The 288358-nt window shown below is 43.6% G+C and overlaps 13 protein-coding genes and 1 long non-coding RNA gene across 18 annotated transcripts; 7 read left to right on the top strand and 7 right to left on the bottom strand.

Annotated features, from left to right (window-relative positions):
• Window positions 1–2455: 2455 nt before the first annotated feature.
• LOC128754557 (uncharacterized) lies at window positions 2456–7211 on the bottom strand. Of its 2 annotated transcripts, none has more exons than XR_008413934.1 (3): window positions 7119–7211; window positions 4980–5328; window positions 2456–4592 (listed from the first exon to the last, which is right to left on the bottom strand). It is a non-coding gene; the product is annotated as an uncharacterized LOC128754557 (long non-coding RNA). The 2 variants fall into 2 exon arrangements; XR_008413935.1 differs by having other exon boundaries at window positions 4980–5208; window positions 7119–7209.
• A 130108-nt stretch (window positions 7212–137319) lies between these two features.
• Window positions 137320–171334, bottom strand: LOC128754550 (B-cell lymphoma/leukemia 11A-like). The gene is made up of 4 exons (XM_053857255.1): window positions 171322–171334; window positions 170959–171260; window positions 168583–168975; window positions 137320–142507 (listed from the first exon to the last, which is right to left on the bottom strand). Exons 2-4 carry the CDS (start codon window positions 171011–171013, stop codon window positions 140535–140537), a joined length of 2421 nt encoding a protein of 806 aa, XP_053713230.1. The 5' UTR covers window positions 171014–171260; window positions 171322–171334; the 3' UTR covers window positions 137320–140534.
• A 2151-nt stretch (window positions 171335–173485) lies between these two features.
• LOC128753448 (centrosomal protein of 170 kDa-like) lies at window positions 173486–186391 on the top strand. 2 transcript variants are annotated; one of them, XM_053855162.1, is made up of 20 exons: window positions 173486–173589; window positions 175279–175424; window positions 175528–175617; window positions 175706–175787; window positions 175932–175987; window positions 176077–176239; window positions 176346–176480; window positions 177717–178163; window positions 178262–178611; window positions 178721–178825; window positions 179275–179407; window positions 179499–180911; window positions 180982–181225; window positions 181292–181400; window positions 181475–181624; window positions 182055–182143; window positions 182414–182507; window positions 183612–183663; window positions 183992–185321; window positions 185627–186391. In XM_053855162.1, exons 2-19 carry the CDS (start codon window positions 175320–175322, stop codon window positions 184186–184188), a joined length of 4014 nt encoding a protein of 1337 aa, XP_053711137.1. In that variant the 5' UTR covers window positions 173486–173589; window positions 175279–175319; the 3' UTR covers window positions 184189–185321; window positions 185627–186391. The 2 variants fall into 2 exon arrangements, with proteins under 2 accessions (XP_053711137.1, XP_053711136.1); XM_053855161.1 differs by having other exon boundaries at window positions 178262–178629.
• Window positions 186392–186403: 12 nt separating this feature from the next.
• Window positions 186404–203128, top strand: LOC128753450 (inactive phospholipase D5-like). The gene is made up of 10 exons (XM_053855165.1): window positions 186404–187305; window positions 195254–195390; window positions 197141–197315; window positions 197454–197562; window positions 197893–198020; window positions 199987–200184; window positions 201525–201676; window positions 201738–201903; window positions 201972–202062; window positions 202634–203128. Exons 1-10 carry the CDS (start codon window positions 187147–187149, stop codon window positions 202864–202866), a joined length of 1548 nt encoding a protein of 515 aa, XP_053711140.1. The 5' UTR covers window positions 186404–187146; the 3' UTR covers window positions 202867–203128.
• A 648-nt stretch (window positions 203129–203776) lies between these two features.
• On the top strand, window positions 203777–222302 carry LOC128753447 (girdin-like). The gene is made up of 29 exons (XM_053855160.1): window positions 203777–204071; window positions 204575–204666; window positions 205922–206024; window positions 206701–206770; window positions 207717–207775; window positions 207844–207927; window positions 208501–208641; window positions 209092–209270; window positions 211192–211273; window positions 212676–212834; window positions 212904–213050; window positions 213126–213270; window positions 213401–213961; window positions 214041–214246; window positions 214313–214507; window positions 214908–215032; window positions 215102–215240; window positions 215303–215479; window positions 215563–215724; window positions 215979–216256; window positions 216325–216468; window positions 216534–216720; window positions 216781–216926; window positions 217013–217105; window positions 217535–217716; window positions 218746–218826; window positions 219882–220112; window positions 220225–220290; window positions 220817–222302. The coding sequence occupies exons 1-29, from the start codon at window positions 204009–204011 to the stop codon at window positions 221710–221712; spliced, it is 5193 nt and encodes a 1730-aa protein (XP_053711135.1). The 5' UTR covers window positions 203777–204008; the 3' UTR covers window positions 221713–222302.
• A 157-nt stretch (window positions 222303–222459) lies between these two features.
• Window positions 222460–224132, top strand: LOC128753449 (methyltransferase-like 26). Its single transcript, XM_053855164.1, has 6 exons — window positions 222460–222786; window positions 223188–223350; window positions 223438–223497; window positions 223571–223638; window positions 223720–223798; window positions 223868–224132. The coding sequence occupies exons 1-6, from the start codon at window positions 222593–222595 to the stop codon at window positions 223922–223924; spliced, it is 621 nt and encodes a 206-aa protein (XP_053711139.1). The 5' UTR covers window positions 222460–222592; the 3' UTR covers window positions 223925–224132.
• A 202-nt stretch (window positions 224133–224334) lies between these two features.
• Window positions 224335–226365, bottom strand: LOC128753538 (WAP, Kazal, immunoglobulin, Kunitz and NTR domain-containing protein-like). The gene is made up of 2 exons (XM_053855322.1): window positions 226201–226365; window positions 224335–225849 (listed from the first exon to the last, which is right to left on the bottom strand). Exons 1-2 carry the CDS (start codon window positions 226363–226365, stop codon window positions 224335–224337), a joined length of 1680 nt encoding a protein of 559 aa, XP_053711297.1.
• Window positions 226366–229321: 2956 nt separating this feature from the next.
• LOC128753911 (ras-related protein Rab-40C-like) lies at window positions 229322–233943 on the bottom strand. The gene is made up of 6 exons (XM_053856102.1): window positions 233306–233943; window positions 233186–233246; window positions 232807–232867; window positions 232652–232729; window positions 230853–231075; window positions 229322–230778 (listed from the first exon to the last, which is right to left on the bottom strand). Exons 1-6 carry the CDS (start codon window positions 233457–233459, stop codon window positions 230474–230476), a joined length of 882 nt encoding a protein of 293 aa, XP_053712077.1. The 5' UTR covers window positions 233460–233943; the 3' UTR covers window positions 229322–230473.
• A 4086-nt stretch (window positions 233944–238029) lies between these two features.
• LOC128754632 (inositol 1,4,5-trisphosphate receptor-interacting protein-like) lies at window positions 238030–240763 on the bottom strand. The gene is made up of 2 exons (XM_053857376.1): window positions 240711–240763; window positions 238030–239735 (listed from the first exon to the last, which is right to left on the bottom strand). Exon 2 carries the CDS (start codon window positions 239730–239732, stop codon window positions 238110–238112), a length of 1623 nt encoding a protein of 540 aa, XP_053713351.1. The 5' UTR covers window positions 239733–239735; window positions 240711–240763; the 3' UTR covers window positions 238030–238109.
• A 1151-nt stretch (window positions 240764–241914) lies between these two features.
• LOC128754653 (calcium homeostasis modulator protein 1-like) lies at window positions 241915–244030 on the top strand. The gene is made up of 3 exons (XM_053857421.1): window positions 241915–241951; window positions 242120–242700; window positions 243347–244030. The coding sequence occupies exons 2-3, from the start codon at window positions 242155–242157 to the stop codon at window positions 243845–243847; spliced, it is 1047 nt and encodes a 348-aa protein (XP_053713396.1). The 5' UTR covers window positions 241915–241951; window positions 242120–242154; the 3' UTR covers window positions 243848–244030.
• A 2626-nt stretch (window positions 244031–246656) lies between these two features.
• Window positions 246657–258543, top strand: LOC128754988 (RING finger protein 122-like). The gene is made up of 7 exons (XM_053858049.1): window positions 246657–247301; window positions 247454–247772; window positions 250689–250842; window positions 254239–254281; window positions 254684–254725; window positions 257099–257181; window positions 257806–258543. Exons 2-7 carry the CDS (start codon window positions 247748–247750, stop codon window positions 257924–257926), a joined length of 468 nt encoding a protein of 155 aa, XP_053714024.1. The 5' UTR covers window positions 246657–247301; window positions 247454–247747; the 3' UTR covers window positions 257927–258543.
• A 50-nt stretch (window positions 258544–258593) lies between these two features.
• Window positions 258594–270434, bottom strand: LOC128753747 (protein RRP5 homolog). Of its 3 annotated transcripts, none has more exons than XM_053855795.1 (36): window positions 270333–270434; window positions 269954–270064; window positions 269581–269724; window positions 269344–269508; window positions 269123–269284; window positions 268940–269048; window positions 268687–268862; window positions 268507–268614; window positions 268202–268414; window positions 268011–268135; window positions 267883–267943; window positions 267091–267237; window positions 266767–267018; window positions 266570–266695; window positions 266298–266492; window positions 266041–266211; window positions 265749–265962; window positions 264812–264961; window positions 264584–264696; window positions 263977–264464; window positions 263831–263893; window positions 263649–263745; window positions 263481–263570; window positions 263214–263307; window positions 262967–263144; window positions 262766–262822; window positions 262567–262689; window positions 262210–262332; window positions 261889–262057; window positions 261697–261816; window positions 261481–261624; window positions 260452–260702; window positions 260207–260375; window positions 259739–259892; window positions 258960–259125; window positions 258594–258897 (listed from the first exon to the last, which is right to left on the bottom strand). In XM_053855795.1, exons 2-36 carry the CDS (start codon window positions 270053–270055, stop codon window positions 258726–258728), a joined length of 5391 nt encoding a protein of 1796 aa, XP_053711770.1. In that variant the 5' UTR covers window positions 270056–270064; window positions 270333–270434; the 3' UTR covers window positions 258594–258725. The 3 variants fall into 3 exon arrangements, with proteins under 3 accessions (XP_053711770.1, XP_053711771.1, XP_053711772.1); XM_053855796.1 differs by having other exon boundaries at window positions 261481–261621; XM_053855797.1 differs by having other exon boundaries at window positions 261697–261813.
• Window positions 270435–270586: 152 nt separating this feature from the next.
• Window positions 270587–271838, top strand: LOC128754089 (ATP synthase membrane subunit K, mitochondrial-like). The gene is made up of 4 exons (XM_053856423.1): window positions 270587–270669; window positions 271369–271469; window positions 271576–271666; window positions 271742–271838. Exons 2-3 carry the CDS (start codon window positions 271383–271385, stop codon window positions 271663–271665), a joined length of 177 nt encoding a protein of 58 aa, XP_053712398.1. The 5' UTR covers window positions 270587–270669; window positions 271369–271382; the 3' UTR covers window position 271666; window positions 271742–271838.
• A 1-nt stretch (window position 271839) lies between these two features.
• LOC128754088 (transcription initiation factor TFIID subunit 5-like) lies at window positions 271840–276491 on the bottom strand. The gene is made up of 11 exons (XM_053856422.1): window positions 276080–276491; window positions 275490–275721; window positions 275094–275409; window positions 274053–274216; window positions 273836–273971; window positions 273581–273701; window positions 273284–273413; window positions 273020–273184; window positions 272694–272871; window positions 272369–272546; window positions 271840–272311 (listed from the first exon to the last, which is right to left on the bottom strand). Exons 1-11 carry the CDS (start codon window positions 276489–276491, stop codon window positions 272097–272099), a joined length of 2247 nt encoding a protein of 748 aa, XP_053712397.1. The 3' UTR covers window positions 271840–272096.
• Window positions 276492–288358: the final 11867 nt, after the last annotated feature.

Raw genomic sequence — 288358 nt, 5'->3', positions numbered from 1 at the left:
CTGGCCTCCCGTGGCCTGGAGTAGCTGTGGTTCTCCTGTAAGTCTCTCCCGGATGTCAAGGGAAAGTCCAGGTACCCAGTGGCGTAAATGCATTTTGAGAGCTTGTGTCCGCAATCTTGTTCTTTCGGTCACTACCAGAGGCTCGTGGCTACAGCTGAGAGTAAGATCAAGTGTCTACTCGTGGGCTTTGACGTTTGCCACCATGAAGATACCTCAGCTCCCATTAACCTTTGAAAACCTGGGGAACAGCTGGTCTGCCATTCTATGAGCAGGAAATCTACTCGGCTTTTCCTGAATCCGACGTCTTCTCTGGATCTGAATAGAGCTGAAGAAGGTGACTCTTCTGTAGTTGGAATAGACTCTCTTGCAGTCCAAAGGTGCATTATTCCAGATGGATATCAACACCACTAGGGGCATGATATGATTGAGGTGGTCCTCGTCTCATTGTTTGGTGAGGTGGTATTGTGGTTTGAGTCCAAGTCCGACCTCCTTTTCTCAGACTCTTCCCTGTAGTCGCGCCTCCAGTGCTGAGTACCGAACTCCATGTACCTAACTGACTTACAGTAGATGTAGCAGCACGATAATGTGCGACAAACCTCGTCAGAATGCGACACATTTGGAGCAACATGGTCGTAACTTCCCCTAGTTTCATGCGGCAACTGACAAGAGTCTCACGGAACAGATGGTCTCTGAAGGATCTGATGGACACAGATTCAGCATCACCAATATATATATACTTTGCTTTTAATATACCGCCACTGTAGGGAAAGGCCTACGATTCTCCCTCTCCAATCCGCCATGGTGATTTTCACTTGACACCCGGTCCCCCTTTACCTGCAATTTAAGTGTGAGGTTAGTCACTTTGGGTTCACAACCCCCACAAGTGTTTAAAAAAAATTTTCTTGGATAGATTTAATGATAAAAATGCAAAGCCAGAACTTATTTAACATGTTCATTTATATGCTGGACTTAATCTGACATCATGAACAGCTCTGTTCACGATGTTTTGTTTCATAGGATAATAACTTTTTCTGAAGATAACACATCTATTTTCCACGAAACAAGGACTTACAACTGTGTATGACTCTGCACTTTCCGGCTTGTTAGCAGAGGCAGATCGGCTGGTGCCAGTGTCGGTGTGTTTGCAGCGGTAGCTGCCCCAAAACTGTGGCCTGAATCTCTAATGAGAGGTCTCCTGAGATAGTGGACTGTAAATTAAAATTTGTGAGCCGACTACAAACACTTTCGTTTAATGAGAATTAAAGATTCAAAAGCAAAGCATTTTATATTAATCAGGCAAACAACCCAGGGGAGAGACGATGGCAGGGGGGACAGGAACACACACAGATGGAGGGCGAAAGAGACTGATGGGATGATGATGCAAAACCAGCTGACGGGATAGAAAACATTATCGTATCAAAGTGGAATATTGTGGGAGTTTTAAAACTGAAATGTGTATCACAGATCTGTCTAACTCCAAGGAAGCACCTGCTCACTTCTGCTTCAGGAAAATATGGCCACAGTTGTGAAACACGCCAACGCTGCAAACGTATGAGAGCAAAAAAAATCTGCACTCTCCTATAGCTCCCTTTAGTTTTCTGTGGTCAAGTGTTATATTTGCGCTTTGTTATGAACCAACTAAATGTCCATATAAGCAATGCATTGTGCATTGATTCCTTAACCACTATTTCAAAAACATACTTGCTAAATAGTACACAGTGTTCAGTGACAGTTGACTCCTCTCTGTCTATGTGACTGCCATCATGTGTGAAAACCGTAGCTCTGGGGAAACAGGGAGCGTGTCAGGAAGTCGCAACAGGGAGTCAAGTACAGAGCTTCAGATGAAGCACTGAGAGAGGAAGAGGATGGTGGGATTAAAAAGGTGAGACATCATCGAGCATCCCGCAGACAAGGTGTGTGAGATTCTTGGGGGTGTTTTTGTGTTTTGACATCAGAGATCCAGCAGGAAACCCTCCTTGTAACGCTTGTGTTTCGTCTTTGAGTCCTCAGAAATTCAAACCCTTTTCCTTCAGCCTTTGTCCCTCTGTGTTTTTAGCCAGCACACAGTCAGGGGATGACAAACGACATCTGCTGTTGTTGTTTTTAACACCATGCATCCACTTCTTTCAGGTACAGTTTTCCTCTCTTGAAGGAGAAACTCCGTCCTGACCCTATCTGTCGACCTGTCCAGCAGGTTTGGTCAGAGGGGCCGACCCTAGGTTCAGTCCAACTGTCATCACGGACCACTCACTGAATATATATATATATATATATATATATATATATATATATATATATATATATATATATATATATATATATATATACAATCTTGAAACATTGAATACTTATTCAGACTTGGAGTGGCGTTAAAAAAAGAGTTTGAGATGGCTAACATTGCCATGAAGCAGTGTGCAGTTTTATTACAGTTTAACAGTCACCAAAGCTTCACATGAAAAAGAGGCTGCCATTGAGGTGCAGGTAGGACGTCCTCTGACTGAAACACAGCCAATGAGCACCATTAAAAAGCATTCATATCTGGTCCTTCTGAGTACCTTTGGCAGGAACAAGCCACTCAAACGTGTCTAAGTGTAGTGTCCTTGGAGGTTAATGCAAACAACCTGACTATTTTTACATTATCTCAAAGGTTGCCAGTCGAAACATAATGGACATCAGTCCACTCCTAATGGTTATTTTTTTGGTTTACAAGTAACTACATTGTATTTTAGTTTGTGTTGACTGTTTTTTTTTTAGTTTCTGTGATTGGAATTTTGTGTATCAGCTTCTGCATTCGGCTTTATGTTTTTACATTCGGAGAGGAGGGGTGTGTGGAATTTGATAGAATGCCGCTGATGGCGTATGTTCCAAAGTGTGTCTCCTTGTACAATGTACCAGCCGATGACGTCCTGTCTGGACATAGTGATCAGACTTTTTGAAACTTTTTAATGTGTTAGTGGAACTTCAAAATTCAAGGCACACTTTTACCACCTGTAGCAATTATATTTTATGTTTAGCAAGCCCATGTCTTACGCCAGTGAACACATCTTGACTGGCTAACATTTACCGCGCCATCTTCAGGACAGGAAGTCGCCTGGACTGATTCCGTAACGGTGAAAATCTCATCAATTGATGCACATTTTTCACTATAAACGAATAAATGTAGCTTCAGTAAAGCCAAGTGTACACAACCTGTACGCGTCAGCCAATCACGAGGCATTCGTTGTCAGACCAGGAAGTAAAACATAAGCTTCGCAATAAACCTGCTTGACATATATTATAGTTCTCATACAAAAGTGAGTGATAGCCATCAAATCCTTCATTTGAAGTACTATTTTACTCTTTACAAAGTTGAGAAAAATCCGATCATGACTGCCATTTTGTACCTTCTCTGTCTTGACCACTCTCTTCTGGATTGCGTGTGAAGAGTTCCGGGAACACTACTGCCACCTGCTGAGCTCATTTGAATTTGACTAAGACTGGTTTCAGCTGAGAAAGGCATAGAATTGAACTGAATTTAATAGATGCTGATAACATTGGGAGTGAAAATCACTGTATTTGAATTGTTCTGATTCTTGCCAGTGCTGCTAACGCACCATAGACCATATTAAAGGGGATGAAAAATTGTGATTCTTCTGGGTTTTCAGCTGTTTTCTTCTTAGATGGTTGAACATTTTGTCATCAGAAGCCTGGAATAAGCATCTGACGGTGACATGTTTTCTATGGATCGTTTCTTATGAGGATCAGCGAAACTCATGGCTATTATCTTCTGGCCCATCAGGGACCGATGACGCATCGCCTGTCTCACAGGGAGGAGAAAATTAAGTCTATAAACTGTAACAAATTTCCCAGTGAGCTCATGAAATGGCCACTGAGAGTTATGGTTCCCTAGGGAAAGTTGTTTCACGTATAAGGGCATTCGATATTCATGAAACACATTAGGTGGCTGCTTGAACTGTATCGCACTTAAAGTCACAGAGCCTGGTTGTATTTGGGTGTTGAACATCTGGATAGTCAGGTAACACGCGGCGAGCGAAGGTTATTTGTGAACATTTAGCAGAGTATTCATCAAAAGCAAAGGTACTGCTCTTTACACAACAGGGAGGGAGGAAGAGAGAGTGAGTGAGAGAGAGAGAGAGGGGTTGCACACACTGCAGAGGCCATTTGACACCGTCTCTATTGAGACGCAGTACTTTTGCCGCACACTGGCTTGAGAGCGCCTGGATCTTTGTCATGCTACATAAATCTCCACTGCTCTGTCGGGATATTTAAAACTGGAAAATCTGTTGCTGCTTTCACTCCGCGTAGTGTTGCCCAGTTGTACTGTGAGTTTTGTCATTATATAAATAAAGATTGAACAATCCATCTTGTCATTGGGGTGACCTTCACCTCAAGAATTCTAAAGCCACCGGCTTTCAACAACCCTGACAGTTCTGGTCGTCTCCATCACTCTTTCTCCATCCACTTCTCCCTTCATTTCCGTCATCACCTTGCCAGCGTGTCCGTCAAAACGTCAAGCTGGGGTCGGCAGGAGATCCCACCTCTGCCTGCTCTGGATACTTCCTCCAAAGCTGCCCAGCACACTCCCTCGTAGCCTGGAAAAACAACCGGACACACGCTGACACATTAGTTTCCGGCGCTTGATGAGTGTCACCACTTTATTCCCCTAAATAAAATCAGTTAGTGCTGCTCTCCACTTGTACATCATGACCTCCCGTGAAGTGAAGGTTGATGCGGGGGCAGGCATGGATTTAATAGGATCGTGGCGAGCAGGGATTAAGCTGCTAAGCCTGTTATCTGCCACGATGTACACGCACCTACAAGCGTGCCGCTACATTAAGCTTGTGAGGTGGAAGGGCTCTGTTATTTACAAACAAGAATGAGTTAATGGTTTATCTGCTGATCTGTAGGCTTGTCATGATCACATCTAGCTGGATGGTGGTGAGATTGAGATGATATTCTATCAGTCAGAGTTGGCTCACACGGATGGACACATGGCTTGAAGTGCAGAGGTCCTACTGCTCCATCCTCAACTCTTGAGCTGACTTCCCTTCGACCTCAGGAGGAGAAGCTTTGAAGGGACTTTTTAAAGACTCAGACGCCTGTGTGGAGAAGAATCTTCTTAATAGCAATCCCCTCTGGAAGTTTCAGGCTCGGGTGAGCAGCAAGAGAAGGTTTGGAGTCAAGACCGAGGAAGTCCTCCCTCTTTGTCTGCAGCAAACCAAAGAAGAGATATCAGACCTTCTGCCTGGAAGTTGGACAAACAGAGGAGCTGGGTTGAATCGGTGTGGGACCAAACCAGAGTTCCCAGCAGGGCTTCTGATCAAAGATCTACAAAACAAACAAAAAAAATGTGGAATTCACTTTCACAGATGCTGAAACTTCACTGAAGAACAAGTCATATCTTCTTGTCACCGCTAAAAGACAGCTTCGTTTCTTGACGTATTTATTTCTTGTGAGGAACCCAACCTTCTTAGACAAGTGTATTTGGTATGGAGAGAGTCTGGAGCTGAACTGTTCAATAGAAATGAACCACACGTGTGGAAGATGCCGACTTCAGTGGTGGATGACGGAGTGAGTTACAGCTACACACTGATGTTTCCATCTCAAATGTTGACCACAGTAAAGTGGCTCCTAAGGTATACATCCGGTTTGTGTGTCCCGAGTCTGACCCGCCTGCATTGGCCTTCTTCACTGTGGCTGACGTGGTGACTGGAAACAGGCTGGCTGACGAAGACAAAGAGAAATGGCGGAGGAGTCTCACTTCTAAGCCCTTGTTCTTTGGGGGTTTCTTAAGTATGTGTCTTCTGTGTTTTGCAGTTTTAAGAAGAAAGACTGAATCTTTCATTTGGCAGGATTCCTCTTCCTTATCTTCCTCTTCTTCCTCTGCACACGCACAAACACAAACACAGAGCAAAACTCCACAACAGAGAGACACAGGACGGCTAATCCTCCAGGTCATCGCTGGGGTCAGGGCTGACACACATCCCTGGCCTTCTGACAGTGATTTCCCTCGTGTGCTGTTATGCTGCTGCCACTCTATCGCAGCGCATTCACATACAGACAACACTTCTTCCACACTGATCTGTCTTTGGTCTCTACCAAGGGTCTGGACGCTTGCTTCCTCTTAAATGTCAGACTGTAGGGATGCCTCACCTTCGGGAGGTCAATACTGTGGAATCCTGAACAGCTGGGTGTCAAAGCAGAGACCAGATGCCGAGCATCACAATGATCCTTTCGACAAGAAGAACCGTTCCAGACCGATCATCTTGTAGCAGCAGGCCTACACTCATGTGTTCTCTATTGGGAGGGAGGGGTGGACTTCCTCTTGCCAGGTGGATGAGGCGTTCACAGGCAGCCCTCTAATAGTCTGACAGACTGTTTGACTGTGAAACTATGTTCTCCTCAGCATCATCATCAGTTACATGGAGTATAAGGCATTACTCTGGTGCTTCCAGAGGAGCATGGCAAGTTCTGATCTCTACTGCGCAGCACATTTTTACATGCAATTGTCGTGTCTCTCTTGCACCAAATCCCAGGTCTCAGAAGCTTTTCCAGGCCTCTACCAGGCTGTCAGCTGCTGCGCAGAGTGATGCCACTCGGCCCATGGATTGGTCACGCTCACAGTTAGTTTGACTGGCATCAGTTGCTATTTAATTTTTGAAATTGCTTCAGCTGGACCAGAAGTGCAGTTAGGGGATTTAGCCTTCAAGAAATTGGGCATATGAGAGTTGTTTGTGGCTGTAGATCTGCATGAGAAGCAGGCGCCTCCCTCCCACACCCACATCAGCCAGGTTGTATATTGTCTGGCATTATTTGGTTTGAGTTTCAGTACTGCAGTTTTACAGCTGTACAGCTGTGTATCTCTGACTAGACTCACTGTCAACATTCGCTATGGTCACTTTTTCTGTTATTATTTATTTTTCTCATGGTTAGTTTAGCATTTAGGATTATTTGAAGCTACATGTCCCCTGTGTTTTTGGAGGACCCACTTCATCAAGGATTTTTTTACACACAGTCTCTTGCTAATATTATGACCTCTAGCCAGTTGAAGTGAGCACACACAGGAACGTGACAACCACCTGCTAAACCCAGCGCTGGGAGCAGCCCAACACCCTCACCTTCTTAATGAGAGCCGTCAGACCGATATCTGCTGGGAGCACTGGTGAGAATGAGAACCGGGACTCAGGGGATGGTTGCTGGGAACTCTAAAGTCACATTGGAATTCAGTGTGTTTCACATGATCCCTTAGAACTTATTCAATTATAACACAAAGTCATTAAATGGTTGTGGCTTTGATAAGCAAACAGTAAAGTAAAGTAAACAGTATACAAACCTTTAAGATGTGTATGTGTCATGTGTGCAATTAAAGGTAAAGGTAGATTTTATTGTCAATTCTGCCATACGCATGGCATATAGAGGGTTGAAATGTCACTCCTAACACTAAGAATATAATAAATCGCAGAACAATAACAGCCAACCAGAAATACAAGCCACATGAATGACAGGTTGTTTCTTTTGTTTACTTGGTCTTTACCTTTGTGCTGCTTTGTTCTAACAGTTTTCAGATGCTCCTGACCCGGACAGAAAAAGCAGGAAGCATGAACATCATTGTGGACGTGGGGGGGTGTATATGAGAGGCAGGAGGGCACATCTTCTGATTCCACCGGATGGCGATCGCCTGAAGATCAATTCAAGGCGCCAGCAGATGCGTAGGGCTTTATATAGGGCAATACCCCTTCCCTCGGTTGTGCGGAGAGTATATTAAAAATCTGTCTTGGCAAAGGCAATGCCTTATAAGGGAATAAACCAATACCAAAGTCTGTTCAAGGGCTGCACATGTACTCATAGAACTGGAGTGACATCCAGGTAACTATTTCCATAGCCTCAATTTAACAATGAACCTGATCTGATACACACTGGACTCCAATGGATTCCTGCTTAGATGCAAGCAAGTGGCTCCGCAGCCATCTCATGCGAGAATGTGACAATTACTTCTTGAAACAGGCTCAACAGACAGCACCTGCCAAGCATCGTAACTCACAAGCCGCTGACTTTAATTTGGCCTGTTACACTGTAGTGAAAACTTGCTCAGCAATAACATTAGACTGCAGCTTGTTCCGGATGAGAAATCAATAGCGGGGCGTAAGTCTGGCCTGGCTTCACCCAGTGGACGGATCCTAGCCGGGGTCAACGGCCCGCAGCCTCCATTTGTGTCTGTGATTAGACAGCAGAAGAGTTTCAAGTGATATATTTGAGTATTTCACTGGAGAAGCGGGAGTTAAATAAACAGGACCTTGTTTTGGTGTGTATCAAGCGCGCCTGACGTTTGCTCTTCTCCTTCCACACACCCACAGACATTATGGCTCACAGGCAAACACACAAACTTCCAGACTTACAAAAGGTGAACAAATATTTTTTCCTGCGCCACAGGAAATTCTGTTTGTCTTTATGAAGGTGAGATGGAGCTGCGCACACACTGGCACGGTGGTGATGAGCCAATATCGTCTTGACTGGGGGGAGTTGTTTTTTAATAACTTGCAGAGTGTTCCCATCGTGGGCAGAGATCTGTGTCCTGATATTTCCTCACGGGCGAGCGGAGCGAATCAGCATCGGTTTGTATGAGATACATTGATATCATTTTAGCATTCTAACAATGACTGGAGTAAAGACAGTTCCAATTATGCATTTTTAAACAAGTTCAACGTCTAAGTGCTTTCTGGGTATCGTGAAGATGGTTACATAACAGCCTTCCAGTCTTCCATTTCCATCTGCCAGCTATACTAAGCTATCCTTAGATGTTTCGAAGGAGGATTTTTCCCGCCCCATTTGATTCCAAATTTAGGTTAATGCCATGCTGGATGTGACATTCTCCACGTCACAATTTCTTCTCACTGAAAAAAAAAAAATTCCATGGTTCATAATAATAATAATAATAATGATAATAATAATAATACACTACTTTCAAGTGCCATTTTGTGTCCACAAGTGAAATGCTACTTTCACTCTGTCAATGTCACCTCATGTCACTTGGTATATATAGCACATCAAGTGTTGCACTTCACTCACAGTGCATGAGGCATGAAGAATGTGGCCATATAAGGTACTATATAAACCACGTATATGATGTCGCAACCCAAACCCCAACTCTTCTGAACATCACCTATGAGGACACACCTCTGACCCCATTGAAAGCCCTGTGTGTCAGCATGCAACACGTCATCATTGGACACAATAGTCCACTCCAACCCATCTGGACATACATAAAGACCTGTAGACAAGTTAGTCAACAAGTAACGTCTGTATATTTTTAAAATGGGAGGAAACTGGAGTGTGTGGAGGAATCCAACTTTTCGGGGTGGGAAACCGATGCAAGCAAAAAAAAAAGGAAAAAAAAACCTTGAGTTAGAGCAAGCTTGAGTTGATGTATATCTCCTCCATGTGGTCATCCTGTGGATGCAATCTGAAGAGACCCATGAATGAAAGGATGCAAACCGATGCTTAAGTTCTTCCTCTTGGTTTTGGTCTCAGCAAGGCTGGGCACATTTGGCTGTGCTTCACCTCAATGTGCTTTATTTGAGGAATATTGCTTGCAGCTTGTTAGAGAGTTCATCTTGCAAAAGAGGCAACAAATACCAGATTTCAGGAGTGGTGGTCGGCTCTCATTACGACAGGCGAGAACGACACTCTGAGCTGTGAGATCAAGCTTTCCTTTTCCTTCCTGGGAGCATCACCAAAGAACAGCAAACTGGCTTCACAGGATACGGTTGGCTTGCTCCTCCTCTGGGAGATAGAATGACAAGTTAAGTCACCCCCCCATGAGACTTCCAGGAGGCCACGTCTCCCTGTGAAAAGGAGTCAGTGGAGGTGATCCCTATGACTCATAATAATGTGACCAGGGAAGACCAGGAGGAGAAGCAGATAAACAAACCAATGCTTGACTCTCACCGTAGGAAAATGCATCGGCAGCACAGCGCTAGAACATGTGTATGTGCATCTTCAAAGCACCCGACTGAACAGAACTCGTGACCTTTGGTGTCCCACCAGATCATAACAAGACGACTTGATATGACAAGCGACAAGTCGGCTGCCTCAATTGGCCCACTTACCATGACTCATCTCTTGACGGGCCCCGAGGTCAGGCAGACTATCACTCAAACTGTTTTCCAATCAATGCAACTTCAGCCGACGTACTTGACTATTGCTGTAATGAGAGGGCCGGATTGATCTCCATGAGTTTATTGCAGACCCAGGTGCCTTCGGAGACCCGCTTCAATTTTCCCCGTTTCAATTAAGCTCCGAAGCCGAACCTTAACACGCCACTTATTGGTGAATCATTGTTTGAGTCAATGAATTGGACTGACATGACTAGACATGACTCCGGTTGTGTGTTGCTAAGCAATAGGGGATAAAATATCATCTCATTACCATCAAACAAAAAACTCCGGTGAGGTCATTCATTCCTGTTTTATTCATTTCACAATGCAGCTATCCAACTGAGGAACTCTAATACTGAAGATGATTTCAATTCCACATCTCGGGGATTTCACTTACGGAGTTTTCATCCACCAAATCTTATTCAAATAGTGAAAATAAACATTGATGGAAACACTTGAAATTTTTAAAAAAGGCTGAAAAAAAAAACGTTTTCACACTTGGAAGAGGTGGTTTTCTGTGTGTCGATAAAAATAAGAGTCGCCACTTCACAACAATACTGGTGCACTACAAATCTGTGTACATCATGCAACAACTGTTCAGATAACTCAACTCAACTCAAAATGTGCTGCATCTCATTATGAGGAGTGAAGAATTGTGGACATGTGAGCAGCGAACACTCTTCTGAGAAGCCAGTCACAAACACAAGTTTAATATTTCGTTTATTTTGGGGGAAAATGGGAAATGATCGGATGGAAAAATGTGCGGCTCTGTCTCAGTGTGGGCTAATGCTATTCTGGAAGGGAAACAGCAAAGAAACATCGGCCGTGTATGATGTTTTATGGCAGGGAGACGGTCTCTGATGACTGGCAAAATAATAGCAAACGGAAACTGGCTTAAAGTCGCATTTTGCTTTTGCATGTTTTCACTGAATTCAAAATGTCAAGTTGTTCATGACACATCCAAATGTTTCACGAACAACTGTTTATTATTTTGATATCAGTGGCAAGATAAGTTAACTTCAGTTGTAGACACAGACCTTTCAAGACCAGAGCCGTCAAATAACATGGAACTGTGGAGCAAGTCTCAGTGTGTTCTGGTTGTGTTCAGTGAAGTTATTCCCACTAGGAACATCTCTCGATGTCAGAGAAGATTGACCAGCCCTGAGATGTAAAATCCAAAATGGCTGCTCAGTGTCAACACTGAGTAGAGCTCCTGTAATGTTATATATATTCAACTTCTACTTTTTTTCCCATTAAATCGTTCTAATGATAGTATCATTATTTATGAGTATTATTATTTATATATGCTGTAAATGCGAAAAGTAGCTATTATTAGCCTGTTTGATGCCTGCAATAGCATATCAAATATATATTGAAGTATATCTGTGGCATCGGATTTTGAATGTGAATATTAAATACCATCAAATTTCTAGCACTGATGTTCCTTTGCCTACCATTGTCAATATGTCATTCGACATAGAAGAAAATTCAATAGGAAACTACAACTTTTGACAAAAAAATGTCAGTAGCAACAACAATTCCAATACTCTATATATAATTTAGTATCCAAAAAGTTTAACACAGGAACACAGAAACACACCCAAACTAGCACTAGACACTGCGAAAATTGGACCACACCTGAGATATTACTCCTCCATTACTTGCCCTTCAGCAGTTCTTTTCAATGGCGGCCTATATACAAAGAAACACAAAGTAATTGGATCAATAAAATGTTTTGAGCATCCCCCATATTTAAATTCGCAAACCTAGAGATGTGTATTTTGCAACGTTTTGACACTCACACGAGAAAACCTCTGCCTCGCCATCTTTCTTCTGGGTTTTCCGTGAAACCGTCTATTTATCTGGTATTTCAGTCGAATATATAGACGCACTGTCTGCATAAATATGCACCTCAGTGTTGCACATGTGTGTTTTATGGGACTCGGTGCTGACGCATCAGGACGCCTGCGGCGCAGATAGCGAGTCAGTTAAAACGCCTGCAGATAGATCTCTGAGCTCTGCCTCCTCCTCAGAATTCATCACAGTCAATGATAGTGGGCTGTGAATTTGTCTCCTTCACTCAGATTTATTGAAATGATAAACACTCGCTGTCATCTCTTTTGCCTGGCACTATTTCTTTCTGCCTTTTGGAGCGACGCGCTCGCCGCAGCCTCCCTGAGAGAGGAGCCCGGACCCTAATGGAAATGACAATAGGCTGTTTATGCACAACCTTTATCAACGTCATTAAAATGTTTCAGGAATGCTTTCACGGCTCTTTAAAATTCAATGTGAAGGTCGGACGAGGAGCTCCTTCCTTGTGAGTGACAGCTGACTTTAAAGCACCACCACAGATGTATTATATTTACTGTTCCGTCTGTATTTAACTATTCTACGGCTTCATTTACAGTAAAGCAGAATCATGTTGTTTAGACACAATTATTTAGTGAATGATGGTTTTGAAAGAGTTTACTGAGAATGTTAACACTACATGAAACTAGCTACAATTGTTGTACTGGGACATGCTATATACTAATCATTAATAAACAAGATACTTGCTTTATTACTGTTTATAGTCAGTAGTTATACTGTCATTTACACTTGGTGCCCATTCCTGAGTAATATACAGTCAAGATGGTGATCAGTACTTTACAAGGATGCAGTAGAATCAGAATCAGAATCAGAATCAGAATCAGAATCAGAATCAGAATCAGAATCTCAATCCAATTTATTGCCATGGTCAGTGGGGAGCCCACCAACTAGGAAAGTGTTTTGGAATAAAGTGCTGACAAATAAATAAATAAATAAAATAAAATAAACATAAAAAAATGATAAACAACTAGGCTGTTCATGAATTCAAGACGTTGTTCCTGTGACGGGAGGTTCTGGTCTGGATGGACCGTAGCCTCCTGCCAGAGGGAAGAGGAACAAACAGTCTATGTCCAGGGTGAGAAGGGTCGGCTCTGATCCGACCTGCATGTCTCTGGGTCCTAGAGGCATACAGGTCATGAAGAGGTGGCAGGCTGCAACCGATCACCTCCTCAGCAGAACGTACGATGCGCTGCAGTCTGCTCTTGTCCCTGGAGGAGGCGCTGTTGTACCAGACGGTGATAGAGGAGGTGAGGATGGACTGGATGATGGCCGTGTAGAACTCCACCAGCAACTTCGTCGGCAGTCGGAGTTTTCGTAGCTGCCTCAGGAAGAACATTCTCTGCTGGACCTTCCTGATGAGGGACCTGATGGTCGGCTCCCATTTGAGGTCCTCAGTGATGGTGGTTCCTAGGAAGCAGAAGGAGTCCACAATAGGAATGGGTGAACCAGCCAACACGAGAGGGGACAGAGAAACTGTTACTCTCCTGAAGTCTATGACCATCTCCACTGTCTTCTGGGCGTTGAGCTCCAGGTTAGTGGCTAATATGACGCTAGTACATATGGGAGTTAGTAGTTTTATATGCTAATAACGTATGGTCCCCAATCTGAGGTGAAACTGTCTGCAGTTTTTCATTTGGGTTATTTAAAAATGTAGCGTCTGTCAGACAAGTTCATCCACATTCCAGCTCCACAGTCTTTTCAGGTCAGGATGATGATGGTAGCTATCTTTAGATGATTGACACCTGAAATCTCATTCACTTACTGGAATTAAATGGGGGATTTTGTGAGTCTCATGACCCTAAAATGGTTGTCTCTTGATGAGACGGGGGGGGAAAGAAAGAAAAGAAACCTCCAGAACTCCAGTACGTGAGCTGCTTACCTTGGACCCTCTGCTTCCTCCTGAGATGCTTGCAGGTAGTTGACACCCAGAGACGGATGACCCATTTGCGACGACCATCCAGCAGGTCTGAACCAATCACAGATCACTTTGGGTTGAGAGGCACATCCAGGTAGCCTTTAGCTGCAATCAGGGTCCTGACACATGCACTCAAGCAACCTTGACTCCCCTCTTTACTCCCCCCTCTTGGATCTAATCTGATCACCTCCTTCCACCGTGGTGTCGAGCACTGGACGTTTAGCTCAACAGTTTAACCCCCGCAGCAGATGCTGGGGGATAAATATCATAGAAACTATCTATCTATCTATCTATCTATCTATCTATCTATCTGTCTGTCTGTCTGTCTATCTATCTATCTATCTATCTATCGGTCCATCTGTCTGTCTGTCTGTCTGTCTGTCTGTCTCTCTATCTATCTATCTATCTATCTATCTATCTATCTATCTTAGGGGTGGGATTCAATTAAAAAATTAATCGAATAATCGTATAAGAATATTTGCCACAAGAAGTCACATTTTTTAATTTGAATGAATTTGGAATTTATAATCCAATGATGGACCCATACGTACATTTAAACAATCCGTTTGACCGTAGCACAATAAATCATGATGGTACATAGATTCAAGTTTTTATATCACCATATTTAAACTCAAGCTCTTTTAATGCCTTGAAAATATTGAAAATATAAGAATTTCATCACGTCGGGCAAGAGCTAAAGATTTACACTTAAAAATAGGTCAGAAATGCAGATAGGACCCTTTGAAGCAATGTCCAGTCAATAGGTCCCAAATAAATAAGGTGCTTTTAACAGCTTTTTTTGCATTGATGTATGTGACCATAAGGACATTTGCTTGAAGGAAGTGTTTGCACCAGCGGACCAGTCTCACTGTTTTTACAGCACATACTTGATGTGGCCATTTGCGTGTGGTGGATCTAGATCGGAGTCAACAGCACAAGCTGAAGCAGTTCAACTGCTGTTCTGCTCCTCTGGACACCAGTGAGGTTTGGGTCTGTTGGGCAGGTTTCAGGAGCCATTGCAATGAATTCTAGAATTCACCGTATAGGACTAGAGCTATTGGTGGGAGAGGCACATCCATCTGTTGTTCTGATGTTTGAAAAACTAAATCTGCGATGAAAAAAATAATGCTTTACAGGTCAAGGATGATGAAGGACAGAGGTTATTGGCCAGGACACTGGAGAACACTGGAGAACCGGCTCAATCAATGGACACTCCTGTTCTATTAAGAAGAAATCAACCACACCAGAGAAGGACCAGCAATGATTGCAAGATATCAAGAAATGGAAGGAAGTGGCGCCTGGAAGCACACGGAGAAAAGCCTGACCAACTGTAATATGCTCTATTCGCAAGGCACTGTTTAGGGCCTGGTAAATCTGAAACATTTTTGTCGCAAATGTATTTATTTTTTTTAAAAATAGCACGCTTCAAAGCTTTATTTCATCTCTCTCTCAAAGCAGCTCTTGATCAACGAGCTTGTGGATCTTTGCATATATGGAATTTATCTACTTGTTTCTGGGATTGTCACCACATATATTCCAAAAATGGCGACTTGAAATGACAAGTACTTTGATATAGATCTCATGTGGATCCACTTATTGTGACGTAATTCCTGTTTTTAGGAATGTTTGAACCTGTCTGTCCTGTGAAGAAGTGTTTGCCGACATGTGTTGGCCATTGCTTGTTGAGCATAAATAACACATCGTGTTTTGAACTTGTGAATCAGATAAATCAAAACAATGTCAGCCCACGCATTTGTGTCTCGTCCAATCCGTCGAAGAAGTCTGTGCTCCCCTGTCGCACACGTTCAAATTCATCTAGAGTGAGGAGTGAGATTTAGGAAGCCAGATATTTACATTTGGGTTGACAAACAAAGACACAATATTCCAACGCAGACGGGAATTAGAATGTCATGTTTGAATCGTTCGTCTCACTTTGCTCTGCTGTCACAGCTGCAGCTTGCTGACTGAGCGCTATCACGTCGGAGCGTTGTCGCTTCATCGTGTCAAGTACGCTCCCCACTCATTGTTTTAACATCAGCAAAATTCCTCTGATATAAAGTTCACACCACTGGACTATAAATCTCAGCCCACACTCGCCCTGAACCTTTTCTCCTCTTCCTCCTCTGTCAGTTCAACACAACACTTAACTGGAGGAAACACTGCTCGCTCTTCAAGGCTGGCTCCAGTAGATAACTTCCGACAAACACACACAAACCCACATCTATTAACTTGACAGCGGCGAGGAGTTGCTGTACCCTTTGCTTTAGCTGGTAAGCTTGTTCTGATGCAAATTCTAGTGTCAGCTTGTTTTTGCCTCAAAGGCAGTGTCGCCTTGGCAAACGGGTGGGATCCTAGAGCTAGGTAATTGATTTGGCACGCAGTATTTACTTACAGTACTGGACACACCGGGGGAAGCGCTGACTGCCGAGCGCAACGCAAAATAGAAAAATGCACACTTAGACACAGTTTACCTCTCACGGGGCCTTTTTTTCTGAAGCGAGTGAGCTAGAAATAATCTGAATATATACATATCTGAACATCCTTTTCATTCAAAAGTGAGTCTCAATTGCCTCTGTAATACATTGGGGTTGATTTTAATGAACACACTGTTCACATATCGGATGAAATCAAACATTACATTCATATATATTCACCGGCTCAGAAGCTCCTGACTGAGGCGAGCAAGGAGAACGGTCCATGTTGGGAGGGTGTGAACTATCGCTGGCTCTGAGACTTCATGGGAGGAAGCCACAGTATTGAAGGGTTGATGAGGTTTCATGAAACCGTGTCATGATTTTCAGAGGCCACTAGTGGCACTGTCTGTTGAAAAATGTTTGGACTTCACTAAGTCAATGAAGCTTCACACCATTAGAACACTGTTTCATAAACCTGGCAATAATGTTTCACGATGCCTCATCGACACATCACTAAGCTACAGCGAAGGTGATCATGATGCTCTGTATGGTGGGGAGGCCGATCTCGGGAAGGTGGTTTCTTCTCATTCCACTCAGGAAGTTCAGGTACCGTCATGATTTTTTTCACCTTTGGAGACCTGGACGAATCTGGTGTTGATCTTCACCTGCTCCCTGGTGCAGTCCACCATCTCTACTGGTGCGTTTAGTAGAGTCGGCGATTACCTTGGTTTTGTTGATGTTTAGCATGAAGATATTTGCGTTGGTATTGGTATTCACCAATTTATGCACCAGGGGTTTCAGCCTGGAGTCAATAATCTATGACAAACTCCAAAACCAACATGGCGACTATGGAAGACGTATTGATAATGTACCTCTTGCACAAAAGAAGCAGTGCTGCAGGAGGCGGTGGCGAGTGAGGCTGTTGTACATATATTGCAACTGGAGGACGGAGAAATTCCGCCATTGTTATGTCTTCTTTGTGTCTCATTAGAGCAACACATCGGGTAGTAACTGCAACACTGCCCCCACATTTTCCAGTAGTACTGTTCCGTGTTGACCATATCTGATAGTTTAGCGCCGAAATATGGATGAAATGAACGGTACCATCGGTACCCTGAACGTTGAGTATAAATGGGCCTTAAGTCTGACACGGTACTTGGTCTTTCAGAGAGTATTGTACGATGTAGTTGAGTTAAAGACTGCAGCTCCAGTGTGGATGTATCCTGGGTCTCTACCCACGTCCCACTACCCTTGGTTGCTCATTTCATTTCCATATATTTTATCAAAACCCAAACCCCCGATTTAAATGACAACAGCAGTTTGGAAACCAATAACAGGGCGACCAGAGGGCTCTGAGCCCAAATTGGTCCAAGCCGACTGACTTAAACTACATTAGTTTTTAGTTTTTACGAGTTTGTTTTTAGTTTTTACCCATGGTGAAAGTAAATCCCGCCGTTTGTGTTGTCGCTGCCTGGTGCTGGTGGCCTTGTGTAACAAACTTAATTTGGTGATTCATTTTCCTTGCACAATCCAAAACACCATTTCCTCCAGTGGCCCTGCTAAACTAGATTATGATCATCTGCTTGGACACAGAAGGCACCACGTGTCCAACCTAACCATATATCACCTCATCAACCCGTCTCTCTTGGCAGCACACTGCAGTGCTGAAGTTTGGGATCACTCATAATGTTGTTATCGCTGCGCTCCCCTGCTCTGGATCAAGGCCAAAACACATATTGCACTATAAAACCAGACGGAGCAGGGAGAACACACACACACGCTTACACACACACACACACACCTCTGGCTCTCTCTGCTCACCAAGCCGAGCCGCTGAATGCCACTGACCAGGATCAAACAGGTCCTTGACATTTACGTTCTAATGCAGCATGAGTCAATAAGGCCATGATGGACTTCCAGATGAGGGCGATTCTTTGGTCTAGTTTTTCTGACAAAGAAATGTGCTAATGGGGGATGAGCATGTTTCATTCAAAGACAGACAGACGGACGGACGGACAGACGGACAGACAGACAGACAGACAGACAGACAGATAGACAGACAGACCGACAATGGTTTGTCTTCAGATGACCTTGAATGACCACCTTACCTCTGACACCATTTGTCACAGAGCTGTGTGAAGGACAGACATGGTTAGAGAAGAGATGTTGCATATCTGTTGTGTGTCTTGGTCTACATTCCAATCAATCCGCTTCTGAGGAAAGTGACCAGGTGCACCATGTGCGATCTCCTCTTCCTGTGGATAAACAAACAAACATGTCAATCCCCTGAAGTTTGAAGACGACAAAGCTGGAAACAGGTTGGTGAACAAGAAAGAGGTCGACATGTCTGCTTTCTCCAGGCCTTCTAACTTCAAATGAAAATGTGTGGACTTCCCTGTTCGAATTGTTGAGCCCTGAAACCACCACTTGCACGTTTCAAATAAGGTGCCACTTTCAAATTCTCACCTTGAACTAAATGCTTCTCTTTGGCAGAGAAACAATGAAGAGGGAAATGGTCGACCTGAGTTCATAAGAAATGACGGGACGTTTGTAAGAATGAGGAACGATAATAGAACACAGAGGTGTGACGGAGACTAAATGGGATGAACAGAACAGAGGACGAGTGCAACAGAGATGAGAGGGGAAGTAATTTATGGCTGGCATGTGTCTTGGGAGTGCCATAACAAACGGTCGGCCTCTGGAAGTGACTTGGCAGGAGCGGAAGCTGAGTGAGCCGTGATCCGCAACACTCACCCCGGCATATAACATCCAAGCGCTGCCGTAAATCCAAGAAGAGCCTCGCTGCTCCAAGCCTCTCCCCCTCTGCCCACTTTACTGGGTGTTTATGGCTTTTTCTGTCCATCCGTCTACGTCCACCTAAATGTTGCACTGTCATGCGCGTCCCATAAAGTGGCTATTTACACAGCGTTTTTCTCAGTCGTCTTGCTCCTCTCTGTCTTGACACAATATGATACTCCAGGTTGAGTTCTTGTTTCGCATGTCTCCGGGTGTCGATTATCCGAGACGGTACTTAGCAGAAGGTGTCTTCCATTTAATGTTGTTCACTTTCATTTCAATGGGTTTGCTGTGGGGCAACTCTTAATAGCAAGAATCATAGTAGGAATCTAAAAGATGAGCTAAGAGGGCAGCAGAGGAAGTGACCAGGTTGGTGTGCAGTTCAGCCAGGTGTATTGGCTTCAGTTTGGTGATTTAAAGGGCTTTAAACATGAGAATCTAGGTTCAAAAATTGACACAAGGCCTTGAGCAAGTTAAGGATGAAAGTAGATCTGGTAGCGACTCTGGCAGCTGAAGTTTGCTTCTCAATTATTTTCTGTTTCTGCCCCCACAAGGAAGAAGCAAACGTTTCACGGACCCCCGTAACCTATGCCGCCTCTGTAAATAGTATCATTTGTCCATAATATTATGATCAGTGCACCTCTGCATGACATTGTATCCTTGTTAACATTAAAGAAACGAAAAAATATATATATATATTTCAATTTACAATTAAGAATAACTTGTTTTTGTCAGTAACAGAAAAGACTGAAAGTGCATCAATTTGTCTGAGATAAAAAATAAAAAAAAATCACGAGTGTATGTGCAACTACACTATATTCTAGTTCTGCACAAAAGGTCATATGTGCCCCCCTCACTACTATGAGAGCATTGTGGCAGCCTAAGGCCAGATGTAAAAAGTTGATGATGGAAGGTAGCAGACTGGGCTAAATTCACATTTGTGAGGATTTGGGGCCTGCTGGTAAGAATGTTTGCTTGGATTAAGGAAGTGACGTCAACCATATTAAAATCTTCAAGACAAATAAGCAGGGAGTCTGGTGTTGGGCATCATCTGTGTAGCACTGCAGCCCGTTTCCAGGTTTCCTAATGCCAAAAGGCTGGAAGTAAATCACATAAAAGACTAGGATGGAAACCTGTGGCACACCACTGTGATGTGAAGGAAAAAACAAGTATGAAGCTGATCCATACATTTGTTATCTGACACTGAGACAGCACCTGAGCCGAACCCTCCTGCTTTACTACTGCTGAGTGGCTGCCTTTAGGTTCATAACCACCATATCTTTTTTAATGTCGTGTTCCCAAGTTTAGTTTTTAGAATTGCAGGATTTAAGACAGAACAAATGTGTACCCAAAGATCATTTGTTACATCTAATATATATAAATAAATAGATAAACACACACACACACACACGTCTATCTATTTATTTTGTTTTTCATCAAAATAATTACACACACACACACACACATATATAGATAAACGCACACACACACACACATATATATAAATAGATAAACGCACACACACACACACACACATATATCACACACACACACATATATAAATAGATAAACACACATACACACACACACACACACACACACACACACACACATATATATATATATATATATAAATATATATATATATATATATAAATAGATAAACACACACACACATATATATGTGTGTGTGTGTTTATCTATATATTTTGGTGAAAAACAGGCCCAATACAACTCTAATACAAACACAAAAACACATTTCACAATTTATATAGGGGATGACCGCACACTCATCTGAAACAAGGGAGCCTGATTTCAAAATAAAACAGGAAACAATGTACAAGTGACAGAGACATATGTCATATTTTTCATTGGATTGGAGCCTATTAATGCTCAAAACAAGCTTCAATATAGTATAAACGTGTAACCTTTCATTGGACTGCTACAGGGAGAAACTGCAGGATGCTCTCGTGTCATGTATAACTACAGACAAGATTATTAGGATTTCAATTTACGTCATTTTGTTCATTTCCCATTTGCAGATCAACGCTTATAATATTTGAGGAATAAATACCACTTCTAAACGTTGCAAAGGATATGTGAAATGCAGTTGAAAAAATGTTTGGAGAAAATAAAGCTAGATTAAAAAGTGAAAACATTAAAGCGGTATAAGACCCACATGTATTTCTCAGACTACATCCATGTATATGTTCATGACACTATAGAATCAAGAGATGTAAACGTCTTATGACACATTTAGTGTCTCATCAACATGCAGTAAAACAAAACAGCGATGACACATGCAAATGAGGAAAGAAACCCCCACACACGCACGCACGCACACAAACTAACACACAGAACTTGGCATCGCAGTGGTCTGTTGCCTGCAAGTCAGTTCTGCTCAGTTGCATGTGGGTTCTCTACCCAGCAGAGTGTGAATCATAGGCCAACAGTCAGGTCAGTTAACCCTCCTGTGAGCTCTACGGCACATCTTTGCCGTCACTGAGACAGACGTGCACTTTAGCTTCACTCTATATTTAGCTCACTCCTGTCCAGAGGCAATCGAAGACAGACCGGCTTAGCTTAAATTATGTACATTAATGTGCATTTGCCTGCTTTAGCCTCAGCGCTGATGCTTTTCTTCTGAATTTCAGGCTCAAAACAAGAAGACAGGTTTGTCCACATTGTTATGTTATGAAAATGACTTTAATATATATATATATATATATATATATATATATATATATATATATATATATATATATATATATATATATCTTTGCTGTGTTACACGTGCATGTACCCTTCATTTATTCACTCTTGGGCCGGGGGTCATGTGTTGCTGAAACCCATCCAAGTTTTATCAAGAGAGCAGTCAACTACACTCGTCAGGCAAAGAATGGAAAATAAATAAGTAAATTTTTTTTTTCTTCTGCACCTTTTGTCAGTGGCAATAGCCTTTAACTACCAGAGACAAACCCACCCAGACCACTTCGTCCGGAGTCATCATCAACCTCTGAAAGGGTATGTAGAGTGGGAGGAAACAGGAGTGCCATTTATAGCCATATAACGTTTGGTCACCAAATGCAAATCAAAGCCCCTGAAGGACACTTTTAAAGTTGGGAGATTAGCAAAGTTGACACAACACACACACAAACCATATCTAATTTTCACCACAGCAAAGTTGTGAGTCCCTCAGTGGCGATGGCGGTGTCCCTGGAGGTTTGGATTACCAGTCAGTCTTCAGCATACAGCGCCGCGCCGCCTCTAAATCTTCCAATCAGAACTTTTTGTTGAACTGTGGCTTCGCCTGCATCACCCTGCTCACTGCAGAGCTCCTGATGACTTTGAATGTCAGCGGAGGTGCCGTCCGCATTTAAATGAAGCTGACTTCCAGAGACAGTGCTGAGTCACTAACCCAGAACCCCCAAGAAGTATTGTTCATTTCATCCACGCGGAGATGTTTCCCCGGGATGTAACCTGACCAAGACGCTGACCTTTGCGCTACATTGCCGACACACCACGTACTGCAGCAGCAATGACTGCGGCTTCATTTTCTCACCTGCAGATGAGAAGCATCACCTCAGTCAGGACAGCAGCGCAGAGGAAGTCGCTGAACGTAAGGCTACAACAGTGTAATGACACTGCAGTTTTCCCTGCTTCTCAGTTCAGACACGTTCTAGTTGAGATGTAACCGATTTCAAAGTGGCGACGGGGAAGGCAGGTAGCAGGTTGACAGTCCCATGTGCCCAGTGATTGATTGTCAGCTCAGAGTGCTCTCCACCGTCGCCTCCGAGGATCTGGGCAGATAAGCATATTCCGGGACTGACTGTCTTGACCTTTGCACGATAATTAAGGGGCAGAGCAGGAGGAGAAGAGCTGAGTGCTCAAGTGCTGCGGGATTCTCCCCTCATCCTTTATGACTTGATTTTACACTTGGCAGAAAACAGCGTTTGGGATTCTTTGTTGCAAACTCATAGGAACCAAAACTGCTCATTTAGAGTTATTCAATCCCAGCACTGTTAGGATGATTCAACAAATTTAAAAAGCATGATTATATATGTGTATGTACGTTCATATGCGCTTTTACTCACTGTACTTTGATGGTGCTGGTGAACAATTCGTCAAGGAACCGAGTCAACTTGTAATATCTTGATTATTGTGATGAATAAAGAAGAAAATATTGCAAAATATATTTTAAAATGAATGAATATTTTAATTTCACTCAGGTCAATATTGGAGGAAAACTACAAACAAATGCTTTATTATTTACCGCCCGTGAAAATAAGGTCTTACATTTCACCTCAGAATGGAATCAACCTGCCAAGCCGGAAAATACTCCACGCTAACAAAAACGAAATTAATTTTAATAGTTCCCAAAGACACTTTAAAGAAAAGCGCCTTTGAAATATCCAGGACACGTATTTGTGTCAAGGGCATGATTGAAGTGAGAGTTATGAATCAATATATTAGTGTGGGTCTCTGCAGCTATGGTGAAACTGTTCCTAGTGAAAAAGGAAATGACTGAAAAGAGTCGGATTTATTGTTGTCTTCCAGGTTCAACAGCGGGGTTTCCGCTATGTATAAATAAGACACGGCTTAAATGAGAGCTGCCTTGCTTTCAGAAAAAAAAAATCTCTTTTTAAAGAGAAATCTCATGTGATCAAACATTTTGAAAGGAAAGAAGTGTCGACACATCATGGAGGTGGGCATGAACATGATAGTTCTCTGCATGTTTTTCACAGAAAAATCCCAAAAGAAAGCCCATAATAACTGAAGTCTGTTGCTAGCTTAACTCAAGTCGCGCATTCCAGTCGGACATGAAGAGACGAACCGCTGCAGATTGGAGAGAGATTAACTTCTCACGATTAAAAACTAGTGTTTTTATTGTCACCAATTCAGTGAATGTCAAAACATTCACCTCTGCTTCCTTGTTTCTCTGTCGCTTCTTGATCTTCACTGGCTGCATTCTGTTACCTTTTTGGTTCTTCTTTTGCGGCACTTTCAAAAAATCCTTCCAGAGACCCTGAATACTTTGTTTCAAGGCTTCACACATCAACGGTTCATCAGTGTCTATCTGCATCATCATCTGTGGTAGCTTCACATCTGACAACACTGATAAATGTAAAGTTTATGAGAAGAACTTTTGGACTAGTAATAACCTAATGAAGCATTGACCGTTTCAGGTTGACAATGGAGTTTGACACTGACATTTCTGACATTTCCTATGCAGCAACCCCTTCCATGCACCCGGAGCTTCAAAGGGCATTTATTTGTACTTTAAGGTTAGTCTGACTTGGAATCGCACCAGTCTGAAGACCTTTCAAAGTATGTGGAGGGGAGCTGCGCTTCCATTAGTAGCATTAAGACAAAAAAGCTCTTGAGCTCTGACAGCTGTGACCCGTCCAGTGCTGCGAGAGCTTAATCACTGTTTCACACTCTCACTCCGACCCCAAGTGAGGACACAAACCAGCCAACTAAGTTGGGACTGACTCCAAAAAAGCAACTTTTTTTAGCCACAGCGTGAATGGGATTACTTCAACAAATGGCCTCCGAAACCACTCCAAAGAGATTTTGAAGTAAGTGGTTGTTTCCGCGTCTCTTTGGCGGCTATAACGCTCAGCCTCTTTGTCGCCCGCAGGCGATTTGGCCCAAGCTGTTGCAGCATGATAAGCTGAATAATAGGTGGATCACGTGGTAGCGAGGGATTCCTTGGTTACTTTTGGATCTCATTGTCATTGATGGCTGTTTTTGCCCAATTATCTCCACCCTGCCCCCGCAACACGTCTGAGCAGACCTTAATAATCGAGAAATCTGTGATGGATGGGTTCACTCATTACGTTTTAAGGCTCTTCGACGTGCGTCCTATGAGACACCCCGGGCTACAGTAGCGGGACCTTATGTTCAACTGCTGCACAACGTCCCTGCATGTACCTACATATAGTGAGGATCCCTGAAGGTGGCGTGAAACAAAAACAATCTCATAGTAAACACAGCGATATCTCAGAAAGAAGATGGTCCTCTGCCCTTAAGTTCAGGTTGGTGACACAATGGTCACCACAATGTTCAGGGATTTACCTTTGAGTGACAGCAAGAGTGAATTGTTTCGGTAGAGCGAAATACCACAAAAGAAAGTCAGTGGTTCTGTTTATTCTATTTGCACCCAACTTGATGGCATGAGACAGGAGGCTGTTCACTCACAGACTCCTCATAGGGTGGATAGACCCCATAAGTCGATCTGGCCTGTGCTTAAAATAGTGTCTATACCTCAGGATAGGTACACTTTCAAGTAACGTTCGCATTCTGCAAGTGATTGTTTGCCTAGTGCCAAGTGGCCGTCTACCTACTGAGTCTACAGTGAATAACTTGCCAGAACGACGTCTATTGTTCTAACAATCTGTCAGGGGGCTCAGAAAAGACAGGAGACTCAAGCACAGGAAGTAAGAGAGGCGAGGCGGATGAATACATCCGGATGAATACACTGAATACAGTGTTTAACAAACAAAAACGGCAGAGCCAACACAAACGGGACGAAGCCTAAAGTCAAAGACGAGAACAGAAGGAGTCTCCAACGGAGAATAAATGACGATCGAGTGGGGAACTGTCCAAAGTCCAAATACAAGAGTTCACAAGGTAGATCAGGAAGGAGGAGGAACAGGAAGTAGAAATCAAAGTTAGGATAAAACTGACAAAAATACGCAAACCAGGAGGAGAAACAGGAAAAACACTTGCACTGCACTGTCATCCAGCTACCCCTTAAGAAGCTGAGGGTGATCAGGGGAAACAGGGTGCAGCTGCCACTCGCACCAGATCTGTCAAGGCACAAAAACACACACAGGAATACAACCGTGGCATAGCCTGACACCATGGGCTGCACAACATGCAAATAAAAAGATGGAGGTTGGGATGGCGCTCCTTTCTTTGTACATGTCACGTGTCACTTGCTGGTTAAAGAACAGCACAGCACACTGACTCGCTTGCACGACGGCCGTCACTAAGGAGCAGAGTGTAACGTAAGGGCTCATAAACAGCAACTGACATCCGACGTAAGTCAGTGAAGAGCGTTTCTGATTGTGTCCCTGCACTGGGTGTTTGACATGCAACGGGGAAGGCTGCCTTTTTCGTCAGTATAGGACGCAAATGTCACTTTTCCAACATCTATATATTACATATCTATATATAACTAGCTTTAAACAGGCCCATAGCCAGGGGGCGTTCAGGGGATTGAAGATACGTCGGACTAAAGGGCTGACGGTTGTGATGTGCTCGCCAGGAACATTCTGTCCTGTCTTGTTTGTGTACTGTACTTCCTCATTCTTCAGTTGATTTCAATGCTTTTTCATGTTTCACTGACTTCACATTGATTCTTACAAAAGTAGTTATTTTGGTCAAAAACTAAAATAGATGCATTTCCTTTATCAGTGAGCAGTGGGTGTTCAAAAAGAAGTCTGTTGTTGAACCAGCGCGAGGGAGAGATTCATCATCCTGTGGGTGTGTGGCATGGCCTCCAGACAGAGCCAAAGTCATTCATACCTCAGTGACCATGAGATTTAAGTCGGATTCAAAAGGCAGATTATTAAAAGAAGGACGTGCTGTTAGAAGCCACTCAGTTATTTGTGTCACGCGGACTCACCGCAAGTTGTCTCAGTGGTTAACAGAACTTCCTGCGCACGCAGGTCCGGTGTGATTGGACAACACTGCGAAAACAAGACCAATTGTTTCGGTACACTCGTCTCAAAACAACGTGCCACTAAATGATTTTTTTTTTCTCACAAACTCGGACGTGTTTCCAAGAGAGTGCTTGTGTTCAGGAAGTCCTCATCAGTTTAAACACAGCTGTGAAATAGACGCTGTGATCTGACTGTGTCCAGGTTTTCTGGTTTTCTCCTTGTCTGTGGAGGGAGAAGCTGAACGTGATATCCAGTCAGCCGGGGATGTTGACCTTGAAGAAAGTCCTCCTGCCAATAGATCCGCTTGCTTCCTGCATTGATTTTCATTCTCGTGGGTCTGTTATTTGGGTGTGTGTCCTCCAGTTGTATCTTGGTCATTACCAAGGTTATCTTAGCGGAGGTTTTAGTATGATGCCGCAGACCTTTCCTTCTCTGTGTTATAAGCTAGAGCAGACACGTCTCCTACATATGAGATGCAGCACCTGAAATGTCAGGATGTGACAAAGTATGAAGGATGAATATTCCTAATCCAGACCTGGAAAGGTTACAAAATTCCTTTATCAAAGTCGCTGGTATTTGAAGCAACATACAGTACATACAGCACATGTGCTGTCGGACAAGAATCCGCTGGGAATGAGCTTCTTAATGTCACACTGATAAATGCTGGAGTGAGGTTTTTACATGAAAGGACAGAAGGTTGTTTCTCTCCCTGCTCAACACCAATGTGAATAAACATCACATGGAGCCAGAAATGTACGACGGAATCTGAAGCTATTTATATGTGGCTAATGAGAAGAAGACTGCACGAAACACCTAAATAACTAGACACGCGAGAGAGCGCATACCTCCAACAAACCGCTCATTTGCTGCTGCGTTGTTATTCATATTTATTTATACACGTATTTCATACATTCTGATCAATATTGTACGCAACACAACCAATATTAAATCACTTGTCAGGACATTTCCATTCAACACTCTAAGTTGCTTTGAAAAACGTTTGTTTTGACATTATTTCCTGGAGAAATAACCACATTTTTAGCAGATCAGTGAGTCAATCACTCAACTTCATGCCAAGTAAAAATGGATCATTCTACTGCCAAATATTAAAGTGCGATTAATCATGATAATTCATGAAAATTAACACTTAAAAATACTTAAATTCACTCAAAATAATGAAATTAAAGTTGATAATTGACCATTACTACAAATAAAATAATAATTATAATCAGAAAAACTTTATTAATCCCAAGGAAAATGATTTAATATACTACTACTACTACTAATAATAATAATAAGAAGAAGAAGAACAACAACAACAACAACAATATTAATAATATATTTATTTATTGATAGACTATTTAAAAACTATACAGGCGAGAGCTAAACAAAACACACTGGGAATTTGCGTCCAATTTAACCCACAAAACTCCTGCACTGCGTTTCAATGAATGATATGGTTTCTAATTGAACCTCATGTATCTTATCTTGAGGAATCAAACATTGTGGTTTTCTGGGTCATTGATCATCTCAGGAAGAATCAATGGAAATTAACATTTGGTTAGTGTCGCCTTCTGTGCACTGTGAATTGAAACATATTGGGGGATTGAAAGCGAAGCCAGAGTTTGGGTGGTCAGGGAATCTCGCAGAAACACATGGTCACAGTACAGTACATGTGTATATCGACAAAAGTGGGAAAGAGTAAAAGCAGATTAGACATCGGTCCAACAAACATCGAGATTGAAATTTCATTTTGAGGCTGCCCTCAGTGAATGTTCCAGCTGATCAATAAGATTGATTCATAGTTCCAGTGTGATGCATCTGTGCCGTTGGTCTAAAGGCATCCGAGAGACAGAAAGATGAAAGGAGCGCGAGCATCTGTCCTCACTCTCGGTCCTGCACAGACACGTGTTGTCCAACTGTTTCTGCATGAGAACAGGAGGAGTTTCTGTGGCTGGTGAAATAAAGGGAGTGGAAAGACGGGCTGCGCCTGCGGCCAGATGAATGTTGGGGGGAACTAATCACATCCCAAGAATGATGATGCGACCTTCTGTCGACTGTATCCTGCTGAGTGGATTGACTCTCGGTGACCTACCTCTGACCTGAGAGAGCCAACATGGCTGTCCTCCCTCCCCCCGCCTCAGCGCCCCCCCCACTTCTGATTCGTTTTGGCCTAGAGTCCAATTTGCGGCCGGACAGTCGCAGCCTCAGGCCTGGAGGAACAAGCTAAGATCAACCAGCACAACGGCAGCAGCACACACACGCCAAGTGCCTGAAGATTATATTTGTCCCTGTCAGGAAGGTTTTGGCTCAGTTTACCTCTACAACCACATGGTTTATCTATTCACTATGAGCACTGAAACGCAGTATTTTATCTGTGTGCTGGATATATATATATATATCAAATTCAAGTATTGATGTAGTGAAGTATTGATCATTGATATTTTTAACCATTTATTTTGGCTTTTAACTCCCATTTACTGCGGCAGGTCGATCAACCCGCTCCATAGCTGAAGAAATGGACTTGACTTATATCACTATTGACACATTCAATCCTTCTATTGATATCACCTTTTCATACCTGCACCTTTCAAATCCATCTCTAACTCATCCGTTTCTTACGACTTACCAGCAGCCTGTGTTGGATGTGGATATCGACAACGTTTTTGGAAGCCATTTGCTGTGAGGCTACGTGAGTTAATGATCTCTTCAGCGAGCGAAGCGGTCAAAACACTGTGGCCAAAGGATAGAATCAATAGTTTCTACACTATCTCTGTGGTAGCCAGAAGCCTCTCATTGACTTACATTTAACCCCTTTAAATAATGGCTCGCCGTTCATCAAGTGCTAATTGTCAAACCAGCTGAGGGTGAGAAACTGGGCCTCAATGTGGGACAGTGTGTTATTGATGGCCAGGATTGTTTGTGCCGGTCAGGGTTGTTTATGGTTGGGCAGGGTGACTTGCTTGAGCTTGATACAAATACTGTTTAAACCAATGGCTCCTTACTGCTCCTTCAAGAGAGCTTCAACTGTTGCAGTGCATTTCGGGTGGAGGCGCAGTAACTGACAGCATGAAACTGTGGTTATTTATATGGAAACATATGGTTTATCTGTCCCGACTTTACTGCAAACAACTAGGCAAACGATCGTGAGCTCATGAGAGACGCGTTTTAAGGAAGACTGTCGCGCGTCAGTACTTCTGAGCGGAGGAACATCATTGGATGTGCTGACATCTAGTGGAGTGGGGGTGGTAGCGCAGCTCTGGACTCTAAACGAACCACCAAAACTTCAGCTACTCGCCATATTTGTACATGATGTGTTATTATATTGCCATTTTAATAATAGCCATCGGTGTACTAACCATTGAGCTCTTGCATCGAAAACCTGGATTGGGTAAAGACATAAACCAGCGTAAAAATGTTACTTATGTAAGGAGTTATATTTGTTGTTTGTCTCTGTCGCTACGCGCGGGTCCGTTTTATTTTGGAGGGGTAACGGAAATGTGGAACGGTTGATTGGTGTTGACAATAAAGGAGCGGCAACGTTCGGGGCCGCTGTTCAATGAAACAATCTAGTTCTTGAGTCCTCAATTCCTCTTCTGCAGAACAGCTCGGCTACACTTATTTTATGTATTTTAATTTTACATTTTTAAAATAAAATAAATAAATAAAAGGTTTGGCGATTATTCTGTGTGCCTATCATCCTGCGTGCTTGGCAATGATGAGATTTCGGCATGTCAAAACGGGTCCCGGAAATTCATTTTATTCAGGCATCGCTCGTCCACAACATCACATGACGTCACTTTAATGCCTCAGAAATAACACCTAAGCACTTACACATAACCGCAGTGACGCTCACTCTGCACTGTGAGGTCAATCCGCTTTGAGAATATTGTTTTGTTAATGTTTATATTTATCCCGATGAACTGTCGGAGTATAATACATTTTGTACCAACATGCAACGCCGACTGCCAGATGGCAGCGTCCAGCGCTTTACAGCTAGTCACCAGCAGATGGCAGCATCGTCACATTGTTTTCCATAGTTTGAACCCACCATTTCCCACCTTCGTTCGTGAGTTCAATAGCGTCTTCATCGGAGCTTCTTTGGTTTCTCTCATTACAAAAATGAATTGGCATTTTCAAAGAAATAAAAAATCTCAAAGCTCAAAAAATATTTAATGGATTGATTGTTTAAGTAAGACACGGCTTCTATTTATCTAGTGAAAAAATGTTTATTTACGTAAATATGCAAAAAGAAAAAAAATGCACATTTCACTGCAGATTGAAAACTCACCGAAAGAGGGGGACAGTGTTCTATTTAGACGTTCACTTCCTATAAACTATGAATGGGAATATCTGCGAAAAACAAACCAAAAAAAAAAAAAAAAAAAAAAAGCTCATGCAGATGTATTTTTCAAGACAATTTTTATGTTTATGATTTTTCCTGTCCATCAAACTCTTTTTGTTTTTCCAGTAAGTTTGTGTCCAAGTTCAGGATGGTGGTGGTTTGCGCCTCTTCTCTGACGTCAAAACTCTGAACTCTAACATTAGATGAACGCATGCACAGCCAGAAAGTGAAATCCTGGGAGTGATGACATAAGGATGAAGGACAGTATGTTTGAAGACCCAGTTGACTCAGAAGCTGAATGTGAATTCTTACACATGAGAATCTGGGCTCAGTGTGGAGCCCCAGCCTTGGTGACTGTGGGGTGTGTGTTAAGGCAGGTTGAACTTCCAGGGTTCTGAGCCTCAGCCCTCCGTCGACTGCGCCAACAATGGACATGTCAGTGTCGGAACTGTGCATGACCATTGTTGGAGCTTCCATGAGTGGACAGCGGTCCGTTTGTTCGCCCCATAAACAACAGATGCCCTCAGTGATCTGACACCAAAACTAACTGAATCTACTCCAGCGACTGCATCATTCATATGATCAGACTCTAGTTTTAGTCATTAATAAATACATTTAAGGCTGGATTTATGTCATCCATCAAAACAAAATGCACTTTCATGACTGTTGGTGATGAGTAGGCATTACTTTTTATTCCTTTAAGTAATAATAATAACACAAAAGGTAATGCAAGGATGAAGTCTGTGCCCGTGGACCAGTGCGGCCGATGGTGCTGAAGTGAGAGTGGACTGCAGAGAAGTGCTGTGTGTGTGTGTGTGTGTTGTTGGGGCAGCAGGGTCACAGGTGACTGTCATGTTTAATAAAGATTATCACCACGCACCTGCGCCCCCTACTAATTAACACAACGCATATGCAAATGAGGTGGGGGGTGGAAGGGAAAAAAACAGCCAGTGGAGTGGCAGCGAGCGGTTGTTCAGCTGCTGGATTCGATTAGGCTAATGAACGGTCAGCGATGGAGGATCCAGAGCTGCTGAGAGGAAGAGAGATAAATAGATGGGAGGATATTAGGGTGACAGGCGAGAAGGGAAGGAATATTGGAAGGGGAGAGGAAGAGAGGAGTCACCGGGGAAACATGAAATGGAAACAGGTGGATGTGTGGCCTGTGGACGGAGAGGAAGACAAGGAGGGGGCGACTTCTGCATAAATAACACACAGCTACCATGCGCCGCTAATAAGGACAATATTCGCCGCTTATCTGTAGACTGACTTAACAGGAGCGTCTCTGTAAACATATCTGCCATGACAACCAGACAGATGCTGGAGTAAGTGCTGAAGAAATGACTGACGAAGGTGGACACTGGAGGTGGAGAGCAACGGACACGTAAAAGACAAAAGTAAGATTTGCCAAACAAGCAATTATAATGTAAAGTTTCCAAACTTAACATTATAATAACACTTGCATTTAACTCGCTGTGTTTAATGCAAGTGTTTACAAAAATTTGCCAGAGTATTTTTTTTTTCAAAAAGTAATACAGTGGAACCTCGGTTATCGAACGTCTCAGACTTCGAACAAATCGGAGTTCCAACAAAAATTTCGAATTTTTTTTTGCTTTGGATTTTGAACGAAAATCCAGAACTCCAAAGCCCCCGAAAAAAGCTGGAAAAAACATAACGTGCGCGGACTGATCAGCTGACCCACAACGCACTTTGTTATTGTGTATAGCAGCCTCTGTATGCAGACGTGTCCCGTTAGCTACATTTACTGACGTTTTTTTCTCCATATTGAGGTGTAAAACCTTTCCTGTCTCCGCACTGGACCGTGGTAGAGTGTCACAGGGGAGGTGCTGGCTCTCCACACCACTCCAGGGTTTGATGTCCTGTTGTGGGCTGGAGCTGGGACAGGGATGAGGCGAGTCTGGGACAGAGCGTGACTTGGTTTATGACTTTGTCACAGCCAAACTGCACAGAAGCGCACATTCAGAGCTGGACACGCACCGGGCACCTCTTCACTTCTGGAGAGACGTCACTCACTCGGCAACCCCTCCCACATGCAGCGGCCACACACATAGAGGAACAGCGCACCTGCAGCAGACACTCTACATTCACTCCTACAAAAGCCTATTTTAAGGCTTGGAACGCATTCTTTCTTTTTCCATTCATTGTAATGGGAAAAATCGATTCAGATTTCCAACAAATCGCTTCTCAAACGGCCGTCTGGAACGGATTGTGGTTGAGAACTGAGGTACCACTGTATTATTATTTTGCCCTTCAGTCAGAGGTGTTGGTGTCTACGTCAACCTGTACACGTCCGAGTAATTGCTAAGATTGTCAGGGACTTGTTGACTTGTACTCCTTGCTCTCCTTGTGCTTGCCTCAGTTTCCTCTTTTCCCACAGTCCACGAACAATCTTACGAATGATCTGAGAGTCACTGATGACCGGTGACCTGTCCAAGGTGTCAAATCCCACTCTGAAAATGGCTGAAAAAAACGGACTGACTGCTCTGAAGATTGAAGAGAAACATTTTAGACCCTCAAATTACCGCAATACATGATGCAGCCTACTGTATACCATCAGAAATGTGCACAAAACGTCACATAGAACGAATGTTAATTTAAAAACTAAACCCATTTATCATGAGGATGACTTGATACCACTTTTTCATGACTGATACTGATGAGAATCAGCCGATACCAAGCCGATATTCGTGTTTTCCAGTGCCCTCTTTGTCCCTCTCTTCGTTTAAAATTGAGGCAGTTTCTACTTTTATGGTTGTAGAGGAAGAACAAATGAAATGGCGGCCAGTTAACTAAGGATACGCAGTATTGCTCTGGCTTTACGACAACAGCTTCCTGAGCATGTCCCAATGGCCAGTGTCCACCGAGAGAAGTGACGCTTGAAGCTTTCACATGGCAGCGCTTTAAAGGAAGAATAGCTGCTTCTCATGAAACTGCGTTTACGTGGTAATAGCGCTGATCAACTTTGTAGCAGGTGATGTCGCTGAGCTCAGTGAAGAGCAGAAATCACTCCTTTCATTGTATCCAAAGATTCAGAGTTGTGCAGTAGTCAAGACCAGCTGTTATACCAAGAGCATGACCACACTACATACAGAACATATTTTGGTCGCTTATCCATTTTCCATCCAAAGGAACCTACATAATGCCACCAAAATTGAACCCCCCCTCAGTTACCTCACTTCCATCCCACCCAAGTTTTTTTCATTTTAAATAGCTGCATTATTTTTTTAAACTGAATCTGTTTACAAGTTAGATATTAAAAACAAAACTGTCAGCGTGTGAATGAAGACAACACACCAGAGCTTCAGTGGTCAGCTGGAAACATAACAGAGGCTTCATTTTTCTCCAAGGCTCACAGATGAAGTTCCTCACCCGAGCTCGCCCAGACACTGTAGCGTAACTGTGCATTTTCTCATTAACCCTTATTGACCAATTTCAAAAGAACCCTTCGACTTTTTCGCTGTAGCAGGATGGTCACCTTTGCCCTGGTCCATTAGTTTCTCTCCATTCCAGTCACGTATTTGATATCTCCATAGTGAGATCTGGACCACGTGTGCATACACACCTTCCTTTAACAAAGCAAATTGTGGTTCATCCGACTCGATGGCCCCAATCTCAGCCAGGGGAGGCAAGCTCGTCACTCACACAGATAAGGGTGAATTAGGGTCTCGCTCGGGGTTTTACATTTCAATTTAGCCTCCGGCTTCAGAGCCATTAGGGCCCTAATCTAAAGCTCGGTCCACAGAGTTCTCCTGCGCTACCAATTGCAATATTGTTTTATTAACTTCCCAGTAAGCTGGAATGAAACTCCAACAGATTCATTACTGCACATCAAATTCATATCAGGGTTATTTGTGATGGGAAGACCTCTTATTTAAAGGAATGGAAATAGTGAGTTTGTGTATAATTCAGTGGCACCGACTCGCCATCTGCTTCATTTGGGGCCGAGGAGGACGTCGTGCGATTGTAATTGCACGTTGATAATGAGTCTCGGCATGCAGAGTGACCACTTAGAGGAGGAGGGAACACTGCACAGGTGCAAAGTCGAGAGGTTACCAAAGCACTGCGGAATAAACCAGGAAGAGTGAGAGAACAGAAAAAAAAAAGAGTGGCGTGGAGTTAGACTGAAACTCGCATCAACTGAAAGAAACATTGACTGGTGTGTGTCTCACTTTGGACAAGAACGCTACAGAGCCACTCAAACTTAAGGCGTGTGAATCACATATACAACAGGTATGTCAAACACAAGGCCAGTGGGCTACAGCGGACCCTCAGAACCATTTTATATGGCCTGTCACGTGTAGTTATTATAGCTAGGATTTACCTCTGAATATCTGCAGACCATTCTTTGTGCACTTCATCATCATCATCATGGGATTCAGTGGTCTAAATATTTCATTTGTAGGTCAAGATTGAGGCCCACATTCGGCTAGTGGATGAGATACCTCTGAAGTCAGTGAATGTGTTAAAGGACTTTTTTTTTTTTAAACTTCAACCATGTAAAAATTTGGGGTGAGATTCGATTAAAAAAACAATCTAGTTAATTCGACAATTTGTGATGAATTAATCTCAATTAATCGCCGTTTAATGGTATAAGAATATTGGCCCCAAGAAGCCACATTTTTCAATTTGAATGAATTTGGTATATTACTGAATCAAATGATGGACCCACACATACATTTAAACAACAAAATATTGTTTGACAATGGTACAATAAATCACGATGGTGGCTATATTCAAGTTTTTATATCACCTTATTTCAACTAAAGCTATTTTAATGTCTTGAAAACATTTGTATAAGAATTTCTGTTATAAGAAGTCCATTCAGAGTAGTGGAAACCCTGGTCATTGTGTAGCGAAAAACATCCCTGAACAAAAGCAAACAGATGCTTTTGTTTGCTTTTGTTCAGGGCTTCCTCCATGTTTGTTGCTGTTGTTATCATCCTAGCTGCCACGTGTCTTGTGCATCAGTGTGATCAGTGGAGCAGGAACTCCTGCACTGACAAAGGTTCCCTGTTTTCTGGAGAGCAAACTGTTCAATTAAATTAAATTATTTTTGTTGTTGGAATTAATTAATTGTAATAATGTTGTAATTAATGAATTGTTAAAGACCACAAATAAAAATAAAAAGCCTTGTTTCTACATCATACATTTTCCTGTGTTGCCGGGTGTTCTACAGTATAACTACTGCAACCATTGAGGGGTCACTGCAAGACCTTGATGCACTGCATGTGTCAATATGCAGTCGAAAAATAGGCGACTTGGTCAGAGGCGATGTTAAGACTTTCAGCTGTATGTCAATAGTGAGTTGAGGTCTCCCAGTGAGAGGTCAAAGAAGGGAGCAGGAGGGCATCAGTTGATGACTGTGACTGTGGATGAGATGCACCGCCTGGATGGGAGGAGAGTCTGGTCACAGTTCTGTAGAACCATTGTTGATGTTTTGCAGTCTGCATATAATGAAGAGCAAATCTAATGATCTACACCGTTTGATGTATGGGTGACTTGATTCTCACCTGGTTTGTCGTGACCCAAAAGGGGGTCACCAAGTCGACTTCTCAGCAAAAATATCAGCCTTTTTTTAGTATGAAACTATTGTAATATTGTGTTCTATTTGAGGGTCTTAGACCATTTGTGTTGCACCCAGCTTTTCTAATCCGTTTATCTGATGGGTCCTGTCTGCTCAGAATGATGAAGTGTGTTTCATCATCGATATCTAAATGATGTTGGAGCGTCTTGAGCTGTGTGAACAGATTGTCATCAGGTTGAATTGACTGCCAGTGAGCTCTGTTTTACATCCCAATTGGCACATTACACTTCATCAATCTCGGAGTGATAGTTTGCTCCTTCTTTCCCCTCTTTGGTTCTGCTCTTCTCTTAATGTCTGCTCTCCACCAGACAGGTCGAAGCTCGAAGTGACCTCTTTCTTGCGATCCTGGTGATCTTGAGGCCGGCACACTGTGATGATGGGGGCAGTTGCTTGCCAACAACAAAAAAATTGTGTTTGAAAGAGAAACAGAGAGGAACATGTGGAAGTAATCTGGTTGTTTTACTGTCTGGCTCTGGTGGTGAAAGTGTTGGGCCCGGGCTCGGAGCGGTCTGGATCGTGTCAGAAGCCGCCAGAGTCAGGTTACTCTCACAGACCTGACAGAAGGAGAGAAAGGTTTTGCCTTCGAGAGGAAGACATGAGCGGTAAACAAGCCAGTGAGGGATGAGGCTGGAGAGACGGTCCAACTGGAGCCAAACTGACTTTTATTCTGTCCTCATCGGGACATTTCTGTCGACGTATGTGTGCGGACCACTGGAACCAGACCCAGCTGAGAAAACAAATGGCCTTGACTCTGCTCTCCCTTCTCCTCTGCTCTTCCAATTTTCATCTTTTTTTTTCCTAGACGATGGGCATTTCATCAAGTAGGGGAGCTAATCAAAGCCAGAGGACGGCTCCTGAACCCACAACTATCTCCTCCCTAATCCTCAAGCTCTGCTTCTCATTTACTGCTGACCCGGTGGACCAGACTTGTCCAGCGGACCTCGCCACGGGGACACAGGGGGGGGAGTCAGCAGGCTCCATAGCTGTTACTGAAAGGTTAGAGAGTGTGTTTCCATACATGTCTGCGTGAGTCCGTGAGTGTGTGTTCATCCATATTCTAAGGCACAGGAAAATGAAATGTCAACAAACCTCTTCAACTTGCAGTGTATAAAACACGGCGACGCTGAGATGAATAGGCTCCTGGAATGAGGGAGTGAAGGAGAGACGTGAAGAGGGGAGAGACGGAGAGGATGTTGTAGGCGAGCAGGGTCACGGGGTTGAGGTGATAAGTCGCCTGCTGGGGAATTAATAGGGAGCAGATGGCGCTACCTATGCTTAATGTAGAGGAGTGGATGCAAGAGAAAGGATTCATCAGTCTGTGAGAGGATGAAGTCTGGAGATGGTCGGTGGGTCGGCCCTCCCACCTGAAGAGGATTTAGTACATTCCTGTCTCACGGTGAACTGGGAAGTGTCTGAGGACCCGAACAAGTTTTGCCGTCAGAGGTGGTGATTTGTTATTCTCTTCTTTAAGGCTGTGACAGATTGTGATGTCATCCATCATCTGTTTCATGACGGAGGAAGATTGGCTCCGACATGCGAGATGCCTGATACCTGGAAAAAAAAAAACAAACAGTTAGTTCAATATTATTTTTAAGTGACCAAAAATGTAAATATCATAACAACTCTTCACCATGACAACAAAAGCCACTGGCCAAAGAAACACATCTGCAACTTCTCAAGACAACCGAACTCAGATTCAGATTTGTAGAATAGAACATTTCCTTTGTCTTCCAGTTCCCATTCCACTTGTTGGGATGTTTAGTTATAGATCAAACTTTTCTCCCATTTCTTGTGCCACTACACACCTCCTCCTTTGCAGCATTACTTTCTATACTCACTCTCCCCAAATGGGGGCAGTATGCACCGAACTGCTGTTTGAGAGCGACTAACTCTGCAACAAATTACAGTCTCAACAGTCACAAGTGACAATTGCGTCTGTATTGAAAGCTTCAAGTGACCACTGTCAAGTTGTTTTCTTCCCAAATGGCAAGTGGACAACTTAAAGAAAAAAAAGTCCGACATCCCACTGGTAGTCCAGGACACACCCCATCTCTCCTAGCGGACTTGAGTCCAGGCTTTAAGTCTGTTGTTTTGTTCACCTCAGCAGGGAACAATACCAAACTCAGTCCTTCAGTCCGAATTCCGTCGGCGCACCAATTCACATAAAACTTGTGTTGGTCCTTAAATGTATCCTTGTGACTGTGAGGTGGTGTGAGACTTGACGATTTCCGACGCCGGACCTGGAGACCACGTGGCACGCATTGCAGCGTAATGGCATCTGTATCCAGGGCTTGTCCAGTCCACAGTTTGCAGCTGTTCAGCGCGTTAGCACTCAGCCGTACCAATGGTGAAACTTGTATAAGAAACATGTCCGCTGTCCCAATTCCCAGGCACTGAATCAATTCAAATGTGAAAGCCACCCCTCCCTAGTCTGAAGCCAGAGTCAGCAGCATGGAAGCCCCATAGATGTCAAGCACAAGAGACGAACTCCAAGGCAGATGCACCATACCACGGATAAAGCCGCCAAAACAATCCCGACAATGAAAGCACAGTGCGACACTTCAAGTTTCTAATGTTATAAACATCTGCTGTTTGCATTGTTAAATGATCAATAGATTACTGTAAAAAAATAAAAAAAAAATGACAATACTCAAGTAAGTCAACATTTCATTGGGCATTAGACAACAAACGACAAACTAGTTTTCACATGCCTCTTTGCTATTTCTATATATGGTAACCTCCGGTGCTCACTGGAACAGTAGCCACACCCACTAAGTTGGTTCATGTCAGTAGCATGAAAGCCCCACAGGTGCCAAGCACAGGAGTTGAACTCCAAGGCATATGCACCATACCACGGATAAAGCCGCCAAAACAATCCTGACAATGAAAGCGCAGTGCGACATTTCAAGTTCCTAATGTTATAGGATCAAGTACCTTGATATAATGATCTTTTATTCCTTTACATCCCTGGCTCACCCTGTCAAGCTCCTTTTTTTTCAGCGTCAGAATGTAGCCCCTGGATCAGCGTTGGCCTTGCACTGGCGGCGACAATGGTCATCTCATGAAAGAAGAACCGGCTGATCTCTGCAAATGCCAAAGTCGCCCAATTAGCCACTACGCATTTCAGAAAATTTACAAAGGTCAATTATTTCCCGGCTGGAAGTGTGACCTCACGCGGTGCACTTAAGGTGACCTCCCAACCAGTTCTGATGTCCATTTGAAGCAGAGGTCACCTTGACAGCGCTTGTTAATACCAAGAGAGGAATTATCGCGGGCTCCGATCATCGCGCCACTAATTGGCCACGCTGTTACTGCGTGAATACACAATATTCACATCCTACAAGGTACGATCGGAACCTTTCGTGGATGCTGGGATTAATTAATGGCCGCATTTTTAATGTTTCAGGGACAACAAACAAGTTTATTGTCCTCCCCCTTCACTGCATTAACATTAACACTGACAACAGGGAGCTGTTAATGTCACATGCTGCCTTCATTTTTATGCTTCTTGCAAGATAATGACCAAAATGTCATCTTCAACGACGTCCTCTTTTCTCCCAAACATCTTCTTCACGCACGTTTTAACTGTCACCTTTGGGACTTGAGCAGATTTAATATTAAATATTCAACAAAACTTTTCCTGTTGTGTTGCAGGCGTGAATGCGGAGACCGTCCGGGTGTGTGGATGAAAACGTAAACAGACATAAACACTTTGGCTTAAACTATAAACTTTTTGAGGTTGCTCTTTTCTACATTTGCATCAGTGTAATGTTTCCAGGATATGACAAAACTCAACGGCCAGGAACCAAATCCTGAGTTTTATGTGGCCAAATATTAGTTGGTTCAACATCACATTTCAACAACTATAGACATAAATACATATAAAAAACATTTACAGTCCACGTCATGATGAAATAAAGGCATCTTAGTGGATGTACTGTATCTATTTGAATAACAAGTTTTCAGAGCTGCAGTAAATATGTATTCTTTTTGTGTGATCAGTTGTCAGAACTTGAGGTGGGGTGCGAGACCCCGATGAAAATCAAACTGGATACATTAGTTTTTTACCACTGGTTTTTACCAATGAAGGAATTTCAGTTCATTTATTTTGGAAAAAATAAAAAATGACTGCAGTTTCTTTTGCAGTAAGAAATTCATGTGTGTCTATATGTTCTCTGTAGTGAACTCGGTCTTTCTCTTGGGCTTGTTCTTGCCTCCCCACATTGGTTTTGGTCTGACAGTCTCAGTCTTGTCGCTCTGCTCCAGTCTCCACTCGGTCTCAGTTAGGTGGTCTGGACCACAACACTACGAGCTTGACAAACAACAGTACTCCTGTAAACTCCCGTAAGCAAAATGGGCATGCGCCCATTCATATGTCATCACAGTTTACTAACTCTACTGGGGCCCTTCAGAACCGATGAAAGAACTCTTAGTAGATCTGGAGCCAGCTGATTTCTCCTCTGGCTGCAAACATCTGCTGCTTACATTGTTTTACTGGCCGAGGTAACTTTCTCTTAGATTCTCCGCTGTTGCATTTCTGTCATGTCGCGAGTTTCATTGGGTCCATGTATCAAAATCCTGAATTCCACTGGGATGATCTCCAAACATCATCCCTCCTGCAAAACCCTGAAACAAACAAAAATGTTTCCACCTGCTTTTTGCTCATGCTGTTTCAGTAAGTCACCTGTAAACTGAAAGGTTATAGATTGTACATACTGTGTGCTTTAACTGAACTGAATAACTAACTGGTCATTGATATATATATAATACTCAAGTAAGTCAAAGTTTAATTGTTTTTTCTTCTTCTTTGAATTACACTGCAAAATACAAACTAGTTTCTATATATCGTAAATTCCGGAGTTCACTGGAATATTAGCCACACGCACTAACTTGACAACTGAAAATAGATTTTGTTACGTACATAAGGCACACCAGTTTATACTATACGCGATGGGTGCAGTGGTGCTTAAAAATGGATGAGGATCACTTCTAAACTAGTTTTGAAAACAGCATGGAGAGAGACTCATGAAAGTAATGTTCCAATTGTTCACATCTTTTATTCACATTAAAGCTCTCAAAATGCTCCGTTTTCGCTCCTGTGTCTGAAGTTCTGACACCACAGCTGGTCTCAGCTGCTGCTTCTTGTCTTCGGTCCTCCAGGAGATCGACTCTGTTGGCGGAGCTGCAGACATGTGGGTGAAAACAGCACATTTTGATCCCTATAAGATAAATAATACGCCTGTGATTTCATCGGTTTGATGTGACAAGGCTCAATATTTTGGCTGCATGATGCCTGTAAAAATCCATATATTAGTTGTGTTGGTGTATGAGCTGAGAGAAATATATAGTCCAGAAATTATGGGATTTAATTTGAGTTTTCTTAATAAAACTGGAGGCTGTGGAACAAAAGAAGTATTTAACTTTTCTTTTGCCAGGAAATAAATCAGCAAAGTCTGGAGAGTAATGAAGATTTACTTGAAGTGAAGTGATTTCCTTAAAAATCCTTCAAGTCAGATAAAGGAAGAGCGCGTCATGAAATGTAAATCTCGCAGCTGTGAGGGAAAAAAAAGCGCCCAGTTTAGGTATGTTTTAAAATTTGAATGTACATTGTGATGAAGAGGAACATTTTACGTCAAAAAACCACCTGACTCATTGCAGCTTCTCTGAGTTATGATGCAGCTTCAAAGGTTGCGTAAAAATAAGTCATGGGTTATCTTATTATTTTACCCTCATCCATTTGGCAGAAGCCTCCTACTGCGTAGTCTCGGGTGCTTGAGGTCGGTGGTCTTGGGGAGATGCTGCTGTGGAGCAGACCTGCCTTAATGTCTCTATTGCCTGCACCTGACCCCGCTATCCTGTCGTGGCCAAATTTAGTTTGGATACATGCCACTACGGGAGAGTCGACAGACCCATTAATCTGCAGGAGTCTCCCCCCTACTCATCCTGCAGGTCAGTCAGGGAGCAGCACACACACAAAAGAGCGACACATCGCAGTGTTATCGGATGAATTACAATGAAAAAAAAGTTGCATCCATCAGAATATTTGGGATTTTCTAAGGAGAAAATGGTCACACTTGCATGGCTTCGTACTGTTTTGTAGCGGTTCGTGAGTATGTGTTTAAGTACGTCTTGGTGTGCGTGGAGGTTCATTGCTCTGGAGGGGCATCACAGATGTCTCTCGGGCAACTGGCTGGATGAAAATGAGCACCAAAGCCTTGGCACCGGCAGCATGTTTCCACTGGGCACCATCCTCCGAGTCGGGAACGATGCCAGAGAGAGAACCTGGACGTATCCGATCAACAGTAAACATTTATATGCAGTGTCACCGCTGTTCTCACCGTGGAACGTGAGGCTCTGCAGGGAGATGAATGGTTGGCTTGGGAGAGATTAATGAGGGTTACAAAAGTCCCCAGATGTTTCTGCGGTAATTACAGGCGTTTGTTTATCAGGAAAACAAGTCACATCAAGAGCAAAGCATTCATTATAATTTTTCATAATCTTAATAATTCAAGTATAGCTGCTTCATTTTGTTTCCAATTTATCATGCTAATGTAGTGAATAAATCTGCATGTTGTTAACACTGTCTGCTGGTTCTACCTTCAATGAAGCAAGAGGGTTGCAGTCATGAATGCTGAGGCGGGTCATGGATGACAGGCTGGTTCACACACTCGCACAGCCAGGTACTTTGTTTTCATCGGGCTGCAGATGTGCAGATATTAATAATTACCCCGCCGACCTCTCTGTTTCCCATGGAATCATTTTTATTGGGGTTAGGTGGCTTCAGTAGCACGGAAGTCTTTGCTCGCTCTGCTTCATCTCAGGCGCGTAGTTCCACATTAAAAGGGTTGGAGCTTCTGACATACGTTACTACTTCTTCATTGCAAGCTGCTGTCGCTTCCCTAAAGTTGTCAGCAGCAGTTTAAATAGGTTGCTTTCTCACCATTGTCAAACACGACGCTCTTCTGGTGGAGATCACATCTTCTGATTTACGCTCATGTTTGGGCATTTTTTGGTGGCATTTATCAGTCTGTTAGCAAAAATACCTCCAAATGTTTTGAATCAATTGCAATAAAATCATCTGACTCAATAATGTAATTATACTGACAGATTAAAAAAGGCAGAGATATTGAGTGGAATACAGTTATGACTTAATATTATCAGTGAAATGAACTTGAAATTCTAGATTTATCTGGAATATGAATTTAATTTCAAAATTTATGTGCAATCAAAAATGTTTACTTCTTCTCTTGTCAGTGACCATGCAATGCACTATATTTTATTTGTTTATTTGCCTGAGGTAGGGTCCATAACAATGCTGCCCCTAAAGATGACCCCCACTGAGTCATTCTATAGTGAGAGAAACATGGAATAAAGAAGATATTCTGCTTAACAGCAATTTAGTTGTGTGGTATTTGAGACGTAACACATGAAAAGTACTTATATTATAATAATAATAATAATAATAATAATAATAATAATAATACAACTTTTTCTCAACACAAACACGTACAAAAATCACACTGCAAAACTCTAAATAACATGTGAGCAACAAGTTAATCTAAAACCACAACGCTATAAATGTTAATCAAAATCTTCCACTGACAAAAATCTACATCTCAAGTCAACTGAAACACATTCAAATATACGTTTCAAGCAAGAAATGTTCCAGCAATTCTTGTGTAAAGAAAAAAAACTCACCTTATTTCAGGAGAAACTGTCGAAACGCAGCAGGCCACGTGACCTCAGGCTAAACTTGATCATTCAAGTGTGTTAAACTTACAAAAATTTGCACATTCTCACACACACAAAAAATAAGGTTTCGGCTTTGTATTCACTTACTCTGTTTGCAGAGAATGAAATTTTGGGTTAACAGTGTGGCAAACTAGAATGAAACCTGAGAAACCGAACAAACTCGGACATCAAGGATCTATGTTAGCCACCAATCTGGTGTTAGTTCAAGCTGGATTTCAACTGTGGCACAGCCGCTGCTCCACTGCATAAAGGGAAAAAAGGTCAGGAGGACCTTTGTCATTATTTATGATGGCCATCATGATGATGACTACACTTGATGACTCAGCTGAGACCAGCAGATGTGGATAAAAGAGGAAACCAAGTCAGAGAGGCTCTAATACGCGTCTATCGAGTGACTTCCGAATGAGGAATTTTAGAGGAATTGAGGGACTGTAGGTGTCGCCAGCCATTGCGGATGTCGAGTCGACCATGTCTGAGCGCAGGTCATGGTCGACGCCTCCGTCTCATGGGTTCGTTCTGGTGAGGATTCCAATGTTGGACTGGACATTGTCGCTTCCATTTTGTCCTGCCCCACTTCCCTTGTCTGAAATCAATAGGAAATCAAAATCCGGGTTTGCAGTTGGAGGTCAGTCCACGCTACGGTGTAAATATTTCATCCGGGACTCACGTCAGAGGCTTTTAAAGATGTGTGCTGGACCATGCTTCCCTTGCTCTGCCCTCTGAAAGTGACAGGGCTGGTGTTTTAGTCCACTTCAGGACCAGGTTAAATCAATTAAAATCTATTATTCATATAGCAGCACAGTGACCTCACTGAAAGCGCCATAATTTCAGAATAAAGAAGAGAACAGGAGCTGGCAGCGAACTTTGGCCCTTCAAGTCACCAGGAGACTTCACCTGAAAGAAGGCGACCTTGTTTTAAAAATAGATCCAGACTCTGGACATAGCAGTGTTGTTATTTTTCCAGTGTTAAGAAAGCCTTTTATGCCATGCAGCGTGAGGACAATTGTCAGCACATTTGGAATTACAGATAAACACTCGCCTGAACAAGATGAGGCCTTTACCACAAAGATCCAAAATCACCTTCAGAAGATCAGGCAAGCGTTTCAAACCTTCAAAACGCAACTTGTTTTCCTTTGTCAGGAAAATATTCCGAGGTGTTTTTTTTTTTTTTCCACAGATGGCGGCACAGTTTTAGGTCATAATAAGCAGAGAGGAGTTGGATGGTGAGAAAGTTGTTAAGACCAGCTCATATATAATCATCCCAGTACCATCACCATCTCTCTATCTGCTTTCTCTTTCCCTTCCAATCTCTCCGTCTCACACCGCTTCTCACTTGCAGATGAAAGGAACTTCCCTGGCAGCGTGGAGAATGAAAATAATAGAGGAGCTGATAAAAAAAAAAAAAAAAACGGAACTAAGGAGAAAACGAAAATTGGTTCCAGAGTGATTCTTCACATTATCTGGCTTCCTTTTACTGACCCACCAATTTCAACAAACAATATTTTCAGGGAGGAATGGCCAGACGTTCTCTTTCTTAACAGTAAACAGTCACCGTTGCTTCCTCACAGACGTATCTGTCTTCATTTTTGGCGCGTTTGGTTCAAGAAACTACTTTGTTTTGTGGGAGACACTGTTGGATTGTGCCTTAATTCCCAGAGAGGAATCTGAGGAGGTGCTCAAACATCAGGCAACCATGTGACCTCGGGCTGCTTTATAGCTGAAATACATGGGCGGAAGAGATCGTGAGGAGAGGTATGTTTAAGAATTTGGTATCCATCCACCAGAGTAACAGTTATCAGGGCAGGTGTTGGAGATACTGAGGTTGTCATTGGGAGTGATCAGAAAACAAGAACTTTGGATATCAGAGTTTAGAGACTCACTGAGCCAGATGGTTTAGAGAGACAGGGTACATGTTAGAGTGAGGACCAAGACTTTGGGACAAGAGGAAAAAGTCCAAGAGGAAGACAACCAATGTGAATGCTTTAAATGAGGATATGAAAAGGAAAGGATGGTCAAGATAGCTCAAGGTGGAGGAGGCTCTGATGGTAAATGCATTTTGGCAGTTGAAGTATGGTGAAGCACAATTGTTTGTCATGTTATGTGAGAGGGCTAGCGATAAAAGATGGCAAATTTTATTTGCAAAAAGTCACAGCAACCGATCGAAAAAGAACCCCAGACCTGTACAAGATGGGTTGCAACCAATCCTCGTTCCCTTGATGTAATATACTGACGTTGGGAAAGTGGAGTTTTGCATTTGTTGACTCTGAAGACAGCCTTGTACGTCGCATGTCGCGTTATGTTTTCACATGTTCCGCACTCCACAGCATATCCTGATGAAAAAAGATAGAGGTTGGGATTAGGTAAACCATGGGATGGTGCTTCTTTCATTGTACACATTCAAACAAACTTGACTTGGCACCATCGATAAGGGGGTTTTGAACGTCTCCTTGCATGTGACACATGAGCAGCTTTGCCGTCAGTATAGGACGCCAAAGTCTTTCCCAACATCAACATATTACGCCATGAAAGTGAGGATGTGTTGCAACATCAGTGAGTGTTGTGCTTAATCCCACAGTAGAACTGTAGTCCATGGTTAGAATATAGCTCTGACAAATGATCACCATTCACTTAGTTGGACTGTAGATGCCGCCAAGAGACGCTTCTGGAGACGAAATGAATACATACCATTTTTGATGACATCGACAGAAAAAAGTCGATAAGTTAATAGTGATGGCAAAATATCAGACAGTCATGTCGGATTCACATGCAACGCAGCGTTCGATCGAGTCAATCGAAAAGCCTGAGAGTAGCTGCGATGTTGGTAGCATCACACTGCATCGGGAAATTTCAAAATATTGTAACTGAAGAGATGACGGTAACCTACTTATCAGCATTGAAAACAAAAGAACAAAGAGTTGAAGGAAGGAGTCAAGTCGTACCGTACCTTCTATGATGCAACCATGATAGCTTCTCTGGAACATCTGAGCTTCATGAGCCCATGATGGCGGTGAGAGCCCTTTTTGTGGGTCGGTGGTTACAATGGGCCGAGCTTTAGAGGGACCCAGTCCTGCTCAGTAGGTTAGTAATACATGAACAGATGAGGCTGTAGTGATAAAAGAAGAATGTTTGTTTGCTTGAGTCCAAACTGTGGGATGATCTTGTTTGACTTTGCATGTGACCATCACACACACCACCTGGCAGCACCGCTGTAAGTGGCCATCATCGCCGATCACACGTTCCCCTCCCGCCATACCCGCCGGTCTCAGTTGGCAGGATTTGCATCATCAAAACGCACAGATGCAAATACAGTCTAAAATGGCGTCTGAGGAATGTCAAAGACGATTTCACCCTTTGTGTGGTGGCTCTTTCATCGAGGCTGAATGATGGTGGCCGGTGCGGCCTTAGAATGTCATGGTCAAAAAATAAAAAAATACAAGAAGGCATCAACGCGTCACAGTTTGATCGACCCAGAAAATGGTCATGCTGATGTTTGCCACTATGATTCCACATTAAATTAGAGCAAACAGGCTTATAGGTATGATGTCGGATTAGCGAGTACGCGGCTACCGCTGCGTACTTTGTGCGAGTTAAAAGCTCCTCTCACTTACTCCAGTAGAGTAAGCATATTGTTTCTATCTAATTGACACTAAGCTCACGGCTATTACCGTGTCAACACTGGATTACTGCAGCCTTTGAGCCAGTGGAGTGGTTGACTTGGCCCACATTCAGCCCTTGTTTTCCTTTCCACTCTGTCGTCTGCTGCTGCTGCACACACGTACAGTCCCACCACCATCTGCGCTCAAATAGAGACACACAAAAACACGTGGAAACACTCTCTCGGTCTTTCTAGACATGTCTTTCTCTCCCATCTCCTCACACTTACTTCAGTCCAGCATGAGTCCAATGTTCCAAAGCCACTGGAACCGCCAGATCCAGGGGTAAGCGATTGGTCGACACAAGGCAAGGGGCGTTTACGATCGGCCGGAGTAATTAGCACACGCCAACCATTAACAAACACGGATTAAACATGAACCCGCATGGCAGGCTGCCATCAGCGTGGTGAGCGGATGCATGTGTGGAGAGTCCAATTCCCCAAACCATTTTTTTTTCACCTCAGTATTGTTATCCTATAATTGCCGGTCCACTGGAGCAAACTCCTCCGCCGCTAAATAAAATGCATGTAACAAATATGCTGCGGAAAAAAGCGAGATAATACTCCAGGAAATACTGTAGTATAAGAAGTCTTTATCTAATCTTCTCTTACAGTTCTGTGTGTACAAGTGTGCCCATGGGTCCGTGTGAGTATTTATAAGCCTCATCTCCTCCGCGCCTGCTGGTCAATTTTGGCATTTGAAGAGAAAGACTGTACATTCCCCATGGTTCTTTTCGCTTCCAGCTCTGAATTAGAGATGAAGCTCGATACGTGGAAATGAGTTTAAACAGCTCCCGTATCTGTGTTTCCCTCCCTCCTGCTTCCTCTTTCTCTGCCGTTTCTCCCATCAGAGCGGGTGAATCCGCCCTGCTGTGTTCGCTTAATGAAAGATAAGAAGGGTCCTCCACTACTGACACTGAGCCACGGACCCTCAGAGGACCAGGCTAATCTGCTTGGCTCCTAATAGGGGCCACTTTGTGTCTGCCGAGGATCATTTCATATCAAACAAATTGTGTCCTCTGAAACCCATTACATTTTGGGCCCTTTGGTGATGCTTCGCCCTTTGCTGAAACATGGAGGACGGCTTGGGCTGCCTTTTAGACTCACTATTTATCGCTCACTATTATTTGTCAATACTCCAGCTGGGAGTTCTACTAATAACCTTCTCCTGCTATCCCACCACCAACGGAAAACAGTGGACCAAATGGGTGTGATGGGACCTCACAGACAAACACTGTAGACAGGAGTTGTAGATTATTGTTACATTCAAATGCTGGTAAAACAGAAAGGCAGTTATTAAAAAAACCTTGTTTTGTTACATTGGCTGAATACTCCTTTAATGCCATTAATTGAAGCTGTTTTGGATTGTTGTCCAACGGCTCTCGTCCATCTGAATAGGGGGCAGAGCCTAACCATTTCTTACCTTCCCTCCAGACTTCCCAATGACGCCAATACTCCATTCAAGAAGCTATAATAGGAAAGCCTAGTGCCTTAACATGCAACACTCTGGGACGCAAAAGTCCACGTAAAAACAGTGGCTATTGGGTGCCTCAGACATGAGGACATGTCAAATGGTTTGCTCTCACTTTGATGCCGTAGTACAGGGGTGTCCAAACTTTTTGCAAAGGGGGCCAGATTTGGTGCGGTAAAAATGTGGGGGGCCGACCTTGGCTAACGTCCTTTACGTACAACAACAATATATTCAAACAAATTTTAGCAGGCCATTACGTGTTTCACATTTGCCGTTTTATTATCAATTCAACAATCTTAAGCATGTGTTTTGGTTCATTTGAAACATGCATATCACATGCAGCTGAATATTCACTTAACTTAAGAAGTAATTGTACTCTTGAGTGCAAATTCCATGAAACATGAAATATATCACCACGGCAGTTCAATGTTCAGTGAAAGGTGCTCAGTGAAAGGTTTGCAATGCTCTGCGATCAGTGCTGCTACCTCGTAACTAGCCTTTGTAGCATTCTCATTTGACTCTCGGGCTCTTGCGAAATAATGCTGCTGTGAGATTAAACTAGCTTCAAGTTCCTTCAATTTCTCGCTGCGTTCCTTCCCTGTGATCTTGTCGTACGTGTCAGCGTGTCTCATTTGGTAATGTCGCTTGACATTGAACTCTTTAAAAACAGCCACTGTCTCTTGCCAAATGAGGCAGACACAGTATTGCGTATTTCAGTGAAGAAATAGTCCAATTTCCACCTATCATTGAAGCGTCGGCCCTCGCTGTCAACTTTCCTTTTTTGTTCATTGTCGCCATTTTAGAAAATTGGGGGTAAAGCGTCACACGCGGTGATGCCGCTCAGAGTGCTGCTGCCCTCTAGTGGGTAAATGAGTAACAGCATTTAGTGTGTAAGCTACTTCATATGCTGGTAGCAGTACTGCTGCTGAATTTAATAAGTCTATGTGCAGGCCAGACGTTATTGATTTTATGACAGAGGCTGTGGGCCGGATGATATTTGACCACCGGCCGCATTTGGCCCCCGGGCCGGACTTTGGACATGTCTGGCGTAGTATGTTGACATTGGGAAAGTGGACTTTTGCGTCACTGTAGTGACGTCAAGAGCAACTTGCAGCTTTGCATGTTGATGCGTAGGAGTTTTAATGGTGTAAAAGAATAGTGCAGCCTTCCAGCCAGGGGATGACACATCAGAGCGCAGGGTGCAGGGAGACGTTCAGAAACTCTCTTCACTGAATTACATTGGATGTCAGTTGCTATTTATCACCACCTTAATGGCAGTTACACAGTCAGAGTGACTGAAACACATGGCTGTTTGAGGGACTTGAAATAGCAATTGACATATTTTTAAGTTTAGAACAAAAGGAATGCCACGTCATGCTGTACCTAACAGCGACCTCTGGTTTTCTTTTACGTGCCACGGTGCCCTTGGTGTCAGGATATGCTGCCCCTTGGCATCAGGATATGCTGCGGGACATTACTTCAATTGAAAATCTGTTGTGTCAACATGCAACGCTAAAGGCTGCCTTCGGTGTCAGTATAGGATGCAAAAGTCCACTTTCCCAACGTCAATATACTGTGTCATGCTATGCAAGTGAGGATGTGAAAAAAGGATCTCAAAAATGGGGCTTGGCTACTGAATTCAATTCACCAAATGTTGATCAAGATCACCTACCCTACCTTTAAGGACTGTGCATGAAAGGAAGGAAAGTTGCCACATATGAGACAACCCGTGAGTTACGTACTGTAGTTGTGGTGCAGTAAATGGGAGCTTGAACATTAAAAGTGTGCCGAGGGAGGACTATCAAGATAGGTTGAGGTGGAGGAGGCCTGACTTCTCAAAATTCTACCACTTGTGTTCAGTTATTTTTACTTCTCTTCACCATGCTCCTCAATGACGGGAAGGTCTCATGAAGTCGTGGCACGGATTCCTCGACGTCGGTGATGGTTTGTATGTCGATCACTTCAAAGAAAAGTTGCTGTGTGGTGAAATGAGGGGGATATTAGAATATGGCAACCTTAATGGTACCTGGTCTGTTTGCCATATTCAAACCTTCTATTGCGTGATGACCCGGATAGCTGAGCTTGAGAGGGAGATGATTTTTGGGTCAGTCGTTTCCCCAGTCAGTTCAAATAGTGCCTGTCTAAATGCTTATAAATCTGTGAATGGTGAATAGTGATTCGCAAAGCAGGAGGACATCACAAACAACCTGCTCCTAATATGTCTTCACTCAGTGCAGTGGTAAGCAGCAGCCGCTGAAAACGTGTAACGTAAATTTCTATTTGTGTTGACAATAGTCTAATCTGCCAGGACACCGTCACCTCTTGTGCAGGTCATCACTCTTAATGTTTACGTTATGTGTCTGTCTGTGTGCGTCGCAGTGTGTCCCTCGGTTTGTGCGCGCGTGTTGCCATGTGTGCAAGCGTGTTGATGTGTACGTGTATACCATCAGTTCTGCGAGGGGGAAACAAGGGGGGTGGGGGGAGAAAATGATCCGATGCTGATACATATGAAACAGGAGGGCTCATACATAAACATAGCGCCGAGGCCCCGGGGCCAGGCAATCTATGAGGCAAATTGCTCACCAGTCAGCCATGGAGGCCGCTCTGTTTACTATGCATGAGGTCTTGTGACATGCTTTAGAGCCGGCCCTAAAACAGGATGACCGCGCTGACGGCACAGTGGGGTTGACGTTTTTCCATTGCTGTGCTATTTTTTCCGATGAAAAACATGTAGCGGCTGGAGAAGAGATCATCATTTTTACTCTGTGAGCTGCAGTGTGGTTTACAGTAGATGCATTCATGCCGTGGCGTTGTGACAAATCTGTCAGCGCAAGTTTGGATGTTACATCACCAACACGTAATTTCAACTTTCCCTGCTATATCATGATGTCTCTCTGAAAATGTTCCTTGTTCAGCTATATATCCACCGAATGTTCTTTATAGTAATATGGAAGTAATTAATATATTATTTGTTTCCATTCAACAATAAAAATAACTTGTAAAAACAACAAGTAAATGTAATATTTTAATGTTATGCAGCATGTTGGTTCAGTGGTGAGTGCTGCAGCCACATAGCAAGTACGTAGTAGGTTCAACTCAAATTTGAGGAATTGAATCTTCATCCTTTCTTTATGTTTCACTCAATTCATTCATTCACGTGTTGTGTTCCTCCATTAAGTTGGTTGTTTAGACATAGGGACTAAACAACCAACTTCTACTGCAGCTGAAATAACGTCTAGTTTTTCACAAAATAATGATCAAATAAGTTGGAAATTCTGCCTTCACATCCTGTGTTTATATATTTCAATGAACAGGAAAGTATAGAATGTTATGATTATATCAGAGGATGCACTTTGACAAAAAAAAGTCAGTACTAGAAGTAGTTTTTTTCTTTCATTTCTCACAATACATTTTAATTAATCTTCTGTTTTAAAGTGTTTTATATATGCCATAATTATAACTGGATATTATGGCTTTTGAAATTGTATTAATATTTTTATGTGTTTATTTAGTGAATTACATGATGTTTATTAAAAATAAATATAGTTTTCAAACAAAACAACAACAACAACAATAATAATAATACATTTTAAAAATAATGTATTTGTATTGTTTTAATATTTTTTATTTATTTTTTGTTTATAAATATTTTTTACAATCTTGCAGGAGCAGTTGGTACTGAATGCAATGCAAATATAAACAGAATTGATAAAGAAAATAATTTGGGGGTTAAATAGTCCTCTGAAAAACTAAAATAAAGAAAAAAGAAAACATCAATTCAAGCAAGCTAGCGAGACCAAATCCACGGAGAGGTGTTAACATATAAACATGACGCCCAGAACGCAGCTGCTCCATCCTGCATGTACCAGTCCAGAATCCCAGGGGGAGCCCTCCTCAATTAAATTCCACTCTGCTCAACCCCTGGGGTCCAAGTTCAAGTTCAAAGTCAGGCAACCGTGGGGTCCACTGGAGAGCTGCCCACCCACGAGCCGAGGCCCAGAGTGAGACCGGGGCTGCTATTGATGAGGTCGGGCCAAATCGAACACGGGATCCTTTCAAACGTCCTTTACGAGACCATCTTTCCCCGACATCTAAAGGGGGTGACAGCAGCGAGGGGAGTTTGGGGGCTGGCTACTTTCACATTACAAACACCTTTGCAGGCTCTTGGTCTCATTTTTCTGTCTTTACCCCCTCACTCTCTCAGGCTATAATTATGCTAATAGTATGTATATAGCTGTGGCCCCGCGGGCTCTGGGCGTATTGAAGGCTCCCAGGTCTTTCTATCCTGTAACAGTATTAGGGTGCGATTGAAAAGCGGACGGCGGGTGAGGAGGGGGGCAGGATAGAGAGATAGCACAGGGTGGCAAATGGGACATGACCACCGTGCTCTCTGTCACGACGCCGCCCATTGTCTGGCCACAGAAAAGGGCCTCCGCCGCCAGCAGGACAATAATAAAGGGGTAAGAATGGGCTGTGCATATTAAACGACACAGCAGACACAGCAACCTGCAATGGTGCGAAGAAGAGGACCAGTCGAGAAGAGGGCGCGGCGGAGAGGAGGGAGGTGAAAACCCAATATTGCCTGTCCAGCCTCGATGTCCAGTACTAACACTCTGTAGGCCGCGACTTTGAAATAAATCCTGACGCCCTCTTGGAAAACAATGAGAAACCTGGACATCATTCGAGCGTGTTTCCGCAAAGCTGATGTGATTTGCTTCTACATTCAAGAGCAGGAGAAGCCATGGCCACTGATGGTGAAGAGCACCAACGTTTCTGATGGGAAGAGAACTGGAGGTGAGAAAGAGGTGGAGCAAACTTTGACTGCCAGGATGGCTAAAATAGAGGCCTCGCGGGGATCAAATGAGAGGTGAAGAGGGGACAGTGGTTCATAGTTGTGTGCCTCAGCAGTGTGGAATTATCAATGCGATCTGTCTCATATTCTTTCTAGGTTAGTACATTGAGTTGTTAAACATAATTCGGTTGAGAAAATCGTTTTGGGAAGCTGGACTCTTCCTTGAGGAGAGTACCTCAGCCATTCGGGCGAGGTGGCACATGATACTCGGGGAGAGCAAGGACACAAACATCCTGGGCAAAGTCTTGCTGTGAATACAAAACTATTAAGGCTTAAAATGTCGCAAGCGTTATTCGGCCTCCTGACTCATCCATGGCCAACAATGGCACGTCTGTTTCTTTAAGGAATGGTATATCTCTGCACTACCTGCATACATCTCCTTCTCCCAGATGCCCCCATCCTTGCCGCCCCTTGCCCTCTTCTTTCTGCCTCTCTGAGTATGTAGAGAGGTGTCAGCGGCAGAGGCGTGGGTGTGGGAGCCCCTATCATGGTTCACGGCTATCGCATGTGCTGCGTCCGCTCCGCAGCATGGCTACCATCTGTCCACATGCCAGACAGTGACTGCTCTCTCCGAGTCTTCTCTCCCCCTCTCCCTCTAAGAGCATCTTTTATCTCATCCCTCTTCACCTAAATCGACATTTTGTCCTTGTTTTCTTCTTCCTCATCCCGCATGGAGATGGTGACAGTGGCAGCACGGGGTTTTCAGAGCGAGGCAGGGTAAAAGAAGAATGACGGATGGCTGTTTTCACCTTCTCTGTCGACACTGGATCACTGTTATCTGTGTATATTTCGGATTCTATTTCCAGAGTAATGGACATTATAAGAAGGAATAAAACACAATAGAAATCAACACCTTTTCACCGGCAATGAGGGAAAACACACACATTATCATCCCTTATAAAATAGGAAAAAATAGGGGACAGGCTATTGGTCAATGTCAATGAAGATTGTCAACATTGATGAATCCAATGTTACCATATACAACTTTACAATTGTGATCCAAGTCTGTCCTTAAATTGAAGACTTTTAGCAGATCAGAAAAGTAAGGATTAGTTTTCAGCAGTGACAAGGTTTGGGCAAGAATGGGTTTCTTTCACAGGTCACAGATGACTTCAAGCTCCACGACTACTGTGGGCTCTGGGTTCATTGTCAACTGAAATAAGAAAAGAAAACTCAATCTGAATATTTTGGAACTTGAACATATTCTTACAAGCTCTCAAAACTTATACCAATATGTACTCCTGTGAAATGAATGTCATGCGGCCCTGGCATCAACATCTCACGCTCCAACTTGCTGGTGGTATGAGTGAGTTTGAATCTCAGTCAAAAGACTTAGATAGTGCTCGCTAAAAACTTGCATTGCATTGCATTGACCTTTGTTTCATTATAACAGAGTTATATGTTCATTCATCAGGATCAAATTGTAGCAGGATATATTTCAGACACATCCCAACTCCGCCTGGACCTTGACATGTGACTCAAAGTGTTTGTATCTCACGGAGAAGTGATGCCCAATTCTGATCACCTTAGTTCTACCTTGGGCAGTGGGTAAAGTCCAAATGGTTTCCGTCCTGTCTGTGTATAATATTTCCCCCACAACCTGGAATTAAACTGTCACTAAAAGGGTCTGAGAACGCGAATCCAGTGCGACTAGATGAACAGTAAACAGACAAGCTGTCCACCTGACCCGATTTTAGCCTGTTTTCAGGGCAACTTTGAATTGCTTTTTATTCAAAGTAATATAATGAAGGTAAGTAGCATGCAAATGAAGCAACTTTTTACATGTGCGCCTGGATTAACTCCTCCCACTTGGTGGTAGTTTCACTGACACTTCTTATCTTGTGTGCATTGGTCATTAATATTACTGTCTGGCAATGTCACGTCACTCTACATTCTTTCGAAATCTGAAAAGTCATAAAATGTTTCATATTCTGTCTGTTCGGATTGGATCAGTTGAATATCTGATTTGAATATTGTTGTTGTTCCAACCCTAAAAATTACCAGTGTGTTTATGACATTTTAAAATAATATTTATCTCATGAACTGATGAACAATAACTGTGCAGAATGAGGCCTGCCATATAAAATAATATCATATAATATAAAAACACAGTCTCCAATTTCGAAACTATAAACCATAAAAAGACTGAAAGGAAAATGAGTTGGATTAAATATGATAATGTTCACTGCAACATTTGGGGAAGTGATGACTGAAAAGACGGCGTCAAAACAAGACCTCCACAAACGGCACAGAAAGAGCAGCGATGCTCACAGACCAGTGTGTGGCAGTGTGCCACAGTTATACGCAGGCACAATGGAGTCCCACACGTACAGTGTGTACATGCGAAGTGCTGAGAGGACAGAAAGGCACTGATGTGTTGTTTTATGGTGTGTTTTGTTTTGGAGATTATGATAACATTATAATGACGTAACACACACTGTTTTTAATTTCTATTTAGGGAAATAAAACTGGAACATTTTTGTATGTTAAAGCTCAATAATATAGTCATCATAAAGCGATATTATTACTGGTTATAGTTTAGGATGGATGGATGTATTGGAGGACTGATGGAGTCAGGTTACTGTAAATGAGGGTGAATATTTCAGGCGTTTATCTGTGGGTCTTAACCGATTTAACTCATTTAAAACTGTGTGTAGTCTTCTTTCCTTTCAATGGTTCAATTCTCAGTAGCACTCCTGTTTATCCTGCGGTCGCCCAGGAAGTCAAGTGAGCGATCTAAAGTATTATTAAGAGGCCGAAATAAAAAATGATATTCATTCATTTCAGACTCTTTATTTGGGGCCAATAATTCAACACTTGTTGAATATGAAGTGGCACAGTGGTCAGTGCAGATTTGTCTGACAGCAATATAACATGTATGATGTTGAGTAAGCCAGTGGTTCCCACCTCCACTGAACAGTGCGTCTTTATCCGTATGCACCTCAGCGTTGAAGCCCACAGGCAGCATGAAAGCAGTAGCCAACGAACCGTAATATTGTCATTAAGGAATTCGGCAGATTAATAGCCTTAAATGCCTGGAAATGTCTGAAGATCTAGAGGCTTTGGATGGTAATTTCCTCTGCGGGTCTTGAGCATTAAACCTGCTGTGTTGTTCTTGGCCTTCCTGGTCCGGGCCTAGAGAACATCACACGGACACTGATACCTTCCTCTGGGATCCATTCACCTCTCAGTTTGATGGAAACCAAAAAAGGGCCCTTGGCCAGACAGGTCTCGTTTTGCCTCACTGACAGAGCCACGGGGCCAACGCTCACCTTTATGTCGGAACACTGTGACACAAGCAGAAAGGAATGTGGAACGGCGATCTAGGTCTTCATGCAAGATCACAACATCTTTTATGAAAATTTCACAGTTTGCTCTTTTTAGGGAAACGTCACAACAAGCGCAAGTTGAAATAATGCCAGACTCCAGAGCTGCGTTTGCTGGCTGTCACATTCCCACCTCATGACCTCATGGCTGGATGTATGCATTAAACAGATGTGGCCAGCTATGAGGGGCCTGAAACAGGAGAGGACAGCCTATAGCCTTTAGACTGCTCTTCTCTGGCCTTGAAGCCGGGGCCTCCGGGTTCACAGGACAGGATAAACAGGATAGATCTGTGTGTGTGTGTGTGTGTATGTGTGGAGGGAGAGAGAGAAACCTTTATCATATGGAAGCCTTAAACGTTGAGACAGGTTCCATGTCAGAAATGTGAGAACAGTGACTTTTTAGTACAGAATTTTATATATATATATATATATATATATATACATATATATACATATATATATATATATATATATATATATATATATATATATATATATACACACACACACACAGATGACTTCAAGTATTTGGGATCACACAATGTAAGGGTGAGACAGTAAAAGAGGCGAAGAGGAGAGTGCGGGCAAGGTGGAACAGGTGGAGATGGTTGAGCTAAAGGAAAGCTACATAGGACAATGGATGTGAGGATATATAACAGGACGTCATGTATGTTTTAGAGACAGTAGCTCGGACACAAAGACAAAATGCAGAAAAAGAAGTGGACGAGTTGAAGATTTTTCTCGTGGTCTGAACCCTGTCGCTTATACATCTAATACAGAGCGTCATGGTGCCAAAATATTGAGCCTCGACACATCAAACCGATGAAATCAAAGGTGTTTTATTTGCCTCAAAGCGCTCAAAATGCGCTGTTATCGCCCGTCTGTCTGCAGCTCTGTCAACAGAGCCGATCTGAAGGACTGGAGACAAGAAGCGAGATCGACTATGGTGTCAGAACTTGGGACATTCTGAGTGCTTTAATGTCAATAAAAGATGCGATGACGTCATGATTCAAGTTCAGGACACTGCCCTGTTTCTTTCATGAGTCAGTCTCGATGCTTGGACGTGTTTTCGTTTAGAAGTGATCCTCATGCATTTTTAGGCCTGTTGCACTACTGACCTATCTTCGGTGCAGACAGCACCACTGCACCTGCGGCTTATAGACGCATGCGGCTTATGTATGAACAAGATCTATAATATCCTTCTAAAACTTAGTGGGTGCGGCCAGTATTCTGATGTGCTCAATAGAATTTACACTAGATTAGAACCACATATATCAGAGGGACAGCTCATGTGAAACGGTTTGGGGAGAAAGTTAGGCAGGCTGGACTCAGGTGGTTGAGACGAGAGACAGGAAGTGACATCAGACAAAGTTTACCCGAAATCTCCAAAACAAGATTTCCCCAATGGCCCTAAAGAGAGTCCAAAATGAGGAAATACAGTAAAGAGAGTCGTGTGAATGAATGTTCAGGAGCTCACCAGCCAACTGAGCAGGATTACACATTAAAAAAAATAAAATAAAGTAAAGAAAAAAAAAAGGGATAATCCAAAACCAGGTTATTCCGACTGACAGGTATCCGAGTCTCAGTCCATGCATACACTATTGCTCGTTTACTCACAATGACATTCATAAATTTACATGAAAAAAAGGAGGTCAGTGAAAATAATCGGACTGCAGCCAGACGTCAGGCGTCGTGTAAGCAAACAGTGTGAATGGAGTCAGGAAAGCACCTCTGTACATTGGCAGAAGAAGGCTAAAAAGAACCCTGCTTTGCATGTACACTGAGAAACCCACACCGATCCAAAGTGCGGCACGGAGAACTGCCATTAGTGAGGCCATCAGCAACCCCAGCGATACACCCTAACTACCCCGCTGGCTGGAACTCATCTATTCTCAATACGCCACTCTTTCAGTCATTATTCCCCCGAAACCTGACATTGCAATCTGATGATGAACCAGCGCCATTATTTTTGTGCGGCAACTGGACGAGATAGATCCTCAAATGTGGTGCCTTGACAAAAGCAACATTATCCCTCTATGTCAGAGGTGTGTAATATCCCAGCAGTCTGGAGTCCAGAGGTGCATACTGAATGATGTCATTAATCCTCCGGGGCAATCTCTCTCTTTCTGCCTCTCTTCCTTGCTTTTCACAACGCTGCAAACACAGGCACATTTGCATGCTGCATATGTTGCCAGGTGGCTCTCTGGGCTGCAGCTACAAATTAAATTTCCTGACAACAAGGTGTTACACGGAGAGGGATAGCTGCTGCTTTATTTCCTGTTTGCTTTTATTCTATCCAATTTGCTCCGAGGTGCCTATATAGGCTACATGCTTCCCACTGGGAAATAATCCTTATTTATTGTTTAGAAAAAAAAAAAGTCTAAAAATCTATTGCTCAACTGAAACCAAGGTGGAACTTGAATATATTGTGATGAAGGTTTTTGTGCCTTAGTTCACAATCAAAGTGGAATTCAGCGGAAAGAGCGAAATCCAACACCAATATTCGTATACAACTAGCACTAGAACTGCTACTACGATATTAAGGCTACGTTTACACTGCATCACAGATATAACACAGATGTGTTCAGCTCTGTTTAAGGTCATAACAGCAGCCATGGAAAAAGGCTTGAGGAAACTGGTTCGTCCTGGCAAAGTAGTGGCTCTTTTGCGGAGAGTACTATTGAGATATTAATGAGTCGTGTGTTGCGATTAAAGGTGTTTTGGGAAACATACGGCCAAAGGATGATCGAAAGGCCAACTTACACAATCACGTGGCACAAAGTAAAGGCTGTCTATCCGGTCAAAACACTGTAAAGGCTCTTCTGCTACACAAACAATAGACGGGAGCCTCCTGACCCCTGACCTTGTAGTGTTAGAGTCCACTATTTATAGGAATGGTTCTACTTCTGCAGGTATGTAACAGCTACTATAGTAATACATTGATTATCATGGGCATTATGTTCCAAAAAAAGAAGAAATCCAACCATCTTTAGTTCATGAATTTACTCTGTCATCATTTCTGTGTTGTTCAGGCCAATTTTAACATGTTGCTATTATAGTGAGTGTAGTGTGACCATGGTGGGGAGCGACTTGGTCCTGCCAGTTGCAGATGCTTGTCACAAGGAGGAAGCCATGCCAGACCCTTAAGATTATGAATGGCTCTTTTTCTCTTCCTCCTCTGTGACTTCCTCATCTACATTTTAGTTTAATATGTTATGTATTTCAGACAATGACTGATGTTGGAGTCCAGTTAGAGGATGGCCGTTTCAGCATCTCGGCCCTACACAGACGCTGGTTCTTGCTAAGGTGTGGCAGCCTGGGTTCACTCTTCTGGCAATCTTCAGTATGAACGTTTACTTCAGCGTTGATGAAAATGAATCAGCTTCTTAGCATCTCCTTGTGATGCGTCTCCACTGGGGGTCAGAGGACTGGGAAGGTCGCCAGGAGAAGGATATGTTGTCTAGAAGTTCATGATAAGAACCGTACTCAAGGATTTGTGTTCATTTTGAAACCAATCATCACAGAAAACATGAAGGAAACAAAAACTAGAAAAGCACTCAGACAGTGCAAACCTCTGCCAAGCAGCTTCAGTCCACCCCAACACAATATCCCAATCACAAAGTAAGTAAGTGCCACTGTGACACTAATTCCAAAAATGATCCTTTGCCCCCCCCCAATGTAGAAGAATCCTTTAAAAAATTCCTGGATGTAGACAGGGATCCGAGTCACTCCCAAAACGGAATCATTGGTTCCTTATCTCATGTCACATATTTTCCGAAATTTTCATCCAATTTCATCCAAAAGCTTTTCAACTTTTCAATAGACGCCTTTGAAAACAACCTTGGTGGAGGTAAGAGTGATGCCAAAATCTTACTTTGTGCTGCTTTCATGAATAGAACCACAAAAAAACATATCACGTCATGTTTTTACTTTTTCAATTTTTAATTTTTGTTCATTTATTTTTACTTTTAAATCCAAGCCACTATTGATAATGCCTTCATTGCGATCACTACTTGTCGTATCGTGTCTCACCGTATTGGAACTACCAAGACTTTCGCAGTTCGCCGTGACTGTTGGATTTGAAAACATTGAAGACACGCAGGTGCAATAAGTGGTGGTGTCCTCATTAGAAAATGTTTGCTTTGTATAATTCCTATTCTGCTTGAAATATGAAGCCTCGTCCGTCCGGTTAGAAAATTGTTCCTTCCTGCACGAGGATAATTAGAATTGAGCTTGGGTAATTCTTCAAAATAACTTAATTTAGCAATCAGTGAGAACCCTGAAAATCACTCCGAAGAGGTTGCAATTCCACTAAATCATGAGCTATTGATCAGGGGCTTGAAAATGAGGGCCCCCGTGCACCAAGGCAATCCGAACCTGTACCGCCGAAACAAAGATGGGGATGGAGAGAGGTGAAAAACACCACTTAAGGATTTAACTTTTCAGGACGGATTGAAAAGCCGGGTCTGTCTGGCCCGGTCTGGACCTCCTCTGAGCCCTGAGGGGTAATGACATTGTGTGTGTCAGTCACCCTGGAACAAGCCTTGCTGGGCCAAAATGGCTTTGCCCACATTGTTTACCTCTTAAAAAGCGAGCAGGAAGGAGTGTCTCGCTGAGGGATAAAATTAGCATTCCTTATATTCTCCATACTGCCATGCTCGAGGCCTTGATCTCCTGGAAGACAATGAGACGGGGCATCAAAGCGCAGGCTGTGTTCATTTGAGTGCATCAGCGCACTCATGCAAGTGTGCCCGGGTGTATGTTGTGCACTGGTGACAAGAAACGCCGTCTGAATATTGTGACATTTCTCCTGTAATTCACCAAATTTGACATTCCACCATCTTTTATCCTTCACTTCAGTTCGCTGCCAGCTTCCCCTCCGATCGATGAGTCCCTTCTATTCATTCACCTCTCCTCTGTCTCACTTTCTTCGGACATCCCCCACCACCGACACCTCCCACCTCTTCGTGCTCTTGCCTCACACCCAAAGGTCTCGGGGGTCACTCTCTCCAAGGTGATTCGTAAACAGCGGCTCGCGGAAAAATCAATACTTTATCAACAAGCCATGAGAGGCTTTTGCACTTATCCTATATGATCTTTGTGGTAAAGGCCTCCGAGCATCCATCTCCTCCTCTGGTCCACTCCCTAAGCTCTCCTGCTAAGACAGAAGAAAAGCGAGCTGGGTGAAGAGAGGAGGGGTCCGAGGAGGGATGGAGAGAGGCAAAGAAGAGGGGATTGTGAGGGGTCTAGAGGCTGGCTCTCCGAGAAGGGATTTGCTGCTCCGTTGCTTTTAGCTTGATCTGCATCTGATTAAGGATAGAGGGCAGAACGTTGTCCTTCACCCCAGTGCTCCCCTGTCCCACCATTATGTACCCTGGCACTGAGATCCATCATCCGCCGACCACAGGCCTGCCGTCCGTTGCTCGGGGACTTATTAGACCAGCGCAGCTCTGCTCCACACAGACCCACTCTGCATACCGCCACTCTTTGATGTAAGACGTATGTGTTTATTCGAATTTCCCATGACTTGGATCATGTGCTCATACTAGTGCAAGTTGAGGTGAATAAAACCATTCACCAGCGAAACAACCCGGACACTAAATATACTTGACATTAGTTTGCTCCGGCGTCTTTAGTGGCCCTCTTGGTTCTTTGAGAGAGCTTTATTTCAATTCCTTGAAAAAGTCGTATGACTCAGATCCCTCTGCGTGCGACTCAGCGCCTCACCCAAATTAAGTAAGTGGGGGAAAGTTGTGGTGATGATAACATGGCCATAGCATGTAGCCCAAAGCTTGTCACGTTCCGTGACTGAGGCGATAAGCGATAAAGCCGCTGAGTCCGATCACGTCAGGCGCTCCCAGTTGCAGTGGACAGAAGTCTTCATATAGTAATGTCAGCTGCAAGATGAGAGGTGGCGCTGTGAGCTCTTCAGTCCTTCCGGTTCCACTGTCGCACTTGGAGATAACAGGTAGCACTCTGTGCACGAGGTCCAGTTTCCAACTGTTTCATTGTTCAATGTGCACAGCGACCATGCTGACAGATCAGCTAGCTTAGCTTAAGAGCCAGAAACAATGCTTCAGCACGATGGTTTAACACCGACACACCGATGGATCACAAGCTTCCTTCGGCAGGTTTCTGGATTGGAACTTGCTGCTTGTTTTTGAATAAAATTGAATGCTCAGGAGCCTCTGTTTTCTTTGTATTGAAGGAATGATTGATGTCGAGTAACTAAAGCATTTCATTACTGCCATGAGCCTCGACTAGCATAGCAACCATGCTAACAGTTGCTAGCGCAGTGTTTTTTTCCTATCCTGAAACGAACAAATCACGTACTCTGATCTTCTTGGGAGAACTTACAATGAAGGAAGTTGATGAAAAATCTAAACACCTAGTGCTCAGCATCGTTGCGACAAAGTTCCAACAAAGATTAGAAGAATACACACACACACAGTTACAGTTTTCATTCATATATAATGCTGTTAGTCTGTCTTCATGTTTGTTTACTTGCTTTGTGTAGCTGAAGCTCACGCAGCAGAACATCACCCAGTCCAGTCCTAGTCAAGCTAAACAACTAAATACTCGCCATAAACTGCATTATCCAGGTTGTGTTTCATATAATTCCCCTTAGCACATAAAGTACTAAATGAATTGTATCAATGACAACTCATGAGTGCCGCCGTGCACTTCCTCATCATAACCGCAACCGTTCTTTTTGACCGTCACCAACTGCAACAAGAGACACGCAAGACATTAGCTTCGATTGAAACGCCTACTCTAATGTGTCAACATGCAACTCAGATGGCAGACTTGTGTGTCCCTCAAGTCCTCTTGACAACAGTCAATGTGAGACGCCTGGAGTGAGAATGTGTGGTCGAAGGATAAACGCATGGAACACACCTCAGTCTCACATAAATGTATTTTAATTTTATTTTATCTGTGGTGGGGACTGTGTTTTAGAAGGCCTGAGCAGAGCTAGGTTCCATTAAATTCTTCCAATGTTTGAACCATCAAAACCTCATCATCTGTTCGTTGAAGGAGGTTATCGACATTGCTAGCATGAAAATGTAAATTTGTCCACCTTTGTTCGTGATTTTTGAAAACCCACAGACAGATAAACACAATGATCAGAGGAACTCCTGTGGCTGGATGAAAAAATATAAAAAAAAAAAAAAAAAACAGGAAATAAAAATGTAAAAAGAGGAAAAATTTAGATATATTTGTTTTGATTGAAAGAAACATAAACAGCAGAAAACAAACATAAAGTAAATTAATATATAAACACAGAAAAGACCAGAGAAAAAAAGGGAAACGCATCCGCTCCGTTTGTATCCGCTTGTGCTCTGGGAGGTCTGATTAAGAACAATTGTAACAATTACAGTAGTAAAACAATATTTATCATCATATTACGCGTCAGACAAGTGAATTTGAAATGAAGATAACGTTTGAAAATTGAGACTGAATTTGTTCATTTTTACTTCCAACTAATGTTGACATGTTGATTTAAAAAGCAATGCAGACCCCAAGTACAGAAATATTATTCGATTAATACGCTGTATTTTTTTTTTTTTTTTTTACTATTAAGGCCCTAGACATGGCTAAAATTAAAAATAAGCAAAGTCATATCCTGTGCAGGATTCGACTTCCAAACATTTCAAAAGTGAAATGCTAAGGTTAAGGAAGGTGTAGCTTTGAGACAGAGTATTTTCTTTTTACCATTATTGAAATGACAGCGTGCCGGGGTTTAATGCAACTCTAAATCATCCTGTGCTGAAGGATAGTCTCAGTTGTCTGAGCATGGCGCGTCGCTTCTGGCTAGTCTCGTCCAATAAGCCTGCATCAAACGTCAAACTGCGAGTGAAAAGTGGAGGCGGCCTCCACGTGCAAACATCAATCCTAAATTTCCAGCCTGAATACCAAGCTGACCTTGGTTTGGAATGACATCTATTTGCTGGCTGGCTGCACACATCTCTTTGCAAATTGTATGGGCCAGGCTAATTTGTTTTTATGCACGTTTAGTCAAGAATGTGATGCCGCGTTGGCTTTTGGGAGCAACACCGCCGTGCTTGGAGGTCCAGAGTGACAGACAGAAAAAAGGGTGATTGAGGATGATTGTTCTGCCGCTTGAGCTGATGTGTGGAAGGTTGGATCCATCCTGGAATGGCTCCCTCTGTGGCCATCTGAAGATGAATATTATCATCTGTTTCCTGACATTAACAACGCCCTCCAACATTTAAATCCTGTCACTGACAACACTGAGCCTTTGGCTTGCCGTGCTCAAAACTACATGGGCTTGTGTAGAAAACACTCTCAATGCAGAGGGGAGCCACAGCGTTGCCCTCGTCCCACTGTAATGTAAACAGTTCACGCGGGAAAATATTTACCTTCTTCATCGCTAAAATGACCTCGTGCTTCAGTCAACCTCAAGCTGCTGTTTCATTATCTCTTCAGCCCGGAGCATGAAATGGACTCAGGTTCAGCTTCACACACGTGGCCCCATTAGCATCATCATTTCTACAAAGCCACGCATAAACACTAGTTGAACAAAGGCAGATCACAGCCGAGCATAATTGAGCCCCTATAGATGACCTGACATGACAGTGAAGTGCGCGTGTGTGTTGGCTTTCCTCGTTGTCTCACATGTCCGAGCTTCCCATTCCACATGTCCTCTGACCAGTTCACACGTTTGTCAGGCCCTCTTCATATTACGCGACGTAAATAGTCACAGGCGACTGCGACACGCTTGCTGTATGCTGGTACTTCTTTCCTTCTCATGCGCTTGATCTGTATGTAAAAGGTGTCAGTTATACCACCATCTGTGCAGGTGAGGTTCGAGCACCGCACACACAAACAGCGCACTCTCCCTGTACGCAGAGGATGCAGGAAGGTAACGTAGTTCACATATGTCTTCATGATTTATATGACGCTGAAGCTACACATGAGAGCAGAGGTCAACCAGTTTATGTACCACCCACTACTCGGATTTTATATTTAGATTTAAAGTGGATAGATTGTCCTCTCCTTGCAGTCTGAAATCACCTTCTGCTTTGCTGCAGCCTGTAAAAACCACTAGCCGTATCCACGTAGATGTGGTGGCGTCGACTTGCTGAACTTCTAACTAAGGAGTCTCCCATCTTTAACCCGGACTTCAGTTTCAATCCACACATTACAAACATCAATGTCTTTTACTGTGAAAGCCCAGCTTCCTGTTCTGCTTGGTTCTTTTTTTCCTTTCCTTTTGTGGATTTCTTTTTCTCATGATGTACTTATATTTGTTATTAATTTTTTGAGAGTACAGAGAATCGAAAATGATTTATTGCCATTAACAGGGGAGGGTTCCTCATACTAGGATTTTTTTTGGTCCAAGCATGAGCTAACATCAACAACATCAAGATTGAAAAAAAAACAAAAAAACAAAAACGAGTGTAATTTTTGATATTTACATATAGCAGCATTGTGCGATGACTTCAATAAAGACAACAAAAAATACCTTTTTTTAGGCTCACATTTGGACAACATGACGAGTGTGTGTGTGCCTGCCTGACCCACACTTGTGGTGACCAATTCTTGACAAAACACTATCCATTAGGCTGAAGCCCCCAAATACAAGCCTCAATTGGAGGATGAAGATGTCAAACTATCTTGGTCATTACAGGTTTGGTTGGCTAATGTTAGCTGTGCCATGGACTGGCCAATTGTCAAGCGGGTTTCCTGGTTCTTGCCCAATGTAGCTGGGACAGGCCCCAGCTAAGTGTCATGGTGGGACCCTCCAGTGTGAGCACCTTAGTCTTTTGTCAGTGAATTCTGAAAGTTGACTTACAAGTTCTGCCTCCCACATACATTTCCTTTCTCTATATATCTATAAAAACGAACAATATTTTGTTTTTATGTAATTATATGTAAAAACAAAACTTAAGTTCCAAAGTTGAGCTTTTTGTTACGACAAAAAAAAACATGTAGAAACAGAAATGCACACAACCATAGATGCCCCTTATGAGACAGACAGGCTACAGTAAAACGGCTGGACCTTAGTGGACTGCTCTCTGATTTCCTGAAGGATTTTCACGCCGTCACCTCCTGGAGTTAATCTTCATATTTTCCTTATGTTTTCCTTGTCCAGGGTCATCTCTGACACTTGTCACTTTGGTCAAGTTCAAGCATGTAATTGGAAATACCAGAGCTAACCCACACGCCACAAGGTTTTGTGTTCACCATTGCGTTCTTCCTTCTACTCCTGCTCTTGACTAGTACTCTGAAGGATAAAAGAAAACCTGTCATTCCTACACCACAGTCACTTCCGGATTAGTGTTGGTCGAGCATGAAGAGTCCACTTAAATCGAACTTGTCTCCTTTTGTCCTTGTAAATGAGAATCCAACCCGCTCTCCGATTCACAGATAATAGATGTCCTTTCATGCTCGGCGGGCCAGATAGCCAAACGCTGACCCTGCGGCCGCCCCAGGCCACTCTTCGTCCGCACCGAGCCCAACATTCGACCAGCGTCTGATTGAAACAGGAATGGAGAGATACAAGATTGTGTGATATGGCTTCAGGTGGAGAGTACAGGTTGGACACAATCTCCGAGGCGGAGTCATATCTGAAAAATATCAGGGCCGCTTGTTTAGCCACCAGCTATTCCATGGGATTAAAATGCTCCATTATCTGTCCTGGGAGGGAAAACAGACCGCACAGGGTTAAGTCTCTTCGCCCCCCCTACAGAGGAGTCCGGTGCGAGCGGACGTATATGACTGGAGAGATGAACGCGGAAAAGCTGGAGCTGTTGGTGCTTTTTATTATTAGCATCGTAATTATTGTATTTATTTATTTATTATTTGTTATTTGGAGTAGGGTGGGTCATTTTTGTTCAATAGGCACTTCGACAACCAACAAACGTTCAAAACTCTGATGTGAAGATGGTTTGAGGACAGTGATGAACTGTCCACTGAACTGAGTCCAATGATTGAAGGAACGTGGTAGTCGGGTTTACAGTACACAGAAGTTCCAGAAACTTCAAACCTGATAAACCATCAATGGTACAGATTTACTAAGGTCCAGGCACTCTCACAGAGGCTGAGGCTTCTGCTCAAGCCAGAAAACAGGGCATCCGTGGAAAAAAAAAAAAAAATAAAAATAATAATAATAAATATATATATATATATATATATATATATATATTTGTTTGTTTGTGAGTTTTTTTTCTTTTTCCACGAAAAAAATAAAAATAAAAATAAAAAATTATATATATATGTATACATATATATAGTTTTATTGTGGTTAGATTGGTAGATTTTGATTCACAAATATTATAAAATGTGACATTATAAAGCACAAAATGTGTATTGTTGATGTTGTGTCAGCTACTCAATAACACTCGCCTAAAAGTCTATATATATTGTATCAAAATGGATTAGTGGTCATAGTACATCCCTGAGTAACCTTATGTTGCAGGTTTGAGTCTTTAAAATTTGAAGCATTTCTGCTGAATCAAAAGATCAAACTAAATAACAAGGCTTCTCTGTCAATGACCATATGTACCAATGACATAACAAAAAAGATACTAACAATAACAATTATGAAAAGGAAGAAAAAAAGACAGCCAGAAAGGGCCACTTTTCTCATGCAGGAAAGAAGGGCTGGTTCTCAAGCACCACTAGGGGTCTGTGTGAGCACGCCACTGCTGAGTTTTTTTTTTTTTTTTTTTTTTGTCACAGGCTTCCGGAGTCTCCATGAGATTTTCATGTGACTCTCCAGGTGAAGCTTGAGGAGATACGGTGGGTACAAAACAGGAAGTGGCAAAATAAACCAAGACCAAGATCATATGCATTGAAAAAGCAACAGTTTTGTGCTGAATTAAATAAGTTAAATAATGAAAGGTTCAAGTTTTACATGAGCAATGGCTACATAAAGTATAAGATGCTGTGGATTCAGATTTTTAAATTCTGCAATCTGGTTTTGAACAATTTTAATATTGAAAAAATAATAAAAAACAATCACACAAAAGCTTTTTTCTCTGTGGCGCATTCTCCTTCTCTCCAGATCTTTCCAGCTTTCCATCTCCGAGCTATTGAAATCCAGTGATCTGGTGTCTAACCGCAACATTATTAAGTCCTGCTCACGTTGTTGACTCGTTCTTTCAGTAATAATCTTTCTACTTGTCTACTATTTCTCAACGATAGCTGCTCATGTTACTGCTCCACAGCAAACAGATGTTAGCTAGCATCACGTAGCCTTTGCAGCTTGACTGACATTTCTCAGCATGTGCGCGAGAGAAGAGGGAATTTAAGAATGAAAGAAGCAGTTGCTTCTAACTGGCATACTTTATTAATTAGATACTGTGTTGCAGATGTGACTTGTTTTGTTGCAGCTGTTATGTAATACACGCCGGGTCAAAAACGATTCTGGTGAGTATTAAAAAACAAAAGGACTGCCAAAAGATTTTTAGGTTTTCACATCATAAACAACATTTCTTCTGGGGATATAGTAAGAAAAGCAGTGCCATAATATGGAAATAAATGTGGTGATAACTGAGGGAAAATGAACTGAAGTGGAAACTTCTGTACTTTCTGTGCTGTTCACTTTTCCATTTGTATTTCCACTCTTATTTCTTGCTGATATATAAGATATATAAATGGCTTGTTAGTGATCAAAATAAGCCTGAATGATGTAACAAGATGAAATAAAATCATCCATCAATTGGAAGTAGTTAACAGATAAGATCATAATGCTCAGGCGGCCCAGATGCACTCCTCGCTCAGGTCTAAACTCAAGGAACCAAGATGGGTGGCCATCATTTTGTTTTGCCATGATAAGTGTAAAGATGTGAGCAAAAATACCACCCATGTTTGTGACATCAATGTGCAGCTCTGGTGGACCTGAGTTTAAGACATGATGCTCCCATCCGTGTGTGTACACAGGCAGAGTTCACTGCTGGCTTCAGCATCAACATCTGAACTGCCTCTCCACCCTTCCCTCATCTACTCATTTTCCTCCGCTAATTTCAACCTTCAATCTTTCAGCCGGACATCGACGGATGTGCTCGTCCTCGGATCTCCTCAAGCAGTTCCTCTACTCACAGCCCTTCAGCACTTCCATCCTCAGACATGTAGAGAGTCCTGATGTCGCGTTTGTTAGTTGTGAATATCGGGTAAACAAAGGTCATTTTGCATTATTATTATTATATTACTATTACTATTATTATTATTATTATTATTATTATTATTATTATTAATAATAATAATAATAATAATAATAATAATAATAATAATAATAATAATAATGGATACAGAAAATCCCTCCAAAATAGAATAGTAATGTTCAGAAATGGCCAACAATGACAGTGAGGCAGAAAAGCCCGTCCTCGAAGGTGCTGCCTCGCACCATCCCAGCGAGAGTCTAGCCTTGAAGCGCTAGTTGAAACCCGTCCAATGCGCCAGCTGCATCTGGAGCCTGCGCCGCTGGCCATAGAGTCCAGAGCATTGAGTGACACATAATAAGGTGCCACATCTGCCTCATTCAACTGCGGGATCCTTCCAACGCTGGACTAGAGCTCTTGACTCCTTGTACTTTTACCCCACTGGAACACTGTTTACCATCATCCAGACCTATGAGCTCACAGGGAGGTGGACCTCCGTCACTGGTAATGTAACAAAAGTTAAAAGAACAGCAACAATAGAGGCCCAGAAATGTGGTCACCTCTTTGCTCAACAGCAATATACCAGACTCAAGATGGTCTGTCACACACATCTCATCACCTGAGGCAGCTTTCACCTTGAGTTTTCTAGGAACACACCCAAACATCCAACCATCAGAAGTCAATAAATACTCCTGGGTAGAGGGGTTGCAGAAACAGATTCTTTGTCACCCAGAGTCTCTTAAAATCACTGTCTTTTGTTCATTTGTCTTCCAGCAAGAGTGTTGTGGGAATCTGCTTTAACTTGTGGTAGTTGTCTCGTGGAAAAGTAGGGACAAGGGCCGCTGACTTTGAAACGTCTGTTCAAGACATATTTCCTCATGAACCGATCCATCACCATGTTTTCTTAAGCAGCTACCATCACAAACATGCGCATACACGCACACACTCACACACACACACAAATCTAGGTCAAGGCAGAAAGGGGTAATGGGAAAAGCCTGAGGCGTATCTGCCAGGCAAATGATCTTACGAAATGATTAAAGAGTTGTTTCTCTCACTGAAGGCGCTGATAACCGTCGGTGCATATGCAGGTTCATGTGTGCGCATGTGTGTGTGTGAGAGAGTGAAGGCACGTCTAATCCGGGCTCAGCAGAATCCACCCTTGGGTTTCCTGGGAAGGTGCAGCTCCATGGGAAGAGGACGTGTTGAACTGGCGTAGTGCGTCTGAAGTGGAGGTGGAGATATGGTGTCGGGAAAAGACTGGACTGAAATCATTTATTTTACCTTCTCATGGTTATCTGTTCACTTTTTTTATTGTGTGCATGATCAGGGACTCATAGCTGTCGAAGGCCTGTGCCTGACTGAAGATGCCGTTTTGCCAAACACTACTTCCTCACTATCCACATATGACTTGCACTTTTAAATGTGCTCCATTAAAGGTAAAATCTGATGGTGTGTTCCGGTTCTGCCAGTTGGAACTGGCTAATGCTAGTCCATTTGTGTCTCTCATTTGCTCTCTGTACATATGATATAATATCTAGCGTTCGAACAGTCGACTTGTGATTATTTTTATTGCTATCAGTCAATACTACTGATATAACTGTGACAAATATATACCATAACAAGCTTGAGTTACAATATAATGGTAAGCACTTGAGTCGTCCTGAGATTTGTATTTTTATTTTCTGTCTTGCGCTGACTGTATGATGAAGTTTTTCAAATATGTTTGGCGATTGAGTTCTTGCCAAAAATGAGAATTGTGGGTCATGATGCTTTCACTGTATGACTAGTATATCGCTACAACATGTAGGCTATGTTGGTGATCTATGGATTAACTATTGTGATGGCCACAGTTTTTAAATTATTTTTGGCGATTGAGTTCTTGCCAAAAATGCGGGACATGACACTAAAACGTGCCTGTTGATGGCAGTCATATGGGGTCATTGCAGTCTTGCTTGTGATGTGGAAGCTTTTTTGCAGACACAGGAAGAATATGAGTTTTTCAAAGTAAAAATTGTGGAATAATAGAAACACCGTAAAGCTAAAACAGCTTTAAGGTGTTTCCATTATTTTGTCCAACCCCTGTATAGTGTTGCCAACCTGCTGACCGGGTCACTACATCTGGCACTGCGATCATTCCCTCATTTTCAGCTGTGTTGTAAGCAATACAAGGTTTGCTTTAAAGAGTAAAGAAAGTGCTTGGAACCCTGTACATTTTGAATATGTTTGAACGACATGGAAATAATGGGTGAAATTCATACACTACTGACGTTATCCCACACCTCAGCTTTACACAAGGTGAAGGGGGATCTGGAACATCACGTCCACGATAATCTGGTGTTGACACTTTTGCTGATGAAATACTCATTTTGCATTATGCCATGTTAAACAGCAGTTAAGGAACAACGTTGGTCAAACTCTCAACACGCACAGGAAGACAACAACTCCATTGCAAAGTGCCGACAGACTTGCAAACAAGCAGAATACGTGTTAATGACTTAGCTATCTGTGTGAAGAGAAAGGTGTTGATTGAATCACTGCTGATGCCACGACAAGTTCACACGCCGCGCGCGGTAAGTTACTGCACGCAGTCTGCCAGCAATAACTAACTTCAGCTTTCGCTTCTGCAGCTGTCCTGACGGAGGCGAGTGGCTGCTCGCTCCACTTTGCCCCCGGGTCATGGCAGGAAGACGGAGGGGGAAGGGTGAGCAGGAACCTTTGGACACTGGCGAAGTGACCCACATGTTTCTGGTCATCTCTCCCGATAGTGTCTTCTTCCTCTTTGTTGTCTGCCCCACCGGCCATCTTTCTTTCTCCGTCACTGCACTATTAATGTTGCTGCGGTGGACAGATGTTTGCCGCAACTTGTGAAAAACAAAACAAAAAAAAAAAAAATACGGAGGCGACAGCTGCGTCATACTTTGTGGATTCCCTCTTGTACAGAATAAACTCTTCCCAAAACATACACTGAGATTTGCAGACACCTCATCACAACCACCAGGTGTCAACGCAACGTTGGCAACGCCGATGACAAACAGATGTAATCAGCTCTCCAGAGACGCACCCCGCTGCTTCCTCACTCTCTCCAGCTGGAACAATATCTACATCAAACAATGGACGACCACTGGTCACTAGCACTCGCGCGGCGCTTCCCATGTGTAATTGCACACACTGTCAGCACTCATTGCCATCACATCAACACTTCTCATATCAAAGGACTCATCCCTGTGACCCTCCGTGGCACACAGACCATAATAATCGCATAATCTCCTAACTAAGGGCTGATATACATGTCTGAATGAGTGGCTGGCAGAGCTGTCATTCCATCAGTGGGGATTTGCATGGGTGCGATGTGTTCAACACTTTCACATGCTGCAGCATATGAATTCCATTTGTCTCGGCGAGCTGCTCTTTTTGAAGCGTGTCTGCCAGTGAATGTTACGAGTCGTGATACTGGTGAAGGTGGGAATGCATGGGCCGGTGTGGGTGGGTGGGTGGGAATGTGCAGACGCACATTTACACGTGTCTGTTAAGAGTTGCAGGGAGGGAGGGGGGAGGTGGGGGCGCTCCCGTCTGATGCATGTCGTCTAGACAACATTTGTGCCCTGCGTCCGAAAGGGTTGATTGTCTTATGCAAATGAGGCAACGCTAGCCGTGACCTACCGTCCGGCATGTGGGGCGAGACGGAGGAACGACGCGTCACAAGCGCCCTCATCTCAGCACTGGTCACCATCGTCTCCAAAGGTCCAGGGTGTTGGCCACGAACCGGGAATTAGCAAGACGTAAAGACAGTGATTGTGAAATCTTGTGTGTCATTTTTAAGGTTGTGTGCGACTCTCCTCAGTGTGGGAGCCATTTCTGTGCCCTCAGCCAAACGCCCCCTTTCATTAGGGAACTTCAGGAGGCTTTGCGGTTGAGAAGGGAAACGCTGTGAGGGGTTGAGCTACGAGGGAGCATGTGTGCGTGGACTGATGTGGACAACCCAGGGCTGCGAAACAGGTGACCTGCTGCTGATCTCATGATTTGTGCCTTCCAGACGTTCCTAAATGCAACCTTTATTCTGTATTCCGCTCTCATCACGCCCGTATTCCCTTTGCCTCTCTTGTGTAACTCACATGAGATAGCAGGGGTATTATCTTAGGATATGTCCAGAGGTCGAAACTGGCCTTTAACCCTGAGCTCCGGGATAGAAGGGGGCCCATTCTCTACCCGAGCATAAAGAGTGGCAGGGCCGGCAGTGGTATTGTTGACATGGGGTGCTGACTGACAGCTCATTTTTCACCCGTTGTTTTGTTGTTTTTTTTTATTCGAAAGAGCAATGTTATCTCTCCAACGAACACTGTGGCAACCAGGAAATGTGTCCTTCTGTCTGTCTGAATTTTGCAGTTATGACGCAATGTCTCTGGTTACGAAGGTATTCACCTACATTTCTTTAAATATTCTGAACCAGTTTCACATGTATTGTCTTCCTTAGAGCTTCACCATACGACTCAAAAGCAAATCCAAATATTTTGATGTTTCCATCTGTGTGTAGCGGGTTTTGATTTATTTTTTTTTCTTCATTTTCAAGGGTACTTTATCAGATCACTGCATTCATTTTATTTATTTATTTTTTTGGCCCAGAAGGCCGTAGTAGAGCTGATAAATAGAACTAGAAATAGAGCAGTAGAAAATGGCGAGGAGGGAGAAGATGCTTTCACTGCATACTACAAGCATGCTATTGGTGAGATCAACCAGGTGGCCAAGCTTTTTTCTCTCCTGTGCCATGCAGCCATGGAGTAGTACCCCAGTCTGTGTTTTAGATTTATTCTAATAGTTTGTAGACAGAAAAGCACCCAAAGAGTGCATACCTCCAGCAAGCAAATAATGCAGAAAAAAGTAGTCCATTTTACACATTTGAAATATCATTGATATTTTTAATAATATTGGTTCAAATGAGTTCAGTCAAGAGGTGGCAGTAGACGAAAGCGATTCGCGTTCGCCTCCCTACAGTTTTTTCCCCCTCTTTTCCTATTCTGGTGTCGCTCTCTCGCTGGATCGGCAGTCACCAGTAAAACCTGTTTATTCCTGGGGTTTCCCTTTTCAATGGCGGACCTGGTCTTGGGTTTTCTCCTGAGCTTAACAGGAAGGCGAGGGCCGGGTGTTTTCTGAATGATCCGGCAGCTTCCTTTGTGTGAATGACAGAAGTTTATCCACCATCCAGGAAGATGTGTTTTTCTATGTTTTTTCTGTATCACACACACACACACACACACACTCAAAAAAAAGTCGGATTCAGCGTTTTTATTTTTCAGCCGTTTTCACCTCTTCACAATTTTCCTGAAAGTATTTTCAGCAGCGTTCTCTCAGCCTGGTGTGTGTTTGTAGTTGCGACGGAATCACTGGGTGACTGCAGCTGTAGCTTCTGTTGGTATCTGGCGCCGTATCAAAGACAGGGAGAGAGACGAGCTCCAAGTTTTAAATTGAATTTCATGCTGGATTAGCAGCAGTCCGCTAAAATGCATGTTAGCCGCCCTCGTCTCTTCACTCCAGAGACGGTGTGTGTTTGTGTGTTTTCCCATCAATTAGTGCTCGACAAGTGGCTCATAACAAATATGTTTGCCTCCAACTGGATACAATTACTCGGTGTCGGTGCGGCAGGGGAGTGGGATCACTGAGAAGTGTTTATTTTGGATTTAAAAAAAAAAAAGTGTGACCAGACGACTGACCCGTCCTTGATGTCCTTGACCTCTCCCCCATGAACCCTCGGCATAAGCAGGAGAAAATCAATGGATGAATGAATTAATAGAACATAAATAATTCATAAAGCATTTTAGGACACAATGAAAATGTCTCCTGTCACATTAGCGCGGCTCTTTGAGGCCGGATATAAAAATGAAAATATCTAGTGTATATTGTCCCATGAAATTCACGTTAAATAACAACTGGTTTCAGAATTCAACTTTGGATATAAAATGAACTCATTCACAGATGTGCCCTTCACGCACGTGTCCATGGATGGGACTGACGGAGACCAGCAGCCTTGGGTGCTCTGTCCTTATGTGTCCTCTTCAGCACTGACCCATGCTGGAGGAGTAGGGTCTTAGGCCCGGGGCTCTGAGGTAAGAGAGGGGAAGTTATTGGGTGTGTGTGTGTGGTGGAGAGGGGGTGATCTTTGCTAGGGGCGATGGGTGAGCGGAGGGCACGAGGGTGGGGGTTGGATCCGACCAATGCAAGCCTTTATATCCACCACTCCTCCAACGCCCGCCCCCTTCCTGATCCCGGCCTGCATGAGTAACGTAGATGTGCAGTGGTGCAGGCTGCCCCGCTGCTGACCCTGACAGCAATGACCAGGTCAGGGAGGTGCGGTGTATGAGAATGTGTGTGTCCTATATAGTTCATCGTGCGCTGCCAGTTGGTGCATATGTGCAAGCACAATAATAAGTACTTCAGCATGTGCCTGCGTGAAGGAAGGGCCGATCTAAAACCTGCGGCACCTACTGATATCCACAGGTAAATAAGGAAGCTGCTCTCATGAGAAGCTGGCTGGACCCTGCTGAAAACTCCGACTGTGTGGTCTTGTGATTAATGGCCCATTACGGCCTGACATTTCCGACAGTCGCGGTGACGTGCTGTCGCGATGCTGTGTAAATGCACAGCCATCAGTCTTGGCACAGAAGCGGTTAAGTTTCAGAGGGAGGCGGAACAAAAAGCCGGCCATATTGGCAGCGCGGCATGCCAAGCGGTAGTCATGGCCCCGGCCCAGCCCTCCGATTACAAGGCTGGCAATACGTTGGCCTGCCCGCTGGGGAAAACAGGGAGGCCACACCAGGAACATATGCAGCAACACCTGACTGTTGAGCCAAGACAAACACACACACAAGCTACTACAGGTTGCATTTCCCTCACCCTGTTGAACAGCTATTCAGCATCAGCATCTACGGCGTGTTTCACTTCCCGTTAAATTCTTCATTGACGATTTTTGAAATCACGCACGCACACTTGACTTCATCGAGCCCGCTGGGGATTAAAGTCTTTATTCAATGTGAGTATATGGCAGACTTGGCTGGTGTGCCAGTCGCCTGCGGTGCACCACACGCTGCCATGCTGTGCCAGCAGGCCACACTGATGCCCTCCATTTGCAGTGTCACATATATCAGACGCATGCTGCTATCACTCCGACGCAGCTCGTCTCAATCTGCCACCTCGCCAAACTGCATGTTTGGCACGCGGCTCCGTCTGCTGCTCACTGTCGAACCAGTTGTTCATCTTAATTAATGAGATCAAAATATTCCCCAAAATGTAAGTAATTGTGTTGTTAAATAGACTCCGATGTGAGGTACTTTTCTTGAAACATTCCTCCATTGGTTCTTCATGGATAGATTTGCTGCTTGAAGTCCATTGTGTTTTGTGCTTCTATCTTTAAGGTTTTTCTCTATCTGATTTAGCGTCCTTCATCATGGACGTTTTGGTCACACTGTGTCTGAAAAATGCTCCCTGCCAAAGAAAGTTTAGAGTTTTGACAATACACCGTCAGACCGCTCCCAGTCGGATAATGAAACGCTTCCTTTTTAGAAGTCAACCCCAACCAATACTCATCCATTTATTCCGGCCTTTGCAAATTCTTCCATTGTATCAACTGTTTTATACATTTTATTCCACTTCAGTTTTATTGTGTCGTGGTTTGACATTTTGATTTTACACCTCCAATGCTACTGAAATGTTCCTAGCCTGAATTTCCACCAGGTACGGAGGGGAGGGAACGTGGAGCTGATGCGCAACCGCAGCAGAGTTTTCAATTTCCACGAGAACAGGGGCGATGTCTTTACAGACAACCTTTCTTTATGTCGAGTATCATGAAGAACGGACCCTCGATCTCCAAAATTGGCTCCCCATCTTCTCATTTCCGGTTATGATGTAATGTTTACACGGCTCTTCCACAGTGAAATGCGAATGATGTCATCTACTCATTTGCCAAACATGATGAAAATTTTGTCTTGATGCCTGATATCGAGCCTGAACAAGATTCTCAGCTGCGGCACTGTGTGGAGCTCCGCAAAAATGAACACAATTCTTTTCGATAAACCTCCACACAGCTCCGCCTCCGCACCTCTTTTGGACTCGGTGGAAATTTGAGGTTATTTCTCTGGTGTTTCCTCACTTGGAAAAATGAAATATGAGGCCAAAATGGTGTTCTAGATTGACCAGGTGGTGCAGTCAGGACTGCAGACCGTTAGTCTTGACAGACAAATGCCCAAGATGGGGTACCTTCTGCCCCTCACACGCCTCCTGGTGTTGATGTGGTCATGTCTATTTCCTAGCAACGGACTGCACTGCAAGTGTTTGTTTTTTTCCCCTCATACACACACACTCTAATTTAGCTCTTCTTTGAACGCACAAACATGAACGTTTATTGTAAAGTTTCAGGGTTTTCTGAAGCACTTGACCATGTGCCTTCACCACAGAACACGCTCTGGCTGCTCACTATTGTATAGACAGGGGGTGGATTTGAGAGGAACTGAACACTGAATGACATCAGTCTTCACATCCAACCATTTTTGGTGTTGCGGCTGTTGCATCTATACTGGTTCAACTTAGCTGCCAAACAGTCATCATGCAAAAGGAAACCTAGTTGTATAACTATATGTATGCAGCACATTCATATCATGAGTTTAAAGAAATAAGACGAACAGCAGCAGAGTTCGAAGAAGAGCTACTGCTTTTCGTACATCAGTGCTGTCCTCATTCGGATATGTTTTTCTTGTATAAGGACTTGTTTGATTTGACTGCATGTTTTGCTTTGTGAGCGCGGCGAATGAAGAGACCTTGAATGTCACCTCAAGTGTTTAACGTGCAACTTATTCTGAGTTTGTGCTGCTGTTTCTTGGCAACAAATCTGATTTTCCTCGTGTCGTCTATTATGTTTCCCAGTGCAAGTTGGAAATTTGAAGTCGAACAATGTCTGTCGATGGAAAGGTTCGTTTTGAAAAGTGTTGAATCGTTGAATGTTTGGAGATGTTATTAAAGCTCTTAGGGATTTGATAGAAACATGTAAAGATTCAGGGCCTTGACTGAAGTGTGCTGCACACAGCCGTAACCCTGCCCCTGAACCGTGGCGGCCAAGAGTGAATCCTTGCACCGGATCATTCCCATTCACAGTACATCTTTGAAATGGAAGTTAAAAATACATCGGCCTACATGTGAAAGTGTCTTGGAGATTTATTTTCTGACCAGACTTTTACCCCGCCACTAAGAACTGGAATTATATTTAAGCCCAGGCAGCATGATAGAATGTTTATTGCAATGTGATCGCCCGTGACTCTGAAATTTCTTACATATGCACGGCGACGTTTTTTTTTTCTTTTTCAGAAGGCCCCTATTTTTGCTTTGTGTGTCACCAGTGGAAAAGGGTCAGATCACCATCATGCAGCAGAGAGTCATAGAAAGCAGAGCCCTGAAGTGGAGCAGGAAGATGGGGGCGATACTCAAAATGCATTGTCCATCCTCTCACGAAAAAAAAAAAACCTTACAGGTGTCTCTGCTCTCTCAATTTGCTCTGTCAATGTGACCCTTGTCTCCCGAAGACCCCCGATATATGAGTAATGGTAGACTTGTCAATAAAGTCCAGGGTCACTAATAGAGTAGATATGTTCGGCGCTGGCACCATCCTGAAAGTATTGAGAGAGAAAATCTCCTGACCCACCATCTTTACTTGGAGACTATTCAAATTGATAAGAGCTCTGAATGCGAACTTGTCGTCTTTCTCCATCAGCGCTTCCATCTTTTAACGCCGCTCTTGTCCTCTTTAACTCCAGAGAGGTGCTTGTGCACCGGGCTAAAAGGTCTTAATGTGTCTACATTCATGGGACCGGCGCATAGAAGCTGTTTTTAACCCTGTTTATGGCCTTGCATCCATTTGGACAGGAGTCCTTCACTCCACGTCCCTCCCCCTTTGCCGCTATTTTTCTGCCTCTTTCACTCGTTCTCACTCTCTTTCTCTCTTCCACCCACATCTCGATCCCTTTGTGATGGGATATGAATGCACTTTGCTAGTTGATAATTACACTCTCCTTCTCTGTCCTCCTCTCGGGTTCTGACAGTGGGATCCACAGGCAGTCCTTATTCAGCCGGTAATTTGCCTGTCTTCCTCATTCATTGAGAAGGGACAAATTATACCTCACACAAGCACGGCCCATTCTGCCTCTTAACCAGTGCAATGAGCACGACACTCAAGAGAAAATCGCCCAGAATATGCACTTTGTTGCCGCTCTCTGTGTAATCTCAAGAAGAAATTTACACTTACAGTAAATTTGTCGAGCTAATGGAAGGACGGACGGACGTCTTAATAAACTGTTAATTGTGCACACATTCCTGAGATGCTAGTTTCAGCCGAAGATTCGGAAAGGATTCATCTTTGTGACTGTGCGACGGTCACTTTTGGCTGTGTTTACTAGACTTGTCGTGAAGGCCACCTCAACCGAGACAACCAAGACTTGGACAAAAAAAAGATATATGTACATTGTATCTTGGTGTATTTCTCTCTGCAAATGTTTTTGCTGAGTTAGTAAGAGTGGAGCAATTCAAGTGTTGGCTTAGACTTTCTCTCCTTTCCTTGCTGCTTTCTCTGTCAAGCACACTCGCTTTCTCTTCTTTCTCTTAACAAACACGCTCTTCGTGGTCTGTAAAACCAAACCCGATGACCGCTGACCTCGCCAACACATTGTGTTAAAGCAATAATGCTCAATGATGCTTCGAGACCATTGTGACGCCCGAGACGGCACCATGACACATGACACCATGAGCAAGTGGTCTTGAGAACTACAGATCTATTATGCAGCATTCAAAAATGACTTTCTATTCCAGTCATTACTGACGCATCCTTCGTTCTTTATTTTTACTTCTACCGAAGAGGGTATGTGATCCGCGCGTCTGTCCAGGAAATAACCCCAAAACAGTATTTCAAATACATTTTCAGTCAAGAAAGATGATTAATTGTTGGTGGTCCCAGTTCCAGGTCAGAGACCTTATGCACACCGCTCTTGAATAATGGAAGTTGTTCTATTGATTTGATGGGATGCTCTGTTTTCTAACGTCATGTGATATTCTTAGTTTCACATGTTACTTCATAGGTATTCATTAGAATTGATCCGATTTAAGGTGTGCAGTGCATTTCATCGTGATCTTGACCTAGAAAGTAGTAATGTTGTAAGTACTGTGGGAGGATATCATATGTCTTTTCCCTTTTGTTGTTGTCAAAAAAAATCTCTTAAAATGTAAAAAAAAAGATATTAACTGGCAGAGATGAGTGAATTTAAACATCACCCCAAATGGTAAACAAATGTCGTTCAGCCACAGGGTGACATCATGCGGGAACTTTTCTGGGCTAAAAAAGGTTTGCAACCACTAGCAAAGATTACAGGACAAGGATGACCAACGTACTGACCTGATGGATGCGAGTGCTCATCTTAAAGACCGTAATTGGGTTCTATTACGTCATCGCTAAGCACAAAAGAAGCGCAGAAAACATGGCAACAATGTGAGCTTGCTGAATATAAGTCCGTACTGCAGTGGTCAGGGACGCTGGTGGTACAGAGGCATCCATTGTTTGCCGACTTAAAGAACTATGTAGCTCATTAGGTGAAGCTTCTCAAGATTAAAGAGATGGATATGAGCCGAGGAGTCAAGGCCTGAGGTCAGTACTGGGGGCTAAAATCGACACGCTGCCACGGCAGAGATGATCCATCTACCGAGTCCCTGACCCCTCGGTTGGCTGCAGCCTTTGATTCCCCTCTTCCTTTTTCATCCCCACATCAAGAACACATATCTTGTCATCTCCGTGCATATTACCAGTCTCCGCCCCGTCCTCCTTATCTCTAATAAGGAGTATCCTCCTTTTTGTTCCCTGCTCTTCTCCAGCTGTTTCATCTGGTCTCAGTGAGGGGTCTGTAATTGATGGACTTCAGTGAAGGGTGTAGGTGTATGTATGTATATCTGCCAAAAGCACTACAGCATTGATATTCTCCCCCAGGCGATGGGAGAGAGACGGCGAGGGAGTGAGAGGTGACCCTGCTGGCTGAGTGGCAGTGGCCATCATGCATAGCATCTCTAAAATGGAGGGTGGTGGGGGGTGTGGAGGGAGGGTGAATGTCACTTTCAAGTGTCTCCTCGGCACTCTCCCTTAATGAGAGATGGGTTCTGCTCCACAGACAGCCAAGGAGACCCAAGAAGGAGCCCTCCCCACCTTCAACTCGTTCCTCCCCTCCACCCCTCAGATCTCCAATCCTCCAAGGAGCTGACAGCTCCAAGATCCGCCAGCCTTCGTCTCCTCCACCTGCACAACCTAATTTCGACATCATAATAACAAGCACAACAAAGGCAGGAGGCTTCCCTGTTTACTGTCCCGGGCTGGCCTCCCCTCGCAGCCGCCGTCCATCAGCCCCGTCAACATTTATGTTTGTCTGTTTCAGTTTTCATCTGCCGGCACCTAAAGTGAGGGACTCGTGCCATTGCGATTTAGCTGGTCTGGCTAGTGATTCATCCATTCCAGCTGAAGGCAGAGGTGAGAGGAGAGATCTCCCAGGACTCCTCGCAGCCCCCATCTGTCAGACGCACCCGGCCCACTGATTTACATTTACCGCAAGGATTTATGGGATGCCCTCCGCAAATCGAGTCGAAGCAGCAAGAATCAAGCGGCGGGAAAGAGAGCGAGGAAATTATTCAAAGCAGTGATTATTTTGGGACGGCCATTACGCAGGCACACCTGATCGGGGGTGTCACCCGTGACTCCCCCATCCAGCATGATGGAGAGGGCCTCGTCCGTGTCGCGCTTTTATTTTACCTGGCTTGCATAAAGTGGAATTCTCACCGGCACGAGGAGAGCCTGCTAAGGCTAAATTAGGCCCCCGGACGGACAGAGGTGCAGGGAGAGAGGAGCGGATGAGGCAGTTATGTATGCACATGGGAGCGACCAGAGGGAGACTGGTCAAATCCGTGATCCATCTTGCAGCCAACATTTCCTGGCTGCATATTCACAAATGAATCTGCTCTTCTTTCTGTGTCCCTTCATACATACACTGCCCTTTATTTTCTGGAATGAGAAGTGTGATGTTCTGCAGGGTCCGGCTACCATTTTTAGACTTGTTTGACTGCCTTACAGAGGGCGCCACTTTTGCTGAAATGTCAGCAACAGCAGTTCAAATTTAAAGGATCAATAATAATATGGACGGAATTTGATGAAATTTTCCGGATATGTCGGAGAGGGGATGAGGATCAGGTGCAACTACATTTTGGGGTTGATTCTCATCACCGTCTGAATCCAGGGTATTTTTTAAGGACCATTTTCAGATTGTATTTTTGTGATTTCTGAAGGTAAGTTGCTAAGCTAACGTGTGGGCGGCGCCTGCCATCATTGAAGAAAGCAGGACCATTGCTGGGTCTGTGTCAGTTTTAAAGTGTTTTGACGGTTGAGTCCAGGTTTCCAAATACTTTTAGAATCGAAAAATATCTCTTGGATCAAGAGCTGTTCAAATCTGTTAAGCAGAAATAAAAAACAGATGCTGGTCAGCAAAGTTAATAACTTGTTATTGCAATGTTCAAAAGTCAATTCACAGAATCAGCTGTGTGCTTCATAACATAAAGGCAATTGCTCCCTTGTGAAGTACACAAGAGAAAGTAAAAGCATGAATTGAAAAGTACATTATTTAAAAGTAATTGGAGTCATGTCATCAAGAATTATACATGCTGATAAGAATTATTTTGATTGTCACATATTTGGTGTCACTTTTATTTATTAATGAACTTGTATGTTTCTAGAGTGTGGGAGGAAATCAGAGCGCCTGTTGGAAATCAAAGTTCCTGAAGAAGGTCCCCACAGGCAGTGGGTGCACTCAAAGACGTATCCAGGTTCAGAGATGACTCAGAGTCGACACTATGTGAATTGACATTGTTCTTGCCATGAGGCTGTAATCTGAACCACCATTTCATCTTCCTGGCTGAGGTGATCCGATTTAGAGTCGGACTGACATGGGGTTGGTTTTACCGCCTTTAATGGACCGACTGGAACCGAGCAACATGAATTCACAACAGTTTTCAAGTATTCTGTCATTTATCACTGAACTTGTGCCAAAAACCTCCTCTGTGGTTCAACTTCGACTGTCAACCCTCACATTGTTCATATTCCGCTCATATATTTGAGAAATATTTCTCTGATAAAATACCATTTTTAGTGTTTGAATTATGAAATGAAGCCACAGATGTTGGCAGTTGCTACTTATGTTGGGTGTTGCATATGACTGACATCATCACAGGCAAAAATCAAACAAAACTGAATAAGTTAAAATAATAGCGATGCTCTGACTCCGTGTCCCATCTTGCCACTGAATTTGCGGTTAAGTTGTACCACCAGTATTTTTAGATCTAATCCGAGGAACCCTCCATTGATCATACATCCATGCTTTCCAGATGACATTTGCTAATCCACCTGCTCTCCCTGTAATTCAGGCTCAATGAAAATGTCAGCACGACAACCCACTTTTCATCTCGGCTCTTAAAGGTGTGTTTTCTTGCCACTTTGAGTGGGAATCTGCACTTGTGGCCGAGACTGGCTGCATCATCTGCAAAAGGTCCGTGCAGTCAACTTACAGCGTCGTGACTTCTCCCATCTCCACGGAGGCTTCCACCCCTCCGACAGTCTCCTCCTCTCTCCCCTTCCCTCTGCTCTTTCCCTCCCCGCGCCAAGTTCATTACCAGTGGCCCCCAGGAACGACCTGATTCCGATTCTGACACACAACGTTCAATTGCCCTACATTGAAGAATGAGGCTGGTTGATGTCTCCTCCGCTCATATCGCTTTGTTTATCGTCGCGGACCTCCACTTCATATCCTCGCTCTTATACATGAAATATCCATTTCATTCAAAGACTATTTTCCTGACACTCGGAGGCTGCGGGCTGAGATTTTTTTTTTCTTATGTGGAACACTTAACAAGCCTCTGAGTGGAGTCAAAGAGCAGTTGAAAATTGGTGATTAGCCGTTAGCAATTAGCTGACCTAAAGATGAAAGGATCAAGGATAAGATGGTAGTTGTAGGAGCAGGGTCAGCACAAGTGACCTCCGGCGATCCCTTGACCCAAGTATGACGGAGGGATGAATTAAAATCTTCGCTGAATGATAAGCAGCACAGCAGAACTCAAGGTGTCAAGTTAGTCGACATCCATAACCACAAAAGATGTCGGTCTAAATGGAAGCAAAATCTTTTTTTTTTTTTTTTAATTAAAATCGGTCGTCTTTAGACTTTGGTCTTTGCCAGGAGGTGCACTTTCAGGGCCTGAAGAAGGATGTGAGGAACACAGGTGTCAAAGGGACAGAAGGGCTTGTGTGCCGCAGTAAGCACTTTCACTGCTGTGTATATCTGATATGCAGCGTTCACATGCAATTTAGCCTACAAAAAGAAGAAGGACAGGAAGCTGGCGACGGCTTCAGATTACGCCGCAGTAGGCGGAACATGTGTGTCAACTGAACTGACTTCTGCTTCAGTATAGGACGCAAAAGTCACTTGACAAGAGCGGAGGCCTTGCGAGGGAGAATGTGAGAAATGACTAAGCTTTACCACGGCCATTGACAAGGCGTCCTTTTTTTGGGGATTATTTGTCTTATGTAAAAGCACAACAAACTCACCATCCTCCATCAGGTGGTGGGAAGTTAGTATTGCACCAGAGGGGGAGATACAGCAGCTGCTCACGGATGGCAAAACAGCTTGATCACCAATTGAATAGTATTTTCTAGGTATCTCCCACTACCGATACCAGCTTCAATTTCAAAATTTGGGGGGTGAGGCCAGGCGCCCTGCGGAGTAAACTCATTTGGGCACTTTCATCTTTCCATTGCTACAGGAATCTCACTGCTGAAGGTTATCAGATAAACCAAAGTGGGAACTTTTTCTTTATCAGGACAAACTAACACAGTGTTTTTATTGAATGAATCTGTCTCCTGATCGGAAAAGACTTGTCTGTAAATCCTGTCCATAAAGTTTATGATCAGAACCCAGGACAAAAGGCAGCCCTTGGAGAGTCCTGCCTGCACAAGAAACATGTCTACTATATTCCTTCCATAAAAAAGCTACAAAACCAGACAACGGGCTCGTGTTACTTCAGCTGAAAGCCCCCAGAAGTGTTTTATCAGCTAGCTTAAATTGATATACTGTATAGAAAGATGAATGTTTCAGCTAAACTAAATATCCACAATGTGCAGTGTGCGTACAGATTATAAAACAGAACATGCATGTGACATATTTCATTCAGCCTCTCCGGCCACGGCTCTCATCCTCTTTGCTTTTGAGACACATTGCTAACATTACAGGGTTGGACGAACCTCAACAGAGAACAGTGTCGTATTTTTCATTTTACTACACGCTCTGTTCCCTGTTCATCCACTGCCTGACTGCTACACAACAGAGTTTATGGAGATTAAAACCAGGTTGAGGGTCTCAGGTTGAATCCAATTCAAAGATGTTTTCACTGTGATATTTTTTTCCTGGCACTACATGATTCACTGGCTTAAAATGTGCTGCACTTTGCCAACTGATGGTCGGATAAAAAAGCTGCCCAAAGGAACTGAAAACGGTGAACTTGTTTGTTTGAAAATTGATCTAAGAAGTTGTATTTTCCGGAGGTTGCGCTCTGCAAGATAATGCGCGAGGGAGCGCTTGAAATGCAAAGATAGGAAAAAGCCGCTTGGACAAGACGTGCAGCGGACAAGGTGGGGAGATTGAGATTTCTTAAGGGCTCTTTTTCTCACACCAGCGGTCCGGATGTAGCACTCAGTCATTTTTTTTCTGCCATTGTACTGCATGTTGCTATTTATCAACAGAAAAATAACAACAATCAAAATACCATTTCGGGAGCGAAAGTTCAAACCAGGAGAAAAGATTTTGTGAGTGTATATTAATGTGTGAAGTGTAAACATAGTCAATTCAATCGTGTCAAAATAACGTTTGAAGAGGTGTAAACAGGACTTTTTCCACAGTTGTTCTTGTTATTCTTATTCTTTTTAGGAGACTTGTTCACACCATTTCACATACAGACTGCATAGATCCAGACGTGTGTTATCGACACTATAAAATTTACTGTCACACTTTATATTAGGGAACATTTATTACCCTTAATATACTACTTATTCATATGTGTACTTGCAGTTTATTAGCCAGTAATTAATCCTTATAAAGTATTGAAGTATTAAAGACTGACTAGATTTAGTCACAGAAAGTTGACAGTAAATAAACATCATTTCGTCATTTGTTTATTATTAGTTATTGTGTACCAATACTCCGTAAGACTGACCACCCAGTAATAGCTGTGCAGCACTCCACCTGATGCTAAAACGCAAACACGTATTAAAACTGTACTGGAGTCCTGAAACAGGGTGTTGATGCACCTCGGCTTATGTTCATTTTGTCTAGGTTTTGATGAAACATTTATATTTAATACTGTGACTTTTTTCTGTCAACACATGTATAAACCACCACAGCAAGTTAAAACAAGCCCATATGAAAACTCAGGTTGCAGGTGTCGCACTGTACTGTACAGAGGCTTTTCATTCTCGTGTCCTTGTCAGTCCAAAACATGACAGTGTGTCTCGTCTTGTCCACCCTACATCATTATTCAGTATAATATGGACATACATGGAGCACCACTTTGGTAGTGCATGCGCAGTGGGCTGTTCTTTAGTGACGCCCCGTAAAAATACACTACCCCGCAAAAACCACTACTACAATTATTATACTGCAATGGCAGCACACAATTCTGCCAGTGGCAATTATCAGCCCCAGCTGTGTGTAAATGAGGTTTCACTATGTGTTTCCCACGCTACTGCGTGTTGAGCGGAAGGAGCGCCACCTTTCTAACCTCGGCCGCCATCTTTCTTTTTGCATCAAGCTCTACCCTTGGCATCAGGATTATGCCGCAGAAGGCTGAACGTGCCAGAATTGAAAGTCAGACGTGTCAACATGCAATGACAAGGGCAGACTTCTGCATCAACATAAGATGCAAACTATACAAGTAACATCCGACTTACGACCTGTTGACTTACATCCACCCATACTTACGACCACAGCCACCAAATGCTTTTTTTTTTTGTTTTAATTCAATGTCTGGCACCGCCGCCCGTAGCAGCCAGGCAGCACGTACAACAGTTACGGCAGCGCAGTATCCCAGCATCTCACTCTCACACAGTAATCTACCACTACAGTAGTATCTATAACCCTTGCATCGGCTATTTTGAATGGCATTCGACTTACGTCCAATCTGACTTAAGACAGGTTGGTCAGAACTGGTTCCAATGTTACTTGTACTTGTAAACATCAATATACTGTATATTGGCAAGGGAGTAAAATGCGTTCGAAATGACTTGTGTTTGTGACTGGCTTCTCTGTAGCATGTCAGCGTCGACAGCGATCGTTCGCTGCTCATTACAGTGTAGCGAGTATCAGAAGCTTTGTGTCAATGTTATCAATGAGCTGAACAGTTGTTGCCTAATGTACAGTGAGAATATCGGACGGACACTTCATGTAGTGGGTTGTGGACAAAGTTAGGGAGGCCAGACTAGATGGTTTGGATAGGTGAAGCGGAGACACTGGGAACCTTGTGGATGTGATAAAGGAGGTCACTAAGATGGTAGGTCTGACTAGTGGGAATGATCAAGGCAGGTTAAAGTGGAGGAGGCTGACTCGCTGTGTAAGAAACTACTGCAGAATTCCACCGGAATTGTTAGCATTTGGTAGGTCGGAATGAGTGAGTAATAGCAATGTAGTCTTTGGAAAATATTTCCTGACCTGCCGCTTGTGTAGGGTTTGAGAAAAGAGGAGAATAAGCACATGAAATCCCCGGAGATCATACATTAAAATTGTAATGCCGACCCAGTTTGCGGAAACTACAAAAGCTGAAGACGACAGCGTTTAATTAGCCTTAGCCTTCTCCCCAACACCCTCGTACCATTTTCTTTTGAATCATTCATAAAAAGCGGATAGACACGGTTATGGTGGATATGCCGCGTACCATATGTGGGAAATATCCCAAGCCTTTTGTGGCCTGACGGTGGAACCACCTAATCTGTGGGAGAGCTTTGCCTCAGATGGAGGCTTTGAAAGGCTGTTAAGCAAAACTGGGACAAAGGGACTCTTAATTTCCAATACAGATTCATCGGTTGTCAAACCAATTAACACATCAGGAGGGATCAGGCCGTGACAACTGTCAGAGCGCCACCTCCAGACAAAATCGCCATTGTCCTCAAAGGAAACCGACATGATCTTGTCATATAGGCGGCTGGGGAAAAGGTAAGGCACAGACATGGGGTGAATGGTAAAGTGCAGTGTTTTGGCGTTGGTCTTTGGATGCACATTTTCATGTTTGATGACATGCTACGTCGAATATTAGCTCCGGTTTTCTCACTCTCTTAATTCCTCCCTGCAGCAACATAAGGAGGCCAGTTTGCCGGCCTTTAATAGAATTCACTGAGGGTTTGCAGCCATGTTGAGGCTAAACACTGGTGACAAAGAGGGATGCCTGCAGGACTCTTCAAATGTCCATCCTCATGCGGTATGATGCAGACAAGAGCTGCTGCGGCTCGGCCGAAAAGATGCCAGGCTAAACATATGTTAGGGCGCTAGATAAGGGAGGAACACCAGGATGATTACAAGGAGGACAGACAGAGGTGTGGAAGAATTGGTGAGAAAAATACAGAGAGTGAGGGGTGGATATTGAATGGGACAGAGAGGCTACGGATAAAGGGAAGCGGGTGAAGAAAAGGGTACGGGAGGGTCGCTTGGTGAGTGGGGGTGAAGGGAGAAGTTTGAAGTAAAATTGTTGGGACATGTGTGACATTAGGACATTGGGGCAAATGGCGGGAGTTGTGTCATTGGGCCACATGACTTGTGTGGAGCCTGGGTGAAGTAACGCGTTGTAACATCAGAGCAATGACCACTGTATGTCACTGCCCTTTCCATCAGATGCCCGGTAATGACATGTCAAAATATTTAAAGGGGAGGCTTGCTGAAATGTTGCAGATGACTAAATGTCCTTTGGCTGACATAAGAGGCTGTTTTGGTCAAAGATTTATTCGGTGATTTGAATAATTTATTTAGCAGAAATTTACAAAAAAAAAAATGTCACGTTCGACGGGCGAAACACGAGAGCTTGTCTCTGCAGGATTTTGGTGGAGGCCAAGTGTTTCAGCGCTACGGGCTGATGAGACTGAGCAGAGTCCTACAGCCATGTAAACAAAGACCCTCTGAGGAGAAAATGCCAGGGTACCGCAGGCCCCCCCACCAAGAAATCGGACTTGACAAGAAACAGACATAGGTTCAATCCTTGGCCTTCGGGCTCTTGTGCATTCTTCAACGTCGTACAAGGAAATAAAGTGGCATACAAATCTAAGCAATTTTCCTGTACAGTTTTACTCACTATTAAAGACAATCTGATCATTTGAACTATTATCATAACAACGGAAATAGCAATGCTAGAAATAGCAACATTATTGTGAAAAAAAAAACAACAGAAAACAAGTTGGGCTCTGTTTCCATCAAGTTCTGGAGACCTTCAACAGTCAGCAACATGATGTGGCCACAGGAAAGAAGAGCCAGGCCTGAGGACAATGTTCGATACCAGAGGTTGTCATGAGATTTCACCGTGGGTTGGCTGGACTATACCTTTGACATGAGGGAGGAACTCAGACTTCTAGCATGAAGGAAGTTGAAGAAGCTCAGGCATCCTGACAGGGCATGTCCAACATAGAGAAGGCTCCAGGTCAACCCTAGGACACAGAGGGTTTGGGTTAGGTTCAGGTTTGCAGAGGAGAGTCTGGGTGGCTTTGCTTCGGTTGCTGCCTGTGATGTGGAGCCATGGAAGTTTTGAGGAACCAGAAGTCTTAATAATAATAACTCAGCAGTGGATGCTGAACAGGAAGATGACAAACACTGCGACTGGGTGGTGGTGATACTTTGTTCACACTGTAGCCATTAGCACTCTGCTGAGCAACCCCTTTTTTTTTTCTTTCAACCCTGCTGCTTCTTCATGAACAGTTAAATGATATCAGATGATTGCAACATTATACTAAACATTTATAAACATGAGTGTAGAACAGAAAATTGACTGTTACACAAAAACATTTCAGGTCGACCACCAGCATCAGCTTTGAGTCACTCACAACATCACTATCAACACGTCAGATCACGGCCACTTGTGCATAAGAGAGATGAATTTTTTAGGTTGGGCCACTAAGAATTGCTGTGAGAATAATATTGTCAATGCCATGATCATTTTATTTTATTTTTTCACACTTATACATTCAAAATCAGGAGACCAAATGTGTCTTATTAAACGTAACATGGTGCAGTCGGTCTCTGGGAAATAGGAGTGCCATAGAAAATTGATTTTAATGTACCAGAGACATGTGATGGTGAAAGTTGGGGGAAAAGCAAGAAAAAAACATACCTTTAATTTCCCTTGAACATTGTCATTCCTTTGTCGCCGAACTGCTGACAAATCGAAGCAACACAGCAGCTCAACAGTTGCCACATACAGTCCACTGCTATGAATCATGAGTCGTCCTTGAGTTGCACAATGGACTTTGTTCTACTTAAATAACAGCACCTGAGGAGAGTACCGCAAATTCAGATGAAGGAGAGCCAGTTAGACTTTAATAATGGAAGTCAGTGTTCTCTCCGTCGGCATTCATGTCGGCGAGCGCTTTGTTCTCCTAAATTCCGATCAATAATGAAGACGTCTTTCTCCTACTGTATTCTTTAAACAAAAGCAGGAACCGATCCGGAACATCCGTGCTTTTATTGTGTGTCAAAACAATTATGATTCCAGCCACAATTTTTTTTTTAAATGTCATACATGACAGAGGAAGTTTAAATGCTTGTAAATATTTTTGGTGCACGCATCTGAAGAGTGTTTGCCCATGTTGCTAAATGGAAGGCGCTGTCCACCGGTGTTCTTTCTTCCTGGATAAGTATGTGTATCTTCGAGAAATCCCTTACAAATCAATGGCAATGACCCTCTCAACCCTACCCACCCCCATCCACAGCCCTCCCTATTGTAAGTATGAAAGCTTTTTCACCACACATTGACAACACGGTGGAGTAGTAGTTCATTCGGCCGCCTCACAGAGACAATGTTTGTCCGCCCTATGCTTCACTCGATTCTCCTCCCCATGCATGCATATTTTTCCAACAGACAAGACCCATCTGATGAGGCATTTGAAAGTAAAATATTTCCGATATGTTTCAGCGCTTTAAAATAAGGGCATGGAGATGTTCGGTGCCTGTTGTGTGCAGCAGTAGTGAGTGAGGGTTGGAGATGTTGGTCAAAGACCAAGGTGGAGATGGAGACGCTTGCGCTGGAAGAGGTTGTCTGCATTGTGCACCGGGCCAAGTGGGAGCGGCTCCTTGTCAGGTGACAGCACATTCTTCCAGCTCGTAGACTTCCACATCCATTTATGATTTTAAGCCAAACAATTATGACCTCAACCAGTTCCAGAGGTGGGGGTAAATGGAGCTCATATTTCAGGTTTCTGTCGTCAGCTGTCTGCCCGTCAACATGTTAGCTAGATTGATGGAAGAATAACTCTTAAAACAGACAAATGTATTTTACTAAAATATTCTAGGTTGGTTAGAAACCAGTTAACTTTGAGCAGATTCGATTTTGTTTGGGTTGGATTCCTACCACTTCCAGAGCCAGTCACATGACAACCGCAAGAAACAATCAAATCGCTGAAATAAATGATCCTATTTGTGAATACAGTGTATGTTGTCAACGTTTCGACATTGCTGTCTGACTGCATTTGGTACAAAAACTTGCTCTGTTTGGCTGAAAGTTTTCAGTGCTTCTTTGCGAAACCAAGACATAAGGATGCTGTAATACAGCAGATCAAATGGCCACTGGTCATTCGCGGTTAGTACGGCACTTTTGACACATTTTACTCATGAGGCATCAAATATTGACTATTTCGAGTGGACATTTACATTCCAGAGTGACACAAAACTCTGTGTTGCCGACTGAATCGTATGTTTTTTTAGCCGTATGACATACTATATATTCACTTTGTATAAAACCTGATGCGTTGCCGCTTTGGAGCAAATGGCCAAGGTTTCGCGTTCGCTACATTGTATTTATCTTTGCTAAAAGTTCATCATTGTTTTTCTTATTCTGTGCCTTTCTAGTGAAATATAATCCTGCAATTTTGACAAATTATCCACCATTTTTCAAAGGAGGACAAGGTGAACCGCTGTCTGGTATGGGATTACCATTAACCATATTTACATTGATATTCCATTATTTTGAAATATGAAAAGTTTCCCATTAGATGTGCAGTTATTATGCACTTTACTGTTTTAAATAGAGGAGAGGGACTATGTATATCCATTCAAATCAGGCGCTAACTATTTTATAGTTTAAAAAAAAATGTTTGACTTTCAGAAATGTTGACATTCATAACATATTTATTTTTATTTACCAGAAGCCATAATAACACAGTCCCATACAGATTTCCATACGCACTAATCGCTCGTCGTACTTCCTGTTTATTGGTAACAATCTATCATCTTGCACGGAGCACAACGTTCACCTGACCATCAAAAAATGTGTCCTCATTCCTCGTGTCTTAATGGTGGAGTCCCACAGTCCCGCTGCCTTTGTGTCTGTCTTCCCTTCATGAATAGCGGCTTAACTATGGCCTCCGGCAATGTGTCTTCTGCTCCCTGGTTGATAGCCAATGCATTATTCATTCATCTTTATCATATCTTCACATGTGCACGAGATGCACCAATATCACTTTTTCATGTTTCGCCCCCATTAGTACAGGCCTGTTTGGTCATCCACGACCCCTCAACTTTAGCAAGGCCTTCCCTGAGATGAAAGCAGGCGTGAGTCACTGATCATGAGACAGATTAGCACCCTGAAAGTTTAGTCTGGCCCTTAATGCCACTTGTCAATGGGAGAGAGCTCATTCTTCCTTCGTTCATGTTTTACTCCCTGTGCAAAGCGCGAGTTCAAATCCTACTTCCATTCTTCATCAAGCCATTTTGTCGTTCAGATTTAATCCGCCGCAGCCTGGAGCGCCAGCGTTTGCTCGGAATTTTGCAGACACAACACAACAAGTGGAATAGATGAGGAACAAAGAGCCTGAAACTCTATATCGTGTGTCCGCAGCCGTGTGTGTAAGTCAGTGCCCCAGACCAATTATCCGCAGTTCTTTCCCCTACCTTTCTTTACATAAAGCGAAAGACAAACAAAACCCCAAAGCAGCTGGTTTGCTTGCTGCTTCTTTTTAAAAGCTGTGGCGCTCTCTCGACCCGCTCTTCATCCGGTGCCCACAAGTCTCTAGCTTGACCATACATTATCTTCAGGTTCAATGCTCTTCTTCCCACTTCCCTTTTCATTCCTCTTCCCTGCCTCTCCCAGAATAAAGCACTCCTAATGACTGTGGGCTCTCAAGGGCCTGCTGGTGCCCGGGTACTCAAAAGTGCGGTGCGCTGCAAAGGGGGCACCTCCTCCTTCCTGTCCTCCTCTTTTATCACAGGTGAGAATAGAGGGTCAAGAGGGGTTAATGTGCTGCTGTTGCAAAGAGATTTGGGCTATCACCATGGCAGCCAACATGTCGAATACCAAGGTGTATTTCTGTTCCTCCCCAGAAAGCTTTATGTTCCCTGGCCTTTGGAGTCAACAGAATTTTCAGATGGAAGCTTGAAAGGCTTATTTTGACACTGGCGATCATGTTTGTGATCTTCATGTTTTAACTGTATTTGAGGCGCTGCTGATTAGACTTGACACAAGAACATTGAGGCCAGGAGCCTTTGGACTGGAGGGTGCAGATGATGGCTTGGGTCATTGGACTCAATAAATCTCCCAGTTAGAGCTGCAGTCCTGTAGATAATGGTCACAAGCTGGGAAATATTCTACTTTTTTTTATATCAATCACAATGGAATTGAAAATTCCTTCTCTTTCTTTTTCTTTCTGTCTGTGTATATGTTGTATTTTCGGAGACACTGGCATTAAGTAGTGTACGTTTTAAACCTAGAATGAATGTTATGTTTCAATTGACAAATGATCTGCCGCATTATGCTTTTAAATGTTTTCTATTTCCTGCAAGAACAGCATGAGAAAAAAGATGGCTGCACTGTTGAATATCTGCAGTGCCACCAGCCAGCCATAAGGAGCAAAGGCCATGGGTTCAAGACCAACAGTATTGGAATGACAAGTGTTTCCATCGGGACTCTGCTCTCTCCAGCTGATCCCTTTCACACCTTCCGTCAAGGCAGGAACGCCAACACCTTCACAGGAATACAGCCAAATACCATCCTCCTCATAGCGCCTCATAAGCATCGTGGTGTAGAAAGGGTCTTGGTCATTTTAGAGAATTTCTACATAGAATGCTTCCTCACTCAAAATACAAAACAGTAAAGCAATTGATCTAAGAATAAAAGTACAAAAGTGACTTTTTAGTTGTCTATTCTCTGTTTACTTATTCTGCTTGATATCGCACTATAGTTTTTGAGTCCATGTAGGATTTAGGATTGAATTGAAGAATAAGAATAAGAATAAGAATAAGAATAAGAATAAGAATAAGAATAAGAATAAGAATAAGAGTAAGAGTAAGAGTAAGAATAGTAATAAAAGAGGGAGTCTGCTTAATATAGTTTGTTTGGTCTGACAAGTTTATGTTTGGTTATGTGAAGGTTTCTGCCTGGAGACAGGCACTGGAATGTTGCTTGTACAATAGGACCCCAGACTCACATGCTTTTGCCATGGAAAAATAAGGGTGAATCCAAATATATTGACTCACATCAGATAAGGGACGCCTCCACACCACACCAAACTTGAAATAGATGGCAGATTCCAAAGTACTTTATATAAGACTTTGAATCACGTTCGACTTTGACAAATAATGGTCACGTCTCCAACCTCTCCCCACCTCCAAGACAGTGTCGCTTAGATTGTTTTGGCAACAGACAAAACAGACGGATGTTTTTGGTAATGTTGATGTTTCGCGTTCGTGCCACCCAATCCTTTGGTTCTCATGAATGAATTTTTAAAAATACAAAAATTATATAACTAAATGAATAAAAACATCACAACTGCTGGGCGAGACATCATAGGCCAGACAATGGTTCCTACACCGCTGGACATTGGTGTCTTTAAATGCCGTCTCACTGAGGCAAGACTTTGAGTAACTGAGTGACCTGTAGATGCGTCGACACGTAAAAACGCTTCCCGCAGGAGTGAGAAGCGTGGAGCTGCCACAGACCCAGGTTCACTGAATACTGCAGGAGGAGCCATTGATGTTATGTATTGCTGTTAAATATGTAAGTATCTTCAGCTTCAGGACTATTGTCATTATGGCTCAAGTACATTTCAGGCAAAATCTAAATAGGAATTTGTGTGAGTTCATCTCATCTACATCCCTCATATGAGCTCCTCGCTTTGACTCTCCTTTCAATCAACGCGTATCAAAGGAGTTTCATTAGGAACTTTTGCTTCCAGCATTGTTTCGCTCCTCAGAAAACAACAAAGTGTTTCTCCTCTACTCCAGGGCCAGGTTAGCACCGGAGAAAGGAACGGTTATTTCCGAGCTAAGTTCACATCAAACACAAGGGGCTCAGAATGAGAAGAGATGAAAGCAGCGAGCCTGACCCGGAAGATTAGACCAGCACTGCTGCCAGCCGCACAGCACCCAGAGGGCCTTGCTAGCCCGGGACTTCACCCCTCCTCTCTCTGAACAATGGACTTCAGCACAGAATACCAGGGCAAAACAGGAGGAGGCGAAGGAGCTGACTGAGGGAGCGAGGAGAGCGCAGAGCAAGGTGGACAAAGATGTTAAAAGGATGAGCTGGAAAAGAAGAAGAAGGCAGGAATCATTTCTGAGACTCTCCCAACCTACTTTCCTCGCCTCCTGTGACAGAGTGAGGCGACGCTGAATATGAGGCTGATTAACATAATTGCTTCAAGTGCGTGTGAATATTCATGAATTTTTTTTTCTTCTCGTTTTATTATAGCAACAAATCCACATGACAATGAATGTAAATGTATTGTGATGCTACTTTACATAACGCCATGCCCTCAATCAATGCGTGTGTGAGGATGACTGGGTTGGATGTCATCTGCTGTTGGAGGGAGAAGATCGCTGGAAAGACGCACGCTGAATATCTGGTGCCACTTGTGTTGGCTGATGCCAGGTCTGCACCGTAGTACAACATGATTCTGGAAGCTCCGCAATTTGCTTCCTCTAAAACAAGTCTCCACCTGAGATGACACTCTTCCATGTGAGGAGTTTTTTTATTTTATATTCTTTTTTAAGCCATGTAAGCAGAGGCAATAAGCGTGTGTTACATAGTCATTACATTATCATGCATGCGTTTGTACCATTCATCATCTTGTTTTAGATCCAAAGTCGTACAACAGCAAACTTTAAAATAGATATTGGTCAGTGCTGCAGCCTCTCAGCATGAAGGTCACAGGTTTGAATCCAGTTGGATGCAACTCTGAGCACACTGATTTCCTCCCACAAACCCAATTGAAGAATTTTCCCTAGGTGTGTCTGTGTGTGTTTAAAATACACATAATGCACACAGAAGTGGCAGATTTAAATCCCCCCACCCTCACAGAGCATGCACTTAGAGGCGCCTTCCTTGCCCATATTTCTGCAGTGCCAGATGGCACAAGATGAACCCTCCTGAGGCGAGACAACGCTGTCACACCCCCTCGGAAGCCTCCCTCCATGCCCTGCTCCTCTTACACATACTTTCTCACACATTGTCGTACAGGAAGGCGGGTGCCGGGGTTATCGGCGCTGCCCATCAAAGCTTACACGCGTATAAAGCTATGCAGAGATGCTGGGATATCAAGACAGGCCTTGACATATTCTGCCGCTTGCGAGGAATTCAAATAGCCCATCAAAAGCTTGACTAGCCTGTAGGCCGATGCTCTGCCTCGCGGACATTGGCCCAACATCAAACACTGTCTGCCATGCGTGTCCTACTGCCTGGTGATACCATCTCACATCCACCTGCCTTGTACCGGAGACAGCAGCATTCAATGATCCTGTTCTGAACTTAAGAACTGGGCGACCCACCGTCACGGAGAACAGGTTTTAGAAGTGAAATATCAGAGGGAAGGGAATTCTTTAACTGAGTCTCCCGCTCGCATAAATGATTTGTGACGACACAAAAAAGGGCTTCTTCAGTCATTCTGCTGATCAGGTTCGAAGGCCGCTCCCTGTGACACGATGAACGTTGCTTCATTTATGTTGTTCAGCTCTTATCTGCTCTCAACAAGTGAAGGGTTGCAGTTTTATGAAGGTTCTTTAACCGAGCGACTTGACCTGTGACTCACAAAATGAATTTCTTCCACAATCTCTCCATCTGCTCTTGGGTCCGACCTGTGGTTTCCTCCTCAGTAGAGGGGACAGGAACCAGTGCACACCATTTCCAGATGTCCACAACATGTGATGGGAGACCACACAAGTTAATGAGATGGTCCTCTCAGTGAAGGTATTAAAAATAGCTGGCTGTACATTGTAATTCAAAATGATGAATTTGTCAAGACCCCGTGTTGTTTATTTTATTTTATTTTATTTTATTTTATTTTATTTTATTTTATTGTGGATTCCTCACTGACACTGACAATAAATTCTGATTCTGATGAGCTGCCAGTTATTTTAAAGAGGGGGTGAAATGAAGGCATGTGAGTGTAGGGGGGATGAGGTGCGTCTCAAACCGAAGACAAATGACATGGGTGCAACATGTGTTTATGTTGTTTATCTTGTCAACTGCCATGGAAACACAGTCAGCAACTTGAGCTGCTACATGAAAAGGAATGTTTCAAGACCTCAAGTAAAAACCAACAAAAATAAAGGTCATACAGATGTTTAATGTAATTACAGTGTAATGAAATAAAAATCAATCCATTCATATTCACACCATTTCTGCAGTATGCTGGGTGAACACCACATTGTGTTGGGGGTCCTTTCTTGACGTTTATATACCCTCAGGGTCAAATAAAGAATAGCAGTTTGTTACTATGTGGGTTGTCCTTAAGTGCTCTATCCATAAAGATGGCATGGCACCAGTTCGGACAGTCTCCACCAGCAAATGACCAGGGCATCTCCCGACTGTACCTACTCTATATGACCTTTCCCCCAAAGAATTGATATACAAACTACAATATTATTATACAAAACTGCAATATTATTACACCAAACTGCAATATTATTATACAAACTGCAATATTATGATGCAAAACTGGAATATTGTTATACAAACTGCAATATTATTATACAAAACTGCAATATTATTACACCAAACTGGAATATTATTATACAAAACTGCAATATTATTACACCAAACTGCAATATTATTATACAAAACTGCCATATTATTATACAAAACTGCCATATAATTACACCAAACCGCAATATTATTATACAAAACTGCAATATTATTACACCAAACCCCAATATTATTATACAAACTGCAATATTATGATGCAAAACTGCAATATTATTATACAAAACTTCCATATTATTACACCAAACCGCAATATTATCATACAAACTGCAATATTATGATGCAAAACTGCAATATTATTATACAAACTGCAATATTATGATGCAAAACTGCAATATTATTATACAAACCACAATATTATTATACAAAACTGCAATATTATTATACAAACGGCAATATTATTATACAAAACTGCACTCTTATTACACAAAACTTCAGTCTTATAATACTTAATACTACGGGGGAAATGAAGCAAGATAATAATCCAGATAATTTCCATCATAGTTCGGTACGCACCCAAATAATGGAATACAGTAACTGTGGGTGGGACTTCATCTTCAAAAAAAGAAATAAATAAATAGAGGTTTTATAATCTATTAATCATGATTCACCTCATTTTAAACAGACAATGTTGAGTATGGAATTTAGTTGCAAGCTGTAAAACATAAACACAAATATGCATGTATGCGTCTGTGCATGAATCAGCCACACCTTATGCAGGATTGCATTTATTTTCAAGGGAAAAACTCTTTTCCACCCTTGTATACACTGGTTCAGGCACTATTTATGTAAATAGATGGCTGGATTGACCTTGAAATATTGAAGGTTGCCATCCATTTCTCCATCCATCTTCTATTAAGGGCAGGTAGTGGGGGCAGCCGCCAGAGCAAAGAGGCCCAGGGCGCTGCTCTGTGGGAATGCTGAGATGGTCTTTCACCTTTGCAGGAGACACCAAGAGCTGTTGCAAATGCAGCATGCAGGGACTCATGTTTCAGGCAGGCAAGCTGGATTCTCACCAGACTGGACCTGATCGGACCTGCACAGGTTGTGTGTTGGTAGGTTATTTTTTTGGCAGACTCTGGAATATAGTGACCTCTAGTGGGGCTGGTGGTGCAAGCAGACTAAGTTGTCTAAATTTGCTGAAACCAGGCTTCAATGTCAAACATGGATTTGTCAGCTCCCTTGAAGAAACAAGTCGTCCATTGTCTTCACCCTCAGCTATTCACAATAAACTCACTTGTGGTTGATTTCAATATGCTTTTATTCCAACACAATAAAACCCCAGGTACCTATATATTTTAGGCTAAGTTCCGGGTAACAATCTCCAAGACAAGATCACTCGTCCCGGCGGGCTCAATCATTGTCGTGATATTTCAGCAAGATTCACCCCTTAATAAATGATCTCACCCTCTGGCACCACAAAGCATTGGGAGGGGGCGAGTGCAAGATTATTCAGAGAGACGTGTGGAGGGTGGGGAATAGTTTAAGGGGGAAATAAAGAGAGAGAAGGGGGCTAGAGGGAGGAAGGGAGGGATGGAAGGTTGCAGGGGAGCAGCATGAGACCCAGTCCTTTGATGTGCGGGGCTTTCTAGAGCTGGAATCAAGTCGGATGTTGAATCTGAATCGGACTCTCTCGCTGGCAGCAACTGACTAGTTTATTAAATGCTCCCACAACCTCAGTGCCTCCGAGCGTGATGGGATTAATGCTGGCATAACCCTTTACTTAATTCATTACAGAAGGACGCCGGCTAATTTGATTTGATATTATTTTAATAAAGTTCTGTGATGATTTGCAAGATTGTTTCAGGCTATCAGAAATAATTTTCCAGTTATTACTGCCACTCGGGCAAGTCCTTTGATTGTGGAAGTCGGTCTGTCTCGCGCTGGAATACATTATGGCCGTAAGTGCTGCTAAGCAGCAGAGGAAATAATATTAATAACCCCTGAATCGCTGAGTGTGTGAAACGCTGGGAGTAGATGCCATGTGAGACAAACACGACATAAATGAAAGAAGAGTCACGGAGCGTGGATGGGAGGGATATTTGTGTGCATCGAGCTTGCACATGTCGCCCATGTAAATTCTCGCAGGGATACACGCCTGCGCCTTTCAGAGGGCCAGCGACGCTCCGCTGGTCATGTGGTTCTTTCATTTGTGGGCTTGAAAAACAGATTATTTAAACATTCCATGAGGCTTTTTTTTTCTTTTTCTGAATGAATAAATAACAGTGTTTCTTAAACTGAGTGTGATGTTGTGATGCGCTATACATTTTCAATTGTTACCACACAATACAATGTGTTCATGACTGGCACGGCAGAGCAGCAAAAATGAAACCTCTCACATGGAGTCTTTCCCTTCCATGCATCTGAAACCAACAAAACTAGTTTATGCGATTTTAGAGCATCTTCCTTACAATGAAATTAAAGAATCTTGTACTACTATTACAAGTAATAATAATAATAATAATAATAACAGTGTCACTATTACAGCTATTGCTGCGACAAGCACTACGCACACAAATTGTACCATCACTACTACTACTTACTGCGAGGACAGTGGCAGGTATTGTTGCAGGTGATATTATTACTTCTTTGACAACTAAAAGAGCTGCTATCGCTGCAATAATAAGTGTTATCATTATTATTAGAAGGACCTGCAAAGCTGCTGCAACCACTACAACAACCATTGCAACACTACTTGTACCGATACCGATACTATAACAAGTACAACTGCTACTGGTACTGTAATTCTACTACCATAATACCCCCGCTACTTCTGCGGCTAACACTACTAGAACTTACTACCATGGCGTCAGTTGCTGGTACTACTACTATCACTACTAATGGTAAATATAATCCTGCTGCAACGACAACTGCAACAACTACTGCTGGTATTGCTTTCACTACTTCAACTTTAACTACCTTTGCTTGTAGTTCTACTCCTACAACTACTTCAATTAACGTAGAGTTCCTCCGTCTATCGCAGGGCACACAAAACACAAGCAAAAGCCAAATATACTGAGTCACCAATGGACCCCTGTGAGATTTTGGAGAATAGGAGGAAATCTGAGTGCCAGCACTGGAATAACATCTGAACTCTATCCGCAGCCTTCTGTACCACTTGGCTGTCACCACCATTAAAAATAACAATGATCATAACTTAATTCTACTTGTACGTCTCATAATCCCCTTTATAAACCACAGAATATATATATATATATATATATATATATATATATATATATATATATATATATATATATATATATATATATATATATATATATTTTTTTTTTTTTAACCATGCTCATTCATGAAATGTGAGATACATGCATGCATGTCATGAATTGATGCCTCAAGTTTTTTTCTCGGTTCCTTCTTCTTTTCCTGGCTCAAGACCCAAATATGTGTCTCGCTCCCATATTTGGTGTTTCATGCTTCAGTCTGAATCTGCCCGAGTGAAATATTGGCCCCACTGTTTTGGAGTAATCCTGTTTTCCACTCGGGCTTTTGTCCATTTCTCGTCATGAGCGTTGCCAGTTGCAAATAATCCCACCAGTGTCTCTTCACCCATTTACATATTCCTCAAGATAATTAGAGACAGAGTAGATGTCACACTATTTCCTTGAGCTCAAACGCAGGGCCTGCAAGTTTTGGAGGAGAAGCGAAAGTTGAGGGGTCTGGGGAGGGGGCCTGAACTGTATGGTAGTGACACTGTTTTTGTTTTGCTTTCCCTTAAACCCCAAATGACACACATTTCCCTCTGAAAAGATAAGCCCTCAGTCAAAGGCCGCAGGAGATGTCTGGGACCCTGTGAAAGAAGTGGGGGAATTACCTAGCAGAGGTCTTGCATGAAGAAGGGGGTGAGGATGGAGAAAGAGGTTGAGCGGGGGGCGGGGTTACCCTTATTCATTAGTCCGTCTGGGGTCCAAGGCGGGGTCACACAATGTGACGGTTGTTCTCCAGACCCCCAGACCCCAGCAGACACATTTAATGGCCACCGTTTCCTCTCCAGACAGAGAGAAACAGAGGGAGGGGGTTGGAGGTGAAGGTAGGAAGGGAGGGGGGAGGGAGGGAGCTGGACTTTTGGAGATGGAAGATGAGAGGTATGAAAAAAAGGTAAAGACATAAAGAGAACACATTTTGAAGGTCTTGGCAAAAGGGAAAGGGGAGATATTGCAGGTGCTACTTTCCGAGAGACGCTTTGAGGGTCACTTGGGTTTCACCGGGAACAGGCTCGTACCTGCCCTCCAAAAACACTGCGCCACATTCCGCCTCTGGCTCTGGTTCTCACAAGACCAAAGGGGTCAAAGGTTGCAGCTTGCTAAATTAAAAGAGAGAGAGGTTCATGGTGATGTTCAGCAAGTGCAACCACATAATGCACATGCTCACAGAAACTTTGTGAAGTGGAGTGTTTCCCATAAGCTTCACCCTGCAGTTATCACTGGACGACAAAAAACTACACCAAGTATGTTTCTTTCTCAAGTGCACATGAAAACACAGAAGGCAGAAGTATCAGGTGCTAGACGATTGAGAAGGTCTAGTCAGTTCACCTGTTTGAGTGGAACTTTTCTCATTCAAACAACACCATTCAGTTTGTCTACCTCGTGTAAACAGCTGTTACTGGGGTGGTCCTCCAGGTTTTCCTTCATCTTTGTCTTCTTTCTGTGAAGATGTTTTGCCTTATTTTTGTTTGGTTTTGGACCTAGTTTATGACATCTTGTATGACGGATGTGGTATATGTGCGCAGCTGAAGGCAATCGTTCTTTATCAAGCGTCTCAACGGATAATCCGGTCTCTGGATGAGGTACCGGGCGCTCCCTTGTTCCTATGTTCCTCTTGCCAGTGAGAGTTGGTCTTCATTGGTGCCCCACATCCTGTTCTGTGTTCAGATATTGCGTCCTGGGTCCTGTGCTGAAATGCTCTCATGAGGGTTTGCAACGGCAATTCAGCCTCCTCCACTGGAAACTGGACTAGTCATCCACCCCAGTCACACCTACATCTCCAGGTCCGCCTTTATCACCTCCAGGAACCACATGATTCTCATTTCCGGGTGTCTCCATCATGCCCCCCAAGACTGGATCCGACTACAAGTCATCACATCCACATATTAATCGGATGCGCTAAAGGCCTTAGCACCAAATCTGGGGTGGATCTACTAGACAGATATGTGTCATGTTTTGGATGCCGGATGTGACGCAGATCTGCCCCTTATCCGTTCTGGATCGCGTACCGGATGTGGCCCATCATGTGCCCGTATGTATCCAGCCCACATCCAGGCCAGACACATTTCGCCATCAGGGTTGTCTCTCCTTTCCTCCAAAACGCTGTCTCCCAACTTCTCACAGGTTGTTGACACTTTCCTTGGGTCAATGATCACCCTTGTCAGTTGTCTCCACCTGTTCCACCTGTGTTAAATACAGAGGTACCTCGGTTCGAGAAGCGATTTGTTCGAAATCTGAATCGATTTTTCCCATTACAATGAATGGAAAAAGAAATCATGCGTTCTTAAAAGAGGCTTTTGTAGGAGTGAATGTAGAGTGTCTGCTGCAGGTGCGCTGTTCCTCTATGTGTGTGGCCGCTGCATGTGGGAGGGGTTGCCGAGTGAGTGACGTCTCTCCAGAAGTGAAGAGGTGCCCGGTGCGTGTCCAGCTCTGAATGTGCGCTTCTGTGCAGTTTGGCTGTGACAAAGTCATAAACCAAGTCACGCTCTGTCCCAGACTCGCCTCATCCCTGTCCCAGCTCCAGCCCACAACAGGACATCAAACCCTGGAGTGCGCACTCCAGCCTCGGAGGTGTGGAGAGCAACCGAGTCATCAGCAAAGATCATCCATGAAATCACCTTGTGAACCAAACCAAAACAAGAGGCTCAAAACAGAAGGTGACAAGTCCAAGTCACTTACGTGTATCTTGAGATCGGTGGAAAAATCATCTTGAAACGTATTTGAACACTTGAATATTTATTTCAATAATTCATAATTCGTTTCTGCTGGTTGCTGAAGATCAAGTTCGATATTGGAGTGAGGGAGCGAAGTGTCCTCGGCAAGTTCTGGGATTCAAAAACACCAACATTATAACTCTCGCTGAAGCCAAATTTGCATCTATATTCCTGCAGTAGCTCATCTGGAAATGTCCAGATTATGTTAAGTTTGCTGTGATGACGGCCATTTATCACCAATAATTGACTTTGCCATCTGGACAACTGCTATATTTCAAGGAATGGAAAATGTGTAGAGCGATCTATCAAGAGTGTTCTTATCCATCTGCTGGCTCCCTCATGTGATGTTGTTGACCAAACAGTGACCACGATCCCCTTCATCACATATGAAAATGGCATGCAAATATCATGCGCAGGGCCTGGTGTTTTTGCTCCACATGTACATTCGGAACAAGGCGTGTGATAATGTGAAAATGTCAGAGGTTTCAGTAATAGCTAGCATTTTTGAGTTCATTATAACAACTGAGATATGCTGCTCCAGGTTCAGTAGAATGGCCCCGGGCAGAAATCAATGTCCACAAAAAGGTTTTTTCACACCACACCAAGTAATCAAGGTTAGAGAAAAGGGCACGCATTAACACAATCCCACTGAAATATGCAGAGTTCATGTGCATATGATCTAGAATTACATCAAAAACTCAAATGTCAAGTGCAAATGCATGCAGATCTGAGCAACTCGGGCAAGAAAGGCCGATATTGATACCGGGAGCGGATGCCGCGCTTCTGTTAATGATCACTCCATTTACACAAATGACTAAAACACAATCTTGGGAAAGTTGCATGACATTATGATTAAATGTCACGTTTGAAAAAATCGCCTCACTCAACAGTCAGAGAAACATCGTGGGGTCAAGTCATGAGAACGACGCGTCGACTAGATCTGTCTCACTTGCCGACACCAATTGGGTGAGTTATTTTGTTTGGCATGAGCATCGAAGAGGCTTTTCTTTCATGGTACCACACCCTTGGGTTTGACTCGTGGTCTTGAAAGATTGTGATCCTCAAAGATGTGACAATATGGGGAGTACAAATTATATAAAGATAAACTGTATCGATCAATGGTTTATGCTAAATACACTGTGGGGGACAAGTGAAAAAGCCAGCATTATAAAGACGAGGCCCAAATATTCAGGGTGACCCCCCAAAAATTGACGTACATTTTAAAGGCAAATTTCTTGAAAACTACAGATCAATGAGATCTTAGGTGAGGAACATCAAAAGCATATAATGGGGTCGATTTCATTGGTGAAGTATGAATAAACTTTGCATTGGCAGTACATTACACAGTCCTGGGCAACTGTGTGCGACATATTCCAAGACGGAAAATGACTTTTGTTTGGGAGTGAACGGCTAAGCTCCACCTGAAAACCAACCACCCAAAAGTAAGACATGAAATATAAAATGTTGATCTGTTTCTACATATTCTGTGACATTGTGAGGTAATTTCAACGAGAAACAATGTAAACTGTTTGGGGGGGGGGGGCACCCTGTATATAATGTGTTTGTAAACACAGAATGTGCTTGACATTGCAGAATTCCGCTGCCTACGGTGGCCTTAAAGGCCAAATAGCAACCACAAAAACACACAAAAGAAAACTGAATTCGAACTCACTATTACACCTAACCTCATTATTGTTTAGCACTTTCATTTTTGTGTTTCCGATTTTGTAAACGTGATTCCATTTTGCCCTTCAAGGCCATTATATGTTCTGCTGAATTATTATTATTATCCTTCTCTTTTTTCAAACCTTGGGACTGTGCCTCCTTCTCGAGGAGAAACACTGATGTTTATGTCATTTAAACAACATCTTAACTCACAAACTAGTATTGATAATGAGTGAATGCGATCTCTCAGCTCACCGTAACACAGTGAAGTACTTATTTCCACTCCTCACATACTCTCCTTAGACAAGCTCTAGAACCTGCTCCCTCATAAAACCTTTCATATCTGCACCTTCCTCTGGAAGGTCTGGCTGCCAAACACATGTTGGCGTTGCCAAATCTGAAGTTGCGCACTGTCTGTCCTCCGGACATGAGTGAGAAGATTAGGGGTCATGTCAGCTCCAGATTATTGGAGGATTTTACATTTATAAACCTGTGCTGGCTCTAATTTAACTGCACCTTCTGGGACCTTAAAGCGCGGCTGGAATGACAGAAACAGATGTTGAGTCTCTGTTAATGGGGGAATAGAAGTGCGGGTGAGGATATAGCCAGACGTAGGAGGCTCTTGAACAGAACCGGAGAGAGCAAAAATAGGCAGCGGACTCAAAGACAGGACCAGACAGGCGAATGAACAAGACCCTCTTCTCAATTTCACTCAGTTTTTTTTTTCATCTCTGCTTCTCAGGTGGAGCTCTGCAAAAGCAGCATGGGTTTTCTTCTCTGTTTTGTTGAGTTGGCTTTTCTGCCAAGCATCCAGTCATCCTCACCTGGCAACAGCTCACCGTCCAGGCTCTGGTCAGTTGGCACAGTCGTTGGAAGTTAAACACCTTGGACAGTCAAATCAAAGCCATTGCAGTGATTGTCCTTGTGGCATTGGCTGAGCAACAGAATCACTTCGAAACCAGACCAGTTTAAATGAGCCATAAGACTCATGATTCTTCAAATGTAGCACCTCATTTCTTCTTTTTTCCTCCACGTTTCGGTTCAAAAGATTTTCAGTCAAGATTTATACACTGAGCAGTTCCTCCGTGAGATATTGTCTAGTGGTCATTCTTACGATTCAATCTATTTCTGTGGGTCAATGGCAGGCAAAAGCCAAGCAAATGGGAGGGCATCACCACATAGAGCACAGGACTGAGAGGTGGAACATTGCATCAGAAGCTAGGAATTGAAAATAGTACATTTAAAGGAGCACCTACTTAAACATAGAACTATGTCTCTGGGTCAGTGATGCCGTTATACAGAAGGCACATTTTGTGAATGGTGCTACTGCTTGAGCCCTCAAAAGGTGCTGCGGCCTGTTGAAACCATCGCATCTTGTCCTTTAGCTATAGTAATACCGGCTGACATTTACAGCATTACATGGCTTCTCAGATACCCAGCGCGCTTTACAGGAACCACACTGGTGGCGGTAAATTCACTGTTGCGACTGACTGAGGCTGCTACAGTGTGTGTCAATGGCTCCTCTGACCAATCACATGTGGCTTGGGATTCTTGGATGGCCAGCTCTACCACCTACCTCAATGTTTGGTTGGTGAATATGTCTTTGAACGTCTGTCCGTCACTTGGAATTGGGGCCTAAACTCCGCACACTGTTTCACTGAGGCTTGACTGTGAGGTCATATTTTGAAGTACATGCAGAGACCCCGCCCTTCTGACCTGCAAACGCTTTATCGATAAGGACACTGGTTCGTGCTTGTACTCTCACACAGGAAGTAGGCCTTGAATCAGGAATGCTCTGCCTTATCTTCATCAAAATAACCACGGTTCTTGGAAATGACACGACAAACCAGGGCACGTATCAAACACATTCTCTTTCCTAAGACCTCGAGTGTCACCAGTGGGTCAGCCTGACCCAGGTCTTTCAACTGAGTAACAAATGTCCCTTGCTCTGCGACATTCCAAAAGGCAGGGTTGGGGTTAAGACACACACAAATATTTATGGAGATATGATCAGTACTTCAATGTAGTTCAATGTAACACTAAAAATGTGGCTTCAACTGACATGAGTATTAAATCCAGAGCGAAAGGAGCACCACCCCATGGCTTAATTCAAACTGTTTTTCGATATTTTCTCCTTTAGTTACACTACATTATTAGACATATTTAGATCAGTTTTCGTTTAAATAAAAATGTCCTCCTTTGGACAGCAGGTGGCAGTAGCTTGAGCGACACACTACATCTATTGCTGAACAGAGTGTGGCGAATTGCTCAAAAGATTCATGGATCCGGACCTGGAGTATCACGTAAAATGTCACTGAAACCCATTTGCCCATTTTTGAGGTTAACAGACAGATGACACAGACGATCACATGACCTCCCTTGAGCTTGTTTCTCTTCAGTCCCATGGAAATCTGACTTAGATTTGGTCTTTTTTGGCAGTTAGCGGTTGCACAGCGCTGTGGTTTGGGAGGCTGGTAACAGAGGCAAAGACGACGCTTCGACGCTGCAACTTTTAGAGATTGATAAAGTCAGCGCAGACCATAAACGTGAACTCATGAATAAATCATTCGGATCAACGTGCTGCCGTCGTGAGCACAGTGATTTCTCAAGACTTGGTCCTGTCGTGCGCCTGCATTGGCTCGGATGCGAGCGGGGCATTGTAATGGCTTTTCAGCAGCCAATAAGTGATGCCCTTCCATATGGCACAGACTGGAGGCGTCACATGCTTTTCGGCTTCCCTGCCAGACAGGCCTGTTAATTGGGCGACAAGATCAGAGGCGATATTACAAGCCAATTAAAGCTATTGGGACAGATTGCCAAGCGATGAGCTGCACTGCATAATTGAGAGTGTGAAGAGCCTGTCACCGCTCTGCGTCGGACTCCTTCGCCATCTCTCTCCTTCTCGCTTAATGCGACTGGAAGCAGTTAGACACAAAGTCTTCTTCATTAGGCTGGTGGTGCGACTACACTCGTGATGTTGAACTTCCGAGGATGAAGGTTGAAGCTTCCTTGTGGTCCGCCTTTAGGAAACAGACATTGAAGCCTCCCAACACAAAGAACAGCAGGTGGCACCTGACAGGCCCAGGATTGTCTCTGTGTGGAGGTTGCATGTAAACCATCTACCTGCCTGGTTTCACGCTGAAATCTCACCGCTCATTCATTGCTTTATAAAACAGAATAACTCAAAAACTGACTTGGCATCAATGTTCCCTCAAAGCTGCAATTGCGCACAGCGTATACGATCTCAGCGCACAAAAATATCTACTGTACGCAACAAAAATTCATCCTGAATTGAATATAAATTACCGCAATTTCTGGAATACAGGGCTTCTTACCGTCAAGATACGACATTAGATCGACAAAATGAAGCGTTGACTGCGCTGTTTGACCGCGTGTGTCCTTAACCGGCTGTTTCCACAGGTCCTTCGGTGCATTGCTGCTTCAGATCGTCCGCCGAGTGACACCGCCATATACACAATAGAACTAAGAGCAACTAAAATAGCTGCTATTTGAAGTGAACTATTGGAGCTGGCTGATGTTTAAGAGCTGATTTCTCTTAAAGTCACTCGTGCTTGGTCCAAAATTTTAGCCTGATCTACACAGGCTGACTGCTCGATGAGGAGGGGTCAGAGAATACGGTAGCCTCAAGTGGACAAAATTCAGTCTCACAGCAGACACATGCCTGATCAATCCATTTGACATTAAATGAATCTAAAAGTTGGATGGTCTAATGTGCCTTTAATGAGTAGAGTTAGTTTACTTATTGTATTAGACGATTCTTAATATATATATATATATATATAAAATATATAACATTTCACACATGTCCCATTCCTCAATGTGAATTACACAAATTGTAAATAAATCTTTAAATATTTTAACGCTATTATAAACTATTACAGACACAGCCGACAACGGGTCGCTCACAGTGGTCCAGGTGACCGCTCAGAGAGTTTGTGGGTTTGCTCAGACACTTGAAAAATTAGAGGGAACATTGCTTGGCATTTCACTGAAACTTTCAGGACTCATTTGGATGAACATATATTATTATTATTATTATTATTATTATTATTATTATTATTATTATTATTATTATTATTATTATTATTATTATTATTATTATTATTAATTATAATAATAATAATAATAATAAAGTTATGCTGCTGGTCAAATGACCTGTTCCAATAAGAAGCAGAAACTAGAAGAGAGACATAGATTTACTGCACAGTGTTTTGTTGCAGGTTTGCATCCGTATTATGTATGTATGTGTATGTATTTCTAAACACATATTTATCAACGTGAGTTTGCACTGTCTCAGTGCCTTTCTAATTGGGTGTCTGTCTAAATCTAAAAGGTAAAGTTGGATGAGAACAAACCGACTAGGATTCTCATCTGGAGATGATGATTATTTTCTCATTCAAGAACAGCGCATGAGTAGTGGCAGTGACCTTGTACTTGACGGAAAAAAAAGAGAAACATAGCTCGCAGCGATGGAGCCATATGCTCGTGACCAATTGATCGGAGGCCTCGTCCTTAAGCTGAATACATTCTCTTGTGATCACCGTGACCAGTCTCATATGACACGTACGGAAACAAAACAGTTTCTTCTATCCACTCGGTGAAGAGGGTCGCTGCGAACTGCGATGAATGCATGTTATTGTGCGATGATCGACTAGTGGCAGGGCACAGGCAAAACTCGTACGAGCGAGACTGGACCGTCTTGACCGTCAAGCGCCAACTTTACTGGAACAAATAAAAAGGACCAAACGCAACATGCCTTCAAGGGGCGTGGCCTGAGCAACAAGTCAAGCAGAAAATCAGGGCTGGTGTCTCCATCTACAATAATATTGACATAAGGAATATGAACTTTTGAGTCCTACTCTGATGACAAAGGCGGCCTTTTTGTTGCATGTGGACGAATAGCTGTTTTAATAGAGCTAAAATGAAGTAAAACTCGAGGCAAAGTTCGTCCTCTCCCATGTGTCTGTTACAGTATATAGACTTGTTCAGAGTCTGTAAACGGCAGTCGTGTATGAACAGGTACACACCAGGTACAATTGTATCTGCAAAATCTCCAATTCAACCTCACTCCTACGGAGCTTAGAAATTTGACTTCTGCGTCCTATGCCGACGACAAAGGCAGCCTTCAGCGTTGCACATTGATGCATTTGGTTTTCTGAACTGAAGCACATGTTCGGAGACAGAGGTTGGGGTGTGGTAAGCCATGGGATGGTGCTCCATTCAGTCTTCATATAACAACGTGTCGATTGCTATTTAAAGCCCCTCAAACAGCCGTGCGATTTAAACACAGTGACTTTTGGTACGGTCACCAAGGAGGAGTGCCATGTAAGGGGTTATAAACATGCGCCCCACAACCCAGTGAGGATGGGTTGAAAACCCACACTGACGGATGATAAAAGGATCCCAGACCCACACAACATCCGTGAGTTGGCGGAGAATAGAACGGGAAAGAAAGTACAAGGGGCCTGTTGGAGGGTTAAGACTTGCATTGTATAGGTTGAAGCATCCAGAACTTCACATGAATTTGACTTTGGATGATGCGTTATGGAGAAATGGATTTAAGATTAGTTAATACATAACACATCAACATCCAAGTCAGAATAGTGTCGCTCAATCCCTTCGCAATACATATATATATATGGCTGAGTGAGACTGAGACGGTTCCAGCCATTTGTCTTCTCCAAGCCGAATTATGTGTTCTTTATTAAAATAGGGAACATCAGAAGTGAATTTGAACTGTCGTTGTATTTATGATTGATAGCGGGTCTGTGAGCCTGTATATTGAATCAACTGCCAACCTTTGCTCCCAGGATCTGATGCACACACATTCTCCAATTTAAATAAAGTGCATTCATGCAAAGAAGACTGACAGAGGCTCGGACACATCACAGCGGGTCACTGTCGCCGTGTAAGGAGCAAAACAAAACTGTAACAATGCGATTCATTCTGACCAACACAGTGTCAGTTTGAAGAGTTGTTTTATGAATTTCAGCTAATGGCAGAGACTTTCGTGCCATTTCATATTGGCCGCCTCATCTTATTGTGTGTCCGTGTGTGTGTGTGTGTGCTTGAGGAGGAAGAGAGAAAGAGCGAGACCGATCCATACGACAGCTACTTTAATTTGTTCTGGGAATATTGCTGTACTGGTGCAGTCCACTGGGTCACACCTGCATGCCAAGCTTGCTTAATCATGCAAAAAGAACAGAAAAATGCATTACAGATGTCAGACCGCCGGCTGATAGAGACAGAGATTTGACATCGCCTTCCCTCCGAGAGCCCCGCCGCAAAAACTCATTTTTGCTGCATTCACTTTGATCCTTGTCTCTGGAACCAGCAATTTGTCCAGCAATATTCATGAATAAATAACTGACTCCGCAAAGCAGATATTGTTGAGGTGATTCAATAAAAAAAAAAGGATTAATGAATTGAAATTGTATCCTGGATAAATTCATCTAAACATTTCTGTTGATTCTGTGACAGAGAGTTGAACGGACGGCAGTTAATGGTTTCATCAAAACTGTCCATATACCATTTGCTTCCAGGTCAGATACCATGGTATTATGTGCAGTGGGACCTGGCAATGAGCCACTGGCGAAGGAACGCGGCAGCTGTCACGAGCAGGTTCTTTTCATCTTATGGATGGAGGCTTCAGCTAATGGCATAAACAGTCAAACAGAATGAGATTACTAATATTGGGAGGCAGGTGAAGCTGTCGCAAAATATGACACAGTCAAGCAGCACAGTATTCTGCTGTTATAACACTACGCTTGGTCTTTGTTCGACTGAATAAAACTTTATAAGGCAACGCAAAATTGAATTAAAATAAGTGAAAATTTATATATATATATATATATATATATATATATATATATATATATATATATATATATATATATATATATATATATTCAGACACGTTTTCATATACCTTGTGAAAAAGACAAAAAATAGGGAAAAAAAAAAATTGACTATTCTGTCAAAAGGACAACTGAAAAAGATGAAATTTGATGTGAGACGTTGCAGTTTGGTGAATCTCTAGTGACTGTGCTCTGTCCGTGAAATATTTTCATACTGGACGCTTGTAGCGGCACTGCATTTATGAAAGTTTCCACTCTGGACGTTTTTAAAAGTTTCAGATTCAGGGGGCAGACGAACGTATATATATATATATATATATATATATATATATATATATATATATATATATATTTATATCCGGCCTCAATTTTCAATATGTTATTCGTGGTTTTAGAAAAATGTTTCTCCCTTATTTTCTCCATATTGCCTTCACCTTTTCATTGAATTCCCATGTGATATTTTGCTCTCTTGAATAGCAATAAACATTTTTCAGATGCTGATGAACAGTACTGCACGTCAGATTCATCACTCTAAGGCATAAAAAAAAAAATTGCAATTGTATTCAATAAATTAATAAACACATAGCCCCCAGGACAACGACATGCTAATCTGGAGATTTCAAAGAAAAGCACAATGACAATTTAGCCGAAGCTATAAACAACAGCTGCTCGGATGTGGACCAACAGTTGAGTCTGATAAGTGTTCTGTTATGAAATATTAATGCTGTGCTTTTGGAGATGTCCTCACTGATGGAGCATTGTGGTCTATGATCTGTTCACTATTGGGGCTTTATTTACGTCTGATCAGGTTTGGACAGTTGAGATAGTGAGGACTTCGACCTCGGAGGATTGCTCCACCTGTGGTTTTGAGGTAGCTGGTATTTAGTGAAGCCTAAAACCCAAAACGCTTCTCCTCCGCCTCTGTGTTTGCCGGAGTTGCCTTTAATATCCAGCGTCTGTGATGATCCAGTCAAGTCAAAGATATTTTCCATTCGGTTTGAACGGACTAACAGGGTGTTTTGTGTACAACTGAGGAATCGCACCGACGTCTTGTGAGGGCTCGGAGCCATTTCAAATAGCAACTAATACCAGACTCCGCCGCCTTTGTTTGTTTTCAGATGGGGAGAGTGACATTTAGCGGCTAACCGTCGGGCGAGGGAGTGCACATAAAAGCCAAAGTTTCATTTTTAAAACACAAAATGCCAACTTAAGGTCTCAGGCAGGTCTGAAACCACACGCATGCAGCGTGTCAGCAACGGCCATTTTCTGTTTCCGCCCCCATCAATCTTCATGTTCTGCAAGGTGCATCCTCGGCACCACTTCTCTTTAAATGGGCCATAACTTTGAAAAGGAGCTGACAGCAACTTCCCATTACAATACAGTTACAACTTTCACAACTGGTTTTATGAGCTTTATTGACAAGCCGCGCGGCGGCCGCCTGAATTGTTCCTCTTTGGGGCTGTTGTAACACTGCTGGGGGAATTAGAGACCAGACACAGAGGGACTTGTAAAACCAGTGTCTTGTTGATGGGGGGGTGCTCAGCTGTGTGTGCGTGAGTGTGTGTGTGTGAGCGCACTGCAGAGACCAGTAAAATGATGTCTGAATGGAGTCCCCATGCAGCAGTGGTGAGTAGTGTTTGATGGCCATGTGATTTGTTTGTTCAGCCCCAATGGCCTTTTCTCGAGCTTTAGAGAAAGAGGAAGAGAGGGGGGGAGAGAGGACAGATCTCTTCACACCTTCTCCACTCCTCGCCCCACCAATGAGCCATTTAATCCTCCTTCCTACAGCTAAATCAACACCTTTCACGCACTTCAAGCTGCTTTCAGACCACCTCCGCCGCCCTCTGGGACCGTTATGACAGGCTGCACAAAACTTCCTTGTACATTAAATAAAAAAAAAAGGAAAAGGGAAATGTCGGTGATGAGCAGTGTGACCCAGAATGTTGACCAGAAAAATAGCCGGCTTGGGCTGATCAGTCTATTGCTCAATGAATGTCTCATATTCAACTGCACGAATGATACAACATATCATACACATGTGTTTTTCTGACTGAGTCACTCTGGAGTATAAGTGGCTCCACTCAAGAAAAAACATATACAAATCAACCTCGCTATAAATTTATTTTACGAAATCCTTCGTATGAATTGGTGCCTCCACGAAGGTCCTCCAGCAAAGTCATTTGTATTCATCAATCCCGAATGGAACGTAGCCAAGATGCCAGCCGTCCGCGAAACAAGGAAGCGAAGGGGAGATTTTGGACATTCATTTCACTTAGGACAGTAAAATATTGTGTTTTAATGATGGTTTAATCTTGAGAAGTAAATAAAGATGGTCACACTTTATTGACTATTTTTAGTAGTTTAGTAGTTATTCGTAGTTATGCTGTCATTTCGAGCGACCATTCCAGGGCAAAATATAGTCAGTATAGCATAATCTTGTACTTTATTAGTAGTAATTACAGGCTAATATATCTCTAATACACTGATAAATACATTGTTTATTTATGGTTTTATATGTTCGTTCTTCTGAAGTGTGGCCATAAATACAACTCACCCAGTCCATCCCTTCGGGCTGTACGCGGAAACTTATGTTCTGCGTACAGTGGTTGTGTTCCTTTCCTCTTATGCCGTTTCTCTTGTAATGTTTTTTCTTTTTTTTTCATTTAAACAGACACACACACACACACACATATATATGTATATATATATAAAAACTGCAACTTATTGTCCAAAAAATAGAGTACTGTCCAAGTACTTCTCCAAGTTTGTTCACCATCTTCAATTACGCTGGAATAAAGACGAAATTACATGATAATGCTTATATAATTATAATGGATCATGTTTATATTATGATGGCACCTGCCATCAGATTGCTCATCTGTGCTTGAGTGCTGTTCACAGACACCTCATTTTTTGTGGCAAGAATAATCACAAAACCATTCATTTGTTTTAAGACTACATTAGCAGGAGTGGCAGATGCAGCTTATAAGAACAGCAGGACATTGGTGTAGTCACCCCTCGATTATGACTCACCTCAAGTCTTGGAATGTTTTTTTTACACTTAAAGCCCTTAAAAACCCATATATATATATATATATAAACTAAGAGAAAGTTGAAAAAGCCGTAGCTGAGAAGGCAATGATACTCTGTCCCACATTTGACGGAATAAGCATCAAAAGCCCAGTTGTTCAAGGAGAGAGTGCACAAGGCCTTTGATGGAAACTATCACTTGTAGGCGGAACATTTAGCTCGGTGTGGTAATTGTGTCTCTGGGGTTGGATCCTTGGACTCGATCCTTGCGAGATCAGAGGCCAAAGAGGAAACTACAAAGCAGGGGAGGAAAGACGGAGCACGGGAAGCCAAGCTGGAGGTTGAGGTCATTAACTGAAGGAAAAAATGATCAGAGCCAGAGAACATACAAGAAAAGATACTTACCTGAAGCATTACATGGTAATGCTACCTTTGCTTCAACGCCTTTATTTTCATTTGACTGCTGATGCCCTCATAGTTTACTTAATAATGAATATTTCCATCTGGAGTCTCTCTTCAGGTCCGTCCACCAGTGGTGTGCTGAAACCTGCTGAGTGACAGATTCTCCGGCGTGTAAAGTGAACTGCAGTCCGATAATGTGACTCTCACCATGCAGCCAAGTTGCTCCAGGAACAAGTGCAGCGGGCTCATGTCATCACTGCCGTCCGCGATTAACATCTGGCACAACAGCAGCACCACTTCTGAAGAAGCACATTGCTGTGACTTACACGTGTTGACTTCAATTCTCCAGTTGACAAACATGTGTCACGCATCTGCCTCGCTCAGCGAATGTGAGAAAAGCTGGCATTTTAGCAGCTAACCAACATGTAGAAGGGGCACCTCTTTGCTCTCCAGCTGAAAGTCCGACACTTTCTTATCTGTCCTCCCCAGAATGACCAGGTTCTTTTCTTCGCCGGCCCGCACATCTGCACCCGGCCTTCAAAGATTCTTCACGCACTTGCTGACGCACATGAGAACACAGGACTCCGGACCCACAAGTGTACATGTGCTCCGTCTTTCTCTATTTGGTGACAGCGAGCAAGAGGGGAAACGTGAGCGTTGGCGGTCCCGGAGACTTGGTGTCGACTGACAGATATAATTACAGGAGCAGTCTTGAAAAACCTCACCCCTACTCCCTCCTCCCCTCTCCATCTCTCCATGCTTCCCCGGCTTCAGCTTCTACCCTTCGAAACTGCCCTACGCCACTCTTACCCCCTTGGCCCTGACCATTATTTATTTTAGCAGCTCCAGCCCGCTTCAGAGGGCTCAGCAGCACTCGTAGGGCCCCTGCCAAAAAGTGGCTTTCTGACTGAAAGCTTTCCAAACAAGCTCCGCTGGTCCATTTGGCCCAGATCCAGCAGTGTGCGGTCTCGGTACTGTGGCGCTCTCACATCTTTGAGACAGAGGGAGAGAGAATCTGGTTTGCATTAGGAGGAATATGTGTGTTTAGGCCAAAACTCTGTGTGTGTACGTATGTTTCTGGTGACCTGACCCAGACCCAGAGTGATGGCCGCTGGAACCTGAAGCCACACACTACATTGTATAAACAATGAGCCGTGTATTTACACAGAGCTAAGAGAGCAGAAGGCTCTCGGCAGCTTCACGGCAGAAGCTCGCCTGAGACTGTGCAGAGGACCTGCTTTTGGCTCTGATGGTGGACTTCTATCTGTCCCGGTCCACCTCTGACACGACTATCTCATCACTGAGGAGGCATTGGATTGGCTGCAAAAATGCTTGTTAATGCTAATAATGCCAAAATTTTCAAAGCAAGGCAAGAACACACTTTCAGTTTCCAGCCAATACTGGAACACAGTGCAGGTACACCTGCAGGATGAACTTCATTTTGAAGTACTTTTCTTGATGATAAACCTTGAAGTACACAGCTGACTTGCAGAAATTGTTTGCTTTATTATTTATTTTGTATTTTAGAAAATATTTGGTATGATTATAACAATAATAGTGTAGTGCTTATCTCCCAATAATTCTCTTTATCATTGTGTGAGCGCGTCCGTGTGTGCGTGTCATGACATTTGTTTGAGATGTTGCAGCTGTCCGATCTTCCAGGAATCAGGAACCAGACCCAATCTCACCTGACCTCTGAGTGGTGGAGTGTGACCAAACGCACGAAAATATACACAAGTGCGCACAAAGACGGACTCGCACGCACACACACACGAGCCCCAGAGGAACAGAGAAACAGGACACACACTCTTCCACAGGCCATCAGAGAGGAAGGAAGTAAGGGCTGGTGGTCACAGAGCACACCAACGGTAGACCTGCATGTCAAACTCAAAACATATAGATGCATGAAAATGACAGGGATGAAATGCTGTCGGTATTTATTCATCATCAAACACTGACTCGTGCATCAAGTTGGAACCGGCAATGAAGCTGAGCACTTTATAGAACAGCTTAACCATCGATGTCAAGTGCAGTGAAGTAAAAAGAAAATCTCACAATAGAAACTTTTATTAAGATTATATTTCACATAATTTTCATTCATTTGAAGCGTTTTTCCAAGCGCGACTTTGGTCTGAAAACTATGTGAGCTGTTTTTTCAAACGTGCCAGTGTCATTGTGTGACTGCATAAATAGACGGTTGAAGGAAAATCAAGTCAAGTGAAATTGGCAAAAGGTCTGCACAGAACATGACAAAAACATGTTTTGTAGATATAAAGTAGCTTAAAGCTAGAAGAAGTCCAAGTTCTTTCGTCTTCAGTGAGAAAATACATAAAGAAAATACACAGCTATTTAAACAGTATTTATTGTGATGCTAAATTTCCTGGTTCAACCTTTAGTTTGGGTATGTTGGTGCTCAAACACACTTGGATGGATGGATGGATGGATGGATAAAAGGGCTGTATAAGTGAGAGACCGATGGATGGATGGATGGATGGATAAAAGGGCTGTGTAAGTGAGAGACAGATGGATGGATGGATGGATGGATGGATGGATGGATGGATGATAAAAGGGCTGTGTAAGTGAGAGACAGATGGATGGATGGATGGATGGATGGATGGATAAAAGGGCTGTGTAAGTGAGAGACAGATGGATGGATGGATGGATGGATGGATGGATGGATAAAAGGGCTGTGTAAGTGAGAGACAGATGGATGGATGGATGGATGGATAAAAGGGCTGTGTAAGTGAGAGACAGATGGATGGATGGATGGATAAAAGGGCTGTGTAAGTGAGAGACAGATGGATGGATGGATGGATGGATGGATGGATGGATGGATGGATGGATGGATGGATGGATGGATGGATGGATGGATGGATGGGTGGATGGATGGATGGATAAAAGGGCTGTGTAAGTGAGAGACAGATGGATGGATGGATGGATAAAAGGGCTGTGTAAGTGAGAGACAGATGGATGGATGGATGGATAAAAGGGCTGTGTAAGTGAGAGACCAGTGGATGGATGGATGGATGGATGGATGGATGGATGGATGGATAAAAGGGCTGTGTAAAAATAATGTCCATCAAGTCGGTCTGAGTGATCTCATCCAGCACATTCTTATGCAGCGAGCCTGCAACCTGTCGTGGGTCACTGTGCAAATATGTGCTGAAATGTTTAGCTGAAGGGAGCAAGGCGGCGACCGAGCCACGTTGATGGTTAAACCAGGTCACAGCGAGACGGACTTTTGTCCAGCCAGTGAGGAGACACTGCCCACTGCTTTGTCGCAGCCTGTGCTCGTCCGAATGAGCGCTGTATTTTACGAGCCTGTCTGTCCAAAACAGCTGTTGGACGGCAATAGAATAGTGGATTACGCACTAAGAGATGAACACACGGACGATTGTTCAGCCAGTTTGTTGGAGTTGCAGTTTATCAGAGGGGGTCAAGGCTTCCGGACAGCGATTGTTCCAGAGCCGCCGCGAGCCTCCGCGCGGCGCGTCGACGGCTGTAACAAGCGAAAGGTCATCCTGCCTGATAACTGACAGCGAACTGGAGCGTCACCAGTTCAATCAATCATTTCTCGAGCCGCTCAATTCACCCCTTTGTGTCCGTTCCTCTTCCCTCCTCATCCTCCATTTTCTTTTTGTCGGCTTTTTTACTACCCTGCAATTACGGCTTATCAGCAGTGGTAAACTTGGCCCCTCCACTTCCTTATCTCTGCGGTCGAGCCGAGCAAGGGTCTCTTGAGCAAGAAGACGACGAGGACGGACGGATGAGGTGGAGAGAGAGTTGCAAGAAGAAGGGAAAAAAAAAAGAATTGAGCGGAGATAGAGAGTTCAAGTGAATGAATAGGCGAGTTGCAGGAGGAATTAGAAACGACATCTGACCTCTTTACAACCGGCTCTTGATGTATGTTTAAGAACTTGCAAACACCAGTCTGAACGTTCTCGTCCGTAGAAGAGACGACGGCGCTTATCACGACGCAGGTGCTTTTCATTCTTATCGAGCACAGTCTGAGGAGTCTTTTCACATCCTGGATGGTCAGTGCGTGTGTGTGTGTGTGTGTGTGTGTGTGTGTGTGCGTGTGTGTGTGTGTGTCTTAGGGGCCATTGAGTTTAGGGAGTAAAGCTTGGCCTTGTGGTCTGACCCCAGAGAAGAGACTGATGTCTGGGTCTGAATGCCCTGTCTGACCTCACGGCCTTTGTGTGTTTGGGTGTGCGTCCATGTGTGCGTCCGTGTGTGTGTGTGTGTGTCCATTAGATGACATGCTTTGCATTGACTTCAATGCAATTAGGACGTACACAAGCTCTTTCATACCTTGTGTGTGTGTGTGTGTGTGAAAAGCATGATTTATCTTTTATGCATTTCTGTGAGTATGGTGCGTTTGTGTGCATGTGCATGAGTCTTCCCGCTGGTGGAGGAGGGGAAGGGGTACGCAGCTCTGTCCAGACCAGACAGAAGTGACAGGTATTGATCATGCTTGTTCCAGTGCAGCAGAGACCCTGTGAAGCCTGTGTGCTTTGGGAAGGGTGCTGTCTGAATCGAGAGAAAGCGAGTGTGCGAGGGGATTTGGGGGGCAGGGGGGGAGAGGTGGGGTACAACCACGATCAATGTCTTATCCTTCCTTGAGACCGGACGGGTCAATCTAGACGTGGCGTTGTGTTTTTTTTTCTGACAGACAGCAGCAGAAGAAGACATGTCAGGAACAGAATAATAACATGAGAGTGTCGGCGCAACTGTGGAATAGTTTATGATCATCATCATCACCTTTGTCGTTTGGTTTAATACATCCACGAGGGACAAATGTCCTTTTGAGCTGAAAAGGTCTGATGAAGACAGTGGACGGGGGAAGAAGTTGCTGCGTGATATGAGTTGAAAGTCTGTTCCTCCTGTGAACATCAGCCACCTGTGCCCCTCTCACTTACACATGTAAACATGAGTGCGTCTATTCAGCGTCTAACCACTGTGAGATATTTGGAATAGCTAGATGTTCCCAAAGTATCATTGGTTCATACGGTAAAGGGGGAAAGCAGGGTCTGCGCCCACACCCCTTTTTCACAGACAAATTGATTTGCAAGAGTCCAGAGCCAACAAGCCCTCAGAGCGCCGCCTTTTTCTTTTTCTTTTTTTTTTTTTTTTTGCATACACAGCGCTCTGGGGATCGCAGAATGATTGAGATCCACCAAAAGTGGGGAAAAAAAGAAGCGGGTTGGTGGGGACGTGGGGGGGCATGGAACAAACTAGCTGGTTTGGGGATCCACATTAGGACGGACATAGCCGCACACACACACATGCACAAACACACACTCGAGGGCCCTTGTGCCCTCAGCCCTCCCTCCTTGTCCCTTTATCCCTGTCTGGTTGGAAAGGTCAGTGCATGTCTGGGAACGGGGGTCCCAGGATCCCCAAACCCTAGCAGTCCATGCAGACACTCTCTCACACACACACATGCACACATGTGCATATGCATGAAATGATGATGCTGAAATGTATCGGCTGCGTCTAGAGTCAATACAAAAAAGGCGAAATAAAAACAAAAAATGCCTTCAAGATGAGTTCAATTCGTGCCCGCTGGTCATCAGACATTGCACCCCTTCCATTCCACGGTACCCCTGCCCATCTCTCCCCTCCTCCCCCAAACCTTCATGAAAGAAGAGAGTGAACACATTCAAATGGAAAACATAGTCCATTGTGACCGGTGTTTTGTCTCCTCACCATGTAAATAGCTGCACTGGCTACAAATCAAGGTTGAGAATTTGTAACTTGGGTCACAAACTGCACATTGTCTGGATTGATGGTTTAAGCCGGTGTCACGTCATGTGATACTTTTCGTCGCCACATGACATCACAAGTGTGTTTGTCCGTTTTTCCTCTCCAAAAGAAAATCCACTCGGAAAAGCGGTAAACGCAAGCAGCTGTAAGTTGAGATCATATTCCGCTTGCATGAGATGATGGGCAGGATTTTCTCCTTCCCTCGATGCCCCTGAGAAAGCATGAATACGCACACAATGCTGCAGACACACACAAGGTCTATGATAAAGAAGGAAACCATCACGCTTCATGAACCTCCTGACCTGGAGCCCACCAGTCTACCCGGACTGGAACCTAACTGCGGAGAGGTGGGGGAAGGAAAGTTGTGAGGAGACAAGAGACCAAGGGCCCAGCTGGGGTGGGGGAGGAAAACAAAACCACCCCTCCTTCCCATCCTCCCGTACCTCACCTCTTGCTCTCTGACCCTCGACAGGGAGGCGGACCCGGACTCTGTCTGGACCACTTCACGGCGAAACTGTCCCAAACTTGCCCGGTAAAAGAGTTCCAGTCCATATTTCTTTGACTTGACTCAACAATGTGTGCGTCACAAATCCATCTTAATAATGCTATCATCACTTTTACCAGTCACTTAGTCAAGCTTTGGTGGAAATAGTAGGTCTGGTCTTTGGTGCAACCAACATGAACATGTCAAAAGATTTTTTTGGTTTTTCTTTCTTCCATGATGCCATGAGTATATTCCAAGATGACAGGATTCATCCGACTCAATTTATGAAAGAGTGGCTCAAGGAGCATGAGACATCATTTTCACACATGGATGGCCCCAGCGGAGTGCGGCCCTCCATCCCAGTGAGAATCTTAAGGATGTGCTGGAGTAGGCTTTGTGCAGTGGTCCAAACCCTGCCAATATCAACACGCTTGGGAAAAAAAACAGTTGATTCTCAGTGGTTCTCATCCACATGGGACATGGGACGACACATTCCGCCTTGTTCAGGCCTGTAACCACTCGCCCTACAGAGTACTTTATGAATTATTTCTGCCAAAAAAAAAAAAAAAAGTGTACCGCACCGTTAATGCAACATTGAAAACAAATGTTGTGGCATTGCAAAAGCTTATCGAACAAAGTGCCACAATCAAAGCTAAAAGCAGTCCAATAAAATATTCATCTCATGGTATTTGATGTTGACCTTTACTTGGAGGGTTGACCCATGAGGTGTGAATGTACCATCCACCTCGCCTTAACAGTCAAGTGTGGACCGGGGAGCAGGTCCTGAACATTCACTAAAGATACAGAAAGACGCAAGGTTTTTCACATTAAATGTGTGAAAAAAATAAACTAAAAAATCTGTGAAAACCTCAAGTGATTTATAATATTGCTTCAAATATAAAGTTGAACTGAATTCTGTTATAAGCTCAGAATAACATTTTTGTGAAAAAAAAAAAAAAAAAATCCGACATCAAGGCTCACTCTTCATAAAGTAGCTTTTTGTGGCAAAAATAAAACTGGACTCTTGGCTGTCAATGGTTTCTTTTACACAGTCAAGGACTACAAAAATGGCCGATGCGACGTACTCTCCTGGACACTGCATGATGCCCCAGGTATCCCCAAAGTGATAGCTTTGGCAGTGGTTATTAACGGTTAGCAGAACCTATAGCTGGAATAGATGCTAGACGTTCATGGGTGTCAATAATAATAATGATAATAATTGTAATAATCATAATAAGAATGATGATGATGCTGATGAGGCTCGCAAAAACACTTGAAGGCTGCATATGCTTTTTCCTGCTGAGTGAATAAAATGCTGCTTGATGTGAACTCAGTTCTATACTTGCGTCCGTGTAGCCCTGAGGCGGAGGTTTTTCCATTTTTCATTTATTAATATGTATAAGTGTCTGTGGAAAAAAAGCCATCACTATTATGTCCGCGCACATTCAAGCAAAACTATGTAGGATGATGAGGGTCAGCCATAGTTGCTTTACTGCTTTAGTGAAGGCCGTCCATAATTGCAAGAGCTTGAACTCACTGCGGAAATTGTGCCGCTCCTTCCCCTGTTCTGCCAGCCTTTACGTGTGGTAACAGCTTCGGTAACCATCACTGCTGAACAAAATATCACACGTTAAAGTTTAGACTATGTTCTCTGAATGAAGTAGTCAGTAGTGTCCGTTTTGATCTGGAGTCAAGACCAGACGGGACGCTGCAGAGATAGTACACAGCCGTGTTGTGTCTGAAAGCTTTGTGACCAGGACACTGACAGAGTATCATGGCTTTGTCTGTGTGCCAGAGTCCATCATGTGTGTAAGTGTGTTTACATTTACGTTGGAGCACGTTACTGCTGTCACCCAACGGGACAGGAGGTCATCATTCACTGAGCCCGTCGTCCATTGAAGGATTCTCACACCATGGAGGGTTTCTGCTGGTCCTGCCCCTGATCTGGGTCAGATGAGAGCCCATTCAGGTCCATGGAACCCCCTGCTGCTGCGGTGCTCCATCCCCATCACGCTTGCCTCTCACCGCTCCATGCCAAGGATTGTTTCCAAAGATTAGACTTAATATGAATATCCATAAACAGAATAGGACTCCCAGACTGTGAAAGCTATCAAAGACATATTTGCATCTAATCCTCAAAGACCCCACTCCCACCCCTTACAGGGAGCCTGCCATTCCCTTTCAGCCCACCAAAAAGATCCAACTCAACCAGCCCAAATTAAAAAAAATAAGACCCATGGACCTGCCACCCCCCCCACCCACCCACCCACGCCCCAGCCTCTGAAACCCTCCTCTCTTGCCCCCCAGACCATCCCATCCATTCCCCAACCGTTGGGCCAGACAAGACCAGACCAATTCTGTTGGGGATTATTTGGCTTAGTGATGAATAATGGATGACCATCTCCCCTCTGGCTCTCCACCACAGCAGCACCTCTCAATTGGTCTTGGCACCGAGCCATTCAAACAGCCTTTCTGGATGGTAGCTCGGTCCACCCGCTGCATCACAACCCAGGAGATCTTTACGGTGAATCTCACCAGCAGATTTGGAATATGAGGAAAACGACATTATTATGATGGACAGTTTCATCTTTAAGTGATGGTCACCGGGGCGCAGAGAGCCACGTGGAGCGTGGGAGAACCACCATAACATTGTTCCTTGCCCTGAAAAGCAAGAATGGCACTCTTCTTTTATTCTTGTTCTCTTCCTTGTTTTTGCACTTTACGTCTTTTCATCCACCCTTCTTTCTGTCTTGTTTACAATGGGGCACTTGGGGCCAAAGTGATGTCAGTGGCTGCAGAGCAACACAAGGACACACCTGGGCGTAAGAGGGCCGGCTGAATGGAGACAAGTTCATCCAAAGGGCCGGGCGAACAGTAACGCAGGAGGGGATGAATCCCTTTGTGGCCCTAGTCCACTCTCGAGCCCATTACCCGCCCCCCCCGCCGCCGCCGCCCAGCTCCCAAGGTGCAATTGGACAAGATGTTTTTTAGTACACTCATTATTTGTGACCCTTTTTGGTTTTCATTTTCTTGTTTTACAGCTTTGTTTGTTTGTTTCTTTCAGGCGCGGGGAGAGTAGCCTTGGGTCTTTTCACGACAGCTGTGCGGCCTGGCGCTGCATAGAAACAACACAAGTTCAGCACAATGACTGACAAGCGCTTTGTAGTGGAGGAGGCCCTCAGTGAATGTGTCCTCACTGAAGACCACCGGTTGGCCCCATAAAAACCCGAATATGAGAAGACGCCCCTTTCAGGAGAGTCAACTTTACCAAAGTGCGACAGTCTGCCACAACCTGTTGAGCAACTTGCTCTAACAATTGCCATTACACTTACATTGTCTTATCTTACATCGGAAAATTCGTGCGCTACATGAATGCAATATTGGAAACAATCCAAATGAAGCCAAATGAAAGGGGTGACAGAATTAAAAATTAAAATAAAAAATAGTACATTAAATAAAGTGAACACAGCATGACAACTTCTTGCAGCCAAATATACTACATATAAATAATGTTTTTTTTCTCTGATTATTGCCTTTGTTTGGTCATAGATTTGTGAGCCTTTCTCAACTACCGTAATTTCCAGCCACTACTTTTTTCTAGTGGAGCCCTGCGGCTTACACAACGGCGCGGCTAATATATGGATTTTTACAGCCTAATGATGCTGCCAAAATATTGAGTCTTGTCACATCACACCGATGAAATCACAGGCGTTTCATTTGCATTGAAGCCTCAAAATGCGTTGTTTTCGCCCGCCTGTCCGCAGCTCCGCCAAATGAGAAGCAGCAGCTGAGACCGGCTGCGGTGTCGGAACTTTTGACACGCAGGTGAAAACAGAGCATTTTGAGCTCTTTAATGTCAATAAACATGTGACAAGTTCATGATGTCTCATGAGTCAGTCTCGATGCTCGATGCCCTGTTTTCAAAACTAGTTTAGAAGTGATCCTCATGCATTTTCAAGTCAGGTGCACCACTGACCTTTCTACGGCGCAGACTGCACCACTGCACCCGTGGCTTAAAGACCAGTGTGACTTATGTATGAACCACATCTAGTTTTGTTGGTGTGGCTAATATTCAGGTGCGCTCTATAGTCCGGAATTTTACGGCAGTAACAATGAATATTTCCACGATTTTTTAAAAGCAATGTACCCTGGTGAACTTTTGACTTTTCCTGGTGTGGACTTCAAGAATTCAGTCCTAATGTTTGTCTCCAAACAAGCTGTTCTGCAGTCACATCTAAAGGTGACAGACATTTTTCAACCAGGACACTGTGACTTTGAAACAGCCGGTCTGTGGACGTCTTTCAAGGTTTTTTTTTTTCTTTCCTATGTGGTCACGGTCATTTGAGAATAAGAATCATTTTATCGCCAAGTTTTCAATCCCTCTCTTTGCCAAAAATAGTGACTTTTGCATTGAACTACAAACTATCTTCTTTATTTTATATGTGTTTACTGTTTACTGTGAACCAGCTGCTTCCTGCCACTGTGCAAAACGATACAGGATTGGTGTGAATGTAAGACTCCAGTGTGGACCAGGTGACTAGTGACCCTGGCTTCTCAGACTCTGTGAGGTTATTCATAAGATACCCTTCAGTGGACCAATAAAAGAGTGTTCAACATCACCCCAGAGAGCTCTTACTGAATTAGCTTTCCTACTACTTCCTCTTCCTCCCTCTCAAACTTCTGTCAAATCACTTTGAATAAATCCTCAAATTTAAAACTGTTACAGGCAGGCAACACTGAGCTGAGAGTAACAAGGTCAGTGCAGCAGGTCAAGCATGTGACCGTGGCCCTTCTGGCCCCTATGCCTCCCCCACTCCGCACTCCCCCTCTGCTCCCTTTGACCCCTGGGCCTCAAGATTGAACCAGGAGTGGCGCGGCAATTCTTAGAATCTAGCAGGGCCCTCTAACCCTCCAACCTCACTCTGACTTATCCTCTGTCACCCCTGGAACAGCTGGAGTGGCTCAAAGAGAGAACTCTGCCGGCCCCTGGGAGGCCAACCACCATCGTATACACCTTTTTTATGCACAGAAGGCAGAACACACAAGGGCACAGAGTGAAGCGGGGGAGGAACTGAAACATTTTTTTTTCAAAGAAGCTTCAAGCGCCTGCCATCACCTCATGGACGTCTCAAAACTTACCTATACACATTAATGCAACACATTTTCCGCTATTTTACTGAGAGAGTACCTGCTTTACGGGGCCAATAAACACACCGTTGTGGATGTAAAGGCATATTGTGAGGAAGCAAAAGCCCTTGTCCGGTCATTCCTTGCACACGTTTTACTGACAGCCCTTTTTAAAGACACAGAGGGAAAACTAGAAGCACCGTCTTTCAAAAGATGAGGCTACACCTGTTTGTGCCAAAGAAGATAAGAGCTCACTGTTACTGACTAGTCTCTTCCTTTTTTGCTTTCTTAATATTAGGCATTAAAGTTTATTATTGAATTAAGTGACCAGATCTGGCAGGAAAATCAAGTTGCATACGTCGTGCGGCTGATGAACTTTGTCTTTTTGGTCACAGGACAGTAAACAGGCGCCCTACTGTCGCTCGCACACACGCACACAAGTCATGGTCCTGATGACATGACCCTGTTTCCCTGGTCATATAATTCCGCCTGCAGCATTGCACCTGGAGAACACACACACACACACACACACACACACACACACACACACACACACACACACACACACACGTACACTGCGCACAGATATGACCTTAGACTTTGAAAAAATGAAGCAGATAAAGATGAAGGTGCTTGTGCATTTACGTATTTATCTGGACAACATGGCACACAGAAGGCGCAGGAGCAGCACCGTGGAACACCCGCCATGGTTCAAGGTGATATCAGAGGATCTCTGGAATCTCCTGCTATGGGCTTGCTTCATCTGCTTCACCCCTTAACCCTTTCCTTTTCACAAACCACACCTACTCCAGAAGGAGCTCAACTATTCTAAAAACTCCAGCCAAAGTGGATTTTTCTAACAACTTTTGATGTAGAGAAACAGAGTTCTAGGTGGTGGTTATAATTTGGATGGTGCTTGACAGTGTGCTTAGGCGCTTTGAGGCAAAAGACTCCTTCTTCTTTCTCTTTCTCTCTTCAGGGGTGGCCACAGCGGATCATCCTCCTCCATCTCCCCCTGTCCTCTGCTTCCTCCTCTGTCAAACCTACAAACTTCAAGTCCTCCTTCACCACCTCCATCAATCTCCTCTTTGGCCTTCCTCTCCACCTCCACCTGGCAGTTCCAACCTCAACATCTTCCTGCCAATGGACTGGCTCTCTCTCCTCTGTACATGTACAAACCATCTCAGTCTAGTCTCTCTGACTTTGTCTCCTAAACACCTCCTCTGATCTATTGCTTCCTGATCCTATCCATCCTGCTCACTCCCAGAGAGAAGCTCAGCATCTTCATCTCTGCTACCTCCAGCTCTGCCTGCCGTCTCCTCCTGAGTTTGAAGAAAAAGACACCAATGCCAAATGAACTTTTTTTCTCCATCAGTTATTAAGTTCTCATTACACCAAGCCTTTTAAGAAAGGATCCAGGGATTTTCTTTTCAGACTTGGCGGTTGTTCAGTCCATGAAGATCCAGAATTAAACATGATTTTGGGCCAGGAGAAAACAGACACAGGGAAGAGGATGCTTCTTCTTCCTTTAGACCCAGGCATGAAGTTGTACCATAAAGTGACCAGGACTGGCAAATCTGTTTTCGTGAATACTGGAAATACTACTGGTGGCAAGGAGGGGGGAAACTTTTGGTGCATGATTTGGGGACGTTTTCATCCTGCACCACTGGTCTCTGAAATGTTCAAAGATATTTTTCAGGAGGAAGAGTAGTAGCTAGTTCTAGGAACCCTGGGTTGGGAGGTCAGCCCTGGTCTACCCCTTCCAGAGATACAATCGCGCTGTGAGGTTGTGTGACTGTTGAGGTCCTTGACATTCCTGTAGTCGTGCTTTTTTTTTATTTCACTGAGCGTGTAAAATCATGTGTCTCCGTTTTTTCTGCTCAGAAATATCCTCACCTCTTGCTGGTCCATGAAGCCATTCAAGCCTTTGACATCGTTTTTGGAACATGAGTTCAGCAAGAGTGTTAGCGAGAAACTTGCACTATCTTTCAGTGAGCTGAAAAGTACACCCCCGCTCTATTGGCCATTGAGCCTACAGTGACATCACAGACCCCGACACAGGACCGTGTTGCAGACCCAGGTTGGAGGTGGTTTTTAAAGTTGAGGCTGCTGACCCCATCCCTCCAAAAAGGTCCCAGAAGAATTGTAGTATTTCCATTGACAGCGGAAAAGCGGCATATCTGGGGTGTCTTCCTCCTCGCTCACTGCAGATATTAGTTGACCACAGTGTAAACATGCATGAGGAGAGCATGCTAGAGAGTGGTTGCCCTAGGTGTGTGTGACCGAAACTGAATATTACACTTCCGCAAACACACAAATATCTACAGTAATACGTTTCCCTTCACTTGCTCTACTCTCGCCGCTGGTTTCCACCGTGCTACGTACTCGAAATAGTCTATGTGGGTACACACAACTACCTCTCAGTCTTGTGATATAAATCGTCAACCTTGGTGACCCTTGCTAGCTGGAAAACGTGGGAGATGTTGGATAAATAATTCACAAAATAGTAGCCTTGTAATCCTGGGACACGCAGTCTGAAGTCCTTGGCAGATGTTTATTAAAGCATCATACCGTGCGCGTTTGTCCAGCATGAACACATGAATGAGGCTTAAACAATCAAAGATCAGATGGTGAATTGCTCAAATATTCCACTTTCTTCAAGGCACTCTCTGGCCAGTCCTTCGACTCTAGTCCAGGGTCAAAGTTTCCACCTTATCTGGAAGCCATCAGCAGAAGCTGTTCCACCTCTGTGACTCATTTGGCTGAAACTGTTGCACGTCATTAAAATCCCTCTCTCCACGTCTCCAGCGAAACGCACGCTTTAAAGTAATACTTCACTCTGAAGGTAATCCAGCCGCTGCCAAGAGGTTCAGTGCCAGCCGCTGTAGATATTGTCTAGCGGGCAAACCACCCCTCTGATGTGAAGGAAGCAAAGAGGAAGAGGAGAGGGGGTGGGAGGGGGCTTCTGCTGTGATTCAGTTTACTATTTTGGCTTTCTTCTCACTGTGTGGTCAAAATCAGCCGAGGCAGCGCACACCGACTGGCTGCACCTCTGGACAGAGTCGCGCTCACACAGTGGTCAGTTACACTGCTCCCAAAACACGACAAAGTAGTTGACATCCGTTCAGACTATCAAGAAGCATTGGCGCTTTTTTAGCCTTGGAAAAACAAGTGGGTTGTATTTGTAAATAGACGTTTATTTCCTCCCTCTCTCTCCAACTTTTACTGCTCTCCTTCGTCTTCCTTGCACTTCACCTTCATCTTGACCAGACTGTGACTGGAACCTGGTCCCTCCGTCCTCCCCGTCCCCCTCTCCGGCCGCTCCGACAGACACAGCTACCCTCCTGGACGTTTCCTTTCTGTCCGCCTGCCTCAACAAAGGTGCTCAGTCATGTGAAACCTAATCTCCAGCCCCCCAAAACCTGACCTTTCACCTCTTCAGTCTTCACACAGCCCGAGGGGGAGGGGAGCCGGGGCAGGAAAGGGAGGCTTTTGGGAAAAGGTCACATTCCCGAAGACACTTTGTATATGCACGTGTAGTGTGTTGGTGTGTGCGTTTGTGTGCCTGAACCGTGGCGTGGTTTTGGCCCAGAACAAGCATGTGGGTCTGATTCCTCATCTGGATCAGTCTGTGCATGAAAGGAAGTTTTCTTGTATATTCCTGCGTGTCTTTAACAGCAGGTAAGAGTGTGTGTGAGATCCTGGTCATGGTGTGCGTGTGTGTGTAGAAGTATTTCAGCCCTGAAGCGATGCTGCCTTTAGACAAAACACAGACTTTGTTTTCTGGCTGAGGCAGACCTGTAAGTCTTGTCTGGGCAGAGCTCCTCTTCTCACTCTCTATACAACCTCAGATCTTTATGTGAGTCTCTGTGTGTGTCTGAGTGTGTATGAGGCAGTGGGTGTCAGCTGTCCAGGGTGATTAGTGCTTTTATATTGTTCCAAGGAGCCCGGACGAGGCCCCCTCTTCAGTGCACCACAGCTGCAGTCTGCCTCTCCATCGCTGCTCCGCAGCTACCCCGCGCTGTGGAGACCAACTTATTTGCTTTTGTCTACTCAAGAAAAATACACATCATACCAATAAGCGTGAGAGATAAACGCATATTTATATGACTGGCAAGTAGCAGGGTGACAAAATTGAATTCTAATAATATTTCTTGTTAAGTAAAATAAAATTTAAAAAGTCATCAACATATTTATTGACAACCCGTGGGGGGCAGTAATGCATATTGCTATGCTCAAAATATGAGAAGAAGAAGTGGAAACACAGTGAAAATAAAGTTGGAATATGAGAATTGTGGACAACTTTGGGCTTGTTTTTCTCTTCAGACACAGTTCGTATCAGCGAGTGCGACACACCTGAGTGATGGAACAGAGTGAGAATGAAGGTGGTAAGAGATCCAGTTTCCGGTTAAGCGTTACTGTTGCTTGTGAATAATGCAATAATGAATTCATATGTCTACAAGCAGTCGCTGTATACTATAGATTTCAATGGTAGTCGGTCTGGGAAAGTATAATATTTGCTTTATTTCTCCAAAAGGTTCACGCATTGGATGTGAGCAGTGAAGCCTTTCAAAAGTTTTTGTGACTAATACCTTCAAAGGCATCGTGCAGGTGGTCATAATGGCCACTTTGACTCAATCCATTTCAAGAATCACTCTCCCAATGTGTCAACTTCAAACCTTAAATGATGTTGGAACAAGAGGTGGCTCCCATCGGTGCTGAATGATAGAAAAGTGACACCTCCAGTTTTTAAATCCCCACTGACAAATACAAATAAAATTATTTGACAAGAAACAAGAATGTGTCACGCGCTACTGAGCAAACACAACAAGATTTAAATATTGGTTATTTACTTTGATCCAAACTGTCGTCTCTATTCTGGCCTCTGTGGCTGGGATCGGCCCCCGGCATCCATGACCCTATTAAGGGAATGAACTGGAATGAATGATTCAAAGTGAGTCAAACAACAGACACAAGTAACACGACTCAGAACATGTCATTTTCATTCTACCCCAAATTACTGTGTGTCTTAAGTGTGTGCATCATCCACGGATACAAAGGGGAGTAAAAGAGCAGTGAACAGAGGAATATGAGGAGGATTATGAGCAGGTTTCTTGGCAAAATCTCCGCTGGTCAGGACTTCCCCAAATATGCCTGGAAGGCCTCCTTACTCAAACACACAGGCAAGTCGGGACACAGAGTTGATGAAGGAACCTTTGGGAGAGCGGATGAGTCGGGAGGGGAGGGGGCTCGGTCTTCAGTCTAGATTGAAAGTAACCTGTAACAATAGAATCACATGATCAAATTATAGACAGGCATTTTTTGTCAAGCCCTGGCATTTTTTTAAAAGATATTACGACAAACTTTCTGGATTATTAACACATTTAAATGACACAATACTCTTAAGTGTAGCCAGCTGATTGTTGAAAACTTTGCTGTGTTTGCTGCCTTTATAGGTTAAGCCCATAAATCCACACCAGGAGAAAGGGTGAGGCGGGGGCGGGAGGGGTCGGCAAGGGCCAAGTGTCTGGGAAAAGTATGTCTGCTATGCACGGGCTGTTGGTGGCGGGATTTGTGGGTCCAGCATTGTTGTTTTCTCGACATTGAACTTGGGAGATGGAAGACGAAGAGAGGTGGGGGAGGATGGGCTCACCGGCCTTCTGAACATTACAAGTGTGTTTATGTGTGAGAACACACATACAGGCTCGCCATCCCTCCCTCCGACCCCCTCCACTTCCTTGCGACTCTGCTTTATCTTAACTGTCAACACCTGGCCCAAGCAGGAACCTCTCTCTATCTGTGAACTTTAATCTGGCCCTGCTGGGCAAACAGCGCTGGGCTTGGACAAGGAGAGCGATTACTCTGTCACGTTGCCCTCCAGTGCCTCAGCGGAGATATGAGGAAACGGCCAAGAGCTGTATGAAAAGAAATTGGGAAACGCTTGAAATGGAGATATGAATCGAGTAACAGAGTAAACAAACAACGACGAAAAAATGGGCAGGTATAGTGGAAGACATAAAATAAAGGGAAATCTTAAATGGTTTGGATTCGGTCGCAGATAATCCAGAGATGTGGACATGAGCTGACATGGTGGTGAACGTGGTCGTGTGTTATCATCACTGCTGCATACCACATTCAACCCTTTTATGCCTGATATATATATATATATAAGGCCGCCTGAGTTTAGTTAGGCTGTTTGGCCGTAGCTTTTGTCCCGTTTTTTCCACAATATGCTTCAGATTTGTGGCTGTTGGTCATCATAACTGTTGACTTGAAAAATCTGTATTTTCATTCTGTGTGTACAGAAAAAAAAGGTTGATAAACACTACCATGAATCCATCAATGCTCAGTCGTCATAACTTGATCAAACTCAGCCGCCATCTTTTGATGTAACCGGAGTAACTAACTGTGCAAATGAGGAAGTGGAGGTACTGGCAATACCAGCAAAAATGTAAGTGGTTTGTCAGCAGCTTTTAGAAGAAGAAGAGTCCATGTAAACCAAGGACTCATTTTTGTTCACACTACATCCTTCTGGAGTCAGTTTCATCAGAGGTTGAAGGGTCTTAAATGGTCGTAAATAAAAATAATAATCGGACAGATCAAAACGGACTGGGGGTTTTACTCTCTTAAGAAAGGTGAGCAGTGCAAACTTCATACTGCGTGTGGGTAAACAAAGGAACTCACTCTTTTCCGGGCCAGTTTTGATACCGCTGCTTCTCTCCGCTGCTTTGATGATGCGTTCATGTTTGTTTACGTTTGAAAACTGTGGGCACTGCAGTCAGTTTCAGAACCTGTTTGGGGCAAACTTTCAGGCCGACAGGTTACCACACCGCAGCAAAATGCTCCCTGCAGAGTGGCGATGACACAGATGGTTGACACTCATGGCGCTCTATATCTAACATGCTCACTGGCACGATTACAACATCCAGCACACAAAAGCTCAGCAGCTCTTCTCTGATACTGAAGCTCAATAACTTGTTTACCTGCACCTTATGGATGTGTCGAGGAGACACTACTCCAGTGATGTCATCGAGGCATGTCTCCAGTTCCTGCTCCACGCAACACTGCGCTGGACTCAGCAGTATAATTCAACAGAACCAACACTGCAGACGATTGACGATAAATTTCATACTGCATTTACATGCATAGTTCCACCAAAACGGTGACTCTTTGACAACTCTAACATCACAGGAATGTTGAAGCAGAGGTTTGAACGATCTTATATCTTTACAATAACAATCCGCTTCTTTCATTTGAGTAGTGTTACTGGAGACCAGTGTCGGTCTGATAAACCAGCGCTGAATTCGTGGGCATTAATGACCCTTATAGATGTCAGAGATGAAGGGAGAAGGAGCGCTCTGACTGTGAGTGTCAAGCTTGCCCTGAATGCAACATTCATGGTTTTCAAAGAGTCAACACTGCCTTCGAACTGAAATGAAATCGCTTTTGAGCCACTTCCTGACTTCAAGAACTCACGCTGGACGTTGGTCGGCAACACTTCTCATCCCAGTCCCTGTCAGTGAATGCATCACTGCTGCTGTGCGTTTTTTGTTTTTTTTCCATCATCATGAATACACAAGACATACATCACTCTGGCTCTCTGCTCATAGAGACCATTCTTATGCAGGTGAACCTGGTGGCCGCTGCATTAACTCTGCGTAATATGAAACACTGCTGATAGTAAAACAAAAAAAAAGGTAAAGACGACAAAAAACAGAGGATCTTGTAATATGTATGCAATACATTTTTATTTTTTCCAAGACAAAATGGCTTAGTGAAGAGAATAATGCAGACAAAAGCTGAACATAGTGTGGCATCTCCGTAACTGAAAAAAACCATGACAAAATCTGTATGTTGAGCTAGAACTCTCAGAATGTTGGTCAATGACCTTTGGTCATCAAACAGACAAATGAACTCATCAGGAGCGAGAACCATGTGCTGATTTCTTGTACAGTGACTCCGTTCTGAACAGAGTGTGCGTTGGTGTGTGTTTACGTCGTCATAATAAATAGCGTCGACCAATGCCATAGGTCAACTTCAAGTTCAGTTCAGACAAAAATGTTCTTGTTACTAGAGAACACAAGACGAAATCAAGTTGAAACATCAAGGTACCTCAATAGCATCGACAACATGTACCAAACGTTTTTCTTTTCATGAACTCGGGTCATTTTAGAATATGCCTTGCATAAGAGATGTACCACATTTAAATTATAAAGCACCACAGTTCTTTTGGCAATGAAAATAAACAGCAAAACATATTAAAAAAAAAAAAAACAATGAAAGAAAAACTCCAGCAATAACGAACAAATGCTCTTTCAGATTGACATTGGATTGATTGCATATGACAAAACTTTCTTTTAAAGTTCTCTTCAAAAATGGCTGGAATGTTGTCAGGTGGTAGATGTTTAAGGACAGTAAAAAGTTGGCTCCCAAAAAAAACCCAACAATAGCTTGTATTACTGCATATAAAATGGCAGGAAAGAAAACAAAAAAATATATAAAACCAACAATATATGTACAACCACCTGTTTTACCTCACCGTGGATTCACACCAGTGGGACTGCCTGAAAAGGCCATCACATGACCTCTCACCCTTTGGGGAACACCACGTTTCATTTTTTTAACATACTTATTTTCAAGCATACAAATTATTCACACTGTATTATCCTGCCAAATTAGGAAAATATACGGTGGCAGCTTGTTGGGATTTTTTTCACTACAGAAAAAAAAAGAATACATTGAAACCTTTAAGAGTACAGGCAAAACAGTTACAAAATACAGGCTTCAACATAAATACAATAAGTGCCTACACTAAGTGAACATTAATTCCAAATACCATTCTAAATACAAGAAAAAAGACCATAAGTGTGTGTTGACGTTAGGAATTTACACAAGCGTGTTTTCCTATGTGTTTAACTTCTCTCTATATATTTATATTCAATAAATCTCTCCCAAAATGCAAAAGTTTTGTTCAACCTGAAGACTTGTAAATAATAAAGGCAACAAAAAAAAATAATTATAAAAGACATATTTATTACAATAATTACATAGTGATCTAGTCCTGAATGTCAGCAAGACGAGAAAAGCAAAAAAAAAAGCTTTTAAATTATAAGCTTTACTAACAATGTTGGGATGATATTTAAAATGTTTGTTTAAAAGGAACTCAGATTTATTGATCCATTAATTTCTATAGTATGAAGCGGTTTTGAGCTATGGCAGTTAAACTAAACAGATTTTTAGTTTTCAGGAGGAGATATGGCTGGCTTCTTTATTCTTTTTTTTTTTTCATTTTTTCTTTACTATTTTTTTAAATTTTTTTTTTTTTTTTTTTACCATTTTCTATAATGTAATGCGAAAACACCACAGTTATCTGTCATCACAAGAGTTTTCCCTCGAGTGTCCAGCTGTAAACTGGGGAAATTAAACAGTGCACGTAGGTAGTTCCAGATCCCAAATCCGGTCCTTATTTTATACTCAACCAACTGTACCTCCGATTAGAGAGACAGATACAGAATCTGAGGCAGAGTGACAAGTGCTATTTTCAAAAACCACAAGGGAAAGCGATTTAAAAAAATCAGCTACTATACAATACAATAGAAGAAAAAAAAGTTGTTTTTTTACTGATATGGTATTGATGGTGTTAAAAGTAAATATCTATGTTAAATGTGGTTTAATTTTGTGGGGTTTGTTTTAAGATGAGTGAAAATAAAAAGCGCTATGAGGACACATATTTGAATTGTAGAGACACACGGTGAAGCTATTTGCTACTCACTACCCTGACCATCTACACCCACCTAAACCTACACCCAAAACAAATCTGCCTGGCTGCGATAAACCACTCTGTGGTCTTCAAATTACTGCTGGCTTCACTGGTTGGCTGACGAGAAAAATAAAAAATCTTGTGCTAGAAATAATAATAATAATAAAAAAAAAGACTGCAAACGTTTAATATTCACTGAAATTAATACAGCTTTGAAAAACAAAGAGCTTTCACGTTGGATAAAATGACTCCTTAGAGTAGCTTCAGAATGGTACGGACGCACCAGAAATCATAAAACACTGAACCAAACTTCTACTTGCTAAAGTAAATTTCAGGCATGTACCATACCGGGAATACCAATACACAGGCAGATAATCGATTTAGCAGGATTATTCCGTTTTTTGTTTCAGCTGGTTTCTAATGCTCTGCGGAGTTGCAACGCGACGGGGGTCGCACAGGTGCTTGATGCAAGGACCTGCGTATTCCATATGTGCACAAATATGTCCTGTAATCTTCTGCAGCTGAAACTTCAACCTAAAAGGAGGATTAACAATGGATGCAGGTAAAATATCCAAGGCACTCTGTTGTCACTTTTTACACCATAGTGTTGCTGTTGGTGAGAGAAGTATTTCACGGTGCTTGTACCTAGGATTTGATAGGCAGCCCAATTCTATTCATATAGTCATATACATATATAGATATACATCTTATCTCTATTTTGCATGGAAAAAAAAACCCTTTCACAAAAATCGGTTTTAACGCTAACCCTGCTTGTATTGACGTCGGTGACCATGTTGGTGGCGTTTGAACACAAAACTGTACATGATATGTAAAACAGTAGAAACTGTATTCAGCATGGGTTCTCCTAACTAAACGTGGAAATTCAGTAATAAGCATCGACGGCGACACAAGTACGACCAAACCTGCCAGCCAAAGACAATTCGCCTTCTACGAAAATAAGCCAAAAACACACCAAGCATGCTGTCCAGTTACAAAAAATACAAATCGTGTAAATTATTGCACAAGAGAAAGGCTCAAAAAGTTTTGCGCTGATGCAATAGTATTGCCCCAATGATGTATCATGCATTTAGCTTTTATTCCAGGGGTAACGACAGGGCGTTCATGTTTTGTCAGACCCTGTTGTTCTCTCCTCAATCATTGTCTAGTTAGCCGGGGTCGCTTTTAAGCCAGACGAGCTAAGAGAGAACTGCCAGCACGCTGCTCGCCGCCTACTCGGTCTTAATGTCATTAGCCAGAGGGCGGTCACTGTGCCACTTCTTCATGTGTTTCTCCAGAGTGCTGTATACACTGAAAGGCATGTGGCAGATGTCACATTTGTAAACGTCTTTGCCCATTTGTCCATGGGTCTTCATGTGGCGGGTGAGCTTGGAGCTTTGGGCACAGGCGTAGCTGCACAGCTCACACTTGTAGGGTCTCTCTCCTGTGTGGCTACGTCTGTGCACAGTCAAGTTGCTGCAGTTCTTGAAAACTTTGCCACAATATTCACAGGTGTCGCTGCGGCGGCCGTCCTTGGAGTTGGGCCGACCATTTCCGTTGCCGCCGTGGGGTGTGCTGGCCCCGCTCCCGGTACCGCTGTGTCCTGACGCTGTCCGTTCCACCTCGAGTTCCCCGGGAGGGGTGGAGTACCGCATGCTCCCGTTTTCCGACGAATGCTCAGAGGATGAGGCAAAAGGCGATTGTCTGGAGTCCCCGCCTGAAAAGTTGAGGAAGGGGTCCTTGAGTTGTCGGGAGGCAGCGTATCCCGCTAGCCACTGGGAGTAGACGTTTTCAGTGTTTGTGATGGTTGGAGTGGGTGGGTCAATGTCCTTTTCCACTTTTATTCGCTTCGACAGGGGACTAAGTGAGTTAGGGCTTATCCCTCCGCCCAATAGCTTCCGGGAAAGGCTGTCATTGGACAGCGGAGCCAGACCATTGAGTGTCGTCCCATCTTCTGCACGGTCCAACTCCATCGCCGAGTCCTCATCGCCAGGGTCCCTCAATGAGCTACGACGATGTGGACGCAGTATCTCACTGTTCTGATGGTGACGGGCCCCTTCAAGCTTCAGGCTGAAGTGATAGTCATTTTCCACTCTTTCTTCCCCAATCACATGCTTCCCTTCAACTTCTTCCTCGTCTCCCTCCTCCTCTTCCTCCTCCTCCTCCTCTTCTTCCTCCTCATCTTCTTCCTCCTCCTCCTCCTCCTCTTCCTCTCCATTTTCAGATGGCAGGCCATTGTTCTCGCTCTTGAACTTGGCCACCACGGACTTGAGCGCATCAGTGGCACTGCCCACTACCTCACTGGTACCTGGCTCGGGAGAGCTGGCAGTTGAAAGGCCATCATCAGACTTGGCATTTAGAACCAGTGACTTGTTCTGAGAGTGCGTCTTCATGTGCCGTTTCAGTTTGCTGGCTTGGGTGCATGCATGGTTACACAAGTGACACTTAAATGGCTTTTCTCCTGTGTGGCTACGCCGGTGAACAATCAAGTTACTCTGAAATTTGAAGGTCTTCCCACAGAATTCACAAGACTTGGCCTTGAGTGGGGTACCCGGCTGAACCGCATTTGACACCGCGTTGGGGGTTGAGCGAGAACCTGAAGGTGACTGGGAAGAGGAAAGGGGCGGCGTCGCTGAAAATGGAGGCTTGGACCCAGGCTGGAACGGTTGAAGCAGTCTTTGCATAGGGCTGGGCCGATTCGGGGAGAGCGGAGGAGAAGCGCCGGTGGCATTTCCTGCCAGTTCGCGTAGCCGTCTGGAAAAGTCCATGCTTGGGGGCGGCTCATGTGGCAGGGAGTTTAGCCTCATCACCCGGTCAAAAGCACTGGGATGGTGAGTGGCCAGCGCCAGCTCATCAGGGCTAAGATGGTGGCGTGGTGGCGGGCTGAATAGTGGAGGGGTTTGAGGATACCGTCCCTCACGAGGAGTGGATGCAGAATCCCGGCCCGAACCAGAGCCCGGCATTCTTAGCAAGCTGTATGGACTTCCGTCAGCCAAATGGACGGCGTGGAGCGGAGGCTGGGAGGAGGCACATTCACCACCCATTCCTGGAGCAGCAGCCACGCGGGGGGTTAGAGGGCTGCCCGGCTCACTCTCCAGGTAGATCCTGAATCCATGGGTGTTCTGCGCATGCTGGAGCAGGAACCAGGCACTGGTGAAGGGCTGCTTGCAGGTGGTGCAGGTGTAACTGCTGGGCTCATCTTTATCTGAAGAGACACAGAGACAAGAAAAAAAAAAACGTTACCTCACGTGCAATAGCCTCACACATAGATGACTGATAACGTTTGACATTCAAACATACATATTTTCTAAAATAGATATTAGCATGTAGACACAACGGAAGGTGGTTGTTATCCTCCAGCTTTATAGCACTGTGGTCAGGGAAAGTTCTGATGGAACTGTCAACATGGAGCTCACATTGATGATCACTTTGTAATAAAAGTCATTTACTGCAGGGAATGCTTCCATTCTTTTTTTGTTTAAGAATGCAATATTGCTTTGTGTGAAACAGAATTTAAAGTGACAGTCCAAATGTACCCTGTCAAAGAGATTTTATTTTACCTTGCCTACAGATTTTCGCAGGCTGAAGCAGGTTCCTGTGCATATTAACACATGGCACAAATGAGACCGACACTTTCATAAAACAACAAATGTCACTATTTGGCAGCGGCAAAAAAGAAAAAAAAGGGAAATTGTATGTTTGTATTAGTGGGAGGGGGGGAGGTTTTATTAAAATGCATTTTTATGCATTACTTTTATGTTTCTGATATTTCACGGTGTATGGATTTATTTAAATCCTCTCAGGTGAATGGGAAATGAGAAAAAGGGGACAGCAGAAGCTGGAGATATGCAAAATAAGAAGCATCCGCCACTTGCAAATGTTCTCCGTCTTTCATCTTCAGGCTTTCTTATCCTTTCTTCTCTTTTTTTTGTCACAGAAGGGCATTTCTCAGAAGTCATTTGAAGACAGTAAATTCAAAGCCCTGGATATACTACGACTCAGAGCAAGCATGAGGCTGAAAATTGTCCAGGTGTTTTTGTGAGCTGGTAGACGGATGGAATTGTAGCGACAAGACAAAGGAGTGAAAAAAAAAAAAGAGTATTTCATTGTAGGAAATTAAAGTTTTTGCATCTTTCTCGGACCTGGCGTCCACATCTCTCTCGCGAAAAGCTCTCAATCTCATTAAAGAAGCAGACCGCGGCATATAATATGCTCACAATCAAACCTCAAGGCAACCTGTCTTTCTGCTCACTGGAAAGAGTTAGAGGGGGGCACGCTGGTAAATTATGGATCATTACAATCTGCAAAAATTACAGTTAATTGCTGCCACCTGCGAGGGGCTTTGACCCACTATGGAATTTTTCCATCATAAAAAAGCCATTTGCGCATACATGCTTGTTCTGCGGCGCTTGCAAGCACAAATAAAATCTACCCGCCGTGGTGGCTTAAGCTCCCTGAATATTTTCTGAAGTGTGTTTTTATTATTTTCATAAAGACGCGCTATAATGCAATAGCGTACTCTCTCTCTCCAGTTAGCGTGGCTTTGAACCGCGACGCACACACACACACACACACACTTCCACTGCTGTCCTTTAATGTGCGAATTTGCAAGGAAGAAATGCATTCTTGTGTCTGTTATTGTGGAGGATGACAGATGGATGTGGGGGGTGGTCTCCTCTAAGACCACGACTGTCAGGGAAGGAAGAGCACTGAGGCATCATGGGAGGGAATGAAGAAAGGAGGGAAAAGAGAAAGGAGCAGGCAAGTGTGGCGTGAAGGAGACATTCCTAATGACAACCCACCACATCTCTGAAGGACACAACACACCGCACCACACTTTACAGCTCTATTATTCATTCTTTATGCACAAATGTGTTTTAGTGGAATGGAATAGCAACTCAAACAGCAAAAAAACATGCAATGACTGTAGTTGAGACACGTCCAGAGGCAACTACATATATTATTATCACTACTATGGAATCTGCATACTTGAAACATATTTTTTTCATAGCTTTTACCATTTTAGGGTTTGAATTCTCAAGATGATAACTGTGGCCAATAAGGTTTAAAGCTTCCACAAATTCTTTCGCTCATCATCTGAGTCATGATGTTGCTGCCCAGCGTTGTTGGAAAGTTAAAACTTCCCTGCAATAATGATGATGCTGTCATCCGTTTCATCCATGGGGGATATTAAATAACTGCCGGGTCATAATGACGAATATCATAAGCCGTTATGAATGAGCGCACCTTTACTCATTTAGTTTCATTCTTTTCAGGCTACGTCTGGGCTGAGCTCCAGGTCCCTTTGAAATAGGATCAGCAGAAAACAGAAACCACGCTGACACCCTCTTCCGCCAGATCATGGCAGAGGTTTCAAATCAAAGATGACTTATAGGAATAATGGTGAGAAAGAGAGCACAGCAGGGATTGCAGGAGGAGAGAAAAAGAAATGAATAAAAAACAATGCTCATCATTCAACATGCTATAGAATTACACAGTTTTTCACTGAGCAAGTCGAACTTGAAAAAGCAAAAGCAACGTAGGAAGTACCATAACTGATCTTCAGTAGTGATGTCATGAAAACTAAAGAATAACTGTGATTTATTTTAAAAAATACAAACACTTCAGGATGAAAGCATGACCCCGCCTTGCATTCAAAGCCAACACAACTCCTCAAACTTCCAAGGAACCTACACAAAAGTTGAGTAGATTTGTTGACCTCTGCCTGGTGTTTTGTCCTTCACCAACCCCGAATAGTTTGCCTTGGCCTTTCTGGTGTGCCCATGCAGCTCTCTCTGATATTGGTCATTTAGCTAATGGAAGACCCAGCTAACAGGATTAGCTTGCAGGTCTTCCAAAAGGCGACGGCGGCTGAGGAGGAAGGCATGAAAACAAGAGACAATGGGGACACAGCCTGTCACAGCCCTTCTCCAAAGTTATCAGTCGCCCAGTCGCCGAGGCACTCGCACACCTGTAAAGTGATTATGCTAATAGGAGGTCTTTGCCAATATTCAAAAGTGTTTATGGGTGTTGAAGTGAGTGCCTTGGGAAGACCGAGGGTTGTCAATACAGTACCTCTTAAAAGTGCCTGAGCCGTAACCGCTGTTAATGTGATTACCACTCTGTTTATGTCATTAGGGTATTCACAGTCAGGGATTGGACAGGGGTGAAGGGTGAACCAGGACGAGGGGGATTGCAGATGGGCTTGGGGGGATGCTGCCATTAGAACCCATCTTCTCACTCCACTTTCTTCATTGTGACTTTCATCTGACTTTGCAGCTAAACTGAACATTTAGCAAGGAAAGAGAGGCTAGGAAAGATTGAACAATATTGTCACAATAACAGACAGAACCATCAATAGACACTGCAAGATGGCATTAACAAGAGAAACACAACACGGAAAGAAGGAAGAAGCCAAATATGTCAGCCAAAGAAAAGGCTTGACTGACCAAAGCCAGACACAGGAAACACGGATGCTACATACAGCAGCTCTCCGTGTGGTGGTTTAGTGTTTGTGTCTGACAGTTGCAATATAGAGAAAGGCCGATCAAGAAAACACCACTAAGAGTCACATTCACTGCCTCCGTCAATAACATGCTCTGTAATGGGCATCATGTGGTTGTCGGTTCAACTTTATTACCATGGATAATTCTAGCCTCAGTAGTTTTGTTGGTACTTAATCAATTAAGCATTAATGCTATCGAGATCATATGGTTTTCAACTGTCAAATAAGCTGCACTTTTCTGAAGGTCTTCAGCTTCTATCAGTGATGGAGATCCAGCTTATGGGTTGCAGGTGCTGTCATCCACCTCGCACCCTGGCACTAGGGTAAAACTGTCAGCGAAACGTGATGTAACAGAGCAGAAATTAGCATATCGCGACACTAATACTGTTTCCTTTGATGTTTTAGCTGCTGAACTGAGTATGAACTGGCCGTCTACCCACACACTCATCCTTACACATCGACCCATTCATTCCAACTCCAAGCTCAGCTGGACATATTGGTGCTAGGGTCCAGCAGACCTCATAATCGGCTCTGATGCAGATCATTATTTGCTCTCTGCTTCTCAGTGACAGTGGGAGTCTGGTTGCTCTTCTCATTCAGGCTTTAATGGTACGGTGAAAAGACCTCTGGGTTTCGACGCTAAACCAGTCTAATTAAACGGACTACGGTTTATGCTGCATCCGCAGAGATTATTTATTGAGTTGGGATGCACTTCACAGGATCAAACTGCCGTCAACAAACGCTCCCAGGAGAGGACATTCAACAAAAGAGTGAAAGAAACCAGTTATTGCCAGTTAGGTATATGAGTCAATTAGTATACATCCCTCCACCCCCATTTATATATAGAATATTGGCTTTGTAGCAATGTGGGCGAGGCCTTCTCTTACAAGCATCCTCGGTGTAGAAAGTACCACAACAAGTTCGGCACAAGACACAAGGCCAGCGGCCTGATCTCCGTTATCTGCAGAGCTCAGCTTATGACAGACCAGCGTCCTCGCAGAAAGGATGGAGGGGACCGGGGAGGTCGGAAAGCTGCACATTTCTGCATAAATCTCCAGATAGATAGCATCAGGAGGAGAAATGGGGAGGGGGGGGGGCAAGCAAGCAGCGGAAGATGATAAGGCCCTGAGGGCAGGGCATTCGACACTGTCAAAACTGTTTCGTCCCTGGCTATTGGATGAGTGGAGAGCGTTATGAGCCTGCATACCATTTTCCAGTATGCGATTCAGCTTCACTGGAGCGTATAGGGGTCTGGATCTGACCTCTCTGTTTTACCTCTCTTCAGACTCAAACGACACACAGGGAGATCGACAGCAGAAACATCAGGAGGGAAAAAATATTCGGCACGTAAAGAGGACAGAGGACCCTATAGGACGGCATAAAATAAAGCGCTGGAATGACGATGACAGGGCTGTCACAGAAGTGGCATTTAAAGTAGTGAGGGTACAAGTCTGCTCATTATCATGTTAGCAGCAGTCAATTGTAATGATAGAACATCGATCATTTCACTAAGCTTGTGTGTTGACATTTGATCAGTTGGCATTTTTCCATTTCCCCACTATACTTTCATTTTAGACCTTCCCCATTTAATTTACATGTACATTTTTGGGTGTACACATGATTTCATATACCTTGTGTATCTCTATGTTATAGTTTCCCTTCAGTGGTATGAAATAGGTTGAATTGAGCTCAAAACCAAATCCTAATAAAGACATTTTTGCCAAAAAGAAAGTGTTCGGACTGCACCTCATGTGGTCTAGGCTTCCACTGAAGTAAATTTTCCTAAACTCATGTGTCAAACACAAGGCCCCAGGGTCTTAATTCGGCCCATCAAAGCACATTATGTGGTTGACAAAAATATTCAGGACTGATTTCAAGTTCTAAATGTCAAAAATATGTCAGGGAACTCTTCAAAAATATGAAAAACAAGTTGGTAAAGCGGTGCTTGAAGGAGCAAAACCAGAGTGTGTTATGAGGTGGCGACGGTGGCGATGTAGTCTGACACCAACCACAGAGATGCCTTATGGTATGACACTTTGTTGTCTCTTATTTCCTGTTGAAGAAGTTGCAAGTTATAGACTCTTGGGTGGGTTGACACTCACACACTGTTCCAATATATTCGGATTTGAAAGTCCTATTTATGGTGACCTGTAGAGGTTTGCATAACTCATTGTGAGTGAAGGAACAACACAAATTTGTATCATGAGATTTTATGGTTCTAAATATTACATTTCAATTGCTTACAGGTGGATTTTCATCTTTTAACTCCTTTGTCTTTTTCTGACCACGTTGTGCTAACACAGACAGATAAAGCTGAATGACTTGTCTACTGAGATCCCCCTTTTAGGGGTGCATGTTTCTCAGCCAAGAAATCTACATGGCAGTTAGACAGGAAGCTGACTAATATGCAAAGTAAGAGAAAGGTTAAAAGTGGGTCCTTCAGATTGAAGGTCGACATGCTCAGACCTGCAGTTTTCATGTCTTTGAGCAGACGTTCAGACAAACCCTCCAGTACAGAGAGAGCGAATACGTCCACTGAGCTCCACTCACTCTCCATCACCCTCGTGCAGCTTTAGTAACCGCTCCTTCTATCACACTATTTCCTTTCTACGCTCTGTTGACAGCTCTGAAAGAGGTTAAAGTGAGTCTGGAAATCCATCCATCAGGCTGAAGTGAAGGGGAACATTCTGTCTATATTTGCCAGAAGGTTTCCAGCCGCAATAATTGATGCTTTTATATCATATGATGAATTAGATCAGCGAAAGTGTCACGTTTTTCCGCCCCGCTCCGTCTTTCTTTGATCGGAGGTGCGAGGAAGCACAGCCAAGACTCGTGCTGACCTTGCCGACATGCTTAAAGCAAGCTCTCAACCATAGGTCATCATTCACATATTGGTAAACAAGGGTTCTTTTCCAACATGTTTTACCACCGCAGGGTGAACAGACCAGGCCATGTGAGCTCAGGCCAACCATAGCAGCTCGTTATGCAGATGAGCCTTCGGGCATTATTGAGGGACATGGCACTTAAAAACAAGAGGGCCACTGTGTGCGAGTGTCCCGTGGCCCAGAGCTGTGCAGGCGATGGCTTTAACACGGGTCCCATCTGCTGTGTGTGACTGTACACACGGTGGTCGAGTGGTTAAGGAAGCATCAGTAGCCGCATCTTTCCATCGAGTGTAGTTCAAGGTCACTTGTTCCGAATCAATTTCTATGGAGATAAAAACATTGGAAGTCACGGGAGATTTGCTCGCCCTCTTGCTGACCACAAGTATGAAATATTCTTTTGTGGATAATCATTTTAATGTTAACTATCGCCTGTGTCATCTCTGCTTAAGCACATGACATTTAATGAAAATGAATGGAAATGTTTTAGACACCAATCATCTACAAGACCAAATCTTTTTTTTTCATTATTATTAATTCATGGATGAAGCGGGCCACTACTCAAATCATCCTCTTTCCAAACCCTTATTAATATTGCAACCTGGCCTCCTGTTCAGTTCTTCATTCCCAGGCACTTTTAATGGTTAAAGACAGTAGTTGGTTTTTGCGCAGACTATCCAAACAGGTGGTGTCCAAGACTTGGTCTTGATACTTGAAGCCAAAGTAGCAAAATCTATCTGTGTCCTTTCTTCATTGATTTTCTGTCAACTTCTTGTCCCTGTTAGCCAATGTTGCGTCACTTCAGCGAATCCTAGTTTCATCAGCCAAAGAGCAGGGAACACTTGGGGCTGCCGGCCAGTCCATCACAGGGCACACACAGAGAGAGGAAACCACACACACACACACACACATTCACGTCTCCTGAGAACAGCAGCAAAGTTATTCTGAGCAGGCTTTTGAACCACAGACCTCTAGCTTCAAGCCCACGGCCCTAACAGCTACGTAACAGTGTAGCCCCTCAGTCCAGTCTCAATAAGTGTTAATTTAACGCATGATATGAATTAATAACGGGACCATCGGCTCTGCCGCGAACAGAACACGGTGTCGCTATTAGCTCTGAGGGCTAGCTGCGTTGACTACAAGTGTGGCAAATTGGAAATATATTCCAGCAATTAAGGTAATAAAAGACTATTACCGGTTTGGAAAGGCACTTACGACACGCTGAACTTTCGTGAAACACAGAAAACGTAAGCCATACCGGTGAAAAGACGCACGGCGGGACAAATGAAACAACGTTTTAAAGAGACGAATGCTCCATATTCCAGGCCATGGCGGGCCACGCTTCAGATTTCTTCATCTCAGAGACACGCCGTACCAAATTCCTGCCTACTAATTGAAGACATGTGGAAAGATCCCTGCTTATGCATGTGAGGCGAATAAAGTTGTGAAACACCAGTACGACCCAGCAACGCCCTATTGATCTGTGCTTTAATGGCATTTATACTGTATTTTAACTGCCTTTATACGATCCGCTTTGTGGCACTGCACGTCTCTGTAAAAGTCATTGGTAATGTCCAACACAGCGATCCATGTCTCATCGGTTCGACTCCTCGCACAGACTCTTGTTAAATATCAAGCCGGACTTCTTTTCCCTGGAGGTGGATCTGTAGCATGCATAGGTCTGAGCATGATATTAATTAAGGTACCCAACCTGTAGATTCCTTTGTGCCCAGCTGTAGAGCATAAATCAGGCTTTTAACGAGGCTCTGGCCCTAAGATCTCAAACGGTGCTGTAATACTACCTGTACAGCCCTGCCAAAAATCTGTCTGGGTCTAGGGCTCCTATAGATCAGCCTGTTTATAAGGAGGGCTACAGCAACTCCGCCTGAGGAGGAGTGCGGAGAGCAGTGGAACAGAATGGGAGGGTGGCAAAGGAGGGGTGGGGGGGCAGAACTATTTCTATTGGGTCACTGGGTTTAAGCAAACGTGTGTGAAACTGCAGGTATGGACCTATTGTCTTCATGCGGTCCGTCGTATAGGTGCTGCTTTAGTGCGTGAAAGTTGCCTTGTGTTGTTGTGTCCGACGGCCAAGTGTGACACAGCAACCAGCTGAGACTATTTGTTTCTGCATTCATCAACACTGTTCTTTGGCTCCTCTATCTATCTATCTATCTGTCTGTCTGTCTGTCTGTCTGTCTATCTATCTATCTATCTATCTATCTATCTATCTCTCTCTCTTCGGGTGACACTGCAGAAACGCCACCACATGCAAAGCACACTATAGGCCGCTCATCAAAAACAACCTTTCAAAATAAATCAGTTCCATACATTAAATCTTTTTAAATTACAACACAACCAACTGTGCAGGAGGCAAACTCCAGCAAGACGCTGTCAGGTGAGGGCAAACGTACATACACACATTGGAATGTTTTCAGGCGTCCAGCAGGTGAGGACGAGAAAAATACATCTATCACTGATTCATTCCTGACTGTTCAGTTTAGAGAAAAGTGTAAAATCACTTTGCAAACAAGGAGTCACCGCTGAAATCTCAAGACCTGAGAAAGAGTTCATGGTCAGGGTATGTGGAGAAAGCTTGTGTTGCTCTAAAGGCAGCAGGATTTATTTGCAGACAGCTGCAGGACAGGACACATGCATGTTCAGACTGACTGGCTGGCCGCTTGGCGCTGGAGCTGACTTTTTGATGGTCCACCTAGACGCTGTTTGGGTCATGATATCTGGCATTCTGGGACAGGCAGCGACAAGACAACCCTCCACCTCTTCTGGCAAAATAACGGAGCACATCAAAAAAGCTGATGTATATAACTATTTCACCCACTTTTCTGCAATTAAACTCTGAAAGTGTGATGATTCAGATTAAGGGAGGACTGACACCAGATTTATGTGCCTTTGCTTCTCTCAAAAGGTAAAAAAAAAATTCAATCAAGAAAGGAATACAGTTAATCTGAACTGACTTCTGATAATCTGGCATTTTCACACTCCAAATTACCTGTCATTCATGTTTAGTTTATCTTCAAATTGGTATATATTTTTCGCCGCTCTGACAGCTATGAGACTCCACTCCCAGCCTATGTGAACTCAGGTTCTCAAGATTCACCCTGTCATTATGAGGAGAGATGACAACCCCTGACTGACAGTAGGATCAGCGGGGCATCCGCTCTGGTGGACTGCTCCGGTTCCATTCCGAGAAAACTTTTGAGGTTTGTGCAGGGTCAAATAGTATAGATCCTATATATTCATTCCATGCATTCTCAGCTGATACGGCAGCGGTCTGAGAGATAATCTGTTCAAGCAAACCTAAAAGGGTATAAACGGATGACAAATGTGAGCAAGACGGAGGCTGTTTGTAACTCGACGTCTCGTGCCTTGACTTATATATACACATCCTTCTGAGTTTAAAAACATTAAATCAACTTGGTGAAATATGAAGACTAGATGGTGACATGGTGAAATGTGTGTTATGAATGAAGCGATAAACAAACACTAAGCCGTTATTGTGTTATGTGTGTTTGCCGTGTAAAGTGTGTATCCATTTTTCCATTCTTTTATATGGGGCTACTGACCCCCATCTGGAGAGAGATGGGCATTTAACCTCTCAGTGTGAAAAAAAGAAGAGACATTAATCAAAACAGTGCGGAAGAAACTGTACTTTAGATCACATTAGCTGCATCTGCTCCCTTTGTGTGGTTTTACAGCATTTTTCAAGAAGAAAAAAAAGCCCAATTTTTTCATTTAATCTGCCGCTGAAACTCCTGGGTCTGACAGCCTCTCACAGCCGGACTAGAAACACCATGCTCTGCGATAGCCGGAGCAAAATAACGCCGGGCCACATCACTTTCTAGCAACACACGGACGGACATTGTTTTGTGCCATGAGTGCATGGGAAAATGACCTTCCTCTCCCGGTCCAAGGGCAGGTCGACATGGTGGGTTTGCCCCTCATCCTTTCTTTTCCCCTTCTCTTAAAATCTCCACCTTCTGCTCCACTTACTTCGCCACTATGAATATGTGTAAAAGGTGTGGAGTCTCAACTCTGGCCTGAAATAACGTAATTTATTTGTGTATGTAAGAGCTATAAAAGTATATTGTAGTATATTAAACACAGTTTTAAAGTGTACCAAAAACAAGCACAAAATCATGACCCCAGAGGGTCACAGTGTTCAGGCGCTATGATAAGGTGGAGAGGAATTTGATAAGCGATAAGAAGGCAAATGTATGAGATGTTTACGCTTCAAGGAGAAAAACCTGAGTGACTCTTGTCCACGGAGCGATGCCTGGTGCTAAAATTAGCCACCAATAATTACACTTTTTGTTGAAGGAGTGGCCGTTTACGCTGTTCAATAAAGAGACATTTTGTTCAGCCCCTTGAACTGTGTTTAAAGTTTTGGCCCCTTGGGTGATTGAGTTTGACACCACTGCTGTGGAGGCTATTTCTAGATGCTACAACGTGAGGTGCCTATAGATGAGTTAAAGTGAGCCCAATAGGTAGATTCTGAATAAACAAACTCTCACCGAAGCCTTTTGTCTCCCATGGCTTTGATAGCTACTTGATGATGGCCAGCAACATGACTCGCCATAGGTTTGTGCTAGCGCTTCATTGGACTGTTAAAGAATACTTTTAAACACAATATCACAGTCAAAAGAACACAAAAGAAGCGTCTTCATTGTCGGACACCAGTCAAAGCAAGGCTAACTCGATTAGCAATGACTGTGTGTTTTGTTTCTGATGCTAGAATGAAAACCTCTAGATAAAATAAAACTACTGTCCACTAAATATTTGGTTCTAATCAGAAACAGACAAAGCACAGAGAGATTTTTACAGTCGATGGCAGAGCAGAGGAAAAGGCATGGAAGACTGAGTGGCCTTCCTTTCACAGAGAAACTTTGCTATGTATAATTCCGTCCAGATACAGATAAGTATGAGTCATGTGATGACATCGGGAGAGGGGTTAAAAAAAAGAGGCACCTCTGTCCACGGAGCAGCAAGGATGATCCAGAGCAGACACAGAGCGATGCGGTTAGAACATCCCTTCTGGGGCACATCTCTTATCCTTTCACTTTTTAAATTAGCAGAAGCACGGATAATAAAAGTAAGCCAGTGGCTTAATATTCCAGTGGAGCTGGTTTAACTTGAACCATTCAGAATAATGGACTTTTATTCGTCTGCGCAGAAACGGACACTTTTCGGGAAGTTTAGGGCCTGAAGGTAAGTCAGCAGATAACAGGTAATAGGAGTAGCAACCCCGAGAGTCGTCGATTAACAGCTCCACTCATGTGTAGTCACTATCTCTCCGTGCATTTCTCTCATGATATGAGCGTTGGTAAGACCCCACATCATTGAAATATTCTATCTAGCAACTCATTTTGTTTCTCATTAGAATTTATAGGCACTAAACCTGAGGGACAGAGACCCAGCTTTGTCAATCCATTCTATCCATGGCTGTCCTAAACATAGCATTTGCATAATGTGTGTCACAGCCTGGTGTCAAACTCAAGGTCTAGGGGCCAATCCAGCCCAGCAAGTAAGCTTTTTCAATAAATGTAGCTTGTTTAAATTCAATAGCAAAACACAACATTGTTTCAGTCGCATGTTGATGTTATCAACCATGAAAGACTAGCGTCTAAGCTTTGCTATTGGTATGTATTTTTGTCTCTTGTCTTTTGTATTATGAGGTGGAGTCTATTATGGTGTAGTAAAATTTTAGATGTTTGATGTTAAAATTTGCTTTTAAGTATTAAAACGGACACTGATATAAATCTGTTGAGACTCATATTTCCTGTCAAAGGAGCGTCCATTTTAGACTGTTCAGGATATTTTGTTCAGTTCAGGATTCAGATTGTGTACCATGACTGAGTTGGACATCCCTTCACTCTTAAACATGATACAGTACTTCATGATCGCTAGATGTGGATGTGTTTTCCCCCATCAAAGCACATCCTGCAGCCAAAAAGTCAACTCATCCAAGGAAAAAAGGGGATGAAATGAACATGTAACTGACAGTCAAGAAAGGGGAGTCTGGAATGGACGGGTGTGGGCAAATTAACCTTTTTAATTGAGGAGTGGAAGCCCTCTTTGGACCCTTTGGTCGAACCCAGAGCGCTGACGGATGATGAGAGGGAAATGGCAGGCCCATTACAGGCAATCTGGCTCAGCAACTTGGCAGAGCACACCAGCACCAGAGCCTGGGGAGAACAGGGCACGTCCAGCATGGAAAGCGCTTCCTGCCAGACTGTTCTCTGGCAGTTCCCCCACAATAAACGTATAAATCCAGAATGTTATCGTTGCTCTTTGAACTGCGGGTTAAAAGCTTGTAGTCTAGCTTCTTGTCTGATGGTGAAGAAGGAGGAGGAGGGGTTTGTGTTAATGAAAGACAGAGAACCGGTCCAACAGGTATGAAAATATACAGGGTTAGGGACGCAGGTTCACGCTGAGAAGCCCAGACACTGGTTCATCTGAAGGGTCATCATTACGAAATACCACTGGCATTGCTCTTATAATACCCTCTGGGGTGTGAAATGTTAGGAAGATGGGAGAAAAACTCCAGCGGGGATAACTTGCTGGCTGCTCTTGAGTCTGGATGCACAAGCATGTTTATGTCTAGTGATACAAGGAAAACAAGCATCAAGGTCAGAGGAGCTGGAGTCTGTCCAACAATAGATAGTCCCGTCTTAAGCTGCCGGCTTGTTTTAATATGCTGCCACAGGGGGTCATCAAGATTTAGGCGAGCTCCATGGCAGTTTCAAGGCCTCGCCACCGACTGCTGGGTGCACTTAAACTCCTGCAAGATGACTTGTCATGAAATCAAAACTCACTTCCATGGGCAAACTTAGGCTTTTTTCTTGTGTTACCCAAACTGAGAATCAGAAATGAACTTCTTAGAAACAGAAAAAATAAGGGTATAAATATACATAAACTGACTGGACACGTGTGCAGGTTGAATGTAACCAGTTTGATGGAGGTTGATAGCTAACTTAGAAAATGCAGACTGGACAGATGGCACCGCCAGGAGACGAGTGATAGCTGGGTTGACTCATTTTTGTTTGGCTCTAAAATCTCCTTTCTACCTCTGTGTGTGTGTGCCTGGTTTGTCCTCCCTTGTGGGGACCAACCTTATACCTTTGTTGGGCATCATTTGGCCACAAATCCAAGCCTCAGTTTGCGGATGAAGACGTCAAAATAACTGGGTCAGCATACTTTGGTTCAAAGTCCAGGTGAAGGTTAGCCACTCATTTTGGATGGTTAGGTTTAGGGTGAGAGTCTGAGAAGTCCCCACAAACACAGAGATACAAACATGTGTGTGTGTGGTATGAGCCGTTGACTGCAGCCAGGATCGACACCAGCGACATTGATGCTGCTCAGGAACGGCCTCTGTTGTAAAACCCTCCACAAACTTCTCATCAGAACTATGAAACACTTGTGGTTTAATTAACAAAAGTTTCTCCGCCCGATCTGATAATTCACCCCATTAAATGACAACAATCTAATTGATTGTCTGAGTGTCCTGCTGACAGTTGACGTAAACATAATCCCGCCGCTTGGCATCTAAATATTGACCCCATTATCCAGACGTCCATGGACATCTTTAGGTCATTACCAGCCAGACAAAGACCCACCAAATGCCTGGTTTCACTGTTTGTGCCCTACTGTATTCCCCCTCCTCCCCCCACCTCCTCTTCTCCTCTTTCTGTCTTTGTGCCACGTTTTACTCAAACTCAACTTAAGTAACTCACTCAAAGAGCCATCTACTCATCTTGTGTGAAAGTGCCCATAAGGCTCCACATAAATGCCCATCCACACACACACACACACGTCGAGACAAATCGTCATTACGGCCGGCCCCCGCCTGAGCCACGTCCCTAAACTCTCACTTGCAAATTTCTCTTTTCGTCTTTGTATCCATCGCTGTCCATAAACACACACACACACACACACACGTACAGAACAGACACATGGCCAGAGAGAGAGCAGACTACCATCTGGGAGTGGTGGCCGGCTTTGTCTGGGGGGGTGAAAGTGCCAACACGACCCCCCTTTAGACACACACGCATAGACACATAAACCTTGCACACTATTCTCGCAACACCCCCAACCGCCCTCCCTGCCCAACCGCCCTAAGTGTGAGAGTTCTTCTCATACAATCTGCACATATACATATGCAAATTAACAGGGGGCATTATGAAAAGCGACACACTCACACGCATGCACACAAACAAGGTATTTTGTCGGCCTCAGCAGCAGGAGTCTTGCAAAAAGGACACACGTTTCTGGAAAATGGAGCAAGTTTTAGAAGGCTCCGGGAAAAAAAATGTTCGTGAAACCAGTGTCAGATATATGCAAATGGGTCACATGCAATTACATGGAGCACATATGAACACATGTGCAGACATACAGGAAAACATGCATTATCGATGTTTGCCCTCGAGGATGCGTGAGATGAAGTGAAGTTTGTAAAAACCTACATCATCAGCAATTATCTGGATCACATACTATAATGTTACTGGACAGGACAGTGTGTTGTAATGTGATATTTATGCCACATTATGTTCACTTGTTTACAGTTCGCTTCTTGAACTGACATTCTTTTGAGCTCAATATACTTTTCTGGAAGCTAAATATTGACCACCAACTGAACTGCGTGTCAAGTGCGTTGCCCTCTGGTGGATTCTTCCAATGGCACCTGATATAAACAAATCCTTCAGAAGGAGCCTCCATGAGTATTTTAATAGGGAAATCCGGTATGTTGTGGAGACCTTGAGTAAAACAGCGTCGTAATACAGTCAAAATCTAAAGAGCCATTCATGTGACCGAAGACTGAGGCTACAATGGAGCACAAGACTGGTGACCTGGTTTACCAAAGCATGGCAGGTGAGTCCAGTTGGGTCAACATACTTCAGCTGGTGGATGTATTGACAATTGCTGAGCTGACACCAGATGAACTCCGTCAGCATATAGAACAGCAGGCGATGTCTGTTGTCCATATCAAATTCTGTACACTGTGAAGCCGGTCTCATGTTTGCTGTACTGTTTTCAGTACACAATAGCTGTGGAGGTGTTAAGCTCATGTTGCCCCATCAAGAGTGCACACAACCAAACACTCGTCCCTCCTCTTCTCCGCTTTACAATTGGATCCAATCCCCTCATTTTGTTCCCACGCTCCTTCACATCTGTTTTATCCTCTCTGCATTGTCCTATGCCCACAGGTTAGATGCTTGCTCTGGTTCAGGGATAACAGTAGAGAGAACGGGACAGGAGAAGTGGACAACAGGGCCGGTCCATCTGCCTCCTTTGGCCCGGCTGGGTAACCAGTCTAAACTGGTTCTGACATAGGTGAATTGGAGACTTGTCCTTTACACACCCTCCTGGACAAAGAGGAACCATGGTGGTATTCCAGCCACAGCATGCAGGTACCAGGGAAGTGTGTGTGTGAGAGAGACAGAGAGGGTAAACGTATATGTGTCCGTGCGTGCTTGCGTCTGTGTGTGCTTGTCTCCCAAGACCTTTGAGGCCTGGACCATTGCCAAGTTCATCTGTTAATGGACAGCTACTAGGAGAGCCGCCCCATCCCCCTCTCCCTCTCCTCTGTCTCCAGCAGCCATGCCTGTTCACGACCCCCCCTTAACCTCCCCAACCCCCAGCCAGGCCTGCCCAGATACAGACCCTCACTCTCCCCCTCCTTCTCCTCCTCCGTTTCTCCCTTTCTCTCTGTTCCTCTGGAAGCTATATCATTCCTTTTTGCCTCCTCCTTGCTGCCCCCAAACACTGGGCTTTTCCTATTCAAGATAAACAGAGTGCTTCAAGTTCAGGGGACACCCTGGGACCCTTTAACAAAGCCATCTATCATGCTGTCTTCCTAAGACGCCATTGACCAAAGCAGCCTCCACTGATGCCCCTGCCTTTTCTCAGTGCATGTGTGAACACACACACACACCAAGTCCGGACACTGTCCTACAGAGCTGCCAGCTCTCACGCTGGACACTTTCCTCTCTGCGCTACAGTACTGGTCAAGACCAACCTGACTCCGCCGTGACCCCTAACCATCTCCCCCGCCCCTTCACTCCCAATGAAATAGACAAACTTTTGACACGTAGGCACTGAGCGGAGCAGAGAACACGCACGCGTAGACACATGCTGTCACTTTAACTCCACACCTCAGAGACGGACTCCACTGACCCTCAGTCCCCTGAAGTCAACTGTGGGATGATTAACCAAACTGTCAGTTCCCTAATAGTCTGGGAATAAGAGACTGACAGAGGACCTGGAAGCTGTTTATAAACACTTTAGAGAGATGGAGAGAAGGAGAGAAATGTATTTAAGAAGGTTCATGCAGCATATCATGAGCTAAATTACCCATAAAGCATTTTTGGCCTAGGAAACAGTTCACCTTTATGGAATTAGTCTCTGACAGACTGAGGCCCATAGTGTGTGATAATCTGTGCATTACTCCTCTAATCCGTTCAGGATGCCATCAAAACTGAAAGATTATGTATTATACTTATGATATTTACTTCGACACCTATTAGAACGGTCAAAAAAACAACTAATCAATAAGTCAATGTCGCATATATATATATATATATATATATATATATATATATATTTTTTTTTTTTTTTTTCCCTTCCGAGTGAAGTGCATTGAAGTATAAATAGAGTTGGAGAACAAAGCCATGCGAAACATGATTAATATACAGCTAACATTTCTTCACTTTTCTGCGAGGAATTTCACGTCCACTGCCTCGAGCTGCAGAGACAAAGCAGCACAGAGCCAACGTGTCCCACTCTGACCCTTTTTTTTTCAAAGTTTTCACCGTCGTTGCGACACATGAAAAATGCATGTGCTTGTTCAGTATGTTCTCTTTCACCCTGGCCACTGTAGTTAAAGGATTTCAAATTAGGTGTCAAGTTTGGATGCGTGTGTTTCAGTTTGCTGTGTCTGTATTGTTGGTACAGTTTTTGTCTGATTTCTGTCTACTTTCTGGGGGTTCCTCTTGGCAAGTGGAGCGAGACAGTGGCTTCAGCTCATACATAAAGGAGTAAGTTAGACATTTCTTTACAGCACAAACAGACTGTCCAATCAATGACAAAGGAAGCCAATTTCCCTTATTTCCTTCCTCTCATTTTGTCTCGTCCTTAATACCTCTCCCTGACACTAAGTGGAAGCTGTGGCCCCAGAAAACTCAGCAGCTGCTGCCTGCTCAAGCCCACTGGAGAGGGGGACCGGTCTGCCGGTTTTAGAACGCTAAATTATCCATTAGATGTTATCAAGTTGTACCAGGGCGATGCCATTCTGCTAGGAGCCATCAATCTTTCATAAGTCCCAGGCACAGCATGCATTGGGATACACTTGCGGAACCTACCAACCACTCCCAGCACACCATCAGCCTCGTCCAACTCACCGGTTTGCACGCGAACTTGGACATGTACACACAGTCATGTGGACGTCCACACAGTCAACAAATACACACACTGACATAAATGCAGTCAGGTACACGTTCTTGCACTCAAGCTCAGCAGAAACAAGTGGGACGGACCATGTTTAGGGAACATCCATCTCTACAATTCTTGTTTGGTGTCTCTCATCCACCTTTAGGTCACCGCTGTTTCCTCCCTTAGCAAAAGTTTAAAGCCAGGCATCTCAATCTGCCTCCCACTTTTTTTTTTTTTTCAGCTCATCTTTGCTCCCGGCTCTGGCCTGGCAGGCAGGCAGGGCAGACATGTTCTGAATGCACTCCGGTAATGGGCTAATCAAAAATGCAAAACAATTGGCAATTACCGCACGGGGCCCTAATGGTCATTAGAATTTACAACAAGGTAATGAACTGAGAGTCAGCTCAGGCCATGCATATTCATAAAGCAATCAGGCCTTTGAAGATTAAAGAAGCGCTTCAAATTTAAATGAGGGCACCAGCATGTTATCACCAAGATTCAGCATGCGAAAGTACCGGGTGCCTGGGACAGGAGGGCGTTCAGACGTGCACGCTTTCCGTGCGTGTGTTTGGTTGAGGGTCATTTTTTGTGGGGGATGCAATGCAGAATAAGTGGTCACGGCGTAAATGCGGGTCTCAGGGCTCTGCCTGCATTCTTGTGAGCGAAAAGGGAAAATTCTCGTCCAGAGTGATATGTTATTCTGTCCTTTAGGGTGAGGTGTGGAGTGAAAATTTGCAGTGTCGTGCAGATGGAGAAGCATGATCAGTCTTAGCAAATAGATTTGTGCCTCTCACAGCAAATAAGAAAATCCAGTCATTCATTTGAAACTATTGCTGCGAGGTCACGCTGGAGAGGCCAACACAAGACAGACAACTACTCACACCTAGAGACAGGAGCTGCTATGACAGTTTTACTGAAGTTACCAGTCGTGGTGTAACCAAACCAGGCATTTTTTGACATTTAAAATTGATCAAATAAATCGATTTTTATTCAAAATATGCAAACATATCTTAGCCTCTGACACACCCGTTGATTATTTAAAGTAAAACGTTTGAGACAGGGGGCCTTTTCTGTCCCATATCTCTTATAACAGATAAGAATGGCGAGACACAGCTGTAGGCGACCACCCACCCACGTTGAAAAAGTACAAATAGTCTCCAACACACACACACAGACATTAATGCATTATCACACCCGGCCATAGACATGTACTGTCTGGCAGGCCAGCTGCAGGACTGAGACAGATAGTCGAGGAAGAAACATAAAGACAGATAGTGGCAGGTATCAGCGGGTTCACACTAACATGACACCCTCGGCTCTGCGATGGCCTTAAGAGTTTGCCGTGGGTGTGAAGAAGACAAAGCAACGGTGCTGCACGTCCTTAAACGCAGCCGCCACAATAGGAACAGCAAGAGCTGGTACGGTGATAACAATATGGATATTTATACAACAGTTTGTAAGCATGGATATTCCAGAAGAGTGGAGATGATATCATGCTACAATATTGTTCTTCTGCCAGCCAAAATGACATGAGATCCAGCCATTATCATAACAACACAACTGTGATACACTAGGAGCTTGTTTTTAAGCAATAAAACATGACAATATTGTGGCAAAGTAGATTGAACATCAATGCTGTGTTGCGGAAATGACATTCACTAGGGTTTTTTCTGCACAGACCAACGGGTCGATACTGATTTTTGCTGAATTTAACATCCCTTTTTTCTTTTTGTAAAAAAGAAAATCAATTTAATAACTTGGTATAAAACAGAATCACACAAGTCAATGTTTTCTGATTAAAAACTAAAGAGGCAACTTTCTAATCCAAGAAGTGAGATGTTCTCAAATATCTATAATAAGCAAACAATTATCTGATTGATATAATGAATGAGCTGAAATGTTCTTTTTGTTCAAAGTCATTTGTTGAATACTGATATGGTTGTCTTTATAAATAGAACCATTTCTTTCTTGTCACCTGACAAGCGGCTCCTTTTTTCATCCACCACATGTCTGACCGAGCTAAACAATCACTCACTATCAACACTGGCACATGGACCGAGAGGTACTTTGAGGAAATATGGCAGGAAAAATCTAAGATTAGCCTGGATAGTCTCCTGATAACGCTTCTATCTTGTGGTTTGCGAGCGTGTCTGGTCAAATTTTAGGAGCTAATTCTGTTAGCAAATTTGACTACACAATTCTTCTCTTCACGTTCCTCACAGAGTAACTGTCCCTGACTGTGTTGCTTCCAGGAACAAGTTGGTTACTATTTTGGCACTTGAATTGAAAATAGGATTTTTGTAAAGCTGCTAAAAATCGTGAGGACCCCACAATGCATTGCATGCAAATTCCTATATTCACAGCTCAATATGATCAACTGGGCCTTGTGTTTCCTACAAAGAATAAAGTGAAGAGGCTTTTTTTCCCAAAATACCTCAGAAAAAATAATGATACATACATTTAAAGGGATTACGCACATCATTTTTTTGTTACTATTTTGTGCACCTTTATTAAAACAGAAACTCAGAAGTCTCCCTCAGCATCTGCCACTCCTAACGGCGCAGCTGTATGTAACACTCTCTCCCTTCTGTGTCTCTCTTCCGTCTAAAAATAAAGTCATTAACCTGCAGGTGGTGAAGCCAGCGCTGCATGACAGGCACCGACGCTGTCAGGTGCCCTCTGACCCTGAGATGTGACTCCCAGCTACACTATTGACAGGACAACGGCATGACAGACCTATTTCTGAGTTTTATTTCGTGGAACGCTGGTGTGAAACAAACAAGGCTGTGCGTGTTGTGCGCTTTCTTTTAACAGTAGGTGGAAGAGGTGTGCCTGTGAGTCAAATGTGTGTGTCACAAGTGTAAAAGTGAGAACACTGAGAGAGATTTAAGAAGCGCACACGCTTTAATGTTGCTAAAACCCATTTTCAACCGACACTGCAGGGATGTGAGCGAGAGACGGAGCGAAGAAGAGGAGGGAGGGAGGGGGGACAGACAGACAAGGGGGGAAATAAGGATCATATGTTTCTGACATATCTCATCAACTCACAACAGATCACGGGCCCTCTGCCACAACACACAAAAACAGGTTGATAGGAGTGGATTTACAATGAACGTGTGTGGAAGTTCTTAAAACAGGTGTGTTGCTGTGTACATCCCAGAGTGTTTTGAAAATTCTGTGGCTTTTAGTAACACATTTGTCTTCGCCGCATTCTTCAACTAGCCTCCACCTGAATGGCCTCAGGCAGAGGTACCAAGGTTGTTAGAAGACAAACAGACACACGGGGAGTCCGACCAAGAGCCGGGAGGAGAGCGCACACACGCACTTTATTGCATAGCCCTGCCATAACTACACTCAGTTTCCCACTGTCTGTCAGCTACAAAATCACAAAACCTGCTTCCAAAATCCTCAAAACAGCACTTAAACACACTAATGCACCTCCCTCACCTCTTTCTTTGCACACACCGTCAGCCCAGCCCATCCCTCAGGGGCCAATACTCGGTGCCAAGTCTGGCCTGGCATGGTCCACAGAGGGGTGTCCTCAGGCGGGGCTTGCCAAGTCAAAGACTCTTTCATGTTCAGTCTGTACACCGGGGTAGTAAAGCTTTAACAAACAGACCCACCGACACACACACACACTGAAAGCTATAAAGAGTTTAAGTGGCGAGACGCATGCGACTACAAAAAGTTGAACACATATGCACATGCATGAGCCCAACCCCACGTCCTCACTCCGGATGTAAACATGGACTTCGCTTGAATGCGAGCGGAGTCACTCTTACTTAACGCAGCAACAATAGACTGACAAATCACCAGCGACAGCGTTTTTTGGGCGCTAAGAGCTTGGCTCCAAAAGACAAGGATGTCCTGTATGAAAAATTCATCTCAAAACCCATTCTTCTTCACCGCCATTAAAACTCCAGTGGCGGATATCTTCCAACATATGAGCCATAGCATCAGAAAACAATTAAAGTCGCAGGAAATATAAAGCCCGATGACAACAGATGAGTGGCTTTCAGCGTCAATTAAAGTAATCCCAAACTCACATGAAGAAGACATCAACACAGAGGAGTCTCTTCAAACCCCCCCGCCCCCACTCGCACACGCCTCACACGCTGCCCGGCGCCACTGTCTGATTGATACCCGTGCATATGCGTATGCTCATGAAGTACGAGGGGGCTGGTGGCCTGGAGAAAGGTGGCACAGTGCCAACACAGAGCCTAGTTAAATACCTTTGTTTCCACAACCAGCACGGACGAACGGGGCCGACAATCTGTTTCGGGGGGCCTGCTGCAAAAAGCACTGCCTAGCTGCTTGGAATGAGGGGAGAGGTGGCTGCCATTATTAACTCAGTATTGATTATTCGATTGTACGTCCGGGATACAATGGAAGCGGCGCACAGGAGAGTCAGAGTCAGTGGCTCCAGCTGTTTATTTAGACAATCTACAGGAAATAAATCTACAGGGTTCAGCGATGGTGGAATTTTACTATTTGATTTAATGTATGTTCAAACCCCAAGTTCAATAGAACATTTTAACAGCCTATAACGTATTGATTACTCAAATGAATGATACATTTATTGTGTAATAAATAATACATATTTAAGAAATAGTGGCCTTAAAATGTATTTTGAAATGAGGATTTGCATGGAAGTCAAGTAAAGATGCAGAGATGTAAGCTGCACGTTGTGGTCAAGAGTGTGACATCATCTGCACTTGTATTCAACTTTAAAAATTTGATAGCTTGGGACCTGAGTGATACAAGATATGCTTCACTGGTTTCTCACACTGGAGTCTAACAAGAGACGGGCAGCAGAGCAACATGACTGACTCCACAAAAAAAAAAAAAAAAAACAATAAAATGCAATAAGACGGATCAACTTTCAAGTTTCAGACGTATAACACTGTAACCATAACAGTGGCTGTTGTACAAGCAGGCACTAAACTGGTAAACATCCTCATAGAAAAATTGATGTAAACAAAATAGCAGTGATTGACACAGAGTCCAATCCACAATACTAACATCACAGCGGTGATTCTGTTTTCAAAATAAATCCACTTTCACACTCCACTGTAGAGAGTTCGTGTGAGAAACCGTCATCTGCTTGGTTTCTGGGCCATCCGTAATCTGGAGACAAGCAACGTTGTCCCTTTGCATATCTTAAATTATTTATCATGCAAATGATGGCACGCAGGCTGTTCGGCCCTCTTGTAATGGCCCAGGGCTCCAGACTGCAGACCCCAGCTGCAGCCATGAGACTCTCAGACGTCCTCAGCTGTCCCGCGGAGGGGCACGGCACCATCTCCCCCACAATCGACTGGCCATCGCCATCACCCCGTTTATGAAGAACAAAAAAATTGCCAATGTCCATGCATCTGTACCAAATTACAACGGCAGAGTGGGGGAGGGCTGGGGGTCATATTTACTTAATGCCGTGTACTAATGAACAACATTCCCAGGAGAATAGACCATCAATGCGCGCATCATTTTTGGTCTCCTACTGGGGCGACGCAGCAGCAGCTAGCATATGGAACAGGGTGGTACATTGGCACTGCCAGTCTCTATCCATCAATCTTGGATCCAGAAGACAGAAGTGGGAGGAGTCTGCCTGTCTCACACAGATGTGATTTATGTGGGCGATCAAAACATCTCCCTGCGACAAATAACCATCCTCACATGGGAATATATATTTTGTAAAAGACATGAAGTATATTTAAGTAAATAAAATAAATAGTGAACCACCGAATGCCAGTACGCTAAGAGATTATTGCATTTCAAAAATAAAGCCCTCAGTGTCGTTTCTCCAAATGCAAGGACATCTTTTTTGTACGTCCTTCACTCTCGTTTGTCTGACCCTCTGCATAACGCCACATCGATGCCCATTCATAATGTAGCTTTGGAGGTTGCAACTAAATTAAGGCCATTTTTCCTTGATATTTAGCTAAAGACTGAGGAACCTTCTGACCCTCAGTTTCTGGATAATCTCCGCCAACTTTAAAGCGGCGACGTAAAGCCCCCGTCGGTACACATTAGGAATCATCATCTCCGTGTTGACATCAAGCTGAGCCGGGTTGTAGAACATGGCACGCAGCATATGGAGAACAGGGTGGTGTGCTGGCACCTCTACCCAAAATCCATCACTCATAATTACATCCATAAATACTGCAGTTGATTTAAACAGCTGACCTGAGTTGCCGCGAAACATTGCCATCATTAATACAAAATCTTAACAGGGTGCAGCAGATCTCTAATGGAAATCTATTAGTCATGAAAGGGTCATCTGAAGCGAACAATATTAGCGACTGTAAGAAATCATGTGGACTTGGCTGCATGATGATATAAATGAGCAAATGAGAGACCACTGGAACAGCTGACAGGGCCGAAAGGCATTCTAGGCTAATACGTGTGTGTGCTTACGTTCAATCATGGGGCAGATGTTTCACAAACGGCACACTAATGAACAGTGGTCATTCAGTATGGTAATGGCCAGTTCACTGATAACAGCGCACTATCAGCTCAGCCATCTGCAAAGCTGTAGCACAACCCAGCACCACAGTATCACAAACAAAACCACTTCCTTTTGCCCATTTAGTCCCAATTGGCTGGAAATCGAAAGAAATGAATCTGGCGCTTTAACTGACAGTTATACAGTCGACAGAAATGTATTTTTTCTGATACCTAAACTAGAGGCTTGTGTGGATATAAGGGATTAAATTATAAAGGATTAAAAAAAGGTTGAGCTACTTGAGGAGCGAATTTGGAGGCGTTCATCTGTCTCTCCACCTCATACATTGACATCAAGCTTTGGTTTGTCATTGTTGTTATTGGTGTTTAGAGAGGGAGCCATCTTTGTTTTTCAGTTCATCCTTTTAAAAGAGGTGTCTAGTCTACAACAAGATACTTTTAGTTCCCAAATGTGAAGAGCGATTTGTGACTATCACCACACGTGTAGCAATGTTTTTAACACTTCCCTTGTTGTTTATTTGAGAGTCATTGTTGGGTCTCATAATGAGGTAGATATGCTGGTGATTCAGAGTCATCTCAGCATTCATCAAGTTGCTAAAATACTTTTCTTCATCCGCGGCTTTCCAGACAGATGAATCAATAGAGTTTCAGGGCAACATTCATTTGAAGCACACCAAGTCAGACTGCAGCCTCATACACTTGTCCCCCGTGCTATAAAGCGGTATGCTATTTTCGATGGATAATAATATGCGGCTTATTTATTTAGCACGTGGCTCCTTTTATTGAAACAGATGCTCCATCTCTGTCAGTGAAGTAACATTAGTGTCACAGCACTACGACTTAAACAACGCATTCCAGCTCCAGTGACCGACAAAAGAGGTAATTAATCGCTCAAGTCAAGAAAAAAAACACTGACAATTAGTGGCTGCGGTGCTCTTCAAATAAATATTAGCAGGGGATAATTACGTTCTCTGTAACGTTCCTGGATCACAGTTTGCAGGGAGAATTATGGGCCTGTAATAAGGTAGGATGGCAGTGAAGGCCACAGGAACCGAACACATCTGTGACGGCGCCATTCCGAAAATCGGTTTCTTTGTTTGAGTGTTTCAATTTCTAAAACATACTTCTCTTTCTCGCAATGGAGGTTGAGCACAGCTGGTTGTTGTGTGAGAGAGATAGGCTCATCAGAGGCTGAGCACCTTTTCTAATTGAGCTTGAAGTGAAGTTTCCAGTCTGTACAACACAGGATACGCAGAATACTAATGATACAACTGACCAATTAGGTTATCAGCAACTTTTGTATGGGAACACCATGCTATGTTATTTAACAAATGGGTGAATAGTAAATGCAAATTTCAGCCACTAAATTGCAATTCATCTTTCATCATTTAAAAACAGCGTCGTACCGTCAGTCGTGTACTTCGATGAGCGGCTGCTCTTTTCACGTCATCACATCCACTTTGCATTTACTCTTCTAATCTAATATTGATAAGGACGCCTTTAACATGTACATTTAATTATTCGTAAATACACTTAAGGGGCGCTTAATTCCCAAGAGGTTGTTGCATTAATATGCAACAGCATGAATTTGTATATTCATTTCTACATGCTGCCATCATCGGCACTGATTTGATGCTGAAAGCTGATCCAAAATCTACATAAAAACGATTCAGACTTTATGGGGTACAAGTGGAGACGTGTGACACCAACGCAGATGTGTGACATGATGGAGACTTTCTGGTACAGACTGAGAGAGGGTCTTCCGTTTTAAAAGCAGCGGTTAGGTACAGTGTATTTTCCCCTTTCACCACAGATGCATCAAGTTTTTGTTCCCCTTTGTGACTGACTTCATCTGAACCTGCAAAAGTGTGACCCACTCCGCATCTTCACTTCCTCTCAGAGAAAATACTCACTTCACACTTTTGCGTCTCTATAGTTTGCTTTGGCACGTAGCCATGTATGCGCCCTCGACTGCAGTGTTTTTACCTGTGATGTTCTCCTGCTTGGGGATTATTCCTTGCAACGGAGCAGATAAACAATCCTCGTCATACGGCGACACTTGAACGGCCACCTCTACGGGGTGAGAGGTCCTTCGTGGGTGCTGAAGGGGGGTCCGTGAGTGCGAGGAGGACGTTGAGAGAGGCGAGGCCAGTGGGGACGAAGGTGGACGGTCCAAAGGTTTGTCCAGGCAAAGGCTGGCATGACACTGCCTCCGTTTGTGTTCGATGAACAGTAGGATGTCACCCAAGGGAAAGCGGGTGTGACACTGTCCGCAGGTCAGAAGGTCCTGGTCCCCTTTCAGGGGCTCACCCTGCGCTACACCCAGCCTGGGGGAGTCCTGAGAGTCCTCTCCTGGTAAAACACCTGACAGCGGCTCAGCTGGAGGAGAGGAAATAGCAAAGTTAGACACAGTTGAGAGGAATTCTGGAGGGCAGGTGTTGTTATGATGTCCTCTCATGGGATTGGCTGGTTGAGCACACAATGATCGACAAGTTCAGTTATATCACGAATATTAGCTGGATATTTTTAAGTGAAAAAGTAGCAGATAGGAAGCAATAAAACAACAACAAAGACATATATTGAGCTGGAACGTGAAGCACACAAGTCACTTCGACAAGGGCTGACATGTTCAGCTAGCAGGCAACAGCCCAACGATTAAGTTGCTTGACCCTCTTTATTGTGCTGCCAATCTCGCTTTTTAATGAACCTAACACCTCTGAGGATCAAAAAATAGATTCTAATTTGAGTTCAAGATGATTGGACCCCATTTCGTTAAAAGTGCTGGGATCTTATGAACCAAGGTTAGACATTGAGGGGTTGGATGTGGAGTAGGTCCCTGAAGTACTTGCAGAGAGAGAGAGAGAGAATGTGTGCGTGTGTGTGTGTGAGGGAGAGAGAGTGAGAGAGAGCTTTAAAAGAAGTCATGCTGCCACATGGTAAACGACATTGGACGTCTCGACTGGGATGTTGAGATAAGTTGTGATGAATTCTCGTGGCTTTAATTCCTTGTCGGGTCAGACGAGAAGGTGTGAAGGGACTATGCAAGATAGGCCCAGTTACCTGGATGTTCAGCTGCATTAAAGATGAGGGAATTCTTCCCGCTCCGACAGAAGCTTATCTTAACCAGCTTATGCCACGCACCCTGCCGAAGAGTGTGACCACGAGTTGGCCACAAAGATTTTCTTCAAACCAAGTAATCTCATTTTGATGCAGAGCGACTGCAATGTGAAGAACTTTGAAAACGGCAAATATAATCTTGTTTTTCCTCCTTCCTTAGACATCAAACTGCCGGGGCTGAAAGTGGTTTAGGTGTTAAATCAGGAGTGGATATTGCAATTAAAAAGAAAAAAAAAACATTTAGGCTGCTTTGTTTCTTGTTTTGCAGCATTATTTCTTACAGAGCAGAACAAGGTTTATTTATTTTTAGTAAATAATTAGTAAATAAACAAGTTGACTTGAGACATTTTTGCTTAAAAATCATAAATTATCTGAGTAAAGTAGTGTATATTGCAATTGTATAGACAAGCATTAGCGTATGAATGTCACAATAAATAAAATTAATGATTGCACATACCATACATATGCATTCTCTTGTACTAAAACAAAAATATTTTTTTGTTATGTTTTAAATATTTTACATGAATCAAAACAGAAGGGAAAGTATCTTCTAGTATTTTCACAATTACTAACGTGTTATAAGATTCTTGCAATAATTACGCTTCACATTAATATTGCTGACAAGACTTGGAAGAAGACCAAGTTCAAGTTCAATAGTGGCCCACAAGACGACAATCAAACTGCGCCCCCTACTGGCAGAGTCGCGTCAGGACCAGCCCATTAAAGAAGACATGAAGTGCGAGAATATACTTGGTTTCTCAATGAAGAAAACAAGAGGTCTATTTCAAATACAGCGAGTTGTGACTTGATCCCAGAATTATAGGCTTGTAATCCCTTATAGTATAAGCAACGCGTGATGACGGAACAACCTGACAAAACACCGGTCAATAAAGGCTAATTATTGAAGTCGAGCCCTGACATTTTGTTCCGCAAATGTTTTCAATGATGATCTTTACAAACCATTATGAGGGGGATAAAGCTATCAGTTGCCCTTGCCAAAGTGAAGGCGCTAGAAATGACCGGAAAACTTGAGAAAGCGCCGAGCTCGAGGGTCTCCGGCCACCAGTCCCGCGATAGTCCAGTAAAGGCAACACAAGTGCGCTTGTCAAGTTTGCTTCTGTTCCGGCATTTAAGAATGACACGCGTTATATTTCGGTTCATCCGGGGTTGAAAGTCCCGCTGCTTTTAAAGTTCTCCCCAGTGTCGCCATGTCGCGTGTTAAATAGCAATAGCCGGTTTACTTACGTGAAAACTCCCGTGTGCTCAAATGCTGGGGTTTGCCCTGCTTGCGGCGAGACATGTTGGTTCAGAGTGGGCTCTTCACATTGGGAAATCCTCTGCGAACAAGTCCGAGTGGAATATCTTCATTGATCCTTCTGGCATCCGACAGCAACAACAACGAGAGCTTGCTCCGATCAACGACAAGCGGCAGGCTGGGAGAAGAAGACGCGCCGGTCACACGGAACGAGACGCTGCGCGCTCTGCGGAGCTCCTCATGACTTGTTCGCCAGAAGAGAGTGATGGGGGTCCGGAGTGCCCCCCCTGAGCTGCAAGTTCAAGTGCGGACGTGACGTTCCTGCGAACTTGAACGTCAGGAGATGGACGTACCGAGACATAGAAGACGTGGGCAGGGCGAAGGCGGCCAGTGGGAGGGGGGGCCAGCCATCATAAACACCAATGGACACTCATTGTGGAGACTACCTATGGACGGGAGAGACCCTGAAGACACCAATGGACGGAGGGGGAGCGAGGGGGCGGGGCTAAGAGCGAGAGGGATCCAGAAAGAGAGAGAGAGAGAGCGTGTGAACTGACGTACTGATGTTGAGCAGCTGAGACCATCAGCCTTCATGTCTTAAATTAACACTTCATTCTATTTTTAGTTTATATAAATACATATATAACTCTAGAAATAGATTTAAAGTCAATGTTTATTTATATGGATGATGTTTATGCAAGTGTAAGTACATAAGCACAAGTAATTACCGAGAGGAACTTTGAATGGCCCTTCTTCAGGTGCTGAGGTAGTCACCTGCTGTCTCCTCAGTGACTGCTATGACTTCATTCAATACCCTCTACTATTTTTTTGCTGTACTTACAACCCTTTTAATTATGTTAAGGCGACATAAATATCTTAAAAAGAAATTCCACAATGCAGTGAAATATTGTGATTTACAGAGTATAATACTAATAAATAATATATAATAAGCAAAACTAGAATTAACTTTTCACTAGAAAGTAGCATGCAGCAACATAAATAATTTCTTGCCCCAATAAAGGTTTGGATAAGAGTTGGAGGAACCATGTTGCAGGTGACTCATTAAGATTAAATGTGCAAATTTAAACTTGTGTGAAATGCTGTTGTATGCCCCTTTCTACTACTGCGTGTAACACTTTCACTTATTCAATTCAATTATTTTTAAAACAATGTAACACTTTAACATGAATTTCATTGCAGGAAAATATTTACAGCAGCTGAACCTATTAAAATTGCAACTGTGATTTTACTGTTTAGACTTAAAGCCATTTTTAACAGTAATTCATATGTTGTGTTTATAATAACCCAAAACGTGATCAATCAAAGAAAAAAAAAAACTAGAATATGAATAATTAAATTTAAAAAAAGTTCATTTCTTTCTGAAACCATTTTTTTTTTTTATGATTTTTTTTTCAGAATCATAGGGATGTTTGCTTGGAGCAAATGAGCCCAGCAAAGTAGTGTTTTTCTGAGCCCAATAGATGGCGCTCTCTATAACGAATCGCTTATCAAATTTTCACTTTCCATTGACACAATAACTTAAAGTTAGAGGGTAAAGTTAGATATTTATTAAATTATAAACTAAACGGTAGAAACAAAAGGTAGAAATAGCAGCAAAATGATAAAATTGGTATTTTCGTAATTTGCATCTTTGTTACACATTTTAATGTAATAACTGCTAATGTGCGTCTAGTTACACGCAATAAATTAAAAGTAAATTTGACTTCTTCAGCATTGATGGTGTGAACATAACACCACCATTAACACCGATTTAACTTGGAAAAACGAACCCCAGAAAGACTTCTAAACACGACGAACAGTATGTTATATACAGTTCATCGTGTATGGATGTAACAGTATGATAGATATAACAGACACAGTTGAAAGGTTGGGTTGGGGAAACACCTGAACTTTAGTTCAATGACTTTTTAGAACGTTCACCTGTTAAACTCCACCAGTGCTTAGATTCAAAGATGTCATCACGCGTATATTGACTGGCTGAAGTGCACATTTTCTACAAACGACTATCAGAGTGACGTCATTATCAAGACTCCGTCGCCCCCTAGCGCTTGTGGTTGTACACGACCTAATCGTGTTGCCATACGTGCACTTAAAAGCGTTACTCGTTCTCAAACTAACCAAAATACTGCAGGTACTTAAATAAATCGTTGTTAAATGAAAAAAATGGCGTGGTGCTACCCTTCTTCCTCCATAAATGCAACTTATATTACTGGCAATTGTAGACACATTTGATATACAGTAAATACATTAACTATTTCTTATGCTACCTCGAGTACTGTTTACAAAAAAAAAATTGCTGAAATCCCCCAATGTGGGACTAACTAATGTTATTTATTATTTCGTATTTCCACTACTACTTCAACAAATACTATTCCGACTACTTACGTTAGGACTTCCGCTACATCTCCCCCTACAACTCCAACTCTTCTGCTTCTACGTCTGCGCGGGCTTCCTTCAAGATTGAGCCTGCAGCACCACCTGTCGACCAAGACACAGTAGTGCGTTATCGTCTGGGCTGGGCAGCAGAAACGCTCAGGAGCAGCATCATCGATGTGGATGAGTCCTCTGAATTTCGACCTGATTCTTCCTCACATCGCTTGGTAAGTGACATGAATGTTCCTCTGCTGTCGTACTGTCGGATTCTCTGCGTTGTCGCTTCATCTGGAGGCCGGATGGAAGGCGAAAACCAACATCGTCGAGATAGACATAATGTCGCCCATACGCTCAGATCAATGGATGTAACACCAAAATACAACCGAAATGACGCTTTCTGTACTGTATCGACAGTCGCCAGTAACATGTATGATAGCGATATCTTAGTGATTTAGCGCATAATTCACGGGTGAATTATCTAAACATCCACACTCGTCTAATTGATGCTGGCTTTATTAGCTAGCATATTGTCATGATTAAATGTCAAACGCTGACCTGTTTTTTTAGGTTATTTGTCAGCGTCTGGCAGTTTTGACTGTTTTCCTCGCCTCATTTTTCTTTTATATAATGGCCCACTAGCACAAATCAGTTTCAGATATCTGTGTCTGGGTGAGGTTGGAGCTGGTCAAGCGTGTATCTGGGCCACTACAAGTCAGGCCACTGCGTCCACTCAGAAACGGATAGTGGTGATGCTCCACATCAGCGTGTGTGTTTAAGGTCCACGGCATTGAGCATGAGTCAGCAAAAGTCAGGCCTGCCTAAAGCTGCTCCTATAGGAGGAGGGCCAGCTGTCAGTGTCATGGTAAAGAGCGGCTCTGCTTCTTGTTGTTCATGTCTGGCAGCTTCGGAGAGGTGGTGTTAGAGTGTCAGGCGGAGACGGTGATGCAAGGATCAGGTGCATCATGGCTGCCTTCATCTCCCCCCACTTCCTGTTTCTCTTTGTGGTCTGATTTACTGCTCAACCAATTTGCTCAATTCTAGAGGAGGCAGATCAGTGTCTGTACTCCATGTGACTGTTGTCCCTGGAAGAGCGTTGATCACAGAGATAGCGGCAGCGGATTTGAAAAGAGGAGGAACATCCCGATATCGCTCTCATATCATTATCGGCTGTCAGTTGTAGTTGGCCTCCCACTGGGCAAATGCCAGGTCAGTGGTGGTGAAAACAAAAAGTGTGTGTGGATTTTAAGAGTTCATGGGAAGGACATTTTAGAACCTCTATGTGTGCTTATGTAGAGAATATTTTGTGCTTACATAACTGCCCCTTTTTTTCTCAAATATGGCCACTAAATGTTTGTGATCCAGAGCCGTGCCTCAGATATGCTCATTTCCTGTCTGGTCACTCCCACTAAAAACGTCATTGTCTTCTCCGTGCCACTCCTAACTCTGCTTTCAGTCTTTGTGTCAGGAGAGATACAAACAAATTCAGTCAAGCAAGGGGGGGGTAAAATACGAAACACTGTCCAGTGGATCAAACTATTTACTATAATATAAGACCTTTTTTTGACGACTATATGTATTTCACTTTCACTCTTGCGGGCCATATAAAGTGATTCGAAGGGCCGGATTTGGCCCCAGAGCCTTGAGTTTGAGTTTGACACGCATGTTCAAAAGCTGCACTCACGTCTTCATTATGAAGCCTGCCTGTCACTCTTGCTGATTCTCTGGCATCACAGATCACCCAGTCTTCAATCTCTTCTTCACCTCTATTGAGCCTCAAACTGACAAAATTTGGGGACAACATGTTCCAAAATGGAGCTTGGAGGGCAGAGCTTTTTTTTCTTCATTTGTGTGTCATCTCTATTTCAGCTCATATTTAGTCATACATCACAGTCATCATGCCCTCCGTCTGATTTTAGCAGGATGCTTTAAAAGTCAAGGGTCAGCTCCCGAAGCAGAGATGAGTCTGACGTCCTGGTTCCTCGTGAGCGGCGGGGGGACGCGCCATCGTCTTCCCAGAGAGATGATATTTGTGGGCCGGGATGACTGCGAACTTATGCTGCAGGTGAGAAAACCCACTTCTCTGGGCTGACATCCGTCTGGATTACGATCTGTGGGACTGAGATTATCATAGATTACAGCGATTGACTGGATTTTCTGTGATTCAGTCTCGCAGCGTGGACAAACAACATGCTGTCATCAACTATGAAGCCAATACAGATGAGCATAAAGTCAAAGACCTGGGCAGCCTCAATGGGGTGAGTGTCTGAACATCAGTATTTATTATCGCCTATTCAATGAGTCCAGCTGAAACTTTAGCTGACAAAGACTTTATATGGGTCGCAGACCTTCATCAACGATGTCAGAATACAGGAGCAGATGTACGTGACGCTGCAAACGGACGACAAGTTGCGGTTCGGATATGATATCCTTTCCAGAATGCTTATATGTGTCCGTACGGCCCAGTGCCACAAGGTCAGTGAACGTGAACCATGCTGTAATTTCATCCCCCTGCGACAACTGCATAATAGATCAGTAGCTTAGATGTTACAACCTTAACCTGCCGCACATACCAACCTCTTCACCGTGGTTCGAGGAGAGCTGCACATCCCAGAAGAAGCCCTCAAGGTGATGAAATACGGAAAATTGAGTCATTATTAAGTTTCATTTTAGTATGTTGAATTATTCTTGAATATTTTTGTTTTGTTTTCTATCAGCATGAGAAGTTGAGCAGTCAGCTTCAGCTGAGCCAGAGAAGGCTGCTGGAAGGAGAACCGCCGAAGCCAGACATGAGACCCCCTGAGGCCACGACAGCACCCACGTGTGAGGGGGCCACAGCCAAGCCCCCTGATGTCAGCAGACTAGAGGAGAAGGCTGCAGGTATGATTAGTAAACAACATCAGCGGCTCGGAAAAGTTAGACTAGGTATTTAAACATAATATTTTATTAGAAGCTATGCTGCACTTGAATGACTTTTTTATTTTAGCTGATGTTGCATTGCTGCATCGGGGTACCCCTCTTTACGGCCAGCCAGCTTGGTGGGGAGATGGACAAGCTGATGACCAAAGCACTGGAAGACCTGAGGAAAAGACCCTTGATCGGAAACGTGACAAAGCTGAAGGTAGTTTTGAGGTTTTTGTCTGATGTTGTGAGCTTCTAGCTACCAGCTATTCCTCAGGCAGAGTAATGCAGTTTGGTAGGGTTGTGTTAGTTTCACGCTGTAGTCAGTACAATGAGATACACAGAAGCTGTGAGAAATGAGGGTGACGGAAATAGCAATTGAAGAATGCTACTTCTTCTTTACTACTTACTATGTTACTTTCATTGCATCATGTGGCCACAACAAACAAAGCTTCATCCTAGCAAGGAGTGTTGATAACTTCTGCTATCACATGATTCACTGTAATAAAAGGAAAATGCATCATATCAGTTTCAAATTCATGGATAAATGAATTCTATGTATATATGTATATTACAAAATATATAGTCATATAATGTTTATAGTTATGTAATCTTTTAAATCTAATTTAATTTAGTATTAGTTTAATTAGTAAGAGAAATGATGATGGTATTATTCCATAATTATACTGTATTTATTTATATAACTTGACCTTTGATATGTCCTTTGATATTTTCCTGTCTTTAGCCCTTCTGTCTGTGAAATTTTCATGCATGACCTTGTGCCCAAATATGTAATTATTATTTATTCTGTTTTATGGTATTCTGCATGTTCATGTATATATCTATATTGAGATATCTACAAAGTATATATTAAAATAAAATTAATAAAACATTTTATTTAATATCTTTGTTTTTCATATTTTTACAAAAATCATTTTTATTTCATTTTGTAAGGGTGGTATTTACTCTGTCAATCATGTGTTTATTATAAAATAATGTAGATTATTATTGATTCTAACATTTTAATGTGCTGTTTATTATCTTTTATATCTCCCTTAGATTTTAAGGTTACCAAAATGGTGCGACAGTATGTACAGCAGGCTCTTTAAAATACATATTTACATACATAAAATTTTGAATCATTTAAATGACAGGGAACGTTGATATGCTGTTAAATATTGTGAAAGAGAAATCTTCCAGTTGCTGTAAGAAACTACTGAAGTGCTCTGTTTTTATTTTTAGGTTCTTTATATAAACTAGTCAAAGTCACTTCATAAACATGTTTCTTCTGTACCACATGTTGTATTTGCTGCAGGCTTTCTTCAGTAGGGGTCAGTATTCTCCACTTATAAGTTGGGCGTTAATGACCCACTTAAAGGTCCACTTCATCACGTCATTAGCAAGGAGTCTTCTGTTCATGATGCTGCCGATAACCTTGTGTCTTTGCTTGGAACAGAAACAAAGAAAAACTCGGAGCACCGGAAATCCTCCCTGCCCCTAGCATCCTGCCAGGAGCAGAACCACTTTGAAATTCCCAACAAGGATTCACAGTCATCGACTAAAGCAAGCGCTGAGGTCCGAGATCCCGGCGCCGGCGCGCCCTCTGCTCCTGAGCCTGTCCACGGCCACGCTTCTTTTACCATTGAGTTTGACCCCGGGGCGTCTGGAAAAGTCACTGTGAAAGATCGAGTGACGAAAGCGGGAACGGAGACCAGGCCGCGACCCAAACGGGCTGTTGGCGAGGAGCTGAGTCCGCTTCAGACTGCTATGGTGGCAGCAGAAGTCAAAGTGGCAGATTGGCTGGCCCAGAACGAACTGCCCTTGCCGCTTAAAGAGCCAGCTGCTGAGGAGGATGGGGAAAGTGTCAAGAGTGACGTACCCATTCACCTGAGGAGTTTAAAAGGTATGTGCTTTTCTCTGTCTATTGACTGTAGCAACCAAAGCACATTGATAACTCATGTTTTGTTTCACCTTTTTGACATGTTTTTAACCACCCACCAGGTAGCAAACACGAGGACGGCACACAGAGCGACACAGAGAACGCGCTCGGAGAACAGCGTAAAGCCTTAGAAGAGGCTCCTTGGGGTCCATGGGGGAATCCTGGAGTGAAGATTCGGGCCGCTCGGGCAAACGTACCTGAAGGACTTTTTATTGAGGAAGACAGTCCAGCACGCCGACGTAAACCTTCCAACAAATTTGGGGAAAAACGGAGTGGCCCTGGCATGCAGCAGACGAGTGGCCGCGATGAGTCTCGTTCCCATGGTGATGATTTCAGTGACAGAGGGACGTACACCATTGAAATGGAGAACGGAGACCATGAAGCTGAGGAGGCCAGAAGGATGATTGACAAGGTGCGCAGGAAGAGACATGTAATAAACCTTCATCTCTTTCACCAATTTCATTTTTCATTCCCAACCGTCTTTTGTGAACAGAGTTTGTTCAGTCATGTGTTTGTTTTAGGTGTTTGGTGTCGATGAGCAGGAGGCGGTGTGTGTTTCGCGGCTGGGCGGCGTGGACCGCTTTTCAACGCAGAAGTCTCACAGCAGAGACAGAGGAAAGGCAGAGGTACAGCAGAAACGGTTTTAACCACACTCCTGAAAGGGAGTTAAACAATATCTCAGATCAAAATGTTTATATTTTGATTATTTATTCAGAGGCCTAGCATCACCTACATGATTCGACCTCCGTATTTCAAAGTGTTTTGTTCCCTTTTGCTAAAAAAACTCACAATATTGTCAAATAAATCTGGTCAAATGGAACAAGATCGCTCTCAAGGCCCATTTTAAGCAGAAAGGCACTTGGACAGCGCGTACCTCCGCCATGCCACTCCTTAGCTATGATTGAATGAGCACCTTTTCCACAACCGGAATGAATGTGTTCTGATCGTAGATGAAACCCTGAAATGAACCTACCTCCAAAATTGTTCCTTGTGTCTGACTTGTCTGCCTATAACTTGTCAGGTATGAACAGTCATGGTATCATTTTTGCTTGATATTCATTGTGTCTTTCTCTAGTGCGTTTCGGAGGAACTGATGGTGGGTGGCCCCCGCTGGGTCTCACAGTGGGCCACGCTGGCTGCCACCCATGTAAGGACAGACCCTGAGGGATCAGGGGGTGAAAGCCACTCAATGGTCACAGAAGGACGAGGTATTGATTCATAGTTGATCGGCCTCGTGAGCTATATAGAACTGAAAATGTAAAAAAGAAAAATAGATAAATGGTGCTTCTATGGTTTCAGGAGACACCAGTGAATCCAGCCGTTCATTCGCTTCTGAACGAAAGAGAAGAACTTTACCGCAACTGCCTGGAGAGGAGCCCTCCACAGGGAAGATGGTGGGTTCTGTCTCGCATGTAGATATGGGAGAAAAACAGGACACAGAGCTGCAGGAGAAGGAGAATAGGGAGGATAAGACTTCGAGGGGGAGGAGTCGGACTGGATCTGGAACAGGAGGGAGTCCGAGTCGCTCCTCACCAGCGAGGTCACAAGACAGCGGTGGTGGCAGAAGTGGGTTGAATAAGCTCCCCCCTCATCCGATGTCTGGTGGAGACAGGAGAGTGGAGGAGGGGAGGAGGAAAAAGAAGGAGGAGGAGAAGGCCAGGGAAAGTGGTGGCAAACCTTTGCTGAGGCAGGAGAGTTTCACTGTAGAGAAACCAAGCTCCAACATCCCCATCGAGCTCATTCCACGAATTGATGGAGTGACAGCAGGCAGGACTCGGGATGTGGGACTTGACAGTGCCGTGCTGCAGAAAGACTCGGAAGCTGTTGCGGCCTTTTTGGAGACCACTGTGTCAGATCAAGGTGACCCACCCAGCCACTCCATTGAAGGGTCAGTGTCACCGGAGTCCGATGTGGATACAACAAGCACTGTCAGCCAGGCTGATGGAGTGAGGCGAGTGGTCCAGAAACGCAGAGCCCTGGCAGGTCAACAGAAGGAGAAAACAGTTTTGTGTTCAAGCCACAAAGGGCCTTCTGCAGGCAGGGACACCCACGACAGAAGAGTCAAGACCAGATTGTCTGGTCCGCAGCTGTCTAGTCAGCCATGGACATCTCAGGATCTTACTGATGACGACATCAACTCCAACTCGCTTTTCTCTGACTCACAACCCACCTCCACCCAGGAGTCTAAAGGGTCTCATCCAAGAGACCAATCAGGGAGCACCAAAGCTGGAGCAAGCACCAAATCTAGTCGCGCTAAAAACAACCAGGTCCCAGCATCATCTGCATCCAGCAAAGCTGCCAATGTTCCCAAACCCAGGCCGACTAGGACGTCACTCCTGCGGAAAGCTCGACTGGGCGAGTCTTCTGATACTGAACCTGCAGATTTGGACAGAATGTCTGTGGCATCTGAGGCCTCCACTGCTAGTTCCACATCCAGAACGGGGATGGGTAAAAGGGGCATGTCAAGGATAGAGGCGCTGGCTCAGCCGAGGAGGCCCCGGGTCGGGTCCCCATCAGCACAGAGCGACTCTGAAGCCACTGTGACGAGGAGAGGTGCAGGAGCCCGTGGTGCCGCTGGAGATTATGCCCTTAGACAAGGACTGAGAGGGCTGAATGTGGCCTCACTGTCTGGACCCAGAGCCCGGGCCAACAGTGCCTCAAAACTACCTGACAAAAGTAAATCCTCGTCATACGGACATACAACACCTGCATGTGAGTGATATTGTTCTATGTCTTTATCTGTCTGGCGCTTCCCTCACTTTTGTTGTTGTTGTTGTTATAGCTGGTGCTCGCTGGCGTCGCGTACCGGTGGAGTACGCTTCCACCTCAGAGGATGAGTACGGCTCAAACCGCCACCTATCCAAAGAGGCACTGTCTAGACCATTTCCTGCCACCCGAGTGGCTCAGCTCAGCGGCTCTGCCCCAGCAACCCCGAACCCCGCGGCTCTCGTGGCCGTGAAGCAGCACTCCCGGGATCAGGACGAGTACATGAGAGACTGGACGGCCCACAGCGAAGAGATCGCCAGGTCAGCAGAATTGACCATCTTATAAGGTTTTTAACATGGGTTTCATTGTTATGTCACATCTTTTAGGATTAGCCAGGACCTAGCCAAAGACCTGGCCATGCTTGCCAGGGAGATCCACGATGTCGCCGGAGAGATCGACTCCGTCAGCCCGGCTGCCGCCGACCCCACAGTCGGGGTACGGTTCAAAAGAAAAATGCAACAAAAACTGCGGGAAACGTTTGATTCATTTGTGTCATGTTTTACATGAAGGAGAAGGTCTGTGATGAAAGTCTGGATCCTGCCGCTTCCTCCCTTGATGAAAGCATTGGAACCAATGGACAGTCTGTTGAACTCAGAGCCAGAACCTCCAGTGGAAATGGGTCACGTTCTATTCGTCGGCAGACTTGGAACAGAGATGAGGTAGGTGTAGTGTGCAACTCCAGTTTGACTATCTTGTAGCACATATGGACAAACTTGCCACCGAATTATCTGTTCCTGTCATCTTTTTAGATTAAAGACATTCCTTTCTTCCCTCTTATTTTCATGCTGGGCTCAACACAGGCCTGAAGCCTGTCCCCGCTACATAGGGTGAGAGGGTTAGACATTAAAGTACGAAAATCCTTGCTCACACCTACAGACAACATGGAGTCACAAATGAATTATTAATTCATCTTGGACCTTGGGAGGAAATCAGAGTGTCCACAAGGAAACAAATTGAAGCACAGGGAGAGCATGCCAAAAGGATGCAGTTTAAAACCAGTCCACTCACAGACTTGGGTGTCTGCTGCCAGTGTAATCGGTCTCAAAAACAATGGGCATCTTCTTTGCCTTTCTTCTCATGACTTTCCAGGCGGGATTGGATAGTTTACTTCTGGCATCTGTGAGTCAACTTTCAGCCAGGATACGACAGTCTGTGGAGAAAACAACCTGCAAGATAAGGTGAGCATTGATAAGGTTTCTACTGCCTGAAGACACTTACATTTTTCGTTCAATTTCTAATATGCAGCCAGTAATGGAATTATAAAGAGGTCTAGGAGTGTCACGTCACAGGGAGAGTCTCTGACACCCTGCTATAAATTGTGTCCATTTACACTCAGCATAAGAATAACTTTATAATAATAACTTTATATGTGTTTCTGAGACCCAGAATTCACATCCTCACTCAGTGAAATACAACCAGAACTAGCTGACTCTCTTTTTTTTGTCAAGGATTCTGTTCAAGGATAAAGAACGGAAATGGGAGGAGATCGAGAACAAGCTTCAGATGGAGCACGACTCTCTACTGCTGAAGAGCTCCAACAAGGTGACTACCATGTTGACTGTTTTTTACTATTCCATTAAGTTGTCACTCAAAAACATATAATTATCTGTTCCTATATCCTATGGAGCTTTTTTGCTTGTTGTGTGAGCGGCTGAACATGATTTTTTTATGTATATCTTCAAAGTTTTATTGAATTAAAGTTAACAAAATAGGCACCACCACAAAGACTGCAAACATGGCCGAAGCACCATCCAGTTGCCAAGATGATAGCTGCGGCATTTCATTACGGAATTTAGTGTAATAGCCAAACCATATGATGCTGCTTTAAGAGGCTCTGTTTTTATGTGTTGAGATGTTCTCTCGCTTGGTTCTCATGTTTGTCCTCATTCTTGTTGTGGACAACATCACCAGTTCACGGGTTTATTCAATCCAAACCCAATGATTTCTGGAGCCAAAAGGAATTGAGTTTCATGTATTTCAAACAGTTAATGACTTGGAAATGGATGGACAGAAGTATTTCACATGTGAGTCTAACACTGCGGATGACTCTTGAAACGTGGAAAACCATAATTAAATTTTAGTTTTAGTTTCAGTGAGTGCAGTGCTGACAAAATGTGTTGATGCTTCTGAACCACAATAAAGCATTATTTTCTGTGGAGATGGAAAAATTAAATTTCCATTGTAGAAGTATGTCCTCTGGATATTCAACTAGTCTAATGTTTGCATGGCGCCACTCTCTGGCCTGAACGGCACAAGAAACGCTGAGCTGTAAGAAACCTTTCCTGAGTGCATTAATGAAATCTTTGGACGAGGAAGTTATTTACATCAGTAATCCAATAGCCATTCAGTGAAATGGATTAGTGTTGTGGAACTCTAAATCCACCCTCAACACAAAATATGGGATTACTGATTGAGTCTGACACCATGAGTGTCAGTGCTACAGTGCTGGATCAAATCACCTAAACCTGTTGTGACTGTGTGGCAGAGGAAGCGCAGATTTATTGGCTGTGACGTGTGACTCTGTAAATCATCAGTCGGTGTGCTCCTAATTCAGTTAACACTATTTAATCTGGCTTCACATGAACCCCGGTAAATACATTACTGCTGTTTCCTGACTGAATTCTATGACTTGGTGCTCTGTGACAGGAGATCTCAACTATCATCCAAGACCTGAAGAGAGTGGAACGACAACTGCTAGGTATGGACTTGACTTTCTTGTGGTAGTTTTATAATACTACTACTAGTCCTAACAATAATAACAACAACAACTACAATAATAATAATAATGTGTAGAAATTACTTTTAACATTTATTTATTTTTAGTTTATATATATATATAAAGGAAATCACATAAAAAAGCTCTGAAAAGCAGGTGTTTTACCCCGATTCTGTTTTAATTGATACATTATTGTCAATAAATTATTTTAAAAAAAGTTACTGTGGATGTTTGTCGTCACATAACTGTGCGTAACATAGAGCTCTGAATTCATTTTCCATTTAAATTTCTATGTCATTCCCCTCCGCAGTCATTGACATGATGGTGGACCCAGATGGCACCCTGGATGCTCTGTCCAGTCTGGGCATCACCAGCCCTCTGACAGACCAAAGGACCACTCCAGTGAACCAGCAGGGGGAGCCCGCGCTGCACGCCGGAGCCGAGGCCTCTTCATGCGCCCGCTCAGACTCACGATGTGACGGGGCAGCGACGGATGGCGTCTCATAGAGCCGGACCCAAATTTTAAAGACATTTTTACTCATGTTGCAATGCTGACTACAACTACCACACGAATGGACTTAGTCAATGACCAACACTGTCGGTTCTTTTGGGATGTCAAATATACAACATTCTGTTTACAGATAAGCTATGATACTCAACCCTCTGTGTTTTATATTATTCATTCCTAAATGGTTGTGGGAAACATGTGAATGACTGCAGGGCGGGAGATTCCTTTCTCTTCTTTGTATACATTTCAAGAGTGGAACCCAAACGAACATATGTTGTCTGTTTGTGTTGAGAAGTTGTCTGATCTATGCCAATGCGGAAACCCAAAGTCCAGAAGTGCAAAGTGTGTGGTGCGAAAAGTGTCAAAGAACTTAGAAGTGAAGGATATAACCCCCAGCAGGCAGTGGAGGTCAAGCGTTGACCCCGCCCCCCAGGGATTATTCCAGCCGGCCATGACTTAAAGTTCCTAATGTAGCAGCCCCAGACGCTAGTCACAAGTGCCCAGAATGAACTAATCATTTAAAAGTGTGTGTGTTATGATGAGAGGGAGACGTTAGTCAAAGCTTTGCACTTTCTAAAGGAAATATTCCTTGATGGGACCAGGGCATGATCGGAACATTAAGAACTTCACACTGAAGTGTAAAAACGATGACATAAATCCGCGCCGTCAGAAAGGTCAAGGTTTCCTTAGGTTATTTACAATTTACATCCGTTTGGCATTAAAAATGTCCCAGTCATGTATTTTATTTGTGTGTGTGTGTGTGTGAGTGAGTCGTGTTTGAAACAGCACACAGAGACAGCGGCGCCGCTGTCAGGTCTCTGATATGTTGCCTCTTATCTCAACGTTTACACTTGAATGTAACCTGGTCAGACCTGCTCGCCAAATCATCATGACTCCATCGTTGTGCCCGGCACCTTGTGTACTTTTGAGAATTTTGAAGAAGATTCTGTTATTTGTAGGACTTTGTTTCTTTGTGAAAAATATCCTACTAAATGTTTATCTTACAATACCTGTGTATTGTTACTTTGATCTTTAATAAAATGCATGATAATACCGTGCTGGCAACTGTACTGTTGTGAAGTGTTCTGTGGATTATTCTCAGAACCCAAGTCCGGTTATTTCAATCCTAAAGGTGGGTGGTTCCGCTGTGTGTTTCGTGGATGCTGTGTGGGTTTGCTTCACCTGTCACTGCTTCTAAATTTGGTCTATCTTGACACACAATCTGAAACACAGCTGGTTTCATATTGTCGTATCTTTGGGCGGTTGAACAGCGGCACAGTATTTCACAGCAGGAAATTACTAGCAGACATTGAAGTCAATCTTTTTCTTCTTCTTCTTCCTGATAGATTTTGTGAGATTGTTCTGATTCCTGGTGTGACAGATTGAAGAATCATGAAAGATATCATTCCATTACCTGTTGTCCTTTTATACATCCAGGTGGTCAATGGATGGTCCATTTCTCTTCAAGTGATGAAGAAATGATGAAGAAAATTGGAGGAATTGTGAAAGTAAAGTAGTATTGGTGGGTGCATGTTTGTGTTTTTGCACCTTCCATGTCGGGTGCGCAGGCAGGTGGACAGAAGAGGAAGGAGTTGTAGTTGTTTAAACATCTGACCCAGGGTTGCGTTTTTATCCAGAGAAATGTGTATTTTCGCTGATGTCTTCAGTCCAGTTGAAGTGTCTCATTATTCAGATGCTGGTCTCTGGAAGGAACCACAAGTCTGGTCTAGGTTGAGGATCAGAAAGGAGTTTCCATTAGGTTCTTGAGGTCGACTGACTCAAGCACAGCTGAAAGATCCAGAGCAGCATCCACAGTGGACAGCAGTGAAAAGCTCTTTGTTAAAGTGCCTTTGAGCAAGATTGATGTGGCTCACAAAGATTGCTGTGTAGAGGACCAGATTCAGGAGAAGCTTCAACTGTTGCAGGGTACCATGGGGTCCAAAGCACCATTAGCAATGGACAACATCAAATGAAATCCTGGCCTTGTACGGTGACATGGAGGCAGACCAGCTGCAACATGACTAGTTCACCGACATGAATTTGAAGTAGTCTCATTTTAGTGACATTTGGAGATGCCGTCGTGCTTTTGAGCAAGGCAGAAGAGTCAGGGTCGATGATAGCGCTGCAGAAGACGCTTCTTGCTGAATGTATGAGAAGCTACAAACAATTCTTGTCTATGGCAGCTCCTGCGGTGAACCAGACTGTGATGGAGGAGATGAGTGATGCCTCAGCGTGCAGCATCTTTTAAGCTCAATGCTTGGCTCGCGATTTCTAGCGGAAGCCAGGCTCAGACTGTTACACGACCTGAATACATTTGTGTCGTGACGGAACTGTGATCAGCTTTTGCAAAAATGTTTGCGTCTGTGTTAAATATATCAATGTCTGCAAGGTTAATGAAGTTATATGAAGTCGACAAAGGCGACAGACGCAGGTTGAGAGATGAAAGCCGAGACTCAGAGTTTCAATCTTACTATGAAACAATGAGTGAGAGCCTTTTTTGAAGCAAACAAATGGCGTCTCTTTCTCAGGAAACGGTTAGGGAAGTCGTAAAGACCTGAGGACAAGCCGCAGCACATTCAATAAGCAGGCGAGAGCAATTGAGTTTAATATCATTCAGAGCACATGTCCGATACTCTCCTCACAACTTTCAATCTGATTTGTCTCTCTTACTTCCTGCTGCTGTCAGTCCAGTGCTGCATTCCCATTTAGAATGCTCGCCCCTCCCAACCCTCGTCCCAAGAAGAAATGCATTCCCTGGTAGACGCTCAGACACTTTCAATAAAACTGTGGGGAAGCGCTGGGAGTGCTCCGGCCGCAGGCAGGCTGGGCACCGAGTTTCCAGCTTGCTGATTCAGCTGTGAACAAGAAAAGACAGGGGCAGCCTCTGTTTGTGCGTGTGTGGGTCTAAGCGTGTGAGCATCAGACTGTCCCTGCAGACGCTCCAGCGCTGGTCATCAATGGAACTGTCAAATGATCCCAGGCTGAGAGTGCAAGAGGAGGCTCCCCCTGCGCCGCTGACCCACCCTTCCCAAGCCAAGAGCAGCAGTCACAACGCTGCCCAGCAGCAGCGCTACTCTGCGTCCGTCTTTCTCCGGCAGAAAGACAAGCTTGAGCAGGTGAGAGCAATGCCAACTCTTCGAACTTGAATGCAACATTAGGAAGTATTTATGAAGGTATTTATGAACGTCTAAAAATTGGATTTTTGGAGGGCGTGGCACATTGGGCTACCAAAAGTCTACACCATGTGTGGGCTATAGATTTTTAATGCCAAGAGGCGCGTTTTCTCTCTTTTAGAAGTTGTTTATCATGATGTGCCATGAAAACAGGAGAATGATGTAGGCCATAGTTTTCTGTAGTTAAGGTTTTTGGCGCTACAAAAATAAACGTGTACTCAAAGAGTGAACACTTGTGTGAAATGTGCAATGGCAATAGTGATAATTACATTTTTTAATGCATATTGTGAGTCAACAAACCAACCTACACTGCCTTTAATTGGGGCTGGAACTTGAGTTAATTCAGATTATTTAATGAAAGACAAAAGATTATTTTTCATTGCACTAATTCCTGATGCATTAGACAATGTGATGTCTTACCCAAAACACCCACGATGGTGGAGACTGAATGAGACTGCACTGGTGTGTATTTTAAGCTAAAAAAAATTTCATTCTGATATCCAACATTAGATTTGTTAAGTTTAAAATCTATTATTAATTGGATCACTGTTGAATAGGAGAAGAATTTTAACATATTCCATTAAAAAAATAATACATTAATGTGAATTAAAACTGAGAAATAAGTATGTGAACATAATGCAAATGCACAATATGGATGGAGACTGTCCCAGCTACTTCGGGCCAGGGAGAGCGAGTACCTTGGACAGCTCACTCAACATGCTTACAGTCCAACATTGGAAACTAGAGCCACCAATTCACCTCAGAGAAGAATTTGGGTTTAAGTCTATCCTCAGAAATCTGTGTGCAGCAAAAAAAAGCATGTCATATAAAGCCTTCTGTGTGTCTGGCTCCTGGTTGTTGATCTGTCTTTTAACATTGTGACGAAATGAAGCCTTTATATTCATTCCCTGATAGATTTTGGGTGGTTAGTGGATTAGCTGTCAATTGACAATGAAATGAAAGTATTTCAAGGGTTCACAAGTTGTCACAGGTCCAAGTCGGAGGCGGTTATTACTTAAGATAAGTGGACTTTTGGCTGGACGTCAGACTTGTTTCCAGTGGGAGTTAGTCTCAGCCAAGGTGAGCCGTGTCACAAATCCTGCACAGAGGATGTTTAATTGCTTCAGTGCTCACTGAACTGGAGCGGATGTGCGAGGCTCCTCCTCTGGGTGAAGACCATGCTTTCTCTACATGTGCATTAATGCTGAGAAAACAAAATCTGACCAAAGACATTCTGGCATCAGAGGATTTCCAATGCACCAGTGGACAGGAAGTTGGCCATGTTATTGATTCAGGAACAAGGGAAGCAGTCGAGGTTCAAGGGTCTTTGAACTCTGCTCTTTCTTTTTCCAAACACCCTGACTGTGCTCATGATCTGTGGGTCGTGACACAACAGGGTCAATAACACAGTCATGTACTGGTGACTGGAAATATGTCTGCATATTTCCTAAAATTAGACCCTCAATCTTCAAGTCGAACTATCTCTATAAACAATTCAAGTGGCCACATTGAGGCAGTTTTTGCTAGTTTCTAAACTAAGACAGGGCATATTGAGGATCTCCCCAGAGTTCTGCCTGCACAATGACATTGTGTAGTGCTGCTACACAAACACCGTAAGACAACACAAAACATTAAACAGCATCGATTTGCTGCAGGTTGTTTCCATAATTCATATCATAACAAAGACCAGTGTTCCATTGCATCCTGTCTGTGGCTGGAGGTCTGCGCCAGCGTCCGCCCCTGGCCTGCCATCATGACACCAGCAGCATCATTCAGATTAAATAGCCTTCCACGCTAAGTGAATGCAGTCGCTTGCTCTCATTAGGGTTTGTTTTCAGCCGATCAATGGCTCGGTCTGATCCTGCGACAAATCTGGGTCGCTTGGTTGTGGGTGTGTAAACACACTACTCTTCATTTGAGCAGAGTTTTGAATGATGGAGAGGAGGTGGAGTGGGAGGGGGGGGGGGGATATGATGGATGTGTGCCAGCAGGTAAACAGATCAATGTGGGTTAGGATGGAGACTTGTGGTGGGGAAATGCCCAAAGACAATGAGCTCTATTATGGTCCAAAGACACAAGAAAATAGGTGTCATTACTAGTGGTGGAAAGTAAAGAGATAAATTTCGCTGAATTCATTACAGAAAGAGATGATTCATTGATCCAAATAAAAGATAAATCTATAGATAGACATTCTTTTGCAGGCACTGCATTATGCATGATGTCATAACTAAAACGCCCAAGATGAAGGGGACTATATGAGATGGTTCTGGAGCCAAATATTTGTTTTTTTTAAATGCGATTAATCGCGATGAATTAATTGTTAACATGTAATGAATCTATCATTTTTGTTCGAGTTCCACCATTACTCATTACATTTAGTTTGGTGGAAATGTTCCAGTTGTAACAAAACAAGTTATTTATAAACTCCTGACAGCCGTTGTGGCACCAAGCTCAATGAAAGTCCAACAATAGAAGCTACATGTTGAGCTGAGATAATGGCATTTCTCTTGTTATTCTTTCACTCATTCATGAAGTGACACGTACAGAACAACATGACGACGGTTCTCCGTCACACAGCTATAATATGGAATCCAAAAATGTGGGAAAATATTGTCGCGCAAATGAGCAAAGTGCACAACTATATAAAGTGTTCCCTTTCTATGCTGACTCAGCGGATAATAGAGGGTTTTGTCCATCGACACAGCATCATTGCAGACTCCCTGTAGCCTTGGTTTTCCCATCACATCTTTTCTCACAAATGATACCTGGAACTTTGTCACTAAAGGAAGAGAATCAATCACTCCATGCAGGATATATTCCATCAATAATAGCAGCTCCAAAAGCTCATGGTCAGTCTCCAGTCAAACCCAATGAGCCCTGATATTTGCAGATAAATGATATTTTTGGGAAACAGTATTCATTTCCATTAATCATGTTGAACAAGATCAGCAAAAGTGTAATATCGAATACCAAATCCATATAGTTCAGCTTGAATCTGATCCTCCTCTTGGGATTTAGAACTGAATTTCCCTGACTGAGTCAAGAAAAACTAAGTAGACTCAAAATGATGCTTGTTTATCGTAGATATCGTCTTATTGAGCTCATCATTTTTTAGTGCTGAATCCGCACAAGAACACTGGGCCCTTTGGCCTCAGATCCGGCTTAAATTGGTTCACTATGACCCCGTGTGACGGACGGAACAGAAGGCCTGCTGGTGCGCAGTGAGACCTTAATGTTGGCATTATGCAGATGAATGAGCACATCGATTTGGAATCATACCTTTTGCTGGACTTTGGAGTGTTGACTGCCAGTAAGCACAATGCCTCAAAAAACATTGCAATTATTTTTCCAATTAAAGATAAGATACTTTGTTTTTCCTGTTCATTTACAGGGTCTTCAAACCGGTCCTCTCAGAGACGCAACGGGTACAGGTTTTTGATCGAACCTGTCAGGCACTTATACTGTAGTTTTAACCAAACACTTACAATATTCTGACACCTCATTCAACAATGTGTACTTGACTGTTTGGATCTAAAACCTGCACCACCCCGGCCATATAGAAAGGCCTGTACTATTATGTAAATGTCGCAGATAAGTCCAGAAGTGATGGATAAAAATGTAAAATGCTTGTCACATTCATACTTTCAAACCACTCCTGACAGTTCTAAACTTCCGAATCAATGAAATTACAAGTCCCTCGACCAAAGTATTAGCCACGCTGCTCCATAATGCATCACTACTTGGCTGCTAACTATCACAGTTATGACAGCTGTTCTCCAGGTGGTTGACAAAAATAGACTTTTGTTTGTCACCCCGTGATTTATCAAACCCCAGAAGTAGGTTCAGGAACACTCCAACCACCTGGGACTTGACACAGGCCGCTCTCCCAATCTCTCTTTCTCCACTTGACTTTGATCCCAGCCAGGGCGATCGGGGAAGGACGGCCACAGCAGGTTGTTTAGTGCCATGACTTTGTCCTATTCTCTCCCACTGTCTCCTGCATATTTAACACTCTGACAGCTGTTGTTGTTAGAGCTAACCTCAATAGAAGCTTATTACTTGTCTAAATTGCATTAAGGTGATTCAGATGAGATGTGTTCAGGTCCAAATATCATCATCAAGTCAACTCTGTATTTAAAGTCTGTCTGGCTTGTAGTTTATTACGTCTCCTCTCCCCGTCCCTCTGCTCCTATATTCACACACAGGACTCATAAACAGAGCAGCAGCTTGCCTGCAGTCAGCAGCATCTGTTGTTTTCTGCATTGTGACAGTAGTGCAGCAGTCTTTGAAGAAAGTTGCTTTGATTTACTACTTAAATGGTCACAGAGGACAACATAGAAATTTGGCCCTCCGAGAGTAAAACAAGGATGTATCAGACGGTGATGTCAGAGCGTCACGTAGCAGGTGAGGCAGGTTCCTGAACATGGACCAGAGCCTTATTACTGGGTTCATTACATACTGTTGGGTTTTGTGACAAATGGCAACCCACCAGTCATGGAAGGTCCCCAGGAGCACCAGTGAACTTTAAGGGTTTCACACTGCAGACTCTGTCTCGAGGCAAAGCTCTTTCGGCTCTGAAGTCCGAGATGTCAACACAAGCGAGTCGGGTTTTGGCCACGGATTTCACCCCAGCTGGAGAGCTGCACATTGTCTCGGGAAACTCTCCAAGGGGGATGAGCTTCTCGCCTCAGGCGACTCGCCGCTAGATGCCGGAAACTACATGTACAGCGCGACTCCACACAAACATGATAAATGCTGGGCAGTAAATGAATAATGCTGCGCTCTACAGTAACTGTTTTCACTGCTGTGATCGCGCAGCTGCACAGCTGTCTGCATGAGACGCTGATTTTCTTCAAGTTACTGAAGTTGACCAGACTATTCATTGATCCTTTATGACATCTGGATCTGTACTTCACTGACCAGAACTTTTTCATGTTTAGTTTTGGCTGTCAAACACCACATTCAGTTATAGCCGTGGCGGAGGTCCGTCATCAGTTCATGTCTGAGGTGACGACGATTCGTAGTGCTAAGATGTGACAAAGAAATAAGGTGGTCAAGCCAATGGTGGTAAATAGATTTTTGCCCGGCAGGAACACCGTTTGAGGCACAGAGCTGCGAGGCCTCACAGCAGGGGGCGAATCGGACTCAGACCCACCTGAGACAGAACCGGATAAAAAAACATCTGTCTCCTCCATTAAAGGTAAACACCGAGTTACCAAGGAGAAACAGTGGTCAAACACTATTTCGTCAGAGCCCTTCCTATTGGTCAGCCAGTCTTTGCCCCGCCTCCACCCTCCTCAACTGCGGATCAGACATTAAAGACATGTATCTGATAAACCTGATTTCATGATCGTAACATGCTCTGCTAGTTTTTGATGCAGTTTTCAACCGTGTCTGTGACTCTTGTGGCCACATTTTGCCCCCCAGGCCTTCAGTTTGATACAGGTGTTTTTGCACTTTTACAGTGAGTCGACAAAAATGTCTGTTAACAGGGAATTACTGATTTAACTCAACAATATCTGAGATTTAAATGCCTGTTTCCAAATAGCAACTTTAACATTTGTCGTTGATGATGATGTTGATGATCGCTCTGTCCTGCCTGTCCTGTCGAAGTAGTTGTGGTCTTAAGTTATCTCAGATGAAGGAAGACAGCAAAGGAAATGGTAGGAGGGGGTGGAGGCGATGCTTTGTATTGGTTACTAGAGCAGGAGGGCTGGTCTTTCTCCACCTCCTCTCCTGTCCCAGTGTGTGGAAACACACACACAGTCTGGAGCCAGAGGAGAACACGTGAGGATGCTGGGGGAGGCAGTGTGTGTGAAGCGCTTGCAGGATGACAGAACTGACCAACGGATGAAGATGTGGCAAGTCAGCATTTTGGTAGAAGTTTGAAGGCGAGCTGCTCTTATGGCTGGACCGACCACTCAGGAGCCTGTAAAGGTGACATTTAAAACCATGTTTCATTACACTGTAGTTCATGTCTGTGTCTTTACTTTGACAAATGCAGGATTTGGACAGAAAAAAAATGTGTCGCTGGTATGGATCTGGAAATGAAAACTATGATTGTTATTGAATTATAATGGCTCCTCTGTGAAAATATTGCAATACTGAATGACCATACTCTATCTGTTAAGGTACAGAGATTTGAAACAGTGACCTTTTTCAAGTTTTGATCTTGCTGAGGAGGCTGCTTGTTCATCATTGGAAAAAATGGCATCACTTTTGGAACCTGGTTGACAGCAAAATATTCTCCCTCTTGATGGAATGGTAACCATTCTTTGCTCTTCTATTGCTGTGCCGAGAGTTCTGCAGGACAAGGGCTTCTCTATCATAGACATTTAAAATCCCTGTGCTCCTCAAGGGGCTCAGGAGGGTGATCAGTGTATTGTTTTTAAATCCCCCCTTAGATCAGCGTGTGGAAATGACCGAAGGGGGTTCTTTCCAGTAGGAATACTGTGCTGTCAATGCTGAGGGGCTTCAAAATATACCAGGGCTTGAAGTTGAGTTGAGAGTATACAAGTTAATTTGAGATTAGGTGACACTTTATTGACCCTCTTGTGAGGAAATCAGTCATCCAAGACAGAGCAGAAGGATGGATACCAAGGACGGATCTCGAGATGGAAGTGTAAGTTACTACAGCGCAGACACTCAAGCAATTTGAGTTGCCACACTGTTGTAGAGTCTTCCACAGATACCATCAGAGACCCTTCAGAGATCGCACTCCTCAAGAGGTCACCGTGTTGCTTTGGTTTGGATGGTATCTTCAGGGCAGTCCAACCTCAGTCCTCAGCAGCAGATCCTCTATTCCAATTGAAATAGAATCTGTTTGCTGGTTCAGACCTCTTTTTTCACATGTGCAGTGATGTGGCTGCTTCCTCATCGGTGGAGATAAATCTTCATGACGTATTATGTTCTACATCACGAGACCATGTTTTCTCCTGGGCGTCACCACGGCCGTGGTTCTTGCATGTGGCAGATGTAATGAAGATTTAAAGGCCACGGTGGCCAGCAGGGGAGCACTTGGTGTATCCGCCTGGCACCAGCCTTTTTAGCCTCATTACCTGGGACACACTTTTGAGCCGGAAAAGTGATTACCACACATTTCCCCCGTTGTGTACCGCTGGATATTCCATTTTTATGTGCGTTGCAGGAATATAGCCTTGAGTTTCTTTACGTAACAAGCTGGTTTTGCCCGCACGACTCACTTGACGTCTTGTTTGCAAAAGAATGCTGCGTTGACGGCTCTTTAAGACGAAGGAAGAGAGGAAACAAGACGGTGTGAACTGTGAGAGTAAGCAGAAGAGAAGTGCATATCTGCACTTTTATAACGTCAAATTTGAGCCTCCTGCGGCCAGACAATAAGGATGCTGCATAATAACTGCATTTTTTTTTGGATGTATACTCACAATGTCTGCGTTCATATTGCTTGACATGCAGGAGACAGTTGCCTCAAACACTCGGGCACAGAGGTCATAAAATCACGCTCAGCTGGGATTCACTTAAATATCAATGCCAGTGGTTTGCAGGCAGACACAGCCTTCCAATCTGACTTGCAGTCGAGCTCCAAGGCGCATCAATTTGTCGTCAGCCAGGGCAAGTTTCAGGTTGATTCCAGCACTTTGGTATAAATCGTGGAAGCGTTGGACTCGGGATTTCCTCAGCAGCCGATCGAAGAGAAACTGCTGTCGAGAGAAAACTGTTGTCGCATTGATCAGACACCCAAACCTGCCTTCGATTCTATCGAGCCAGGACATTAACATTTCATTATTTTCCATTTTGAACAAGCCCACTGTCAACGTAGCTCCTCCGTAGCGCCGCAGAGGAGCTGCCCTCCACAGCGACCGTACAATAAAATCACATTATTTACGTTTGCCTTTTTGTGTGCCACTTTCAGACTCAGCAGAAATGCATTGCTATTTTCGCTCTGGTCTGCTGCTTTGCGATCCTGGTGGCGCTGACCTGCTCATCGGTGAATATCTGGGGGAGCGATGAGGACGGCATCACCGAGGAAAACTGCAGCAGGGACTGCCAGTGAGTGGGGTGAAAGTTTCACATGAAATTCAACTTTTACTACCTCTGCCGAGCAGGGCTTGTGGTCTGTGTGGAACAGAGGTTTACCTTTTGCAGCTGTTCGGGAATACCATCTGAATCCACTCATCTTTTCAAGGATTCATCACCCTGTAGAAAGAGAGCTGTAGTACTTTCTTCTTTGCTCCTACTCAGTGTGCTGGGCGCTACAGGTTGCTACTGCCTCCTACTGTCCCATTGAGCTCAGTGCTATCAATGAGTTTCCAACTGCAAAATAGATGAAGAATCATATAAACAATAAACATATTACAATGGGTGAAAAAAAACATTGAAACACAGAAACAACTGAGCTTTTTACTGTGACCAAAAGCTACTTGCAGACTCTATTCTTAAACTCCTACTTAGCTCAAGGTGTAACAGTCTGCTCTTGTCCCACGATGCGCTGTAGTCTGCTCTTGTCCACCACCTCCAGGGACAAGAGCAGACTGCAGCGCATCGTACGTTCTGCTGAGAAGGTGATCGGTTGCAGCCTGCCACCTCTTCAGGACCTGTATATCTCCAGGACCCAGAGACGTGCAGGTTGGATCAGAGCAGACCCTTCTCACCCTGGACATGGACTGTTTGTTCCTCTTCCCTCTGGCAGGAGGCTACGGTCCATCCAGACCAGAACCTCCTGTCACAGGAACAGCTTCTTCCCCTCGGCCGTCAGACTGTTGAATTCGTGAACAGCTTTGTTGTTATTTTATTTTATTTATTTATTTTTATTTTACTTTAATTTATTTTATTATTTATTTACTTTTTGACTGCACGTTATTCCAAAACACTTTCCCAGTTAGTGGGCTCCCCACTGACCATGGCAATAAATTTGATTCTGAGATATGTACTGTTATTTATCTCCATCTCATTGTGGTCATATTGGGCCAGAACAATGGTGGCCAAGATTTGCCTGGGTTTTCTCTTGGTTCTCTGACTCCCTCCCACTGTCCAAATCAAGATACTAAAAAGTAAATAAAATACAATAGTTAATAAAATAAATATAATAAATACACCTTTTGTGTAAAGTACTAATTTATGAAATCAAGCTGAATTTGTACACAAGTTAAACTCCTATATAAGTGCTGAATGGATGCAAGTAATTCAGTTTATACCAACTATTTCTGTCATAGGTCAGAGTCTGAGCTAGGGCCAAAAGACGGGGTACAGTCTGGACACACAGGGAAGCTATTGTCAAGCTATATGTTAAGTGTTTGCCTGCTTGTATCTGTCTGTAGGGAAAATATTTCATTAAAGTTAAGAAGACATTTCAACCGAATCTTCAGAAAATGTTGACAATGGAGCATGGAATCAGGGGTGGAACTGGCAGCCTCATTGATATATCCAGAATACACCTCGGACCACTACGATCCACTTGGAACGCAATAAATTCAACTCAGTGAAAGAGTCCAGATATGTGGCACAACAATGTAGTCGAGATTTTAAACCCATCCACACGAGTCAGGAGAAAATGTTCTTTTGCCTGGCTGTTGAAGATTTCAGTCATCATTGTCTTGTCTTTGGAAAGTAAGTTGGGGGTGTTTTGGATGCCACTCGAGCAAAAGGTTGTGTTTGGTTTCTGTGATGTGTGAGTGAGTTCTGTAGCACAACTGCCGACAATGTATTGTCGACATCAATGATATTTTGACATGCTAAATGATATCGATGAATATGAGGACATTGGATGCAGTTCACAGATTTCAAAATGTGCTTCTTTTAGGGGCGTAGTTGTGGAGAATGTGCCTGAAGAGCTTTCTCTGCTGGTGAATAGGAACCATGTCCCTCTGATGGCAGGCTTCCACATGCTGCTGGATCAAGCCAGGTACTCCGTTGAGGTGGTCTCACCCGTCTGGAACTTAAATTCCTGGGACCAGATGTCCAGCGCTGCCAAGCAGGTACAGACTCAAGCAGGGGACCTTAATTCCACTTTAAAGAAAATTCAATTACTCCCTCGTGAAGATTATGTGGCCTGTTAATTAGCTGAGACGAGGAAATGTGAGGAGAACATCCTCAAAGAACATCTTGTTTCTCAGGGTCAGAGCTTGTTCCAGCGTCTGCTCGGCCTCAAATCTCGAGGGGTGCGGCTTAAGATCACCAGCGGTTTGACAAACTCGGCTGAACTGAAGACCTTGGCTGCACACAGTGAGTGATTGACGCCGTTCTGTTGTACTCACCCAATGTATTCAGGCAGCGAAGCTTGGAAACATGAAGATTTACCTCTGCAGACAGCAACTCTGTCAAACATGCTTCCCTGCCTGCTCTGACAAGTTTATTCATTTTCAGCCATGATTCATTTATGTGTGCCAAAAGCTTTATTTTTTTACTCCTTCTCCCCCTCTGCCTTAAACTTGACTCAAACCCGAGACAGTCTCTACATCCACCACCTGCCTGGCTCGCACCATTATCACTCCATTCAATGCCAACTGGCCCCTGTCCACAACTGTTGTATAAACTTCAGTCCTTCTTCCTCAGATGCAGAGGTTCATTTTGTTAATATGACCGCGTTCACCAGAGGAGGACTACACTCTTCATTTTGGGTCGTCGATCGGACGCACATTTACGTCGGCAGCGCAGATATGGACTGGAGGTCATTCTCTAAGGCAACAGCAGAGCGCAGGAGAAGGGATGAATGAGTCAGGCTGAGAGCGTCCTGCAGCGCTGACCTCAAAACAGCATGTGTGAGTGAAGGTGAGGCTGAAGGTTGTGGAGGTCGAGGGGGGGACTTGAATTTAACACTCCCTAAAACAAGACTTATATGCCTCCAATGTCAAAACAATTCAGAGAATTTATGAGTTTTGGTTTTAGATTTTTATTTTTGCATACCTTCATACATCCAAAAGGAGTGTGTGCGACCGCACTCCTGCTTTCCTTCAACAGAAATACTGACCAGAGAGGCAAAATATATGAGCTTGTCGACATGGTTTGATTCATATCCTCACCCAAACAAAAAGTGTTGCTGCCCTACTAAAACTTCTGCAGTTTCATCCTCCTCCTCCGGTTTGGCTGCAGCTTCAGAAGTATTCGGAACAACACGCCGGATCAAAGTCTTTAATCAAACAGGGCCATTAATGTGATTTATTTATTACAACAACACAGGTATAAATCTGCATGCGCGCACAGAATATGCAAGTTCCAGGGCTTCCTGTCCTAAATCAGGTTTTTTTTACTTACGATGCAGCTTCTTTAAGCAGGTTATCGTGTATATCGGGGTGGTGTTGTTAGGACTCCTCTGGTGCGAATGGAAAGCCTCCATTGTGATCACCAAGTGACATTTGGCTTCTCTTGTCCACTAGAAGCACATTGGACAGACATGCCCCTCACCTCCTGCTGTCCGCTTTTATTTTGAAAGCCTACCTCAGTCATGTCAGTCAGCCTGCATCTCTGTCTCCTCCAGTTCCCACCTGTATCCCTTTTATCTGTCTCCCTTTGATCTGAGTCAGAAATGTATTGTTCCTGTGAAGTTAAGATCACCCCATGTGCCTTTCTACTCTGGTTGTGTTCTCTTTTTTTGTCTATGAATCCAGTTGGTTGCTTCATTTTTGGTGGCTTTTTGCAAGGATATTTTGTTGTTTGTAGTTTGCATTTCTCTGGACTATTATTTTTTTCTTTGTTTGTAATAACTTGACAGATTTTACAAAATGGTTTACCCTGTTATGTGGTGTACTCTGCTTCTTCAGTTCTCTATGACTGCATAACAAAGAATGAAGCCTGTTTTAGTGTTACCAACATGCATGTACAGCAGACCAAGCAGACAAGGTGCATCGCGGGGGCCATATGCAGCCCTTTGCCTGTGTTTTTGCGGCCCTCATGAGGTCAGACTAAAACTATACAACTGATAAGTAGTCATTTTTTCATTATTTTTTTTGTCTTGTTTCCTATCTTAGCATTACTATTTCAACAGTGATTATAACATGTTCAGGACTGACATTTCTTTCCATCTGCCATTTCAGTGAGTATTTTTTTGGTCCTCAAAATGAATTGAAAATATATTTTGAAATTCATTTCCTTTTAATATTATAGTTTTATTATTATTTATATTCAATATCCTTCCTTCCATTGAATCTTTAGTGGTTCATTTCATCCTGGTTACTGGAGAGTGTTTTCCGTCAAGTTTCTCAGTCGGCCCCTCACAACAGTTTATAATGTGGCCCTTTAGGAAATTTAGCTGCCCACCTCTGTAGTACAGTTACAACCCCAATCGAGGAGTCAAGGGTCAGTTGCCTAGACAATCAAATCTATTCACCCCTGACCCAGTCGATCAAGTTTGAGAGCCCTGATCTAGAAGAACTTGCGCGAAAAACATTCTACAAACAGCACATGGCATCCTTCTTAAAAGGTTGTGGTGACATACGCCTTTTAAGATGTAAACCCTGGTGGAACATTACGCCCGAATATTCTCAAGACCAATCTGTTTGATCCTGCAAACATGCTGAAAGTACTTCTGAAATTGCTGAATTGTAACACTGCTTAAACGTTTTGTTCATCTTCTACCTCACATTCAGTTCAAGAATCTTTTGTTTTTGTTATATTGACTCACCTCTGTTTTTTTTTTCTTCTGTGGAACAGAGAAAAGAATTGGGTGTGATGATGTTCAACTGCAGCTGCCTGGCCCTGGACCTCCACCGCATCTTCTCCTTTTACTGGCAGCTGCATGAACGGGACTACATCCCCAACATCTGGTCGAAGAGAGTCACCGCCCTCTACGGAGCGCACAACAGCCTGGAGCTGCAAATCAATGACGCAGAGGCCTCGGCTTATGTATCTGTGAGTCAGTCCCTTGATCCCTACCACAATTTAGTCCTTAAAAATGGGTTATGATCGTCACGAATATGAAGAAAAATGGACTAGCTTGCTTGTGAATTCATTACCCAATATGGAGGCAATTAATCATGTCGATATCTTGCTGAGTAGCTAGTTGAGTGGAAAGGACTCTATATCCATTTTCTCACCCTCCAGGCGCTGTGCACGCCTCAGCCATTCATCATGCTGCGTAAACTCATGATGCTCTGTACTGGTGCTTCAAACCTCCTGCAATAAAATGTGAACACATGTTGATCGCTGACGTCATTCACTAAACTTGTAAGTCCTCGAACCATTGGCATTCAGAATGCAGTTTTGGGGATTTTTTTTTCCTGATTTAGCAGAAATCTTTGGAATTATTTTCACCGATTAAGTAAATATTTATTACATTTCAGACACAGCACTTTAATGTTACGTCCCATTGTTTCATCTCTGTAAGTGTTAAATCCAAGTCTACATTTATTTTTTAATTTTAATTTTTTATTTATTTTTTTATTTTTATTTTTTATTTTTTATTTTTTATTTTTTATTTTTTATTTTTTATTTTTTATTTTTTATTTTTTAATGCGCCCCTTTCCTCCAAGTGGAGATTTAGATGCCCCCTTCTTTCCTCCACTTTAGTTTTAGATTTAGATTTAGATTTAAATGTAACATTTACATTTAGATTTAACATTTAGATTTAACATTTAGATTTAACATTTAGATTTAGATTTAGATTTAAATGTAACATGTAGATTTAAATTTAAAATTTAGATTTAGCTTTAACATTTACATTTAGATTTAAATGTAACATTTAGATTTAGATTTAGATTTAGATTTAACATTTACATTTAGATTTAAATGTAACGTTTAGATTTAGATTTAAATGTAACATTTACATTTAAATTTAAAATTTAGATTTTGATTTAACATTTAGATTTAGATTTAAATGTAACATTTACACTTAAATGTAACATTTAGATTTAAATTTAAAATTTTGATTTTGATTTTGATTTTGATTTTGATTTTGATTTTGATTGAACATTTAGATTGAACATTTAGATTTAGTATCTAACACTTAACATTAAAGTGTAGTGTCTCAATTGTAACAAATGTTTGCTATATCTGTGAAAATATCACCTCAGATTTATGCTAAATCTGGAAACAAAAACGGCTGTCTTCATTTCTACATTTGGCGTCCAGAGAAATGTAACAGACAGACAGACAGTGATGGAGGTTGGAAATATATGCAGGAAAAAAGCGGACCAAAAGCAGATGTTGTGATGGAAGAAGGAAACAATGGTCACGAGTTCATGTTTCTGCAGACCTCTCCTGAGCTCTTCTGTGCCAAAGATCGAACAAGAGACGTCGATGCCATCTACGATGTCATTCAGAGAGCCAACACATTCGTCTACATATCTGTGACCGACTACCTCCCTCTCCTGAGCCAGCGTTCCAGAGGAAACCTCGTCACCAGGTGCAGACTCGGGCGACACCCTTATTATGAAAGCGCTCATTGACTGGTGAACTTTTTTTAGGTACTGGTCACCCCTCGATGAGGCGATCAGGGAGGCAGTGGTTCTGAGAGGGGTCAGAGTTCGGCTGCTGATAAGCTTCTGGGAGAAAACTCACCCCCTCACCTTCAACTTCGTGGCCTCGCTCAAGTCTCTATGCATGCATCTGCAGAACTGTTCGGTGGAGGTGGTAGGTGACCCAACCATTCAGTCGTCACTTGGTGGTGACCTCGGTGACCCCACTTTATACATCCTCAGAGATTCTTCTGGCACAAGGAGCAGACTGAGGACGACCATTACAGCCCCAACCACAACAAATACGTGGTGACCGACAACGCTCTGTATGTTGGTAAGTGTGTCAAGCTGTACAATAAAGTTATACAATAACACTGCTGCGGAAGCGCCATATGGTGAATAACATGCGTCATGCAGTAATACAAACTGGCCACTAGATGGCAGAAAGGTCCAGCATTTGCTGTGCATTTCAGCACTCACTTCATTCTTGTAAATAAAATAGCTCTTAAAATGTTTCTTTAGACATCAACGTTTAAGTTCAACCAATTTGAAATACAATATGTTTTATTAGTTTTAGGAAACAATTTAGGTCATTCTCATCCGCAAACGTGTCTTCATAAACAAGGTAATGTGACCAAATAGGTATGAAGAATCCAAAATAATTTGTGGATTGGTGAGTCCTTTCTATTGAGAATCCCTCCAGTTTATGGAGCAGATTCTCATTCGCAGATATGCGAGCTCCAAGGTCAACTAATAAACTGCACTAACAATATGTTGAGAAAGATGAATGTCTCCGAAGTGACCTATATATTAAAGGGCTCTAATGTGTCCTCAATATAGGACGTTATTCTGAAATGAACTGATCACAGCAACTTTTCAAAACTGAGTTCATATGTTTCTCACAGGGAACCACGACTGGGTTGGGAGCAACTTTGCCGTCAACGCAGGAGTTGGACTCGTAATCAAGATGGAAAACCATTTCAGAGCTCAGCTCCGAGAACAAGTCAAAGCTGCTTTCGAAAGAGACTGGTTATCCAGATATGCGAAGAGTTTACACAGTGGAAAAGAGCTGCACGACAAACATCAAACTTCGAAACTCGATATGGGCCCCGATGAAGAAAAGTGGAACGACCTTTAACCTCTATAAGCACAGATTGTATATCTTTTATATCTTACAGCCTTATGAGTCTATGAATATGCAAGATTTGCACAATATTAGAATGTATTTATACACTGTAGCACTACATGGATGTTTTGCCTGATGGTTAGCTAATATATAACAGTTAATCTGAAATATATGTACGCATGATCTTATACAAGCACGTTGACTGAAGACAGGCCAATGGAAATTATACCGTGACAATTTGACTTGAACTCGGTTTTATGTTCATATAGTTGATAGCATCTATTTTAGTAGCAATATTTAATTTATTTATTTTTTTGCTGTTTGTTTTGTTTTTACTTCCGAGTCATTTTTCCAGCAATAAAATCAATTATTTTTTTCAACTCATTAAAGTGTATTTTCTGAACTTTAATATGTCACATATCTATTTTTCTGGGACTCTTTTTTTTTATGAGAATGCATTTATTATTCTAATGGTTTAAGTTCTGAGATCTGTTTTTTATAGAAGCCCATTTCCGAAAAAAAAAAAAATCACCAAGAAAAAAAAATCACCAAGCAAAAATTTTTTTTTTTTTTTTTTTTTGCTTGGTGAGGTTTGTTTTTTTTCTTGGTTTTCTCCGAGTTTTTCTTTTTTTTTTTTTACCTGGCGGAAATGGGCTTCCATAGTTTTAGTTGCTCAGTGTATTTAAAAAAAACTGTGCAAGATGGGGGAGGGTTGTTGTCATGGTAACGGGGTGATCATAGATGTTTTAAAGAAGACATCAGGGGAATAAAATGCTTGACTATTGAAGGGTGTGGATTTCTGAGACGGAGTCTCCTGGACCTCTGGGAAGGTGGAGATGCGCGGGGCATCACAACTCTGTGATCTGATAGGCGGCTCCGGAGGAGGAGGCGGGGCCGATGGTCGATGTCTTCGCATCACAGGAGCAGCAGGACGTTCGTTACGCACAACTGGTCGCGCTTTAAACGCTGACGCTGCGGTCATTTGTTTATGCAACATAACTAACTTGAGCAACGGCTGGTCAAGTTCAAGGGACGAAGGGATGGCGCGAACGAAAACATCCGAGATGTGCACTTGTGCGGAACGAAGAGTGGACTTTTCGGAACTGACTCACTGGGGATTTGAAATCTGAAGGGTAAAACAAACTGAATTCACAATGGAGAGTGGGGTGTTTCTGCCCTGTCGGGATCAATTCATGTTGAGTCCTCTCGTCACGTGGGTAAGTCACCGTGTCGCTCTTATTTTGTTGTTTATTATGTCGGATTTGTACTCAGTCGCTTATCACATATGGACCTGGATAATACACTTTATTCATTTAATAATGTTCATTTTTATTGGTGCTGTTACGTGAACCCGGCATTTTATTAACTTACATTTTATGGACTTAAATTTATCATGGAAATTCACTTTATTATTTTTATTTTATTTTTCGAGATTCAAGCAAATGTGCAGTCTACTGACTTACACTTTATGTACTTATATTTATCATGGAAATTCACTTTATTATTTTTGTTTTATTTTTCGAGATTCAAGCAAATGTGCACTTTATTGAATTTACAAATTCTTGTTTATTAAAATGGAGCGAGCGTGTTGCTATAGATGGGAAAAAAATGGTAATACATTTCGCAGGTTGTACTGTTAATAAAATAATTCATTTGAATAGCTTCCTAAGAAAGCCAGTTCTGATCATCAAAGCGTCCCCTCTATTCTGCTTTCTAACAGGTGAAGACGTTTCTCCCACCTGATGGCAGCGTCCACCTGGACTTTCCCGAGTTAATGGATGGAATATTCCTGAATGACGTCATGAACCAAATGTAAGTTATTGCAAAAACGTTCATTTCCATAGTCTCTATTAGTTAAAAGATGAGCTCACATTCATAACTCCAAGTTATGAAGTTGAAAATGAAGATTTCTATGTTGCCAAAGTTGACGTTTATTGTCACTCGTAGTTAATGGCAACATGCAAGCTGAACAACTGAGGTAAAAGCAACAAGCTTATTCATGTAATGATTTTAAATGCATTTTTATAACAGTACAGTAAGTATAAAATATTGTTAATGAATTCATGGGGCGCAGAGGTAAGCAGTCGTACAAAAAAATCAAGATACATATTGTGTGTCGAAAAATAGTTCTTCCTCATATGTAGTAATATTAAAACAAACACCAGCTGATATTATGAACTTAATCTTGCTGTATGAAATGTGAGCGTGTTCCATTCAATTGTCATAAAGTCACATTTTTATAAAAACAAAGAAATAAATAGCAGACGTGAAAAGGTCCCTATCAATTAGCTGGTGAGCCTGAAGGATGTGCGTCAAGACTAGAGGGACAGATTTTGTCAAGATGCTATTTAAGGGATTAAGTTTTGAGTGCCGTATGTTCCGATGAGTCTCCCTCACCCTTCAAAAAACATCAAGACCATCTGACAGCATAAAGTTGAAGTTAGTGGATGGATAGATAGTTGTTGATGAAGCTTGTTGGAGTCCTGTGGCCACTACAGATGTAATAATCCTCAGATTTGTGAAGAAAAGGTACAGAATGGTGACACTGTAGATAATTCTGTCTAGCCACCCTGAGTCCAGGGTATCCATTCATCCCACTTAGCTCCCCCAAAGGTCCCAGGAAGCAGCTCCTCATGCAAAACAATGCTGCAGTGTGGGAGAGAGGAGGGGGGCGAGGCGGGATAATCCCTCGGATTGGGAGACCCTTTGAGATTATGTCTCTGTTGCTTGTATTCAGTGGGACACAGATGGGTCGACAGAAATATGTCCTTCATCACAGACAGCAAGAGACGTAAATGTCATATATATATCAATGATGATGGTGTTTGAGTCTGATAACTGTAATATTCAGCTTCTTAATAAGAGACAATGTGTCAATTATTCTCCTTTATTCAGACTCCATTACAATAACACAATAGCGTGCTACACTTCATTTCTAGATTTCAGTAAATCCATGCCGAGGAATTCATCTAAAAGGATTCTTTGTCGCCACGTTTGGCTGAGTAACAACAGCAGGTGTCTGAATGGAAAAGAGGTCACACTGTCTAAACGTGTTTATTTTCTCAAGAAACCCTCCGTCACCAAAGGCTGCCAACAAGGCGACCAGAGATCCGAGCCATAAAGTGAAGAACCTCAACTTCCTGGTGCAGCAGATCAAGACTTATTATCTGGTGAGTCACGATGCCCTGGTTTTACATGACATGTTCGGGATCGATGAAAAGGCTTAAAAGTGCTGGCCGCACACAGTCACGCTCTGGACAGCCTGATCGTCTGAAACACTCGATGGCTGGCAGATCTGCGCGTCCCGCCTAAGACTCATGGCCTAAATATGCAGCGCAGCAACATCTGTGAAATCGGTCCACACAAGCCTGAGCGACCAAACGCAGTTTGAATCCAATAAGTTATTGACAGCAAAGTTATTTAATGAATCTGTTTTGTCAGTGTTTTCTATTCCTGAGCCCTCCTTTGTTTTCTTCTGTCCAGATGACACAGTTCTTTCAGTGGTTATTTAGGGCTAAAACTGCTGAATCTCAAGTCAACATTTTCTTATGTTTAACCACAGAGGTCCAGGCAGGTCCAGTTCCACATTATATCCACATTATAATGACAAAATTAACCAGTTCACTCTTAACCCAAGCAACGTATTTCAAACTTCATCACTTGAATGTATTAAATGTATGAAATCATCCACCCATTTTTGTTTCCGAATGCATGCGTGAGCCCAAGCACCTGCTGTGTTTTAAAACTTGTGTCCCTGTGAACCCAAACCTGGTGGTCAAGTGAAGCTGTTTCTTTACTTTTCTTTTTCTTGTCTTCCTTAAATGGTGCATTTGTTTCTCTGTGCAGGATCATCTGAGGCAACTGATCATGATTCCAGTACCGAATGTGTCGCTGCTGACAAAGACTCCCTACTGTGGTACGTTACCCCAAACATGCCATGTAACATCTAGTTTATCGTCCACTCTTCTACAACTTTGAATGTGGCTAATTTGTGGAAAAACGTTTGGAGTAGTTAAAGCATCCTAGTCAGGATGCTCAGGTGAGTTGAATTACACCTTAATAGTAAAGAAGAAGTTACATGAGTTGGGCATCATTGTGGAGGTTTCTCATCTTAATGGCAATGGACTCACACAGCTGAATAAAATGCATGTAACTGCAGCAACGACACAGGTCCTCCTGAGATCAGTAGTTTAAACTGCAGAATTGGGGGCTAAAGACGAACAAAGCTGAAATGATGTGTGAAACTGAACTGTCATGTGTCAGTACATGAAATGTTGACAAGTCACCTGCAAACGTCAGAGTCATGTCTGAGGAAGACCATATAGGACTGTATTTTTAATAAGAAGCTCACTTTATCCAGTCCCTTCATTTCCAGTAGGAATGCTGTGGGTTATGCTTCAGAACAATACTGAAATGTACTTACATTTATTTTGTATTCTTTTAATTTAATTTTAATTTTCAACAACTTCCACCCTCTCCGACATACACTCACTGAATCCACCCTTAAGTGTGTGAAGGAGAGGTGTCAAAGGTCCTTCCTTCCTACAGCACTAACTGTTCAATACAATACAAATGCAATAAACATACAATACAGTTATGACTGTGTTTTCTGCTGCTGTCCATTCAGAATTTCCCCTCAATGGACTAATAAAGCAAACATTGTCTTATGATCTTAACATGTGCCTTCAGAGGAAGTAGATGTTGCATGTTAAACATAGTTTATATGGGATTGAGTTCTTTGAAATTGCACTCGGCCTGGTCACTTGACTTGTATGAGACTGTGACGACCCAAATTGGACAGCCAGTGCTTAAATTCTGGGGCATCAAAATACTTGATCTGATTTATTTCAAATCCGTGGCAGAACAAGGTCTGGACGAGATGAAAAGGCTTCTGCTGTTGCTGTTGGGATGCGCTGTTCAGGTAGGATTCTAAGTTGTTGCTACATTCAGAACAGTGTCCGGATGCAAGAGTGTCTGTTTTGTGTTCAGTGTGAAAAGAAGGAGGAGTACATCGAGAGGATTCAGACGCTAGACTTCGACACTAAAGCTGCCATCGCTGTGCATATTCAGGAGGTATGTCTGGGTTTTCTCAGCTAACAGGCAAAGATCCTCCTGGATGCTTTTATGTTTACGTGTCTCTATAAAGAGAATGGCAGGGCAGGTCCTGCACTCAGAGAATTCATGGGTCTTATGATGGCTGCCACAACTTAACATGAAGTGAATGCGCAGACCCGTTTTCAAATGTTCTAGAGCCGCACATATTGTGCTCATGGTCTATCAAATATTATTGGAACCTTTGCTTATATAACTATTTCTGTTTATTTAAAAGATGAACATTATTATTCTTATTAGCGGCTGAAAATATGTATCACTTTAAAAATCAAAAAGAAACATCCAATACAAAATGCTGCTCACTTAAGCTGTATATTGATTCATCACTCATGCTTCATTGTTTGTATCGACTTCTTAATATGATGATCAGTGACCTGGAGTGTCACAGAGGGGGCAGACATGTAAACTGATCCATTTTTGATGCTAGATTCTCATTTTTGTTGTAAACATATATGTTCTTTAGTGACATCTTTCACTCTATTTGTCAAAAATCAAATATCACAACCAAGTAACCATGCGCTCATATTGCGCCAGCTGACCCACAGTCAGGAGAACATGTTAGATCTCCAGTGGTTGGAGTCCAGTGACTTGCACGCAGATGAGCTTGAGACCCTGGCGAGGAACATGGCTGTGCAGCTTAAACATCTGCTGGACCAAAGAGACGCCCATCTGCAGGTAAGCAAGTCTTTACTTTCACTTCTTAAGGTGAAGAGGAAAAACTAGCTGCTCTAATTCTGTCACTAGAATTATGTTTAAGACAGAACAGAGAAATAGATTTAAAGTGAGCAGTTAGGTAGATGATAGAGGGAGTCACATGTGCGCGAATGGATGAATGTTAAGGATCCAACAAAAGTTTAATGATGTACTTCTTCCTTTAGTAGAAGCATTTCAGCAACTCATTTCATCTGTGAATTTCCGAAGCAAGATACGACTTATTTCATCTGAGTTTGGCTCTGAGGCATTTGCTCTACAAGCATGACTGAGATTATTGTTCATTCTGTGACTGTTCTTTTTGAACGTTTTTAGTTATGTTTTAATATTTAATTCTACATTATAAATGACATATGAGCTACAAACTAACCTAAAGATGTGTATTTTAAAAAGTGCTTTCATTTGTCTTTGCAGACAATAGTGGAGCTCACCCAGGAAAAAGATGGTGTGGTCTCCTTGCTGGGATGCCCATCGAACCCACAGTGCTCTGGTTACTCCCCTGGCACGCAGCAACAGCAGCCAGGGACGCAGCAGCATTTAGCTGTGGAGCTGGCTGACTTCAAGGCCAAAATCAGAAGGCTCAGGCAGGAGCTGTGAGTGTGCAGCGCAAATCGCTGCTTTTCATCTGCTTCCTTATTCCAAGTCGCCAATTTTCTAGCTTGTGTAAACAAAAACTAGACGGCATTATGCATGTTTTAACATACACTTGGTGGTCAGAGACAGCAAACCAAGCAATATGGAGTGGAACATATTTCTAAAAATTACAACCAAATTTAAAATAAGGAGTGAAGGAGATGTGATAGCCATTGTCAAAATGTATTTTCTATTTACAAAATGCCAAAGATGACACGGTATTTTGCATGGAGGCTCAAACATATACTGTGTAACAAATGAGTGATAAATTCTTAAGTAAATTGACTGATATAATATTTATTCATGTATTAGTCTTCTCTACATGTCTCTATCAAGATACCCTTTAGTATTTTTTAAGCACATCTCTTACTATTTTTGGTCTGTTGTCAATATTACTTTGTTTTTTCATTTTTCAAGTATCTGCTTTGAACAATGAATTTAATGTAGTTTTTGATGATTATATACGTTTAATCTCATAAACAGATTCTTCACGTCTCCTCTCATAAAGTGAAATGATACTTACCTTATAGTAAATAGCTTTTCTTCACATATTTTTTTACTTAAATTCACATCCTTTACTTCAGAATATCGTCATGATTACCCTCATATATTTATATATTAGATCTCAGTGTGCGCTGGTGTAGTATAATCTTAGAGTCTGTTGTTTCATGGGAGAAAATAGGGTCCTTCACCTTCACTTTACCTTCACCAACACTTATATTTGCCATGATTGTGAAGTCTTGTTTGGCCTACTGTTGCAGTGGGTCTGGGTCATGCATCAGTCATGTTTGTGTCTGTGTGAATCGGTGAATCTTCTCAGAATGCAGAAGAGCACACAAGTTTCCCTCAGATTAGATAAATATGACTGGCTGAACCTATATCAGAATGAGAAAACTGTATTGATCCTGAGGGCAACTTTGTATATCTCTGTTTAAAAACTATTTCCTCCCCTCAAATGCGATGAACAAAGGTGGGTTTAGTAAAACCTAGGTTGTGACTTGAATCCAGTGCGTGGATTTTTCTTTTTTTTAATCGTTTTTTGATCTGAAATTAAATTGCAAAGTTTCAATCTGTTGGTGGCTCAGAGTAGTTGCAGAAACTCGAGGACAGAATACTTTGACTCAATCGTTTGGAAAGGAGGGCAGAGTGAAGGCAGCCAGCACTGGAAGCAACACCCCATCAGACAAGCAGCTCCAGATATCTTTATCAATACCAATCTACCCTGACTGACACCATTTAGTTCTGTTTATCCACATCGATTGAAAAAGTTCTTCCCAGTTATTCGAGTGTGTATTACTACGTTGCTGCTGTGGCTGGCTTTAGAGTTGGGCAGCATGTTCTCTGGGGTCCTTCCAACAGAGAGGGGATGAAAGAGAGCCAGCGCTCCGGATAAGAGATGCCCTGGGGGGGTTTGGCCCACATTAATGGCGAGTTCCATGGCGGTGCTCAGCTATTGACCCACATAGGCGCTTCATTTCCGAAAACCACATGCACACTCACCCTGGCACACTAACCATGGCCCAGCCACCATTCACCGGCCATCTCCTTAAGCGCTGCTGTATTGTCCTCTCTCCTCGTGATGTTTAGATTCCCCTGCTGGACTCTGCTGAGCAAACACAATATCTTACGAAGCCATTAAGTCAAGTCTATTCTCTTTATATATTCCTCTGCGCTTCCATTGGCTCCTCCGTTCAATAACATTTTGTACATATTCATAGCCTGAAAGTTAAGGGTTTTCAAAGGTTGCGCTTTTATGTTTGAGTGCAGGAAGTTACAATGGTATTTTTCCCAGAGCAAAACTCCTGTAGAGGTAGAGTCAATAGAAATCAGACATCAACGTGTCTAGAAGTGAAACCTCTACACCTGCTTGCTCGGTTTCAGTGAGGAGAAGAACGAACAGATGCTGGACTGCAGACATGAACTGGAAAACATGCGACTGGAGCTGAAGAGGATCCAGCAAGAGGTTTGGACGCGACACAAGACAAGATTAAAGATTTCTCTCATATCAACCTACAAGCCGAATCAGCAGATTAAAGCAGCACATGCCATGTTTGGAGGCCATTTCAAACTGACCTCACCAAAGCATGTGATCCTATTTAAACATCTTCTAATGTCGTGTTTTCGCCCCAAACTAGTGGTGGGCTGTGTATCATTAGCCTTAGTCTAGTCTTGTTTTCAAGTAGTGGTTTTCAAGGTATGTAAACACTGAATCATTTACAGGGAAAGAACCGTTTAGCTTAACTGCCTATGATAACAAAATGAAAATATTGTGCCTTACCATTATTAATGTACATTAGGTCAGTGTTTTTCATGCCACGGCACCCTTGGTTCATTGAAAAAAGCCTGAGGCACACCACCAAAGGAACTTCGGCTTTGGTGCACTTGTTTAGAAAACCCCTATTCATTTGTAAAAAACAAAACTGTAGCTACTGACACTTGGTTGTTATTTTGCCAAATAGCAGAAAAAATATTTGTTTCAAATGTGTCCAGAAAGGCATGGACAATATGGCAAAATATAAAATAATATATCATCTGTTTATTTACTTACTTTAAACAACTGTTTTGATTTTATTACTTGTCTTTTGCATGATTTCATTGTAGTTTTGAGTTTCCAGACAAATCCTTAGCCTTCTTTGCCTGAACTTGCTTCATAAAAAAACAATTATTCTTTCTCACTTCACATTTTGGAGCACATTTATTTTGATGTGCATTTACTTTTAAACCACAAAGTAAACTTCGACAGTCCATGAATATCAATAAAGTTTTGAAGTGAGACGTCACGACAGCTCTGTTAAATCTGCGGTGCAGACAGTCTTTGGCATCGCGGGTCCGACGAGGATCCCTCCCTCCATCGTTCTGTCGTGAAAGTGTGTGGTCAAAATAGAGGCGTTATCAGGTTTAAAAACAGTTGGAAGTTGCGCATGTGAGCGGCTTCTTTGCTGTGAGTATGTGGGAAGAGGAGCGCCGCGCACCACAGCAGCGCTGCTTTGACTGACGGACAGATCAGCGCACCAACACGCTGGAGCTCTACAGTATAGTTTACTGAAAGAATGTCAGCGAATCCACATGATCTCCTCTCGTTGGTTGTCATGATTTAATGACATCATATCGCCCACCTCTATCTCCGGACACATGAGGTGAAAGTGGATCAGATCCCCACGGCAGGAGATGGGAATTAATCATTTGGAGTCACAAACTTAGAAGCGATGCTGAAGTGACTTCACACCTGAGAAGCAACCTGATAAAAAATGATGTACGACCCTCACGTGTCACCACTGCCAGACAGACGAGTTGAGAATTAAAGGCGCACGTCTCCATAAATTCTATCAAAAGTAATGGGCTTTGACTTTGTGAACTGACTTTAGAACTCCCAGCTTCTGGTGGACGCCCGAGCAGCTCGTACCTACCGGGATGAACTGGATTCTTTAAGAGAAAGAGCCATCAAGGCGGACAAGTTGGAGAGCGAAGTGGGACGCTATAGGGAGCAGCTGCACAAGATTGAGTTTTTCAAGGCCAAAGTGGAGGTAGACACACTCAGCTCAAACTTTATATCTTCACTGTACTACAAAGTCTTTTTTGTGTGATACATGTAGGAGCTAAAGGAGGACAACCGGGTTTTACAAGAGACCAAAGAGGTGCTGGAGGACCAGTTGGAAGGCTGGCGAGCCCGCTCTGACAAAATCCATCATCTGGAGAAGCAAAGTTTGTTGCTGAAGGCCCAGATCCACGATTTGGAGCAAGTTGGTTCTCTAAAACGGATGTCAAATGTGTGCTTCAAATGAATGCTATCATGCTGATAGTATTGCTTTCACCAGGAGAGGGAAGCGGATCGGAAGCGTATTGAAGAGCTCCAGGAAGAAAACTTGTCTCTGTGTTTGGCTCAGAGGAGAAGCATGGAAGAATCCCAGCACCTCGGCTGGGAGTTGGAGCAGCTCTCCAAAACCACAGACAGCCCACAGAGTAAGTAAGAGCTTCAAAGATGTAAGGATGGATAATGATATGTGCAAGTAAACATGAAAAATGTTTTTTTTTTTTTTTGGAATAATCAAATGTGAGACGGTTGAGGTTTCGACTTTTCTTTTCTACAAAGGTCACCAGACTCTAAGCGAGGAAGTGAGTGAGCGCGCACGAAGTCGGCTGCTGAAGCTTGAAAAAGAGAACCAGAGTCTGCTGAGGACCATAGAGGATCTCAGGGTGGCATCCGTGCGCGGTTCAGAGCAGGCTAAAAGTGCCAACAACGGCAGGGAGCCGGTCTGCCCCGAGAGCCAAAGCTTCCACACATGCAACGGAACAAACCCTGAACTCATGTTAGTAGCACCCTGCTCAGAAGGCAGCACACCCGAGACGATGAACGGAGATATCAAAAACAGCCGGCAAGAGTGTCCGGACATGAGACAGCTGGACGGTGGAAGTAGTTGTGATCATTTCCAAGAACTGATATCTGACGTGGAAATTCTGGAACAAAGTCAAAACAGGCATCATCATGGTTGTGTTGCATCACATGACTCCAGCTTCCCCAGGCACGACGATGTGTTGCCAGCTCTGCCGACGCGCTACTGTTACGCCAACAAGCAAATGCAAAGGCTGGAAGCCAAATGTAGAAACCTGGATTCACTGAATCAGCATCTTCAGACGTCACTGGACAACACTGGTGGGCTCTGTCAGACACTGAGCTAAATATTCTGTGACCTCCCATAGGCCACTTTAACAATGTTCTCTCACGTCATCAGAACGGAAGGTGCAGCACCTTGAAGCTGAAATTCAGGAGCTGGAAGCAGAGAACCAGACCCTGCATTCCACGTTGGAGGAGCTCCGGGTGTCAGCACGGCGTCTTGAGCAAATGGAAGTGGAGAAGCTGAACCTGGAGCAAGAAAACACGAGTCTGGAGAAGGATAAAAGGCTGCTGGAGAAAGAGAACAGGCGACTGCGGCAGCAGGTAGCTTCTTCAGGCTGACTGGTTTTGGTAAATATGGACTAAATCCACTTTTCATTTGTCTCGCAGACTGAAATCCAGGAAGCCAATTTAGACAGCAGAAACGTCTGCATGACTGGCCTGGAGCGGGAGATGCGTCTCCTCGTGAAGGAGGTAGAATCATTGAGAGAAACCGCTGAGCGAGTCAAAGGCCTCGAGAGAGACCACAGAGAACTGACCAAACAAGCTGCCATCGACCAGAGAACCCTGGTCAACCTCAGAGAGGTGAGTAGTCACACACTGACTTCCATGAGTGTGAGGAGGCTCCTGTTGCATAACTTCTCTGACTAACATGTACATGCATCAGTCCCTGGGAAAGTACTGTTTAAAAAATAATAATAAACTAACGTTGATGGTTGTTTATGTTTCGGGTGTCACACAGCGGCAGAATCCACTAGGTTTGTATTGTACTCAACAAGCAAGCATCAATCTTTTGATCGTTGTGTTTATTACTGTTAAATACTTTTCACTATATGATGGTTTTTCAGAGGGGTCATGTCTGAACTGCGAGGGTGCTGTTATAGAATAGAATCTTCTGGGTCACTCACTGCTCCCACCTGATGCAAATCTCTCTCAGCTGCTGGTAAATGAATTCAAGATGAAGTATGAACTTCTTTTTGAACAGGAGCTTGTTAGTGAGAAGCTGAAGACCCAACAGAAAGACAATGAGTTGGAAAGTCTTGCTCATCAGCTGGAGGTGAAGCTTGTCAACCAGGAGAGCAAACAGCAGCACAGCGCCACTGACAACAGGTGACCTCAGGTGTGCCTCAGGTCTTTGCCAAGGACTGTTTTTAAATGATCCTCCTCTCCGCATGGCAGGTTCAAGATGCTGGAGTCTCAACTGGAACTTTCTCTGAAGAAGTCGCTTCAGATTAAAGAGGACAAGATGGCCTCTCTGGAGGCACGTCTGCAGGAGTCGTCCAATCTGAACCAGCAGCTTCGCCAGGAGCTCAAGGCGGTAACTCGTATAAAGATGCTTCGATAAGGAGGTGGATGAATCAATGAAATGATTCCACACAGGTGAGACTAAGCTATGAGGCTTTGCAGCAGCGGCAAGAGGAGGAGGAGACAGGGGCAACTAGGACTCCACCTCCAAAGGAGTCAGGACGAGCCATGAGTGAGATGCTGCGTGAAAGCCATGAGGCCACCAAAGAACTACTGAAACTGAAGGACCATCTTATTGAAGTGGAGAGGAACGTGAGTGAGCACTTTCATGTCCATCTGTTACATCTTCATGCTGCCAGGTTTCCAAACAAAGTTGCCTGTTTTCCCTCCTGCAGAATGCCACTCTAGAAGCTGAACGCCAGGCAGTTCAAGCTCATGTGAGGCAACTGGAGAACCAGTCCGACAGTCTGCAGGCTCAGATTCTGGCTCTTCAGAGGCAAGCTGCATCACTCCAGGAGAGCAACACGGCCCTGCAGACACACAACGCAAACCTGCAGGTACTTCACTGATTTACTTGTCATTTCTTTCAGGCAGTACAAGTGTTAACTCAACTAGATTCCATGGTAAACGGACCATGCTTTGTGAAGGTTAAAGTAATTCTGACTTGATTCATTATGGAAAACACAAAAAAATATCAGACAGAACAATAGAGTAAAAGTAGGCAGTGTATTTGGCAAAACTAAGTGGTTATATTTTGTATTAAGTTGGTGTGTAATTCTTCAGGGAAACCTGACCGTGTGTTCTCTCCCAGGTGGAGAAGTCGACGCTGAACTCACAGAGCGCCTCCCTCATGGCGCAAAATGCTCAGCTGCAGCAGCAGCAGTCCGGGATGGAGGCCGAGCGGGAGAACGCAGTGCGTGAGCGTGACGAGCAACGTGGTGTCCACGAGCAGCTGCTGCGTGACCACGAGCGGCTGGCGGCCCTTCATGAACGACAGGCCATGGAGTATGAGACCATGTTGGGGAAACACGGCTGTCTGAAAAACGCACATCGCACACTGGAGCTGGAGCACCGCACCCTGCAGGACAGGTGGGGGAAACGTGGATGGTAAATGTCAATGCCAGACACTTTTACTTGAGATTGTTGTTCACGTTCAGGTACAACAGCCTGCTGCAGCAGAGGTCCAAGCTGGAGGAGCTGGAGAAAGCTCTGAAGGAGGAGCAGATGAGGATGGCCCTGGAGAAGGAGCAGCACAGAACTAGCGCTGCAGAGTGCTGCCGTCTGCGGGACGAGAAGGACTGGTGAGCTGAGCGAAAAACGTCCGTTTATGTTTGCGGTCGGTTCACGAAATGCGTCACGTCATCAGGTTGAACCAAACGTACCGCCAGCTTCTGAACGACAACGAGGTTCTGACTGCGGATCACAAGCAGCTGAAGAGCGAGCTGAACGAAGCCAAGCTGGAACACACCTGGCTGGAGGCCGACTTCAACAAGCTGAAGAAGGAGTACCAGCAGCTGGACATCTCGTCCACCAAACTAACCAATCAGTGTGAGGTAGGGAGGCAGATGTTGTTTGGACTGCAGCAGAGATTTAAACACCTGTGTGGTGCTTAGTTGCTGAGTCAGCTAAAGGGAAACCTGGAGGAAGAGAATCGACATTTGCTCACTCAGATTGAGACTCTGATGCTCCAGAACCGAACCCTCCTGGAGCAGACGATGGAGAGCAAAGATCTGTTCCATGTGGAGGAGCGCCAGTATATGTAAGCAAACACCGTCCGCTAAAAAGAAATATCATGTATTTGTCGGAGCTGTGTTTAGAATCTGGATGTTGCCATCACCTGCTTAGTGACAAGCTCAACGATCTGAGAAGGCAGAAAGAGAAGCTGGAGGAGAAGATCATGGACCAGTACAAGTTCTACGAGCCGTCGCCTCCTCGCAGGTCAGTCATTTGTGGACACAAAGAGGCGCAAAGACGGGAGAGGGGTCAGGATTTAATTCACCCGTGGCTCCACAGATTACTGTTTAACAGAGAAATATATGTCAATATGTGAATTGATACAGTATAGAAGTAGTGACATGTAATATTGCGTGCATATTTGAATGTATTTATTACATTGTAAATACTGACATTTTCTGTCCAGTTCCAGACAGTGACACAAGTGACGGGAGTAGTTGATGTGGGCGAGGTTGGGAGCCTTCTCTATGTAAAGCTTTAGCAGTCAGGGGGTTGAGTGTGGGTTAGTCACAACAGTAACAAGTAGATAGACATGGGCTTTTTCATGCCAAGTAAAATGAACGACCTTCTTATTATCGTCTGTCCGGGCCTGAACATCCGCCTGACTTGCCCGCTTCCCTGTTGCCACCTCAGGCGAGGCAACTGGATCACCCTGAAGCTGAAGAAGTTGATCAAGTCCAGCAGCCGTGAGCACGGCCTGGAGAACACATCCACGAGCGCCGAGGGCAACGAGCCACAGCTATATAGCGGCACCATCGTCAGCTCTGACGGCTCCACCTCAGCGGGGGAAGTTGTCTCGCCCCAGCACCGCGGCAGTGAGTTTCATCTGCCACAGTACTTGCATCCAACCACCACCATCCTTTCACTCAGCTACATGGAATTCTGTGATCGATCCACCACCCTTTAAATGTTTATAAATCTGACTCGCTGACAGAAGTCAACATCTTCTTACAGGAAGTATGTACCGTAATTTCCAGACTATGCACCACTACTTTTTTCTTGCGGTCTGAGCCCTGCGGCTTATAGAACAGCACAGCTAATATATGGACTGAAATCAGATTCAATCAGAGGCCCTTAAAGTGCTTAAAATGCGCTGTTTTCGCCGGCGTGTCCACAGCTCTGTCAACAGAGTCCATCTCCTGGAGGTTTGGAATCCAGAAGCAGCCGCTGAGGATGGCAGTGGTGTTGGAAATTGTGAATAGAAGATGTGAGACGCTGTCTCGAGACAAAGTGTGTTCGGCTCAAAAGTCCGACGTGAGCACAAGCGAGTCGTGTTTTGGCAGCTGACTTGATCCTGGCTGGAGAGCTGCACCTTGTCTATGTGAGAGCCACGTGGATAAATGAAGATACATCTTGTTTCCGCTATTTCCTCACTCTGGATGCTGGACCCACGTTTTCATTACTAGTTTTGAAAAGCGTTCTTAAGCTGGTGCACCACTGAACCTGCGGCCTGTAGGCCTTATGTAAAACCTTATGTACCTCTATTTTCCTTCTTAATATTCTTAATATTCCATTGCACTCTATAGTCCGGATATTACGGTATTTTTAAAAACACTTGCTGTTTTATTGACGTTATCCTCCTCTGTGGATGTTTCGTCTCAGTCATTGTCACTCGCCATCTTCATGGTGTACAGCATCATGGATGGGGCTCAGCATAGTACATAAAAATTAGCACAAAACAGTTCCACACCATCAAAATGTTCTCCTGAATTTGCCTCCTGTGATTTTCCTGTGTCTGAATGCGTGTTTCCTTATCTCCTCCCGTCCACCTTTCCACACCCTTTGCCTGTTTCTCGTCGCTCGCATTCATCCATCGATTGTCTGATGCACTTGCTGTTGAGTAGGCGCCCTGAAACTGTTTCCACGTATGAGGAGCAGGCAGAAGAACCGAGGCAGAGTCAAGACTCTGTTCCAACGTTCCATGTGTAAGGAAAACTGTGGTCTGAAATGTTGCCATATCACATGCACTCAGGCTCTTATTGCATTGCTCACCCTCTGCTATAGTTGCTCAGCCAATTCACCTGCTAAAGTTAGCCATCACCGGACCTGCACTTCAACAGAGAACATCCGAAAACATAGATTTGACAATGCTACATTTCATCGCATCATTCATCAAATGAACCTTAAATGAGAGGAAGGATGGCTGTCATTGTGCCAAATGTCAGAGGCCACACCCCACTTTCTCCTTTATTATTATTATTATTATTAATCTAGTAAATTACAAAATTTGTAATGAATTAATCTCAATTAATTGCAGTTTAATGATATAAGAATATTTGCCACAACAATGAATTTGGTATATTACTGAATCAAACGATGGACCCACACATACATTTAAACAACAAAATATAGTTTATTTTGCATCAGTTTGACAATAGCACAATAAATCACGATGGTGGCTATATTCAAGTTTTTATATCACCTTATTTAAACTAAAGCTCTTTTAATGTCTTGAAAATATTTACATAAGAACTTCAAGTCCATTCAGAGTAGTGGAAACCCTGGCCATTGTGTAGAGAAAAACATCCCTGAACAAAACAGATGCTTTTGTTTGCTTTTGTTCAGGGATTCCTCCATGTTTGTTGTTGTTGTTATCATCCTAGCTGCCACGTGTCTTGTGCATCAGTGGGATCAGTGCACCAGGAACTCCTGTACTTACAACGGTTCTGTGTTGTCTGGAGAGCAAACTGTTCAATTATTATTATTATTATTTTGTAATTAATTCATCGTAATAATGTTGTAATTGATTCATTTTAGTCCCACCACTATTATTATTATGAAGTAATACAAGATAATTTAAGCCCCGAAGAAGCTAAATACACCATGAAAAATAAAAATAAAAATTCTGACCAAAGTAAAAAAGTGAGTTTAGGAGTGAGTCCGGCCAAGACTGTTATTACAAGACTTTATTTAAAGGTCCGCTGCTTCAACCCCACCCCACCGCCCCCCATGTGTCCCGATCCTTCATCCCAACTCTCAGCACTGAGCAGCTTGGTGTTCCCCTCTGGCCCGTTTGAAGAGGAGCGATGGTCAGACGAGCAGCTGGAAGGGCCGGGGGCTGACGTGGAGGAGGACACTAAAGACACATTGACCCCATCCCTCACCACATCTATCATCTCCATCCACCACCCTCATCCCACCTCGTCACCATCTGGCTGCACCACGAGCTCTGGAGCTGATGTTCCAGATGTTACTGAGCTCTGGGTCACAGGTAGAGCTTTTGTTTTCATTCACACTGCCTGCCTTCAGTGAAACGCATGCGTCGCAACAGTGTGGGAGCCGGTGGAAAAAGCTTCAACTTTTGAACGTGTTCTTTCCTGCAGACAAGGATTCCAACGATAGCGCGGCACCATCTGGACCCGAGGACAACGATGAGCCGCAGAATCACGGTAAAGCTCTGTGGATATTCGTTTAGAGGATTCCGCCGGCCCACACGAGTATTACCAGCTCAGGAATTAGAGTAAATCCATCAAATCGCAATCCTGACCTTGTTTCATATAAATCTGCAAGTGGGTAGTAAAAAAAAAAGGAAGCTGGAATCTGCTGCCCCTTGTTGGTTAAATACTGTATAACAAAATGACACAAGAATCTAAATGTATGGCAAAATAGCAACGTGATGTCATGGCAAGGAATCGATACTCGGTGACTGAAATTAAGAAATAACAGAAGAAACATCGTTGGATGAGCTAAAGTAGTTGATCATGAACTTCAGAATCAAATTTATTATTATGGTCAGTGGTCAGTGGGAATCCTACCAACTAGGTAAGTGCTTTGGAATAAAGTGCTGTAAAAAAAAAAATTAAAACAAAATAAAATAACAAAGGCTGATCACAAATTCAACAGTCTGACGGCCGAGGGGAAGAAGCTGTTCCTGTTCCTGAACTGGAGATTTGATGTTTGATTTGGTCTTTGTAGGAGTCAGTGGGGTCCAGAGTCGAGCACAGAGTGAGAGCAGCGGAGAGTACAGCCTAAGTCTGGACAGTGAGCCCTGGTCAAACAACAGCAGCCCAGTCCAACAGCTGCCATCACAGCAATCTTGTGACAGCGCCGCCTCTCTGGACCCGTCAGACAAAGTGAAGGCCTCCACGTTACCCATCGCCCGGGGCCAGGAGCACACACCAAAAACCAGAACCTCCACGCCAAATCAGGACTTCTGGCTCACCAGGGGCACAAAGAGCATCAGGAGGGGATCCAAGGCTAAACTGATGCGTCAGTCATCAGAAGCAGCAGGCGTGGTGGCGGAAAATCCCGAGCTTAAAGTCGACGCTCACACTGCAGTCAGCGCTCCCATCACTGTGCTGTACGTGCAGGGGAAGTCCTCCTCTATGTCGGGGTGTCTCAACTGCTTCTCCACCCCTCTGACAAAGGAAGGTCGAGTTCGAGGGGTCAGCTCGACCAAAATGCTCCCTCGTGCCAGCAGCGTCATTTCGACGGCCGATGGCTCGTCGCGCCGCTCCAGCGTCAACAGTGACTGCAGAGTGGAGCCTGACTCCCTCTCGGAGAACACCAACAGCACTGATCCACCTGTGAACCAGGATCTACAATCGGGTCCCGTCCCTCCTGTTAAACCCCCTAGAGACCCCGCTCTTATAGACTCTTCTGACTGTCCCAAATCCCCCGTGCAGGAGTCGCTCATGGGCTCTTCATTTACTTTTAACTCTGTCTTTTCAAACACAATCTTCAGCGATTCCGTTGTCACAACTGCAACTCATCTGGAGCAGCACTGTCAGACTCTTCACACTCAAGAAACTCCGGGAGACTCCTCGCAAACTCAGCAACCAGACACCGACAAATGTGTCATAAATGCATGAAGATGACTGAGCTCCACACTAAAGACTTGGACGTCATGTCCTGATCATTCCAGAGTTCAGGTTACTGTTCACACTCTCCCTTTACACAGACTCTCTGTTGTACACATCTGAGCAGTAGCTTCTCGTGACACTACCAACTTCTGTGTTTTCCTCCGTCCTCTGTTACAAAAACACTGCACTGTTTCATCCTTGATTCATGTTTCTACTTGTAAGCAGGACAAAATGTTATTTATTTTAGATCATCTGTGTATTTATATTTCAATTTTATCTAAGTTTTGTGAAAAATTTAAAAGCTTTGTTGGTGCATTTTGTAATGACCAGTAGAATTCATGTCACAACTTCAACCACCTAGATGTACAACCTATTTTTCATATTTTACATCAATATATTGAGTCATTCTGTTCTCCTCTGCTCCCTATATCCTTGAGATAAAAAGGTTTAATAGGTATAAGAGGACACCATGGCTTCCTAAGATACATGTTTTTGATCAAATTGTACTCAGACACACACATTATATATATTATTTTCCGGAGGGTAAAGTGCTGTCGTCAAATGTTATCAGTCAATAAATGTAACGAGAAACAATAAAGTTTTATTTAAGATGTTTTTTGTTGTTGTGCATTTCGATCGTTGTCCATTTGAGAAAACCAATTCAACGCCAACCTCGTAAACGTAAACATGACGGTGAACAGTTGCCACCGTACTTCCTCATTGGTTGTTGAATGGATCACGTGAACGAACGCGGAAGTGGCACGACAACACTCCAGGCCCGTGTTGCGTTCACAGTCACCGTAGCGTTCTGGAAAGTCACGCTGTGGTGGAGAGCTACCGCGAACTTTACCGTTTCGCCCGACGGTGTTTCCCGTGGCTGTTTGGCAAGATGCTAAACGCTCCTGCGGCGGAGAGGAACAAGGAGCCGATCCTGTCGGTGTTGCGCGGGTGCGTGGACGGTCGGAGAGCCCTGCGGGCGCTGGAGATCTCCTCCGGGACCGGACAACACGTCGTGCACTTCGCCCGGGCTCTGCCCAACATCACCTGGCAGCCGTCCGAGTTTGACCTGCAGTCTCTGTCCAGGTACCATCAGTACAGCACTCAACACGAAGCCGTTATTCGTGACGCTAAAAGCTCCGATTCACGAGTCACCTGAAGGCACTAAAAGACGCACTGAGTTTTGAATGAATACATTTGTTTTATTAGGCTTTTTGAAAGGATCCCGAGATTATTACAACCTGTGCCCCTTTACCTGGACCCACAGTCCTTTCCAAAGCGGCCACAAAGCCGAACATTCTGGTCAATGTTTTAACTCTTCATCTTCCACAGTGAGTCGCAGTGGATTGTTATATAACATTCCGCTTGGATGTGTTGACACATAACCTTTCTGTGTGTCACGTGCAATCTAGTTTCAAACTACACAACACTGTGTGTTGCTTAAATCCCTTATGTTAAAGCCTGGCTGACACTGTTGCACCTCTCAGTATAGAAGCGTACAGATCCCACCACCAGCTGGAGAACGTGAAGCCCCCGATTCACCTGGATGCCTCTCAGTCTCACGAACACTGGGGAGGAATCCACCCCGAGACCCTGGATCTGGTCGTCAACATTAACATGATCCACATCTCAGCGATGTCCTGCACCGAGGTTGGTTTGAATGGCTGCTTAGTGTAAAAGTGTGCTGACCAATGAGGTCACGACTGAGCCCGGGGTCGTCCTCTCCCCCTCTGCCAGGGTTTATTCAAAGGAGCTGGAGCTCTGCTGAAGCCGCAGGGGCTGCTATTGACTTACGGGGTGAGTGGAAGTCCGCGAATACGCTCTCAGGTTGTGTGCCAGTTTTGTTCAAGCTGTGTGTGTGTTCCATCAGCCCTACGCCGTGAATGGTCAGATCACCCCGCAGAGTAATGTGGATTTTGACTACAGCCTTCGACAAAGGTATTTTTCCTGTTTAAAGTTGTGTGCAACTGCCTATTGAGATTGTGTCAGCTGGGATTAAGAATGGTATCCTTCTTCCAGGAACTCGGAGTGGGGTCTCCGAGACGTGTCCCTGCTCAGCTCAATAGCCCAGAGAAATGGTTTATTCCTGGAGAGATGTGTAAGTTGCGAGCCGCTTCTGAACCGTTTTAGATACTGATAAATGCATGGTTGTGTGTTCTGTTTCTAGGTGGACATGCCAGCGAACAACAAATGCCTTCTCTTCAGGAAGGAGAGCTTGGTGTGATTCCAGCCATTCCTCACCTGGAGACTGATCATTATCACTGAAGAAGAGAGGCCTTGGGATTCCTTCATTCGCCGCCAAATGTTTTAAAATGTTGAAAACCTTCATCAAAGTTTCATGAGTTAATGTTGTCTAAACCTTCCTTTTTGTTCACGTGACAATATTTCTGCGCTTCTGTCTTGAAACGTTTGGACTTGATCGACTAATTCGATGAAACCAAGAGCGCCATCTGTTGGCCTCCTGAAAATGAGGACACTGTTTCTGAATCTGAGCCGATACTGGCTACTTGAATGGCTTTTATTGGTGGATATGGCCAAACATTTTTGCAAAACTAAAATCTAATAGTCAAGAAAGCTTAAGAGTACAACTCTGTGGAATGCAAGCGTCACAACAGCAGCCCAGCTGTTGCACTTTCAGGACGTCCGGCAGCCTTTTTTCACCGCAACGTCCCGCAGTCTCTTCAGTCGGCGCTCGGTGATGGCTCTGACGTAGCTGTCCGACTGGACGATGGCCATGCCGTCTTGGACCACTCCCATCACCAGCAGGGGGCTCTCCTCCATGGTGATGTTGGGGCAGGGGCAGCTCCAGTCAATCTTGGCGATGGTGACCTCCAAGTGTTTGGTGTTGAAGAACGTCAGCCCCATCTTCTCGTCTCTGAGGACCTCTTCTAAGCTGAATCGGGCCAGACCGGAATCCAAATCCTCCACCAGCTCGGTCAGCCGGCCCACGATGGCGAAGTCGCTGCGGCACAAGCTGGGAACCATCTTCCCCTTCACCCGGCACGTCTTGCAGGCTTTTCTCTTGGTTTGAGGGCAGTTTGACTCGCATTCCTTTTGTGTGCGGAAGCTGTTTGCGTTTCCGTGGCAGCCGCCGTAGGCAAAGGCTTGGCACAGCTTCATGACGGGGTTCCAGGCCCAGCGTACCTCCCAGGACTTGCAGGGTCCCTGGACCGCAGGCAGGGTGCAAATGCCCGTCCCTTCCCTTTGGCACGAGGCCTTGCATTCCTCGTAGGTCTCGAATCTGTTCCGACTGTCGTCACATCCGCCGTTGCTGAAGGCCAAGCAGGAGCCGACTTTGCTGTCGTAGTACCAGTCCACATGGCGCTCCCCGCTGCACACCCTCTGGTCCAGCTCTGCCAGACAGTCGGCTGGAGAGAAGGGCCGCCCCATGGGCATCTCTGGATCTTCGGAGAAGTCGTCCTCAGCTCTGCGGATGACTGACAGCGGGTAGTCTGCGCGAAGGACTCCTGCCGAGTTCCGAGCGATGCAGGTGTAGATGCCGGTGTCCCACACCTGGGCGTTGTAGATGACCAGTTGCCCGATGTTGGTGATGACCACGTTGCCGTACATCTGATCGGGCCTCATGACCAGCCGCTCCCGCCGTTCGCTCTGCTTCTCCCATGTCACATCCGGTCTTGGAACCCCAAAGACGTCACAGTGGAAGCTGACGGTGCCCCCGACGTAGATGGACTGGTGGTGGGGGTTTGAGTACAAGGTGGGCGGTAAGGGGTCCTCCTGCGAGGACGTGGGCGTGGGGTTTGCCGTGGTATCCTGGGGCAGTGGGCTGGTGTGCGGCCCGGCCAGGTAGAAGCGGCAGGTGACCACGGTGAGGCTCACCCCCCGGATGCAAGCCTCCGCGTCCATGAAGCAGCGGTTGAAGTAAGTGAGGCCGTCCGAGGCGCAGGTGAAGTTGGGCTCCTTCTCGCAGCGGTCCTGGCACTTGCAGATGGGCTGGCCGTCCCATATGTCGCAGGTCGCCCCCTGCTGGCTGCAGATGAACCCATCGCAGGTGGCCGTCGACACCGCCGTGGTCTCTGCGTTTTCCCCAGCGCCCTGCGGCTGAGCTGATGAACCGTCGGAGAAGCGCGCGGCCACGCAGCTGAGGAGGCCGCAGACGTTGGTGCAGCACTTCTCAAAGTCGGCACAGTCCTGGACACAAGCACACCACCACAGTCATGGACCATGTGGAGCCAAAGCACTGGAGAGCTTTACTGCCTCTCATCCTACTTCTGCTCATCACTCTCTTTCCTGCCACTCCCACCTCTCCCTTCACACCTTCACCCCTGTTGTTCTTCACTCTTCCACCATGGCTGCATTCTTTTCTCCACCGCTCCATGTGACCTTCACCATCTCCATCTGATGCCTCCCCTCTCCTGTGGTTTTCTTTTACAAACCGACAGCTACTCTTCTAACTACCCTCAGTCTCCTTCACCCTCAGCTGCCCCTCTTTTCTCTCCTCCCCAGCCCTCGTTCATCACACAGAAACACGGATCACATCACCTGGTCGATGTTGCACTCCCTCTCGCAGGTGCTCTGGGCATCCACCCACAGGTTATTGTTGAGCTTGTTGGGACAGAGGCCTTCGTGCTCCACTTTGGTTCCAGCCACACTGGCAGCCACACACACCCCTGGGAGGCCCCACGCCAGGAGAATCCACAGACACATCCATCCTGGTCCTGGGGGCTTCACCTTCACTCCACTTTGGTCCTTTTCACGCGGCAGAAATGGTGAAAGGTACTTAAACATAATGGTCGAGTCCTTCCCTGAGTATTTCCATACCGTTCACAGGCGTTTATTAAAACCTGCTTCCGATCATCCAACAAGGGTTAGTTCTCCGCGAAAGGTTAGTCCTGAGAGGAGCGTAGCAAGTCGCAGTGTTTCCAGTGGAGCGTTGCTCCGGGAGTGGGCGCAGAGCTGGACAATGAGGAGGCGACATCGGGGTGTGAATGGAGGTGGAGAGGGCAGCCCACCCTGACCGCCTCCGTGTTCCTGCACCGTCTGAGACTTTTATGAAGCGACACCGAGCACAACTGGACAAACATAGTAAAAGATCAAAGGGAGGCGGTCCCCATAACCGAAGGCGCGCAGACAAACGCTCCGGTGACATGAGAATGCTGCGTTTGTGAGGTCGCGGTGCGACGTGACGCACACTTTTACGCACGCTTCCCCAATGAAAGTGGCCCGAGGAAGGACTGGTGTTTACGAACGCGAGGCGTGTCCCATCATGTCCCCGCGCGACACGTCTAGACCGGACCATTAACCGCCCTCGCTCATTCACACGCAGCTCAGGGAAGCCTCGGTGCGGTGGGAACGCGCGGAGCCACACAGGCTCAATAGCGAGGCGCTGCGTCTTTGTCCGCGGGCGGCTGCGCGGCTCCCCGCGCCTTTTCATCCGCAGTGACCCCGCAACCCCGGCCTGACTTTTGACCGGGGTTGCATTCAGGCTCCGGGGGACAGGACCCGGTGCTCCGGGAAAATAAAGCCAAGTGGCCAATACAGAGAGGACGGATAATCAATTCAGCGACCCCCCACCAGTGGATCACCGAGGCCCCAGACTGCACAGAGTAGAGTCGCACAATGACCTTGATTCGACTTGTAGGGCATGTTCACAGCTTTGCTGCTCGGGAAAATCATTTTACTTTACCATCAAGTGGACAACTGATTTCTTCTTTTCCTCATTATTCATTTTGAATGTATTATTGCTTTAAATATAAATCACCTCAGGTTGTTGGTTATTGGGTGTTTGTGTGACATGTTTATCCATGCTTATATATAGTGTTTTTTAAGAACATGTATGCAAATGAATCTTCAGATCTTTAAATAAAAATAAAAATAACTATGTGACCATTATTTCGTATTTAAACTTAAACAACAAAGTGCAGACCGAGGGCCATACGTGACACTTTCCACTCATGAGGTGAACTGCAACAAATACTTCAACATTTTTTTTTTATTGTTCATTGTCATTTTCATTATAAAAAGCAAAGAGTTACCACTGAACTATTTCATTTTATTGTCTTTGCCATTCTGTCGTGTTCTGATTCCCTTCCGCTACTAACATTGATTTTGATTTGCATCTTCTTTTTAGTAAGTCATAAAATATTTATGTGTGTTTCATATACATCTATAACATTTGTTAAAAAATGCAAGTGAATGAAACAAATATTTGTTTGTTTGTTTTTTTTTACCAACTAATACTCAGTGTGTACAATTCTGGATATGGAACTGTTCTTTTTTTTCTCTCTTCTTCTTTTCTTAGCTATTTCTGAAGTATTCTACTTAAACTTGTGTTTCATCTTTTTTTTTTTCAACAGTCACCACTCATAGCACCTATAAGCCAAATTAATCAGCCACCCCTGTTTCTTTCATTGACAGAAACAAAGTGAAGATGTGTGATATTTAACATGAGATGTTCGATTGTAGTGACCAACAAAGTGAAAAAATAACAAAGGCTATGTTTGATTTGTTGTGAGTGTGGATGAGGACAGGATTGAAAGTCAGTTGAAGACAGAATATGTGTATGAAGGAGAGGGAGACAGGAGGAAGAGGCTAGATGCAGGGATGTTGTGAAAACAGTCCAAATATTTAGGGTCAAACGTCCAGAGGAATGGATTTCATGGCAGGTGAGGAGGAGAGTGTCAGCAGGGTGGAACTGTTGGAGACAGTAGAGAGCAGCCATGATGTCAGGTTTGGAGAGCGACATATTGACAAGATGCAGAGATAGAAGAGTCAGACTTCAAGATGCTCAGGTTGTCATTGGGAGTGACTCAGAAGGATAAATGGGTACATCAGAGGGAGAGCTAATTTGGAGAGAAAGTTACGGAGGTTTCGACATGTGGAGGAGAGGAGAGACGGGAGCCGTCGTGGACGAAGAATTTGGGAGATGGAGAAGAGCTTATGAGGTTCACAGATGCAGTGAAGCATGACGTGAGGATTAGGGAGGCAGATTTGCTGCTGCACTTTTTGTTGACTCAGCACAAAATGCCACAATGCATTTGTAAGTGTTCATGTTTGTTCATTATTTCAACAGCAATTTAGGGAGAGTGTAACTCTGTTGCCATGACATTGTACTTCAATCAGAAAAAGTCCTTATAAAAAAAGTTCAATGTAATGCCATTAAGCGGATTGTTTAATGTGCATTCTTGGAGCAATGCACTTACTTAAAGTAGTATATGGGGGAAATTTAGGAGCTGGAAGGCAGTAGGACAACACAGCAAGTACAAAAATAGAATGCAATTTGAGCGTCATTTTCACCCACCTAACAGAAAAAATACATTTTAAATAAAAATAGAATGTGATTTACATTCACAGGAGAAGTCACAAATATTAGTAATGGTATGAGTAGCATTCTTCTTCAGTGCGCGGAGCCCTCCATGGCTTCATCCGATAGCGATGTGTCTTACAAGGTTTTACTAACTTCAGAGAGGTGAAGGTTACAAGTCCTGTTAGGTACTTTGTTATTGGACGAAGCCTTAGAGGGCTTCACACACGTAGAATAGAAGAATGTGGGTTCCACTAAGTCACTCGTTACAAGGGGGAAAGGTTCATAACCTATTAATAATGAAAAAAAAAATGAAAATAATAGGGAAAAACGCTCACACTAGAGGACATTGTGCACCAGTTTTTATTCCCCTCATTGTTTCTCCACAAACAAACTTGTCAGAGCAGGAATAGTGAAGTAAAAATGGCATATTAAGTTTCACCAGTATTCAAATATTACAAAATATTTACTGTTTTTATTATTAAATTTGTGCCCTTTACATTTTTTCCACCAGAGAGAAATGCTTCCGAAAAACAAAATTGTAGCTTAGTTTCCATGGCAACGTGACCTTAGTGATTACATCGACAGTGAGAATAAAAGTTGGACAATGATGAGGTTTCAAAACCGCCGAGGTACAGACACACTGACGCGCACGCACACACGCACACACACACACACGCAGGCAGAGGTAAAGAGTCCACCTCCAACTGTAAATGGCCACGGTGAAGGAACAGAATATTGTTTTACATTCATAAATACATAGCAGAGATCGAAAAGGTTCAAAAAAGACAATATTAAAATATTAATCTCATCAATTCACGAAGAGAATTGAGATTGCACAACTTTTTTCACAACTGAGTGAACATTCTGTACACGTGAGCACCGACTCCTCCGTTCAGCACTGAACTACATGATAAATGGAGTGTCTTCATGAAACTAAACATATGCTCAGAGATCATCCAATGCAGCAGCAGGTGGAGGAACAAACGATGGCGAACATGTCCGTGAATCCGAAGCAAATGCGGAAAGAGCGTCGGGAAGTTCTTGTGAGAAAGTCGCTCCACATTTGTCGGTAATTGTGTTTGAATGCTTAACGGATTGTGCAAGTGAAGGTAGCAAAGAAGGAATGTCATAAATGAGGTGAGTCATCCACAACCACGGGGAGAAAGCAAGCAGTCGGAGCAGAAGGAGGTTCCTCCCCGAAACAAGAAAATAAGCACAGACTATTTACAAGTTAAATATCAATATAAACATTCATTTACCAAATTCCTAAGATCAGTCCACATATTTGTAGTGTTAGCAGGCAAAAGTGGTGCTGGATTCTGTGGTTCGGTGCCAGCGAAATCCCACCCGATCACAGTGAGTCTGTTAAAGTCCACAAGGTGGCGCCAGCGAGCGGTGTCACTATTAATTGGGTAAAAAAAAAAAAAAAAAGGTGGCAGGCGGTTTCACGCCATATGATGTGACTTGCGGTGCAACAATGCGGTCGACTCGCCGTAGTCCCAGACGTCACTACGAGATCTTGCAGTTCCCCTTGGAGGAAGAGGACGAGGAGTTTTTGGGAGGACTCTGTGGAGGCCTGAAGGACTTGGACCGCTTGAGACTGTTGGCTTTGCTCCCGCTGCCACTGCTGCTTCCTGCCGCGCTGTTGGCTACAGAGTAGGAGCGTCCGTGCATCATGACTGCGTTCATGCCATTGGCCATGGAGAAGGACTTGAGGTGGGATTTGATGGCCACGGGGAGGGGCAGTTTGTCGATGAGATGGACCGGGGTGCAGGAGACGATGGAGCGGCAGCACAGATCCTGGAGGCTGAAGACTGGAGAGGACAGTCGAGGCCAGTGTCAGGACACAGTGAAACAACTATGTTTTACTGTCCAGCTGCAGACTCACCTCTGTTGGGCCTCCAGAACTTCTCCATCCCGTGCCGCATCAGCACGATCCGTGACAGCTCGGTGAAGGATTCGATCACGTTGAAGTTGCAGAGCGGGCTGACCTCGAAGAAAGTCATGGAGTTCTTCTCCGCATACGCTCTGGCCTGCTCTGTGGGAACCTGCCGCTTGAACGCCAGGTGAAGGCGGTTCCCCACCAGGATCCTGGGAACACCCGGGGCATGCTGCGGGAGGAAAGAAGGTGAGCAACAAGCATTATAACAGCATAATAAATAATTGAATGGTTGGATGATTTCATCCAATGAAGTCAGTTTAATCGAACCCAGAAAGAAAGACATTTTCATTGACTTTGAGTTCAACTGCATGCAACAGTCGGGCTGAGTTATATGCTAAGCTAATGTGCCTGAAGAGAAGGAACGATGGCTTAAGCGCTGAATAAAACACTAATCCACCAGTATCCAAGGCTTCTCGCCTGAATGGACTGCACTGGATTATCATGGAAATATCACAGGGATTATCGACTCGAGAGTGTGGGATCTACTTGGCATCAAACTGGACACGTTTGACAGGATTAAAATTATTTTGTTTTGCAACGAGAGAGTGAATTCTTGAAGAGACGTAGCAACAATGTTTGACAACGTCGAGGAAATAGTCAGCAACAAACCGCACATTATTAACACTTTAACACTCCATAAGAATTTAGGGCCTCAACATCAAACACACTGCGAATCTCTCGGTCAGTCACTCATTTGAAAGCTATAATTTACTCCAGAGACCCATGAGATTAACCTCCCCCTGCTCTCAACACCACCACCAACAAAACACTCTTTCTTTACCCCAGATATGGAGGGATATCTCTGCCATCTAGATTTGAATTGAACTGAATTTGAAAAAAAATATAATTCCGAAAAATGATGCCCTGACATTCAATGTCGTTGGAGGAAATTGGACAACTGAAATGTGATCACAGAATCATACAGCGTGGCATTATTTACTTGCACTTTAAATAGCAAGTAGATTGGAGCAGTGTGTTGTGTCAGCACTTGTCCTCCGACATCCACCTGACTAATCCACGTATACATGTGTTTTTACAGCAGCACAATTTCAATTTCGCCTGTAAACATCACAACTGAAACTCAAATTCATTCCAAAAAATGACGCCCTGTTATAAAGGTTTGAATACGAAAAAACAGTTTTAGACAGTATTCTAAAAAGTTTTCAATATAGCCAGAACATTAATAGTAATATGATTTTTTTTCTTTCGTTTTCAAATTGTATTTTTGAATTCAAAAGTTTTTTTCCCAGATTCAAAACTTGCCAACACATGAATATGTGGATTAGTTACCTGAACGTCAGAGAGAAAGTGGAGATACAACACACTGCTCCAATCTACATGCTATTTAAGGTGCAACTTGCCATCAAACACCATGCACAAACACCAAAGTAAAGTAAATAATGCCACGCTATATGATTCTGTGATCACATTTCAAATGTCCAATATCCTCCAACGACATTGAATGCAATGTCAATAGTGGACCGGAGTCAGGGCATCAAAACGTAATTTTTCAGAATGATTTTTTTTTTTTGTATTCAAATCTCGAGGGCAGAGACATCCCTCCATACCCTGACACTTTCAGACTGCAGCACAAGCCTGATCAACAATGTCACTGTGAATAATTCCCGTCTGAAATGACCTCCACGTGTGTGAATCACAAACGTCATACACACTGAATTGTCAGCTGATGTTTGGGCAGATATTTTATTCATGTGACACAAGCAAGGGTGAAGCCGGTCACTTGCCTCATCAATTTCTCTGATCCAGCGATCAATGCCATCAAAGGACCAGCCATTGGTGATGTCATACACAAGCAGAATACCCTGAGGGAAGAGAGAACCACGATGAAGTTTACAGCCAGTAAACGGAGGTTCAAATCTCATCAGGGATCAATCGCAACCTGTGCTCCTCGTGAATATGACCTGAAAATGGTGCAGAAGCGCCCCTGGCCTGAAGTGTCCCTGCGAGAAAAACACATTCGATTAGAAAACACAATAAACACCTGCGGTAATTTAGTCTACTCTCTGCTTCCTAAAAACATGAAAAACTGGAGACACAAACAACAGTGTCAGCGACAGCATGTAAACTGAAGCTGTTGAAAAGGCAGCAGGCCGTTGCTGAATCTGATAGATCGGAGCAAAATCAGACACAGAGCGAGTTGAACAAACTTTTCTTGTCTGTCCATTCTGGTTACCACCCTTTCAATGTTCACAGAACCAATGCTGCGACCCCGACTAGCTTCAAAAAGTAAAGGCATTAATGGACAAAACAAAGCTCACCACAACTCCAATTTCACTCTTCTTCCATCCAGCAATATCGTTGTGGTCTTATAATCGATTCCTGAAACGACAGCTGAGATTATGTACCGATTTAGGGGCGTGAAAATCCCAACTACTTACCACTGCTGTAGGCGTAAGGAGACTCCACTGAGCCATCCTGCAGGCTCTCCAGTATCTCACCCTTCCCAACATCACTGTCTCCAACCAGAAGAAATTTCAAAAGGTAGTCGTAACTCTTGACGGGACTACTCTGAGCACCCATCATTCCACGCATCGGATCCGGTTCGGAGAGCTTGAGAAGCTCAGGAATGGACCGGTTCGGCCAATAGACGATCCACTCGATTGAGATCCAGTCGGCAGCGTTAACTCCAAGGCTTAGCACAGGCGCAGCACAACCTTTACACTAACACCGTGTCCCCGCAAATACCGCGGTTAAATATCGCACGACTGAGCGTCAACCCACCAGAGAGAACAACAGAATCCCGAGGGGAATCTCATGTAATCGTAATGTTCGCATCAATAATCAAAACAACAGTAGCCATCGGCTAGCACGTTAGCCAGCAGATTTTAGCAAGCGACTCCGCCTTTGTTCGGCTAAAAACCCGACTAAACAGGACAGTATGGTGCCCTCACGTGAAAGAAAACCCCAAAACTAAATAGTCCAAAGGCTTAGTTTCTTGTAAAATATGTATATATATAAAAATACCAAACGGAATGTCAAGCTGTAGAAGACAACGATTGTGCTAAATGCTGAAGCTTCCGGGTCCAAACGTCTAATCTTACGTAACATCCGGCAAAAAAAAAACCCAAAACATCTTTATATTTACTATAAATATTTTTCATTTAATTTATCATGTTTTGATGTAAGTGAATTTAAACGACGATTTGTTTAATGCTTTCTAGCACATCCAGCTGGGAGGAGACTACAGTAGAACTGAGGGACTAAGTCAAGTCATTAAAAAATAAAAGTCATAATAACGATTTAACAAAATGAAAAAAGTCATCATTAACACTTGGTGGAGGGTAAAGATATTCACAGTTTTAGTACATTATTCTGTGATGTATCACGTGTGTATCACAGCTGAGCTATTAACCAATTTTATATGCTCATTTAAGACAGATAAAGCACACTTCCTGCTGAAGCCTGTCGGAGTCAGTCAGGTGACTGTGGTTGGTGGTGTGGTCATTGGCTGTTGCTGATTGGAATTGGTTTCACCTGGGAAGCTGAGACAGAAAATTAAAGCCCGATAAAACAGCCGCACATGTAGCCAAAGCGAGGGGTGGGTCAAGAAGGGTCACGGGGCAACAATGGGCCTGATGAAAGCTGGACTTTTCTTACTGGTGTCTTACATCGCTTCTGGCTTGTCTTTTAAATTCAGATCGCGCTCTGGCCGCGACTCTTCTCCGAAAGGGGGGCGACTGCAGCATTTGAGAGGAATTCATTCCGGTCTGCAGCCCATCCTCGCACCAAGCCGTCCGTCCTGGAAGTATGATGAGCCCTCACTGCCGGAACCGAGGGTAGTTCCCGAGTCCCTGATCGTGTCGTCCACCGATATCCACAAATATATTTTTGAGCCGGAGAAGGGCGTTCGGTTGCTCCCTCAGACGGCGAAAAACATCTTGCTCCCCGTGCCAACGCCTGAGACGCCCCAGGATAAGGGTCTGACCCCGAGTAAGCCCGTTGAAGTCCAGTGTCTCAGCAGTCAGCTGGTTGTGCGAGTCAGTAAGAGTCTCTTTAAGGGTTCAGCTAGCCCTCACTTGAAGTTGGGCCTGTGTGACCCGAGCTCAGAGGAAGACGATCACTACCTCTTTCGCTACAGCTACCAGCCTTCCTGTGGCTTTATAAAAGAGGTTTGGACAGCCCTTGCATTTACACAATGCCTACCTGCTTCTGACCTCTGTGTTTCAGTCCACGCTAGATTACATGTCCTTCTCCACCATGCTCGTGTACAACCCACCTGGGCCTGTTTTACGGGAGGTGAGCTTCAACATTCCCATCAAGTGCGTCTTGCCAAGGTAACTAGCCTCTTTTCGCAGATCTTGACATGGAGCTTATTGAATGGCTTTTCAAAATGCTTCCAGGTTCTTTCACTCCTACAAAGTTGGCTACTATCCATTGTTGACGGGAGGTACCTTTGGCATACCGCTCACACCGAGGACGCCGTTCACAATCGTTGCTCAAGATGGTATTGAACAATCACTCTGATCACAATTTGCATGTAGCAACCTTTTAAGCAATGTATCCTTTAAAATTTGCTATGGACATCGTGCGGCACACTTGTTGCCATGTTCAAGTACACACTATTTTTTAAGTACTTGGCATTGAAGACGTGCAGCAACTTGTGAGGTCAAGGGAATTTGAGTTAGAACTGTTTTTAAGCCCAAAAATTCCCACTATTTGAGTTTTAAGGGCAGGTTGTCAATTTCAATGCTGTAGGAGTCAAAGATCATTATAAGATACAAACATGTAACTTACAACCAGGATCGATTCCAACCAACCGGTTGCAAGTCAGATTGGACGCAAGTCGAATGCCATTCAAAATAGCTACCTATAGATAGTGCTGTGAGTGAGATGCGGGGGATAACTGTTGTACACGTTGCCAGACATTGAAGTACGGGTGGATGTAAGTCGGATGTTACGTGTACAGGATAACGCTGACTGAACACTTGGTGTCACTGCCATATGACAGTTTTACACACTGCTATTGATCCGATTCATTTGACGCCTTTCAGAATCAGGCAATACCATTGCTGGAGGCACCAGCTACACTCTCGGAGAACAGATGTTCTTCGAGGCCAGGCGTCCCGCAGTCACCACAGTAGACCCAACGCAGAGACTCTACATCGACAAATGCGTCATGACTGCTGGCCCCAGTTACATCTCGGAGCCAAACCACATGGTCATCAACAACCACGGGTACGTTTGTTTACAAACACTCGCTGGCTTCATTTGAATCCAAAAACTGTCTCTCTTCAGCTGTATGGTGGACAGTAAGGACACACCCTTGTCAAAGTTCATCACTGGCAACTCACAAATGGTCCAGAAGTTCAGTGTTGCTGCTCTGGTCTTCAATGATGCCGCTCTCACGTCGTCGTCACAGGTGTCTGCTGAAACATCTCACCACGGCTCCTGGTTCGGTTCCTGCACTAATCCATTCGACCCCTTGTCTTTCAGCAACTCTTCATGCACTGTGAAATCTCAATAGCACCGATCGCAGCTACTGAGAGTTTTAAAGCCTGCACTTATGACCAAGCCACACAAACGTGAGTGGCCTCTGAACACTTTCACATTTTCGCTCAAATGTGGCCTGACTTGGTCTTCAGTTGGCAGGAGCTGTACGGCTATCACCACACCTGTGCTTGCTGCGACACCACCTGTCCTCCAGGATTTATGAAAGGCGAGTCAGAGGTTCAAAATGTCTCCATCTCCAATTTCAGGATGTGTTTTGATTGTCCTCTTCTTCCAGCATCTCACAATGTGGTCTCGAGCAAGTCTTGGAAGGTGAATTTTAAGGATGAGGACGGAGAAACGGGACCACAACTGACTTCCCTGGATGGCCAGAAGAATGAGGAAATGGCTGATCAAAAAGGCTTCATTAACTACTGGGACGACTAGAAATGCAATGGGACCGTCATTAAAGGAATGAATAATTGGCTTTAATGAATCAGCTTTTTGCTCTTTTTAGAAGGGTGAAACGTCAGTCTTTAAGGGGCGGCATGTTTGGAGATAAATCAGGGTCAAAAATATGCAATGTTTTATATTAAAAATGATTGACCTGTAAATCATGATTTAAAGTTTTTTTTGTTTTTTTTTAAGCCTGGTTTGGCTTTGTAGAGTTGACTCCAAAAAAACAGGACACAGAGTTAAGTGTATATAAATGAGATGCACACTCAAATTGTAATAGCAGAAAAGCATGCTAGGGTTGCCACCTATTCCTTGAAATACAGAATCATCCTGTATTTCACCCAGTAATTGGTAAATGAGGCATCACAAAGCGTTTCGACACGGTGACGCACTGTGTTGATACTGTCACTGAATACTGACACCTGCTGGACATTAAAAATCCCTGCAGGCAACCTACTTGACAGACTGAACCGACACTGGTACGACCTACTGTATATAACTTCAAATAAATTTTTGCCTTAATTTCATATCTTTCATGTGGAAATGTTAAAAAAAACAAAACTTTTTATTCAAAGATTTTTCAATTTTCTACATGAAATTATACCTTGGAACAAGACAAGAATGGAACAAGACAAGTCAAAAATCCGAGACAAACAGTAAAGATTCAAATAAATTATTCATTATTCTCAGATTGATCAAAATGGTCCCACACAGCCAACTTGCGTTCCCCTTGGAGCTGCCCCCTAGATCCTCACAACGAACCGCGAGATTTGATTGTTTCAGCAGTTGCATCCTGTTGACAGATGCGTTTCCTTATAAACACGGTATGGCGCGTTTTTGCGGAGTCGACACAGAGAGTGGAAATAAATGAGAGATATGTATGGAAATGCATACTCAAATTACATTTTGTAATGGCAGAAAATCATGACCCACCTCCAGGGTTGCCACCTGTTCCTTAAAATACAGAATCATCCTGTATGCGACCTGTAAACGCTGCGTCCTTCTTTGAACTAATATTGGAGTACGAATGAGAGTTAGCACACACTCCACATACAGCAACTCAAGCTGCTTAACTGTTCGATCTTGGCAAAATAATTTACACGTGATCATGTGTCCAAAGTTTTTAATTCATGCTTTATTTTTTTTACCATAACATGAAAACATATCACATCCAAACTGTACATGGTCATTGTTACGCATATTTGACTGTATGCTGTATAATCGAATCTATGTTGCAAAATATATTGTGTCAACAAAAAGGCCAGGAATAAAAGCGATCTATATTTTTGGGTTCAGTCCTCACTGTGAGAAACATCTCCCACCCACATAATCTAGAATGAGCATGTGTGAGTTCTGAAGAATCTCCCTGTAGTGTGACAGGGTGTGTCTGTAGATGCACTCGTGCGCCACCAGCGGATGGAAGAGATTCACTGACTTGGCTAGAGTCAGCTGAGCAGGAAGTTGAGGAGCGCCATGAGCCGAGCGGTTACCAACGACAGCGTGATGCAGTGACTTGGTCTGAAGCGACTCCTCCAAAAAGACCAGCAAGTCTCGCAGTCTGGAAGCGATTTGGTTGGACTGCCACTGTGAGGCCTTTGTTCTGAAAAGAATGTGAATCAGTGCGGTTTTGAAGTGCTGATCCGTCAGCGCGCACGCGCCTGTCACGGCCACCTGTCTGCAGTGGAGGAAGCGAGCGATTTCAAGCGCTTGCATGTGACACGCTTCATCAGGAAGTTGCTGAGAGAAGTAATCCAGCAGGGTGTCTTCATAGCCGTCGAGCGACAGCGTCCACAGCGAGTCCGAGTTCTCAGGGAAGTCAGCGATGCACAGATGGGCGTAGCAGCTTAACCTGACAACTGGGTTCAGTTTGAGACTCAATTTCCTGCCAGATTTAAACAGTATCACCAGAGAACATGGAGTGTCCAAGTAATTGATGGTCACCTTAAAGTCGTACTTGTGTGAAATTTGAGCCCACGCCTGTTTCAACGTGCCTCGAAACCATCGGAGCGTCTGCGACTTTGAAAGAAAGCTGCTGTTCTTCACGCACAAATGAGCAAAGCTGTCGGCCCTTGTGGTGTTTCCTGTTTCGCCGTGGAGTAGGCAAACCGTATCGTCGTCTGCATCCGAAGACTGACAGTAACAGCTTTCATTTGCCAGCATTTTCACTTGGCCACAAGGCTGCATGCTAGTTTCATCTTTCCTGAGCAGACACTGGATCTTGTGGGGCTCAAGTGGGATGAGTGGCACCATGACATCAGAGACATTGGTAAACCTGAAGTCCTGAATTGACATCCCACCCTGTCGCTCACAGACCACCCTTGTAGAGGCCAGCAGGTCATTCGCGAATCCATCCAGGAATTCCTCCTCCCATAGATTCTTCTGGTGAAGATGTTTGGAATGAAAACGCAGCAGTTTGTCGTGGTCCGGTAGTCGGAGCTTGTCAGCGCAGAAGGGCCACACCATGGATTTGCTCTGTAAATATTTCCCAAGGCAGTGAAGAGCAGATATAAAGGAGAGTATGTTCCACATGCACCAGAGGAGATCTCGCCCCCAACCCTCGGAACCTTGGTTCTGGAACGTCTGCTCTTCCTGATTTCCATCCGAGTCCTTCTTAACTTGCGGTTCGGTTTGATTTTTGTCAACAAGTTTGAATTCATCAGGAGGTCTGATCGCCTTTTCAGTGGTTAAACACTTCTCCTGGATTTCTTTGAGCTGCTTGTCAAACCTTGGAGCTATACTCAGCGGCACATCGAGGCTAGAGGAGACCTCCTCCTCCGTGTCTAACCACGCTGTGTTTCTCATCACCCTCTCTTCGTGTGTCTGTAAGATGATGCCATCCTTTTCTGTCTGCCCAGGATTGTCTCTGGGGGACATCAGGAGAGCGAAGGCCACCGCCAGCACACGCAGCACAGTCTCATGCATCACCTGCAGGTTAGAAAACACAGGAACATTTTCAAGAACTTGCCTTCACAGTCTCTCTACTAGGCAGTTTTATTCTCTCCCATGTTTTTCAAATTTTTAATTCAATTATCATCTAATGTCCAGACATCTGTTTCCCAGAATGATAGTGTAACAGTGCTGGTAAATAGTTTGGCTCAGTAGCTTCATCTCTGATGTGTTCAGCGAGAGAGAAAATTATTAAATGAATAACTAGGAAGACCCTGGCACACATACCACAAACTGCTGGCTTCTATTCACATTGCATTTCTTTACCGATATTGTTGCCAAACATAGATTTTTTTCCCCCACCATGTAAACCATATTACATTACATTCAGTGCAGTAACTTCAATCGGTCAGCGGGTGGCAGTAGCGTCACACAGCTTCTATAACGGACACTAGAAGACTCGAAGAAGAGGCCAGCAGTTGGGGACATGAGAGGTCCCTCATATCCACGTTTTGTCGCCATCACTACAGGAAAGTTGAATTTACGATTCGAGTGATTCGATTGTGTGTATATTTTATAAATGAAAATGTCCAGTTTCTGCCGGGTTTAACTGAATTAAATTGTAAAGAGCCTTAAAACATCACCTCTGCTTTCCTCTGAAAATTAATATTATCATTTATTATACATCACTCATGAGCGTATCATGAGATGAATTAAAAATGGTTACGCTAATGCTCAATAGCATTCAAAAGATGTTTTATACTTTCGTTGCTCACGGTTGGTTCGCATGATTTCAAGGCAAAAGTATTGGAATGAGAACATGCAGCTGGCCAATTCTTTGAAAGCAGCATTATGATAAGAACCTGGCAAACAGACATGACAGTTTGCGGACGACAAAACCAAATTCAATTTCAGAAAGTAGCCACACCAGTTGTTGTCAATTCACATTTATCCAATAAATGCCATTTGTGTACATTACAAAAAACAAACAAACATGTGTCTCTTTTTACTCACTGGTGTAGAACTCTGGTGAAAGAAGGAAGAAGCAGAAGCTCACTGTGAGAAGCCTCTTCCTTTTTGCAGATGAAGTCTGACGATAGTGACCTGCTTCCTGAACACCCATGATTCTTCCGGTGCACGTTGCTGTGTGACACTTCCTGAAAGCAAATGATGCACGTCGTCATCGTCGACTGGGAAATGACTTTCAGTTATTTCTCAATGTGATATTAAAATCCCAAACTAAATCAGAATCAGCTTTTTTGCCAAGGCCAGTGAGGATTCCACCAACTAGGAAAGTGGTTTGAAACAAGGTGCAATAATGAAAATAAATAATTAAAAAAAAGATCAAATAAATAAAAATAATATACAAGAATTATCGAAATGATTAAGGTTTTAAAATGTAAGCATCAGGGGCAGCAGAGTGGTTGGTGCCGTAACAGTACAGCAGCTCAAGAGTGTCCCTTCTGTGAGGCATCTATTCTCCTTATTTTCCTCTAAAGTCACCACTTTCCTCCCACAGTGGAAAAATATTAGGAAGTTAAATTGCTAAGGACAAACATCCCTCTGACAGGCTGTGGATGAGAATGAATTTGCACAATTTATTATGGATACACAAGAAAAAATATTGGAATATCAGTGACAAAGCAGGGATGGGAGCGAGAGGACGCTACCCATTGAGCCCGTGACACTTGTGGAGCAGCGACACAATGAAAATCTCAAGGCCACGATTGCATGGCAGAAAAAAACACACCTCTATAATGTGCTATGGTTAAATGAGGCAATTCAGAGAATGCCTTATTTTTTTTGGTAAATGGTCTGGACTCTTCTCACCATTGAAAGTGTGTGACATAATCAAATGGCAGTGGAAAGAGTGGAAACAGAGTGAGCCTTTGCCGCCCTGACTGCAACCACATTTTGCAAACAAAGCAGCAGATATTTGAATGTTTGTTGGCCGCTTTGCATGTCTGAGCTGAACTGCAGTGGCACCCGAGATAAACTGCAAGATAAATGCACGACAAAGCAACAAAAAGCTTCGTAGTTTTAGAATATTGCTCGGACTGAATAAGTGATTTTAATTGTAATGGCGTAACCGAGGAGCTGAACTACAGGTGCAGTTATGTAACAGTGAAACACAGGTGTTTGTGGAGGGCGGAGCCTAGTGATGTGGTGGACTGTGAAGAGACTCTCTCAAGGATAGAAGTGTAACAATGATGGACATCAACGGGTGAGCGTAAACGTCCCTCCTGAGCGGCAGAGTAAGTATGAGCGCGCTCACCGAGTCACATTAGAAATACATGCATTGATGGATTAAAACAGCTAAATGTTGATTTCAGTGGCTCAGTAGTATTGAAGGCAAACATTTCCAGCCACTTGTTTTAGTTCCATTTAGTTGTGTTAGGAAAAAAAAAAACTGTTTGCTGCAGATTTCAACAAGTGGGGAACCAACACACCAGCCGAGATGGATAAGTTCCGTATGATGTTCCAGTTCCTCCAGTCCAACCAGGAATCTTTCATGAACGGGATCTGTGGCATCATGGCGCTGGCCAGTGCTCAGATGTATTCCGCCTTTGAGTTCAGCTGTCCCTGCATGCCTGAGTACAACTACAACTATGGGATTGGGCTGCTGATCGTGCCGCCCATATGGTTCTTCCTGTTGGGTTTTGTGTTGAACAATAACGTGTCGGTGCTGGCTGAAGAATGGAAGCGACCCACGGGGAGGCGGCGGAAGGATCCCACCATCCTGCGCTACATGTTCTGTTCCATCACTCAGAGGTCTTTGATCGCCCCGGCGGTCTGGGTGTCCGTCACGCTCATGGATGGGAAGAGCTTCCTCTGTGCCTTTAGCATCGACTTGGATATTGAAAGGTTTACCGATGGCAATTTCACAAAGGGGATGTCAGAGGTTGAGAAGATGAAAATGTTAGCCAGGATTCCATGCAAAGATCTGTTCCATCACCAGGAAGTCAGAGTGGCGGCGTCACGGTATATCAAGTGTATTTCACAGGTGAGTGCTGTGTATTCATGAAGTTTTAGTCGATAAAGGGCCCCATTTACGCTCTAAATCAGACCTGGGCAAAGTGCAGCCCGGGGGCCATATGCAGCCCGATGCCTGTATTTTCGTGGCCGTTTTGACGTCAGACTAAAACTATAACTGATATGTTATGTATTTTTTTAATTTTTTGTTTTGTTTTTTGTTCTTCCTCTTTTAGTCACCACCAGCACCAGCAGTAAATATATAAATATATACTATATATATATATATATTCTAAATATATATTATTTTCATTAACCATTTTGTGTGTTTTTCTTGTTCCTCGTATACAGTACATTGAACCATATTGAAAATATATTTTGAAATAGATAAATAATAATATAATATAATAAATAATATATACATTTCCTTTTCATCTTGAATGTCTGGTCCATAGTTATGTTGATTTATATTCAAATAAAATGCATATGAAAGCAAATATTTCAATACGTTTCATGGAATATTTACACTTCTTAATATCCTTACTTACATTTAATCTTTTTCGGTTAATTTTGTCCTTGTTACTTAAGTATATGTTTTGGATATTTTTCCGTCATCAGTGTCTTTCTTTTGATGGTGGCCCCTCACAAATGTTACAGTTTGTCTTGGTCCTCTGCAGGCCTGCGGCTGGCTGTTTTTGCTCATGATGACCTTTGCAGCTTTCCTGATCCGGGCGATTCGACCCTGCTTCACCCAGGCCGCCTTCCTCAAAACCAAATACTGGTCCCACTACATTGACATCGAGCGCAAAATGTTCGACGAGACGTGCAAGGAGCACGCCAAGAGCTTCGCCAAGGTCTGCATCCACCAGTACTTCGAGGGCATCAGCGGGGAAATGCGAAACTTCCACGAGAATCACTCGAAGAAGTATGACACCAACGAGGAAGACGAAGACAAGAAGATGAGCGATGAGGAAAAGCTCATGGGCATCAGAGCACAGGACGACATGAACAAAGCGCTGTGGAACTGGCACACCTGTAAGCCGGCGCTGGCCCTGAGAAAGGAGCAGATGAATGGAGAACACAATGGCCTGCTGAATGGAGAAACTAATGGCTGTGCAAATGGTCACACCCACGACGTGCAGAGGAAGGAGTGGGCCGTCTACTATAGCAAAGTCTGACATCAGAGTTTCTCATTTGTGACCTTCCATCTCACTCAGGGTTTTATTTCCCAGAGTTCAAATGGTGTGTCTGTGTAAGCAAATGTAGCTTGATGGAGCTGCTGACCTTGCAAATCCGCTAGATGGCGCGCTTTCTCGTCTCTCAATTCATTTTCAACCAACGCCTGAATAAAATATACCGGATCAGAGGACAATTTAACATTTTTTTAAGTATTCTTTCATGATATACACATGATAACTTTGTTATCTCTTAAAGTGTCTGTTTCATACATGATATGTAGAGTAAAAAAAAAAACAAAACGCTGACTCACCGTACTATTTCCTCTCTTGCTTCGCGTTGATTTGTTTGTGTGTCCAATAAAATATATGTTAAAAGTCATGGGCGAGCAGACGCGAATCAGATGTTCAGCTATTATTTTTAAGGAACTATCATAAGGATTGATCCTTGTGGCATTCTTTTGCCTGATAGATACATTGATCACATTTGAAAACTGTGCACATTCAAATAGATATATATGAGTCCATAAAGGAGCCAGTTGTGATCACGGAGTGAGGTACACACCCGCTTGCTGCGTACACATCAGACATGTTCCGGCCAACACGGGCCTAATGGTTATTCTATGACAAAGCCAGAGCTTGTGGAGGCAGTGAGTTAAAAATAAATATGGGAACCATTTATTGATCACATTCCACTCACGTGAGAGCTGAGAAAAGAGACCAGGCATCTCTCTGCATGGACCCAGGGATTTCAACTCATTTGACCGACAGAGGTTAAGTGAGGGTGTGACACTCTTCACTGCAGATCAGGAAAGCAGAAGTAAGAGCGGCCTCTTGTGGAAATGAACAGACATTGTTGTGTGATTGAAAACGAGTAGTTCACAAGCCTCTGAGGCTGTGTGACGGACAATATCTCACAGCTGGGATGTGTATGGAGCGCTGATGCCAGCTGCACATCAAGGGATATTCTCTGGGACATCTGGGGAAGGCATCGTGTCATTGTGTGTGGGAGAATGAGATGAATTCTTAACTTGGGTCCATGACTGACTTACATTCCTAACAATAACAGACAAGCGCTCATGTGTGTTGTCGCCAGAGAATCTGGTTACGGTAAACGTCTTGTCTAAACATTGAACCCTGAAGGCAGCTGCAGCTTCACACTACCCACAAAAGCCACGGCAGAGAGATTTCAGATCAGATCCTGATCACCTTCACTCTGTTGGTGTTTATCCCCTGATGCATCTCCAGCTGCATTCCGTATTAATGTCAATTCCAGAGGTGGTGAAAGAAAATGGCACAGCTCCCACCGAGCTCTGGCCCGTCCTCCCCCTCCTCAGATTAGACCAGCATCACCCCCCTTGACCATGTCACAGCTCAGCCAGTAGCCCAGCTGCTGCTGTCTCCCTCAGTCAATTGGCAGTGGTGGCGGCTGGTGTGGGGGTGGTGGACGTCTGCTTCATCCACTGGGTTTTGGTGTCATGCCTTTATTTCCCTATACATGCTCAAACAGAACGGTTAACCAGTTCAACACAAGCACAGAATGTGGAAGAAATGGAACATGTGACTGACACTGGAATTTAAAATCTCTTATGCAGCAGGGAACATTATTTTGCATTGCAAAACTGAGGTGCCGTCCAAGCGCATTTTAGCTGCTGGTATTGCTTCCAGTCTCCAGTAATTCTAAATATAAGGAAGGTGTTTTGAAGTGAGCCTAAAAATGATCTACTTCACAAGCAATTAACAAGACATCTTTAATATACTGCAACTTGTCATTGTGAAGAAGTTGCTCCCTCGAAAAGATATGTCATCAAATTTGCTGATCGCAGAGAGATTTACAAAGAGAATGAAGAAGAAGCTGGAAGCATGGAGCTGTGAGCTGGAGTGGAGCCGAATGAAAGTCAGTTGAAGCAAGATAGAGTATGTGTGTGAGTAAGAGTGGAAATATAGCGAGTAGAGGTAGTGAAAACAGTTTCGGCATACCATCTAGACATGAAGGGAGGTGAAGAAGAGAGTGCAGACAGGGTGGAACAGATGGAGATCTATGATGTCCGGGTGGCAGCTGGAGTGGCTAGGAAGGATGACCAAGACAGGTAGTAATAAAGGAGGACGACAAGCTATGGAAGTGATCCCTGATGGGACAGACAAACTAAACCCCTCCATGTGGCATCTAACATAAAAACAGCCTGGTTTGAATCCGTCCTTCTGTTCACACTGAAGTTCAGACTGCAGTTTAGTGAGATGTTAACAGTCAGCGACAAACAGACGCTTTTAAGCCCATCACCTGACCACCAACATAACTACGTCCTCTGCAGACAAAAATCCAAGCATTTGTGGGGTTTTCGCCTTTTCTTGTGTTCACAGACACACCAAGTCAAATTGATGGATGAGGCTCATGTGTGTTGCTTTTGTACCTCACATTTCGTTGGTCAACCATAACCCTGCGGCTTCTCTGCTATTGATAGACTCGACCACAGCGGTCAAGGCGTCCTCACAAGAGCTGGTTAGAGTTCATGAAAACAACAGACTCGGTTTGTTCGATGAGTAGTCCTATAAAAATGTGGCTATTGTCGAGTCTTGGTTCGACTGATCAGGATGTCAGCTATGCCACTGACCAAGGCTGCTGTTGACTTTGCTGTGTCTCCCACTCACACATACATGCGCAGTACTTTGTGCACACACACACACTGGCAGATACACACATCAGCATGCTTGCAGGCGCCCTATTTGTCGGAGGCTGCTTCATTCTGCTCTCCTTCTGCCAGCAGATTGGAGGAGCGAGTCAGAGAGGGAGGGCTGACAGAGGAGAGAGTTGCGAGGCAAAACGGCTGGTCACATGAGCAGGGATCTGTTTACAAACCCAAGGCAGAGCAGAGCAGGGACGGACCAACTGCAGGCTCAGCCTCACCACTGAAATGGACTGAAAGGAGGAAGAGGGGAAGTCTTTCATGACAAAGCCAGCTGGAGGAGACGGCACAACAAGGCCCTCGCTTTTTCAGGCCATTGTCTTCTCTTTTTTTTTTTTCTTAAATCGAGGGAGCAGATGGTTTGAGGGAGAGTAGGTCCCCCCACCCTCCACCTACACACATACAATCACACTGGCTGACAAATAAACACACACACACACACACTAGCAAAACGCCAGCTCGAGGACTGTTGTTGATGGAGGTGTCCTTACTTTTCCTTGAGGGGAGCACATCTTCGCTGTCGACACTGAGCTGGAATACCCCCCTGCAGGATCAGAGGATTGGAGGAGGAGACAACCTAGGACAACAGAGGGGGATGAGACTTGTGAAAATCCTCTGTTAAAAAAAGCAGCTTTGGGATGAAGATAATTCCCAGACTAATGCCTGATAATTACCTTCATTGATCGAGGACCTTGGAATGGTGGATGTCATTGTTGGGGGGACAACGCTGCAGACACAATGTGGGGTCACTGACAGCCTATCCGCCTGGAAATGTAAGTAATTCCTCTTATTTCTTGACGACATTGCGACTGTGTGAGTGTGAGGCAGCAGCGACTCCTGAATCACACATGCTCTGAGGACACTGGTAAACAATCAACAGCATCTCTTTGTCTCCTCTCCTCTTCCTTCCCTTGCTGCCATCCAGGAGCAAACAAGGTCTACAATCCTGGACCAAACTCCAGTTCCAAATATTCCAGTCTTAAACACACAGAATGGTTAATCCAGATTTGGGAACGCTGAGCCACCAAAACTACACCTCTTAAGGATTTATGGAATCTGAGAACATCAGAAAAAAAAGGCTTTGTTTTGAGGAAGCTCTGTTGATGTGGCTGACTTAAAAGCGTTCAGAGATCCAGCCTCGAAGTCTGCGGTCGATCCAGGTCCAGCCATCCTCCGGCAAAGCTCGAATTCACGGCTGCTGTCCTGGGAGTCCGATTTCATGCAACGATCCCAATGGTGTAACGGTAAGTAAGTGGCTTTCACTGCCAAATACAACACTGCCGTACTAACTTGTACTTCACAGCATGGTCAGTAAATGGATCCACATGAATGTAAATCAGTAAATCCCCCGGAATGCTGCGAATGCTCCAATTGAGTCACAAGTGTTTGTTTTGGGAAAGACATCTGCAAGTGATATTTCATACTTTTCTGGTACGGTTTTGTTCCCGTCAACCCAGTTTAATGATTAATTCACATTCCTTTGTGTATTTCCCTAATGGGGTGATGGGGACTGGGGACTTATCCCTTGACCCTAAACAGGCCACTCGTCTGGACAACCCCTCGCTCCTATGCCATCAGTATCAGTGTATGTTTCTGGGAATCTGGCAACTGGAAAACAAACAAGCTGCACTGTTAAACCCATGAATGACCCTCTTGCTGGGAGGCTGCCTCACTAAGCGCCACTCCATCCTGCCACTGCCTGTTCCTCTAATTACACTAGCCTCATTTTGTCTGCATCCCAATCCCCGTTTTCTGTTTAAATCCCCCAACCCCCAGTCATGTTAAATCATCAGACACGTACCTCCCACCATGTGCAAGCTGTGCCTATTCATACCCTTTAAAAAGCCACACATGGACACTGAGGCTGGCAAAGAGCATCCGTGCTGCCAGCTAATGAGACGGCATGTGGCCTTGGGAAGTGGGGCTTCCTCTGCTATTGTTTTACCAAATGGCTCCTTGGTCCCCAGTCAACCCCCACCACCTGCGTCACACATGTTCTCGGAGGTGCCCTCCGCCTATACATGTAGACCAGAGGTGGGCAGTTACATTTCCTAAAGGGCCACATTATAAACTGTGACATGTACCATTCAAGATTCAATGGAAGGAAGTATATTATGCAAATATGACATGAAACCTATACAAATAGTCCATTTAATATGTGATTTAATTTCAATAAAATTCATAATAAAACTATAGCACAAATATCTGTAAAATATTAAAATATATTTTCAATGTTCTTTCAATGTATTTTGAGGAACAAAAAAATGAAATGGCAGACGGAAATAAATTTTAGTCCTGAACATGGTATAATAAGAAAGAAACAAGACAAAAAACATACATAAAACGTATCAGTTGTATAGTTTTTGTCTGACCTCATGCGGGCCTCAAAAACACAGGCAAAGGGCCACATATGGCCTCCGGGCCGCACTTTGCCCAGGTCTGATGTCGACAGAAAGGGCACTCCTCAGTTTAACAACACTTAAAGTCAGGCAGCAGAACAGATGGTGCGGTTTTGAGTCGCCCCGTATTTGACTTCCTGACTTCCTACAGAAAAATATACATATAGATGTCCCACATTCCAGTATTCCTAGAGTTCCACAGAGCAATAGAGCAACAGCATTCAAGCCTTATCTCTACTGGTGCCATCGTGAATGAGGAGAATTGGTGACAAATCCCCACAGAGACCAACTCCTCTGCCAACCAGACAAAGGGTGATTTAAGGTGGAGCCTGAAAAGGATGGTGCTCAGGGGTGACCGCAGCTCGGATGGGACCACAGAACCACCAGTCGGCATGTGGTTGAAAAAGAATTATGAAAAGATCATTACAGAAGCTATTGTCAACCAGTGAAGGAAACCTGAGGTCTCACCACTTGCATTTTCATATATCACACCAAGTGAAGCGCTAATGTTCTCACACAGCCTCAGACTATTTGTGTAGTTTCAGCCTCTGCTTCTAAATAACCCAAAATCACAAGAACAGATTGAAATGAAATTCTCAGAACACGTTGACAGCGGGACAGGCAACATATGATGACATCTTGGCGGAGTTACAGATGACTGAATCCGTCAATCTGAAGTATTCATAACTCTCTTTGGAGGGAAGGGCTTCATGCTTCAATCTCACTGTGAGTTGTCCAAGCAAGTTCCGTGACACTGCCACCAGCTGTCCCATCTGGCTCATTGCTATCAACGATATTTTTTTTAGTATTATAGTATTATTATTATAGTATTATACTATATTATTATAGTATTATTTTTTTAGTATTTAGTATTATATTTTTTTAGTGCTTATAAAAAGGATACACCTGAGACAAATAGAGCAATAATATGGGGTTAATATGTCCACTATTGAGCGGTTGATGGAGGTGTGGTTTTCAAGTTTGCCTTATACTCCTCAGCACTGTTCCAAAATACAATACAATATACAATATCATTGGCAGGCATTGATGAGGAATAGAATGGAGAGCTGTGGCGGTTAACAAAGATGAGCCCTGCATTGTCAGCAGCAACGGTAAACGTAAAAATAGACGCTGACGTGTACGGAAAGGAAAACAGCAGCAGCACGCACAGCTGATTAATAGTCTTCATGAACCTTACAGATGACACTCCTCCATCCTGAGCATCTTCTTTTGTCCAGTTTCACTCGCGGTTGTTCAACCCTTTGAAGCCTTCATTAAATAAACAGTTGGTTGATGGTCCAGTTCACTTATTAGCTGATGCTGTTATGGTCGTATGAAAAGCCACCATGTCATCCAAGGTACTTGTTCTCAAACCAAAATGAAATAAATGAAAAACAAACAGGCTTGTTCTGACCATTCCCAGAGGATAGCATGTCAACATCTGCTTCCACCGTTGGGTCGAAAACACTCGGAATTAGGACATGAAACAACTTGCAACGTGAACATGAAAAATATGAGCACAAATAACGTTATTCATAATAATAACAATGTGACAATCTGTCTTACTTATTTTCATCAAGAAGGAGAGGCATTTTCTAAAACAGGATATTGGCAGGATCATAGTCATATGATTCACTGGTTTAGTCATCTGCTACATCAAACTTGGATGGCAAAAATATGCAGAATTTGTGGAGCATCCCAGTTGTCCAGCCTCCATGTGTGTTTGCTGGTGTAATCCTCAGTGTTGTCCTTCCATTTCAGGCCTGCTGTGTTTTTCTAGTTCTCTTTGCTCGGAAGAATTGTGCAGCATGACGGCGGACATGTATCATCTCCCTCTCAACATCTACGTCATCGTGCTGGGCATCGGCCTCTTCGTCTTCATGCTCAGCCTCATCATCTGCTGCTACCTTTTCAGGTAAGAAGAAGCCAAAAGAAGGGTTGGCCTTTATGTTGTTGAATGACACCTCTCTGTATCTTTTATCATTGGCCAGTTATTTTCTAGTTCTATTTTCTAGACTATACATAGCCATACAGTCACTTTTATCAGTTGGTGATGGTGCCAGGAAAGCAGCACGTTTTGGACTCATGAAAGACAGAGCTTTACTGCACTTCCAAAACATTACATACAGTCCTATGAATATTATTGTCATTTAACCAAATATTAATTGTAGATATCCATAAATACAATATAATAAATTATAAATAAAGCTTTATATCCCCCTTAATAATGGGAGGGGCAATTCAATCTCCACGGAGGCGATGAAATACACAGGCACCGTTGCCAGGCGCCATTACTAAAACTGGAAAAGTGCCTCAAAGTTATTTTCCTTTGTTGCACATTATTTTTTAATGAGGGTGATATAGGGGTACACTGTTGAAATAATAATACTAATATAGATAATAATAATAATAGTTGTAAGATTAGCCATATAAATGCTTAAATATGAATGGAAAATAAACATATATTTATTATATTAAAGCAGTTTTTAGAAAAAATATTGGACAAAAAAATAATAAAATTAAAAGAAATATTCACAGCACCATGAATTAAAATAAATCTATCTTTTTTAAAATAATAAGCAAAATATTTAAAAATCAAAACAAACTTTTTTTATTCAAAGGTAAATGGAAATTACCTGTTTTTACCAGTGAATAAACACAAAAATAAAATACTAAAATAAGTAAAATATCACTACACCAACTTGTAGAACAAGTTCAATTAAAAAATATATATCTCAAGAGGTGCAGATGCATCCATGCGGAGAGCCACACATCAGACTGACTTTATTATTTCCTCCTCCTATTGCCAGACTTATGTTCATGAATCATGTCAACACATTGGTCAGTTGAGGAAATGCAGGCATGATTCATTAAGCTGCTGATGGGGGAAAGTGGGACCTGGACAGCTGTCTATGGATGAGTAATCCATAACTTTGCTGATTTACAGTAGACAAGAAGGAAACCACCACAAGCTCTCAAGGGCTGAGAGGATGTAATGAGTGTTGAAGATTCAGTTCTTTGACTGGTGTTGGTCAAATGTGCAGAAAAGAAGCAACAACCACACAGACAACACCTAATGATATATTACCAATACTTACATAAAACAATATGCTTCATAGTAGTGGAGTCAGTTAAGTGTTATACGGGGCATTTAGAGTCAATGAGATTCAGATTTCTCTTCAACTTTACTTCTCAGTGGTATAATTTCCAAAACAGTGAGTCAGTCTGTGCCGAGGAATCAATTTTGACATTTTCAGCAGTGCGATGAAAAAGTGACCTTACATTTATCCTTGCAGCTGCTGCCTTCTTTATTTTTCAATTGACTAAACTGCTTTTTATATGAGAAGCACATCGGTGCTACAGTCTCTCCTGAGCCTCGGATCACAATATACATACCCTTGTTGGACACTTTAAACCATCCTGGGGATGAAAAGCAAACTATGCTACTATGTCAGACGGATCATTATTCCTTAAAGTACATATAAATACTGTCTAGAAGCTTCAGGATTTACATTTTACAAGGTGTCACAATGTGAACATGGTGTTGGGCAATGATTTTAAACACCACATTAAACAGCAGTTAACATACCTTTAGGATAATTTTCGCCTAACAATGAAGATTAGGTGGAAATAATGTGCTGCGTTCTTCCTCTAACCATCACATAACCTGAGAAAATAATAAAATATGAACTTCCTGTGGTGGAAAGACATTAAAGCCGGATTGGTATTCACATCTTGGATGATCTTTTGAAGCATTACATGCCTCAGTCGCTCGAGATTTTTTGTCTCACCACTGGAAAATCGCTGACTTCCAAGTTTAAAATGCTTGTTCCTTACAGCTCATTGCAGCGATGGGCGGCAACAGGGGAATAGTTGGTGGTCTTTTAATACGGATCTTGAGCATGAGAAATCAGACCGCAACACCGAGCAGCTAGTCTCGGGTGTGTCTGGTCATGCGCATGCTTAACATTGTGATGGCGCTCACACGTGGTTTGCCTGGATCAGCTCGCTTCACTGTGACCTTTCACTTTAAACACACACTTTTGTTCAAGCCTAAACACGACTAAAGGCATTCTGGCTTTTTGTCATAAAACAAATGGATTATCCCATAAATATACTGAAAGACATCAATGAATGATTTTATATTTCAAACCATATCACATTGATGACAAATTATATGACATTTGTTCAACTATTGTATCAATAATTCTTAAGCAGAGAATGAAAAGGAGCGACTTCAGCCATTGACTTTAACACCTCTGACTAACAGTATCTTACAAATAGGGCCGTCGAGACAGAAGATGTGTGAATGATAGCAGTGGTTCAGTATCCTATGCTGGTTTTGGAACAGTGGTCAAGTTTGTTTTCTCTTGCGTTGCTTAAATAGATGTGATATGACACCTATTTCCATAATTACATGGACTGGCTTGTAATGGTGTTGCATTACTTGTACAACATTGAGTAGACTGACCAGTGGTGCGCTCTGTATTTTTCCATTCTTCTCTGTTGTTTTGTGTCAGTGAGATGCATTTAAGATATGAAATAGAAACCCCAGGACTGGTATTGTTCTGCTTCACATCCACAACACTTGGTTTGGTACAAACTCGAGGCCCGGGGGCAAAATCCGGCTCGCCAAGTTATTCAGCATGGCCAACAACAAATAAATACTGAAGTAGGGTGGGTTAAATGAAATGTACCAGTAGTTCAAAAGTCAACATAAATGATGAAAAGTCTGAAATGAAAACGCAAACCACGGATAGATGTTTGTGCTCCAAGGAGAAAAAAACAGAGCATCTCATATTTTATGAGCCGGAGTCTGCGGTGTACTCTAATAATAAAATGAAGGCTAAAATGGAGCACATACTTCCCTCTTTCAAATCTACATAGATATATATAGGCCAAATATATATTCCTGTCCTGGCCAAAGTACTATACTGATGGTAAACTGCGGCACTGACACGTGTACGAGGCAGTGATGGGCCGAGGCTTCATGAAACAGAGTCCCCCTTTTCTGTGTTCAGTAGATGGCGCTGTTGGTTTAAAAATGAAATGAGGTTTCCTTGAAATGGCTCTTAAAACCCAAAGCTTTTAGAGCGGAGAGTGCCATCTAGTGGGCTTGAAAGAAAAGACACTGTTTCATGAAGCCTCACACTACTCACTAGTACAAGGTAATGCAGCTTATTTCCTCTTAAACCTGGCTAAAATGAGGTCTGTGTTAATATTCAGTGATGCACCAAAAGCCTGAGTCCAGCTCACATTCTCAGAACCAATGCCAGTCTCATGCTTGTCCTCTGTGTCCGTCCTGTCGCAGGTTGAAACAACAAGGAACGAGGGAGCAGTTCAGCTACAATGAGGTACGTCTCTGCAGTCTCTCGCTCAGGCTGCATATGTAACATCGGCTTCACAGGCAGGTTATAAATACCACGCTAGCGTTTCACAGTTTTCAGCTTGAAACTCAACGCCGCCCCCCTCACAACTGTCCTTGACTCCATCCTTGTGTCACTACCGCTGGTCCAAAAACACGGTGTGAATTCATCTGCAGTGCTTAGAGGCAGGTAGCAGGGCGTGACATGGTGCAGTGAGGTGGACGCAGAGGGAGGGGGTGCTGTTTATTAACCCTTGGGGGTTTTGGCCTGAAGATCATGTGACTCCTCTGAAAAACAAGAGCTCTGGTGTTGATTCTAATACGGCGGTGAAAGCATGTCTCGTGTTCCTTGTGTTCTGTGAAAGTGCTGACACATGGTCCCTCTTTCCAGGTGGTGTTAAAGGGTGCAAGCAAGAAACTCAGCCTGCTTGGAGTAAGTGGCACACAAAGGATACCACACACACAACGTTCGAGCATAATTAGAAAGGGTTCTGAGTAAGTAGATACATTTCAGGGAAGAATTGGATTTAATTCCCGAAGATCTCTCTGGGCCAGCGGCAGTTCTAAGAATAGCTACACTCATGCAAAATGCACCTCCTGTCTATTTGGTTCCTAAAAAAAGACTCCCTTTCTAAGATCTAACTCTCGACAGACATAAAGATGAGGACGATGATTTGCAGTCGGGAAGGAAAGGCACACCTTTATGTGTCTACTTCTACACTGCTAGATTTCACTGCTACTTCATCGTAGCATACAGTGTAATAACAGCACAGTTATATTGTAATTACATCCCATTTTCTTGGTCCTTTCCTTTGTAATAGCGTCAGTTGTTTGATGATGACTAACCCACAACGCTACAGTTGATGACCCCAGACTTCATCTCCACATATGGTCATGTACTGACGTGAAAATTCTAGGCTGAAACTGAAAATAACTGAGTGCTTAGCTCACAAAAATCAAAGCCATGCAGTTACATAAAGTCTTATTCATGCTTCAAATAATAAATCCATCAAACAATTATTACTTTATATATTATTTTTTATATTATGGCAGATGGTCTCGCTCTTGAAATTTTAGTTTTACACATCTTAACAACTATTCGTTGGTCTTTCTTAGACACACCACAACTAGGGATGCTCCGATCTGGGTTTCTGCTGCCGATACCGATAAGCCACAGTGCCGATCACCACCGATACAGATCACCTGGATTGACAATGAATTTGTAATAAAAATGATGAGACATTCTGTGTACGTGATGTGAAAACATGAACCACTAAAAACTAATATACATCTTCAAGACGGCAAAAAAAAAATAGGGGAAAAAATATTCTGTCAAAAGGAAAACTGAAAAACATTTACTTTGATATGAGACGTTGCAGAATGGTGAGTCTCTTGAGACTCTGCTATGTCTGTGAAATATTTACATACATCCCCGGCTGTCCCACGTGATTGGTCGTTGGTGATCTGCAGTGACAGGAAGTGATTGGCATTCACAGATCGGTGACCGATCGATCGCAGCATCCCCACTTGCAACTTTAAAACATCCAGTTTCAGTCATGTTGTTTGGGTGGTAGATATTTTTGGTGCATCCCTGATCGAAACCTTAGGATTCCCATGTCAACACTGCCAAATGGAACATCTGGCTCTTACCTGTCGCTACACAAGTTTTGGGTAGTGATGAAAAGAACCTGTTGTTTTTCTCCACAAGAATCTGAAATCTAGAATTGTCTCAAACGTAATCCAACACTGACCAAGTTGTGGGACAAAATGTGTCTTTATTCAACAGCATCATTTGAATTATTGAATGATAACATTCGGCTTCACTAAGATTAGCTCAACACATCCATCCGGTTTCCTGTCATCATAATCCATTTTACCAGCATCACTTTTATGGAATTTTCCAGATTCATTCTTGACATTAAATAATCTCCTCCTACTACCCTTCCTTGAACACGAACCTTTGTGAGTCAACACGTTCTACTGGTGAGACAGATTTTTACCCATTTTACTTTGTGAATCTAATTGTCATATCTATATTAATGCCTTTCGAACACATAAAATGATTTGTGGTCTAGAGCATGTGCATCAATGAAAACTAGTTGGCCACGCCCCGAGTGAGGTGAACCAGGATCATATTCTCCTGGTAGAGCTACAGGGAGTGGGAAATCTGGGCCTCTTTGCTTAGACTGCTGCCCCCATAACCCTTGGACAGGTGGGAGAAAATGGATGGATGTCTGTGAGCTGGACTGAAGAGAGAAGGAGGAAGGCTTCCTGGAATATCGAACTACATTGACTGGGAAACTATGTGTCCGGGTGTGTTGGCACTTCAAGGTGGTGGACAGTAGTCAGCCTGGACACCATGACTGTGCATATATTTGTGAACTTTATGAGCTCCACAGTTAAATTTGAACTGGCCACTGCACACCTGAAACATCCTTGAATCCATTACTAGCAAATAATGAATACCATATTAAATTAGGGATGCACCAATACCGGTATGATACTGGCCGGCAGTATTCGTACTCATAGAACAGCCACTTTACAGTATGTGAAACATATTGAGGAATGTCATTCAAGAGTGAGATGTATATGAAAAACGGAAAAATAAAATAAAAGTAACTATGTGTAATGGTATCATATCGGTCAGTACTCAAATGCAAGTGCTTGTACACCAATCATTTTGGAATAAACTGGTATCGGTGCACCCCTGATTAAAAATGATGGTTATTGTCAGGCGACAATCTGACCAACACTCACTTGCATAACCGTAATGCAACACTAACCTTGCTGTTTGGTCTCCCTGCAGCAAACCTGCGCAGTTTGCCTGGAAGAGTTCAGGACCAGAGATGAGCTGGGAGTTTGTCCGTGCTCTCACGCATTTCACAAGAAGTGAGTTGAAACAAACTTGAACTGGAGACACGTGTGGCATTTTAGCGAACTTTCACCCAACGTTGATCAGATATTAATAGACACGCCGAGAAGTTTGGCACTTGTGATGCTGAGATAGTAGCAACCAGACCGTGGCGTTTGTTGACGTCATGACGCAGTGCGCGTGGCGCTGTGAGGTGCGTCATGACAAACTGTAAATCAAGTTTGTGGCCACACTTTTGCTGTTACTTTGGTATATTACATCTCACTGGATCAATAATAATAAGCACCCGTCTAAGACCATAGTTTTCAGTAGAAATAGATTTGTATCAGGAACGATTCAGTGATTTATTTGTAGATTTTTCACAAATTTAGAGGGGAATTTTGATGGCGTTTCTAATGAAAATAGGAGGAACACGTCGCTCTGCTTCTGCTAGCTGCTGTGAGAAAGAAATGACATCTGGGTCATGACTGAGGAAATTAAGAGGGATGAGCTGTCATCCAGATTTAATCTGCATAGAAACATTTCAGATGACCACGACCTGGCACATTGAATCTCTATTACCTTGTGTGTTTCACCCTCACTGACGTTGACAAGTGAATTAGATGCTGGTCTGGTGCTCATGTTCCACACCTCTTCTCCAGGTGCCTGCTTAAGTGGCTGGAGATCCGCAGCGTGTGCCCGATGTGTAACAAGCCAATCCTCCGGTTACACACAGACGCCGCTCAGGGTGCCGAGGGTCCCATGGACCCCGAGGAGGTGTGAGGACCGAGGGTGGGAGGAGGACGCAGACTTCCCTCATACCACATGTACAACACCAGGATGATGATCATCTTCTTATGGAAACGCTGACATTGATCCCAGGAGGTTACTGCTGACATTTGAGCAATACAACTTGGAGACAAAGGAACGGTCACCATTGGTCAAGGTTGTCGGTCAGACTTGTTTTCTTTCCTCCATAAAACTGATTTCCATGACGAAAGAAAGGAAAGAAGCTTCTGAAAAAGCTGGAGATCATCGCCTTTGCCACCGGACGACTTGTGCTGAGATGAACATCACTGCGGGCATTGGGAACGTCATCTGAGCGCTGGATCGGGATGGATACCTCTCATGTCTCAGGGGTGTTAACGCAGCCAGCACAAACCACGTCAATCACCCAGTACTCTGTGACACACACGCATCTTACAATCAATACTGCCAATGTATGTGGAGCGCTCAAGCAGTCAGACGTGTCTGAAACCTACGACCAGCAGGATCACAACCATGACGACTTCAGCAGACAATATTGTGACAGACTGTTCCTTTTAAAAGAAGACTGATAGAAACTAGTCTTGCCTGTATGTATTGTACGTGAAAGTGTCCCTCAATATTGTTCTTTTGTATTTGTTGCTTTTAAATAAAACGTCATGTAATGTATTGTAACTTTGCTGGATTTATTCTGAGCCAGACGCATCATTCAGAAGACTCAAACGATTTTACCATTGAAAAACACAGGCAATAAACACTCAGTACAAATGTTTTAAAAAAAACACATCAGGAAATAGTTGTGCAGTTGTATCCATTTTCAGTTGGCAGCTTCGGTCCCTTTGGCTTCAACGAAAGCCACCGCCTTTTCCTTCACGGCCTGGACGCTCTGAGGCGTGCCGTGCTTCTTCTCGTACTCCAGGTAGCGTTTGAAGAAGAACTTGATCTTCTTCACCGACACACTCAGATGGATCACACGGTCAAACAGCGCCCTGCAGCCAACGCTTGGTTAACGCACGCCTGTCACAGGGGCCGACCAAACTGCTTCACTTACCGAATGTCTTTCTGGGATCCATGTTTAATCATGAGGTCGATGAAGACTGACCACAGGTCCGTTCGTTTCGGGTAGCTTGTCATCACTTTATCAAACATGGCTCGTCCTCGCTCCGTGTCTCCGTAACGGAACTCCAGCTGGGCGAACTTGGCGATGACATCCACGCCTGTGACGGCAGAAAACAAAGCAAAGCAAAAAAAATTGAATCACTGAACACATCATTGACAATCATTGGATCCAGTGTCCCAAATAATACAGCTAATACGAAGAGTTACTGTTGAAGCGGTTGTGAAAATCCTTTAAAACAAACATTCTTGTGCTTAACAAACTCTTTCTTTAAAAAGTATCCAGTAGATGGCGCTCATTGTTCTATAACAGGGGTCACCACAGAGACCAAGGGAGTAGCCCACATGTCCTTTAAAAAAAAAAAAAATCCACGTAATAACCATTTTATTGTTTGATTTTTTTTTTCTTTTTTGTTACACCATTGGTAATTATTGTGGAAACACAGCAATGACACAAGTATTTGAGATGAATCATCCATTGTTTACCGTGGACCCTTGTTCAATGAGCTCCGACAGCTTTTTTTCTACTCTATTGACTTTCTAAGTCACGAACTGAGCTCAATGACGATTCGTACACTTTCAGATATACAAAAAAAAAAAAGAACTGATTTATCAACTTCCCTGGTAATTATCAAATAATAAGCAACAACCTCATATTTTTTTGGCTTCTATGATAAAGGTGCGGGTGTGAAAGTATAAGGTGAGCCATCTCACTTTGTTTCGTGGGCAGACTCTTCAGCGCCCTCTGCAGGAGACCAGCAGCCGCATCGCTCTCGCCTCGCTGCAGCAGGAAGGTTCCGTAGTTCAACCACGCAGCTTTATCCTGTCGGAAACGCTTCACCATAGACTTGTACATGGCCTCCGCTTCCTTTGGGACACAATCACCACAAAATTACCAACTAAGACGGAGATATTCAGGGCACAATATTCAGATGCTCAGTAGAATCCTGGATCTCCAGGATTCAGTGTTTAAAAGGCTTGAGCAGATTTTAAGTTGCAGATTTTCCATTGCACAGAGAAGTCACAGAGCACAGTGTTGAAGGCATTAGAAAATCATATAAGCGAAATTCACTGGAGTCTCTACGTTGGAGTCAAAGCTTCGTGCACAGGACAGTTTAGTTTACTCCTCACTTGAAGTAGCTGGATGAATAAAACACAGAGTTTATGTGTTTCATGTCTCACCTTGACCTTGTCTGACTTGGCATAGATGTCAGCCAGTTGCTGGTGAACAGGCATGGGCTCACAGAACTGCAGTGCCCGGTCAAACACTTTCTTCAGACTCTCCTCTGTGCCGTACATGTTCTCAAGGTTCATCAGCGCCACCCACACGTTCAGCTTCTCCTGCTCTTCTCTGAACAGAGAGAAATGACAAATTCCAATGTAAACCATTTGCTTGTTGTCGCTTCACTTCTCTGAGGGCGACTGACCTGAAGGAGATGGTTTTGAGAGCCCTCTCGGCCACTGCCCTGGCCTGCTCGATCTGCGTGGCCTGGAGATGATGAGCCATGTACTGGAGCCACAGCAGCGAGCTGTTGGGCGACGCCAACAGCAAGCGCTCAAACGCTGCGGCGTCCTGCGGCCTCAGGTTGGGGTCCATGAGCTCCGTCTCACGCTGCACAAGGGCCTTCTCCGCAGCCTTCTTTTCCTTCTCCAGCTCATGCCGAGTCTTCTTCTGGGGCTGCGGAAAAGAATAGATTTCAACAGACTGAGCTTCATGTCATGACTGAGTGACACCAACAGCAATCCTCTTTTCCACTGATACCAAATTCACCTGGTGGGAACTTTGGCTTGGCTCCTTAGCTGTTGCTTAATGTCCCCTCTAAAGCAGTGATTCTTAACCATAGGGCCGGGGCCCATTGTTGGGCCGCTAAGAGTTTCCTTGTTTTACACCTCTGTGCTGTGAGGGTTGCAAGACACTTGTTTTAATGCATTAGCCACGTATGGTGTCAGCAGTGTGTCATGGAATTGACAGCTGCAAATCTGTGATAGTTAACAATTATGGAGAAGAATGATAAAAAAAAAATGATAAAGTAAGGAGTAAGTAGTAAGTAAAAACTGTTGATGAAAGCATTTTTTCGAAAATTAATTGGAACATTTTAAGGCGATACTTTTATTTACACTTCACTTTTTTTCTTCTTTGGGGAATTAAATATATCATTTTTATTTTTAATACTAGACATGGTATTTTTTTATATTATATTTATTTTATTTATTCTGAATCTTGTTCAGTTTTTCCAATTTTCTTCAGCAAACTTGATGAATATGACTTGTACCTGGTTTCTGCTGCTGGTTGGACTTTTCGATAACAAATAAATATCATTGATCACATGGTTTCATGTCATTTCACAAGGATTTGCTTGGTTTACGTGTAAGTAGAATAGTATAATCGCCCAAGGTGAAGCTGCTGTTGCAGTGAAAATGTAATTTCCTCAGACATGTCGTCGACATTGACTCACCTTGCTGCTGTCCTCCTGGTCCTCTTCATCACTAGAATCTTCATCTTTGACATCAGAAGCAGGCTTCAGTGAGGTGAGACCCACATCCCAGCAGAAACCTGCTGCTACCTGCAGTCTGGATGGAGCTGCGGAACTGGCCGCCTTCTGTTGACACACGAGATTCTCTTCACCACCGGCCACTCGAAGGCCAAAGCGATTCGAGCGCCGGCTGCTCACCTCTTTTGCTGCAGGCTTTGCTGGTTTTTTATCGCCTCCATCTTCCTCCTCCCTGAAGTAGACCTCCACTCCACTGTCACTGTCCTCATTCTTCATCTTCTTTTTCTTCTTGGGGACCTGCTACACAACAAGCCGGGGTGATAAAGGGGGATCTGGGACGGTGTGCCAGGTGGCTGACGGACTGACTCGCACCTCCTCAGTTGCAGAAATGCCTCGCTTCTTTTTAATGATAGCGTCGTGCCTTAATTTCTCTGCACCGACCAGACGCAAGCTCAGACCAAGCGACTCTGGAAGGACGTCGGGTTTCCCTGTGTCCTCGGAGAGCAAGGAGAGGTCCACCAGCTTCTGTTCCCTGTCAACGCTGAATCAGCAGGAGAACAGGATCATGAGAAAAGGTCAACATGAGCAAGTTTCTGTATCACTATTACAGCCCAGCATCATTCAGTACTGTTTGAATTGCCCTGTTCTCACCGCTGACCTCCTTGACTGACTTGAGAGATTGTCATTTTTTACCTGATGATTTTGGTGGTGAGCAAAGCATTCAGAGGCAGGTGCTCAGCGAGAACCTTGGGGTCTTTGATGTAGTACTTGGTGGTCATCTGGAACTGAGCTCTTCCTGTGATGGTGCCTGACAACCTGCGGCACAGACGAAAAACATCTTGACTTTCACAAAACACCAGTGAGAATCACAAACCCAGGAACATCCTGAAACACCACACAGCCACTAATCTGAAAGTCCCCAACACTGCAAGTCCACAAAACACTAGAAAATAATGAGTCAGGTTCCAGCTCTGAGCCCCATCATGTGAGAACAAGTCAACATTTCAGCCGTTCATCACTGAAGAGAGACAAGTGGATTTCAGAACTTACATCACAAAGACTCCTTTATCACCAACAGACTTGATGTAACCTCTGACCACCTGTCCCACGCTGATGTCTTCTAAGGACTTAACCTCTGGGTCCTTCGCTGGCTTGGCTGTCTCCGGGACCACTCTGAAAACCAACAAAAAAAATCTCAGCCAATGGTTAATTTTTGTGACGAAAGCATATGAATTTAATGCCAGCGCACCTTGACGGACGGAGAGACAAGCGCCACTTTCCATTTTCCTGAGACAGCAGGTAACACCTGAGACAAAAACAGGGCACGTCAAGAACACAATCTGAAAGACACAGCTCAGTCAGCTGTACCATATTACTAATGTATGGACCCACAACCTCTGAAACATTACATAAAGGCATAAAAAAAAACAAAGAAACTTGGAGAACTAACCTGACCAGCTGCTCCTTCTTGAAAGTTTCCAGCAGTTTGGGCTTGTACGCGTCTGCCAGGTCAGTGATAGAAGCAGTCCCGGAGCCACCGAACGGAAGCTTGACATGGACGCCGGTGTGAGGGTGAGTGCTGGTCACAATGCCCAGTGTGACAGTGTCTTTCTTAAGTTCGTGATTATCTATAACAACAGAGGTAATTTAACTCCATGTGATAAATTCAGCCGCGTGAACATGCAGCTGCTCTTTACCTATTAATGACAGCTGTGGTTTCACACCATTTGCCACTATTTTGGCTCGGATCACTTGGCCGGGCTTGTAGAGCTTGTCTGGATGGTTGTAGTCCTGAAAACACAGGAGAGTCAAGTGTCGGAGAAGGTTGTGTAGTATAATCAGGGTTGAAAACTTCAGTTGCACGTTGGCCAAAAGCTTCAACAGGAAGCAATACAAAGGATGTTTCACGACAATAATGGTCAGTATGTGAAGGCCTTATTATAGCAATCGCATCCCACTCCTACCTTTGGGTCTTTGATCATGGCGAGCAGTTCAACTGTTCCAGTGAGAGAAAGACCAATTGTGACCTCCAGTATCTTGGGCTTTGGTATAAACTTTGGTACCACAAAAAGAAAAAAAAAATGAACTGATGTAGGACGTCAGTTTGAGCACCTCTCATCTGAGTGCAGTACCTTTGATACAAAGCATGTGATTTCATCCCCAACTGCATAGCTGCTCAAAAGATCTTTTGCGTTGTTCTGGCTCAGTGGCACCTTCGGATTGAGTTTGCTGGAAAACAAGTGAACAAAAGGATAAATATCAAGCTTTAATTCAGGCGTTGCAAATGTGAATGGAACGAATCTGTTGTGTCAACCTTGGTACGATGGTGAGCTCGGGAACTTTGTAGGAGAACCTTGGATGGGAGAAGGGCAGGAACCTGCACGAGAACCAGATCAAATTGAAGCTCAGTCACTTTTAAATCAGCATTTTGAAGTCTACCCTGAAAAAAGGAGTGGTCACCTGTGACTGACAGCTTCCCGCCCTCCGATGACTCTGGCTGTGACCATGCTTCCCACGACAACAGTAGACGTAGGAAAGGACCTGACGGTCAGACTTTCGGCCTCCATCATCTCAGACACGTGAATGTTGGCCGAGCTGCCGTCCTCGAGCGAGACCACCACACGGGTGGGCTTCACAGTCCGCACTTTGCCCTGAAGGATGTCGCCGAAGCGGTGCTGACCTTTGTCTTCGCTCTGGGATTCTGTGCGCTGTTTTCGATCGGTGTACTTCCAGGACACTAGAGGGAGCCCTTGCAATTCCTCACAGCTGACTTCAACAACCTCAGCAGCCAAAACCATCCCGCCCTTCATCCCCTCTGTCATGAAGATCTGATTCAGGTGGTTCCTTGTTTGTATCATGGTGAACTGAGCGGTGTTTCCCAGTGAGACCACGGCAAAGTCGCCGACAACATGCTGCACTATCGCCGTGTATGAGGTGTCCACATCCAGCTGAAGGAATTAAACCACAAATAACCACCTCATCATCGATTAAATTCAGGAAATAAACGCACAAAAGGGACACATTAAAATGTTCATTTTGAAGAAATAAACTCAGAAAAAGCACTCACTGTGGTCTTCTTGGCATTCAGCTTGGGCAGCATAGACACGTGCACACAAGCAGAGAAGACGTCAGCGTAGAGCACGACAGCCGCCACTTGTTGCCCAACACTGATATTTCCACCTGAGGAGCAGTGGAGAAGATACAGTGAAACACGCCACACGCACAAGAGCTACAGCTCACGAGACAACCTCCTGGGATGGTGCGAGACGATGGACACATTTGAGAAGGTACATACCCACGTGGATCTTGTTGGCCACAATATTGGCCCCGGCCAAATCGTCGCTCTTGAATGTGGCACCCCCGTCCTCCGAGACAGAATCGACACTCAGCTTCAACCTCTGACCCACAGTCAGTGCAGCCAGTTTCTGAACCAGACCGCTGGAATCTGAGCAGAGATGGCAGGACCATTTGAGTATCAACTCCTTGGTGCCTGAATTGATTTTACAGCAGCAAACCTCTGCTTCTATCAGATCTGATCAGAGTATAGTGACCATGCTCTCAGTGCAGGAATGTTTCGCCTTTTGACTGACAAAGCCACGGAAACAATTGGATGCCAACTAGGCGTCCATTTACATAACACTAAAACACAACTAGAGAAAAATATCACACAATATAAAGCAAAATTAACCCTATTGTGGTTTTAAAATATCACTATTCGCAAAAACCCCAGAATAGATTGGTGCTGAATCTACACTTGTAGAACACTGGGCCTTCAAACAAAGGTTTTAATAGAAAATGTGAATATTAATTCAGATGGAATTCAAAACACAGCAACTTAAAACACTAAACTAACCTAAAAAATAAACATTTTCTGCAACACTGACCACTTGCATCGACCTATAATAATAACAATAACAATAATAATAATAATAATCTCAACTTGACATATGCCACACATAATATACTAATTCCTTCAACAAATATGATTCTTTTGTTCATTTCCTGGTATAAATTTGCAATCCATGAACCATGGTCAACTCCAACAGGGTGAAATTGGATTCTACTACATCAATTTTAACATTTAAGCGAAGAAGAAAGCGAATGCAGCTCAAAGTAAAGTTGTTGCTCTATCGTGTGAGAAGGAACGAGACTAAGGATTTGACAAAGTGTTGACGTGACTGCGACTGTCCACAGATGAATTGAAGTGAGTGTGAAACCCAGACTCGACTCACCTCTCGTCGACAACATTTCAGCGGCAGCTCTTCTCTCCTTCAGTCCGTTGATGAGTTTCGTGTGTGCGTCGGTCGGAGAAACAATGATGTCAGAAATCCTCAGGGAGAGCAAGAATCGCTTCTTCTCCTCGTCCAGGTTGGTCACTTTAGCCATCACTGTCTGGCCTATCTGGAAGGTGTTGGCCGTTTCCTTCAAGAACTTGTCGGTCATGGCCTAGAGAGCAGAGGAGGACGGGTTACCAGACATGAGGTCAACACAAAAAAAGAAGAAGAAGAAGAAGAAACCACTCACAGAAGTGGGTGCCAGTCCACAAAGCCCATTTGGGAACTCGATGAAGACCCCATAGGTCATGATGTTCTTGATCCAACCAACAAGTTGCATTCCGATTTTGATTTCGGAGAAATCTTTAGCCGCCTGTCCTTCCTCTAGCGACCTGACCACGGAAGGTTTCTTGGAGAGATTCTTTAAAAGCAAATCGTCAAGGAATTGTTGAACTCAACAGCTGATTTAACTGACCAATACCACCAGTAACACAAGACCAAGGATACAATCCTTTTTTGGTTGTTGAAAACACAAGTGAGGTTGGACACAATGTCTCCTTCCTGCAGGTTTTCCCAAAGCAGCAGGCAGTTGGAGACGTGATCAGAGAGGTGTGTGGTGGGAAGAAAGGCCTGCACCTCCTCCGGAAGAATCGCCACCTCGAGACCATTCAGGGTCTTTCTCAAGACCTTGGCCTCCAGCATCTGCACAACAAAATGTACAACTGTGAAGAGAAGGGCAGCGAAGACACGGGTGTTGATGGGTGGGTGGTGAAGCTTACGCTGCCAACGTCGCACTCAAGCTGTGTTGGGGCGGGTTCATCAGCGGCACCTTCCAGTGCAGCCTTGAAGGAGAGGAGCATCCTTGCCTTCTGCTCATTGCATTGAAGGACTTTGGTTTTCATCACCTGAGCCATAAACAGTATTAGTGACACAACTGCAGCCACACGTTATCACAAAGCTCTTTGGCTGCTCCTACCTGGCCGACGTAGAAGACATCTGCTGGATTGATGGAAGGCTCACTGGAGAGTTCCTCAGTCGGCACCAGACCCTTCACCTCGTTGTAGAAGCGGACGATGCAACCGAAGTCTTTGATGCTGACGATGAAGCCATGTGACACCAGACCCTTCCGTGCGTCGCTATAGCTGAGGATGCGAGGGAGGGTGCTTTCGATCAGAGACTTCTTTCTGGTCAGATACAGCCTCTTGTTCTCGTGATCCACTGACAACACCTGAGGGAGGAGTCACAATCAGCTGTGCGTATCCTTCATTTTGAGTGCGGCATCAAAACGTTGCAGACCGACCCGGCACTTTACAGCCATTCCAGGCATGTACTTTTTCTCCGGCTTCTTCAGGAGGATGTCGGACAGGTGGGTGCGAGGTACGAGGCCCTTGATGCGGCTGGAAATTTGCACCATCATCCCGTGTGGCAGCAAGGTCGTCACAGTGCCCTGAGACATGCAACACAAATGAGAACACAAACGTCAGAACAGTAAAAAAGAAACAAATAAAATGTTCATAGTGCACAAAAACAAACTCATATTATAACAGCAGACTTCATTTTTCAATCTTGCACACGTTACACAGGAAGACCAGCACCAAACACACTGAAGTGCACCGAGGTTTAACCACCCATCAGGAACAATTACTGACCAGACATGTATTTCATGAATAAATATACTGCTACATACTTAAACTAGCAAATCATTCACACACACGTCAACTCGTCCTGAGATGCCGTTCCTTTAAGACGCACGCCAGAGACATGAAAAAGAAACGATAAAAACGTTCGGCCACCCATAGTTCGTCACCACCAAAATGTGAGCGTCGACCATTTTCAAGCTGTTTTAACTGGGGCTGTTCACATGACCGGATTTACCGACCGGTTTTGGGGTCATTCTGTTAACACTAACACAAACAAATAGAGCCCTAATACAAAGTATGTGCACATATAGTTTGACCACCAGTGAAGCAGCATTGTGGAATAAGGTTTTTCTCAGACTGGTTAACCATGCTGCTGGTCAATACTAGGCAGATATCTTTGTATGTTTCATGTGTGACATTTATGAGCTAGAAACATAGGGGAAGTTTCTTACCTCTATGATCTGGCCAACCTGAACATCTTGGTATCTAAAAAAGGTCTGTTCAATCACGGACCTGGGGAAAAGACAAAGCTTTAAAGAATGGATCTTGAGATGACATTCACCTGAGCAACTCCACATACTTGCGCAGAGAAGCAAAATGAATTTGCTCCATGGGACTGAAGGACATGATCCTGCAGGTGTGATCTTCCAGCGCCAGCAGTTTATTCACATTTTCACGTTCGCTCGGTTCTTTCAGGTGGTTTCTCTGTGAAGGTCAGCGGCGTTTATCAATCCCAGTTCCACTGCTTCATCGCTCACCATGCACACTCACGTGAACAAAAGCCACTCTCTTATCAGGGAGTTCCAACAAGGCTCCAGACAGGTGGTGCATTGACGTCATGCTGCAGCCCTTGGCCACCTCACCAACGCAGTCGCCAGCCCCAGACCAGGCCTCAATGGACGGCTCCAGCCCCACCAGGTATCTGCGCAGACTCATACCAATGAGGCGAGTGGATGGTTCAATGTAGAGCAGCCTGGCTTGCACCTGCAACATAAAAACAAATGCTTGATTCAAAATTCTAAAGCACATCACAATTCTCCAACAGCCATTGTTGGTCCGAGTCATATAAACTTCACCTCTGCTCCCACAGAATAATGGGAGATTTGGTCTTGCTCCATGTGAAGAAAGTCCACCTGACCACTAAATGAGGACAGGAACTCCAGGATCAGACCATGTTTGGCGGCCTGGAATAATACATTTAACAGTCAATAATTCAACATTCAGACAGATTTGGTCAAACTCAAACGATAGTTTACCTTCTTGATAGTAGCTTTGACCAAAAGACCAGGCAGAAGGTTGCTGAGGCTCCATTCCTGCTGTGTGTTGGCAGCAGCTTGATCAGGAGTGAGAGGACCGATAGAAAGCTGAGCAACACGTCCGTCATTCTTCACTTGTTTGACTTGTGAAACCACGTACTGGCCAACCTTCAGCTCTGGAGAGTGAATGATCAGATCCAAACCGTTTTCCCATCAACAGTCGACATATAAAACATCACATTAACCATCATACCTTCAGGGGTGGAGACTTTTTTTCTCGGGGCAAAAGCTTTAGTTCCACTGACACCAATGTCGATAATGAAGCCGTGGTCCTCAATACTCTCAACACATCCGCTCAACACCTGAGTCAAGGCACAGTTTGGACACTATAAGGTTGACCCACAACTCAAATAAGGAAAAAATGAGTTTTACTTACCATTCCTGCTTTCAGGGAACTTGAGGTGAGAGCTGCATTTACTAACTTGGGGTTGATTGACAACTGCACCGTGATAAATCCATTGGAGGCAACATCCATCTTAGCAATGACACACCTCAGCAGCATGCCAGGGGTGAAGAGTTGAGACAGAGAGCAAATGTCCTGTAGGTGAACCTCCAGATTAGAGACATGCTGGAGCACTTCATTACACTAGTTCATACCTCTGTGTCGTCTGAATCCAGTTGTTCGGTGAGTGTCTTTGTGAATGAGTCACAGATGTTCTTAATGTTGAGGATTCCTTGCAGACCACAGGGCAAACCCACTGTCACTTCAAAGTCTGCTACTTCCTTCACACAGCCCAGCATCAGCATGCCCTCCTTCAGATGCTGCACAAGCAACGTCACTGCATGAAACAGACAGCACGGACAGGCATTTTGTGTTGTGTTGTGCCGCATTACCTTGGCATGCAGGATGTGTATCTTCTTCTCTTCTGCATTGAGAGCAAGTGACCCCTTCTCCTTGTCAACCTTTTTCTTTTTAACTTTAGCCTCCTCATCCTTGCTGGCACCTTTCCTCTTTTTCGTTTTTGGTTCGTCCTTTGGCTGCGAAAGACACGATTTTTGTTTAATCCAAATCATCCAGTCAAAGCATCCAAGCAAAGAACAAGCTTGAGTGACGTTAAAGGGCCAAAAGCAACGGTGCCTTCCGCTGCTCTCCAACAAAAAAGAGTGAGTGATGTTTACTTCAGTATAGTAGGGGTTCTAGATGCGCAGCAAAAAGCAAGAGATGGATGGGACAGAAGAACAACCGACGTGTTGCGGTTGTTATTACCTGGAAAAGATTATCCACTTCAGCCCTCGGGACCACGATTTTACTCGCGGTCGCCGGCTTGTCGGTCCCACCTCTGGGGAAGTCCTCTTCCACAAAATCCATGTTCTGATTCTGGAGGAATTGACAATTGTGCAGGTCGATCGGCGAAGTCAGTGTCCAAATTTAAGTTACATGAGTATAGATAAATAATGATCGGCGTATACGGTTGTGATGACAAAAGCGTATTTGATATTTTAAACACATACATGTTTGATTTGCACAGTAAAGTGAGAATAACGACAGAATATACATGACTGTACAACGCAGCCACGCAGCTCGCATACTGAAATGTATCTGTGATTGTAGTTTACAAATGTTACGAAGTGAAAATGCAGCTTACAATAGTCAGGTGCGAGTCGGTTGAAGTCTTCAGTCGCCAGATTGTAGATCTCCAAACTCACATGTTCGTCAGCACGCCATGGCCACAACCCGGAAGAAAAACTCGGACGGGCGTTTCTAAGCTCCGACCAATCGGCGACGACAAAATAAGATTGACATAAAAGACACCCAATCGGCAACTTCAACTGACTCGTAATTTGAGTGACAGGAGAATAGACAAATAAAAAGTTCCTAACGTCGTGGTAAATAGGATGGACTTCCGTTCGCTTCAGAGCGTTGCGGCCTGTCGTTGAAGGACACCGTCCTCATTCAGTCTCCGTCGGGGTCGTTGATTCAAGGTACGGTGCTGCATGTTGATAGAAGCCTTGCGCTTTCAAAACGAATTCATCTATACGCTCCTGTAACGCACGTTAGACGAGTATTTATATACCACAAGGGTGAGGTGGTGACTGGCTAAAGAGAATGCCATGGAACCTTGCCGCAAGCTATGCTAACTGTGTAGCACTCAACTGTTCAATGTCAGGATTGAGAAAATGCCTGTTTGGCGTATCTAAAGTTTTCTGTCAACCACAGTTTTATTGTGGACACACCAGCCCGTTTCCCCAAGTCTAAATCTAACAGTGTTTTACATGCATGCGGTGACCGCTGTCAAGTTTGTAATGGCGCAGTAGCAAGTTATGGTGGCGCTGTAAACATAAAGATGATCTGATCTGTTACTTCAGTGTGCGAAGGATTAGGACAGTGATCACAAGCAAATGTCTTCAGCTGAGGGCTCGAGGGAAGCACCATGCTCCACAGTGCGTGTGAAGTTTACATGCTGCCCACTTCAACATAACACTGCCATATCCTTATTGGTTTTGTTGTCCCATTCTTCAAAAGTAACATGCTGGTTTGGATGCCTGTCAAGGACTTATGAGGACATGTCTTTCTCAAGGTTAAACTTGTGTTGCCTGTTTCATTCTAATGTACTCCAGCTTTACCTTGACACATTGCTGATTGATAGAAGCAGAACATTTATCCTTTTTTCTTTTCTTAAGCTCAACTGTTCATCATGGGAGGTCATGACGCCGGATCACAGCACCAGTTCACTGGGATATCCAAGTACTTCAATGCCTACACACTTACTGGGAGAAGGAATGTGAGTTGCATATATATTATATAAATTCCTGAGTTGTCACACAGTTGAGAGGCAGATGAGGCAACTGTCTCAATGTATATGAACTTGTGTCATTGTTTCTTTACAGTGTGTTTTGGCAACATATGCCTCAATAGCTGCCATTATTCTTTTCTTCAAATTGAAGCCCAAGAAACAGCCTGCAGTCACAGAGAAGTGATGTAAGTACAGTGGGTTATACAGGCGGTCAACAGTTACTAACTTTCTATTAACATGTTTTGCTTTTTGTCTTCCAGTCTCTTCCGGACGGTGGGAGTGGAGAAAGCGAATGGACGTGCTTAATATGACCTGTCTGATTTCACCATGTTATCAATAAAGAACACTTATTCCCAAAACATAGAAAATATTTATTTACAGTGAGCACCAGTATAAAAGCAATCCCAGATGGATTTTATAAACCAGAGTTGTTAGAAATGTCTTCAACTGTCCAAACAGGTGTTGGAAGAGCCCACCCGCAAAGCTAAAATTGAGGATCATATTTTATTTTATATATATTTTTATATTCACAGCTAAATTGCCTCGAAGGTCTGATAAAGTCTTCTTCAGTCATTTGCTTTATCCAAGCAAATATTAAATCAACTTGTCTATGTTTTATGGGTTGTAAGCTCCAGCTGCCAACAGCAGGTTTCTTCTAGTGAAGTGGAGCTGGATGACAGGCGATGACTTGGTCATGTACGTCCCCAGCAGAAGCTCTTGGGAGTTATCTTGTAGATGGATGTGACCTGTGGCTGCTGTGAAGTCATCTGTTTCCACGTCATCGAACGCTTTCATAGAGTCCCAGAGACGCACTGTGTTGTCCATAGATCCTGAGAAACAAAGTTTTATCAGACGATGTTTGTTCGGGAAAATTTAAGAACACCCACCTGAAGCAAGAATTTCTCCATCTCGACTAAACCTGAGAGAATAGATGGTATCAGTGTGGCCTTTCAGCTCTCCAATCATGAGTCCGTGACCAATGTCCCACAGCAGAACCCTGCCGTCGGTGGCTCCCGATGCCAGGAACTTGCCATTGGGAGAGAAAGCTAATGCATGGATGGGTCCCTGGAATATGAATGTAGTTGGTTAGGAGGTGGTCTCAGGAAAAATATCTCATCGGGTGACTAGGATTACAGATCAAACCCCACAAGTTGTAGACAAGAATCTTGTACTTTCATCCATTTGATCTGTTATTTCATGAACACCAGCTACCTTATGACCGGTGAAGATTCTGACGCAGTTCCCGGTTAACACGTCCCACAGGCGAATGGTGCGGTCCGACGACCCTGTGACCACGTAATTGGAGTTGGGGTGGAAGCGGGTGCAGGTGATGTCAGCAAGGTGGCCCGAAAACATTCGGAGGGGCTGGTAGTGATCCGTTGCCCACAAGCTGTAGGAGCAAAGAGGAAGCTTGAGATGCGAATGCTCATGTGATGAGGCACGTCAGTATATAATCCAGTGGTGTTGAAAGTTCTTCATATACATTCTTCATACATGAAGGAGAGTATATTAGCGGGAGACCAACAACAAAATCTTACCGTGCAACTCTGTCGTGTCCCCCAGAGATAAAGTAATAGCCATGAGGGGAAAACTGCGTGTCCCACACTGGATAGTTATGTCCTTTGTATCCCACCAGACAAGTAAAGGTTTGTAAACTCCACAGTCTCACAGTTCCATCTTCAGAACTTGACAATAAGTAGTTCCTAAGAGGCAGAAAAAACATGTTCATTAGCACATGACCTCTGTCTATTGCTGCTAACTTGAAGCTGGTGAGGGACTAAACCTGACAAGAGTCACCGAACCTGTCTGGGCTGAAGCTGATGCCGTACACTGGACCGCTGTGGCCGTGAAGGACTTTTGACTCGCTCGCCGTCTTTTCATCCATGATCCTTTCCAGCACATCATCAGACTCTTTGTCAATCAAATTCAAGTCTGAATGGAGAGAAGGTGGAGCATGTTAGGTCACATGACAAACGGCCACAAACAGTGCTGTCAAAGCACATTAGCACAGTTCGACAACAGTTTGCCCACATGAATGGTCCTGTGATAAATAATCACAGCACAAATTACATACTTACGAACTTTCCAAACATACACACCTGCAGCAGACTTGACCTTCCGAAGCTTTTTGGGTGTGACGCTCCATACCCGCACTGTCGAGTCAGCAAAACCTCCAGCAATCAGACTGGAGTCATCTGTGAAGTCCACCGCAGTCAAACCCTGAACACAAAACCCAGGTCAGAACTGTTGCAATGAACCTGCTCAACACACAGGAGAACCAATGTATTGCTTGATAACCTCCGAATTAGATTTAGCTAACAGCTTTCTTAACATAGAGCATTTCTCCTGCAAACCTGGTATGAGTTGAGAAAGGAGTAGAAACAAATCGACGGGAGGTTGTCTGGGCCCAGGCGGATCCTCTTGGTGGCCTCTTTCATGTACATGATCTTGTCAAGCTTGTCTGAATCCTTCAGTTCTGGTAGAGGTATCCTGAGAACATCACATTAGTTGTGACTTACAACATGAACTTTGACAATCTGTGTGTAATCCAGACGTCGTATACCAGCCTACCTAGTCTGTAAGGGAGCGTTGGGATCCTGCTTCTTGCTCTTTGCGCCCATGCTGTCCTTTTTAGGCTTCTTCTTCTTCGGTTTCCCCTCTTCGTTGTCGGCTTCTTCATCCTCGTCATCAAGCGGCAGCTCTATTTCGGGTTCCTTCAGTAAACCGTAGTAAACCTGTGTGGCCAAAACACGTCATGTGCAAGAGGACGACGAGATCTATATTAAGAATGACCATCACCCGAGAGCCACAACTACGGCTGTTGATTCACATTATCAGAAGATACTGCTTACGTGAACAATATCTATATCTATATCTATATATATCCTTGTGTAAACAGATGTTATAAAAACAAGGCTGAATGGTGTGTGATGCCGCCCCCTCAGTGTTAACATGCAGTGACGCAAAAGTGATGGAGAGCGAGAACAGAATTGCATCCTGCAACAAGTGTTCACCCAAACCATTATCTCATTTAATGCACTTTGGTTTTCTGAAACACGTTTCATTTGAAGGCTTAATATTGGATTAGATGGCCAAACTTTGCTGTGTTTTTTGCAAAGCAAAAGTTACTTGAGTATATGTATAAAAATGTCATTAACAATTACTTTGTTAGAAAAACATGTCTATTAAAGTATGCTAGACTATGAACTATTGAAAAAATAGTGAAAACTATAGTGATAGTGCGGAAACTGTTGGAGACTAAATTAATATATTTATTAGAATAAATTAATATATAACTATTCTTGTTAAAGTGACTGAGTCCAGCATGGGTGAACCACAGTTCATCAAAACCTAGTGTGAAACTGATTTTTTTAGAGGCAGAATTCAATACGTTTAAAAGTATCAAATTATTTTGTTGAGAAAGGAAGAAGAATAATTATAGATACATGTATTATTTGAATTCATATCTAAGTCTCAAAAAGTATGTATTGCTATGAATCGATTCTCTATGACATCACAGCATTTTTCACTGCTGCATAGTTGCTTTCCTAGTCTACAATAAAACTCTAAATAATAAATAAATAATAAACAATATATAAACAAATAGCAAACCTTTGCTTTGTTGGCTTCTCTCTTGGCTTCTCCGGCCAAGCTGCCCGACATCGCATCGATCTGGCTTTTGCTGCGCGGCATGCCATCGAAAATGTCTATATAGAGGTGCTCTTGGATGATATTCCAAATCTGGTTATTCTGCCGCTCCTGCAGATGCCTCTTCAGCAGCTGGTACGAGTCACGCGAGATTCGCAGGACAAACTTGCTGGTGCGAAAGTCCAAAAGAGTCTCGTTCCCTCTCATGTGCTCCTTCTTTGTCAGACCCGACAAAACCTGCAAGTCGTCTTTATAGTAGCACTCTTGATCCCCACTGAACCTGGAATCAAAAGAACCAGTTAGGGAAACGTTTTCAGAAGCAAAAGGAAAGAAAGTGTGACAATATATATAAGCACTTACTTTTCAAAAAAAGCTTTTGCCTCACTTTCATGGTTGTTGTAGACCAGCTCCAGATACATGTGGACGAAGAGAGGATAGAAAACCTGGGAAAGCTCAGCCCGGTGGCAATCCAGAACCGTTTCGATAAACCGCTTCAGGCCACTGTAGTAGCCCTCGTATAACGCTGGGTCTCCTTGCTGACTGTAGGCAGACAGAACTACGCTCACATCAGGCTGGTCCTCTCCTGGAGTTGCTGTTAAAGAGAATAAAATCCAACGTTACAGAGATAAGAAATCCAACCATTGTAATCACCAATCAAGAGTGTCTTCAAAAACAAAACGCCGGATGCAACTGAGTTAAGAAGTTGTTTTCAACACCAGCTTTGGTGCTTAGTAACCGGACAACAAAGTTTATGCTACTTTACAGGTACTAATAAATGTTCTCTATTCCCATCAAATCTACTACGCTTAGTATCGGTAAACGTACTTTTGCCGCCATAAGTATGAATGAAATCCTAATGCTGAAATCCATGTTTTTATCAATGGGAAGTCTTGAACTTTTGAATTGTTTTTGCGAATTCGGCGTTCTGGAACAACAACAAAGAGGACTACCTTTGACGGTTACCGGAGCTCCAGCCGTGGATGATGCGGTCACCCTGGTGAGTAGAGCGCTCCCATCCCCGCCGTCTGATTCTGCACTCCCAACGGCTCCCCCAGAACCAGAGCCCTGGCCATCAGCACCCTTCGACTCCAACAGTTCCTCCGACAAACCCGCTTCTCGGCGCAGTATTTCAACAGACTCGTTCAGTTTGTTTTTCCTCAGAAATTGCAGAACCGCGATCAGGGTCTTTTGGTCCTCCTGAGGCGCCGCCGGGGGTTTATTATTTCCAGAATTCGCCCCCGGGGATGTAGAAGGTAGTCTGTCGTCGTTTGCATTGTTATTCCCAAAGGTCTCCGCGGCGGATTCTTGTTTAATCGCTTTTACTTCGGTCGAGTCGACGACACCACTCTGTACGGCCGCCATTTTAAAAATGAAATGCGCATGTGCGAAGTGATAAAATGAAAACTGTTGCATTCGACGACCTGATTGGAGGTTACGAGCGCGGCGTCACACCGGAAGTCCTTTCGGTGATCACGTGCTCTGTCGACTAGCCCCGCCTACGTAGTCACGTGACAAAAATGAATCGCGGCACTCGTAAAGTTTTTCAAATCGCAAACAGGAAGTTGAGCTCATGATTTTTTTTAACCGCTTTAGTGACTTGGAGATTTTAGTTTGTCATCCACTCTCTGATTCGATCTTGAAGACAGATTCAAAGCATAGACGAGCTACCTTGTTTATTCACGTTATTGTAAATTATTAAGTCAAATCTCAAGATTGATTTATGAATTATCACTTACAAATGCCGGTGAGGAGTAGGTGCAATATTTCAACTTCACACAACATTCGTTGTCTGAGTTTCAAAAAGTCCTGTGTTGAAGGTAGTGAGAGAGAGCGAGACACACACACAGTATTACAGGTTTCATTGCTGGTCTTGTTGAGAGCCAGAAATAAATAGCTTACCGAAGCTTCACGCGTTATTGTTGCTATTTTCGATATATGCTAGGTAAAACTGAAAATAAATAAATAAATGAACAAGCAAAAATATTATCATTTGGCTTATTGAAACATTTATTTTACATACAAAGAAGGATGCGTTGTTGTACTTGAGCTTGATGCGCCATTGAAGGAAAGAAATAACATTTAAATAAATGTCAATTAAAAAAATATTTTCTGTCCTGTTCTTGCTGTTCTTCACCAGACGGTGGCAGGTTTGTCCAATTCAATGAACATCGAATACACGTAACGCGACCGACGCGCGTTTAATATCCAAGAAATTGGTTTTGCTTCAAACCATGATCATTTCAATAGTTTTGCACATGGTTAGTCAAGGTTTTATGTTAAGTAAGAGCTTCTATTAGTTCGTCGTCGTGAGTCACCGAACAACACAAAATCCTTTCACAGTTAAACAAACTCAATAGATTCACACTCCATTTGTGCGTATAGTTTTCAAGGTCAACAGATTAATAACCTTATGAAATCACGTACTTTTCTCCCCTTTCTCTCTTTACTTCTTCTTAATTAATTAATTGACATTTGAACACAAAATAATTGGAGCACTAAAATCGATTCCATGTCATTTTTGCTGACCAATTTCGTTCCTAGTGGACTGAGACTTGTCAGGATCCCTCCTGGTCTTCATGCTGGGAATCCATGCTACAGGCTCTGGGACAAAGGAAGGTCCACCACACACAGGGTGGGCATTATATAACGTTGCAGAGTCTTTCCTCGGAAAAGGGGGGCGACGGGGGCTGGTGGTTGACTGTGGAAGGCATGAATTCTAACGTCAGGGCGTGGTCCTCACTGCAGAATGCTTTTATAAAAAGAAGGGATGCTAGATTTGTATTCCCATAATTTCATTGGTAATCAAAAGACCAGAATTCTTCCAAGTATTTCAATGATGAATGGCCATGGACGCGATGCCGAACCCATGTCTGGGAGTGAAGGTTACTAATTTGATATTAATGTATGTCACTGCTCAAGTGTCACAGAAACTGTGACCTCTGTCACACATTCAATAAATTCAAAACACTCCCTTTCTCAGTTGATCTAATTTTGCAAGTTCATTTTTTTTTCCTTTACAGAGGATAAAAAAAAACACTTTATAATCTCTTCTGCAAAACTAACTTTGTTATTGTTCCCCGGAACTAGTCTGGCTCTGTTGCCGAGTTAAAATCTGCTAGTTGAGAGCCACGATAATGGGATTATTTTGAGTTGTTGTTGTAGCTGAGCTTTGGTTTAATATGTTTTATTTGTGTTATAATAGTAACATAATATAATATAATAAATCGCCCAGAGAATTGACAGATATGCCTGAGCTTTTGTCTTGTGATATATGCCAAAATAATATACAGTGTATACCGTCTTTTTTATGCTACAGGGTTTGGTTATGGTTTCAATTCCTTCACTTTATTTCAAAATATTGCTGGTATTTTGTCTTGGATATTGTGCTGCTCTTCATTATTCATTCATCTTCGATGGCTCCTTATACATCTGATGGTCCTGTCAAAAGCAAATCTCCCTTCACTCTGATGACGTCATTCAGGTCGTCTTTGTAAGTCAGCTGGGGGACCACCAGCATCTGCCTACTCCCCTCATGTGGGAGTGTGTGTGTGTGTGTGTGCGGGAGGAGGAGGCAGCAGGGTGTGGCTGCACCTAACAAAGGCGGCTTTGTTATGGCTCACACATGTTTAGGAAAAACATGCTGTAAATCTCCACTCCTGAACCATCCATTGATTTTATTACTGTGATCTCTGAGGCATTAAAAACACCTCTGAAAGGTTGAGATTCCTGCTGATGCTGCTCTATGAATGCATCACTGGTTCACATTAAATGGCTATTGCTTACATTCAGATGAGACGGATCACAGTCTCATGGGCTTAACATCCATCCTTTCAAACCCTGCTCATATGAGACCTACATTAAAAGGCACTGGTTCTGATTGATGTTACTGTTATCTTAGAATGATAGACACAAGTGAGGACCTGCTGTGGTATCGCCTCCTTTATTGAATCATTGCTGTCTTCAACATGGAAGTGTGAGAATACAGGGTGGGCGTGGCGGATTTATCCCACTCTGTCAGAGGAGGCATTTACTTAAACCAGCAGTTTGCCTTACAAACGTGTGCTTCAATCACTGTTTGAAATGACTGGCTCCAGCTTCTATGAGTCTTCGAGTCAGCGACTGAATGTTCATAAACAAGACACAGACAGTTAGACTTCAAGTTAAAGGTGTGGTTGTATTCCAGCAGTGGTTACCTGCCCATTTAGAGGAAGCGTTGTATTGTACCTACTTGTCTTTCTTTGAGCTCTAAACGTCCAGGAAATGCAGCAAAATTCCTCCACCGAGACGCACAAGTGAATAATTCATGAGGTGTGACTCTCAGAAGAGGTTGAGAATGCCTAGGGTGGAGAAAAGGAGGGAAGAGGGAGTGATAAAAAGGATGGGAAAAAGGCGCAGTAGGGTGGATCTAGAGGTGGGTGGCTGGGAAGGTTGAAGTGAAGGATGTAAATGAGATTTCAAACTCAGAACGTGGGAGTGGAGAGATGCAGATCGAACACAGTGTGAAATATGGCTTATCACATCTTCATCATCTTAATAAAAAAAAGCCTCATGCAGTCTTCGTATATTATTAAGACGTTGTTAAGCCTGTGTGTCTGCCTCTGGCCTGCAGAGGTTTCTGTGTGTTGGGGTGCATGTATGTGCGTGCATGAAAGCATTTCTGAGTCTTCTGCTCGCTCAGGCAGATTAATGGGTGTGAAGGCAGAGCGGAGGCACCAGAGAGCTCAGGTTTAAAGAGTAAAAACCTGCATAATTCAATACTGACCCAACTACAGAGCGGGTTTCTGCACGCAGTTACTGGATCTGTTATAGACAGTAGAAAAGGTCTGTACGACTGGTCTCCCCCTTTAGGGTTGAGTACAAAGGAATATAAGAGCTGAGGTTGGCATATATCAGTGTAATCTTAAATTAAAAGCCCTATTATTTTTATGATCCGAAGAGGCAGCAGAGATGCTATGACTCATGAGCTCATCATTTAGGGTATGCTGTATTAATATTAGTCAATACTAGAGGTCGCATTAACATGTTCTGCAGAACTAAGATCCCAACTACAGTTTTTCTCAACTCCCAGTGTCCAGGGAGGTCTCCAGGAGGAGACCACACCAACTGACTTCTGTTGATTCAGAGGAGCACGGGTCTCCTTTGAGCCTCTCCTGGATGACCAAGCTGGTCAACTCATCGCCAGGGGTAATTTCAGCTATTCACCTAGTGAAACTACTCAGTAAACCAGAAATCTTCCTCCCGTGTCTCTGCTTCATCTTCCAAATCCATCCTTCTATCTTCCTTACTTGAGAATATGATGCCCAGAATATGACCTAGAAGTCATATGATTTAGGTCATGTTCTGTCATATTCTTTGGATCTAGGAACGGACCTGCGTTACTGTAGGTCATGAGACTAGTTCAAGAGTGCTGGCTTTTATTTGTATTTATATCTGTGGTTAAACAGCCCCTGGCAAAAGCCCAGAGCAAAACCTTTATACAGGGTGTCAAACTGATCCACAATAGGAAGGGTTTTTGTTCCAATCCCCGCCCTACTGGGAATTGAACTTGCAATTTGCAAGCCGTGGCGGCAGTCCCAACTTTAGACTGAGCTGAAAGCGTAAGCGCCAAGAGAACCAACTACACCAGCAGGTGTACCTTAAACACAACATTACTCGCACATGTTTGTACTGCTCCACTGCTCTTCTTTGTGCACGTCCTATATATTGGGGGAGTGGCTTGGTGGAAGCATGCGCTCTCCTGAGGTCCTATCCGTTTTAGCATTTGAAATCTCATTGATATCATTAAATGTCAAATTCAAATGAGCTCAAGGGTTGTTGAGGTCATGTGGCTGCTCTCTCAAAAGTAAATAATCTCATAAATAATCCATAGTTTTTCCACCCTCATAGAATAGAACTCCATCCTCAAACTGAACTTCCCTGGGATTGCCTCAATCCGACTTTTCATCAGCTTGTTGTTTATGCTCACTCAACATTCTCCATCAAACCAAAGGAGGCACTTAAGCAGACCCCCCTCCACACTGCCGCCCCATCCTGGCACGATGTGGTGCACTGCAGCGTCTTTATCACCATGAATAATGCAGATCCCATCTAAAACTAATAAGGCAGTGCGACTCAGTCAGGAAGACTAAGCAGTATTTAAGCCATTTCTGTTGTTCAATAAAACTGATGTGTTGCTGCAACTCATTTGGCTGGTTATGAGATGTTTGTCCGGAGGCTGGAGTCGGGGCCACCAGGCAGGGATGCTCTTTGTTTCCCGCTGTTTTCAGATAGATACAAAATTAGCTTTCCTTTTGGTTCAGCACACACACACACACACACACCCTGAATGACAGCTGCTGGGAGGGCGAGATAAAGGAGTGGTGACCAATTTGCTGAAGGTCAACCTCCTTCCTTTGGAATATATCCTTAATGAATGACTGGAACCATTGGCAACACTGACACAAAACTATATTGTGGAAAATCCAAGACAATTTGGGGCTTTTTTATTTGTATTTTTTTTCTACAATGTGTTTATTGTGTACCATTATGTTGCTTGTTTGAGTCCCTTCTCTCCCTCCCGCCCGGATATCCAGGACAAAGGGCTGGCTGATAAAATCACATCCCACCTAGCTCCGCCGGATTAAACCCTGATTGGCTCGATTGGATAAAGGGCTCAGCGCCCCTTTACATCGTAGGTTATCACTTTATTTGCGAGATAAACACCTCGATTCTCACCAGTAATGCCATGAAGCAGAAGGCGGATTTGAAACAAGGGCATAATTGACGTCTTGTCCTTCAATATAGAAAGTCTAAACATGGAAACAAAGAAATAAATCATGCCTTTGTTTCAACATTTGAAGGGAAAGGGAACATGGAGATGTCCTTAGGGACCCGTCAGGGCTGTGCAAACACAAAGACAGGCGGAGGTATGGCAGCGTATCGTTCTGAGGGCAAACAGCAGAAATGCTTCACCTTAACATAACTGCAAAAATGCGTAATTATGAGAATAAATCAAATCCCCTTTGGTTATTTGGAGTGAAAAATCCTTCAAGTTTAATTAACATGATATTTCTCCTGGAGCAATAAAGGGGGCTGCACTAATCGTTTTGTTGTGTAATGAAAAGGGACATGTGTAGTTAGCTGCCTGAGATTCATTTGGATCATGACTCTGGGTGGGAACAAGCCCCAAAATAAACCACCCCATCACACAGTGGGTGAACAGGCTGCGCAGCTGCAAGAAAGTATAGCCCACTTGGAAAAATAATAAGAGATACAACTTGAAATAAAGGAAGGAAGTCGACATTATGAATATTGCTGGACATTTTTTTATTATATTTATTAGGAGGTGGAGAAATGGGGGAAGGGAGTAAGGAAGGAGGAGGGAAGGCTTCCCCGGGGGGGGTAGAAGTCAGTAGGACGGAGAAAGAGAAGGATGATCGTGACGAAGGTAAACACATTGTGGAGGAAGATGTGGAAGAGATGATGGGGATGCATGGTGGGAAGGTGAAGGAGAAGAAAAGGGCACATGGAGGGTGAAATGAACAATGTAAGAAAGGAGATGAAGTGGGGATGGCAGAAGTTGAGATGAAGGGAATAGGGGGGGAATAGAGTTTGATGGTACGAATGGGGCAACGAGAAGACGATGAGAATGAAGAGTAAAATAAGAAAATAAGTGGGCATTAAAGAAGGACAAAGTAAGTGAAGGATTGTGGATCAAGGGTAGAGGAAGGAGAAGAGGAATGAGAAGAAGAGGACTGGTGAGGTACAGTGGAAGTGAGGAGAAGAAAAAGGAAGAGTGTTTGAAGGGGGATGGAAGACTGATAAAGACAGAGATTGAAAAAAGTGAAATAAGGATGTGAGGAAGAAATTTGTAGACGTAATGGAACAAAGGATGCACAGCAGAATTAGTGAAGTAAGTACACAATGATGAGGACGCCAATGTGAAGGTCATAAATAATGGAACATAAGGAGGAGCCAAGGTGTGAGAGTGGACATGTATAATCTATGTTTTACTCAGCAAACTCATGGTGCGATCATGAAGCCCCACACGCGTGTGCACGGGTGATATACGACCTGCACCTCGACTCCAACATGCCATTGATCCAGCTCCATCGATCTCTTTAACCGCGGGTCTGGCGCCACAAAACCCAACACCAACATCTGCACACACGCTCATGGTTCGGATGCTCTACTGTAACCACTTCATCAAGCAGGGTAAATATTTTAACAGTTCACCGGTTGTCTAAATGAGCTCGGGTCCCAGCGGCCCTGAACCAGCTGACACTTTTAATCATGGTCGAGACAAGATAATGGAATTCGTGTGGTGTTCTCTGCCGATCAATAGCTGTTTATGTGCGGACAGTGAAACAGTATATCAGCCTGCGGGCAGACTGCCAGCAGCTGGGGAATTACTGTAGTCAGCAGGATCTGAAGATGGAAGCGAGCGGAGGGAGGCTTCCAGCCCATACACACATGCACACGCATGGTCGTGGTACACTAACGCTGGGGCTGAGCGCTGCAGCTTTCCATGAATAATATCTCACTTTTATTTGATAATGTTTCAAAAGTGGTCTGCCTATAGAAATGAGTTAGCCATCATGCTTTGTTTCTGAATACAAAGTGTTTTTAGTGCTTGCTTTCAGGTAACCATCTGATCTCCATAGACCGACTGTGTTAGGGAAATATGGTGCACAATGAAGTTGCTGGTTTAAGATTATGAATGATGCCTTGCAATTTCACTGCGCTCACCCATGACAGGCGGGTTCGACCGAATAACTCACGTCCGGGGAAACACTGGGTGCTTCTGCAGCAGGCCATCGCTAATCTTAACGTCTTCACGCAAGGCTGAAATTGATATTGTCAGGGAGGCGCCTTCCCACCAAGCCATCAGCCACAAATGTTTTAGGAGACTGAAGGGCCCTTCATTCTGCTGCTATAATAATTGGTCAAGTAAATGCTTTCATTACTTATATGTCAGCCCCAATACAGAGCGGGACAGAGGTATTTATGTGTCAAAGGCTGTGCTAACTTATTGCACGGGCTAAAGGACGGAAAATGTTTGCGCCTGTGAAAGGTGCGTGAGTTCATAATTCTAGGTGCGGGGCGGGGCATAAAAAATATTTTCTGAAGATGCAAAAATAATGTTGCAAAATGCTTTAAAATTATGCTGTAAAAATGAAATGAGTACCACTCCACTGTTCTTGAGTTGTTTACTCAACATATCACAATAAATTAAAAAGAAGCAATATTATAAAGTGCAAAAAAAACTATACTAAAGAGCTTAGAAACCATGTGAACAATGTGCAAGAAAATGCAGTTCAAGAAGAATCCTTCACTGTGATTTTTTCAGAGGTGTTGTACGTTTTTATTGCCACAGGAAGAAAGGACGTCCTGTGGTGCGCAGGCTTTGAGTTGGGTAGTCTCAGTCTGTTGGTCCATGTGCTTCTTTATTGGACCACGAGCTGGTGAAGGGGGCGGGTGATGTTGTCCAGTATGCTCCTTAGTTTCAGGAGCATCCTTCTCTCTATAACCGTCTCCAGTTTCACCCCCACCACATCATCAGCTTTGCGGATGAGTTTGTTGAGTCTGTTAGAAGCGCTCTTTTCTTCATTTCTCCAATCTCACAATATATATATATATATATATATTCTTTTTTTTTAAGATTAAATACTGATAATATTGGCGTTTCTCATTAAAATAATTTGAATTTAAAAAGAGCAGGAAAGTAAAAGAAAGGTATAAAAACAAATCTGTTATATTCTTTGTGTTTTTGACCTCATGAGGGCCACATAAAAACAGACAAAGGCATGCATGTAGCCCCCAGAAGGACTTTTGCCACCACTGTTCCAGATCATGGAAGCAAATTGGGACTTAAGTACAAAATTTAATTCATATTTTTTAATTGCCATTAGACTACTAGACTCATTTTAATGTCTTTGTGAACTATGACCTGTCCCATTTCAAACGGGTCAACCCCACATACGACAGTAAAATGCGCTGCTTATAAAAAATATCCAAATTTATGATGATAACCTGACTTTGAACCTCTTTTTTGTTTCACATGGCAAGAAGGAATAGAAAGACAAAATGCAGTGGGGTGGGGGCCACCATGACGCAGACAGCTGGAAAGATTATTCGGCCCTCAGTCGCTCAGTCAGTGGTGGCTGTCGTGACAAGTGGAAATAAAGTCAGAGGCTCGCTGATGAAGCAGCCGAAGATGATCATGATGATGACCGCTGGATGCCAAAAAATAAGTGTCATGGCACGTAATCTCTGCAGATTATAAAAATGGTGACTTTGTGTAATCATCTTATGCATGACATAAATTGGTAATAGCAGATTTCGACATCAGTCTGTTTAATTCTTTGTGTTCTGGATCTTAAAAGATTATTGTGCCCCACATAAAAGAAAAAAAAAGCCAGTGGACCCATTTTTGCAGCAGCCCTGCTGTGTGAGGCTCAGACCGTCCATCAAGCCACAGATAAGATCTGTGCATTCTTGCTTGTTCTTTGGAGGAAAAATGTGTTTTCCCTCAATAAATTATGATTTAAGTATATTTATGGACTTTCCCTGTGTGGGAGGAAGACCTGGGGCGCACCAAGGTGCCCTCTAGTGACTTTCTGTAGTGAACAAAGCCTGCGCCTCTTTGTCTGAGGAGCTGCCTCTGCGACTTTGCACCAGAGAAACATTATTGTTAGAAGTCTAATTCAAATGTTGGAGTCGATTCCAAGTAAGCCCCATTTTCCTGGATTAAGGGAGTGGTGTTGGGGTGTAGGACACAGTGGAGAATAAGCGAATCAATCTCTGCCTGTGATGGATCTGAAGTGATCAGCTGCAGAGAAGACCATCTCTCCTTTATGTCTCATTATGTGTCTGCACCTGATAAAAGAGCGATGATGAAAGATGGAGGAGGGGATCCGAATGCACCTCCCCCGCTTCAATCTTTATCCTCATCACAGATGCAGTGTGCTGGCCTGGACGTTTGAAGACTGAACCGTGCGTGAGGCATTGGTGATGTGTCAATAATTTGGCCTCGGGGGCCAAAAAAGATCTTAAATCTGTCAATACGGGGCCCTGTGGTGCTTTGTGTTCGAATTGCTCCTGCTCAGCGTTGCACACTGCAGATGGGAAAGATGAAAACAGCGCTATATTGCGTCGCAGAAGCAACCGATGAACTTGGAAACCAGTTGCATACACCAGCTTTTTCCAAAAACAAAGAAAAAAATATATCAGTTGTGAGGCTCCCAAGCACACATTTGCCTCATCGCTTGTAAAAGGATCAACACACATGACATTCATGTGGTGCCTCACGTAGCGTGTCTGGTGAGGATGTGTGCCTCAAAGATTAATGCCGGCAGATTTGTGCGTCTGACCTCGCCCAGCTCCACATCTGCTCTGGAGCTCAGGAAATCAGTGTGAACTCGACAGGACCGAGACACCAAATTACCGCGGCAGCAGGCGAGACAAGCCATTTTAATATTTCATCATGAGCCCAGAAATAAAATCATGATGATGTCGTACATCTGATCCGGTCTGCGTCCCGAGGTGGGCGCATTAAAAGCCTTAAAACCAGATTATAAATAGAGGAATCATTTGTAAAAGACCACACAAAACTGTACTCTTCACCCCAAACACTGGAATCTAATAAAACATTTATTTTATTTTATTTTATTTTTGATCTTCCCAGTTCATTATTTACTGCGTTGTAAATATTGATTAGTTGCTTTATCTATGGTTAAAAGATTGGAAAATATACTGTCTGACAGATGATAGATATGAGGAACGCGTAAAATTTGGCAAACACATGATTGTGAGCTAGATCTTGCGAATAAGAGGAGCCAGTGCCAAGACAAAAATGTAGCAGTGAGCGTTGATGCCAGGAAGGCTTTTGATTCAGTGACAGGGGAAGTGCTGGATTCAATCAAAAACTCATTAATGTCTTTAATCCATTTACCCCTCACCAACTGTGCGGATTAAAATCAATGGCAGTTTGTCAAAAATGGTCAAATTAGAAGCAGGCTGTCTCCAGGGATGGCCACTTAGCCCTTGTTTTTCATTGTATTTATACGGCCACTTGCTTAAGCAATAAAAGAAGATAAAGAAATAAGAGTAGTCCTTGTTGAAGAATAGGAAAAAAGTCTTCAAATTTCCAACCTTCTCAGTGTGAGATGCTCATTTCTCTTTTGCTTAACCATGACACATCCATTTACTAATATTGCTCGCCGTTTCTCACGGTGAAAGAGCAGGTGCCAGTGTGACACCGCATTGTAAAATCACCGTGACACTTTTACCAGGTTCTACATTTTATTACATTTGGCTACTATTCAGTCTTGCTATAAAGAATTATGATTCCTTGACGTTGGACGTCATTCATGTTTAATGCCAGCAAAAAGAGCTTCGGAACATTTCTCCAAAAGTTAATTCCCCCACACTGTATTATCAGTTTAAGTCTGAACGAAAAGGCTTGGCACAGCTGCACTGATAATGGTGATGGGTTCAGCTGGCCAATTATAGATGAGGAACTGTGGGCATTAACCTCTTGACCCCAAAATGACAGGGGCCATTTTGGAACAAGATATGTACTTAAGCAAATTTTTCAGAGCCCACACTGTCCTCAAATCTTAAAAGATCATTTTTCTCTTCATAGCCATGATCCAGTCAGTCATCTCATTGCTCTGACACTCTTCTATACAGCACAGTTTGCTTCAGGACGTGTCCCTCTAGACTGTTCTGCTCCTCGGAGCTCCCGCACCTGAATAACAAGTCTCTTCTGGTTTCAGGAAACAGTTAAAGGGCAGTAAACAGGAGTCATTTTGCCAATAAATTGACACTGTTTATCTGAATATTTTCGCTTTCACAAACCTATCTCTCTCATCGCTCACATTACACTCATACAGACAGCCAACCTTGTTTAGGCTCAGGTTTTTTGTTGTGTGCACTTTCCGATACATCTTTTTTTAAGAAGATTTTCAAGTGCGCTTAGCTCAGTCTAAAACATAATGTCACAGTCGGCCACTGCAACCATAGCAACGCTCATATAAAGGCCTCCTCTGTCTCTTCATCACCGTCTGGTGTGCTGCTGCAACTACCATAACAAGCTGCTATGGGGTTTCCCAGAAACGTTTCTCAGCTTTTTAGTGCACTCTATGATAGGAACACAAAAAAACCTGAGCCTCATAGCCGGGTTAAAAATCAGACCTGCCTCATGTGGCCGCCTATAGAAATCGCCGTGTGTGTATTGTTCAGCTTTT

Source organism: Synchiropus splendidus, chromosome 2 (genome assembly GCF_027744825.2).
Source record: "Synchiropus splendidus isolate RoL2022-P1 chromosome 2, RoL_Sspl_1.0, whole genome shotgun sequence".
Taxonomy (NCBI): Eukaryota; Metazoa; Chordata; class Actinopteri; order Syngnathiformes; family Callionymidae; genus Synchiropus; species Synchiropus splendidus.
The sequence above is the reverse complement of the archived record's forward strand: the minus strand, read 5'-3'. Positions and strand labels throughout refer to the sequence as shown.

Bases quoted from the DNA above. Each gene is read 5' to 3' on its own strand.
- LOC128753450 (XM_053855165.1), top strand. From the start codon at position 187,147: ATGGAACTGTCAAATGATCCCAGGCTGAGAGTGCAAGAGGAGGCTCCC. The intron at 195,391-197,140 runs GTGAGTGGGGTG...TGCTTCTTTTAG, and splicing joins AACTGCAGCAGGGACTGCCA to GGGCGTAGTTGTGGAGAATG. The intron at 198,021-199,986 runs GCAACAGCAGAG...TCTGTGGAACAG, and splicing joins ACTGGAGGTCATTCTCTAAG to AGAAAAGAATTGGGTGTGAT.
- LOC128753448 (XM_053855161.1), top strand. From the start codon at position 175,320: ATGAGTCTGACGTCCTGGTTCCTCGTGAGCGGCGGGGGGACGCGCCAT. The intron at 175,618-175,705 runs GTGAGTGTCTGA...TATGGGTCGCAG, and splicing joins ACCTGGGCAGCCTCAATGGG to ACCTTCATCAACGATGTCAG. The intron at 181,226-181,291 runs GTCAGCAGAATT...CACATCTTTTAG, and splicing joins CACAGCGAAGAGATCGCCAG to GATTAGCCAGGACCTAGCCA.
- LOC128754088 (XM_053856422.1), bottom strand. From the start codon at position 276,491: ATGGCGGCCGTACAGAGTGGTGTCGTCGACTCGACCGAAGTAAAAGCG. The intron at 273,972-274,052 runs GTAGGCTGGTAT...TGATGTTCTCAG, and splicing joins AACGCTCCCTTACAGACTAG to GATACCTCTACCAGAACTGA. The intron at 273,702-273,835 runs GTTTGCAGGAGA...TTTTGTGTTCAG, and splicing joins CCTTTCTCAACTCATACCAG to GGTTTGACTGCGGTGGACTT.
- LOC128754089 (XM_053856423.1), top strand. From the start codon at position 271,383: ATGGGAGGTCATGACGCCGGATCACAGCACCAGTTCACTGGGATATCC. The intron at 271,470-271,575 runs GTGAGTTGCATA...GTTTCTTTACAG, and splicing joins CACTTACTGGGAGAAGGAAT to TGTGTTTTGGCAACATATGC.
- LOC128753747 (XM_053855795.1), bottom strand. From the start codon at position 270,055: ATGGATTTTGTGGAAGAGGACTTCCCCAGAGGTGGGACCGACAAGCCG. The intron at 262,058-262,209 runs GTAAAAAATGAC...CTGCTGATTCAG, and splicing joins CTCACCACCAAAATCATCAG to CGTTGACAGGGAACAGAAGC. The intron at 260,376-260,451 runs GTCAGTCGCCCT...CTCTCTGTTCAG, and splicing joins CTCAAAACCATCTCCTTCAG to AGAAGAGCAGGAGAAGCTGA.
- LOC128753538 (XM_053855322.1), bottom strand. From the start codon at position 226,365: ATGTGTCTGTGGATTCTCCTGGCGTGGGGCCTCCCAGGGGTGTGTGTG. The intron at 225,850-226,200 runs GTGATGTGATCC...GCTTGTGTCCAG, and splicing joins GGGAGTGCAACATCGACCAG to GACTGTGCCGACTTTGAGAA.
- LOC128754632 (XM_053857376.1), bottom strand. From the start codon at position 239,732: ATGCATGAGACTGTGCTGCGTGTGCTGGCGGTGGCCTTCGCTCTCCTG.
- LOC128753447 (XM_053855160.1), top strand. From the start codon at position 204,009: ATGGAGAGTGGGGTGTTTCTGCCCTGTCGGGATCAATTCATGTTGAGT. The intron at 206,771-207,716 runs GTACGTTACCCC...AATCCGTGGCAG, and splicing joins GACAAAGACTCCCTACTGTG to AACAAGGTCTGGACGAGATG. The intron at 216,257-216,324 runs GTGGGGGAAACG...GTTCACGTTCAG, and splicing joins CACCGCACCCTGCAGGACAG to GTACAACAGCCTGCTGCAGC.
- LOC128754550 (XM_053857255.1), bottom strand. From the start codon at position 171,013: ATGTCTCGCCGCAAGCAGGGCAAACCCCAGCATTTGAGCACACGGGAG. The intron at 168,976-170,958 runs GTAAGTAAACCG...CCTCTCCTCCAG, and splicing joins GAGCACACGGGAGTTTTCAC to CTGAGCCGCTGTCAGGTGTT. The intron at 142,508-168,582 runs GTAAAAACACTG...GTGTCTCTTCAG, and splicing joins CAAGCAGGAGAACATCACAG to ATAAAGATGAGCCCAGCAGT.
- LOC128754653 (XM_053857421.1), top strand. From the start codon at position 242,155: ATGGATAAGTTCCGTATGATGTTCCAGTTCCTCCAGTCCAACCAGGAA. The intron at 242,701-243,346 runs GTGAGTGCTGTG...GGTCCTCTGCAG, and splicing joins ATATCAAGTGTATTTCACAG to GCCTGCGGCTGGCTGTTTTT.
- LOC128753911 (XM_053856102.1), bottom strand. From the start codon at position 233,459: ATGCGTGGAATGATGGGTGCTCAGAGTAGTCCCGTCAAGAGTTACGAC. The intron at 233,247-233,305 runs GTAAGTAGTTGG...CTGTCGTTTCAG, and splicing joins TCCTTACGCCTACAGCAGTG to GAATCGATTATAAGACCACA. The intron at 232,730-232,806 runs GTTGCGATTGAT...CTCTTCCCTCAG, and splicing joins CATATTCACGAGGAGCACAG to GGTATTCTGCTTGTGTATGA.
- LOC128754988 (XM_053858049.1), top strand. From the start codon at position 247,748: ATGCAACGATCCCAATGGTGTAACG. The intron at 250,843-254,238 runs GTAAGAAGAAGC...GTCCTGTCGCAG, and splicing joins ATCTGCTGCTACCTTTTCAG to GTTGAAACAACAAGGAACGA. The intron at 257,182-257,805 runs GTGAGTTGAAAC...CCTCTTCTCCAG, and splicing joins TCTCACGCATTTCACAAGAA to GTGCCTGCTTAAGTGGCTGG.
- LOC128753449 (XM_053855164.1), top strand. From the start codon at position 222,593: ATGCTAAACGCTCCTGCGGCGGAGAGGAACAAGGAGCCGATCCTGTCG. The intron at 222,787-223,187 runs GTACCATCAGTA...TGCACCTCTCAG, and splicing joins GACCTGCAGTCTCTGTCCAG to TATAGAAGCGTACAGATCCC. The intron at 223,351-223,437 runs GTTGGTTTGAAT...CCCCTCTGCCAG, and splicing joins CAGCGATGTCCTGCACCGAG to GGTTTATTCAAAGGAGCTGG.